This window comes from Rhipicephalus sanguineus, chromosome 4 (assembly GCF_013339695.2).
Source record: "Rhipicephalus sanguineus isolate Rsan-2018 chromosome 4, BIME_Rsan_1.4, whole genome shotgun sequence".
Classification (NCBI taxonomy): Eukaryota; Metazoa; Arthropoda; class Arachnida; order Ixodida; family Ixodidae; genus Rhipicephalus; species Rhipicephalus sanguineus.
Window position 1 is genome coordinate 188,074,538 of NC_051179.1, and position 288,358 is coordinate 188,362,895.

The window sequence follows — 288,358 nt, forward strand, 5'->3', positions numbered from 1 at the left end:
ATATTGTATTTTTTAACCCTTGGCTAAAGATAGCTGGGACAGCCGATATATATATATATATATATATATATATATCTGTGTGTGTGTGTGTGTGTGTGTGTGTACTGGATACCAGTGCTGCTGAGTTGCCATTCCGGAGTCACGGATGGTTGGCCTGACACTTCTGTACGCCCACAGAAATGTCGACATCAGCGTGTCGGAGGTCATTGACCGCTTCTCTAAGCTTCCTCGCCGGCTCAACTTTGTCCTTTGATACCGAGCAGGACAAGAAACAGCGCAAACGAAAGGAAAAGACACTGCTGTTCCAGAGGTCAGGTCAATGAGCCCGTAATTCTGACGCAATATTATTGTTCACCACCTTTTAAAGCCGTGAGGATTTTGTACCTTTTAGCAGTTAACACCGTGACCTAATATAAACATACGAATACGAGCATCATGTGGACATTAACAGCCAATCGACAGCTTGACCTTGTTCACTGAGAGGTCGGCATGGGAAGCCGTACTAGCGGCATTGTTTGTTACTTTCATTTGTCGTTTTTGTTCTTCATAGCTTTTTGAACTAGAAGCGACAACCCTCTATTATAATGAGTGCACAATAGTGGTTCGCACTTCTAAAACAGTTTTGAAATAGTTTCTTTCTTTATTTCTGCGCTCTTCTTTTATAGATCTGTCCACATGGCGCCTACGAGACAGCAGCTTGGCCAAAGGACATATCAGTTTCTGTAATTGTGCAGCATGTTCTTTTGCCTTATTTTGGGCATTATGTATAGTGATCATTGCTTAGTTCCGTATATTGAATTCATATTTAAATGTACATTTGTGATGTTTTGTGCAAGCATACTATGCATTGTTTCAGGTGTACTTTCCCATAATATTCTAGTTTTAAATGCGGAGCATCTCTTAGTCTCACCTGCGGCGTCGGCCGCCGTCCACACCCCAACTGCGCATGCTCGGCTCGTCTCGTGCCAGCAGCAGGCCTCTCCTCTCCCTCCCTCCCTCCCTCCTCTCGATCGAACGCGGGCGGTGTGTATGTCCCTCCCTCCCTCCTCTCGGTCCCTCCCTCCTCTCGATCGAACGCGGGCGGTGTGTATGGAAGCGGCGGAGCGCGCGTTTGGAATTCAGTCAAGGGCGTCTTTACTTGGCTTTCGCTTGACTTGACGCTTCGCTTGATTCGAGTAGATGCAATGGAAGCAACAGTACCTTCAATCGGCGTCCCACCGCTCGTTGAAGGCAAAGTTACCCCACCCTCACCGTCGTCGGCGTCAACAACAGCAAGCAACGCAGAAGACTAGGCTGCGAAGAGACGAGCATACGACGCTGAACGCAAGCGTTTGAAGCGAGCTGCGGACCCGGAACTTCGTGCACGAGAAGCTGCTGCGAGACGGCAACGACGGGCTGCGGATCCTTCACTCGGGGAACGAGAAGCAGCTACGAAACGGCAACGACGGGCTGTGGTTCCTGAACGTCGTACTTGAGAAGCAGCAACCGTTCGTGAACGTCGAGCAGCGGATCCATCACTTGGGCAGCGCGACGTTTCTGCGAAACCCAATTACGCAACATTCACGCAATACCCCCACCACTCTGCGACGCATTTACTCGAGTTCCCCCGTGGGAAGATGCGGGCAACATTTTTTCCCTGGCCGCATCATTTGTGCAAAAAGATGAACATTTTGCATAAACAATCGGCATTAAAATATTTGATCTAGTCCTGGTTATTTTGGGGACATTTTTTTGTTATCAGGCGCTTCTTCAGTTTAAAACTGATGCAGTTCCAAAGTTTACGTGATATTTGCCGTACCTATTACACAAAAAAATTGAAAAGATTGAAGACAGTTATTCCTGGAAAGATTTTGCGGGCATGCCAACATAATATTTTTATGAAAAAACACTGTTTTTACTCGTTCTTGACAGTGCGCAGCATTCAAGAAGTGATTTGCAGCATCTAATACAAATTGTCACTGGTAATACATGTTATTCATATACTTAGTCGTTCGAAAAATTCTATGAGGAGGTCGCGCTGCAACGTGAGCTACCCCCCCCCCCCCCCCCCCGAACAAAATTCCTGGCTACCCCACTGTGCAGTGGGTATGGGACAGCGTTCGATGCCTCGTGCAGCGTCACACACGCGCTTCGCCGGTAGTCTTCGCAGAGAGCGTCAGCTGTCGGTCCCTTGCTTGCTCAAGAATTGTCAAATTCATCAGCCATGTCGGTGAGCGAACATTTTCGGTACCGCTTGCGTTCGTGCGACCGGTGCATTGCATGGGCGTAACACGTTGATGCCTGCGATCGTTTGTATTCCATTTCGCGTTTTAATAGCTTTAGTGTGTCAAACGTTGGGGAAGAGGCAATAGGAGGTGCATGTAGACACGCGAGCGACCTCCCTGAACGGTTTCCCTTTTTCGACCACTCGTTGCGCGGCGATCTCGCCTCGATCGATGCGCGGTTCCCCCTTGAATTCCGCCACTCTTTCAAGAATGTGATGCCGCCGCGCGTAGATCGTGCGCATCAAGGCACCCTATAGTTGTGAAAGCCCGACCTGCCACTCCACATGCGCCTGCAGGACTACATCAGACTAGGCCAATTAACGCGCATCTTTGAATGCACTAAAAACTATCGTGTCGTGAACGGTTTCAGTGCTAGAAGGCGTCACATGCAATCATGCACATCATGCATAGACCTTTTTTTGTGTGTTTGAAGCTATGCAACGTGTTAAATCATGTGATGGTTGTGATCGTGCGTGGTGTGGATGACAGAGAAATTTCAAATGACCAGAGATGCCGTGAGAGGGCAATAAGTTGAGGTTTAAGAAGGGGCCTTTGGAGTGCGACTATCTTGTACTGTGCTGCATTGACGGCCTGTTCTTGCCCCATCCAGCAGAGCACCTCGTCATGACACATTTTTATTCAATTATATTGCCACGTGCGTTTCTTTATCACTTTTGCTGTATTCGGTTTTCCGCCACAAAGACTGTCAGCAACGCTCAGCACGAACCGCGCCTCATTGTTCGAGAACCTTCGCGATCATTGTAGATCGTTTTGTTAAGATTGCGCGCAAGACGCGCACACTGGAGCTTATTCTCGAATTTGCACGACAGCCAGCGATAACGCTGGAATATTCGACGGAACATGTTTAAATGCCGACGCGCTTCACCGCCTGTCTGTTTATCGACGGTCGACGCTCTGTTCGCCGCCATCTGTGCATACAGTGTGTATTGCTGTAAATTACCTTTCCGTTTCTCGGCCACAAGTTCGGCCAAATAAAGACTTTCATCTCGGACACGTCGCCTGCGGTCTTCGTCCACGTCACGACCCCGTGACATCTGGTGGAGGTGCTTTTCCTTCATGTTCCGGACGCCCCCGTCAAGCCGTGAACCCAGTCCAAGTCGCAAAGAAGACGTCGCCGCAAAACCCCGACCAGCGAGCCAGCCGTATACAACGAGGTCTAGCACCAGAGTACGGGCTTCTACCTGATAAGACCGGGAAGACACAGGCCATGACCACGACGGCGGCAACGATGACAGCCCCTGTACCATCGCCCGCAGCAGTCGTACTACAACAACGCTGGGAGCCGCCAACGTTCCGCGGATCGTCATTTGAAGACCCGGAAAGCTGGCTAAAAGCGTGCGACCGCGTCGCCGTCTTCAATAAATGGACCAGTGAGGACAAGCTACGGCACGTATACTTCGCCTTGGAAGACGCCGCGCGGACCTGGTTCGAGAACCAAGAGCGAACCCTGACAACGTGGGACATTTTTCGCACCAGGTCCCTCGCCACATTTACAAGCGTCGTCCGCAAGGAGAGGGCCGAAGCTCTACTGGAAACCCGTGTCCAGCTCCCAAACGAAAACGTGGTGCTCTTCACAGAAGAAATGACTCTTCCGCCACGCCGACACCGAAATGTCGGAAGACAAGAAAGTTCGCTTCCTCATGCGAGGAGCAAAGCAGGAGCTGTTCGCGGGTCTGATGCGGAACCCACCGAGTACTGTCCAGGAATTCATCTCCGAAGCGACGACGATTGAAAAGACGCTGGAGATGCGCACCCGACAATTCAGTCGCCGCTCGACGCCAGCGTACGCAGACGTTCAACCACTCTGCTCCTGTTTCCAAAAAAAAATAAACAATAAAGTTGTTTCCATCCATCTGCTCCGACAACCTGCGTGAAACGATCCGAGCCATCGTGCGAGAGGAGATGCGAAAGCTCGCACCTTTGGCACCGCTCGAAGTGACGTCGATTGCCGACGTTGTACGTTAGGAGATCCAACAGTCACTGGGTGCTCCTCAGCCGGCACCGCCGCAGCTGAAGCAGTGAGCTATGTTGCTGCAGCCCCACGCAACGCCCCCCCCCCTCCTCGCCCACGTCAAGACGCCGCACCGCCACAGCAGTTCCGCCAATAGGCACCACCGCCGCCAGCACCGATGTCATACCGCCCGCCAGCGGGCCAGCGATACACGCCGAGGAAGACCGACGTTTGGCGCACCCCTGACAACCGCCCGCTCTGCTACCACTGCGGGGAGGCCGGCCACACGTACCGCCGCTGTCAATACCGACAGATGGGGCTTCGAGGATTCGCCGTCAACGCGCCGCGCCCATAGCCAGGCGAACGGCCTGGCGACATCGACGACTACCTCACCGGAACACAGTGGCAAGAACGACAACCTTCCCACTCGCCTTCGCCGGGCCGCTACATGTCACCGCACCGCCGGCAGTACACTGGCCCAAAACCGGGGCCGGTCGCCTAGCCCGTATCCGGGAAACTAAGGCAGCAACCGATGGAGGTGCGGTTGCTGTACGACGAAATGCCGAAGGTCCTCCGCGGCTGCCGCCGCCGACAACGCGACGAGACCTGCAGAACACGACGCGAAGCAGACTGAGCGCTGCCGACGAAACCTCGCGGACCGAAGAAGACCCGACGATGCAACATGGAAGCAGCGGAACATACCGACGCAGCCGTGACCCGACGCCGCGACCCAACCGCAACGCAAGACGACGAGCTACCGACCTCGATGTTATCATCGACGGCCACAGCGTCACCGCTCTCGTCGACACTGGGGCCGACTATTCCGTCGTCAGTGGGCCATTCGCCACCAAGCTGAAGAAAGTAAAGACCGCTTGGAGTGGACCCGCAATCCGGACAGCTGGAGGCCACCTGATAACGCCGATTGGTGTCTGCACGGCGAGAGTCACCATCAATAACCGGACTTATCCTGCGAGCTTTGTAATCCTACAAAACTGCTCCAGGGATGTGATACTTGGAATGGACTTCCTAAATTACCACGGCGCCGTCATCGACCTGAGGTGTGAGTCGATAACACTAACCTCAGACAAAGCGCTCCCGCCCCACGCGACGCCAGGGAACCATGCATTGAATGTGATAGAAGAGCAGGTGACCATTCCGCCGCGTTCCAGCGTCATTATTTCCGTCGGCACCGAAAAACCTGCGTACCTCGAAGGCGTCATCGAGGGCGATCAGCACCTACTCCTGAACCGTCAAATTTGCGTCGCACGAGGTATAGCCGAGCTGCGTGACGGTAAAGCAAAGGTAGTGCTGACAAACTTCAGCCACGAATACCTCAACATTGGTTCGACGGTCGCCTACATCGAAGAATGTGTAGCCGCCAGCGATGCTTGCGCCCTCTTCGATGCTGCCGAACCTGCTTCGACGAGTCGAGGTCCCGAACCAGATTTCGACGTCAACCCGAGCCTTCCGAAGGTCAAGCAAGACCAGCTCAAAACCGCGCTCCTGCAATACAAGGACTGCTTTTCATCGTCGTCCACACTTCGGCAGACACCGATCGCAAGACATCGCATCATAACAGAAGAAAGTACCAGGCCACTTCGTCAGAGCCCGTACAGAGTTTCGACGCGAGAACGTGAGGCCATAAAGAAACAAGTCGACGAAATGCTACGCGACGACATCATCCAGCCTTCAAAGAATCCGTGGGCGTCACCCGTGGTGTTAGTGAAGAAGGATGGGACCCTACGTTTCTGCGTCGATTATCGTCGCCTGAACAAAATCACGAAAAAGGACGTGTACCCTCTCCCACGTATAGACGACGCCCTAGATCGACTCGACAACGCGAACTACTTTTCTTCGATGGACCTCAAGACCGGCTACTGGCAAATCGAAGTCGACGAGAGAGACCGAGAAAAGACAGCCTTCATAACACCGGACGGCCTGTTCGAGTTCAAGCTCATGCCCTTTGGTCTTTGCTCGGCACCTGTGACTTTCCAACGAGTCATGGATACTGTATTAGCTGGCTTGAAATGGCAGACTTGCCTTGTTTACTTGGACGACGTCGTTGCGTTTTCCTCGAACTTGACGAACACCTCCAGAGACTTCAATCCGTACTTCAAGCAATCAAGAACTCCGGGCTCACCCTGAAGCCAGAAAAGTGCCGCTTCGCGTACCAGGAGCTCTTGTTTTTGGGTCACGTGATCAGCAAGACTGGAGTGCTTCCAGACCCGCAGAAGACAGCTGCCATCGCCGCTTTCCCGCCACCCACCGACAAGAAGGCCGTGCGCCGATTTCTCGGCTTGTGCGCCTATTACAGACGCTTTGTCAAAGACTTTTCACGGATAGCCGAGCCACTAACACAGCTCACGAAGACCGACGTCGAATTCAGGTGGCAAACAGCGCAAGTCGAAGCATTTCATGAACTCAAACGACGCCTGCAGACACCTCCGATACTTGCGCATTTCGACGAATGCGCCGATACGGAGATTCACACCGATGCAAGCAGCGTAGGACTCGGCGCCGTCCTTGTGCAGCGGACGGGTGGACTGGAAAGGGTTATCAGTTATGCTAGCCGGTCGCTGTCTAAGGCAGAGGCCAACTATTCCACAACAGAAAAGGAGTGCCTCGCCGTCATCTGGGCTACGTCAAAGTTTCGCCCCAAACTCTACGGCAGACCCTTCAAAGTTGTGAGTGACCATCACGCCTTGTGTTGGCTAGCTAACTTGGAGGACCCTTCAGGTCGCCTCGCACGGTGGAGCCTAAGACTTCAAGAGTTTGACATACCGTCGCGTACAAGTCCGGAAGGAAACACTCCGACGCCGACTGCCTGTCTCGTGCCCCCGTCGACCCACCACCGCCCGACGACCCGGATGATGACAGCTTCTTGGGAGCCATAAGTGCCTACGACTTCGCCGAACGACAGCGAGCCGACCCGGAACTGAAGGGCCTTGTGGATTACCTCGAGGGCAGGACCACCGTTGTTCCGAAGGTATTCACGCGGGGACTGACGTGGTTTTTCTTGCGCAACGGTGTTCTCCTAAGGAAGAACTTCTCACCGCTTCGAGCCGATTGCCTTCTCGTGGTACCCTCGATATTGCGGCCAGAGGTCCTCCAGCCTCTCCACGACGACCCGACGTCTGGACACCTGGATGTTTCTCGCACGCTAGCAAGAATACACGAGAAGTACTACTGGCCGCGCCTTTCCGCCGACGTCACCCGTTACGTAAAGACCTACCGGGACTGTCAGCGACGCAAGACACCGCCCACTAGGCCAGACGGACTCTGCAGCCTACCGAGCCACCTCGACGGCCGTTCCAGCAAATCGGGATGGACTTACTTGGGCCGTTCCCGACGTCCAATACCGGAAACAAGTGGATCGTCGTGGCAACTGACTACCCCACCCGCTACGCCGAGACAAAGGCCTTGCCCAAAGGCAGTGCCGCCGAGGTAGCCAAGTTCTTCGTGGAGCACATCGTCTTGCGCCATGGCGCCCCAGAGGTCCTCATCACAGACAGAGGTACCGCCTTTACTGCGGACCTAACTCAGGCGATCTTCAAATACGGCTAGTCGAGCCCCCGCCGCACCACCGCCTACCACCCGCAGACCAATGGCCTCACCGAGCGTCTAAATAAGACCACCGCTGACATGCTGGCCATGTATGTCGACGTCGAACACAAGACATGGGACGCCATCCTTCCGTACGTGACCTTTGCGTACAACACGGCCGTACAAGAAACGACACAGATGGACTCCATACAAGTTGGTCTACGGACGGAGCCCGGCAACGACGTTCGACGCCATGTTACCAAACGTGACCGACGAGGAAAACATCGACGTGACCACCTACCTACAGCGCGCCGAAGAAGCACGACAGCTCGCCCGCCTACGGATCAAGAACCAGCAGACGACTGACAGCCGCCGCTACAACCTTCGACGACGCCACATGGAATACCAACCAGGTGACCGTGTATGGGTATGGACGCCAATACGCCGACGGGGACTTAGTGAGAAGCTTCTTCGACAATACTTCGGACCGTACAGGGTACTTCGACGCCTCGGCGCACTCGACTACGAGGTTGTCCCTGACGGCATTACGAACTCGCAGCGGCGCCGTGCGCGACCTGAAGTCGTCCATGTCGTGCGCCTCAAGCCATATTACGCGCGTTAGTGAATCTAAGGACTGTACTTTTGCTTATTGTTTATTGTACTTTCTTGCTTTATTCTTGTTATTTATTGTTGCATGTATTGACCACCACCCCCCTCCCCGTGTTCTGTTTTAAGCATCGGGACGATGCTTTTTCAGAGGGGGGCATTGCCACGTGCGTTTCTTTATCACTTTTGCTGTATTCGGTTTTCGGCCACAAAGACTGTCAGCAACGCTCAGCGCGAACCGCGCATCATTGTTCGAGAACCTTCGCGATAATTGTAGATCGTTTTGTTAAGATTGCGCGCAAGACGCGCGCAGTCGAGCTTATTCTAGAATTTGCACGACAGCCAGCGATAACGCTGGAATATTCGACGGCACATGTTTAAATGCCGACGCGCTTCACCGCTTGTCAGTTGATCGACGGTCGACGCTCTGTGCGCCGCCATCAGTGCATAGTGTGTATTGCTGTAAATGACCTTTCCGTTTCTCGGCCACAAGTTCGGCCAAATAAACACGTTCATCTCGGACACGTCGCCTGCGGTCTTCATCCATGTCACGACCCCGTGACAATATGGAATATATATACAAAGTCAAAGTTTATTTTCCATTCTGCCGTACAGAAAGAAAGGATTGTGAAAAAAAAGCTGTGTAGACAGCTTGACTAGTTCACAGCCCCATACAAAAAGAAAGCAGAAAATAAATATAAAGTAAAAAGTCCGAGCGGTAGCAGCACCACGGTAACCATGGCGATATGGCACCTCACGGGCAGTGCGCCACAACAGGGCGTACACATTGCAGTTGTGATTTTAATACATATACGAACCACAGATTGAAAACGAAATTATTACACTGTGTAGAAAACATAAACATGATAATACGACTGTCATCCAGAAACAAAATATAAGACATATACACTGCATAAAAAGACATTATATAGATTACAACAATATACATTATATAGATTACAACCCTGGAAGTATCTACATGCAAGTGGAAAAAGCAAATATATATCTAAGAGGTTTGAATTGGGACTGAGAGAAAAAATATGTAACTGAATGTACTATTGATTTAAAGATCAAGTATTATATTGCAAATAATTCATGGACGTCGTGGTATGAGGAGTTGAATAAGTCAAAACCTTTTAGGTCACAATAATTCAGAAGAGCTGGAAGAGTGTATGATAAACGCTGTTTGCCGGAGTTTAACCGTGTTTTATCAACCTCCCACTTCTCTCCATGACGGGTGGGGTAGTTTAGATTCCTTGCACGCAGGTTGGCTAGACTGCGTAGATTTTTTATGTGCCTAATAGTTTCTGATCTAAATTTTCGGCTTAATGCATAATTATATAGCTGGTGCACCTTAATTATTCCTGAGCTACAAAATAAGGGTCTAGTGGATGCCACAAAATGAGCATTGAATATATGCCTAATACATTTTTTCTGAAGCATGTATATTTTGTCAACATTAGTAGCCGTCGTTGTACCCCACACCAATTGACAATAGTTTAAACGAGAGTTAAAAAGTGAATGATATAGCAAAAGCTTAATTTTTTTTGGAAGCAAATATCGAATTCGACCTATTACTTCTGTTACCTGAGCTAATTTTTGCAAGACATATCCCACATGATAATCCCAGGTCATGTTCTCGGAAAAAATTGTGCCAAGACATTTAAAATTGTCAACAATCTCAATTTCCCGAGTACTCAGCATTATATCTTGGTGAGATGGAATTATTTTGTTCTTCGCTCGAAATATAACAGCTTTTGTTTTGTTTTCGTTAATACGCATAGCATTTGCTTCTGACCATCTTTCTAGCGTCTTCATTGTTTTGTTACAAGTTTTATAAGCTCGTTAATGTCATGCCCTGAAAAGAATATACTGGTATCATCGGCATATATGATATATTTAGCCTCGTTGGAAATATTTGATACAGTAGAACCCCGCTGATACGTTTTTGAAGGGACCGTAGGAAATAAACGTAAGAGACGGGAAACGTAAGAGCCGAAAAACAGGAAAAACGGCAAAATATTTAGTGGTACAGAATTTTATTTCAATTCTTACGAGCAGCACGAAAATTGGCGCGCTCAGCCGCGATCTAGTCATGGATAGAAACGCGGAGCTTAGGACGGCCTCATCCACAGAAATGTAATCAACGTATGTGATTTTTTTAACACCAACAGCTGTAGGCATGAAAGAACTAAGCACACGCAATCACGACCGGCGCGGCGAGTCCGACCGCGAACCGCACGCACGACCATGCGAGCTCCAACCAGCGCGAACTCCTCCCGTTCTCCGACAAATAACGATGATGATGAGTCTACGCCAACGCGATGGCAGAAGTGAATGCCAATCTCGAAGGCCTTGCTTTCGCAAGCAATTACGTCATACACGCCATGTTGTGCAATGCAAATCTCAGAGGCTATGCTTTTGTCAATAGTAAATGCCAATCTCGAAGGCTTTGCTTTCGCGACCAGTTACGTCATAGACGCCATGTTTGCAATTTGAATCTCGAAGGCCATGCTTTTGTTGGCATCAATTGAAAGATTCTGTTGCTTGCGCCTCTCATGCGGCTAATATTACGGTCAAACGAGGCCAAGCTGCGTGAAAATGCACCATGGCCGCTCTCTTTGGTAGTCACTCGGTCGGCTCCGGGCGCACTTCGCGACGTATCATACGGGAACGGTCCGACAGTTACGACGTAACAGCGGGGTTCCCAATACATTGTATCCTATGGGAGCTATGCCGGGACCGGCGGAAAACGACGTAACAGCCGGGAAAACGCAGCAGTGAGGAACGTAACAGCGGGCTTCTACTGTATCTTTAAGATATATGTTAAATAATAGTGGTCCCAATATACTGCCTTGCGGCACTCCACATTGCACAGGTTGCACACCGGAGAAAGAGTTGTTTATGCATACAACATGTCGTCTGCTGGATAGGTAAGAGTCCATAAGCGATAGGGCCTGGCCTCGAATATCATAGCAATGTAATTTATTTAGCAGTATTTTATGATTAACTAAATCAAAGGCCTTGGAAAAATCGACAAAAACGCCAAGAACGAGTGCCTTTTCTTCGAATTTTGTTAGTATGTACTCTTTTTGCTCCAGAAGCGCTAGTTCAGCGGATTTATTTTTTCTAAATCCATACTGAGCAGGCGTAAGTAAATTGTGCTTTTCAATAAAACTTAAAATTCGAGTATGTAGAAGTTTTTCAAAGGCCTTTGAGAACACGGGTAAAATCGAAACCGGTCTATTTACCTAAATCATTTCGATCGCCTTTTTTATACAGCACAGTCACTTTTGCCACTTGCATATTGACAGGAAAAGCGGACTTCGTTAAATAGACATTAAAAATGTGTGCTAAAATAGGAGCGATAACATCAGAAACTTCCTTAACAGGGCGTATTTGAATTCCATCAACATCACAACTGGTACTATTTTTTATGCCTTTTATTGTTGACGAGACTTCGTGGGCGGTGATAGGAGATAAGTACAGTGACTGAACATTTTGATTTTTAACGTACTCGCAAGCATCATCCGCACTTCCGGTTGTAGTCATATGAGTGAAAAAATTATTAAATGCGTCAGCCAATTCTGACCCAACTACATCTTTGCCGTTGACTTTCAGCTCGGAAACAGGGGCGGTAGTGTGACCACGATGAAGGAGCGTGTTTAATCTAGCCCATAAAACGTCGGAACGATTGCCAGGAACGTCAAGATACGTAGATTGATAGTGTGTTCTCGCGGACCGTAAACATTTTGTAAGTTTGTTGCGATAGCTCTTGAAGCCCGCTAGGTCCTCTGGTAAACGTGTTCGCAGAAAGGTTTGGTAAAGTTTATCTCTTTTTTTCATTTGATCACGCAACTCCGGCGTTATCCAAGGTTTTCGTATTTTACGGTTTAATCTGCGTTCTTTTAGCGGAAAATGCACATGATATGTTCGTTTGAAAACGGCAAGAAATTTATCGCAAGCGTCATCTGCATCTACAATTTTGGTTATATCGGTCCAGTCTATCTGCAATAGACTTTCACGAAATGCACCCAGCGCCTCTTCCGTAATGGATTGAAACATGATTGTCCGAGGCTTTGTTGTATATTGTGTCATTAGCGCTGCACATAAAAATATCGGAAGATGGTCACTGATACAATACGACAGAACACCCGACCTAATATTTATCTCGAACAAATTTGTGATAAAAAGATCAAGAACTGACTCGCATTCAAGGGTCACTCTGGTGGGTACTGTAATTGTGTTCATGAAGCCATTAGACGTAATGACAGCATTAAGGTCACGAGAAATAGAGCTGGTAGATGCAACGTCAATGTTGAAATCTCCTCCAGCAATAAGTATATGCTTATTTTCCGTCATATATGCCAGGAATTGATAAAAAAACCGAGAAACGCGGCATTATCACCATGTGGTGGTCGATAGCAAACTGAAAACACGGTGTTGTTGGCACGAACACAAAGCACTTCATAATCAGCGGTAGTCCGAGTAAAGCAATCCAACAGTTCACATTGAATGGTATCAGATATTAACAGAGCAACGCCCTCACCACGACCACTCTGGCGGTTTAAATAAAATGTCCTGTAACCAGAGAGCTTAAATATATCTATTTCATTACTGCTCCACGTTTCAGTGAGCATTATGGCCGAGTATTTGAATGAAAACTCGGTGAAAAACTCTTCCAGGCACGATAGCTTATTTCTTATCGACCTAGCATTTATGTGCACACATGTACATGAATTACGAGGTAGATGACATACGACATCATTCAGGTCATTTGGTAGGTAATAGCGGTGAGAACTCATGCTGATTATTTTTACAAAGTAGCACAACTGGGATTAGGTAATCTAAAGTCGACGAAGGTCATCATAGCTGCGAATTTGAACCACACGTGCCCCCTTCGTCTTCCGCACAAGAACTTTACCGTGACTGTACCAAACATATTCGTAGCTCTTATCCCTAGCTACGTTCTTCGATTCCTTGAGCAGTTCCCTGCAGTGCAGAGTCAGATTTTCTTGGACAAAAACAGCTGAGTCAGACTGCTTCAAGTTTCTTTTCTTTGCTAACCCTGAATCTCTAGTCTGCTGTTGAGCAAAGCGACCAATTATTCCTGGTATTTTCTCCGGTTTGGCTGGAAGTCTGTGGACAGACACTACCACTGATGCCTCCAGCTGAGGGACTCGATCTGAGCTTGTCAGCGACTGTGTTTAGCGATTCTATCAGATTCTCATTTGGCCCTGCAGGGACTCCGTGAATTTCCAAGTTCAGCCTTCTGTTTCTGTACTCCACTTCATTTATCTGTCGCTCTAGCTCACTGTGTGTGGTTTGGCGAGAAGCCTCTCTTTCTTCCAGTTCCGCCACCTTCTTTCTTAGTTCTTTAAGTTCATTGTCTTGGCGACTGATCGATATATATATATATATATATATATATATATATATATATATATATATATATATATATATATATATTGTTACGGGGAAGAAACTATATACACAGGGTATATTTTACAGCAAAAGGGTACAGCGCCGTCGCAGTCCAAGCGCGTTCCGCCCAGGACTTCGTCGTCGTCATTCGCTGCCTTTCTCCGCCCGTGACATTACCCGCCGGCGGCAGAAGCACCGTCCCGGTGCGATCAGTTCTCGGGGCGAGAGTGGTACGGTTTAAGTCGCGAGACATGAACTATATCGCTCGTGGCTGAAGCTGTCGCTGACACAGGATTGAGTGGAGCGATCTCATAGGTCACGCTAGTGACCTTTCGTATGACGCGGTAAGGGCCAACATAACGGGACATCAGTTTTTCGCATAGACCAACACGTCGCGATGGTAACCACAGCAAGACCAGCGACCCCGGAGAGTACTGCACGTCGCGGTGTCGGCGATCGTAACCACACTTTTGGTTAACCTGCGAGGCACATAAACGATCCCGGGCGACCTGGCGGGCGATGTCAGCACGGGCCAGTGCATCACGAGCATAGGCAGTCGATGAGGCGGCGTCAGAATGCAACATGGTGTCCGTGGGTAAAGGCGGGTCGTAGCCAAACAACAGGTAAAAAGGTGAAAATCCAGCCGTGTCGTGACGTGAAGAGTTGTATGCGAATGTTACAAAAGGTAGGTTGATGTCCCAATCGCGGTGGTCCTCAGAGACGTACATTGCAAGCATGTCTGTCAGGGTACGGTTCAGGCGTTCGGTGAGGCCGTTCGTTTGTGGGTGGTACGCTGTAGTGAACTTGTGGTGGGTCGAGCAGGATCGCAGGAGGTCGTCGACTACTTTAGATAGGAAACAGCGGCCGCGGTCAGTGATCAACTGACGAGGAGCACCATGACGCAGAATGCTGTCATGAAGAATGAAATCGGCTACATCAGTAGCGCAGCTGGTGGGAAGTGCGCGTGTGACGGCATACCGCGTTGCGTAGTCGGTAGCGACGGCAATCCACCTGTTACCGGTGGCCGACACGGGAAAAGGTCCTAGAAGGTCGAGGCCGACTCGGAAAAATGGCTCATCTGGGACTGCAATGGGCTGAAGACCACCAGCGGGCAATAGCGCAGGTGTCTTGCGCCTCTGACAGAGGTCGCACGCCGCAACGTACTGTCGCACAGAACGGTAGAGGCCAGGCCAAAAGAATCGCCGTCGAATGCGGTCATACGTGCGTGACACCCCTAGATGGCCGGCGGTGGGTGCATCATGAAGCTGGGCCAAAACATCCGAGCGGAGATGCACAGGAACAACGAGCAAAAGCTCAGCACCGTCAGGGCGGGCGTTGTAACGGTGCAAGATGTCGTTGCGAAGGACGAACATCTGTAGGGAACGGTCAGGCTGTGGAGATTGCAGGCCATCTATAATAGGCCGCAGAGATGAGTCGCGGCGTTGTTCAGCAGCTATGTTGACGAAGTCGCTAATGGAGAGAACGAGTGGTGTTTGTTCATCTTCCGTTGTTTCAGGCGGATCGACTGGGTGCCGAGACAAGCAGTCGGCGTCCCTGTGAAGTTGCCCAGACTTATAGGATACCGAAAATGTGTACTCTTGTAAGCGCAGCGCCCAGCGACCGAGGCGTCCTGTGGGGTCCTTGAGCGAGGAGAGCCAGCAAAGCGCATGATGGTCTGTAATAACCAAGAAGTGTCTGCCATACAGGTACGGTCGGAATTTCGCGATGGCCCATACGAGAGCTAAGCACTCGCGTTCTGTGATCGAGTAATTTTGTTCCGATGGCGACAAGAGGCGGCTATATATATATATATATATATATATATTGAAAGACGCAGGACGATGGATTCTGCAGTTGTGTTGCAGACAGGCAAAAGGGCGCGGCCACAGGACAACCGGAGAAGACATGAGGCGACGAGAATTCCACGCGAAGTGCAGCGAGCAGAAGGGGCAACTAGTGCGTCACCATCGGCTACTTGGCTAGATGTGACAGCTACCACGACTTCGTGACCAGGGCGCAGGACGCAGTCTTCAGCGACAGCCAAGTTGAAAATCGAGGGCGACGGGGCCGATATAGATGCATCCGTTGTATCCGTGATGTGAACGACGCTCTCTTTACACGATATAACGGCGGAGGCAGAATGTAGGAAGTCCCAGCCGAGGATAAGTTCATGAACGCACGTGGGCAACACAATCATCTCGATGTGGTGACGTATGCCGTCAATGAAGACACGAGCCGTACACTGTCCGTCGGGTTGAATCTGTACGTTATTTGCGCCGCGCAACACAGGTCCTACGTAAGGTGTTCTTACTTTACGGAGCCGCGAGCACAAGTCACGACGCAAAACAGAAGTGGCGGCACCGGTATCAACAAGAGCTTGCACAGGAACACCTTCAATAGTCACTGACAACATATTGGCCGGGCGGACAGGAGGTAATTTTGGTAGTCGACAGGATGCAGTTTTCCCTCCAAAAACTGCGATCCTTAGTTTTCCGAATGCTGGTCAACAAGGCGGGAGATGGGGCGAAGCGGTGATGCAGAGCGGCGGTAGGGCGAAGGAGAGCGTCGTCTAGAGGAACGGGAGTCCTGACGTTGACGCGCGGACGCTGGAGGAGACGGAGACCGGTGCGTCGTGTACGTATAGGAATCTGGGCAATAAGGATCGGGTCTTCGGATCCGGTCTCTCTCGAAGTCAGCATAACCTCGTCGTTCATCCTGCTGGCGGCGACGGCAGTAACGGGAGATGTGGCCACGTATACCGCAGTAAAAACAGACGGGACGGGATGAACGCCACTCAGGATATGAAGGTGCAGGTGGTGCTCTGCCGCCCACAGAAGCCAAATGGCCACAGGCAAGGTCAGTAGGCCCAGATGTAACGGCAGCAGGCGGTATTGCAGCAATATCGGCGTATGTGGGCATCACACGTGCTGTTGGAGCAACCGATGCTGTCGGTGTCGTCATGGCTGCCATATCAGCGTACAGGGGTATCGGGCGTGCTGGTGGAGCGACAGGTGCTGTCGGTGACGTCATGGCTGCCAACTCTTGCTTGACAAGGTTGCGCAGGTCGAAAGGTGCCGATTGAGTGGAGGCAGCAGTGAATTGCCTCTGTTCCTGTTCTTGAAGTTCTTCGCGAATGATGGTGCGGATCAGGGCTCGTAAATCTGAGTGAGGCGGAACGTGCGGATCGCTGCCTTGCTGAAGACGCAGAGACTGCAGCTCGTCTAGGCGCTGGCATGTCGAAGTAATGTCTTCTACTGTTGTAGGGTTCTGAACAGCCAAGGCGTTGAACGCGATCGTGCCTATTCCTTTGAGGATGTGGCGCACGCGCTCGGCTTCCGTCATTTCACTGTTCGCACGACGGCAGAGGGCCAAGACATCCTCGATGTACGAGATGTATGACTCGTGTGCGAGTTGAACACGCGCAGCCAGCTTTTGTTTCGCGATCTCGGATCGGCCCGATGAGCATGCGAAGATTTGCCGCAGCTTGACGGTAAAAGCGGACCAATCGGCGAAGTCAGTTTCATGATTAAAATACCACGTTTTCGCCACACCGGTGAGGTAGAATGGGACATAAGTCAATTTCTCTGCTTCGGTCCACCGATTGACTGCACTCACGCGGTGGTAAATGTCGAGCCAGTCGTCGACGTCGTCACCGCGGAGACCCGCAAACACGGGTGGTTCGCGTTGAGGGCTTGTTACAGTTGACGAAGAGCGCGCAGCCGGTGACATCGGCGTTGTAGCGTTAGGGCTCGCGGTGTGGTCCGATGGCTGCATAGCTGTAGGGGTGGCCGGGCGCAAGCGGCGACCGGATCGTAGCTCCAGGTAGGACGGGAACGCAGGAGGACGTCGGGATCTTGACGAACCTCCACCACTGTGAAAGACGCAGGACGACCGGACCAGAGAACGCCAGCAGAACCGTTTATTCCAGTGTCTGCCTCGGCACAGAACCACGAGGAAGAAGAAGAACAGGGATGATGATGGCTATGTACAAATGAGAACGATGAAGTGCATTAAGTGCGCTTACAATATATATATATATATATATATATATATATATATATATATATATATATATATATATATATATATATATATAAAGAAAAATAATTCAGAAAAACTTTCCGACGCGCGGAATCGAACGGGCGACCTACCGCTTTCCAGCGTTAGACGGTTAGGCCACCAACAGCACCGTCCTTCAGCCTGCTAACGGCGAGCTATTTATATACACCACTGACATCAGCTGGCTTTCTTACTTAACACATAGATGGCGCGATGTGCGCGCGTGGCGCGCTTTAAAGATCGTCGCCCCTTTCCTGCGAGCGCCGTTGCTCTTCGACCTACAGGGCGTGGTCGCCTTCGTGCGCTTATCCCGAGGGAAGAAGGGGGTGGCTGGTGGGGGGGGGGGTCGTATGTCTTGTGCTTTCCCCGCGATGTCCGCGCTGAATTCACAGAGCGTACGAAGGCCGCTTCGCTCGCTGCAGCGGCCTCGTTTGCGAAAGGAGCGCGCTGTTCAAACAGAAATAATTAACAACTTTGACAGTTCGCGCTCGTCCTGTGTGTACCTGTTCGTTCGGTTCTTGTGTCTGTAGAGGTCGCCACAATTCAGCCTTTTGATTAGGCCGCCACTGGAGTGTGGCGCCCCCTGTTACTGCCGTGCATCATATATATGTTCGTGCCCCAATAAAGTCTGGGTTACACTTTCGTCCGAGCGAGCAGCGTGTACGCGTGAGTCTCTGCGTGCCCGTGCCCCTGCGGCACTAACCACCCGACATGGTGTCAGAAGTGGGGTGACATCGCGTGACAGTAAGTTCGGAGCGTAGGAATAACTCCCCCCAGCCCTAGGCCTTACCACGACGGAACGGCAGCACGACAGCACGATGGACCTCGAGAACGGCGAGCCGCCAAAACTGTACGGTGTGAACCTTCAGCCACCGGCACCGTTCGACTTCGCGAACCCGGCAACATGGTCGACATGGCTCAGCCGCTACGAAGACTTCACCGCGGTTTCAGGACTGACAAAAGCGTCGGAAGACGTGCAGGTACGCTCGCTACTGTACTGCATGGGCCCGGAGGCACGTCCGCTCCTCGAGACGTTCTCGCTCGACGCCCAGTCGCTCGCCTCGTACCAAGTTGTTGCCGCCCGCTTCACCGAGCACTTCGTGCACCCGGCCAACGAGCTCTACGAGTCGTCGCGGTTCCACAGGCGTGTTCAGCTACCCGGCGAAAGCGTCGACACCTACTACGCGGAACTGTGCAGGATGGTGAAGCGCTGCAACTACCCGTCAGCTGCTGTCGAGGAAAGGCTCGTACGCGACCGGTTCGTCGTCGGCCTCCGTGACTCTCGCCTCTCGGATCAGCTGTGCCGAAACGCGAAGCTGACGCTCAAGGAGGCATGGACACAGGCCCGTCAGTCCGAAGACGCCGACAAAGAGAAGGAGTTGACTCAGAACCGCACCGAGCACACACGCGAGCTCAACCTCGACGCCGCGAAAGCCAGCAAGTACGCCTCTCGTCGCCGCTCCGGAGCTAAGCCTACTACGTCGCAGCCGCCAACCGAGCGCTCTCGCGAGCCGTCCACGTGTGAATTTTGCGGCCGCGCGCCTCACCGACGTTCGGACTGCCCGGCTCGACGCTCCGCCTGCAACTTCTGCAAAAAGAAAGGCCACTTCGCCGAAGTTTGCCGCTCGCGGAAGCACCAGCAGAACAAGCTCGGCTCCGTTCACCTCCATGCCGTCGGCACTCCCGCCGCTGCAAAGTTCGTCGACGTGACCGTTGACAACTACACAGCGCAGTTCAAAGTCGACTCCGGCGCCGAAGTATCTGCTGTACCCAGCGACTTCCTTACACTGCCTGCCAAGCTCGACAAAGTCGACAGTCTGCTCACTGGCCCTGGAGGACAGCCACTTCGCGTGCTAGGCTCGTATCTGGCACGACTTCGGTGGCAAGGAAAAACAAGCTGCCAGCGCCTATACGTAATCCAGTCACTGACTGTGCCTCTTCTAGGACTGCCAGCGCTCCAAGCCCTGAAAGTTGTGAAATTTCTTGACGAACTCAAGACTCCCAAAGCAACGCTGCACGCCGAGCTCTTCAAAGGATTGGGCACTCTCAAGGACGAGTACGTTATTCAGCTGAAACCCGATGCCGTGCCCTTCTCGCTGAGCGTCCCCCGCAGGATCCACATCCCGCTGCTTGAGGTCGTCCGCCGCGAGCTGGACAAATTGGAAAGCGCAGGCGTCATCCGCAGGATCGACAAGCCAATTCCATGGTGCTCCGGCCTCATTGTCGTCAGGAAAGATGATGGTTCCTACCGGCTATGCGTCGACTTGACTCAACTTAACAAAGTTGTCCTCCGCGAACGGCATATTTTGCCAACGGTTGAGCAAGTCCTTGGCCTCCTCGGTGACGCAACAGTTTTTTCAAGGCTGGATGCGACCGCAAGCTTCCACCAGGTGAAGCTTTCTGCCGATTCCCAAGAGCTGACGACATTCATCACCCCATACGGCCGATACTGCTTTTGCCGGCTCCCCTTTGGCATCACATCCGCTCCCGAGTACTTCCAGAAACAGATGGCAAGAATCCTGGAGGGCCAAGAAGGGGTCGCCAACATGATAGATGACATTCTGGTTTTTGGACGCACCCGCCAGGAGCATGACGCCAGACTGAGCCAGGTGCTATCTCGTCTTGCAAAAGCAGGCATCACGTTGAACGAGGACAAGTGTCGCTTTGGGGTATCCGAGGTCTCCTTCCTTGGTGTTGTCGTCTCAGCTAAGGGTATCAGGCCGGATCCAAGCAAGGTTGAAGCTGTCAAAGCTATGGAAGCTCCCACAGACGTCGCGGGCGTTAGACGACTGCTTGGAATGGTAAATCATCTCGCCAGATTCCTGCCACACATCTCGGACGTCACAGCACCCATCAGAGCCTTGCTGAACAAGTCTGCAAGCTGGGTGTGGCAGCATGAGCAAGAGGCAGCATTCAAGAAGGTCAAAGAACTCTTGACATCATACAGGTGCATGGCCATGTACCACCCGTCGTATGCCACGACAGTGTCTGCAGATGCAAGCTCTTTCGGACTCGGCGCAGTACTGCTGCAGACTCAACCCTCGGGAGAGCGTCGCCCAGTCGCATTCGCTTCGAGGTCAATGACGAGTACCGAACAGCGTTACAGCCAGACCGAAGAAGAAGCTTTGGCAACGACATGGGCTATCCAAAGGTTCGACGAGTTTGTCCGTGGCATCACCTTCGATGTCGAGACCGACCACCTGCCTCTCGTTTCACTTCTGGGCAAGATGGAACTGGATATGTTGCCGCCTCGTATTCAGAGACTACGGCTCAAGACAATGCAGTACCAGTTTCGCATGCTGCACGTGCCAGGAAAACTGCTAGCAACAGCAGATGCCTTATCACGTATCACCCACAAGGCATCCACTCCTGTAGACACGGTGGAACTCTTCGCAGCACAAGTAGTCGGCTGCATGTCGGAAGTCTTGCCACTCCGCCCTGAAGATGTACGACAGGCACAAGAATCCGATGGAGAGTGCAAGGCCCTCATCTCCTTCTGCCAGCGGGGTTGGCCACCAAAGACCAAGCTACCTCTGCATGTGTCGAAGTACGCCTTCGTGGCGGACGAGCTCTCTGTCTGCGACGGTATCCTGCTGAAAGGCCCCCGGATTGTCATCCCATCGTCTCTTCGGCCAGCGGTCTTGACGCTGTTGCACGAAGGCCATCAGGGCATCAACAGGACCAAAGCCCTAGCTCGGGAGTCGGTTTGGTGGCCGGGTATCTCAGCAGACATCGCCTCTCTCGTCACGAACTGCGAACAGTGCGCATCCACCCGGGTGAACCTTGCAGAACCCCTAGTCTCCACAGCTCTACCTGGACGCCCCTGGGAATTTCTCGGAATGGACTTGTTCCATCTCAATGGCCAGACGTTCCTCCTGGTGGTGGACTACTACTCGAGGTTTCCCGAGGTGGTGACCCTGAGAAGCACTACAGCTCGGGCAGTCATCGATGCTCTCAAAAGCATCTTCGCACGCCACGGAATCCCACAAGACGTCAGGTCGGACAACGGTCCACCGTTTTCGTCGCAAGAGTTTGCGGCATTCGCAGCGTCTTATGGCTTCAACCATGCGACCAGTAGCCCACACTACGCCCAGTCAAACGGAGAGGCAGAGAGGATGGTACGAACAGTCAAGGACCTGTTCCGCAAGTGCAAAGACCCTCACCTCGCTCTGCTCAGTTATCGGGACACTCCGGGAGTCGATGGCTTCAGTCCAGCCCAGCTGTTGATGGGACGTCAGCTGAGAACCAGAGTCCCGAAGCAAAACTCCCAGCTACATCCCAACTGGCCGCCTAGGAAAGATGTCGTCGCCAAGGATGTAGCCTACAAGCGTAAGCAGACCGACGACTACAATAGGCATCACGGAGCTCGAGACCTGCCACCTCTCCAAACAAGTCAGCGTGTGTGGGTGCGCCCTGACCAAGTGCAAGCTACGGTCCTCAGCCCGGGGCAAAGGCCAAGAAGCTACGTGGTTGAAACAGACCGAGGTGGTGTTCTACAGTGCAACCGCCGTCACCTAGTGCCTTTCGTGCCTTCCGCCTCCGGTGAGGAATCGCTGCCAACAGCTGCACAGCAACCATCGCCACCGCAGCAAGTTCTTCAGGAACCTCAGCCTGCCAACAGCATGGGACCTGCATCCCCCAAGGGCAGCCTTTGCAACATTCCCCAGCAGCCAGGGACCGTAGCGATGGTGTTACACGAACACGTTATGGCCGGCACGTTGTTCCGCCGCGCCGTTTGAACTTGTGACATTGTGATGTGTTTGGCGTCCTCCATCCTCCCATCGGACTTTCTCAAGGGGGGAGATGTAGAGGTCGCCACAATTCAGCCTTTTGATTAGGGCTCCACTGGAGTGTGGCGCCCCCTGTTACTGCCGTGCATCATATATATGTTCGTGCCCCAATAAAGTCTGGGTTACACTTTCGTCCGAGCGAGCAGCGTGTACGCGTGAGTCTCTGCGTGCCCGTGCCCCTGCGGCACTAACCACGCGACAGTGTCCTGCTTTGTTTGAGCAGTGCGCTTCCAGTGTCGAACTGTGACGCATGATAGTTCGCGCTCGTCCTGTGTGCGTTCTTTTCGTGCGTCCTTTGGGATCGAGCGACGCGCTGGCAATTTCGAGCTGCTTTCCGTTCTTCACGTTACATTCCAATTTATTGCTATCGCATTCATTGCTTCGCCGTCACGGCGAAACTGTGACTTTTATGGGACGCCAGTGTTTGTACTTAGAGACTATGCCATTTATGCGAATTGACAGTATAATATGACCCAAGGCAATGTCTACCATAGGAAGAATGGTGAGGTACACACACAGAGAAGTACGACGAGAAACACAGTTCAGCGATTCACTGTTATCCACCAGTGGTCTTCCGCTTACCTGGTATCGGACCCCCGGTGATCACTGAGGCCGGGGTCCCGTGCCGAGGCCTTTTCCATTGCCATCTCCTGTAAAATGCCACTTGCGGATTTGCTTTTCAGTAAAGATTTTGTCGAGCGCAAAGGCTGCATGACGTATAACTTTTTGTTGAGCAGGGGCCCTGCGACACAAATTTAGCATGTCGTTTTCAAACCTTGTTCTGGTACTGTGGAATGCGCCGACATCGTTGCGCAAGTGGCAGCGCCGGTGTGGTATGCGAAGGTCACGTACGGAAGGATGACATCTCACGTTTTGTGCTCGACGTCGACGTACAGACGGGTCCACTGTTAAAGGGAACACTTGCCTTCAGGGCATGTCAGGATATCGCTCTCTTGCAACAGCACGGTGACTTAGATTTGCAAAAGACTACTGGTGGTTGACAGCTCCGACTCCGTTTGACAGACTAGTACCGTCCACGAACGTTTCCACAACCACGTGGAGTTAGGGGGCCAGCAAAATGAAAGGTGCTCATTTGAGTGTTCCCTTTAACAGTGGACCGTACTGTACATGGTAAGCATGTCGGCGATGGCCTTGTTTAGACGCTTGGTGAGGCCATTGCTCTGTGGGCGGTAGCAGTGGTCCGGCGGTGGCTTGTCTGGCTGTATCTAAAGATCGCCTGAGTTAGCTCCGTCGTAAAGGCCGTACCTCTGTCGGTGATAAGGACCTCTGGGGCACCATGACTCAGGACGATATCTTCAAAGAAGGACTTCGCTACCTTGGCGGCACGGTCTCAAGGTAAGGCCCTTGTTTCGGCGTAGCTGGTGAGGTAGTCGCGGTAGCTACGACGATCCATTTATTTCTGTAAGTCGACGTAGGGAACGACCCCAGTAGGTCCATACCGATTTACTGGAACGGTCGGCGAGGTAGTTCGATCGGTTGGAGAAAGCCTGCCGTTCTAGTCGGCGGTGTCTTGCGTCACTGACAGTTTCGGCATGTCCTTACGTAGCGGGCGACGTCGGCGGCAAGGCGCGGCCAGTAGTACTTTTCCTGTATTCTCGCGAGCGTGCGAGAAACACCGAGGTGTCCAGCCGTCAGGTCGTCGTGTAGGGCCTGGAGGACTTCTGGTCTCAATGCTGAAGGCATCACGAGAAGGTGGTTGGCACGAAGGGGCGAGCGATTCTTCTTTAGGAGAACGGCGTTTCGAAAGGAAAACGACGCCAGTCCTCGCGTGAATACCTTCGAAACAACGGCGGTCTTACCCTTTAGGTATTCCACAAGGCTCCTGAGTTCCGGGTCGCCTCGCTGTCGTTCGGCGAAATCGTCGGCAGTTATCGTTCCCAAGAAGCAGTCATCATCCTGGTCGTCCTACGGCGGTGGGTCTACGGGGGCATGAGACAGGCAGTCAGCGTCGGAGTGTTTTCTTCCGCACTTGTAAACGGCGGTAATGTCGAATTCTCGAAGTCTTAGGCTCCACCGTGCGAGGCGACCTGAAGGGTCCTTCAAGTTAGCTAGCCAACACAAGGCATGGTGGTCGCTCACAACATTGAAGGGCCTGCCGCAGAGGTTGGGGCGAAACTTGGATGTAGCCCAGATGATGGCCAGGCACTCCTTTTCTGAAGTAGCAGGGACAGTTGTGCGAGTTGGTGCAAATTCATGTTAGAAAAAAGCGCGAAAAAACCACAACACACAGGCACGAAGGGGACAGGACGACGCGCTACTAGCAATTGAGGTTTAATCAAAAGCACAGAAAGATAAATACACACACTACAAAAATAACAAGATTAAAGAATCACGCAAACATAGAATGAGTATGCATATGACAAAAAAGGAATTGGGCCATCAGATCAAGTGACGTCAAGGTATTCGACCTCGCGGCCGGATAGCGCCACCGAAGGAGAGCTGATGCGTGGAAGGCCCGCTTTCGCGATATAGGCCGCTTCAACAATTTCTCGAGTCCTCTGGACTCTGTTTGAAAACAAAATACACGTGTCCTTAAACAAAGGCTGGCATCCACAGGCCTGACAATGAGCAGATGGGTGCGATAGCTTGTCAGTCCTTAAAGACCTTTCATGCTCACGCAGGAGTATATTGAGACAACGCCCAGTTTGACTGATGTACGAAGGTTGGCAAGTCGTCGCCCAACTGAAATCGGCCGACGGCCGATGGTTGGTAAACAACTGGGCAGCGCTCGGCAACCGCTATTGTCGGCCGACCAATGGCGGCCCAAAGTGCGGCCCTGATCGGCAACCAATTGCGCTGGTTATTAGTTGGCGAAGACGTTCAGCCAACGGTCGGCAAATGATAGGGAAAGAGTCGGCACCCAGTGCTCGGGCGCATTATTTCTCGGTCAGCGCAAATTTCTTGTTTGAGCGTTCAGCGTCGGCTGTCACTAGATTGCGCTGATTATTCGCACAAGAATATTTAATCCATTTGTGCACCACCTGATGTCTACAAGGTCGGCCTACGGCCTTGGGCCTATGTTAGCAGCTGAAGGTGGGCCGGTGTAAGGCCATTAACCAATTCCAACCTGGGCCCAACTCTGTCATCCAAGCTCGGGCCATGGCCGGCGAGGTCGGCCGTGCACGTTGGGCCAGCATAGAGCCGAGGTAGTCTTTTTTTAGGGGCGAAGCTCCTAAAGCCGTGGGTCTGTCCCTCCTAGCTCGTACGTGACCGCCTATGCCGCGCGTATGTGCCAGTGGTGATGGCAGCGAAGCAGCGCGAGTGTTCTTGGCCCAGCGCATGGACGAAGAAGACGTTGCAGTTCTTTCTGTGATCGATAAAGCGTGTTTGTGTGTCGTGTGTTTGTTTGTCGTGCTCCATGTCCTCGTCGATCCCACGTCGTTACACTGGTGGAGGTGCGAGGTAAGCTTCATGCTTGGCACTCCATCGCAGAGCCGACAATCGAGCCCGGAATCGCCACCACGCGTCGAAACACCGGTCCACCGATTCAGTCGCCGTCTGTTAGTCACCGTCATGACGTACCTCGCACCCAACCTTTCTATCTGGGACGTCAAGTCGTTTATAGACGCTGCGTTACGTGACTACGACAACAAGTACAAGAACCGTCCGTTTGTGCTGGTTGGGGACTTCAACGTGGACCTCATTGCCAATAACTGGATCGTGCAGCACATGCTTTCCAAATATGCACTCAGGTGTATCCATATGCAACCTACCACGATCCGAGGGACGTGCATAGACTTAGTGTTTGCAAACTTCCCACTGCAGCCAGTACAAGAACCTCTCTCGCTTCATTTCACAGACCATAAAGCCGTCATAATGAAGGTACCTCGCAATCCAGCCGCCATGACAACGACGAAATGAAAAGAACAAACGAAGAAACGAAACAACAAACGAACAAGAACAAAATAAAAGTTGATTTTGTATAATATACGCACAGTCTTACGTCTTTCTAATGATGTAATGGGCTAACTTTCACGAGAGAGTTACGGTTTACCGATGATCTCCCCCTCTCGAGCTTCGCCCACTTATCATCATTCATACCGTGGATATGGCGTGATTTTTTTTCAGTTCGGCGGTATCTTATACACAACAGCGACGCGGCAGCTGGGCACATTTGCATTAGCGTGTTTCACGCGGCAACATCCGTCATTTGGGCATGACCTATTGGCAGGGCTTAAAGTCTCCCTTCATTGGAGGGGGGCCCTCATAAAGCGGATATATATATATATATATATATATATATATATATATATATATATATATATATATATATATATATATATATATATATATATATATATATATACGCAGTGTAACAGAAGTGCGTACGAAGCGATTTATTGACGTTTCGGCCGCGGGTCCGGCCTTCATGACGGCCGGACCCGCGGCCGAAACGTCAATAAATCGCTTCGTACGCACGTCTGTTTCACTGCGTATATTTACCCGGACCTAGAATCATCTTTTCTCGACATATATATATATATATATATATATATATATATATATATATATATATATATATATGGTGGTCTCCACTTTCCACTTTCGCGGTCGTATTAGACAATTTTGGGCACCAATGTGATCGTATTAAACACATGCAAATGCATTATTTTCGAGGGATGTTGGCCGGGAATAAAACAAAAACGTATTAGGCTGAAAAACGTATTATGCAGAATCGTATCAACGAGATTCCACTGTATATATTAATATATGCTGTCTCTCCAACTGAACAAATGTTTATGAATGCTATACAAATATATTTCGGGCATTTATTCAACGTGTCACTCCAATCAAGCAATAAATGAAATTATTTTGGGAAATATTCTTCAAAAATAACACGTGATATACAGGCTTAAAAATATGTCAACTCAAAGTAAGTAGCAGTTGACTCACTGGATTCAGAACCTCAGGCACGACAATGCTATATTTTATTTTCACTATCACTTGCGTAAAAAAAGCAGGCAAAATACATGCGTCTTTGTAATTACAGCAGACTTGTGATGCACAACTAAAAGAATGAAAATTGAGTGGCAAACTAAACAGACCGAGGTGAACCCTTACTGATTCACGAGCAGGTAGCTTCGCACTCAGATGCCTCGTGAAACAGTATGCTGCGCCAAGACGCTCTGTCGAACAGGGTGGTGACCCGTGGTTTCAGGAGGCGCTGCCCGTGCTGTTCAGTGTCAGCGATTTGCATTCAGCAGTACGACAATACCTGTTTTCTTCTGTTTTGCTAACACCCCGTCAACCAAAGATTCGCGATTAATAAATGATTATTCTGGAAATTGCAGAGTATAATTTCCCCGCACAAAGCACTAATGCCAAAAAAATCAACTCCAGCACTTGTCAAATGGGTGCCGCAGTGCCACCGTCGGACTGCCGAGGGGGGGCCGGGCCCCTCCTTAAAAAATGGAGGGGGGGCCGAGCCCCCCGGGCACCCCCTGACTTTAAGCCCTGCCTATTGGCGTTCCTTTCCACAGCAGCACACACACGCGAGAGCTTGTTAGGCGCACTAAACACAACGTCGAAGCGCTTCGCAACCTTTTTTAAGCGATGCGAGGTCTTATGCATGTAAGGTACAGCAGCGACCTTCCTTTTCCCTTTTGCTGCCTTGTCATTGTGAGGTACTGAAAGGCATCCAGATTTAACCCATCTGACAAGCTTCTCGCAAACAGAGCTCAGGCGGTTATCAGGGAACCCAGCAGCTTTAAGTCTATGGATCTGTAGTGCAAAGTTGGCTTTAACAGATGGGGACAGGATTTTGAGAGGGCAGACTTAATATATGAAACCACTATGCCATTTTTAACAGTTTTCGAGTGGGCCGATCCATACTTGAGGAGTGGCTTAGTCGACTTAGGGAAAAAAACCCAACATACATGTGAGGAGGAAAACCGGAGTTTCAGGTCAAGAAATTGCAATTCTTTGTCCTTAGGGAGTTCAAAAGTGAAGTTCAAACCGGAGCAAAACTCCTTGAAAACTTTCAGGACGTCAATGTATACTCTGTGGTAGTCTTGCCTATCGAGTAAAATTAAATAATCATCCACGTACCAAAAGACATGCTTGTCAAGTCCGTGAAGATTTCTTTCTAACAGCTGGTCCACATTACTAGGGAAAATTTCACACAGAATGGGGGCTACTCTGGTGACTATGCAAACTCCCGACTTCTGTAAAAAAATCTCGCTGTGCCATCCTACAAAGGTAGCCCTGGGGTAGAAGGACAAGAGCTCCAAAAACCCTCTCAGTGAAACACCGCACCTTGCAATTATAAAAGCAATTTTGTCATTTCCCTCAGTGACGCATAGTGTCACACTTTCCATCAATTTGTCGTGCGGAAACAAGTAAAAAACATCCTCAATATCAATACTAAAGCCATAACAGATGCCAGGGTTATCATTTTTTGAGTTCGACAACAGCTTCAGAATTAGGCACACGGAAAGGCTCCTGGATGGACAACAAGGAAAGATGGCGCTGCAGAAAACCAGAGACAACGTGTTGCCAGGTCCCTCTTTCCGACACAATGGCTCGGAAAGGCATATCCACTTTGTGGGTTTTAACTGAGAAAAAGATCTCAAGATGTAGACCTCTGCACTCTTCACTCCCGAAGAAAGGCTGCAAAGGTTAAGCTCATCCAAAAGCTCGCGCGCCCGTTCCTTAACTCTCTCTCCTTTTACCGACACCCGTTTAAAATTCTTATCGAGCGCATCCAAACCCTTCCTAAAATATAAGGCTTCCGGCAAAACAACAAAGAAACCTTCTTTGTCAGCGCCGCTCGTCCTGTCTCCTTCGTGCTTGTGTGTTGTGTTTTTTTCGCGCTTTTTTCAAACTTGAACTCCTTTTCTATTGTGGAATAGTTGGTTTCTGCCTTTGATAGCGACCGGCTATCATAACTAATGACCCTTTCCAGCCCGTCAGTCTTCTGCACAATGACGGTGCCGAGTCCTACATCCTACACTTCTTGAGTCGGTGTGGATTTACGTATCAGCGTATTCGTCGAAATGGGCTAGTATAAGAGGCATCTGAAGGCGTCGTTTGAGTTTTTGAAGTGCTTCGATTTGCACCGTTTCCCACTTGTATGGCATGTTGGTCTTCGTGAGGTGCATTAGGGCTCGGCGATTCGTGAAAATTCCTTGACGAAGCATCTTTAGTAGGCGAACAAGCCGAGAAATAGGCGCACGGCCTTCTTGTCGGTGGGTGGCGGGAAGGCAGCGATGGCAGCCGTTTTCGGCGGGTCTGGGCTAAAACCATCCTTGCTGATCACGTGAACCAAAAAGAAGAGCTCCTCGTATGCGAAGCGGCACTTTTCAGGCTTCAAGGCTAGTCCGGAGGTTTTGGTTGCTTGAAGTACAGCTTCAAGGCTCCGAAGGTGTTCGTCAAAGTTAGAGGCAAACACAACGACGTCGTCCAAATACACGAGGCACGTATACCACTTCAAGCCGGCCAGTACTGTATCCATAACGAGTTGAAAAGTCGAAGGTGCCGGGCAAAGCCAAAGGGCATGACCTTGAACTCGAACAGGCCGTCTGGTGTTATAAAGGCAGTCTTTTCTCGATCTCTCTCGTCGACTTCGATTTGCCAGTAGCCGGTCTTGAGGTCCATCAGCGAAAAGTACTTGGCGTTGTGGAGTCGATCTAGGGTATCGTCTATTCGTGGGAGAGGGTACACCTTCTTCTTCGTGACTTTGTCCAGGCGACGATAGTCGACGCAGAAACGTATGGTTCCGTCCTTCTTTCTCACTAACACCACTGGTGACGCCCACGGACTCTTGGACGGCTGGATGATGTCGTCGCGTAGCAATTCGTCGACCTGTTTCTTAACGGCCTCGCGTTCTCGCGTCGAAACTCGGTACGGGCTCTGACGGATTGGTCGGGCACTTTCTTCTGTTATAATGCGATGTTTCACGACTGGGGTCTGTCGAATTCTTGACGACGACGAGAAGCAGTGCTTGTATTGCAGGGGCAGGGCTTTGAGCTGGTCTTGCTGGTGCTTCGGGAGGCTCGGGTGGACGTTGAAATCTGGTTGGGGAACTCGATCCGTCGAAGCAGGTTCGGTAGCATCGAAGAGGGTGAAAACATTGCTGGCGTCCACGAATTCGCCGGTGTAGGCGACCGTCGTACCAATGTTGAGGTGCCTATTTTCGTGGCTGAAGTTTGTCAGCACTACCTCTTCTTTGCCATCACGCAGCTCGGCTATGCCTCTTGCGACGCAAATCTGACGGTTCAGGAGCAGCTGCTGATCGCCCTCGATGACGCCTTCAGGGTCTGTGGGTTCTCCGGTGCCAAGGGAAATGATGACGCTGGAGAGAGGCGGAACGGTGACGTGCTCTTCAATGCGTGGTTCCCTGGCGACATGTGGGGCCGCAGGTTTTTTTTTTTGAGGTTAGTGTTATTGACTTAGACCTCAGATCGGTGACGGCGCTGTGGTGACTTAGGAAGTCCATCCCAAGTATCACATCCCTGGAGCAATGTTGTAAGACTACAAAGCTCACAGGATAAGTCCGGTTATTAATGGTGACTCTCGCGGTGCAGACTCCAGCCGGCGTTATTAGGTGCCCTCTAGTGGTCCGGATTTCGGGGCTTTGCCAAGCAGTCCTAACTTTCTCCGACTTCGTCGCGCACGGTCCACTGACAATGGAATAGTCGGCTCCAGTGTCGACGAGAGCGGTGACGTTGTGGCCGTCGAATAGTACGTCGAGGTCGCTAATCCGTCGCCTTGCGTTCCGGCTAGGTTGCGGCGTCGGATCACGGCTACGTCGACTTGCTCCGGTGCTTCCACGTTGCGTTGTCAGGCCTTCTTCGGGCCGCGAAGGTTCTACGTCAGGGCTCCGTTCGGCTTGCGGCGTGTTCTTTAGATTTCGTCGCCGCGTCGTCGTTGGCGGCGGAGGATCTTGGATGTTTCGTCGTTTTCGTCGTACAGCAACTAAGGGCAGCAACCTCCATCGGTTGCGGCCCTTAGTTTTCCGGATACGTACGGGCTAGGCTACCGGCCCCGGGTTAGGCCAGTGTACAGGCGGCGCTCCTGTGAGACCACGGGTGAGACATAGCGGCCTGGCGACGGCAAACGGCAAGGTTGTTGGGGTGTCCACTGCGCTCCTGCGAGGTAGTCGGCGATGTCGCGTGGTCGTTCACCCCGCTGTGGACGCGGCGCGTCAATGGCGAACCCACGCAGTCCCATCTGTCGGTACTGGCAGCGGCGGTAGGTGTGGCCAGCTTCTCCGCATGGTAGCAGAGTGGGAGGTGGTCGGGGGCGCGCCAAACGTCGGTCTTCCTCGGCGGGTAGCGCTGGCCGGCTGGCGGGCGGTGGTGTTCGGTTTGGCTGGCGGGCGATGGTGGTTGGTGGTGGCGGCGGAACTGCTGCGGCGGGGCGGTGTCAGGCGGCGTCTTGACGTGGGCGAGGAGGGGGGAGGAGCGTTGCGTGGGGATGCAGCAGCATAGCTCATGGCTTGCGGCTGAGGCAGGGGCGGTTCAAGGTTGCCCAGCGACTGCTGGATTTCTGCTCGAACGACATCTGCGACCGAGTGCACTTGAGGCTGTGGTGAGAGTAACTGCTTGCGCATTTCCTCCCGCACGATCGCCCGGATCGTTTCGCGCAGGTCGTCGGAGCCGAGGGCATGAACAGCTGGGCTGTCTTGAATCGATCGGTGATTGTACTGGCGGGTTCGCTTTTCCAGCGTCTTCTCGATAGTCGTTGCTTCGGAGACAAATTCTTGAACTGTCCATGGGGGGGGGGGGGGGGGGTGCCGCATGAGCCCTACGAAGAGCTCCTGCTTTACTCCTCGCATGAGGAAACAGACCTTCTCCTCCTCGGTCATGGCAGGATCAGGGTAGCGGAATAGTGGGGTCATTTTCTCCGCGAAGATGGTTACGCTTTCTTTCGGCAGCTGCATCCGTGTCTCCAGCAAGGCTGCGGCCCTTTCCTTTCAGATGACGCTTGTGAACGTGTCCAAGAAAGCGCTGCGAAAGATGTCCCAGGTTCGAAGAGTGGACACCCGATCCTCGAACCAAATCCTTGCCGCGTCTTCCAGGTAAGTGTACACGTGGCGCAGCTTGTCATCGGAGTTCCAGTTGTTAAATGCTGAGACCCTTTCGAACGTCTCCATCCAGGTCATCGCTTTGTGACGTTCCCGAGAGCGCGGGTTGGACCCCAGGCCTCTCAAGATGTTTACATTCGTTTCCTCAACCCAAGCTTCGACAGAAAGAAGCCCCCCACCCTCACCTCCCCGAGGGTAACGAATGCCCATTTCGGAGCAGAGTTCCTGGAAGAATTCTGTTGACGGTCCACGCGGGCCCACCGCGCAAACAGCCGGATCGGGTGACACCTTCTATTGTGTACGGCCACTGCAGCGACGAGACGCCGTGCGCGCCCTTCAGTTTTATGGCATGGGGGGCAGCAGAGCGCCCGGTTCGGTTCCATTCCTGCGTCTCTGCTGTAACCCCTGAGCCGGGCTGGGCCTGACATTCCGTTAGCCTCCGCGGCTCCCGTCGACAGTAGCTAGAGGAATTGGACAGCGACCGCAGGAAGAAGCCCCGAGGCCCGACTCCAACAGCCAGCTCCGAGGCCTCCGACAGAATGGACCTTTCGTTTTGTTATCTTCACCCCTCGTGTTAATCGCGTTGTTTTTATTGTTATTGATATCCCCCTCCTGTATTCTGCATTTTTCGTCGCGAGTGTTTTATTCTTTTGTTATGATTTTGTGTAGCGTGTATCGTGTGCGGAGAGCATGTGCCTATGTCATTTATGAGCAATATTAAATAATTTGTTATAAACAAGGAAAGCTCGCTGCCTCTCTTCCCTCCCGGCCCCAGCACGAATCCTTTCGAGGAGAAGTTGTCGAGACGCGTAGCCAAGAAGGGGTGAGCGAGAGTAGATAGTGGCGACTTTAGCTTTAGTCGAGTAAAGGGATTTTGTGGCCTCCCCTCTTTGGCGGTCGATAGCAAGGTCAGCTTGGCGATCGCCGATCCATGGAAGGTCTGCGGCTCTCTGGGCGCCTGCATCACGACAGCTGCAGGGTACACCGCGGCTGTCATCGTGGCCGTTGTCTTCGTTGCCGTGGCTGTTGGCTTGTCCGGTAGGAGTCCAAATTGAGGGGGTAGTCCTTTTAGTCTTCGGCTTGCTCGACTGTTCTTGATGGTGTCGGTGTCTTCTTCACGAACGGGGCTGGGTTCACGGCTTGACGGGGGAGTCCGGAACATGAACGTCATCCAGCACTTCCACCAGATGTCACGGGGTCGTGACGTCGACTAGAGTTACTGTATATGCTACCAGCATATACAGTAGCTCTAACGTCGACGAAGGCAGCACTCAGGGTGTCGAAGATGAAACTTTACTTGGCCGGGAAACGGAAACTCAAACTACAGTAATACAATATGTACACTGATAGCGGTGAAGAGAGCGTCGGCCGTCGATAAACTGATCATCGCTGGGACGCGCCATCTTTTATTCATCACGCATCGAACTTTCCAGTCTTATCACTGATGGTCGCGCAAGCTCTGGAATAATCTTGACTATTCGCGTCACGTGCGCAACCTTAACAAAATGATCTACTACAATCTGGAATGTTCCCAGACATTCTGGCGCGGCTTGCGCAAGGCAGCAGTAACACGTTTAAGGGGCGGTAACATGAAACATAAAAAGAAAGAAGCGCGTGTGGCAATATCGTCACCCCACAGCTTCACATAGAGTGTGAAATGAGGAGCAACGATATTACACAAAAAATACTCAACAAACACTTGCAAAACACAGAAATGCATAAAAAAACTTGTAACAAAACACAGAAAGGATCAACTTCACAACGGCGGTAAATGGGGCTTGTTGGTAGTTCATGATCGTTAAACGACGGCGCAAAAAACGACGGACGAACACAGAGACAGCGCTCGTTTGTCTCTGTGTGTTAGTCCGCCGTTTCTTGCGCTGTTATTTTACGAACAGAAAGGATATAGCCTGACGAATGGGGGGCACCAGCTTTGCTCGTTCGACGGCTTTCGCGGAGTGGTGCTGGGCAACACCGCCTAAAAAAGAAAAGAAAAAAAGGCCTGCGCACTCCCTCCTCTCCGACTAACTACATCATTGCAGTGAGATCTGAGGCGCGACGACGCGGAAAAAGACGCCATGTGGTTGTGCCGGAACGCAGCTGAAGGAAAGCGGATCAGTTTGCGTTGGATGTGCCTCGCCGAAAAGTGTCTGGCCCGGCCATTGAACCCTGGTTGACTTGTTAACAATTTGCCAGCAAGAACGGTTCAAGATGTCTGGATGCTGCTCCGCGCCTATAACTACAGATTCAACTACCCTAGATTAACGTTACTAGACTAGAGGGCCTAGAGGGCCTACATGTTGTGTGTTCAGGTTTTCCTCAGATCCGGCTCAAAGAGACGCAAGGACGAAAGCCGACTCAAGAGAGAACTTCGTGCCAACAAAACACACTGGTACGTATTTCGCTCTGTGGAGATATATCGCGCATGTTTTTTGGATGTCTGTTCGATGTCCGCTGTTTAGACGCTTGTAGCCTTTCCTGAAAGCGAAGCGGGCTTCGCCACGACCAGGAAGTTTGCCTCCGTGGGCTGCTTATCAATAAATCAATAAAATTTCCAAAATGCAATGATGATTTATGGTGCTCTGCGCAGTCTTTTGAAACATGATTTCACTGCAGTTTCGCGCAGTCTTGCAGTCACACGCGAACACACTTATTTCCATGGATAGTGTGAAGCCTAACAACTTTTTTAAGTTATCTAATGTAGTGCTGGCGTAAATTTCAAAACAATAGGTGTGTAATTTGAGTCAACGTAGGGCTGCCACACAAAATGTTACCTGAAAATACTTTGTTTACAATAAGCATGGCTCACTTTTTCCAGAAAATATTTGCTCAATCATTTTCTCCCACTTCCGCCAGTCCAAATGCTGGCCATCTCCAGTTTGTCGTATCATTCTTGATGTGTTCTCTTTCACCTTTGTGTGACCTGTTTTTTCCGGATATTGGCGAACTCAGCGCACTGATAAATGTCTTGTTACCCTCATTTTTTCTGTCACTATATTACAGCGGCGTAATTTTCTTTCCTTTTCAGGTTTGTGACAAGCCCAGGGAGTGTGATCGAGGTGTTCATTAGGCCAAAAAGGGTAAAGCCTGGCACCATACCAGCCATTTTACCAGACTACCCTGCGCTGGACGTCTCAACGGAAAATTAGTCGCCGAAAAGCGGAGGAACACGAAAAGGCACTTCAACTGCGTGTGCAAGATCACGAAGAGCATGAAGACCTTTACAGCCATAAAGGCCGTGTACTGCAGGAAAATATTCAGTGCTTGATCGTCCGTCAGTGTTATATATTCCTCTCCAACAGCAAGCGTGATTGCAAAGCATGCAGCCGAAATATATGGCAGTGTGCGTCTTTTGAATTTCCTGTCAGGTTGGTCTGAAATAAATATTCAGTGCTTTTTGCATTTTGTACTTCTACATGCCGTTCATTTTCTTGAAATCGCAGCCATCACAATAATGGAAAACAGCCTTAGCTAAATTCATACAGAAAACTGTTTCTTTCATGCGGTTTCTTTCGAAGTGGCGCGCGGCCACAAACTGTGACGATTTTTCCCTGCCTAGCTGCATGCGTAACTATAGACGCGGCATTTTAATTAGTTTCTACGCGTAGCACGAGCGAACGAAATTAATTTTACTTTGCGAGAACTCGCCGCTTATATGGACTGAACGGGTGTGGTGAAGGCAAGTTCCGGGACGATCTCTTGTGCGTGACGTCACTGACGCATGGGGAGGTCTTGAGCTTATCTAAGTGGCGTTATGCTGGCTATATTTCATTCTTTGCACGCGCGCGCGCACGTGCGTGCGTGCGTGCGCGCGCGCGCGCGTGTGTGTGTGTGTGTGTGTGTGTGTGTGTGTGTGTGTGTGTGTGTGTGTGTGTGTGTGTGTCTGTGTGTGTGTGTGTGGGTGCGCGTGCGACGCACCTTGTCTGCAGTTTCTATCCACTGGCCGTGTTGTTTGCGGCCCGTCGTTTGCGTCGCTCCTTCGACATAAGCACTATTCTTATATCTACACCCGGTCACCATTCAGTAGCTTGGAAACGATGGTTCACGCTGTTAAAGGCGTACGTCGTGGTGTCGTGTGACTATGCTATGCCCGGCCAAGAATCTGCCCACAGTAGCTTGCGAGGGAGCACCGTCGTGTGCAAGTTCTCGACGCACACGCTGCACCGTAGCCTCAGCCGTAACAATTCAATTTCGAATCTAGCATTTATGATTCTCCCGTTGGGAACAGTTTTTTTATGGACGATTATTTAGTAGACACAGAGCAAGATTAACATGAATTTCACTTTGAATCTCTGGCATCCACAGCTTCGGAAAGTGATCAACCTGTAAGGCGAGGACCGGGACGCTTTCCACAATTGTATTTTTTGTTTTGTCTAACTCGAATGCAGAACGATTACGAAAACTCTAAATCCAGCGCTCAATGAAGCGCTAATTCTGTCTGGCATTTCATGAACGAGAAGTAGGGCGAATGGGCGCTCACTAAAACGGCATGGCGCAGTCGTTGACAGGTTCGTTGGCCAACCGCGTGGATGCGCCAGAGCTGGAGAAGACGGACAATGCCAAGGAGTGCGTGGTGTGCACTGTGGTTGTGCTCACTCTGGCTGGCGTGCTGACAGGGGCGGGGCTGTACATGTCCTTCTGGCCCAGGGACACGGGCGGTCGGAATGAATCGCAGGACCAGGGTGCCCTCAACGTCAGTGCGGCCATGGTGCTCAAGGCGTACATGAAGCAGGACGAGGACCCGTGCCAGAACTTCTACCGGTTCGCTTGCGGCAACTACGAGAGCGCGTCGCGCCAAGTGCTCACGCAGATGGAGGACGAGATGTACGCCTCCCTGGCCCAGACGCTCGTGACGGCCAAGTTTCCGCGGAGGAAGCAGGCCGCCGCCGAGAAGGCGGCTGCTCTCTACAAGACCTGCCTGCGAGTCCGGGCCGGTGACGTGGACGACAGCGCCACGATGACCAGCTTCATGCAAGATGTAGGTCTCACTGCGGGTACCTACACTAGCGCTAATGCCCTAGACAAGATCGTCAAGCTCTTCTTCAGCTACAACCTGGTCAGCGTGCTGGACTTGTCCCTGGTCGACACGCGCATCCACCGAGGTCACCGCGTGCTCCACCTGGGCCTCAGCACTGCGCAGCTGTTGTGGCTTGGCAAACGCGGCAAGGTCACGCCAGGCTTCTACACTCGGCACATGGGGCCGTTTGGGCTCGACCCTTCGAGTGACGAGGCCGTAAGCGTGGCCCAAAGCATTGCCAGCGCTGAGAACACGGCGCTAGAGGAGCTCCTTCTCCGATCGTACCCTGGCCAGGCTGCTGGCGAATTTATCTACCGGGTCTCGGAATTGAAGCAAGTGGCGCCCTGCATGGACAACAGCTGGGATAAACTCATATATCAATACTCTGGCAAATTCTACAATGCTAAGGACGAAGTACTGGTAAGGCACAGTGAGTTCTTCATTACGCGACTTATCCTTTTTTCGTATCGATCACCACACGGGTGTTAGATGGCCCTCCCCGCATGTTTAGCCGGGCGAGTTCTAGATTACTTGTTCTTTGTATCATCTGGATGATAGTGCAAAAAGAATCACGAGAGATGGCGCGCGATCGATAACAAAAGTTACCGAGTTTACAAATTCAAAATAAAAAGTGACGCCAAATTGCTCTCAACCAGCGAGACCTAACGATGATTCCATTCAGAATGTCACTTTCCATGACCGCGGTAGCGGTAGCGCTCTTTCACTGCGCCCTTTGCAGGACGAGCTGCGTTTTTTAAATATTTTGGCGGTACAAAATGTTAGCACAGCTAGAGTACGCCAGAGATGTTTGTTCGATGTCGCTAGGTTAAGGGGGGAGGTTGGCAGCCCGTGATCCCAAAATAGGTGTGAAACGAAAGTACGAAAATAAAAGAAAACTTAAACAGGTAGTAATGGTCTTAGACAATGGTTATATAGACGATTTTCCGCACCTGGTATGTTCAATCAAAACGAGATGGCGCCACCGCACCGTGGCCGTCCCCCTCGTTGGTCCCCCTACCGTGGCGGTCTTCATGGCCATCCCACTGCCGTGGCCTTTGGCAGCGCTGCTCAATATGCCTCCATCCGCGTCGCGTCGTCTGCTCGGCGTTCCTATAGCGTCTGCGCGCACGCGAGTAAAAGCGAACAGATGGCAGCGCCGGAAAAAAACATTGCGGCACCTGTGGATGCAGTTTCCTTCCGCCTCGAATTTATCACGTCGTCTTCCTGCGCTGTGTGGCCCGTAAGTTCAAAACCTACGCATTATTTGCTTTATATTCGCGTCCTGAAGCTTCGAGAGCAATGTTCTCGTCGGTATATTGCAGTGTTTTCAAGATTCATTGTTATATTGTCGGAGACAGGGCGTAGCAGGCATGGCTAAATAAACACAGCTTATCGCAATAATAAAGACAAAGCATACCTGACGCTTTTTCTCGAGCGTGAGCTGACACAAAGCGATGGCCGATTTTGACATTTATTGCTGTGAGGACAGTGGACGAGTAGCAAGTGCGAGTTCGGATCGAAGCGGGCTGTCGCGTCTGCATGGGTGCTGCCATGTTGGCTTGTAACCCCAGCTACTGGTGGTTGTTAATACAATACAGGCATACAACATAAATACGAAGTAGATTAAACATATCGCTTATCGTTGTGGCGTGGTACGTACCAAACCAACGCGAATGTCTCAACGTTTTCAACTTTGAGGCGATTACAGGTAGAACTATCTTTTGCTGCGCAAGCATGTGACTTGCTTACACCCTGCTGCAACCAGCTTGTGTGGTACTGCCACGACCTACTGCACTCCTGACCTGCCCAGATGTCCCCTCTCCAGCTCCCACGTTCTAGTTCATACCTCCTGCCGCTAGAGACGTAACCTACGAGCATTGTGGCGCTAGTCAGCACCTGTTAGCTGACGACAGCTTTAACGCTCGTGGTGATGTTTCGCCAGCGCAGATCGCTCATATTGACACGCCCACTTCTTGTTTTATTTTGATGTTTTTTTTTGGGTTTGACCAGCAAGGACGGTTATCAACGCTCGACGCTGTCCGCGAAGCAGTGTTCGAGAAGCTTCTCGATCGTAGTAGATCGTTTTGTTAAGATTTCGCGCCGCACGCGAATGTTCCAGCTTTATCGAGAGATAACGCCGCCACCAGCGATATCGCTGGAAAGTTCGATAGCGCCTGTATAAAAGCCGACGCACTTGACCGCTCATCAGTTGATCGACGGTCGACGCTCTGTTCGACGCTATCAGTGTATTGCTGTAGTTTGACCTTCAGTTTCCCGGCCACAAGTTCGGCCAAATAAACAGTTTCATCTCGGACGTGCTGACTGCTGTCTTCGTCGACGTCACGACCACGTGACATCTGGTGGAGGTGCTGCTTCATGATCCGGACGCCACCGCGGAGCGCTGACCCAAGCCCAAGCCGCGAAGAAGACTCTAAGGACAACCCTGATCCTCGAACCAGCCGCCGGCAGAAGGGACTACAACCAGAGTACGGGCTCCTTCCCGAAAACGCCAGGCAGCCGAAGACCGTCACATCGACCGCCGAGACGATGACAGACCCCCTGCCACCTACAACGGTAGTGATGCAACAGCCAAGGGAGCCACCAACTTTCCGTGGATCGTCGTTTGAAGACCCGGAGAGCTGGCTGGAGACGTACGAGCGAGTCGCCGCCTTCAACCACTGGGACACTGAAGAGAAGCTGCGCCACGTCTACTTCTACTTAGAAGACGCCGCGAAGACGTGTTCGAAAATCATGAATCGAGCCTTCAATCCTGGGACGTCTTTCGGACGACGTTCCTCAATACCTTCGCGAGCATGTCCGCAAGGGAAAGGCCGCTGCTTTGCTGGAGACAAGAGCACAGCTACCGAATGAGACGGTCACTATCTACACGGAAGAGATGACGCGACTTTTCCGCCTAGCCGATGCTGCCATGCCTGAGGAAAAAAAGGTGCGCTTCCTTATGCGGGGAGTGAAACAAGACCTCTTTGCAGGATTGGTGCGGAACCCACCGAAAACTGTCACCGAATTCCTAAAGGAGGCTACAACAATTTAAAAATCCCTCGAGATTAGGACGAAGCAGTACAACCGCTCCACCCTGTCGACAGGCTACACCGAAGCGCACTCGCTAGGCACCGACGACCTACGGGAAACCATCAGAGCGATAGTGCGCGAGGAGCTGCGCAAGCTGTTGCCTTCAGCGCAGCCTCAAGTGGATTCGATCGCCGACATGGTCCGCGAGGAAATCCAGCAGTTGCTGGGCACCCCCTATGCAGCGCAGCCGCAGCTGCAAGCAATGAACTATGCTGCTGCAGCCCGACGCAACGCCCACCCTCCTCGCCCGCGTCAAGACGCCGCGCCGCCGCAGTAGTTCCGCCGCCAGGCACCGCCGCCACCACCAACGACGCGATACCGCCCGCCGACAGGACAAGGATGCGCCCCCCGAAAGACCGACGTTTGGCGCGCCCCCGACAACCGCCCGCTCTGCTACCATGGCGGGGAGGCCGGCCACACATACCGCCGCTGCCAGTACCGACAGATGGGGCTACGCGGATTCGCCGTCAAAGCGCCGCGCCCGCAGCCAGGCGAACGGCCTCGCGACATTGACGACTACCTCACCGGAACACAGTGGTAAGAACGACGACCTTCCCGATCGCCGTCGCCCGGCCGCTACATGTCACCGCACCGCCGGCAGTACACTGGCCCAAACCGGGGCCGGTCGCCTAGCCCGTATCCGGGAAACTAAGGGCAGCAACCGATGGAGGTGCGGTTGCTGTACGACGAAATGCCGAAGATCCTCCGCGGCCGCCGACAACGACAACGCGACGAGACCTTCAGAACACGACGCAAACCGGACGGAGCCCTCGCGACGAAATTTCGCGGCCCGAAGAAAACCTGACGACGCAACGTCGAAACAGCGGGACCAATCGACGAAGCCGTGATCCGACGCCACGACCTAACCGCAACGCAATACGACGGACTAGCGACCTCGATGTTCTTATCGACGGCCACAGCGTCACAGCTCTCGTCGACACCGGAGCCGACTATTCCGTCGTCAGTGGGCCATTCGCCACCAAGATGAAGAAAGTAAAGACCGCTTGGAGTGGACCCGAAATCCGGACAGCTGGAGGCCACCTGATAACGCCGATTGGTGTCTGCACGGCGAGAGTCACCATCAATAACCGGACTTATCCCGCGAGCTTTGTAATCCTACAAAACTGCTCCAGGGATGTGATACTCGGAATGGACTTCCGAAGTGACCACGGCGCCGTTATCGACCTGAGGTTTGAGTCGATAACACTAACCTCAGACAAAGCGCTCCCACCCAGTGCGACGCCAGGGAACCATGCACTGAAGGTGATAGAAGGGCAGGTGACCGTTCCGCCACGCTCCAGCGTAATTATTTCCGTCGGCACCGAAAAACCTGCGAACCTTGAAGGCGTAATCGACGGCGATCAGCAACTACTCCTGAACAGTCAAATTTGCGTCGCAAGAGGTATCGCCGAGCTGCATGACGGTAAAGCAAAGGTACTGCTGACAAACTTCAGCCACGAATATAGGCACCTCAACATGGGTGCGACGGTTGCCTACATCAACGAATGTGTAGCCGCCAGCGATGCTTTCGCCCTCTTCGATGCTGCCGAACCTGCTTCGACGAATAGAGGTCCCGAACCGGATTTTGACGTCAACCCGAGCCTTCCGAAGGTCAAGCAAGACCACAGCTCAGCACCCTGCTCCTGCAGTACAGGGACTGTTTCTCGTCGTCATCGCGGGTCCGACACACGCCCCTTGCTAAGCACCGCATTATAACAGAAGAAAATTCTCGACCACTCCGACAGAGCCCCTACAGAGTTTCGACGCGAGAACGTGAGGCCATGAAGAAACAAGTGGACGAAATGCTTCGCGACGACATCATCCAGCCTTCAAAGAGTCCGTGGGCGTCACCCGTGGTGTTAGTGAAGAAGGACGGGACACTGCGCTTCTACGTTGATTATCGGCGCCTGAATAATATCACGAAGATGGACGTGTACCCCCTCCCACGGATAGACGACACCCTGGATCGACTTGACAACGCGACGTACTTTTCGCCGATGGAGCTCAAGACCGGCTATTGGCAGATCGAAGTAGACGAAAGAGACCGAGAAAAGACCGCTTTTATAACGCCCGACGGCCTCTTTGAGTTCAAGGCTGGTTCAAGGTCATGCCTTTCGGTCTTTGCTCGGCACCTGCGACGTTCCAGCGCGTCATGGACACCGTACTGGCCGGATTGTAGTGGCAGACGTGCCTTGTGTATTTGGACGACGTCGTCGTGTTTTCCTCGACCTTCGACGAGCATCTCCGGCGGCTTGAGGCAGTACTTCAAGCAATCAAGACCTCTGGACTGACCCTGAAACCAGAAAAGTGCCGATTTGGATACGACGAGCTCCTGTTTCTGGGTCATGTGATCAGCAAGTCTGGAGTGCGCCCAGACCCGCGGAAAACAGCTGCCATCTCCGACTTCGCGCCACCCACCGACAAGAAGGGCGACGCAAGCAGCGTAGGACTCTGTGCCGTCCTTGTGCAAAAGACTGATGGGCTTGAAAGGGTTATCAGTTATGCTAGCCGGTCACTATCCAAGGCAGAAGCCAACTATTCCACAACAGAAAGGGAATGCCTTGCCATCATCTGGCTGCGTCAAAGTTTCGCCCCTACCTCTATGGCAGGCCCTTCAAAGTTGTCAGTGACCATCACGCCTTATGTTGGCTAGCTAACTTGAAGGACACTTCAAGTCGTCTCGCACGATGGAGTCTGAGGCTTCAAGGATTTGACATTACCGTCGTGTACAAGTCCGGACGAAAACACTCTGACGCCGACTGCCTGTCCCGAGCCCCCGTCGACGCGCCGCCGCAAGAGGACGACGACGACTGCTTCCTCGGAACTATAAGTGCCGACGACTTCGCCGAAAGGCAACGAGCCGACGCGGAACTGGGGGGCCTTATGGAGTACCTCGAGTGCAAGACCGCCTTTGTTCCGAGGGTATTCATGCGAGCACTGCAGTCGTTTTTCTTACGGAACGGCGTTCTAATGAAGAAGAACTTTTCGGCACTTCGAACCGACTACCTTCTTGTCGTGCCCTCATCATTGCTACCAGAGGTCCTCCAGGCCCTACACGACGACCCGACGGCTGGGCACCTCGGTGTTTCCCGCACGCTCGCCAGAATACAAGAAAAATACTACTGGCCACGCCTTGCTGCCGACGTCGCCCACTACGCTAAGACTTGCCCAGATTGCCAGCGACGGAAGACCCCGCCGACGAGGCCCGCGGGACTTCTGCAGCCAATCGAACCACCTCACCGGCCGTTCCAGCAAATCGGGATGGACCTACTGGGGCCGTTCCCGACGTCGACTTCCGGCAACAAGTTGATCGTCGTAGCAACTGACTACCTCACACGCTACGCCGAGACAAAGGCCTTGCCCAAAGGCAGTGCCGCCGAGGTAGCCAAGTTCTTCGTGGAGAACATCGTCTTGCGTCATGGCGCCCCAGAGGTCCTCATCACAGACAGAGGTACCGCCTTTACTGCGGACCTAACTCAGGCGATCTTGAAATACAGCGAGACGAGCCACCGCCGCACCACCGCCTACCACCCGCAGACCAATGGCCTCACCGAGCGTCTAAATAAGACCATCGCCAACATGCTGGCCATGTACGTCGACGTTGAGCACAAGACGTGGGACGCCGTCCTTCCGTACGTGACCTTCGCTTACAACACGGCCGTTCAAGAAACGACGCAGATGACGCCGTACAAGTTGGTCTACGGAAGGAGCTTGGCGACGACGCTCGACGCCATGCTACCGAACGTCACCGACGAAGAAAACCTCGACGCCGCCGCTTACTTACAACGTGCCGAGGAAGCTCGACAGCTCGCCCGCCTGCGCATCAAGACCCACCAGCACACCGACAGCCGTCGCTACAATCTTCGACGACGCTTCGTGGAATACCAGCCCGGTGACCGTGTGTGGGTCTGGACGCCTATACGCCGACGTGGGCTTAGCGAAAAACTCCTTCGGCGATACTTCGGACCATACAAGGTTCTTCGACGTCTCGGCGCTCTGGACTACGAGGTCATCCCGGACGGCATTACGAACTCCCAGCGACGCCGCGCACGACCTGAAGTCGTTCATGTCGTGCGCCTTGAGCCGTTTTTTGCACGTTAGCGAACCTGGGGACTCTACTTTTACCTTTGTTATTTATTTATGTATGCACTTGTTTTTTTTTCTTACTCTCTTTTGATCTTTCACAAGCATCGGGACGATGCTTTTTTCAGAGGGGGGCAATGCCACGCCCACTACTTGTTTTATTTTATGTTTTTTGGGTTTGACCAGCAAGGACGGTTATCAACGCTCGAGGCTGTCCGCGAGGCAGTGTTCGAGAAGCTTCTCGATTGTAGTAGATCGTTTTGTTAAGATTTCGCGCCGCACGCGAAAGTTCCAGCTTTATCGAGAGATAATTAACGCCGCCACCAGCGATATCGCTGGAAAGTTCGATAGCGCCTGTATAAAAGCCGACGCACTTGACCGCTCGTCAGTTGATCGACGGTCGACGCTCTGTTCGACGCTATCAGTGTATTGCTGTAGTTTGACTTTCAGTTTCCCGGCCACAAGTTCGGCCAAATAAACAGTTTCATCTCGGACGTGCTGACTGCTGTCTTCGTCGACGTCACGACCACGTGACAATATCATTTAATTATTATGCATAAATGCAAAATACTTGAAAATAAAAGTACGAAAAGTCAATTAGAATTTTTTTTGCATTTAAAAGGACACATTCGTCCTACACTATGCAAGTCTACGGCTTCTCACGTTAGTCTTTCACGTTAGTCAACCAGTGTGCAGTAAATACTTAACCGCACTGAATAGCTTACTTGACCCTCCGTCTAAGTTTGCAGAAGCAGTCACATAATGCCGGCAGTTCGTCACATAATACAGGAGTATTTACTCCAGAGCCGTCCAAACGGTCGCAGAGTAGCAGACGAACAGGTTAGAGGTAGCACCACCTACGACGAGCGGTTGAACGAGAGCGGGGACGCGCGCTCCTATAGGAACCCCGCTCTCTGGGCAGGTCAGGAGTACAGCAGGTCGTGGGTACGGCCACAGCTAGCCACGGCCATTGTTTGGACTCTATGAGGTTAACTGGCGCGGAAGAATTCAGGCAGAAGCCATCGTTGCCGTGATCGAACGTGATCTACTTCTTCTTCTTTGCCTCTACTCGCTGGCAGCGTTTATTTGTACATCATCTTTTTTTACATCCTGCCCCGCCGCGCATGTAGTGGGCATTTCCAGGTGATGCAGAGCTTGAGCGGGTCTTTTAAACACTTTTCCGTTCTGTGTTTTTATGGTGTAAGCCCGCACCAGTCCATCACGACCAGGGTGTACTTCTAATATTCGGCCCAGCGGCCAAAAGCACCGGTTCCTTTTGTCGTCTTGCAGTAGTACGACCTCGCCTACTGTTAAACTTCGGTTAGGTCCTTGCGGATACCGATGCAGAGACCGCAGTTCCAGGAGATACTCCTTTCTCCATCTTTGCCACAGATGATTCAGTAGTCTTTGACGATCCTCCAGCTTTCGGATAACACCATTCCTAGTACTCTGCGGCCAGGTTGAAGTTTCACGTGGGCTAGGATCCGGATGAGCCAGGATTGAACTCCCGGTGAGAAATTGAGCCGGGCACACCGGTGACGGTTCCCCTGCCTGCGTGTACGTGTATGTCAGAGGACGAGAATTGATAACAGCTTCGACTTCTTGAAGCAACGTCATCAGTTCCTCGCTTCCTAGACTGCTTTTCCCGAGAACTTTTCGAAGAGCTGACTTGATCGACCGGATGAGCCTTTCCCACCAGCCACCCCACCACGGGGCGTTAGGCACAAGAAACTTCCATGATATTCGATGATTGGCGAGAAATGCAGCAAACGGGGATCCATTGATAAGCTTCCCTATGTCACGTAGCTCTTTGCTTGCCTTCTTGAACGTCAATGCGTTGTCCGAGTACACAGTAATAGGCACTCCTCTGCGAGCAAGAAACCTCCTGAAGGCAAGTACAAAACTGTCTGATGAGAGAGAATCTGCCAGTTCTAGATGTACCGCTCTTGTGGTTGCGCAGGTAAATAGCACAATATAAACCTTGGTACATTGGGGTTCCCTCTGGTTGAGTTTCATATATAACGGGCCTGCAAAATCTATGCCGACAACTTCAAACGGGCGAGACATAGTAGCTCGGTCTTCCGGCAGTGGGGCATGTTCCACATTCATGGGCTTTTTCGGAATCGTTTGCAAAGGTAACAATTGTTGATCAACTTTTTTGTTTCCTGGCGTGCATGAACAATCCAGAACCGCTCACGAATTACTGTCAGTGTGGCTGATACTCCACCATGCAAACTGCGGCAATGTGCTTCCATGATCACCAGTCTCGTAAATTCATGGTTCTGAGGCAAAAGCAGTGGATGTTTTTCTTGAATTGAAAGTTGCGCTCTCTGTAGGCGTCCGCGCAGATGAAGTTGTCCTTCTGTATCCAAAAATGGATGCAAGTCATGAAGAATCGACCGCCTTGAGATCGCGCGTTCGTTGGAGAGTTGCTCTATTTCTTGAGAGAAAGCTTCTCGCTGTGCTCTTATTATCCAAAACTTCTCGGCCATATTTAGCTCTTCTGCAGAAATAGGCCCCGTATGTGGTGCACGGGTGCGCCGCGTCCTTTCCAAAAATCTGTAAACCAACGCTGTGACGCGAAGAAGCCTGGTCAAGCTGCTGTACTTCTTGACGTTCATGACATCTTCAAGGGGTTCTTGCGTCTGTAGCAGTAGTTCTGTCTGTAGAGTTTCTGGTTCGTAGCTGTTTTCTTGGGCGGCAACCGAAGTGATCTCGATGGGCCAAGCGGTTTCAGGTTGACCTAACCATTCTGGGCCATTCCACCAGTTGACGCTTTCCCGAAGCACTGCCGCTGATAATCCCCGTGTCAGATAATCAGCTGGGTTCTGCTCCCCAGGACAATAACGCCATTGCCCTTTGTCGGTGCAGTCGGCTATCTCGGCCACTCTGTTTCTCACGAAGGGGCTGAGTTTATCTTGCTGTGCCCGTATCCAGCTCAGAACAATTGTCGAGTCCGACCACATTATATGTGAGAACTGAACCGTGTCCCATGACTTCCTAAGGTATTTTAGTAGCCTTGCTCCAACAACTGCACTCATTAGTTCCAACTTTGGCATGGTCAAGGCTTTTATGGGTGCCACGCGAGACTTAGCCACGACAATCTTCGTACCACAACTGCCATTGCGGTCCACCGTTCTAAGGTACGCGCATGCTCCATAGGCCCTTGGACTAGCATCCACGAAGATATGGACTTGCGTCATGGTGATATCTTCTTTCGGATGACTCATGACGTAGCGCGGTATCTTAATAAGGTGTAACTGAGCAACTTCAGTACACCATTCTTTCCACGCCTTCTCGATTTCCATGGGTAACTTGGAATCCCACGGTATCCGTAACAGCCATAACTTCTGAAATAAGATCTTCGCTATTATCGTGAAAGGCGAAAGAATACCGAGAGGATCGAATATTCTGGAAGCTGTTCTTAAGATGGTCCGCTTTGAGTCCTCCTTGACCGAAAGCAGGAACTGCGTGACAGACTTTGAAGAACATGCCAAGTAATCATCTTCGGTGTTCCAGTGCATCCCTAGAATCGTTGCTGAAGTACTGTCCAATCCTTCCAGGCACTCTTCGCTTTTCGAGAACACTTCCTGGAGTTGAGCGTTGTTTGTCTTCCACTTCCGAAGGTTCATCGCAGCGCCTTCCAAAATCGACTTTGCCTTCTCGTACACGTATAAGCCTTCGTCAAAACTGTCGGCTCCTACGAGCAGGTCATCCACGTAGAAACTCTGCTTCAGCGTCCGGGCCAATGTTTTTTGCTCACCGCTTACGTTGTCCAGGTGGTGGTGTATCGTTGCCATCAGCAGAAAAGGGCTTGATGTCGACCCGAATGGCACACGTGTCATTCGCCATTCGATAATGTTGTCGTTTTCACCACGGGGCACGTTCTCGAACCATAGAAACCGAAATACATCTCGATCCGATTCCTGTATTTCTATCTGCAGGAAAGCTTTCTCGATGTCGGCGTTGATGGCTATCGGGTGGCGTCGAAAACGAAGCAACACTCGAAGCAGATCCGGGTTCAGCTTTGTACCTTTGTCCAAACAGTCGTTCAGTGACATATATCCCTTTCCATGGGACGAGGCGTCGAACACTACTCGCAGTTTCGTGGTGAGTGAGTCTTCTCGTACAACCTCGCGATGCGGCATGTAGTACACGGCATTATCAGATTGTCGCTCCGGCACCACTTCAGCATGTCCCATTTGCCAGTATTGACGTATGGTCGTGTCGTATTTCTCCATTAGGCCATCATGCTGCGAGAGTCTTCTGACGAGCTTATGGAGCCGGTTAATTGCTGTGTCCCGATTGTCGCCTAGAAGATGCTTGCGATCTTCTTTCCATGGTAGGGCCACCGAGTACCGGCCGCCTGACTTCCTAACGGTCTCCTTAAACTGTAGAATGTTCCGGTCAGCGAGACATTCGTTGGAGTCAGTAATGCCCATAGACTCGAGTCGTCAGAAAGACTGTAGAATGTCTGCAGTCGATTCCTCTTCGGTTGCATCCACACGCAAGACACTGACAAGCAGGTGAGTGCCACAGTCCAAAAGGGTCTTCTGACTGATAGGTCCTTGTACCGTCCAACCAAATATTGTCTCCATTGCCACCAGACCTGGCACGTCTGGACATCGCACAACTTCACCGGTGATTGCTTGCCACATATAGTCAGAACCTATTAGCAGACCGATTCCGGTGTCTGGTGCGTCCTTAGGCCGGTAGTCGTTCGCGAGCATCTTGCCTTGTCTCTTTAATTCTAGAATGAATGCATTGTTCGTTGATGGTAGAGTCACACCGTGGCAAATGGCAGGGACAACTACAGCTTCTATGCGAAGGTCAACCTTCTTGTCTCTGCTTCGAAGGTCTATTTCAACAACGTTCCGCTTTTGTGCAGCTGAAGAGCAAGTGCTTCCGTCCTCGTCGATTCAGTATTGCGCTTAACGTTATGCATATGTCGCACCAACAAGGCCAAAGATCCACCCCCTTCCGAAGGTATTCAATGCCAACCGGGTCTGTCTGACCACCTTCAGGTTAAGCTTACTGGCCACCTCTTCCTTAATGAAGCTTCTTTGGCTTCCGCCATCCAGAATACCTCGAACGAATTGCCTGCTGTCGTTGTTGACCAACTGGGTGCTGAATGTCTGAAGATAGACCGCGTTGTCCCTAGGTGGTTGGCTAGTTGATGATACGTCTTCGCAGGACGAAAGAGCATTTGAAGAAATGCATACGGTGGCACTTCCTGGCGTTCCTGCGGTCGTCGAAGCCCTCCTGTAATTGGGGTCGCACATGCTGGAAGCGTGTCTTCCGCGGCAGGAACTGCAGGTAAGCTTAACGCGGCAATCCTTCGCTCGGTGGCCTTTTGACGTGCAGCGGAAGCACCGGTTGTCTTTCTGCAGCTGCTCCTTTTTGACTGCAAGAGGAATATCAGCGTTGCAGCTGCGCGTCCCGTGCTGATCAATCTCGCAGAAGAAGCACTTGAACCTTGGTATAGATGTGGTATGCAATACGGATGCCGCTGGGATGCCACCATTTCGTCGGTCCAAGCGATCCTCCAAAGCAGGTCTCTGATGTGGCAGTTCGTGCTGCTCTCTACTTTCGAGCTCCACTCGTAAGAATAATAACAGGTCATTTAGCTCGGCATCCGACGCGGCTGACGCCTCTGCTGGTGCACTCGACGAGGAGGCTTGAGCATAACGTACTTCGGTGGGCCTTGTCAAGGCGCGGTGCCGTTTTTCTCTTGTGAAAGAAAGACCGATGTCCCGCGGTAGAGCCTTCTGCAAGATATCGATGAGCATAGCTGAATACGTCAGTGTCGGCACGTTCAGGGCTCCTAGGCAGCGAATATTCAGTTGCGTGGCATCATACAATCTTCGCAAACCGCGGATGTCGTTGGCGGATGTCACCCTTGGGAGATTTCTCAGCGCCGTCAGATGGTGCTGAATAATCATCGTCTTATCGCCGAATCTTTCCTTCAACATATGCACTGCGTCGGCGTAGCAAGATGCGGTCGTGGGCAAACCCGCGATTGCTGTTGCTGCGTCACCGGATATGAAACTCTTCAGGTAGTAGAATTTAGTGGATGGCGTCAGGTCGTTGTTCAGATGAATAAGCTGTTCGAATTGCTCCCAGAAACCTGTCCACTGTGCGATATCTCCTTTGAATGTTGGGATCTGCAGCTGCGGCAACCGGGGTGCCATAAATCTTGCGGAAGCCTCGTGCCTGAAAGTCGTTGCTGCGCTTTCACCGCTGGCAGCTTGCGCATGGCCGGCCTGTGCTCGTTCCATTTGGGAAAGTCTGCAACCTCTCTCGGCGAGCATGCTGACCGCTTCATCTTGGTATTCCGCTACAGCTGTATACTCCTCTTCGATGCGTTCAGTCGGAATATACTGCTCATACTGCTGGTTAATCTGAGACAGCTCATCGTTGCTAGCGGAGAGTCGTTGCTTTACGGCTGTGAGCTTCGCGATGTCGACGCTAGCGGAGTCTAGTAAAATTCGAGCTTCCTGAATAATCTTTGTGTTCTGCGCGCGTCGTGCAGATCGCTTGCCTTTGAGTCGATCCATTGGGAGAGCAGTGCTGCTGCCTGATGTCGTTGCACCAACGCCGATCCTCGCATCCACGATCCGTCGAATCCTCACCGCCCGCGACGCGAAGCGAAAGTAGAGTCCTGTTCGTCGTGCGTAGAGGGAAGACTTGTCCGCACGTGGGTTTTCGGCACCAAAATGTTTGGACGCTATGAGGTTAACTGGCGCGGAAGAATTCAGGCAGAAGCCATCGTTGCCGTGATCGAACGTGATCTACTTCTTCTTCTTTGCCTCTACTCGCTGGCAGCGTTTATTTGTACATCATCTTTATTTACAGCCATAGAGTTTCCTAAAATTAACTAGAGCGGACTCTGGCTATCTCTGGCGCTGCGATCGTTCAGCTACCATGGGAATGATGGGTAGTACACAAATTTGCCTAGTCCTCGTGCTGGCGGCTTCAAACGTACTTGTGGCTTTGTTTATTGCTGTGTTTTGGCGTTCGTTTCGTATAAAAGAATAGACCGTTGTGAACTTCGTGACCAGGTTTGATTTGGTGAGCCTAAAAAAGTTCAAGTGGTGAAGTGGAACTGCAGACTTTCGCTGAACTTTGTTTTGCGACAAAGCGGATGCAGGCGACGCGCAGCCAAACGGAGCCTAAAGAACGAAGTTTAGACAAATTTGTGTACTACCCATCATTCCCATGCTGGCTGAAGCGTCATGCGTTGCATCTCCCATAGACACTAGCGCCAGAGTTCCCTCTAGTAAGTATTGTAGGAAACTCTATGGCCACGGCTAGACCACGGCCATTTCGCTGGCCCAATGCGTTGGCTGGGGCAAATGGCTGGAGGAAGGCCAGTTACGATCACGTGATCAAACATGGCAGCGCCCGTGCGCCACTGCGGAAAATCGTTCATAGACAGGACAGTAAGTTAGAAGGGTAGCGGCCTGGGCTAGTTAGCAGGTCCTGCTTTTGCGCTATAATATTTTCAGGACAGTAAGGATTATGTTGAATGAAGAAAAGTTTAGTAAGCTACGTGCATAGTTAATTAAAACCTAGTGAAAAGGGCCACTCACACTCTGAAAGCACCCAAAAGTGCATATAGGTTCGACCTAAGTGAACATAGGAAAGTGATGTTTGGTGAGTACGCAGTACGGTAGTACCCGTGTTCAGGGGCGTAGCCAGGGGGGAGGGGGCTTATTGGGCTACAACCTCCCCCCCCCCCGAAATTTTTTCGTATTATCATGTACCGCCAACCAAACAGCCCCTCGCCGCAAGTCATCCAGGATTTTTTTCTACAATTCTTTTTCACGGTCGAAAAGACACTTTGGTACGAACATTGCTTATCCCTGGAGGCTCTTTATCTGTCTGTGCCCGTCAGAAGTACCCCAAAAGAAGAGGCGTAGTGCCGCGGATTGCCATTTTTCGATGCAGCGACACGCTGATTAACGGGCTCCGCTCTCCCAAGCTGAGCCCTGCTAGCGCGAAGGATTGTTGACCAGCCGGACGCGCTAGATTAAGCTGTAGAGACACACCTTCTTGGCGGGGACGTCTTGAACATGAAAGGAAGCGCTTTTTAGTCTGTCCGGTATTCCGGTATAGCAAAGGCGTAGCGTAATGCCGGATAGCACGTGCCGCCATAGCTGCCGTGCACGTCAAGTGGCGCCAGCTATGGAGTGTGAAAATTGGGAGACCCTTACAGAGTTGAGCGCGATAGCGAAATGCGGCCCCTAGTGCGCACATCAACCACTAAGTGCATACTTATTAATGTGCGTTGTTCGGGGGGGGGGGCACACCGGGCCCGTGCCCCCCCCCCCCGAAATTTTTTTTTTGCCGTGGCACACAGAGCACAAAATGACACTCGACCACATCTGCCTGCCCGGCCCTCACTTCAGATCAAGGTGGTGCCCCCCCCCCCCAAAAAAAAATTCTGCCTACGCCCCTGTTTGTATGTACTAAGAAATGTTGACACGTGGCTTACGATATGCGAGTACTATCGCTACTAAATGAACGGTGCGCAACTTCATTTTTATTTTTTCTGGCTGGCCTTACGAACCCTCGCAGTATTTCTGCACAAACAATCTATCGCAATTCACCGCATGCAGGCACTCGGGAGAAGACTATTCATTCGTAAAAGCAAGACTACACATGGCGCTGTGAAATACGCACGTCCGTTCCTGTAGCGCGTTTACAAAACGGCGCCCTTGACATCACGTACGGAGAGAGAGCACGGGCGTTTGTTGTTCAAGTTTTATCGCGTACCTTATCGCTGTTCTCGTCGCGATATCCTCGATGGTGGCGCATGGGAACGCAGCACGTCTGCACCATTGCAGCACGCCGTCTCTACGAAAAACGTCGATGACAGTTCACGATTCGGCGGTGCTGAAATGTCACGCACTGGCTCGTTGCCGAAGCCTGCGTCGTCTGCTGCGGTGCCCTCACAATGGCGGCAGACTGTAGTTTGCGCGCGCGGCGCTAGGGGCGCCCTTTTTCGAAAAGGGTCTGGGAGTGTGAGGCTCTAGGACTAGGATTTAGTGCAACAAAATGTGGATTGATGATATTCAATGATCACGGAGACCATACGGTCTTAATACAGGGCCAAAAAATACCGAGGGTAAGCGAGTACAAGTACCTCGGAGTATGGGTAAATGAGGGGGATAGATATATGGAGGTACAAGAGAAAGCATCGGTAGCAAAGGGAAAGAGGAATGCTGCAATTATGAAGCACAGAGCTTTATGGGGATACAATAGGTACGAGGTGCTTCGAGGGCTGTGGAAGGGTGTGATGGTTCCGGGGCTTACATTTGGGAACTCAGTGGTGTGCATGAAGTCGGAGGTGCAATCAGGAATGGATGTAAATCAAAGGACGGTGGGCCGCCTCGCCTTGGGCGCTCACGGGAAGACGACAAATGAGGCGGTGAAGGGTGATATGGGATGGACAGGCTTTGAAGTGAGGGAAGCGCAGAGCAAAATGAGATTCGAAGAGAGGCTGAGGAAAATGAAGAAGAGTAGATGGGCAGAGAAGGTTTTCAGGTATTTGTATAGAAAAAGCGTTGACACGCAGTGGAGAAAAAGAACTAGGAGGCTCACCAGTAAATATACGGCTGGCAGTGCGGGCGATATGACAACAAGGAGCATTAAGCGGAAGGTCAGAGAGGCGGAGAAGACTTATTGGATGACAGCGATGGAAAAGAAGCCGGCTCTGAGTAACTACCGAAAAGGAAAAAACGAAATAAGGAGGGAAAGGTTTTATGATAATTCAAGGGGAAGCGCCTTACTGTTTGAAGCAAGGTCGGGCTGCCTTAGAACGCGTAGTTATAAAGCGAGATTCAGTAACGAAGAAGAACTATGTACATGCTGCGGGGGAACTAAGGAAACGATGGAACATGTACTGATTGAATGTGGCGATATTCACCCAGGTATACGTGTGGGCACGAGTCTACATGAAGCCTTGGGTTTTAGGGACAACAATGGAAAGCTGAACACGCCCGCGATAGAAATAAGTAAGAGACGGTTAGAGTATTGGTGGCAGAAAAGTAGAGATAAAGTACAAAAATAAATAATTGGGGGAAAAAAGGTTATTCTGCCTTAAGAGGCAGAGAGATGGACTGTGAATTTATATTTTTTGTTATAATAACATAGATTTAATCAATGTAGATAAGGCATTAGGACAACATGAAACAAGGAAGTTTTTTTTTCTTTTTTTTTCTTTTTTATCCTTCGAGCCTGGTGGCAGACATGTCACCACCCCGTTATAAAGGGGACGCTCATAGCATCCATCCATCCATCGGTCTATAGTAATGGTATGGTGGCTAGAGGGGGAAGTGTGACGGGCGCTGTATCCCCGCCGTGGGAGAGAGATGCGCGGAACGCAGTGAAAGTTCTGGCCGCCGCAAGGGGCGATTGTGTAATAGTAGGTGCTCGCGCTCGCCGCGCTTGCTTTGGCTCGTCTGGACTCGTTCGTTTTCTCTGTGCTGTGCCGTCACCTTGTTCGGATGCCTTGCCTTCGCTGTCGTCGTTTGTTTACCCGCCACTGTACCCACGTGTTCTGCGAACCATGCCGTCAAATCGCGCAAGTACATGCTTCGGCCCTGGCTGTAAAGGCGGGTATAGATCGTGCTCGGAGAAGCTTTCGGTCTTTAAAGCCCCGAATGGTCTCTCGAGGCGAGAGCAATAAGCTCGAAATATTAAGCGGACTGACAAAGAGCTGACGAGGGACAGCGTTGTTTGCGAGCGGCACTTCGACGTGAGTTTCATCGGAAGGACATACCAACACATTATAAACGGTGAAGTTGTTGAGACCTCACCGCACCGCGCAGTAATTTACCAAAAAAAAAAAAGAAAAGCAGACAGGAGTGTCCAAAGGGAGCGCCAAAAACTTGAAGTTGAGGAGGGTGAAGTAATTTGACCTTTTAACGTGACAGGGGAGTGTGATAACAAATGCCTGACATAATTATGGGATGACAAATGTGTGATAAATAAACATGTCCTTGCATGTATTTAGTACGCATCTAAAGCCGTAAGTTAACAGAAATCATTGGTCCTTGCATAGATAGAACTATCGCTAAAATAATAAAATAAAATGCTCAGTATCAAAGAGCCTCCAGCTGCAGCATTCCAATCTCCACTTCAATTTTCTCAACGAAAAGGAGCCGGAAATTGTAAATGCTTTGAACATTTCGCGCTCAAGAGCACTTCAATTTTCTCAAGGAAAAGTAGCCGGAAAATGTAAATGCTTTGAACATTTCTCGCTCAAGAGAACCCCCTACAATACAGAGGAAATGGAGGGGGGGAGGTGGGTGCGGACTAAGAGAGAAAAAAAAAAACGCGCTGCACTGCAGCCAGTATACTCGCTATGAACGATTGTAAACAGTTTACACTTGACCAAGAGGAAAGAACACTTTAAAGTCAGCTGAGCTATGCAGCCGAGCAAGTGGTTTAGTTCAACTGAAGCAGACTATAAATATGGTAAAAGCAGCGCAAAGGGAATATGATAATAAGAATGAAACAGAACCAGCGCTGAACAGTTAAGCGCCTGTCCTGAGTCGTTCTTCTCGTGTTGTCGTCTTTTTGCGCTGCTTTTACCATGAAAATCAACCAACTAGCCCAGTTTTTGCACACTGTAGCAGATTAAACATGTCGAAGCAAACCGATATTAAGACACATTTAAATATGAAAACATGGAGGCACGCCAGTTCCGTCTGGTTTAAAAGCATTCTTGGTTTTCTTTTTTTTTTCCTCTTGTTTAACTACGCTAAGAACTTGCAACACATGCTTCTTAGCGAAAAAAACACGTAGCGCCTTTAACAACACGGGCGCGGGGTATAAGCGATTATTAGAAACAAGTGAAACTAACGTCTAGCGGCCATACGCAAAGCAGGCAAATGCCGCCGCAAGCATGGCCGCAAGCACCTACGGCGCAGGTAGCGCCACCTGGTGTGACCGCCATCTTTCACTGGGAATTCGTACAGCCCTCCGCTCTCGCCCGTCACACTTCCCCCTCTAGCCACCATAGTAATGGTACAGGTTTTCATTCTAAAACACTCCCTGTGCTCGAGACATGTTTTCCACAATGCCTCACAGATGGCAGCACATTATCTAATGTTTGCTGTTTGCTTGATATGTTTTCCGCCAGATGGATATAGTTGTCCATTTTTGGAGCTGTTTGATAGTTCGTGTGTGTTTGTTTTTAGCGGCGATGGGTGCACTGTCCCGGCTTTTATCGAAGCATGGCGTCGCGCAAAAAGAACGTAGTTTCATGGCCTCGCCAATGCGGCTACAAATCGTCGAATGGGCTCATTTTCGTCGTGACACCTGCCGAACAAAATGCGTTAAGAAGACTCCTTCCGCTACATGGCATTTATGTAGTGTTTTTTCCGAAGCAGTTGCAAGTAACATCGGCTTTCTGAAGGAAAGAAGGTGACTTTTAAGGGCTCGTTTTTTCGTTGTTAGACACAATATTAATGAGAACTAACAGACAATAATGCCAAGGAAAGTATAGGGGATGTTATTTCTAATAATGGGGATATAAGTGTGAAGAAAGTAAAGTGGGACGAAAAGATAACTTGCTGCCGGCAGTTCCTCCTTGGCATTATTATCTGTTGGTTCTCATTAATATCGGTTTGTGGTAGGACACCTGCTTGCCACGCAAATGGGCCGGGTTCGATCCTCAATGGGACCGAAGATTTTTATTGTTTATTTTATTTGCATCTTTTTCGATTTTTTGGTCACGGACGATTTTTCGCTCACAACCAACGAGCCGTCACCGACGGCGGAATTTCTGCGAAACGAGCTCTCTAACGCTATCGTATGCTATCGCGTTAGAAAACAGCTAACAAAGGCATGGGGAAAGGGAATTGTGAGGGCTCGTTTCTTCGGCACAACCTGAACGAAACCCAGCAGATAATGAAGCCAAGGAAGCTATAGGGGACGTTAACTGTGCTCTATCAGGTCTACTGCAGTAATTGTGGTATATATGTGAAGAAAGTAAAGTGGACGAGAAGGCAACTTGCCACCGGCAGGGACCGAACCTGCAACCTTCAGATTCTATGTAATCGCGTAATCTTGTCCTACGAGGTTCCGGAAGCGCCTATCACCACTCGCTAAGCCTACAGCGTCGATTATTTGAGTATGGCTCTCGAAAACGGTGCCGAATCGACACGAATAATTTGCTGTGGAAGCTTAAAGACATTAATCTAAAGGAAATAAAAGTATCAGTTCGGAGCCGACGAACTAAGAGCGCAAGACGGCCACTTAATAGATTCGAGGTGGACGTGACCTGCTAGGGAAAGCTGATCTCCACTGGGAAGTCAGTGGTGGCAGCGATGTTAGCGATGTTTATGTCCGCGCGTACACACGGCCCCGGCGACCCGGGGACGCATGTGCTTGGGTCTTCGTGCATGCGCAATACCGCCGCCCTAAACGTCTTGGGTACGCAAGCTGCTTGCGTATCCAGCAATAAAACTCTCTAATGTCCTTCTGCGGCAAGCCGCACTTTTGTTCACTGTCACTAACCCCGTTAATGGGGAGACAATCGCCGGCACATTCCAAGGCCTGACGTATCGGCCCCCAGAAACGCACCACGGAAGCACGAACAATCAAGGGTAGGTCCTTTTAGCGCGCCAGCGAACGCCGGTTGTGGTCCAAAGACCGAATCAGAGCCAACAGTTCACAATGCAAACAAAATATATTCTCAGTTAAGGCAGTACAAGCATCAGACCAACATGCGCATTTGTCTGGTTCAATCACAATACAGCTCGCATGAATCTAACCAAGGAAATTAAAAAAATAATTGCAGTGGCTTAGCTCGGCTATGCGAGGATATTCGTAGCATTAGCAAAGGTTCAGCTGATTATTCTTAGCTTTCCAGATTGTCTAGAATTATTAGCCTTCTTCTGTTCATTCTTCGTACGCTGAACCGCTAATTGCCAGGCAACTACTTCGGGATTCGATCAGATTAGCTTCTCGGGTCTTCTGCGCCATTGAGCAGCATTTGCGCTCTCCTTCTCCATGGCGCTACCCACCTGCAAACGCCAGTCAGAGGCGCTATCAAGCGGCTCCAGCACAGTGTCAGACGGCGACTGCACAGCGAAGGCGAATAGCTGCGCGCGCGCTGGCGCCAAGACGTCTGCCAAGGCTACGACGTCACCCTGGAAAGCGCAGACCGGCGGCGGCGAGTCGCGCTCGGCGGTGGCGGAGTCTGTGCGCGCGCCGGCGCCAGCGGCGCCAGTTTGTCTGCCGCGGCTACGATGCCACTCCTCCTGAACCCGCATACAAGCAGCGCGAGCCGCGCGTGGCGGTGTCGGAGAGCGCGTGAGATGCCAGCTCCGGTGACCCAGCTGTGTGACATCACTGATCCTCGCGTATGCGCAGCACGGCTCATGAGGATCCACGCGAAATCGGCTCCGGCTAGGCAAGTGTAGCTATACGCTACAAAAACTTCTGGAGTGGAGGTCCCCTATACGCGCCCACGCGAGCGGGTGAAGCCTGAAAAACCGGCTGGCAGCCATCTTGCTCCAGGCAAGAGGCAGCGCAGCTTGAGCGCTGGCAGCGTAATTGTGAGCTTCCGCGGGGGCGTTTCAGCATGAGAACTGGATAGCTAGTGTCACTTATTTGGCCGAATTTTTTTTGTCCTGCAAGATTAAAGAAGGTAGTTTTTATGCCATAATACATGGGTTGAAGCGTGCCTGATGACACGTAGAATTCGCTTCCAGCATTCCCGAAATGAAGCACATGGTGGAGTTAATAAGTGGTAGATAAAATTTTATTCAACCCCGGCTTTTATACAATTTCAAAAGAAAAAAAAGAAGCATATACAATGTGGTTTATACGTGGATCGATAAAGCAACAAATCCAAAATAACTTCCAAATGCATCATAATGCAGACAGTCACGGAACTAACCGTATGAAACACGCGCCCTTAAAAAATAAACACAGCAAAAGAAAAGATACAAAAGCAGACTACTTGACCAGTTTGCTGCAGCTCTTGTTTACGCTCATCTACAATTTTTTAAATATAACAGTCCTTGTCAGCCGCGTTCTTACTCCGCTCTGGAAGTTTTAAATGCGAAGCATTTCTTAGCGAACCTTTGGCACATTCAGCGTTTCTATCTACGAATCTATCTACCTAGCCGCCTACGCCTGGGTGCTCTCATGATCGCTCCCTTAACTTGGTGTAGACCAAAATAGGCATGGGAGGGTAAGAGGATTGGACGAATATGACTGTAGGATCCTTATATGAATAACGGGAAAATCCTGTCGCATACGTCGTCAAACGCTTTCCTCCAGACACGTGTGGCACATAGCCGTTTATCACTGGCCGCGGTGTACGGTTATGCGCCACAGGTGATTGACAGTTTATATCTACCCAGGAAAGGCGAAAACAGAAATCAGTAATATATATGCGAGAGCGTTAAGAAAAACCGACATCGGCAGCGTTGACCCGACGAATGGAAAGAATAAATATTAGGATCACAGCAGGAATCGAACCCAAGCATTCTGCGTGGCAGTCAAGTATTCTACCACAGATGCACGTCAGGTATATAGACCGGTTTGTAAAAACCGCCTATGCAGGCGTAATGTCGGTGCAACGTCAAGTGTGGTTGTGGTGCTGGTTATCTAATTTTGCAAGAAAGCGATGCACAGTACATATGTACTTCTATGATACATGCGCCATATCAGATTAACGTCTGTGGTTCCAATGTTGGCTCCGCTTTTACAGCAGTATAATAAACATTACATTTGTATTCCTATGTTTCAGCAAGCTATATTGAAGCATTGCTCGACCCCAGAGGAATACATTAACGAAAGTTACGCATGATATCCACGTGGTTGCACCATAATGTGCACTTAGTTTCGATAATAGTGACGTATGTACTCTAACGTGAGGGCTGACGTTACGTTGCACCATAAGGTTACCTTTAAACGCCAATGTTGTCGACGTGCCCGGTAAGCCCACGATGTGCACACAGCTACTACATTTGCAAAAACACATTGATTCACCTCGTAACGCTTGGCTCAAAGCCGTAAAATACAGCATAGAAGTACTGGCTGACTGCTTCGCATGAGACAGATTCCCACAGCGCGTGGGATCTGCCGAATTTTTTCCCGGTTGATTTCTTTTGGAATGTGGTGAAGCCTAATTTTACAGCGAAAGCTGTTATCAGATCACAACTGCAGTGGGGTAGTTGTCCGCTAACGCCGCCGGTGTCCGTAACTACTATCGCGCGAAATAAGAAAAAATGAAATCAATAAAAATAAACAGGCTCAGATGGGATTTGAACCCGGGTCTTCTGCGTGGCAGTCGAGCATTCTACCATATGTACGTAGGCAATAAAGAAAAAAAAACAGAGCCACGCTAGTGACTGGAACTCCTTTGCAAAAACATCGTTACAGGCGTCATGTCGGGCAAGGAATCGCGTTAAATGTGTAATATAGCGTGTCAGAAGAGTAAAATGACGACCAGGCGTCACACAATGCTAATTGCGCAACGAGTGACCGGATCGTTAATTGCTTCAAATCTATTACAAAAGGCTCAGTCATAATTCTTCATCGTCATCAGCCACAGGCAGCATCAGCAAAGTTCACATAATGCCTTACGGATGAGCAGCGCGTACCTCACTTATCCGCAGAAAGACGAATAATGGCATAGTGCTTGCTTCCCTACTTCACATAAATTATGATTTGCAGCATAGTGGGTACCTCGCAAGTGTACTTGTATTAGTTTCCCCGAGAGAGTTTAGAACGGGCTTAGAAAGGCCGCTCTTCCAGCTTTCGCTGTGACTGTGTTGCGCGCTCCACGCAGGCCCGGCGTTTTTTGCGTACAGCTTGGCAATGGTTTTTTTGCGTACAGCTTTTGCGGCAGCTTGGTGTAGCGCGAAGACTCACAAGGCTGACATACCTTTTCGAGTCATTGTATCGGAAATAGGTACCTGGCAAAAGGAACTTGCTACATTTCTCTTGGACAAGCTCCATATTCTCGAGGTTCGTGACTAGTCACAGAGATTTGTCGCACGCTGTAATTGCCTTCTCTCGTCTCTTGCGCCGACGAGCGCACTGGAAGCTAAGCAGGGAGGGATGGCACGGGGGAAAGAATTTACGTCACGCTCGCTTCATGACCTTGAACACTTTTTTTTTCGAACGCGTGGCTTACTTTCAGTGTGATCGCGAGCGATCGCGCAGGCACGTGGCGGCCTGCCACGGCGGCAGCGGTAACTATGCAGCTCACGATGCTCAAATCGGCCAATGGCCGTGAATTTGGGTATATGGCATCATTTGTCGAAAGAAAAGGGAGCGATTTCTAGCCGATTCTCAGAATTGTAAATTCCAGGCTGCGTGCTGCGCTACAACGTTTGGCTCGCGTGTTCTCAGGAGCCTCGACTGCCGATCGGCAGCGTCTTCTGACCATGCTGAAAAAGTGTTACAGGGCCTCTTTTAAACTCCAACAGTTATTATTATTATTAACGCACGTGTCCCCCAAGCTAGCAATCTTCGCCGCTTCAGTTATTTCACATGCTGTCTTCAAATATTTCACATGTTGTCCTCAATGAAAAGGCTCCTCCAATGAAGAGTCAGTTGAAAAGGTAGCACGTATCGCTTTGTCCTCTCGTATTTTCCCTCGCATGGTTTTCTTTCCATCACGACTATTTATGAGCCTAACGAACGGTTCGTTGCAAGCCAGCTTTCGCGCGCTGTCGTCACGCAGGTAGAGAAGCCCGACGCGATGCGCTTCGCCGAACTCTGCCATGTGCTGCGCAATGAGCAGCTCAGCCTGCTCGTCGCCTGGGAGCTTCTCCGCTCGCTGCTGCCGCTGTCCTTCCCTAACGTGGCCACGTACTACGCGGCAGAGTCTTCGAACCAGATGTGCATGAAGGCCGTTGCGCGAGCCATGGAGGTGCCACTGCTCTCGTGGTACCTCTTCAAGGAGGTGTCGCCTGCCACACTTGCCAAAGCCACGGACATGGCTAACTACGTCCGTAAGACCATCATGGGCGAAATCGACTCCGCCTCATGGCTGGACGGCCCGACCAAGCAGATGGCCATCACCAAACTGTACTACATGCAGATGCACGTCGGCTATCCAAAGTACTTCGCTACGCCCGCGCAGATCGAGAGATTCTACCGCACCTACCCGGACATCGAAAACAGCTTCCTCCAGCCCTGGAAGGAAGCCATGCAAAAAACCGTAAAATGGATGACTACAAACAGCAGCAGCCTCTGGTGAGTTGCCTCCCGAAACGAAATTGTATTTCTTGGAAACAACCAATGAAGCCAAGGAAAGCGTGGGGACATATTTGTTTTTCCAACGATAGTGTAATGGTTATGACCTCAATTGAAAGGAATCGGTGGCAATATATATATATGCAGAACTTCACGTCCCCTAGATCCGGTGATTAATAAGTAATAAGGCCCACGTACAAAAACAAAACAAAAGAAAAAAAAAACATTTATTCGACATTTCGACCAGACACCGGTCTGTTTCAAAATCTGTTTTCAAGATCTGGGATGTGTTGATGTGGATGTGTTGGATGTGAAAATGTTTTCTCTTTTTTTTTTTTGCGCTGCCCCGAAAGACTGTTTTGCGGCCGAGACGTGTCGTCCTCGGAAGATGAGTGCAATGTTTCTGAGAGTGATTCTGTGAAAGCCTTGCGTATATTTGCGCACGTGTTTCCGAAAGGAAATAGACTGTTTCCTTTCGATATCCGTTGCCTTATGCAGATTAACCTCCACAGAGGATAGGATCGGAGGTATAGTTGAACGAGGCTGTTGAAGTGAAGGATAATGATGCGCTGCAGAGGTGCACACAGACGAATAACGCGAAGTACGGCAGATTGGGCAAGTTGGTGCAATATAATATCGTACTGGTATAGCGCAGCTCAGTTTGAGCATGAAGGAAAGAGGCAACAGCGCAGAAGGAAGCTCAGGGAACAGGATGAGCGCTAAACTGCCAACTTTTGTTGATAGCATGACCCTACGGCACATTATATGGCTCACCTCACAGCACACGTGACGCCGCAACCTGACCGAAAAAACAACTAAACATGTGGCGCCGCACACGTGACCATAAAACGCAGTTTACGCAAATATCGCATTAAAAATTCTACGTCCGCACTTCACTGCACACACTCAAGAAAATCGATCTCCTTTTCAGATAAGGCTGGCGTACTCACACTAGAGCACTGCATGGGCCGTGATTCTCGGCCCGGGCCCGGCCCGTGCCCGGGACTCGTTCAAATTTACCCGCCCGAGCCCGGCCCGGCGACTCAAAGTGAGACCCGGGCCCGGCCCGAACCCGAGAAAGAGTTTCGCCTACCCGGCCCGGCCCGACCCGACCACAGATCGGGCCCGACAGGGGCCCCAGCCACTAGGTGGTGTTGCCCGAACATAGAATCGACCGCAGGGCGCTTTAAGTGGCAAATATCTACGCATGCTTGGCGCATGCTTCGCTAGCAAGTATACTTTAACCTACGGTACTTTCTTGTAAAAAGGGGCTGGCTCACCGTGGAAACAGTTGAGCGGATCCATACTGGGTACGTTGAACGTTTGTTCGGCAGAGGTACACTGTACCTAATTTTCTAGGAATACAAGTCGGTATCTTCAAGAACGCTTTGCAGCAGATATTGTAGGAAGAAAAGTGATTTGCAACATGAGTCCGGATTCGATAAGGAGCGCAATAAAAGCAGAGGGACAGAAAACAGAACGCTCTCATCACTTTCTTTTGATTGCGCTCCTACTGAAATTTAAATGGACACGAAAGTGAAACACTGAATCGGCCTATATTGATAAATAATACTCTGAGAAATCTAATTTCGTTAGTTTCACCAACTACATACAAATGCATTAATAAAGGAGAAAATCAAGGTCAACGTTTCATTTTTAAGTTTCGCACCGAAATCTCCACGCGGGACAACACGGATTTCAAAGCGTATTTTTCTTATTTTGGCGACTTTGGCTTTTTGAAATTTTCTGAAACGTCTTATGTTAAGTCTACGACCCCCTCGGAAGACAATGCACTTAATTTTTACCGATTAGGAACTGCGTAGGACCTAGCAGACGCTGTCGAAATCTATGACGCGTTTGAAGCGGGAATTTCAAGGTCGTGTCACCAGCCGTAATTTCTTTTTGCGCGTTTTCTCGCTTCCCATGCGTCTTCTCGCGGCAGGCGTGGTGATTTTAGAATTGTGAAAGAGTAATATGCAAATACGACAAAAATTGTGTAAGCGTGCTGTAATGACGAAGCCAACCGTGCACACTTCTGGATATGTAGCACATATATCTTCATCATAGTGGCACCTTGCTACATCAAGATAAATAGAGGAAAAAAGCCAAATTTATTTTTTCACATAAATATATGCCCCTTTTTTCGAGTAAGCGCACACAGTCATACCCTGCTTTGCAACTACACGATGCGGTGTCCACTTCCTCTGCCCTTGATCACAACCACGACCTCATGGGGAGAATGGCTTATTCCAGCTGTTGGCAGCACAAGGGCGGCGAGAGTGGCTTTGTCTCGATGTTGTTCTTTTATGAGAATTGACTGTTGGGCTAGTTGGTGTCTAGACATGGGAACCATCGTTAAAAGCGCAACACCACACAACACAAGAGAACACCAGACGAGCACATGCGCAAACTAACAACTGATTTATTGAAAGCAGATCTCCAGGTATATATACCAACAGGCTGCGCAGACGCAACGTCACAACAATCCTCAGAAAAATCAAACATATTGCGATAGAAAATCAATTTCAGCTTTATACAGCGCAATGGAAGTGTCGCTGACGCACTCCTCACCTGCTTTTCCGATTAGAAACGCTTCAAACGTTTCACGAGCCCTTTTTTGTCTGCTTCTACCTACAATTTTTGCGCATCCCTGGGTCGGTCGTCTTGTCTGTTTTAGAATAACAGAGAGCTGAGCTAGTTGGTAAGTATTCATTCTGAAAAGACAGGGCGTGCAAACACGGACACAAGAAAGAAGTCAGGACACCACAAACGCCGGCGTTTGTGGTGTCCTTACTTCTTTCTTGTGTCCGTGTTTGCACGCCCTGTCTTTTTAGAATGAACGTCTTGTCTGTTGCTGAGACGCTTCTTAAGAAGATGAAGCACCGTTGCTCCTTAGATGCCGCGAAGCCCCTGGTGGGCGTCCAGAGGCCAGAAGTTGTGCCGTACATGCACAAGGTCACACATAGCCTGAAAAAATTGGCTAGCCGGTTCAACGTGCCGCTGGCTTTCTCGGCCCCCCAGAAGCTCGCTCAGCTGAGCCGTCGCACCACCTGTGCGGAGGAAAAGGGAGGCTGTCAAAAAGAACCATGAACGAGGTTTCGTTCAGTGTGCCAACAACGTCGTGTACGAGATTCCCCTGACCTGCTGCAAAGTATATACCGGCCAGACGGGGCGCTGCCTCAATGACCGGCTCTGGGAACACGCAAGAAATCTAATTAACAAGGAGAGAAGCCATCTTGTGGAGCACTGCATGACATGCCCGAATTGTGAACCACGTTTCTGATGCGCGAAAATTGTAGGTAGAAGCGGACAAAAAACGGCTCGTGAAACGTTGGAAGCGTTTCTAATCGGAAAAGCAGGTGAGGAGTGCGTCAGCGACACTTCCATTGCGCTGTATAAAGCTGAAGTTTATCTTCTATCGCGATATGTTTGATTTTTCTGAGGATTGTTGTGACGTTGCGCCTGCGCAGCCTGTTGGTATATATACCTGGAAATCTGCTTTCAATAAATCAGTTAGTTTGCGCATGTGCTCGTCTGGTCTTCTCTTGTGTTGTGTGGTGTTGCGCTTTTAACGATGGTTCCCATGTTCTTTTATGCTGCATATTCGGACGTGGTCGGCCTCATAGACTGGCCTCTCCTTCCGTTAGCAGCCGCGATGTGCTGAACTACCGGTCAACAAACTCGTTGATGCCAGATACCGGCAGAGTCACTGAAAACGAGATTCCTTTCTGTTCTGGAAACGGAAAGGAATCGGGGAAGGAGGCTCTTGCTCGAGTCGTGGCACAATCAAAACACACCAGCAAATGTGCACCGGTCCCTAGGAACAATGCCCTCGGTTTACGTTCACGGCCTCCGAAACGTGAGGGAAAGAGAAATCCGGAGGCGCTGGGAAACAAGTCGGGGAGAAGCTTCCATGACCAAACCAGTCACCCCCTGAGGAAGGGGCTGAATCGGTCCCGAAACGTCGGGCTCTCTTAAACTTGGCTGGAGCCATAGTAACCTCCTAAATATTCCACCCAGCCAGACAGATTTCTGTCAAAATGTTTATATTTGAGATACGGTAATTGTAATTAGCAGTCGAACAAGCGATTCACACGTGCTATTATGATATCACATCAGAATACCCCTCGCAGAGAAGCACAACAAGCGGAAGCGCGGATAAAGGAGACAAAAATATATGCGGTTAAACTTGCACTTATTAAAATATATCTGTTAAAATAAATCATCGTCCGGCAACAGTTCTGGCTAAAGGGGTAAGCCGCACTCACCACGAGCGTTGTGGACATTGCTGTTATTGCGGCAAGATAACTTATGGCTACCTTTACGAAAGACGAAAGATCTCGCGAACGTAATAACCAATGTCGAAGCATCATTTGCTCTCGGCCATTTGATTACGCGCTGAAAACTAGGGCGACGCGTTGCCGTGAATTGTGCGCGGCAGTCCGCGCCGACCGAAACGGTACCTCTCGGTCGCGCACCTTCCATGCAAAAGCAAGAGATAGGTGCGCGAGGTCGCGCTTGCCTCAGGAAAAAATGTACACTAGATGCGAGGATGTTCGAGTTACAGATTACTAGGTAAATTACATAACTCAGCTTTTACAAAAGTGGCCTCTTCACGTTCGGTGTCCATGGCTCCACGCGCACTCGCTCCGTCGAGAGGGCACGACGCGACGATGAAAGCGCATTGGCTCACGAAAAACCTTTTCTGGCAAACACACTGATTGCTTCACAGCTAATACAAGTGCATTCAACGCTTGCAAAACGAGAAAAAACGTGGCTGAACACTGGCGACGTCGAACACTCCGCGCACTCGATACCACGTGATGCCGTTTTCTACGTCACAGAAAGATTCCGGCAGACGGCGCCACGGTATATCCTCGCCGCCAATACACCATTTACCGCTGGCGGTACGCAGATCTCGGGGAAACGTGTTCTCTGCATTACCAGCGAGATGGCGCGAAGGGCGCGCTTTAAAGGTCGTCGCCCTGCTCTTTGCGATGCGTGCACTCCGCTAACACCTGTACTTTGCCCTATACAGGGAGTATTCACACCCGCACGCGCGCGCTTATCTCCTGATGGGTGCGGTTTGTTCGTCTTGTGCTTTCACTCGAAAGCTTGCGGTTACAGAGTGCACGAACGTCACTTTGCTCGCTGCAGCGGCCGCGTTTGCGAAAAGAGCACGCAGCTCAAACACACCCAGGCAGCACGCCGGCATTGGACCAATCTCGGAACAATGTTGGTAAACATTGGCAGAAATATTGGTCCTGCGTTGGCTTTTGGGGGTTTGCTACACCTAAATGTGCATTGGTCCAATATTGGATGCCAATGATTTTCCAATAATGGCAACGATGGCTGTAGCCAACATTTTCCGTCCAACATATCGCCAATAATGGCAAGGATGGCTGTAGCCAACATTGTTCGTCGTACGTATTGCCACATTGTATAAATATTGGCAGCTCCAATATTTTTTGCCAGCCTTTATCGTTGGCTGCACCATCGTTCTTTCATTTCCAGCGTTTAACGCTGGAAATGAAAGCATTTTTCACTTAATGTGTAGTTTAACGTGAGGTAGCTTTTGTGCACGTAAATAAATGCATGTTGCCCACGCTTTTGCTTTTAGGCAAGCAGCAGGGCTAATCAGCGTACAAAAGCTGAGAGTACACACAAGTTTATTCTGCATGTATACATATGGCAAAGATACTGCAAGTTCTGAAAATAATTCGCATTTCGCGCTTTGTTCTGCTGACCGCTTGCTGGCAGATAACAGCTGCACAGAACCTACACTAATTACCTTCAATAACGTCCTTATATTAGAAATCGGGGAAACGGGACCACTCACAAACACACACAGCCTCCCTATGTGTTAGCGCTTATTTGATTTGTCAGTTCACCGAAGGTTCAAAAGGAAGTCAGTGAAAAGCGAAGCGTGATACAAAATGAAATAAATGAACATGTACACGTGAACAGACATTCGATACAGCCGAGATCCATAACCACCTTGAACTACCAGAAAGTTCATCGCCTATTCATTAATTAAAAGGTAACGGCGGCAAGAGCTTGAAAGTCTGCGACAACTTCACAACTAATAAAAATTTGTGTATTACAAATCCATCATTTCTTTGCGCGAATCCAGCGGCGAAGGGCAAATGAAAAAAGGGCGTTAAGCTGACGCACTACAACGCGAGAAAAGAACAAAATAGCACACGCAAATGCTGACAACATCGCTGAGGGCGAGAACTTAACCAACCTACTTCGAAGCGCACAATAAAGCCCCCCACATCGGTATTCACAAACTAGCAAATTTAAAAAAAACTTACGCGGTAATGTAGACAATAATAAACGCAGCACACATTTCACTTACGAACAACACGGAAAGTAACATGCGACGGAGAAAAACGACTTACTGAACGCGATACGAACACAAAAATCCGGCGGAAAGTTTGCGAGTTGTCAGAACACATCGGCGCTCATCTGCGGATCGCTCTTCAAAAGTCAAAACAGTCAGGTCCGATGCAGAACAGGGCAGCTGCCTTCTCACTGTGGCATCGCCGTCGAATCTCGGTATCCGTAGGATCGTGGCATCCTGTCTCGGTATCCGACTCCGTTTTTCCCCGATGACTCTAGACTGAATACTGAGGGGTGCGCGCCCGCCGATGCTGGGAGCCCGAACGAGGGAAAGTAACCGCCGCTGACTGACGAAGAATAGCCGCCGGCCAGAAGGGGCCGAAACGCGTACGCATCTTCCGAGGTGCCGTCGTCTCCCGCCATCTCCCTCACAACCCCCCCCCCCTCGTTTTCACAGGCATTGAAAGCGAACCGTCGTGGGCGGAGCAGCCGTCAATTGACAAGTGTTTTATGACCAGCGACCACCGCGCTGCCCGACTGCCGCGAGGAGAGGACGTGAAATTCCGAAGCAAAACATGGCGCCGCGCTGCTTCTCCGGCCTCCCGATCACCGAGAACATTTATTCAAAGTGAACACGTCTGGTTTTGTGAAGCGTTGAAAGTGCAAACATAACTCATCGATCATTTAAAGATTCCGCGGGCGATACCGTAGTCTTGGACAGCACGTCGCTGTAGCGCGCACACAAAGAAGTTATAATCCTGTAATTCAACCAGTCGTGTAGCAAACACGAAAATACACAGCGTGGTTGAAGTCACATGAAATGTTTTGATTGTTTGCCGCTAATAAAGCCGTGAGAATAATTTCGGTGCGTGTGCGGTGCGCAGAAGGCGCACCAGCGCAGAGGCCCATTGCGAAGCAGATGACTTCTATTCTACTCCATTAACTCGTCAACACTATGTACAGCTTCAATCAATGTAAAAGTAGGGTTTTTGGTTGTTTTTATACAGTTGCGATGTATACGCTGGCTGTATCACACAATTAACGTTAACTTTCAACAAGCATTGCAAAGTGAGATTTTGTTTTGTGTTTCCTTTATCATAGATGTATTTCCAACAGCGCGCAAAACTCAGTTGAGAACTTGGTACTTATTTTACATTGCTCAACATCTGTAAAACGAAGTTTGTCCAACTATTTTGCAGATATTTTGTGCCACACTAAATGCCAACCTAAAATCAAGACCCTGTGTGCGCCATTGTTCCCTTTCTTATAGATTGGAATTTGCAGTTTTGTTTGTTGGCTGACAACGATGGACTGTTTTTGCCATCTTTATACAGTAAAAGCTCGTTAATTCCACACTTATTAATTCGGAAAGTCGGATAATTAGGACGCGTTCTCTGGTCAATGCAAGCATGTTTATTGTTTAACGGCATCACACTCTCGTTAATTCGGCCATACCTGTCCGCAACGCGGTTAATTCGGACGAACCTCTTAGTAGGTTGGGGGACGCTGCGACGAACCTTTGCCCCCCTCCCCCCCCCTAATGGGGAACCCTGCGCACGCCTTTGGGGATAAGTAACCAGAAATCTTCTTTGAGGTGCGCTGGATGCCGGACAAGTGATTTTCATAACAGCGTGCATTCAGGTGGTGGCTCGATTCGGGCTAACCTTCCCTCAGTGATGCTAAAAGGGGAAAAAAACATTCTTGCCGATTAATCATGCATATGCTTGCCAGTGTTTAAGACATTGGAGCGACAACGTGTAAGTCTGGACAATATTGTCCGGCGCGTAGCATTGGCCGTCCAATATTGTTTAACCAGTCAGATTGACTGGACAATATATCCAATCTACTGCCATTAATTAACCAATGTTGTTTTACCAACGGATAAGCTGGCCCAATATTGCCATCCATACGGCCTGGTTCTGCCAATATCGTATTTACATCGGGAACCATAGGCCAATGTTGCCAACCTCAAAGAATAGCACGACCAATATTGTATGTTGGCTGGCAAAGATGGACCATTATTGGCATCCTTGTAGGCTGGCTTGCCAACATTGGTTTTATAGTGGTTTGTATGGGCCATCATTGGGCCATCGTTTGCCAACGTATAAACAATATTGGACCAATGTGCTGTGCTGCCTGGGCAACGAAGTAACAACTGTGACAGCTGTGAGTTCGCGGTCGTCCTGTGTATACCTGTGCGTTCGTTTCGTGCGCCCTTCTTTGTGTTTGAGCAGCGCGCTTTAAGTGTTGAGCTGTGACAATTGTAAGTTCGCGGTCGTCCTGTGCATGTTCTTTTCGTGCATCTGTTGTGCTTGTGCAGTGCGCTGCAAGTTTCGATCTGCTTGCCATTCTTCGCGTGACATTCCAGTTTATTGCTATCGCATTCATTGCTTCGGCCTTGCGGCGAAACTAAGACTTTTTTGTCTAGCGCAAGCATAGGTCGGCAAAAAAATTGGAGCTCACTCAGAATCACTCAAGAATTATATTTTGCTCTGAGGGCTCACTGGGACTCAGACTCACGAAAATTTTCCTCAACCAAACTCACTCGGACTCACTAAGCTTTTTCTCAACCGGACTCACTCGGACTCAAGCTCACCAACGTATCGCACAGCCAGATTCACTCGGACTCGGACTCACGGCTTGACCCGAGTCTGAGTGAGTCGACTCATGAGTCCGTTAGCGTAAAATTAGCTTTTTCGACCGCAGTGTAAATGCTCTTTAACGTCTATATATCACATAATCGGAGCTTACGATACGACTTTTGATCTTGTACCTTTAAATACGAGTTATCAGCGATGTCAATCCAGTAAGGACATTTTTATGAAACACGCGACTCACACGAGATATTTCTGTGAAGAACATCCCGTGAAGAGCTTGGGGGGGGGGGGGAGGTCACGGCACCGCACCCCTATCTCACGCCTCTGATCAATAAAAAAACACGGTTGATCCCTCCGTCATAGGAATCGGAATAACACGAAAGTAAAGCGTGCCCTTAAAGAAGTAACTGGATGCTTACTGTACATTGATATAAGAGAGTTTGCACAATCTATATTGATGTCTGGCAGCTAATGGCGCTGTTTAACGTGTATGCACCCACTTTGATGACTGGTGACACACCTCCATCCCGACGACTAACGTCCATGTTAAATGATTTAACAAACCCTTGTGGTAGCTGTAGTAGTTAACGGTGAAAGCGTAATCAGAGAACGAGGTGTGATAGCCAGAAGAGCGTCGCTTATTGGACGCAGAACTTGGTCGCCATCACGCGGCATGTTAAAATGTGATTGAACACTACGGCCGGACTAGAGGGAAACGCAAAGCGCGTCCTGCTGCCCCGGTAGCCCGGCCGCGATTTTTCTCGGGGCGAGCGCGTGAGCATGGAACGCGGTGTTACAGCTAGGTGAGGGAGGCGCTCGTCGCAGAGCAATTTTGGTTTGTATTAGCGTGATGCTGAGCGAGGCCGACGCTGTTACGACGCTTGGGCAAAGGTCGCCACCTCGCGGTATGTTAAGGCATTGACAAAATTCAACTTCTATTGAAAACGCGCCGAATGGGACGGACGCGTAACGCGTTGCAGGTGCGAGTCGTGGAGGCCACAGCAATGACGAATTACTTTACCTGACCGCCCCCAGAAGTCACCACCACCCAGCCGACCGGGAGAGTGGCAGATATAAAAGGCGCGTTCGTAAGGCATCCAGAGTCTGTGACCATGGCGATGTGGATAGCGTGCCTATCATCTGTTGTTGCGAACCGAGCGGTCGTGGGTTCGATGCCCGTTGCCGGTGCCTTTTTTTCTTTGCCATGTGATTGTGTATATTTTTTCGATGTCATTTCCGTGACGGAAATACGTCACTGAAGTCTTGGTGGACCCCGGCATAAAACACTTTCGTGTTAATATTGAGGTGGCGCATGAACGTTAGTGCGTTGAGATATGTTTAAATAGGCTTGGGAATAAACGTAAGCTGATATAAGATTGATAGCAATGCTGAAGATGAGTATATAGGACAATAGGTTGGCAAAAAAATGTGGAGCTCACTCAGACTCACTCATGAAATATATTTTGCGCTCAGGGCTCACTCGGACTCCGACTCACCAAAATTTTGCTCAGCCGGACTCACTCGGACTCAGACTCACCGAAGTATTCCTCACCCGGACTCACTCAGACTCAGACTCACGGCCCGGTCTGAGTCTGAGTGGGTCGACTCATGAGTGAGTTGGCTGACCTATGCTTATCTGTGCAATAACTATGACTAACTTCACGTGAAACAGCTTGCGGGGTCATGACACCCTCCCAGTGACGTTCGTGTGCCCCTTTCTCCGGTGTGAACCGAGAAAGCCAGCTCTCTTATGTCGCTGATGAGACGAGACTTAGACTGGGTAAAATGCAGTTCGTTTATTCCGATGCGCGCTCGGCGCGTTCCGAAATCCGTCTCCCCCGGACCCTCCCTTCAGGTCTCTTAAAACACTGGTGCACGGGGTCTTCATAAGTTCATGCACGGCGCTGTCGAGCGGAGGTCACGTTCCCACGGTTCGAGCACGGTGCTCGGATGCCTCCAGCCATTAAGATCTGCTACACCATAGTCGTCGGTTCATTTAGCTCGGCACAGTCGCAGTCCGTGACTTCAAGTCGTAAATCGGAGCCCCGATCTCGTTGAGGAGACGCTCGCTGCCGTCGCTGTCCGAGTCCCCCGCAATGGCTTGCGCACACCGCACGGTTGTACGAGGCGCTGACGGAGATGTTCCGGCCAACACCACCACGCGTTTCCGAAGGCGCGCTTGCACGAGAACACAGCCGAAGCCAGCTGATGTACGTGCCGACCCCCGGCATTCGCCCGCAGCTCGGTTTCGCCCATACGAGTCGCAGGCGCCGCATTGCTCCGCCCGACACTCCCCCTCCCCTACTCACGCATGTGACCAATAAATATCGAGGTGGCGCATGAACGCTCGTGCATTGACATATGTGTGAATTGACTTGAGTATGAGCGTAAACCGATATAATATTGATAACAATGCCGAAGATGAGTAGATGGGACAATATGTCGGCAATAGAAAGTGGAGCACACTCAGACTCACCAATATTTTCCTCAACCGGACTCACTCAGACCCAGACTCCCTAATATTTTTCTCAACCGGACCCACTCGGACTCAAGCTCACCAAAATATTACTCACCTGGACTCACTCAGACTACGACTCACGGTCCGATCTGAGTCTGAGTGAGTCGGCTCATGAGTGAGTTGGCCGACCTATGAGCGCATGCCATGCGTCGCCCTTTCCTGCCGCTCGCCACACGGCACGCTAGCACATGTCACTGGCCTACGCCGGTCCTCATTGGCGGCTAGTGCAGCCCCCTCTCCAAGTTTCAAGTTTATTTCAGATATTAGTACAGTGTTGTGCCTGGGCATCTGCTTTCGGGCAACCAGGAGAGGAATCAGCACCTGGACTTCGGTCAACACCTGCGTGTTGCTCATGCCGGCGCATCCCGGTTCGGAGAAAGGTCAACACCTGCGACCGGCGGACGCTCAACAGGTTAGAAGGCCGTCAACACCTGCGACCGGCGGGCGCTCAACAGGTTAGAAGACCGTCAACACCTGCGACCGGCGGACAGTCGGCAGGACAATGGACGGCTAGACGATTTAAGGCCGTGCCGGTCCGTGGAACAGGAGAGAGGGAGATGGGAGAAGGAGAACGACTCGAACGGAGTCGAACCAGCCGACGTGGTCGGGCTGGCAGTCATGTTGCCTGGTAGCAAAATTATGTAAATAGTGTACATAAAATCTTTTCCTTCTTCACCTTGCCATTACTGACTACTCCGAGCACGATAGCGATGGGCCACGCAACCTCATTCCTAACAGTGGTGGCAGCGGTGGGATGCAACGACCTCGGATCCTACGCCGCGCACCCGAGGGGCCCTACCCCAGTCGTAACAGTGGATGGCAGCTCGGTGGGATCGGCCAGCGTCAGCTACCCTGGTGTGGTGAGTGCCTGAAGTTTACCTCTCTTATTGCCAGACCTAGCTAGCCCAAGTCTTTGTTAGCAGGTTTTGTTGCAGACTTGTAACTTTGTTTGGTCAGCCAAGAATTGGATGGTCTGACCGCTAAGTTTAAGTAGAGGGTAAACGAGGCGGAGTGCAGTGTCAGTATGGACAAGTTCAGTGTGCAGGACCTCCTTGAAATCTGCGAGGAGTTGGGCATTTCGGTTGGATCTGCTAAACGGAAACGGCAGATCCTCCCGATTATGGAGGCAGAGAGGGTAACTGTCGAGGAGGCCCAGGAAGCTCATGAGGATATTCGAGCTAGGAAAGAGGAAATAGATCAAGAGAACAGAGAGAAAGAGGTAAAAGAAAGAGAGAAGAAAGCTGCCGAGAGGCAACATGAGTTGAACCTAAAAGAGCTGGAACTTCGTATATCCGCCGCAAGACAGGTTCCCATAGTGAGGGAGTCCGTAAGGATGGAAGACCTTTTGCAGCCGTTCAGGGTTGGCGGGGACATCGCACTTTTTCTTGTTAATTTTGAGCGAACCTGCGAGAAGGCCGGATTTCCCCTCGAAAGTTGGCCGCAAGAGTTGCTAACTCTTCTTCCGTGCGAGGCCACCGATGTAATAGCTAGACTCAATAGGAAGGACGCTGTATCGTATGACAAGGTCAAAGAGGCGCTGTTGCGCAAATGTCGCTTGTCAGCAAAAGCATTCCGACAGCGTTTGAGTCATACGCGCAAAGCTAGGACATCGGACGAGGGCACGCATGGGGGAAGAGGAAAGATGGCCAACAGGCACGCAGAGTGCCTCGGACGTGGGAAAGGCTCAGTTTTAGCCTTAGTGACAGACGGCCTGCAGGTAGTAACTGAGGTTAAGAATACGTTGTTCAGCCACTGTGGTAGTGTAGGTTCGGCCGAATGGAAAGGCCAGATAGAGGAATGCCTAGAACGTGAAGAAGGGTCAGTTTTAACCCCCACGTCAGACAGTTGGCAGCAGCTTACCGAAGTTGATAAGGATATAGAAAGTAAGCGCCGGCAGGAAGAACATAGGAGGAAGAAGCAGGCATTAGAGCATGAGGCACAGCAGAAAAGAAGCCTGACATCTGTAGATGTAGAGCACAAACGGTGCGATGTAGCGGCGGTGCCGCTTACAGCCGAAGAAAAGGCTAGTGCAGGTGAAGGCATAGCAGAGACCCTAACCCGTTCCAAGGAAAGAGAGCTCGCGACCACGTCAGGGTGTGAAGGGTCGGTGGAAAAGCGTTCCACCAAAAGTAAACCTTACAGCACTACAGACGATAGCAAGGAAGGCGCGCCAGCTAAGGAAGGAGTGGGTAGTTCGGAGGGTTCTCGAGTAAATCGCGGAGCAGAGTGCACAGGAGAGCTCCTAGACGTAAGTCCTGCCGTTCGGATTGCCGAAAATGAAAGAGATCCCACTCTGAGAGACCAAGGGCCACAAGGGCTAACCGAGGAACTGAGTGGAGGAGACAATGCTGTTACGAATAGCTCATTTGTACGCGAGCGGCCTTGTAAAGATGTAAGTAGCGGCATTGGTCTAGAGAAAGTTGAGCTGTCCGCCAGTCTAGCGACTGAGCGAGAGGATGAATTGCTAGGCAATCATCAAGACAGTGCGCGCGAAGAAGCTGGCGAGGGTTTTGACGATGTCGATGAGTGTCAGAGGCGGACTAAAGGCTCCAAAGGCGGCACCAAGAAGAGTGCAAAGCGGAGAAAGCGTCCGAAGGACAAAAGCGCGGCAGAGATCGCGATGCGTTTGAAGAAAGGCTTCAAACGTCGCACCGAAAAGGCGAGAAAAGTGCCGTTGTCATCTCTGACAGGTCTGTATCGCATGCGTCCGAGAGGCCAGAAAGAAAAGAAGTGCGCCGCGCATTGTACGCGGAATCTGTCAGAGGATGAATTGATGCGCAATCATCAAGACAGTAAGCGCGAGACAGCTGAGGAGCATGTTGATGCTGATGAGCATCGGAGGCGGACGGAATGCTCCAAAGTCCGCACCAAGAAGCGTGCGAAAGGGAGAAAGCGTCCGAAAGAAAGAAATGCGACAAAGGTCGCGACGCGGTTGAGAAAGAAGTTCAAAAGTCGGCGCGAAATTGCAAGACAAGTGCGATTGCCGTCAGGGACAGGTTTCTACCGCATGCGCCCGTACCGCCGAAAGAAAAAGAAAAGAGAAGCGCATGATTCGCGGAAAGAGTCGGCGGGCAAAGGAACTTCCCGTTGTTCTTTTCGAAGAGCGTCGGATCAGGTGCGAGATCGCAGGCGTCCAAGCCGCCGAAAGAAAAAGAAAAGAGAAGCGCATGATTCGCGGAAAGGGTCAGTGGGTAAAAGAACTCCCCGTTGTTCCTTTCGAGGAACGTTGAAACAGGTGCGACACCGCGAGGTCGGTGACCTTCGTGAGGTGGCAGGAGGCGACAAAGAAAAGTCCGCTACAGGGAAAGTAGTGAGGCTCGACGAGGGGGTGATTAACTTTCATGCGTATCGTACACCCCGCTTGACGAGAAAAGCCTTCTGGGCGCGACCACCGCGAGTGCGCCTGAAAAATTGCTGAAGACAGCTGTCAGCTTTTCCTGGAATATCGACTCCGGATTTGTTGGAAGGAAATTTTGGCTGTTGATTTTAGTTAGTAATTAGTATTCCTTGTTATTTCCGCGAGTATTGATGGCTTAGTTAGCTGTTATTCAACTTTGTTTTCTTTAAGCGCTCTTTGGTTTTGTTTATTTGCCGATATGCGTTGTGTAGTTAGCTATCGGAGGGTTAGTGACACGCATCAGAGCGAGTCGAGGGCTTTAAGAGATGAGCGCCTTGAATAGGGTTACGTCAGCTGACTATGAAAAGAGTATGGCGTTTCCGTTGCGTGTCATGCGTGGACGCAAGGAAAATTGGGCAGTTTTCGGGTGGCGTGCGCTGAGTTAGCGTTGGCGTTTGAGGCCTGCTGTTTCCGTCACCTAGCGGGAGCCCGCAAGCGGTTGGCGTATGACACGTGCGCAGTTACACGAAAGGCCGGCGCAGGGCTTTGTGTGCGCCGTTCGGGAGCTCCCTAGTAAGTCAAGGTGTCCCACGAGTGGTTAGCGGAACCTTAGGCGTTAAGCTGAGAGCTTGCGAGAATGATAGGCAAGGCTAGGCTTTGTGCGAGTTTTGGTAGAGCCACGCAAAAATTTATTTTTGTTTGTTTTTTTTTGTTCTTTTGGCGTGCGTTCTGTGTAGGAGCGAATAAGGTAAGGTTATAGCGAGTCGCTCGGTTGTTTGTAAGAATTGTGACCGCAAGAGTAGAGCTAGGTTAGTCGTACATCCGCGGAGTAGAAGCTCGCAGTGGCACTAGTACGTGCAATTACGGATGTCGTTTGCGAATTCAGTTCCTGAGGTGGGTGCAGCGTGACAGAGTGCTCACGGGAACATGTCTAGCTTTAGTGGCGCAATGTTAAGAATAACATGCGGAAGCAGTGACCCGCATGGGAGTGAGCTGACGGCGTAGAATAATACACGTTAGCCGTGAGTAAAGATTTGTACGACCGCTAATTGTGAAAGAGTGGTGTTTGTCGAGCGTAACCGAATTTTACTTGTTTGTGTTTACTGTAGAGGGAGTAAATTTTGACCTATGTAGTGTCTGTATTTTGGAGGTTAATCTTCTAGCGTTGTAGTTGAAAAATGTTTCAACGGAGCTAGATGTAGGTTGAGTTTTGTTTTGTACTAGTTAGCATGAGCATTTAGGGCGAAGGGTAGTTCAACATTGTTTTATGTGAAGGGGGTAAGCTTTATTTTTCAATTCAGTTCATAGTTAATAAAACCATGTTGTGTTCTTATTGTGTTACGCTTACGCTGAGAGCGTTTAGTGTGGATTTAGCGAAGCCTTTGAGCTTCCGTTTGGCTTCCTTGGTTGTTTACCTTCCATGCCTAAGCAGCTATAGTACAATTACAATTCTTGTATTACTTCGGAGTTGTTTCTTTAACAACACCTGAAATTGAGGTCTGTTGTTGAACTCGTCGCCATGTGATACGCACTTCTCCTTGTTTTATTTACAGCGGAAACGTTAGTTATCAGTAGGATTTGTTTCATTCATATCTGGCAATTGGAGGGAGTGCGGAGGGCACTTGCAGCGTTGGGTGTAGTTTGATAATGGTTGCCCTGTCGAGTTCGTCTTATCCACAGGAGCATCGAGTCCGTGCCAGCCGAGTGTTCGTGTGGAATGTCACGAGAGCGGTGATCTTGGGAGCTTCGCCTCGAGCCGTGGATGAGCCTGGTGTCCGGCCGCATCAATTCAGCCGAGCTACGTGGAGCAGCTCGTCCTCCTGATGCATTGTTTGGCGGCGGGGGTGCTGTTGTGCCTGGGCATCTGCTTTCGGGCAACCAGGAGAGGAATCAGCACCTGGACTTCGGTCAACACCTGCGTGTTGCTCATGCCGGCGCATCCCGGTTCGGAGAAAGGTCAACACCTGCGACCGGCGGACGCTCAACAGGTTAGAAGGCCGTCAACACCTGCGACCGGCGGGCGCTCAACAGGTTAGAAGACCGTCAACACCTGCGACCGGCGGACAGTCGGCAGGACAATGGACGGCTAGACGATTTAAGGCCGTGCCGGTCCGTGGAACAGGAGAGAGGGAGATGGGAGAAGGAGAACGACTCGAACGGAGTCGAACCAGCCGACGTGGTCGGGCTGGCAGTCATGTTGCCTGGTAGCAAAATTATGTAAATAGTGTACATAAAATCTTTTCCTTCTTCACCTTGCCATTACTGACTACTCCGAGCACGATAGCGATGGGCCACGCAACCTCATTCCTAACAACAGAAACAGAACATCATACAGAATAATTATACAGAAGGTGGTCCAAAAGCACTAGGCTGTAGGGGGACTTCCTTTCCAAAATGACAAAATAAAAATAACCTAATTATCAATAAGAGCAATATCACAAGAACACGTGCGATTTGATAGAATAACAATAGATTCGTTACGGGCAAGCAAAAATGGTATAACAAACAATATTATTGAAGGAAAAATATAACCTAGTATTTAAGCAAATAAGAATACAATTGTTTTTTAAATGAACCAATCTTTGAACATTGTTTGATGTGCCATAGTAATGAGTTCCATATAGCTAAGGCAGAAAAATAAGCAGTGTGTCGTCCATAAGTAGGACTGATAGCAGGTAGTAAAAATTTCAATTTGAAGCAAATCTAGTTGGGTTAGAGTTAGAAAGAGCATCAGGACAAAATACACTCGATGGCACAAGATGGATCAATGACTTGAATAGCGTAATGGTGAGATGATATTAAAATAAAGTAGCAATAGGAAGTATATCAAAGTTGTAAAGTAATGATGATGTACTACTGCGATATGAACTGCAAGTTATTGTTCTAAAGGCTTGGTTTTGAATATGCTGAATGGGAGATAAATGGATCGGGTATGTATTGCCCCATGTAGTGATACAATAATTAAATGACTGAATGAAAGCGTAGTGTAATGTGATGAAAGTCGAAGTGTTGAAATAGTTACATGCTCTAATTAAAATTCTAATGCCGTATGCTAGTTTTCTTTCCGTAAGTGCGTGACATGGTTAGAAAATTTTAGGTTGATGTCAAGAATAACTCCTAGGAATGAGCATTCATTGTCAGGAGCGATGAGCATGTCATTAAGTTTGATAGTGGCTTGGGATTGAAGAACTTTGTTATTTGAGTGGCTGATGAAACGCGTCTGATGATTGAAGCATATGGCGTATCGAGAATAGTGGTAGCGCATGCGTGAGCCAACCGTCGATTAACTTGCATAAAGATGAAATCAAATGCCTTAACAGTTATCTTTCGCGTAGGCCCCCACGCGTGCCGGATTGATAGGTTCGCCTATTGCATGGGCATGCGCAGATAAGTTTTCGTGCCTTCTTTCTTTTCCGCCGTTGTGCATCTATTCAGTTGTTAGTCGGCGTTTGTGGTGTCCTGACTTCTTCCTTGTGTCCGTGTTTGCACACCCTGTCTTTTTAGAACCAACCATCGGTATTCCTCGGACCGTAGTAGGGCGGTATGACGTCGGTTCGGCGGCGGAACTGCGGCGGCATGGCGTGTTGACGTGGACTTGGAGGTGGAGTAGCAGCATAGCTCAGCTTGCTGCTAGGGATGTGGCGGTTCAGGAATACCCAGCGAATGCTGGATTCTTCTCGAACAAGATCTGCGATCGAGGCACCTTGAGGCTGGGATGACGGGAACATTCGACACAGCTCTTCGCGCACTACGACCCTTGTAGTCTAGCGCAGGTCATCTAAGCAGAGTAATTGAATGTCTGCGCAGCCTGGCGTACAGCGGCAATTGAATTGTCGGGTGCGCATTTCCAGTGTCCTTTCGATTGTCGTTGCCTTGGAGAGAAATTCCTGGACGGTCTTCGATGGGTTCATCATAAATCCAGCGAAGATCTGCTGCTTTACTCCTCGCATGAACGCATGAGGGATCGCATTTCTTCCTCCGGCATGTCAGGGTCGCGTATCGAAAAAATTGAGTCATCTCTTCCATGAAGAGTGTGACGTTTTCATGGAAGAGTTGTACACGCGTCTCCAGCAGATCTAGTCTCGGCCCTTTCTTTGTGGACGACGCTCGTGAAGACAGCCAAGAAGCTGTTTCGAAATATATCCCACGATGTTAGGGTCGACTCATGCTTCTCGAACCAAGTGCTAGCGGAGTCTTCCAAGGCGAAATAAACATGTCGTATCTCGTCGTCGTTGCTCCAGTGGTTGAAAATGGTGATCCGATCGTTACAGAATGCTTCCAGCCAGCTTTCCGGGTCTTCGACTGATGATCCGTGGAATGTTTGCGGCTCTCGGGGCTGCCGGAGCATGATTTGTGTAGGCGGCACAGGGGTTAATTGTATTCGTCCCTGCGGTTGAGGCCACGGTTTCGGGCTGACTGGCGCTCCCTTTTGTGTGGGCCATTTTCTTGCCAACGAGGATCACATTTTATTGGGGGACCAGTTCACTCGTGGCCAAATTTTGTCGTCGGCATGGCGGTCTGACAATGTGCAAGTGCGACCGTACTCTGTCGATGAGAGGAACACCATGCGACAGAGAGCCGAGTACGATGGTGGCTTCATGATCGCCGTCGCATTCCCGTGCACCCGGTGTTTTAAATCATTTAGCTGTGAAAACACGCTAGCCGGTGCAGGTGAGCACGCGCCTTCCGCTAGCCAGGCCATTGCTGCACAGCAGCACAAGTCGTCCCATCATGGAGGTGATCTGCGACTGAGATCTGTTTCCCTCGGTGCGCGTAACAGCATATGCCGCGAACAATATTTTGCCTGGTTGTCCGGTGCAGGCCCGCAGCCAGGAATTTTATTCGGGCGGGGGGGGGGGGGGGGGGGGCACTTGCTGTAAACCTTGACTATTGGAGAAAAACACCTATTTTTATTATTTATTTCTGGTAAAAACACCTACTTCACCAAAATATCGGGGGGGGGGGGTACCCTAGCCTCCCCCCCCCCCTGGCTACGGGCCTGGTCCGGTACCTTTCTGTTCATACCACTGCCTTTGTGGCGAAATTTATATGGTAGCTGCTGCACACGTTTTCTGGGTTTGGCCACTTTAATTTCCTCGCTTTAATCCGGTTTTTCGGTGGAGGCGAAAATGCGTGAGGCCCGTGTACATAGATTTAGGTGCACGTTAAAGAACCCCATGTGGTCGAAATTTGCGGAGCCCTCCACTACGGCGTCTCTCATAATCATATCTCGTTTTGAGGACGTTAAACCCCAGCAATTATATATTATTATTTAATTCGGTTGCAGGTTTTCGGTAGGCGAGCACCAACGCGATGTACCTGCCGATGCGTAACCACATCGTGATCCCGGCTACGGTGCTGCGGATGCCTCTGTTCTCGACGGCGGCGCCTATGTCGTTTATCTACGGCGGCCTAGGCGCAGTGTTGGGTCATGAAATGACTCATGCGTTCGACCCCGTGGGCAGCCGTTGGGATGCACGGGGTCGCCAGAGAGACTGGTGGACGGCTAGCTCGAGGCAGCTGTACAACGGCCGCCTCGTCTGTCTGCGCCTCTCTCACGGAACAGCCCAGGTGGGTGGTCGCTGTATGCGCACCAGTGGCGTAGTAAGCGGGGGGGGGGGGCACACCGAGCCTGTGCCCCCCCCCCCGAAAATTTTTCCCCGTGGCATACACAGCACAAAATGACACTCGACCGACGTCTGCCTGCCCTGCCCCCACTTCAGATCATGGAGGTGCCCCCTTCCCCCCCTCCAAAAAAATTCTGCCTACGCCCCTGATGCGCACAATTGGGTTCTGAGTGTTTCGGTCTCGCAGGCCGATACTGACGCCGAGAACACCGCCGACTTCGCCGGGCTCGTGTCATCCTACATCGCCTACTCGAACCTGGAGGACACGCAACAGCTCGAGGGGCTCCCGTACGACGCGGAACAGCTCTTCTTCATCTCATCGTGCATCAAGTGGTGCGCCTCTGCCGGTGCCGGCTACTCGAAGCGCTACGCGCCCTGGTGGGAACGCTGCAACGTGCCACCCAAGAACATGGAGGAGTTCGCGGATGCCTTCCATTGTGCCGTGGGATCCGCCATGCGGCCCGCCCAGCGCTGCACTTTCTGGTAGAAGGCGTAGATTAAAGCACAGAGCACACGCCTCATTATTTTTACGTACGCTTAAGTGGCTGTTTCGTCCACCTTCAGAGGCGCTGGGCTTTTTTCCGACAAGGCACGCGCAGGCACGCGCAGGCACAGGCACGCGGCCACGCTTTAACGTCAATGCATACGAAAATCTACGGCTACATTGAAGAAAAGTAGCCTAAACACTTTATATATCGAACATCGGGCAGCGCGAAACGCCCCAAGAAGTGGGCTCTTAACATTTCCTAACGGAAGAGGACTTTTCCACGTGCATGTTGGAGAACGAGCGCTGGGGTTGGGAGGGCACCGGGCGGAGCGAGTGTGCTTTCCCCCAAAATTTTAGATGCGAAGTATCTTAAGGCGGAGCTCAATCCGGTGGTGGTGGTGGTGGTGGTGTGCGGCGTGACCACCCTTACTGCGCATTCGCATACCCTCTCCACACACCACCTCTCCACTCCCCCTCTCCCCTCCCCCTCTCCCATACCCCTCCCCCTCTCCACTCTTCCTCTGAAACGCGGGCTAGACATGCCGAAATTCTCTCCTGCGCAACGCCGCGGTGAGCTCGAGCGCATGCGCGTCCCCTCCCCTTCTCTCTCCTCTCCTACGCTGCCCCCTCTCGCCCGCCTGTCGACCGCGTTCCCCACTCGCCCTGTGAGAATTAACGGCCAGGCTAGATGGAAGATACGACGCGCGTAGCGTCCCTCTTCGCGTTCCACGACGCGAGGTCGGTAGCATGCCCAACGATCGCCAACGGAACGCGATCGTGCAAGTGCTCCGGCTTCGCATCGCCTCATGGTCCCCTTTAGCGGGAGATGGTGTAAGTTTTCTTGTCACTGCGCCGGCGGTATGTCGTGCGAGGTCGCCGTTTGGCTCTCCGCTCGCTTTATTAACGCGATGGATGAAAAAGATGCTGTTCTCCACAAAGCTGGCGATAATCGATACAGTCGAACGTGGAGAAAAGTCTGCCGCTGCGTAAAGCATCCCAAGCAGCACACCGAGTTGAAAAACAAGGCCGACATTGGGGACAAGGCAGAGTATATGCTTCTGGCGCCCGACGAGTACGCACAGCTGCATACGAAAATATGGGGCACTATTTACATCTTTACCGTATTTTCTTGCGTATTGCCATGCGCGCTTCTACTTCTATTTTTCATGTAACCGGACCCGTTACACGCGTAACAATGCCTTGCGCGCGCCGCGCCTAAATGTCGAACATTCCCGATTGTTTTGGATTGTTCCGAGTGCGCAACGCGAACATTATAGTTTATTCTGGAACTAACGCAGCCACCAACGATAAGCCTGGAATCCTCGATGATACATGTATAAATTTCGACGTACCTTAGCGCTGATCAGATTACTCGACGGCCGACGACTGTCCTCGCCGCTATCAGTGTGAATTGCTTGTATGTACCTTGGCTTTTCATTTCCGCGGCACAAGTTCGCACATATGAAGACTTTAGCCTTGAATAGCCCGAGTGTCTTCTTCTTCACAGTCACGACTAGTGACAGTAGAACCCGCCCCTGCATATTACCCAGCATCCCCTACTAGAAGCCGCGGAAAACTACAGAATTAAAAGAATTCCGCAGATCCCACGCATTGTGGGAATCGAATTCATGCGAAGCAATCAGCGAGCAGATGTCTATGCTGCATTGTTTTTTTTTTTTTTTGCTTTGAGTTCAGCGTTGTGAGGTGGACCGATGTGTTTTTGTAAATGAGGTCGTTGTGTGCACATCGATCGTGCGCTTACCAGGCATGCCGACTACAGTCGGCGTTCAAAGGGGAACTTATGGTCTGACGTAACCTCAGAATTCATGTTAGAGCACAGGCATCAATTTTATTGAAATGAAGTGCACGCTGCGTCGCGATTCACATTTCGCGTTGCTCGACCCCAGAACGAGACATTTACGAACGCTACGTATGAATTGGGGTAGAAGTTTGGGCATGTTGGTGAAACATTAGAGGGAACACAGCGAGATGCTGGCTAAGCATATGATACAGGCATGTGATACAGGCTGACAACCCGTGAAAGCATCTTTTTTCTTGCAAAGCTGCTTGTCTGGAAGTGAACGCAGAGCCATAGAGCATGCGGTTTTCGGTGACAAGCACAGCGGGGCACTCACGGAGGGGGGGGGGGGGAGGGTGCAGCTGTAGCATCGCTTGATGCGTCCACTTCAAGCGATGCTACAGCTGCCGAACACCAACATACTTTGTGCAAGCTCTCGTATAGACGGTTTCGCTGTTTGTAAACAAACTGCCATGCGCCGAACGGTCTGCCCAAGAAGACTTCCGGTGCGGCACTTACGATAATTTTTCAACGGTCGCGGTGGTTCTTGCATGGTGTGTTTGAGTTTGTTGCTCTATTATTTCTGGCGCATTCCTTCAGATGTGTTTAGAGCGATGTCTAGCGATTACATGAAGGGGCTCGACGACGTCGCACGGGAGAGCCACAAGCAGGAACTTCAGTGTCGAGGAGAAGAGTCGCCTGATCCGCTGGATAAGGGAAGTTTTGCAAATCAGCTACTCGGCTGGAGCTTAAGACCTGCCCACTGTCATAGCTGTGGACATATTTATGTATTTCCGTCTGGGCACACAAAATCACCATAAACGCTCATTACTGCGCCTGAAAAAATCCGTAAACAGGGGGTGAGTGCTCGAGCCGACGTTTCTACAAGTGGACTTGTCTTCTTCAAGCCTTGAAGAAGACAGGTTCACTTGTCGAAACGTCGGCTCGAGCACTTACCCCCTATTTACGAATTTTTTCATTGCAAGCTTCCATCCTCCCCTTCCTGCCGTTTTTTAGATATTACTGCGCCTGTGCCACACCGGGTACTTTTGATGGAGATCGGCGCCGATCGGAATCGATCGTGATCCAATGTTCCTTGTGACTGAGATAATGTAAAATATACTCATTACGTCATGACATCAGGTGCGGCTGAGTCACGCGAATTAGTATGGATTACTTACGATGAATCAAACTTTCAAGCGAAACCGCCTACATCTACAGTCCACGCTCACACCGAACGATAAATTAGCTAGAGTGTGACGATGTCCGTTGGCGGCAACACGACAGCCGATGAGTCATTTGCTCACACCCATGGGCCCACTCGCAATCGTCGCTCAAATAAAAAGCGAATGCAACGGCGTCACTGCAATCGGCAACAAAACGTGGGCACCACGACGTACACTGTGCAGCGATTCATTTTGAGCGCGGCTGCATTGGTGTCCCCAGTGTTGCTTGGAACAATACAGATCACTCATGAGGCTCCAACTACAAGCAACACCTGTACGATGGATTTTCGGCGTTAGCCACCTTTCACGTTTTGCTATCCACTTCAGGAGACAGCGCAGTTATCTGCCTTGGGTGGAAGACGACGGTGTCCGACATGTTCCTTGTAATCGGAGACCTTCTGAGCATCTCCTCTGCGCCATTAGAGTCTTTTCCTTTGATGAAGTGGGCAGAACAAATATACGCGCTCTTCGTGGGAATACAGCTTTCTCGCCTGATAATTGCAATCCAGGCACTCTACCTGCCTTCATCTGTCGGGAAACAGGACGTTTTGCCATGCGATAGGGGAGAACTAGTTTCAGATCGCAGACTGAATCCTGGCGCCGCACAGCAGTGCCCGAGTCGCGAGGGCTTCATCGCAATAATTCTATCCGTAGGAAACATGGAAATACAAGCAGCCGCGGCGATCAACGCAGGTTAAAACCACGCTTAAACACGGTATGCAGGAAGCTTTAGAGAGAGAGAGAGAGAGAAAGAGAAGCAAGGAAAGACAGGGAGGTTAACCATACGCACGTGAAGCTTTCTAGAGTTTCCGGTGAACGCACAATGTTGCCAGAGATTGGCAAGCGCTGGCGAAATCGCCTATATCAATGTGGAATAAACATCCAACTACTTCTGCGAGGACACGTTTCACTTTTGTGTTATACCAATTCCTGTGACGGAGGGATCAACCATGTTTTTAACAGCGGAGCTGTTTAAGCTATAGCCGCGAGTTGCATGCCGTATCAGGGTTCATAAACGGGTATGTGCCACAGAAATTGGGCTAGTCCCACTACTCACCACTGGTCTACTAAAAGTCAAGTTTGGCCCACCAAATGAGCCACAGAAATTGGGTAAATCCCACTACTCACCACTAAAAATGAAGAAGGCAACAGTTAGCCCAATAAAGGACAGAAATCGGGTAAATCCCACTGCTCACCACTGATCCACTAAAAAAGAAGGCAACAGTTATCATGCGTAAAGTGCGCGCTGCACTTTACGCATAACTGTAACTGTAAAGTGCAGCGCGCACGGCAACAGCCCAGAAAGTGTGCCAGAGAGAGAGAGAGAAAAAACTATTTTTAAAATCAATCAATCACGTCAGGCATTGCCCGTCGCCCCTAGCCGTCGGCCGGAATCCCTTGAGACACGGCAGCAGCAAGGGCTTGACTGATGAGGTCCCGCTGGACGTTGGGGGTCTGGGTTGCGGAGCAGGGCCTTCCAGGATTCTAGATGTGGGAACCATCGTTCTGACTCGGACATGTCCACACCATGTGAACCAAATTCCCTGCCTCATCACAGAAGCAAGGTGTGTGACCGGGCTAGTTGGTATTCCATAGTGACGTGAACAGCGCGTATACTACACAAAGACGAAGAACCGACGAGGACTAGCGCTGCAAGAAAGCCTGCTATTGTAACACCGCACTCGTTTTGGAAAGCAACGGCGCCGAAATCAAGGATTGCTTGTTCAATGACACTCATGAGAGCGCGATGGGGAATAGAATAATAAAGGTCCTTGACGTCGATGGACATTCCCTTGTACGATACAGTGTTATGCTTATTGAGGTACCGGATGACACCAGAAGAATTATTGACTATGAAAGGATCATTGACCTGTAACATTTTTAGGTGATATTGTAACCAACATGCGATAGACTTTTGCCACGTTCCCTTTTCAGAAATAATTACTCGAAAAGGCGTGCCACTCATGAGTTTTTGCAGCGAAGAACATGCGTAGGGCCAAGCTTTCCTGCTTTTTTACGGACTGGGCTAGCGCATCCAGATTAAGCTTGGTTAACAGAGAAATAGCTGTTTTCTTGGCGTGTTTCAGCCTTTTCTCTGACTCAGCATTAAACACCGCGTCTATGGCAGCTTCAGCTTTGCAAAGGAACCAGGGGCGTAGCCAGGGGGGGGGGGCTTTTAGGGCTTCAGCCCCCCCCCCCCCCCCCCCCGAAATTTTTCATGCTCTCTTTCACCACCGACCAGGGGCGTCGCGCGGGGGGGGGGGGGGTGAGATTTATTGGGCTTCAGCCTCCCCGCCACCCCTTGAATTTTTTCTTTTTTTTTCGTTCTATTATACACCGCCGTCCGAAATAACCGCCTTCACCGAAAACCACCCAGGATGTCGCCTAAAATGTATTTTTTTTTTCGAGCACGACAGTACCATGGACAGTTAAAAGGTTCTGGATGGTGACTTTTCTGCAAGATTTTTTTTCAACCATGCAATTTGTGAAACAGGGTATCACTCTTTTTCTTTTTTGAACAATAAAAAGAAAATTGACTCTGGTCCGATTATTCCTATTTTTACCTTACTTTTACGCAGCCGGCGCCTGCCACTGTGTTCTTCCTAACCTAGAAGCTCTACAAGGCGACGCAGGTTTAAGTACATTAATTTTTTAATGACTAACGTCCCCGGATCTAACATTTACTCTCCATGCAGTTACTTCTACAAGGCAACTTTAAGTCTTCACAGATCACCTCGCCAGACGAATAGTCGTTCCGCTCACAGACTCCATGCGAATGATCTTTTTATCCCCAGTTCATATGAGCTGTTAATCCCCAGGGATTATTTTTCACATTTATTTAGCGCAAGGCGCGAGTACTTTTTTTCACGTATTGTTTTCCGTGGTTACAAAAAATCGCGCTGAAAAGAACGCGACAAAAAAATATTTAGCATTCTGTGCCTCACTGCTTTCGCTGTTAATGCGACAACTAAATACAAAAGTGACACAAAATGAAATGTTTTATTTTTCTATGTACATATAAAACTTCTTCCTTTCAGTAGACTCGCTGTCAAATGTACGCGTGCAGTGATAAGAAAAGAAAAGAAAAGCGTCCATAAGAAAAACAACCGTGGTGGCATGACAAACCCATTGCTGAAAGGACACCACCCTCCGACCACCCTCGGGTCACTTCGCTACCCCCCCCCCCCCCCCCCTCCGCGCAAAACGTTACACGTGGCACCACTTACGGGCTCGTTACCCCAACTCCCGCTCCAGCGATTCTGCCGAACCAGACTGTAAAGCAAAGTGCGGAAATGGTTACCGTGCCGAAGGAATGCCAGCACGCAAACAATTATCAAAGGTGCCGACCGGGCGCCCGTAACCCCGCGACGTGTGCCCGCTCCTCGCCGTTCACGCATTCGAGCGTCAAGGGCCTACCCGCCGCCTGAGCGGCCTGATGCAGGCCACACATGACGAATGCCTCCGGCGACCGCGCGGTGCCGAAAAAGCAGGCCGCATTGTCTTGTACCTCCTTGGGTGGCGACCGCGATGCACGCGAACAGCAAACGGTGGGGCGGAACCGATGCGACACCTCGCCCCCGCCGCGCCGGGGCCTGGAAGCGGCCCATTCATGCGCAGCCGGAAGGCATTGCTGGGCAATCAGAGAGGACATTACGACGGCGTTTCCAACTCTTCCAGCCGCCGCCCTCGTGGGAGCGGGCTCCTTTGTCCTGGGTGCGACAAGAAACCAGATAGGCTCCCTCATCTCCGGAGCCCAAGTACTTTGCGGGGCGACGCGCAGGCACTTCGAAGCCTGCGGTCAGGGCCCATCCGGTCGCATCTGCTTTGACCAAAAGCCGCCCAAGTCGCGCCGCGCGCCGGAATGAACGCAGCATCCCGACCGGCGTGGCCTCCCAAGTTTTCCGCTCAAAGCAAACAAGAAAACAACAACAATCGTGCGCCCACTTCTGACGGCGGTCCTACAGACTGCTACTTAAGGCCGTGCCGGTCCGATTGTTAGGGAGTCGCGCCAGCCGACGTGGTCGAGCACCCACTCGTGGTCCCAACGGCTACGCTACCCGAGTCGCAACAGCACCGACGCGAAGAAATTTGGCGCTTCAGTTGTGCGGTCATGTCGCGGAAAAGAATATCGTCATTTTTTTCACCTGCGCCAAAGCGTCCAAGCCATGACACCGAAGCCAGCAAAGGTAAGCACATTATATTTTTGTGCTATAACCCCTATTCCTTAGAGCACGTGAGCCTCTTCGATTTTCACGCATGAGCGCTTATGGAAGGTGTTGGAAGATGGCTGGGCGTTGAGAAAGTGGTTAAACTTCAGCCGCGCTGCTGAATCGTGTGACGGAGAGACAGAATGACAGCCCAAAAATGTTTAAGTTCCCCAAGGAAGAGTATCGTTTTTAAAACTCGAAGCGAACGAAAACAAAGGGGCTAGAAGGTGCGTGCCTTATCGCGCATCATGGCCCTGGGCAATTTCTCTCTCTTTTTTTCTGTGAACGTGCGACTTGCTTTCAGTGTGATCGCGAGCGCGCGCGCGGGCACATGGAGGCCTTCCGCGGCGGGTAACTGTGGAGCCTACGCATCACCCAGCGACCTCCGAGTGTATTACGGATTCATGGCGCAGTCTTTTCGGTTTATGGCATCATTTGTCGATAGAATAGAGGACAAATTCTAGCTGACTGAGAATTAATCGTAAGTTGCAGGCCGCGTGCTGGGTTTCCAGCGGGCCTGGGAAGGAAACGGAGGAGCTATAACGTCTCGCTCGCGTGTTCTGACCATGCTGAAAAGTTGTTGCAGGGCCCTTTTAAGCACACGCAGAAAGAACATGAGGTTAGGAATGCGTTTCAATTTTTTCCCCAGCATGGGTAAGATAAATAGGGAAATAAGAGAACTTACCTCTAACGCCTCATTGCATATCTCATATAAGTGACCATCGTTAAAATTAAGGGAAATTATTTGTGGAAGGAACGTCTTTTCGAGCTCGCTTTCCCCACACACGATAACCCAATAACGCAGTAGAATCAGCTACGGCAGCAAATTGCGGATTATCTTACCGAAGCATTTTTCAGAACATTACTGGCGAATGTGTTACGGCGTGAATTTATTTTTTTTCTATTTCTGTTGTGTTAATTTTCTTTGCCCAGTTGTCTATTTCTACGCGCACGTGTAATCCTGTGTATTCCCTCCTGCAATAATGCCTTCGGGCGCTGCAGGTATTAGAAACTTAAATGGCAAAAAATATTGTTCAACTGGTACTGAGCTTCACTGATGCGGTCATCCCAGAAAATACTCGTGCAAGTTCACTGTAATTCACCAACGCTACCATTTATTGCGTAGGACATCGGAAGAGCCCTGAACTTGATGCTGGAAAAGAAGACGTCTCGCAAGTCGGGCTCGTTCAAGGGGATGATGAATCCACTCTGGGTAATTTACTCACTCCTCTCTCAATTGCGCGCTTCATTGTGATGAGGTGAAGCTGCCTGTTGAGCTAGCCTGCGTGTGCAGCACGACTGCTTGCTGTAATTATGAAAAACTTAAGACCAGGCTAACTGAGAACCTTCATGTGTTAACAGGTTTCTCCGTCTTGTGGTAGAGGTGAAGAAGAAGTGCGATAAAAACTTGGAGGACGCTATAGCTTTGCCTTCAAGAGTAGAACGCGATAGCGTAATCGCTGCCCGTTCGCATCGCCTTCTCAATTGTAGTTCTCGCTCGGTGCCTCAACCGTGCTGCAAGAAAACGAACACCTGTGTGCGTAACGTTAGCCGTTTTAAACTATCGTAGAATTTTTAGTGCAAAGTGCAGCTGGGTAGTGCCGACCAAGCCGTAATTCTTCCTTCAGCGAAAGGCGCAGTACGCGTCCGTATAAGGCAACACGCGAAGCTACGCAGCTGCTCACGCTGTTGATGCTTTTGCAGCTGATGACGATATAGGATGTCTGTGCGCGTTGCATTCGGTGGGCCTTTAAAACCACCAGTCTTGCAGAATTCACATGTTTTGACACTTGGCGCGATTGTACGCTTCTGCCACGCAATATTGCATGCGTTGAGGAGGCCCCTCCCCCCACATGACATTCATATAGTGTTTTTTTCCGAAGCAGTTTCAAGCCGTGATGTGTCTCTGTGTTAGAACGCCTGCTTGCCCCGCAGAAGGCCTGGGTTAGATTTTCACTCATACCAAACATTATTATTTAGTTCATTTGCATATTTCTCAAGTTTTCACTCACGGGCAACTCTGATTTTTTGCTCACAACCGCCGACGCCAACACCATAATTTCCACGAAACGAGCTCTTCAACACTAGCGCATTAAAATAGCTGTGACATTACAATGAGCGCAGGCTGATCAAAGTCGGTAATGTTACCTTTCAAGATTCGTTAAACATGCCCCCCGCGCCACCGGCGGAAAGACTGACGCTAATAGTGTTGCCGGCATACATGCGTTTAAAAAAAAATCTTGAAGAAAACAAACACGATTGCTTTTCGCCAGTTGGTTCAAAAAGAACTGTTCATTAAGATCAAACCACGGACTAGCACGTTATGCTGCGAGTACTCAAGAAGCACCTCGCTTATGGAGGAAAAACATGGACTACTCACTACTACACTACCGCCAGTCTGTCATACATGTTGTTACGAGAGATAAAACGAAAAAAAAAGAATCCTGGTGTCTTGCCCATCCGTTGACACACACTTTTGCCACGGAACTTGAAACCGCCTTGTTTCAAGGGGAATAGCTGCATAGTGGAGCCCAAGCTTATTTTTCATGTTACTTCCGTTTTACACAGGTACTGCTTCAAGTACTTCACAGGTACTGCTACTTCTGCGACTGAAGACAAAGCCCTGGCATCAGGGACATCAGAGCCAGAGACATCAGAGTCGGAGGCGCATGTATCTTCTCTGTCAAATGTCTCCTCTGGTGAGAACTGCCGCCTATTCTTTCCTTACTGGTTTAGATAGTGTATATAATTTGAGAATGGCGCCGTCATTGGACGTACTAAATAGTGACGCTTTAAATATTTATCTTTTTCAGACCCTCAAAATGTTTGCAAAAGCAAGTTTGATATCGGACTCTACACAGATGACTCAAAAGTGGATGATCAGACAAAACATCAACTGCTAACTTCTCCTTGACTTCCTCCGCCAGGCTACATGTTTAAGTCTATGAACGATTCGAAGCAGAAACGAAGGTTTCAGGTGGCTTGGTTGGACAGGTACCGATGGCTTAGCTACTCAGCGCTTCAAGAGGGTGCGTTTTGCCGAGTGTGTGTCCTTTTAGCAGAAGTGAGGTTGGCAAGGGCCAACATGCGCGCACTGGGGCCCTCGTATCCAAGCCATTTCAAAAGTGGAAGCACGCCCTCGAAGTCTTCTGTGCACATGAAGCCACTAAATATCACACTGACGCTCAGCTGGTAGCCGATAATTTTCTTCAAACCTTCTCAGGATGTGTGCCCAGTGTTGTTGATCAACTGGACCATGGCAGGCAAATTCAAGCAAGAGAGAACCGAAGGAATTACAGCCTATTGTTGAGACAGTTCTCTTTTGCGGGCGGCAAGGTCTGGCTCTCCGTGGCCATAAAGACAGTGGTGCCATGGATTCAAGCACAGCCTCCTCTACAAATACAGGCAACTTCAGAGCGCTGCTTCGCATGCGAGCGCATTGTGGCGACACAGATCTAAAAAAAGCATTTGGAAAGTTGCCCAAATAATGCCTCGTATTTAAGTCCAGACGTACAAAACCAGATTATAGAAATATCTGCTGCAATCATCAAGGAAAGCCTAGTCGCAAAAGTAAACGCTGCAGGCTGCTTCTCCGTACTTGCTGATGAAACGACGGATATTGCTGGTATCGAGCAGCTTACTGTTTGTGCAAGGTACCTTAATAAGGATGCGAACGAAATCGAAGAAGTGTTCTTAGGCTTTGTGCCAATTCACGACCAAAGTGGCCGGGCCCTCGCCGACACCATCATAAGGTTCCTTATAGACATGGGAATTAACATGCAGCATCTCCGTGGTCAAGGCTACGATGGTGCAAAGCTCGATGGCCGGCAAAACGAATGGTGTTCAAGCTGCTGTTCGTGAGAAATATCCAGCCGCTCTCTACACTCACTGCGCCAGTGACTCCCTTAATCTAGTTCTGTGTGCGGCATGCTTCATCACAACATGCGAAACTGTTTTGGGCTCTAAAGGCGACGTCAGTCTTTTTTCCGTAAATCTTCTAGCCGCTCACACGTTTTGCGAAAAATGATAAGTTCGAGCTGTCCTGAGTCTACAAGGCAGCGCCTTTTGGGACTATGTGAAACGCGCTGGTCGAGAAGCACGATTCATGCTTTCATTTGTGAGCCTCTTTGAGCCGTTGATCGCAGCACTAGAGGAGATTAAGTTTAACGGAAATGGCGAAAGTCCAGTGCAGGCAAACAGTCTAATGTTGGCACTCTTGTCACCAGCGTTCCTTGTAAGCCTGCATGTGGCGGAGCATGTGTTAGCACTTACTTTGCCACTCTCCAAGAAGCTGCAGACGAGGAGTATCGGACATCAGCGCTGCCATTGACGACATAGAAGCGGTACAGCAGTCAATTGAAAATGACCGCAAGAACGCGAATGCTTGTTTCTCAAAAATATTTGCACAAGTGCAGGCATTGGCAGAAAAAATGAATGTGGAGATCACCAGCCGTCGAGCCGGTGTCCGGAAGCAAAAACTTGGGAGCAATGCATTCGAAAGCACGAAAGAATATTTTCGCAGAACCCTGTTCATTCCGTTCATGGACCACGTACTAGCCCAGTTAAACCAACGGTTCGAAAAGCACAGGGCGCTTCTAAAGGACTTTTCAGTAATTGTACCATCCGCAATACCACCAATGCGAGATGATCGGGAGAAAGGAGCACAAAATCTCCTGACCGTTTTTGCGCATGACGTCGGAACCAGGGCTGCTTTGGGAGAATTGCGACTATGGTGGACAAAGTGGGCGAACAAAGCAGTAAACCAGCGCCCCAGTACAGGAACCGATGTCCTCTCTCATTGCGACAGCAGGTTCTATCCGAATGTGTACAAGCTACTCCAGATTCTAGTCACCCTTCCAGTGACCACTGCCAGCGCGGAGAGAACGTTTTCAAGCATGAGGTTACTTAAGAACTACTTACGCTCCACGATGTCTGAGGAACGCATGGTTGGCCTGGCACTTCTGTACGCCCACAGAAATGTCGACATCAGCGTGTCGGAAGTCATTGACCGCTTCGCTAAGCTTCCTCACCGGGTAAACTTTGTCCTTTGATACCGAGCAGGACAAAAATCAGGGCAAAGGAAAGGAAAAGACACTGCTGTTCCAGTGTTCAGGTCAATGAGCCCATAATTCTGGAGCAATATTATTGTTCCCACCTTTTAAAGCCGTAAGCATTTTCTACCTTTTAGCAGTGTTATAAACATACGAATACGGGCATCGGGTGGACATTAAAAGCCAATCGGCAGCTTCACGTTGTTCACTGAGAGGTTGGCATATGCGGCGTTACCAAACAAATTCAGCTACTGGGAAGTTGTACTAGCGGCATTGTTTCTTACTTTCATTTGTCGTTCTTGTTCTTCATTGCTTTCTGAACTACAAGCGACAACCCTCCTTTTATATTCAGTGCACAATAGTGGTTCGCACTTTTAAAACAGTTTTGAAATAGTTTCTTTCGTTATTTCTGCGCTCTTCCTTCATAGTTCTGTCCACATGGTGCGTCTAAGACAGCAGCTTGGCCAAGGACATATCAGTTTCAGTGATTGTGCAGCATATTCTTTTGCATTATTTTAGGCATTATGTATAGTGATCATTGCTTAGTTCCGCATTTTGATTGCATATTTAAATGTACATTTGTGATGTTTTCTGCAAGCATACTGCGCACTGTTTCCAGTGACTTATGTTTTGCCGTATTCGAGGTGTACTTCCCCATTCTTGTTTTTCCCTGGCCGCATCATTTGTGCAAAAAGATGAACATTTCGCGTAAACAATCTGCAATAAAATATTGGATCTTCCTTGTTTTATGTTGGCCTAATACCTTACCCACATTGAATAAATCTGTGTTATTATACAAAAAAATTTAAATTCCCGGTCCATCTCTCTGCCTCTTAAGGCAGAATGACCTTATTTTTCCCCATTATTTATTTTTGTACTTTATCTCTACCTTTCTGCCACCAATACTCTAACCGTCTCTTACTTATTTCTATCGCGGACGTGTTCAGCTTTCCATTGCTGTCCCTAAAACCCAAGGCTTCCTGTAGACTCGTTCCCACACGTATATGGGTGAATATCGCCACATTCAATCAGTACATGTTCCATCCAGGGGCGTAGCCAGAAATTTTTTTCGGGGGGGGGGGGGGGTTCAACCATACTTTATGTATGTTCGTGCGTGCGTTTGTATGTGTGTGTGTATATATATGCATACAAAATTGAAAAATTTCGGGGGGGGGGGGTTGCACCCCCCAACCCCCCCCCCCCCTTGGCTACGCCCCTGGTTCCATCGTTTCCTTAGTTCCCCCGCAGCAAGTACATTGTTCTTCTTCGTTACTGAATCTCGCTTTATAACTACGCGTTCTAAGGCAGCCCGACCTTGCTTCAAACAGTAAAGCGCTTCCCCTTGAATTATCATAAAACCTTTCCCTCCTTATTTCGTTTTTTCCCTTTCGGTAGTTACTCAGAGCCGGCTTCTTTTCCATCGCTGTCATCCAATAAGTCCTCTCCGCCTCTCTGACCTTCCGCTTAATGCTCCTTGTTGCCATATCGCCCGCACTGCTAGCCGTATATTTACTGGTGAGCCTCCTAGTTCTTTTTCTCCACTGCGTGTCAACGCTTTTTCTATACAAATACCTGAAACCTTCTCTGCCCATCTACTGTTCTTCATTTTCCTCAGCCTCTCTTCGATCTCATTTGCTCTGAGCTTCCCTCACTTCAAAGCCTGTCCATCCCATATCACCCTTTACAGCCTCATTGTCGTCTTCCCGTGAGCGCCCAACGCGAGGCGGCCCACCGTCCTTTGATTTACATCCATTCCTGATTGTACCTCTGACTTCATGCGCACCACTGAGTTCCCAAATGTAAGCCCCGGGACCATCACACCCTTCCACAGCCCTCGAAGCACCTCGTACTTATTGTATCCCCATAAAGCTCTGTGTTTTATAATTGCAGCATTCCTCTTTCCCTTTGCTACCAATGCTTTCTCTTGTACCTCCATATATCTATCCCCCTCATTTACCCATACGAGGTACTTGTACTCGCTTACCCTCGGTATTTTTTGGCCCTGTATGAAGACCGCATGGTCTTCGTGATCATTGAATACCATCAATCCACATTTTGTTGCACTAAATCCTAGTCCTAGAGCCTCACATTCCCTTCCGCATATATCTGCCAGTCGCTGTATATCATCTTGACTGTCCGCAAATAAGACAATATCATCAGCATAAAATAGACCTGGAAGCTAGCTTCTGCTCAACCATCGTGCCGACCTGTTTGTGCGACAAATTAAATCCAATTTTGCTACCTTCTAGCGCTTTTTCCATCCTCACCATGTACAGCATGAATAACAGCGGGGACAAAGGACATCCCTGCCTCAGCCCCTTGCTAATTTCAACTCTGTCCTTGCTACTTATTCCTTCCCATTCTATACAAACTGTATTTTCTCGGTATATTTCCCTCAAAAGCTGTATACAGTCGTCCCCTATGCCCATTTCTTTCAATATATCCCACAAAATTTCCTGATTAACGTTGTCATACGCCCCGGTGATATCTAGATAAGCTACGTATAAGGGCCTGTTTTCTATTTTCGATATTTCTATACACTGGGTAAGAACAAACAGATTATCGTCTAACCGCCTGTCGATTCGAAATCCATTCTGAAGTTCTCCCAAAATATCATTTTGTTCTACCCACGCTTCTATTTTTAATTTTACTGCCTGCATCGCCAACCTGTATAGCACCGATGTAATGGTTAGCGGTCTATAGGCCTCGTGCGCTGCTGTTTCAAATCGGACATACAGCGCCACTGCGGCGGCTGCTGGCAAAATGTCCCTGTTCCCTTCGCGCAGCTGCGCTTGGCCGCAGCAGGTTGGTAATGGCCCCTTGCAGTGCAAGCGTGTGTACGCGGCGAAGAAAGTCGACTTCTATCTGCTCTTGAGAGTTCGCATGTCATAAAGCTACAAGAACACTGCCGGGAAACTGCCGAAGGTGCAATTTTATCATGTTCCATGGAAGTTGTACGAGGCTGATAGGCGAAAACGTTGGAATGCAGCCGTTCGGCGCGCCCGATAATGAAAAGAGTCCTGTCTTCGCACGGTTTTTTTTTTTCGCTTTCTATCCGTGTCGCTGGCGTAACGAGGGGGATTCAAACCTCCCCTCCCCCCCACCCCCGATTTCTTAAAATTTTGCATGTGTATGTACACGCACACATACAAACGCACGGACGAACATGCATAAAGTATGGTCGAACACCCCATGAAAAAAAAAAAAACATTCTGGCTATGCAACTGCTCCAGGTAATATTGACACATTGTTGGTCCCCTTGTTCCTTTTATTATTGTTATTCCGAGGGGAGGTTTGTGGCAGCCATTGCGACGCAAAACAGTCGCCTGTGCACGACTGTCGGGCTGAGGGGCCTCAGTATCGGCTTTATGATCAGAGGACCAAGACAAAAAACACAGTTCCACATGTTCAAAAATATAATTTAGCAAAGTGTCCGACGGACTAAGAACGCTAGAAAACTACGATACGGGCACTTCATGCGGTCTCGGTCTTTTAATCGTTGCTAACATGTCATTCCAACTACCCAAACTTTCTACTAATGCGCGCCGGTCATAGGACAATCGACGAGCGAGGCTGCCGATAAAAAGTATTTTCTATCGCGTGCCAAGAAAAAAGTTTACTCGCTTTCAAACGCACTTTGTACCCCACGCTCTTTATTTGTGCGACGTATTTTATTTCGGATGGACCGACGGCACTGTGCAGATCTTATCTCACGCAGTTAACGTGATTAGCGGCATACAAGTCGCCACGCCGACGCGAACTATTTGGTTTGAAGTATTCCTGAACGTTTGCCATCATCTGTAGCCGCAAAAAAGCAAGCGGGGCTCGTTTTGTGTTGCCATGTTCACGCATCGACGTTCTCCGCACAGAACTTCGAGCTACGCGCCGGGAAGAGAACAGCATAGCCTCCTCTATAAAGTATAGAGGAGGCTATGGGAACAGGGACAAAATGCGCGAAGTAGCCGCATTGGCGCTGCGCACTCGGAGAGCGGTGGCGCCATCAAGTGAGCGCACGAGGCCTATACGAACGAATGTTGTCGTTTTCACCCCTGCCTTTATAGATTAAGTTCATTCGACTTTTCCGCCAACTGTCTGGTATTTCCCTCTCCTGTAAGCACTTTTCTACGGCTTTCAGCAGTGCTTCTTTGGTGTTATGTCCGAGTTGGTTAATGAGGCTGACAGGAACCCCATCTAAGCCCAGAGTATTGCGCTTAGGAATTTTTTCCTAAGCGCAAGGAAGTACAAGGAAGAACCCCGCAGCGCCATCGTGCGGATACTTATTGAAGTTCCTGTGATTAGATGACAACCCTCTAGCAGGTCGGCAATAGCGACTCCCATCAATTCCAAAAGCGACAAACAAGAACCGCTGTCAGCGAAGTGTATAAAGAGCTGTCATGTTAAGCAGCGCCAATAAGTTGTTTCGGAATTAAACTTATATATCTTGAGCAAGGAATACAAAACTTTTGAGATACCAACAAACATTTCATTCCAATAAAACGAAATTAATGGCAGTAAATAAATGTTCAAGCGAATATTTAGTGCATAGGCGTTTAGTGCTACATTGATATATTAAAACAAATTTCCGAATGTATCGAAGTATCTTAAGATACAATTGGAATGTATCGTATCGGATACAATCAGTGTTGCAGTATATTGTATCACTTCTTGCCCGAGTGTCTTGTATCGTATCGCGATACAATTTCAAAGTATCTTTGCCCAACCTGGTAGGTTCCCATTGCGCTCTGCTCCTTCGCCCAGGCCACGGAGCAAGAATTCTTGAGGAGGCGAAACTGCGCTCGCTCGGGCGCCCTAATAAAGTCACGAAATCGGGCACAGCGCTCCCGCGCCCTCTGTCGTGAGAGTCCGCCAGCGGAGAAGGAAAAATGCGCGCGTCCCTCTCACCGCGCTCTCCGACGAAGCTCGTCGGTCGTCGGTTCAAGGCCATTCGTCACCGATTCGCCGTTCGCGCCCGAATGGATGTGTTTTAACGCGACAGCGTTAACGAGCCCGTTTCGCAGAAATACCGGTGTCGGCGAGGCTAGCAATTAAGAAGGCGATGCGCACAGGGCCCGATTACGCTATCGCGTTCTACTCTCAAAGGCGAAGCTCAAGCGCACTCCAAGTTTTTTCGGTAAATTAACGAGAAAAATGGCGTCACATACAGGAAAATTACCAGCGTGATATATTTTGTACAACGTGAAATCTATAATTTTTGATAACGTCAACTCAATGAGTTAGGTATAATTTATTTCAACGAATTATGGGACTTACCCTATATGCCATCAATTCAGATTTAGGTTGTTGCGGCGGCCGCATTTAGATGGAGGCGAAAAGCTAAAGGCCCGTGTGCTTACATTTAGGTGCACGTTACAAAACCCCAGGTGGTTGAAATTTCACATTGTCTTTTTTTTTCTTTAGAACAGCAGACAAGTATCTGGGACAGCGCGCGGAAAGATTGAGGGCACGGCGTCTCGAAACAACACTGGCCGTTTCGGTTTGTCAAGGAGAACTTCGCCACCAAGTTCTCCATAATAGCGCCGCCTGTCTATGTCACTGTCCGAGAAGTGCTTCTCGCAAACGTAGTCACGAGGCGTCAGCTGTAGGTCATTTCTTGGTATGGCGCGAGCCCACGCTTCAAACCTCACTGGGTCTCTAGGAACTTTGAAGGTAATTACCTTCTCCTTGCAGGACGCGTACCCACTGCTGCAGTTCGGCACGACACATTTCCGCCCCATCCTGAAGTAGCACTGGTCGAAATCTGCAAAGCACTGTCCTTTTTCGCGGCGTGAAAAGCGCCGGCAAACATCGAGGAGTCGGCTCCGCCGGCGCAACGCGCGGAAGCCACTGAGAGCGCTAAAGGGAAAAAAAAAAAAACAGCAAATCGCCAAGGGAACTTTCCTCCCAAGGCTGTCCGAGCCCACGCATGCGCGCGCAGAACATGCGAGCGAGGAGCGAGGGGCGTGTGCATGCGGCGGCAGGCGTCGTCTGCTCATGGGCCGCTACTAGCAGTTCGTTTCAAGCGCTGTACGGCCTATAATTCCGGCAATATCGATTAGTAACTGCAGCTAAAGTATCTGTCATATCTACCTATTGATGTTACAGACAGAAATCTTAGAAATTTTGTAATGTATGAGGCGCTATCACGATTTTTATGCGTCGCGCCCATAGAAGAGCATGTAAAAGATGGCAACAGGCCGAAAGCGTCATCTGTCGTGCTTCGGCGTAACCGCATTCTGCCGTGACGCTATCGCGCCGCCCTCGCGCGCTGCCGCGGCCGAGATTCTCCTCCTCAAATACTTCTTTCTCCGTGGCCCAGGCACAGAAAAATAGAGGCGCTGACCACATATGGACCGCTCGTTTGACAGGGAAAAAGCAGCATAAATGCAGGAGACAAGAGTGAAGTCCCCTTGCGGTTGAGCCGACCTTGCTAATTGGGCTCGGACAGCCTCTTTCATAAGCTGGCCTCGATCTTTAGGAGGGGGGCAATGCGATAACCGAGAGCGCCTCGTTCCCCAGCTAGCGCGTTGTGCTGGCCCCGCGCGGCTCGATCACCGGGAACCGCCGTTAAACGGCAACATGGCGACCATGGCTACAACGCCAGGCCCTATTTTTCGGGCCTGGCGTCTCCCTTCCCCAGCTTCGAGACGTTCGGGCGTCGCAAATTTCGCTGGCATACGTCACTGTGCCACGACCGTCCTCTTTGGCCGCCAGTGACAGCCTCTGGGCCCCCCTCTCATATCTGAGCTCGCTTCTGTCTGGCGCTTGGTCGCCGCTGGCAGAGGCTTCCGGGCCTGGAACGAGAGGTTCACGCGTTGCTTTAGCAGGTTACTTCTCGTTCGCGCGTTTGTGATCCTTTTTTTGTGTGGTAGCCGCAGCGCCGCCAAACGTAGTCTGGTGGAGCTCTCCTGTGCGGCCCGCAATTCCGCGCTTGTCGCACTGTGCTGCATCTTGGGTTGAGAAACCCGTCTTTGATGACAACCTACTTTGAGTGCCTTTTCTGCGCCGTGTCGGAGAGTCGACGAACCTGGCCGTAGCGTCTCGTTCCGGTCGCGCTCGTAGGGTAAGCAGATGGAGCCTCTGGCTCACAGGTCACTACTATGTTATGAAGAAGATGCTCACACCATCCATTCATCTATCCCACATTATTTAGCTGACCTTGCGGATGCTTCGCAATGTCTGCTTACATTTTTAATGATGCAATATTAGGCTGAACGTGCATTTTCGCCACAGCAGTTCTCATTCTATACTAGCTGAAAAATGTTGAGCGAGACACACATGGCTAGATCAAAATCTTTATTGTGCACATTATCTACACTGTTGATACTGAATAACACTCGGAACACTAGTTTACCACAGCATCTGTGTGTTTAATGACGTCTTCGATGCAATGCTCACTTCTGCCTCGTCTCGCACTAGTGCTGCAGTGGTACTGCACTACATGTACCTTCATGCTAAACTGATGTGCCAGTTAAGTGCAAGTACCTTGAAAACAATCTAGATAAAAATTTGGCTACAGGTACTTAATAGAAAAGCACCAGCTGCACACTGTCATGCAGAGGGCAACAAATTTAGTGAATTTTTGTCAGACATTTTGCTTAAATAATGTTAATCACAAGTCATGTGAGCTCTGATGTAACGAAGTGCTTCAACTGCTTGTGGCAAGCTGACTCTAGATAGCAGGACCTTTGCAAGTTCAAGCGACATCGAATGCAACTTGGGTTTGGCCGACTTTAAGGTGGCTGTAGGTCCTGACTGATGAACTTGCATCACACTTTTATCACTAAGTATAGAATCGCTAATATCCACTTGATGGGCATCACCGTGAATTTTAGCAGTGCGGTCTACATGGAGCTTCTCTGTTTGATCCATGGTGAAGGTACACTCTGCTGACACGCCACGTGGGCTGCTGATTGCTTGAGACACGCTCTCTTCCCAATGGGGCACGGTGTTGGCTGCGAGGCTGCACAGCCAACGAAGGATGCGTCGTGCATCTGCACAGTCACTGGAACTTTCAAGGAGGTCTTTTGGAGCTAGCAGAAGCATCTGGCAGATGGTTGCCGCTACAGCAGGGCTGGGACGCTGCACATAGTGCAAGTAAAAAGAAATGCGATATGCCAATGATCACATATTGAAAGTACCACAATTCCATCTTCAATGTTGTAACTTCCAGAAAAAAACACAGAACAAGCATATTTGTGAGTTGTGCTTTGGTCTCTAAAGAAACAAACTTTTCTTGTCAATTCTGCACTGTGTTCCACTAAGAGGCAAAAAAAAAACATGCTGAGACATTTTATTATTAAACGTAGCGCAAAACAACACGGACAAAGTAAAGTGGCAACATACACAGCGCATCTGCGCTGGCAACATCTGCGCTGTGTATGTTGCCACTTTACTTTGTCCGTGTTGTTTTGCGCTACGTTTAATAATTGTATATTACCAACTCGCCCAGCAAGACGTCCTTCTGAGACATTTGCAGGATGTCAAAAGCATGGCATTCAATGTGTTTACATGTCCCTTCAAATTTTGGCGTTGTAAACAAACAGGCACGAAGTGTAGATGATGCGGTGGAAATTTGTCAAGAATGCATGAAATAGGTGCACGCCCTTTCTCTAGTGAGATGTACATAAGAGTGCCTTCATTTGCTTAAGACTTGTTGCTGGGAAAGTTGGTTGACGTCGCAGGGATACAGGTTAGCGAAAACAATGAAACAGCACTTTCTCAACAATGAACTCATTACACTAGTGGTTACCTCGCGATACCACATTCAAAGTCTTGCCTGGAACAGTCAAAAATAAAAACAGAGGAGGCATCACACAAGGATTGTCGACATCAAGCTGCACCCACTCGCGAGCACTCGCAATGTTCGCTTCAGAGATGTTATCATCACCACAAAAACTGTTCGAAGAAGCGTGACTGCTGTCTTCTTCACTTGCAGGTACAAGTTAAACATTAGTATCCGAATCACATTCATTGGAAGAAGCAGGAAAAGATGAAAAGCTTCTTTTAGATGCAAAGGCATCTCTTGCTCGGGGGTATGTCCCGCAGCATGGTAGTCCGCACTCACACTACGTATGCGCAGCTCTCTTCCTTCCCTCTCTCCAACAGCTGCGCATTACTCTCTCCACTTCTCTACCAGCACCTGCTTGCGCTTCTGCTCTCGCGGCGCATGCGCTACTCTCCTCCTCTAGTCTCCTCGCCTTCAAGCGGTAGAGCGCTGCGCGCGTTCAGTCCAGCACTTGCTTCGGTTGACTCCTCTAAAATGCGGGCTCGACATGCCGAAATTCTCTCCTGCGCAGCACCGCGATGAGCGCCAGCGCATGCGCGTCCCCTCCCCCTCTCTCTCCTCTCCTACGCTGCCTTTCTCTCGCGCGCCTTGTCGACCGCGTTCGAAATTCTCTCAGCGCCGCGATGAGCACCAGCGCATGAGCGTCCCCTCCCGCTCTCTCTTCTCTCCTACGCTGAATCCCTCTCGCGCGCCTGTCGAACGCGTTGCCCGCTCGCCCTGTGAGAATTAACAGCCAGGCTAGAGGGAAGACACGACGTGCGTAGTGTTCCTCTTCGCGTTCCACGACGCGAGGTTGATAGCATCCTAGAAGTACATTTACAGCGCAAACGTAAAGACGCACCACAAAGAAAGAAACGACACACAAGCGCTGTGTGTGTCGTTTCTTTCTTTGTGGTGCGTCTTTACGTTTGCGCTGTAAATGTACTTCTAGGATTATGAACCAACTAGGCCCAAAAGAAGTTTTACTGATGTTGGTAGCATGCCCGAGGTCGGTAGCATGCCCAACGAACGCCAACGGAACGCGATCATCGCATCGCCTCATGGTCCCTTTAGCGGGAGATGGTGTAACTTTTTTCAGATCGACAGCTCAGCTATTCATGCGTCGACTCTACTGGGTGCCAAGCTTTTATATAAAATCGACACTCCTGCTAGAGGAAAAATCGAAATGACGATTTCGATTTCTCTTGTAGCAGGAGTGCCGATTAGGTGCTTACATCTGGCGTCAAAGCCAGTTATCAAAGCCATAGACGAACGCTTCTTCTCCTGAATGCTCAAGAGCAGAACCTATGCTGGTAGGAAGCTCTGTTCATCCAGAATAGTTGGAGGACATTTTGGCTAGGTTGAGTTCTGCTTGTACGAAACACTTAACAGGTTAAGGAAGCATAATGAAGGCTAAAATGTGACACTCTTGTTCTCCTGTATATAAAAGAAAACAGATGCACTGCTGAATAAACTTAACGAGATTGCATTGATCGTTTACTTCATAAGACGCTTTGTTTAAAATGACCACTCTATTTAAAGGACCCCCCCCCCCAACACTGAAATTGCAAATGGAGATCTTATTCTGGTTTGATTCTCCTGCATCTTCTGACCGATTATTAGCGGTGAATGTTGTGGGGTCTGAATATGAGCCACACTCTCAGAACACACGGAGACAGTTTATGCCTTCGGGCAACAACCACGTGTACATTTATTAACCTGCTTTTTTAAAGGCGAGCTTGCCGGCCGAATCTAACACACAACTAGTAACATGCTTAGTAGCCTTATGCAATGCCAATACAGTATACAGAAAACATAACACACAATGTACCGTGAATGCGGCGTTGCCGACGTTCGACTGACCACGAGAAGTCCACGGGAAACAAGCTGTGGTATCGTCCCCATGGATCCACAGAGGCAGGCGTCTTGTCTGCGCACGCTTCCAACCCCCAAAAAACTCACCGCTGTTTTCTGTACGCCGATCTACCCTCGCCAACAGGGCGGCGCCACCACGCCACCTTGCACTGCGCGATCACAGCACCACCTCTCATTCGGCGGCTGTTAAACCTAACTGAGGCTAATCCGCGAGAGACATGTGCGCCATGAGGCGGTAACGACTTTACAGGGGTGATAGTACCCCCACAATGTTGCCTTTAGAATATTTTAATTTGGTTTTGAAGTAAGCATTATTTTGTCAAGAACAGTGTACAATTTTAGACGAGGACAAAACGAAAAAGAAAGATGCAAGACGAGCACCGACTATAAATTGAAAGTTTATTGGAAAAAGTAACATTTCTACCTGGAAATTGCTTGCAACTCCTCATGTGCATTTATAACCCTATGTTCTGAACAGTGCTATGAGTTATCAAGATACAAAAGCTCTTTGTGATGAAGAGATGCCGAAGCTTGGCTGACGCATTTGCCTCCTGATTTATTAATGTTGTACGCTCCTATAATTTCTCAGAGAAGCCGACTCTTGTTTGTCTGTAAAAGAGTGCTTGACAATTGATAATCATCAGATGGCCTTCACAAACAAATTTGATATTTTTCTGTGGAATAATTTCTCGAACTGCTTTCATTATACTTGAGTTCGACAACCATAGGCTTTAACAGAGAAACGTCATTGCAAAAGTCTGGTATGAAAGTGGCTCAGATTATTAGTGATATCTTTTTAAGCAAAGTAGGTCGAGCCCTAGTAAGACGTCTTTCAGGCATGGTGAAGTAAGTGTTTCAATTTGTAGACAATTACACATTTGGTTTTAGTTGATGACGACTCTGTACTTCAAAAAACTGTGGACATTGTAAGAATATTCAAAGAGAATGGTTTCGGGCTAAGGTTTACTTCTGAGGCCATGAAAGAAGAGTGCATTCAATGTCTTGATCTGTTGTTAAAGTTTAGCCGTCATAATGTTTGCTGGAAATTTGCCCCAAGATCAGTTAAACCTTTGCTGAACTACTCTTCTGGTCACAGCAAGTTGGTGAAAAATGCAATTGTCTTTTTAAGCCTAAGATATGACTTAAAAACATAGTGCCTATGGCCGAGAAATATATTTCTAAGCAGGATTGAATGGCATTCAAGAATGCCAGGGTTGCATAAACGCGGTGGATGATCAGAATGTGGATCGGGGGGGGGGGGGCTTTCCTGGAACAGCACAGAAATTTGAAATTCGCAATGGAATTGGACGCAGCGCTTGCTCGAAATTTTAGAGTACAGTGGCGTCAAGCGAAAAAGCACACTAAGAATGGATTGGGAAAGGGCTACTAGCTGTCGCGGGACAACACATTTTACAGCAAAAGCTCTACGACGACGTGTCTCCCAAAATCATTTACTGCATTGCAATGACCTTGAGCCGCCGAAGCACAAGTTTGGAAGGCGTGACGTCACGCTACATGATTTGTTGCAGAGAGGTGTCGCGGCTTCGTGCACTCGTGACCAGGCATCGGTTTAAACACTGTATGCATAATGGCGTAGAGCACAGCACACGAACATAGGAAAAAGGACTGTCTTTCTTCCCCATTTTTGGGCGCTGCGCTAACCAAAACCAACTCGCCCAAGCTTCTACTCTTGTGCTGTGTGCGCTGTCTTTGCAAAAACCATGCCCCACAGACCTTTCGCTGATGATAACTATGTTTAGAGGAATTAAGCCTGAGCCAACGTGTCCCTTAATTACACACGGATGTACACATGTGCAATTACTGGCAACCACGGTGGTAGAATAAGAGAGGTGGCCAAACAAACGCCACGAGCGTGTCACCGAACCTCTCGAGTTGCTTGCGGCCATCGCTAGGTGCGCGACAGTTTTGTGGGCTGGAAGACACGCATCGCAAGCTTTCGCTGTGCTGAAAAGGCAAGTTACTATAGCTATCTTTCTGGCTTTAAAACGTCATTTGCGTTTTTGATTATGTGTAGTGGCTGTCTGCCGTCTTCGCCCACAAAAATAAGCGTACCAGGCGCTACGAAGCTTAAAATTTTCTAAACGGCGCGAGTAATCTCGACAAGACTGAAACGTAGTGCCGATCACAAACTGTATTTTGTGTTTTTTCCTTTGGAAGTGCAAGAATCCTTACCGGCGAGTGTACAGAGTAAAAAAAACACGGTTGATCCCTCCGTCATAGGAATCGGAAAAACACGAAAGTAAAGCGTGCCCTTGCAGAAATAACTTAATGTTTACTGTACATTGATATAAAGAGAGTTTGCACAATGTATATTGACGTCCGGCAGCTAGTGGCGCCGTTTAACGTGTATGCACCCACTTTGATGATTGGTGGTACATCTTCATCCCGACGACTAACGTCCATGTTAAATGATTAAACAAACCCTTGTCGTAGCTGTAGTAGTTCACGGTGAAAGCGTAATCAGAGAACGAGGTGTTATAGCCAGAAGAGCGTCGCATATTGGACGCAGAACTTGGTCGCCATCCCGCGGCATGTTAAAATGTGATTGAACACCACGGCCGGACTAGAGGGAAACGCAAAGCGCGTCGTGCCGCCCCGGTAGCCCAGCCGCGATTTTTCTCGGGGCGAGCGCGTGAGCATGGAACACGGTGTTACAGCCAGGTGAGGCAAGCGCGCGTCGCAGAGCTATTTTTGGTTTGTATTAGCGTGATGCTGACCGAGGCCGACGCTTTTACAACGCTTGGGCAAAGGTCGCCACCTCGCGGTGTGTTAAGGCATTGACAAACTTCAACTTCTGTTGAAAACGCACCGAATGGGACGGACACGTAACGCGTTGCAGGTGCTAGTCGCGGAGGCCACAGCAATGACGAATTACTTTTTACCTTACCACTACCAGAGGTCAACACCACCCAGCCGACCGCGAGAGTGGTAGATATAAAAGGCGCGCTCGTAAAGCCTTCAGAGTCTGTGACCGTGGCGCAGTGGCTAGCGTGCCCGGCATCTGTTGTTGCGGACCGAGCGGTCGTGGGTTCGATGCCCGCTGACGGTACCTTTTTTTCTTTGCCATCTGATTGTGTCTATTTTTTTCAACGTCATTTCCGTGACGGAAATACGTCACTGAACTCTTGGTGGACCCCGGCATAAAACACTTTCGTGTTAAAATCTATATATTTGCTTCTCACGTCATTGTGAGAAGCATTGGGCTTGATGCAACCAGTTACTATATGCAGGGGTGCAAGAGCCGAAATAGGATTTGGAGCAATTTTTGGAGCAGCAAACTGTTGCTTTTGGAGCACAAAAATCCAAATTTGGAGCAGGTTACGAAAAAGAAACCTGATTTTTTTGGCACTAAATCTCAAATTTGGAGCAGTATAACAAACAAGGCTTACTTTTAGAAGAGACACAAAACTACGTACAAACCATTTACCATCAGCTAACTCATGCACAGTGCACGTGAACACTGCTATTTCAATAAAAGCAGTGTGTTGAGTCGACCCACAGTGCAAACAATGACTAAGTCCACATTAGCATTTGCAGGGCCTGTCAAATAATTCTACAGGCACTGCGAATGCTAATGTGCACTTGCGAACCTGGCAACCTCGAAATTCAGGGGATTAGTAAAGCAGGAACAAGTGGGGGTGACGAAAAAAAGAAAACTGGCTTACGTTTTTGTCTATTCTTTCTCAAGGCCGCAGAAACGCCATATACAGCAGCTACAAATGATTGCCAATAAATTTTTAGACGTCAGTGATCATAATTACACGGCGCGTGCACGAATGAGTAATTAATGAACAAAATGTGCTGTGTCCCTGACAGCTAGTACCAAATAGCCCCTTCTAAATCTCAGTACGCTTTCCCGCAGGACACCAGTATACTGCGGCAAAAATGGCTTAAGTTAAGAAGCGTTCTGCATGCAATAAAACAAGCATTAGAAAATTTGAGAACCCCCCCCACGGTCCTTTTTTCACTCTCGACGGGTTTTTGCCGTCATGTTCCGTATAAAGTCCAAATTCATAACATCCCCTCGCGCATAGTATGTTCTAACGCGGGTAAAAGCGCGCGAGTGCGGGCGAAGAACACGGCTGAAGCAGAGATCGAACGAGGCAGCCCATCTCCACCGCGGGGGAGGAGCAATCGACGAATCAATGTAAAGTGCCTTGATCTAGAAAGTAGCGGGGTGTGTCCAGATAAGATCGAACACGAGGTCCCGGTCACCATTCCCGATTTTGATGAAATTTATTGTAGATCTAGGCATTACACCCAGAACAATGGTTTCGCAGTTAGTTTTGCGAAAAGAAATTTTGTTCGCCTGAAAAAAAATATACAAATTTTGGCCGCAAAAAACACTTTTCCGCCAATTTCGCGATTTCTGAATTTTGAGCGCACCTAGGGAAAAAACGGTGCACTTTTTGGTCACAATATTTATTCCCCTTAAAGAACAAGTGAAATGCAATCTTACGAGTCTTTTATTTCTCTTGCTTGTTGAAGCACTTTTGAAGAAAAAAAATCACCAACTTGGCAAATCGCACAAAATACCTTTATTTCGGGAATTTATTGCTGCTTGCAAGTTAAAGTGAGGATAATAAAAATCGGTACATATTAACTTTGATACTTTCGCTCTCTTTAAAATAATTTGCATGGTTTTATCGCGTTCTGTTTCACTTGATAAGTGGGTTGAAACGTAAGTGATTTACCAAAACGCCGAACTTTGAAAATGATTTTCTCAAAAGGCCATTTTTAATTTTTTTTTAAATGTCTCTGATTGATGTCAAGGACGTCATCTACAATTCTGCACAAAAAAAAACGTTGCATTATTTTGGTTGCTAACAAGTTATAGTGCGTCGAATGTGACCATACCAGCCTAGCGGCCGCGTCGTCCGTTAGGTGCTGAAACTCGGATATAAGTTCCTAAAAATACTTGTACGTGACATAATCACAAATCAGTAGCTCCACACCAACAAATGCGCAGCCCGGTGTCATGGTTCAGCAAGCTTTGTCTTGCGATGAGCCGCTTGAGAAGCCCGCAGCAGCGGCCGCTCAATGCTGCGGGCACTCACTTTACATGAGTGCCGCTTCGAATGCGGATAAGCTCCGTTGCGCGCCAAACTAGGCTCAGAGGACGAACGAGAGAAGTAATGCATCACTGTGAAAGTTAAAGGCTGTTAAGTGCTAACAAATGTCATAGTATGCAACGAAAACTCTGTCGGCAATTTCCCAGTGAGCGCCTCCAGTAGTACGCTCACGTGTTGCTTTCTCTCTTCTTATGGCCTAAAGATATTAGGTTCATTCTATGAGCAACATATGACACAAAATAAATCCATTGACATCTAAGAGGGCTGTCATACGTGCTTCCGATGGTCGAGCAACTCAAACTGCAGTTATGCATCTCGTGCCAGAACACTTGTGTCAGCCGGCTGTGAAAAGAAGTGTGTCCAAGTCCTTTGCTTCATTAAAGAACTGCTTTTACAATACTGTATTGTTGTGCGTCCGCAGATAGAATATCCAACGCAAGTCGAGCGTTTACACGATATTTTGCGGCTTCGCGCATAACAGCAGGGAAAAAAATACATGCGTGCTGTAATGAAGGCGCTCACTGGAAAATTGCCGGCAGGGTTCTCGTTGCATATTACGACATTTGTTGGCACTTAACGGCCTTTAACTTTCACAGTGATGCATTCCTTCTCTCGTTTGTCTTCTGAGCGTAGTTTGGCGCGCAAGCGGGGCTCATCCGCAGTAGAAGTGGCACTCATGTAATGTGAGTGCCCGCAGCATTGAGCGGCCGCTGCTGCGGGCTTCTCAAGCGGCTCATCGCAAGACAAAGCTTGCTGAACCATGACACCTTGCTGCGCATTTGTTGGTGTGGAGCTACTGATTTGTGATTATGTCACGTACAAGTATTTTTAGGAACTTATATCCGAGTTTCAGCACATAACGGACGACGCGGCCGCTAGGCTGGTATGGTCACATTCGACGCACTATAACTTGTTAGCAACCAAAATAATGCAACGTTTTTTTGTGCAGAATTGTAGATGACGCCCTTGACTTCAATCAGAGAGATTTTAAAAAAAATTAAGAATGGCCTTTTTGAGAAAATAATTTTCAAAGTTCGGCGTTTTTTGTAAACAACTTACGTTTCAGCTCACTTATCAAGTGAAAGAGAACGCGATAAAACTATGCAAATTATTTTAAAAGAGAGCGAAAGTATCAAAGTTAATATGTACCGATTTTTATTATCCTCACTTTAACTTGCATGCAGCAATAAATTCCCGAAATAAAGGTAGTTTGTGCGATTTGCCAAGTTTGTGATTTTTTTCTTCAAAAGTGCTTCGACAAGCAAGGAAAATAAAAGACTCATAAGATTGTATTTCACTTGTTCTTTAAGGGGAATAAATATTGTGACCAAGAAGTGCACCGTTTTTTCCCTAGGTGCGCTAAAAATTCAGAAATCGCGAAATTGGCGGAAAAGTGTTTTTTTGCGGCCAAAATTTGTATATTTTTTTTCAGGCGAACAAAATTTTTTTTCGCAAAACTAACTGCGAAACCATTGTTCTGGGTGTAATGCCTAGACCTACAGTAAATTTCATCAAAATCGGGAATGTTGACCGGGACCTCGTGTTCTATCTTATCTGGACACACCCAGCGACACTCTCCTCCGCGCGCGCGTTTTCCTGCTCAATTCTCCTCGGATTTCTCCCCTCCCCTGGCAGACGCGCTGCGCACGGCACGCTGAACCCTCCACTGCCTCGCCGCAGCCCTAACAGAATCACTGCGCGCGCTTGTTTAATCGGCCCCTTGAAGCATTAAATGAGAACCTGTCTCTTAAGCAACAGTCATGACGAAAGTGGGCTTCCGATATAACCAATTAAGTGACAAATATATTCTTAAGACGCTTCGATAAATACAAATGAGCGCTTCGAAAAAAAAATGAGTATGCCAACTGGCGGCTGAGCAGTTTACCTCTCCGTCATCGCCTCGGCTGTCCGTAACGCGAAGCTGTATTAAGCGCATATAATGTAACCAGCATAAAGTATAGGCGAGAATTTTTTTTCATAATTGTGGTCTTGATGAGCTCAAAGAAGGCAGCCAAGAAGGAATGTGCGGTTTACTTAAATTGAATTGGGCCAAAGAGTGGGCCCGAAGCCTTTTTGTGTCAGTGCCGCTGTCAGACACGCACGCACACGATACAGGCACGCAGGCACACACACACGATCATACACACGTGATAAAGACACGCACATAGATACACACGCGAGAGAGACACACACGCACATAGATACACAAGATCATACGCGCACGATACAGGCACGCACGCACATACACACACGATATAGATACGCACATACACACGCGCGTACACATGTGATAGACACGCGTGCGTGCACATGCGAACAGACATGCACGCACTTACATACACATGCGCACACACACGCGATATAGACACACACGCACATACATACATATACATGCGCATACAGAAGCGATAAAGACGCGCACATAAATACACACGCGATACGGACACGCAGGCACATACATGCACACGTGATAGACATACGCGCACATACACAGCGATACAGACAAGCACGCACACGCATAAGTGATACAGACACGCACGGCATACATGCAAACGCGCATGCACATACATACGTGCGCGCGAAAACACACACACATGCGCAGGCGCGCACACACACACATACGTGCGTACACGCACAAACACGCGCAAAGACACAAACGCACGCACATGCACTCACACGTTAACACGTACGCACATGCACAGACAGACACAGGTGCACATATGCACACATACATACACGCATGCACCTGAACACACCCGTACACACGCCTGGAGGGTTCATGGCGTGCGTGAGCAACTGAAAGTGTGCGAAGTTCGCTCGCGCTCGCTTCTCGTGACGTCAGGGTCACCTGACTGGGAGGTATCGCACGTCGCAGCCATTCAGCGTTGCGGATGCGCCGGCCCGGCGAGGGTGAGGCGGCGTGGATAAAGGAGCGCCGCTACTTTCCAACATCAAGGGGCTTTACACCACTCCGCTTGGGAGGCCTGCTGTCGAAGCAGAGGAAACACCCCGCCCGTCTTGATCATGCATGAAAAGACGCGGGGAGGGGGGGGGGTCGCTCGAGCAGCAATTTTGAACTTTGATTCTAAGGGCGCGGTCGCGATCGCTGGCGCGCGCGCTAGCGCGGGCGGCTCTATATCCTGCTACGTTAGAGCACTGCACGGGCCCGGGCCGACCCAAAAGCCCGGACGGGCCGGGCCGGGCCGTCCGAAGCGTTTTCCGGCGGGCCTGGGCCGGGCCCCGGGCTTGAGGCTGCGGACCGGACTGGACTCGGGCCCGTTCATTAAAAGGCCCAAGTCGGGCCTTCGAGCACACGCGAACGTTATGCATGCGTCATGCGTCTAAGGCATTCTGTGCCAAGCTGCAGTGAGATGTGCAAAGAGCTGCCTCTTAGTAAAGCTTAGCAAAGAAAATAGAAAAACAGAAGTTCTATTTTTCTTTCACCAGAATAGATGTATTATATCAAGACTGGTGCGTTTACTTTACGCTGCATGCTAATGATATAATTATATTGTACATGGCGATTACGTCTCCGTGACGACGTTTGAATACGAACGATTTATATTTCGTTTGCTTATGGTGGCAACAAATTATTAATCAGGAGCCTCTTTTAAAAATTTAAAGAGCTGTCATATGATGCTGAAAATAATAACGCACACCAGTTTTCTTTTAGTGCATAAGACATGACAGCAAGGCAGACATGCGCACCTGTTTTGGGTCCCTTCGCAGCATATCAAGGACCAGTGCTTGCACCACGGGAGGCATGGCAGTGGGTGGTTTGGGCAAGTCAGACTCAGCATAGGTGCGGCTGTCTAGGTCGTAGAATGGATTCGGTGCTCCATACAACTCGTAGGCTAAGGTGCCTGCTGCCCACAGATCAGCGCGCCGGTAATCGATAACCGAAAGCAGGCCTGGTTCAGCTCTTGCAACCTGTTCAGGGCAGCAAGAGGGTGACGCAGCATTCATGTGTGGTGTTCTGCATTTTTGTTCCCTTCTACAGAGATGGCACCTTGCACAAAAACTCTGAGCAGGCCATCTTCTGCAGTACGTGTCAGTATCATGAACCCATTACTGTAGATTTAACAATCCCTGTCACAGCAGGACTGGCAGCCAATCCCTGCACAATGCAAACTAAGTACACACAAAACCTGCCACTGAAATTGCAGGAGCAGGTCTACTTTAGTGTCCACGTTAAGCATTATTTAAAAGGTGTCCTTTGTTAAGCATTATTTAAAAAGAGCTGGATGAGAATGCATGCAGCTTATCACCACTGAGCAACACTTGTGTCTAAGGCTCCGTAGAGGTTTTAAAGACAAAATTTCAAGGGTATTCCAGGACCTCCAAGGCCTTGCAAAGCGTTTTCAATTATGCAGATCGGAATTTGACGCAGAAATATTTTTGGTCAAACAACATTCTCAGAACACTCTGAATAATATTATATATTAGTTGCATATAAGTTATAATATGGTTATATTGAAAATTCCCAACCTTGATCACATCCCGTTCTCAGCACAACAAAAGTGCACGACGTTAAAAGGGCCCTGGAAAACTTCTTGAAGATAGTCATAAAATGCTGCTGATCAACAGTCAAGGCTCTTATGAACAAATGAGCCAAATTTCACGTCACAGATGGCCAAATATAGCTCTCTCTTCAGAGAAACCACACAGCATGTGGGAGCAAGTGGGTGTGAAAGATATTGCCTGAGTTCATACATTCGCATGCTAGTGCACAAGCTCAGAGGCCACGAGCTGCGTCGTAGAGGTACCATGGCTGCCTGTGGGATATCACCCCACTCCAGCACCGTGTAGGACTGAATCAGAAGCAGTGGCCAATACAGTCAAGGAAACATGAAGAGCAAATAACCATGTGTGGTTGTTTTAGACAGGACACTGCTTGACATGCACCCCTGTGTAGCTTCCTCCTCGTGGGGACGAATGGAGAGAGCCAACACGATAACTCCATCTCTACTTCACAAACTAAAGAATAAAAATATTGTGGCAGGAGAGTTGCAAGGCAAAAGAGCCAAATAGTAGGGTTTTTCTATAACTTAAAAACGTGTTGCAGGGCCCCTTTAATGCTACAAAGACCTGTATCAGTCTCTCATTACAGTGAGACAAAATTCAAAGTTGAAGAAAAAATTAATGCAGGATCTCCTTAGGGAGTTGTCTAAGTGATGCATAAGTGTTGCGTTTAGTTGTGGGTAGCAGCCGGGTGGCATCGGCATGGCGTCTTTCATCATCTCTCTAGCACTAGTTAGCGTTTCATCATTTTTATGGCACTCATGCATGTACCATGAAACGTTGTCCAATGGCATGCGCATCCTGCAACCACCTAAACATGTGTTTCCCATGAAAACTGTGCAAAGTTTGAATTTTCCTGATGTGTACAGTCCTCCCTGTTGCTTTTAAATCGTGTCATGCAGATTGATGGCTTTTATTGCACCTCCGCGAAATTCAACGAAGCATTCACATAGAGTGTAAAGTGGCTACATTTGCTATGCACTGTGGGTAGAATGTATTCGTGTAGGTCACACATATTCATATTTTGTGAGCATTGATGTGTAGCATAGTGGTTAAAACAGTTGCCTTCAAAACGTGAAGGCCCGGGTTCAAAGCCAAGTGCTGGAGTGAAAGCTTTTCTTTCATTAGTTTATTTCTTTAGGGCAGCAATTGTCTTGCGTGATAGACAGACGGAGGGACGGACAGTTATCTTGTTGAGTTGGCATAGAGATGCTCATGCATTTAAAAGAAAACAGGTAAGGAAAAGAAACTATTAAAGCAACCTGTAACACTTTAATCAAGCTCCTGCTCGCTGCAGACAGGCACTTCAATGAAAGCAGTGTGTAGATTTCATTTTATACAAAACGTATCACTTGACGCAGAAATCAAATTATACACTTGAGGGGAGCTTACACAGAAATGCCAGTACTCACCGATATTGCCTCGTTCATGCTGTGGTGTTCATGTTACAAGGCAGGATGCGTGTGCACTTGTAATGGCGCAGTGTTTGAGAAGTATGCCAAATTCACGTTATCCAATCATAGAAAGCCAGCCTATGCTAGTTGGTTTTCGACTGCACTGTTCATGAAAGTCTGAAGGCAAAGTTCTGAAGGAAAAGGGCCCGATTCTACACATTCTTGAGCACATCATACTTTTGAGTTTTAAGGACTTGAAAGAACTCATATGCATTCTGTAATGTGACATATTAAGTACTGGCATACACGTGTTTCTGGATTCTGTTTTAGTTTTAAGCGAAGCTCTTATAACTCCCAGATTTCAGAGTCATACGCGAAAAACCCAGTTCCAGTGAGCGTACAGAAATGCAGTTGTCGAAGGTGTGCTTGTCACGTGTAGTTTTACAATAACTGACAGGCTCTCGATCGTGCGCTTGTTGGTGATCAGCTGTTTCTGATGTGGAAATCTGATCTTTTATCGATGTCACTAGTCATTTCTCATTGCCACATTTAATAGTTGCCTCGTAACGAACGCATGACCGCTCTTGTTGCCTGTAGCAATTGAAGTGTTGCGCTGCTAAGCATGCACTGGCGCTGGGTTTTTCTCATGAAGAAGTCTACAGAGCTCACATCAGGGCTGTATCGGGACTGCATCAACCTTGATGTGAGCCCAGCAGACTTCTTTGTGTTCCCAAAGCTCAAGAGAAGCCTGAAAGGTCACTGTTTCAATGGTGTTCCCGCCATTCAATGGGCTATCACAAAGTCTCTCAGAGAGGTCACGGCAGCTAACTTTCAGAAAGCCTTTGCAGTGTGGGAATCGCATTGTACTCGGTGTATCAATGCCCAAGGAAACTATTCTGAAGAGTTTAAACAATATGCACCGATCAGATCAATAAATTCTTTTGACCAGACCCATTCTTATTACTTTAGAAACAGACCATTTATGCATGAATTTTGTGGAGACTGATAGGACTTGCCACTGCTGCTATTCAAATAGCTGTGGCTCTCATTTGTGGCAGAGTTAGCTGATAGCTTTTTGTACACTCCCTTACTAACGCACACAAAAGCACCCCAGCACACCACCGTGCAATGAGGGTAATCCGCCAAAAGTCTGCACCTACTGGCATAAAGGCTACGACACTTATCAGCGTTAACTTTTATTGCCCCGTAAAAAAAAGATACAATAAGGAGTGAATGCTTACGTAATACAGAGACAGCAATTTAAAGTACTATGTGTGGTGGCCTTAAATTACAGCAACTATGTGCAGTATTTTCTACACGTCCACTGAACAGTGCCGAGGCTTCCTGCAAGATTGCACAACATAGCTTTTTTTTTTGTATCTGCCTTAATCCCTACTTACATTTCAAACACTATGATTGGTTTTACCATTAGTGCTATTGACAAGGTCAGGCAGCTTTTAAAGGGTACCTTTAAAGGGGCCCTGCAACACTTTTCAGCATAATCAGAATACACTGCTTATGGGTAGACGAGGCTCCTGGGAACACATGAGCCAACCAGTTTAATTCAGAAATTGTTTGGTTGCAATTACAATTGCAACCAAACAGCAGCCGCTACGTACCCGTGCACGTGCTCGCAATCCCACTGAAAGTAAGCCGCATGTTTGAAAAGAAAAAAAGAGTGCTCAAGGCAATGACATGCGCTGACGTATCTTCTTGCCCCCTTGTCATCCCCCCCCCCCCCGCGTAGCTTTCAGCGTGCTCACTGGTATCGAAGGAGAGAGAGAAAGCGCTTAAAGCGTACAACAAACCCCTGTAACTCCGCTTGTACCTGATGGATTCTGGAAATTTTTGCGGCAGTTGATTTGTGAGACACTAAACTCCTTTACAATGAAGCAATTCGATGCTTACTTGGAAAAGTGTTGCAGGGCCCTTTGAAATGAAGCTGTAACACTTGCTGTCTCCTTTATTTGGAGCAAAACACTTTCAAGCTGAAAGCTAGTTTGCTTGAAGCATTCAAGAGCCAGACACTTGCCTCGGGTGGCATGAGTGCGGGGTTGCCGCCCCGGTTGACCTCGGGCGAGACGAAGTGAAGCTGTAAGTTCGTGCTGGCCAGGCAGCTGCCAAAATCCGACAGAACCAGCCTTGGACATGTTGTACCTACGGTATACACATACATATATGCATGTAGTTGGGTAAAGCTTAAAGGGACTAATAGGACATGTTTACTAGCGAAAAAAAGACGTAGACAAGAAGAAGGAATACAGGATCTTCTTACAGGATCTTGGCTAGTAAACATGTCCTACTATTCACGTTACCAACTGGCCCAACTTTCTGCCTTAAAGGGAATGACAACAGATTTTTCTCAACCCAGTTTTTTACGGCACAACGAAAGCTCCTCCCCTTTAGTGGTTAAGCCTGCAGCGATTGATTCCAAGTCACATGCACATTTTGTAAGCAGAATTCATGGATCCGAGAAGCCACTAAAAAAAGTCAAGTCCCTCCTTCAGCAACACTGAGAAGCGATAGCGATGCCGATAGCCCTCCTCACATGATGATGATGATGATATATGGTGTTTTATGGCGCAAGGGCCATTGATGGCCAAAGAGTGCCAGGACCTGATACCGGGTGTGACCAATGGTGATGTTAAGTGGCTGTATAGGGGCCTAAAATTCCTCGCGTTACAGGCGGGTAAAACATACAAGTAATAAAACTATGAGAGTGACGTGACCTGTGTGCAGTGAGAGCCTCAACGATAAGTGGTCGTGATATTAAAACTACGGATACATGGCGTCAGCACGAATGCCTCGTCAACAGCCCTTGGGTCAAAGGGCTGCGAGGCAGATCTGTCTTGAATGTAGCCACCGCAGCAGCAACCTCTACTGAGAGGCCGTGCTACGGGTTGCCTGGAAATATGACGTGAAAGGTATTTACATCTTTCAAAATGCGAACAATGATTCATATTTAAACAGTGGTTCCCTACCGATGAACATGGAAGGATGTAGTGGGAATTGCTGTCGGTAGGGTAATAAAAAGTGCTTCTTCTTGATAGTGTCTATTTCATTGCACTGGATCAGGATGTGGAGCACGGTAAGTGGTTCTCTACATCTTTCACACCTGGGTGGATCACCGCCAGACAGAAGATATGTATGTGTGCTGTATGTGTGTCCTATTCTCATCCTGGTAAGTGTTACTTGTGTACAGCGTGAGCTTGATACCAGTGGCAGTGATGCTACCGAGGGCTTCTGATTTGGAGCAATTTTTGGAGCAGCAAAATTTCAGTTTTGGAGCACTTTGGAGCAGCAAAATTTTCATCTTGGAGCACTTTGGAGCAGATAATTTTGGATCTGGGAGCGCTTTGGAGCAGCGAATTTTACATCCTGGAGTGCAATACAGAAGCATATTGCATTAACATTCAAGCACCTGAGCATTATTATGGGGCTCTTATGAAGGCTAGAAATATTTCGATTCATTGCAAATCTCATGGAAAAAATCATCTCAGGAGCATAGGCGTGCGCACAGGGGGGGGGGGCAGAGGGGGGGCGGCCGGCCCCCCCTAATCACCTAAGAGGGGGGACGCGCAAAATCTGCCCCGTACATTGACCCTTGCGATAGCAATTATATGGACACTCTCGGCGGATTTTTGCCGTCGCCGTTGCCGTAATTTGCCGTATAAAGTCCAAATTAATAACATCACCACGCGCATTCTAGCCGCAGGTAAAAGCTCGCGAGCGCTGGCGACGAACCCGGCTGAAGCGGAGATTAAACTAGCCGGCCGTCTGTCTCCGCCGCACGGACAGCGCATGAGATAACATCTTTCCGCGTGCGGCCTGCCGTCGATTGCTCATCAAACAGAGAGGAAACGCCCCGCCCGTCTTTCGTAAGGAGCATGAAGGGACGCCAGGGGAGCGGAAGGGGTGAGGGGCGCATCGTTCGAAGGGCGCAGTCGCTTGCGCGCGCGCTATCTCGAGGCATCAGGAGACGGCTCGTAAACTTGCTGTGCTCTCAACGCTTATTTCGCGTTTAGAGAACTCAGAGCAAGAAAACGCTTCGGTTCCTGGAGGGGCCATATTCCCTTAAACCAGCGTTTTGTTGAGTTACGCGAGATCGGATCCAAAAGAGTTAGCTGCTACTCTTACTTCGTTTCACAATACAATTTTTTGGTATCGCATTCATTGCTTCGCTTTTAAGCGAAACTGAGTTTTTTTAACCGTTAGCTATTGACCCCCGAGAGCGAGGGGCGGACGTGTAACATGGCGTAGCCGCTTCACTGTGGGCCCGCTACTGACAGCTGCGCCAAGCCGGTGGCATGATGCGAGCTTCGCGTCCGGGCCTTCAGGTGTCGCCCCCATCGAAACGACGACAGCGCACCGCCGGCAGCGGTAATCGAAACGCCATCTAAGCCTTTTTTTCGCCGATTTTATTTGTAAGACTTCAGGTCCAAATGCACAAAAAACCGTTTCTCATTATTTTATGCTGTTAGAAGCGTGTATAGCGCGAAGGCTGAAAAGATTTGAAAGTGACGCACTTTTGTGGCAGCGCAAACCAGAAAACAGAAGTCACGCCGCACTGGTGGCCGTGAAAGGGACGCGGATATGTTCATATCAGTTACAGACAGTTTGCTGAATACTGTGAACGAAGTGGTGCGACATCTTGAGCAGCAGAAGTGCAGGGACTTTAGCGGTATACCTTTCTTATACCAGCGAAGGCTTCGTGCAGTTGGATCTATTTATCATCCAACGCTGGACAGCTTCTGTGCTCCGGACATCTGTGGTGGGGCTATGCGTAGTACGTACCTTCTTTGCATATAAACACTTATGCATGCATGTTATTCGCTGGTATACATGCTAAAACGCTACTTACGTGTCCTTCATTTTGTGTAACCATCGATGCAGTCGCAATAAAATAATTTATTGCAGCAAGTTTGTGTGATCAGCGTTGTCATTTCTCTCGGCCTGCATGCGGCAGCACTGCCCTACTAAAGTATGCAAGATACTTGTCAGTACCTAATGAGTAAGTGACTGTAGTGTACATTATGGAAATGAGAAAAATTCAGGTAGGGTGGAGAGGGGGCTGCCGGAGCGAGTGGGGGGCAGCGGCGACGTAGAAGCAGACGACGATGGCATCGTCTGCTATGCGGAACGCCAGGCGCCATATCAAAACGCCCTTGTGCGTTTGAAACATATTTCATTTTATACACAGCTATAAAATCTACAAAAAATATTCGTAGTTCTTAAAACTAACTTGCATGTGAAAGATGCTAAAAGCTTTTTCTGTTGAGAGCAAGATAATATTTTGAATTGTTTTTGCAACTACCGTTAGAATCCAGACGGCGCTACCATCGTGTCCAAATATTCGTCCCCATAGGCCTCCCAAGCTCGGCCAGGGGGCGCTGCGGCGCACGCGTTTCGCCGCCTTTCTAGCGAAAACCGGTCGCTCCCCTCTCCGCGCCTGCCTTTTGACTGCGCTGTCTCCGCACGTTCAGGCACCCTGCACGCGCTGTTCTCTGCTCGCCGTGCACGTGCAGCTTCACGTGTCGCTTGCTCTGAAGGTTTAGAAAGATCCCAGAGATGGAAAAAAACGTTTTAACGGTGGGAATCTTACCAGAGGAGGACGGTTGATCGACCACCTTTTCGGGACCGAGCAGGTCGTCAAGGGCGATGCTGTTTGTGCGAGCGCTACGTGCGTGCAGATGCTGACAAGGGCGTCCGCAGAACTTTTTCCAGGGGGGTGCATCAGCAGAGGGTGGGGGAGGGGGAGGGGGGCATACAGCATAGGTAGCTTTTGTTTCATTGCCGTGACATGACCGGCAAGATTCGTCCATAGCAGCATGCAACGTGCAAAGTTGGCTGGTAATCCTGAATGATATTTCACGCGGATATGCGGGACTGGAGTGTGCTAATCAAGCTGTGTAGCTTACTGCTACTGCATAGAAAATTATTATCCAAAATTCCAAGGGGGGGCAGCTGCCCCCCCTTGCACCCCCCTCCGGACGCCCATGGATGCTGAACGGGCACATTTCTTTGACATGAGTAGGGAGGTGACTGCGCGAGTTCTGTAATTATGTTACCGGTAAAACGCAGATTCGTTGCGGCAGTCGTGTATACTCGGAGCTGTCAGCAACCAACCAGCACGCTTTCGAGAGCGTTTTCTGTTGATAACTTTTCAATTGCTTAGATGCCAAGTTTGTCGTGCGGCTTTAAATTTATTATGAGCTCAGTGTGAAGAGCATAAATTTACATCTGCCCTGTTGAGTCACTGGCTGCATCGCAATGCGCAGTGTTCAGTTTCGTGGGAGTTTCACTTTTGCCGAGGTTTGCATCGAATGATAACAACATCGGATCGCAAGTTTAATGTCGCCTTGGATTTTTTTAGAGCTCCCTTTGACAGCATAATGATATACGCAAACAAAAAATAAATAAATATTTCATGCCCACTTCGACGATGCATGTTTCTTGCAGAGGCGTGTTTCATTTCGAATAATATCGACGCCTCATCACGCACCGTGTTCGCTTATTCGAATGTCGCTTTGGTTGTTTCGACAGCTCGCTTGGTCAGCATCATATTATACAGGGGCGTAGCCAGGGGGGGGGGTCAAACCCTCCCCGAAAATTTTCAATTTTGCTTGCGTATATGTACACGCACACATACAAACGCACGAACAAACATACATAAAGTATGGTTGGACCCCCCCCCCCAAAAAAAAAATTTCTGGCTACGCCCCTGATACTATACAATACCCACTGGGATCGCGCATGTGTATGATTATGCCGAGATTTGTGCCCAATAATAAGCGCATCTGAATTCGCGAAGCCATCGAAAATTTAATTGCCACCTTGGTTCTTTTTTCAGCTCGTTTCCAAAGCGGCATGCAAGGCTTTTTATTACGTGCCGAACGCATGACATTAATACGAGGCACGCCGTGGTGGATTAATTCGGATTAATTTCGGCCACCTGGGTTTCTTTAACGTGTACGTAAATCTAAGTACGCCGGTGTTAGTGCATTTCGCTCCCATCGAAATGAAGCTGCTGTATGCGTGAATCGAACCCATGACCACGATTTTAGCAGCGCAACACTTCAGCCTTCTAAGCAATCACGGCGTGTCGCATGCAAGGCCAATATAAACGCTCAGTGCAAACATACAGCTTAATTCTGTTTACAGGGAGCCGCGACGGGAAATGTACCGCAATCAGCTGAATTAAACACTTAGTACTCACGGTACGTTATTTAAACTGTGGTGTAATGAGCCCAAATGCTCCGCTGCTGTAACATTACAAATGGTTGACTCGGAAAGCCAGCGCGCAATCTCGAAACGTACAGCGGCTGTCTATTTGTTGTAACTTCGGTTCACAAACGCACTTCCCTTTCAAATGAGCGCGATCATCGCGTTTCTCCCCGGTAATAGTTCGTAATACTGTGTACGACAAAAACTGCTTCAAGGTGACAAGACCGCGAAAGCATCGCGGCGAACTGCCATAATCCACTCTTGACGCCTCTGCTCCTCGGACTGCTTGCATTGGAAACGGTAGAACATGACAGGAAGTTTTCGGCTCTTCGACATTTTTAAACTTTTGTGACAGTTCACAATGCAGCAGGACTGCGTGCCTGCTTTCGAGTACGACGAAGGAACGGCACCCATAGCGTGAAAAATGCGAGATAAAAGCCCCGGGGAGCACGTTCTCCGCGCGCGCGATGGGAAAACCAAGCAAGAGCGACCCGTCCCAGCTACCGGAGTTTTCCCCTCTCTCCGCTGGGGCGGCGGACGGCGCTGCGCAAACTTGAGCGTTGGAGGCCTATTGGCTCTATGGACATGTCACTCGCTTGGCTGCGCATTTGCGGCTGCTCCGACCAGGAGATATGATTTTACTAATGAGATGACATTTTTAAAAAAGCAAGCAAAAAATTCGAATTGGAACCCTAGCACGTGAGCTCGAGAAAGGGCAGGGCCTTTTAGGGGGTATTTACCGCAGAGTGATTACAAACTCGGACGTGCTGGCGGAAGGAATTACGAAAAAGCTGTTCTGGATGAAGATCCATGGGTAAAGTATATCTGAGGAAAAGTGTCAATGCGTTTCCACCGTTCGCGTGCTTTTCCATAAACGCGAAGCAAGGAAAATTCGATATTGTCCCATATATCTATTGCGAGCAATCCCAGATTTCATTCCGCGATGTCCGGAAACAGAAGTGACAGACATTTTAGCGGCACTCATGTAGTTATTACTGAACATTGCTTTCCTTACGTGCCGTGCGATGCTTGAAACGAGCTATCAGCAGCGTTTCTGGAACAGACGACGTCCGCCGACGAATCGCCGTCGCACTTTCTCGCTACCGATAGGCCTAGACGTCACGAGCCTCTGCGGAGAGCGCGTTTTGCTGTCGAGCCGACTTGCAGAACAGAAGCTGCGTAGGCACCGTGCATGGCATCCTGGCTTACTCGGAACGCACGCGCGAGCGCTATGTATTCAGCGGAATAATTCTTGGTCCATGATTGCGACTTTATTGGCAGCCCCAAGATCGAGCTTCACATGTTCTGACGCGCCGGCGGTGCGATTGCCGGTGATAGACGCCCCCAAACCCAAGACTTTGGCGCAGTTTGGCGCAAATTTCGTCGATATTATCAGGATGGTGCAGTAAATACAATTTGGCGCACTTTGGCGCAGTTGGCGCAGGAGTGGAATCACTGCAGTGGCCAGTTTTAAAGATTCGGCTTGATAACATGTAGCTTATTATGTGTTTGTCTGTCCCGCAAGCGCTGCCAATAAGCCCTGACCTTTTGTTTTAGGAAGGGTTTAAGATCTAGTGCAGGGACAGCTACGGATGTATTGGCGGAAGTGTCGTCGTGGGTGGATGCAGCTAGTTGGTCCGCCACCACGTTTCCGTCGATCTCGCGGTGCCCTGGCACACAGCACACCACAACATGTTGTTCGAGTGTATAAACCGTACATAAAAAAGAGTAAAGGGAGACAAGAACAGAATTTTTGTGCTTTTTAAGAGTTTTCAAAGCTTTTACAACACTTAAGGAGTCAGTGTAAATTACTGCGTGGTGTAAGCTTATTTCATTAATGTGTTTAACGGCCGCCAGTATTGCATAAGCCTCTGCTGTGAAAATGCTTGTGTTGGGGTGAAGGACACCTGCATTCGCAAAGTATGGACCGACCACTGTGTAGGGCACACCAGCGTGAGACTTTGAAGCATCGGTATAAAATTCAGGAAAAGTGTATTTGTACTGCAGTTTGAGGAAGTACGTACAGATATGTGCAATAGGCATGTGCTTCGTAACTTCCTCGAATGATACCTTACAGTGTATCAGCTGCCATTGCCACGGCGGCAGTTGTACTGCAGGTGCCATCACACTGTGTTCAGAGAGTGGAACTCCGATTTCTTCGGCAAGACCTCGTACACGTAATGAATAGGGCGCTCTCAATGCAGGACGGTTATGAAAGAGATGGGAATTAGATAAAACATTTGCAGCACTGTATGTGGGATGTTCACTTTTTGCACTGACCTTTAGAAAATATACGAAAGAAATGTAGCATCTCTGCAAATGAAGAGACCACTCATTTGATTCCACGTAATGACTTTCTACGGGGCTCGTCCAAAAAGCACCCGTAGAAAGATGAATGCCCAGATGGTGCACGGGATCCAGCATCTTCAATGCACTCGGTGTGGCAGAGTGGTAGATTATGACCCCGTAGTCTAGGCATGTGAGTTGAGACTTTTGTACAGATTCATGAGACATTTTCTGTCACTGCCCCATGATGTACGCGACAAAACCTTCAGCATATTCATAGTTTTCATACACTTGTCTTTCAGGTATTGTGTGTGTGGTACAAAGGATAGTTTTGTGTCTAGTATAACAACTAGGAACTTATGCTCTGTTCTTACAGGCAGTGAATGGCCCTGCAGATATATATCTCAATCAAGGTGCAGGCCTCTCTTCCTAGAAAAAAAGAACACAAGTGCTCTTTCGTGGGTTAAGCGTGAAACCATTTTCGTCAGCCCATTTCAACACCTTATTAAGAGCAGCTGAACATGTCGCTCGCATATTGCTAAACTGCAGGATGTAAATCCGATTTGTACATCATCAACATAAGCTGAATAGAACATATTGCGTGGGATACACAGGCGTAAGGAATTCACGTTTATGTACAGCGCGAAGATCGACGAAGATGGAAAGAACAGAAGGGACACGGACGAGCGCTGACTCGCAACTGAAAAGATTTATTTGAAGAACACATGGACGTGTTCCTACCTTTTGAATACCTTTTTAAATAGCGTTTGCTATTCGATTTGATTCGCAATTGACTTTTCACGAAAAAAAAAAAAGAACTATTGAAAGTTCTATAGTAGGATACAGCTTAAGAAGTCTCAAGAGGCCCTGCCCAGATGACCGAGTCACGGCAGCTGACCAGCTCCACACGTTCTCTGACGGCAACGATGTCACCAGCCTTATGACATCAGTCGGGAGTGCATGCCCATTGGTGCAGGCTGGAATGCCTTTCGGCAGGAGATGCTGTGGACTTCTAATCCAACTATAGGAAATAAATATCGCAGTTTCATTCAAGAAAAATCTAATCACAGTGCTCCTAAATGACGGGAGTGAACCCAACTCTCCTCGTGAACTTTGACTCGTCGGAAAGGTTAACGGCCGCCACTGCACCCCGACGCTATTTTAGACAAAGTAGCCTGATCAGTACCCAAAACTGGAAAGAGAGCGGCGTAAAAGTGTCAAGTACAGCATCTGCTTATACCGTATTTCATGGGTTCTCAAACTGAGTTCCGCAGAAACCATGGATTCTATGAAGCGCTTTCTAGGGTTAAGAATATCTGCAAGCTTGTCACAGAGGTCTGGATATTTTCCAGTTTTCAACCCACAGAAACTTTTCTTGGTCGACGTGCAGCTCAAGATCTCCTTTCTTTGTTAGCACCGCTCGCAGACGTGGGATTAGGGCTCGCAAAATGACGCGATGCTATCTGCAACGTGCAAAATAGCTTTCCTTTGATATCAGCTTTTACGATGAAACGGGTGCATTACCATTTGCCATTCACAGGAACATATATGACACAGACAGGCAGTAAACGAGCACGAAATAAACGAGCACAAGCTAACTACAGAATGTGCACCACTGACATTTTGTGATGACACTACATCTGCCGCTCTAACGGTCGGCTGTTGCCAATGCTGCGAATTTGGCTTCGTACTTGATTGCAATGTGCAGGCAATCCTCAGACTCGTTTCGTGAAACATGTCCTCTCTGAATAATGCGTTGATGCCAAAAAATCAACTCGTGATATGAGATTCGTTAGCATCACCCTAAAAACAACAAATTATCAAGCTACCGAGTCAAGTGCCAATATGGTACGTTTGTTACCTACGTCACTACAGGGCACAGTTTTGTTCTCATGCGGCTGTTAGTGTGCTGCCCCCAGGCATAGAGTTAGTGCAGACTAGCAGGAGAGCATGTCTGCTTTCGGGACATGTTGAGCGACTCGTTTTCTCCCACAGCAACCTTGAGTTATTAATAATAAAAATGGTTGTTGGGGTGCTACGTCCAAAAACCATGATATGGTTAAGAAAGACGCTGTAGTGGAGGGCTCCAGAAATTTTGACCACCTGGGGTTCTTTAACGTGCACCTAAGAACATGGGCCTCTAGCGGTTCACCCTCATAGAAATGCAGCCACCGCGACTAGGATTCGATCCCGCGACCTTTGCGTCAGCAGTCGAGCACCATAACCACTACCTTGACAGGCATTCAACTTGGAGACACCCATTCCAATGAACAGCTGTACTGAACAGTTCTTTTTTCTAGGAACAGCTGTGTAGGAGTACGCTGGTTGTGCAGTAACGTGTTTTTCTGACAATGTTTTACAGTATATTTTTTAACTTCAATGTATTAAAAAAATACTCCATATTCCATTAAATTCGGATTCAAAGTTTAATACCTGATTTAACTTTGCACCCAAAGTTTTGCTATTGACACAGCACTACTAAAAAGCTTAAGTTATGTAAAAGGGTGTTGAACCACAGGAACTTGGGTGGTTCCAGCTTCCTAGAGCTATCGATTGCTTTCAAACGTGCTTCAACTGGGGCTAGTTGGTATGGCATACTTAAGGGTAATGATGCGCTGCAGGGGCGAACACAGGCGAAAAACTCACAGGGTCCCTTATGCACTCTCCTAAGACAACTCAAAGGCGAAAACCATCTTTTTTTTTCTTTTCGGTCGATGTATTGATCCTACCCCACCACACACCGAAAGCTACCTACACTTAACGTGGTTTTGCATTGCCTTCAGGATAGGAGGCACCTTACCTGGTTTAGCACTGCCTCCGTGATTGGCCCTCCTTTGATCAAGTGACTATGTCATGTTGTAACACCATCATGTGATGTCACATAATGTGACATCCACAGGTCGGCAAACTCACTCACGAGTCGACTCACTCAGGCTCAGATTGAGCCGTGAGTCTGATCCTGAGTGAGTCAGGCTGAGTAATAATTTCGTGAGTCTGAGTCCAAGTGAGTCCGCATAAGGAAAATTTTGGTGAGTCGGAGTCCGAGTGAGCCCTGAGCGCAAAATATATTTCATGAGTGAGTCTGAGTGAGCTCCACATTTTTTTGCCGACCTATGGTCCTATCTACTCAACTTCAGCATTACTATCAGCCTTACCACGACTCATGTCTATACTCGTGTCTACTCACACATACTTCAAAGCGCTAGCATTCATTCGCCACCTCAATATTTATTGATCAGAGGCGGGAGTTACGGAGGAGGGTTTGACCTCTCTCCAGCAAAAACTTTCGTGGGAGGTTCTTGACAAAAATATCTCGTGTGAGTCATCTCTTTCAATAAAGATGACCTTACTGGATTGTAACCATTCACAACTCGTAAGTGAAGGTACAAGATTAAAATGCAACAAGTAGAGCACCAATTTTATGACATATTGATGTTAAAGAGAATTGACACTATGGTTGAAAAAGTAAATTATATGCTAATGACTCATGAGTCGACTCACTCAGACTCATACTGAGCCATGAGTCTGAGTATCAGTGAGTTCGAGTGGGCAATATTTTTGTGAGTTTGCGTTTGAGTGAGTCCGGTTGACAAAAATTTCAGTGAGACTGAGTCCGAGTGAGTCCGGATGAGAAAAATTTGGCGAGTCTGAGTCCGAATGAATCCTAAAGGCAAAACATATTTCATGGGTGAGTCTGAGTGAGCTCCACACTTTTTGCCGACCTATGGTGACATCTGTGGTAGCCTCGATACTCACCGTAGTCAAAGAACACCGCGGGTTCAGGCTTAGCGAGCCACAGGGCTGCGTCTACCATCGCCTGCTCACGTGTAGCGCACCGCTCCGTGAGCGCTCAGCTAGCAAAGGCGTTGAGCACCACACGGCAAAAACACACTGTGCTCAAGATAACACACACACACAAACACTTTATTTGCCTTTGGCGGCACCCCAACAGAGAGCACAACGTCCATTCCCAGGACACGGGGAAGCAACGGGCTTCCCGCGCGGACGGTACACCAAGGGGAAACTGCGAGCACGTCGCAGTTGGCAATGGCGAGCTTTGACACGCCGCTCGGGGAAAGGTCCCTCGCGGCTATGCTGCGCACTCTCGCGATGACCACTGGGCCTGGTCGCGTGGGCCTCCGGCAAGTGTGGCTCAGCATGGTACGGTCAGCAATAGCAATGAGCACTAGGCACCGCTCTTTGGCTTAACGTACAAAACAGGAGCTAACACTCAGGTAAACACGCCCGCCGAGGATGCTGAGGCGCCCAGGCAGGCTACAGTCCGGCGATTTCCAAAGGGAACGTCGGACCAGAAGGAAAACACATGCTTACCCAGCGGCGTCCGAGGAGAGAGAGCTTGTGCCGTTGTCAGATGGGAAGGAGACGCGGTGCCCGGAGGCGCTTTGTCCCGGAGTTCTACGATACTCATCAACCCATCATCATCCGTACGTCTATCCCGGCACTTCCTCCCCCACGGGTTGAGGAGGGGAAGGTTTGTTTCGGAAAGACGGTCCCTGCCCGGACAAGGGGGCTACCGCTCGGCGCGAAGCGCCAAACAGACGTAGCCAGTCTCACGGCCCCACGCCAGAGAGACTCGGCCATGGGGCTACAGTTTGGTGCGGCAACTTCAGTCGCCGCACACAAAACAGACGTACCCAAGAAGTACCGCACGGCTGGAAGCCGGCGGGGTCCTACCCGGACGGGGGGGCCACAGTTCGGCTTGACGAGTCCAATCGTCGCGCACTGAACTGCAACCGCATTGGGGCTATCGTTTGGCGCGGCAACCTTGGTCACCGCACCCAAACTAGACGTACCCAGGGAGTACCGCGTGGCCAAAGGCCAGCGGTGTCCTACCCGGACAAGGGGGCCGCCGTTCGTCGCGGCGAACAGAGTCACCGAGCACAGAACGGAAACGACCGACGTGGACCTTGTGGGTGGAGCCCAACAAGGCGACTGGATTACCCGGGCGCATGCAAAGCACGGGTAAGCAACAGCGGAGACCTCGACCGTCATCACCGCGGTGTAGCAACCGAAGTCGCATGCACCCAGACCGGTTCGGGCTGTGCACGTGCCTTAGTCTCGCCGAATCTCGCGGCTACGAGACCGCGCGCAGCGCCACCACGAAAGCAGGCGCGTAGCACAAGAAGGCACCACTTGCCGTCTCAGGTGAACGGGAGGGGGAAGGGATTAGCAGAAAGGCGAATTGCCGCACAGAGGCTTCGGGCGCGCCTCGGATCCCCACACATCGCATGAACCCTGTCACACTGTGTGACACTACAGCGATGACAATGACAATGACTTTTATTTTCGCATCAATACAGTGATTGATACGAAGGGGTGGGCGGTAAAAGCGATGTCACGGCAACGTCACAAATTGTGGCAATCTGTGACGGCATGATGATGTCACATAATGATGTTATCCATTAATAATTTTTGTTAATTGTTGGGGTTTAGCGCCTGCGGTTTGTGGCTCTGTGTGTCCGTTGTGTCTTTTTCGCGCTACATGATGTCTATTAGTTGGGGTTTAACATCCCAAAACCACATTATGATTTGATGCTGTAGTCGAGGGCTTCGGAAATTTCAACCACCTGGGGTTCTTTAACGTGCACCTAAATCTAAGCAGACGGGCCTTGAGCATTTTCGCCTCCACCGAAAATGCGGCTGGGGCGGCCGGGATTCGATCCTGCGACCTGCGAGTCAGCAGTCGAGCGCCATAACCATTAGACTACCGTGGCGGGGCGTTATCCATTGATGATCTTTTGCACGTTGTGTTGATGCTGTCCGCCGCGGTGTTTGGCTGCTGACCCGAAGGTCGCGGGTTCGAACCCAGCCGTGGCGGTCGCATTTCAGTGGAGGCGAAATGGTATAGGCTCGTGTACCGTGTGGTGTCAATTCAAGTTAAAGAACACCAGATGTTTGAAATTTCCAGAGCCCTCCACTACAGCGTGCCTCATAATCATATCGTGGGTTTGGCACGTAAAACACCAGATATTATTATTAAGTGTGTTGACCTTAATAACTACAAGAACACTGTGTCCACTTCATGTTTTTGTGTAGGGATGGGCGAATAGTGAATATGAAGTTCGAAGCGAATCTGAAGCGAATAGTGATTTGGTTGAATAATTTCGAATCGAATAGTTCGAACAGTATTTACCGCATATTATTAAAGGGGCCCTGCAACACCTTTCTTAGTTATATTGGAATAGTCTCAATATTGACGTATGACTCTTCACGAGTCATATGCCGCAAAAATTTTTCGAATCCGTCAAGTATAAGTGGTGTTACCAAATTACAGAGATCACGTTCCGCAGCTTTCTCCCTCAACTCAACGCCGCGAGCGCGCGGAAAGCTGCGCGGGGCATGAAGGGAGGGAGGGCGGAGGTGCGAGGAGGCGCCGAAGAGTTTTTTTCTTCATTTTTTTTCTCTCTGGCGTCTCGGCGCAACCACGTGGTCTGTGGCGCCACTTCCGGTCGGCTCGCGCGGTCGTCGTCGAGCGGCGGAGCTCATCGCACCGTGTATCGCGCGTGCTTGAAAACTGCGAGTCGGTTTGGTAATGTTGGGTGTGCACCTCGAACTGCCGTAGTGTTTTCATCACTCTGCCAACCATGGATGCAAACTTGCGTGTGCGTTTGGAACGAATGACAGTTGAGATGGGTTTCGACCCACACTCCGATACACCGCCTCGTCGCACTGCTCGCGCTTGAATCGTATTCAACACGGCAAAGCTGCGTGCACCCTTCTCCCAGTGGCGGTACTTCGATGCTGTTTGCTCTTCGAATGCGGGCGCACAGCGAGTGCGGGCTGACAACAAAGAACTAAAGACTAGAAGAAAGGATTGTGGGGCATCGGGCCGGCATGGACCCATCCCCCGGCTGTCTGCAGCTACCGTGAAAATGCGAGTCTGCTTGGTTGCTGTGTCGCGGTTTCTCGGGAACCTGAGACTACGGGGAGGATACGCCGAGGTACGCCTCGATGACATACTCAACAGACAGCGAACGGGACTCTCGCCATACAGCGAACACAGGTATCCTAAGCTAGCCGGCGCCAGCATTGTTATCGGAGAAATGCTGCACCGCTGCCTCGGTCGGTCGTGAGAACGTGCCGACGATGCAGTTTCCAGCTGACGAGGCAACACTCGAACGGCTGCCACTCTCAACGGCAACCGGCGATGGTCAAAGGCACAGAAATATTCACGATTTCGGCACTGCGCATGGTGAAGAAAACACAACCACGCAACTACGAGCAGACGAGCTGTCGGTGAGACCGGAAGTGCTAATATTAATGTTTGTTCGGTGTTTTAACGGCATAACACAATATAAACATACATGTTATCTACTTATAGAACTCGAAATTAACAACGAAGGCAATAATGAGGGTGTTATCGTGATTATAACATCAGCCAATGGTGGAACTGCCGACAATCGCGTCATATATTGCGGACTAATACATCATTTGTCGAGAGAAGAGGGAGCAATTTTCAGCTGACTTTGAGAATTTATTGTAAATTCCAGGCCACTCGCTTCGCTATAATATTTGGCTCGCGTGTTCTCGGGAGCCTCGACTACCGATTGGCAGTGCTTTTTGACCGTGCTCAAAAAGTGTTGGAGGGGCCCTTTTAGAAAAATGAGCATTTTTGTCATGACCCTTGCACAATATTTTTAAGGATTGGAACTAGGTATGAGTGAATATTACATTTTTGGTTTGAAATGAAGCAGCCTTGAATAGTACCAAGATTTGAATAGCAGTAGGGTGCAAGTTATAAGTGGTGCAATACGTTACAATTTAAAAATTACTATAGTACTTAGCGCATATAAGCCCATATAACACGCTTTTAAACTTAAAAAAATATGTACATTTAACCTTGAAGTGTGGCTTCGCGGCAGTGCAGATCTCCCCTGAATGGATTGTTTCACGGCACAGAAACTAGGCGCTGCAGTGAAACCACCTTTACAAGGGGTTATGTGCAGTCAAATGTATACATATATTTGTTCATTTCGAATACTTTGAAATTTCGAATAATCTAAATTTGTATCGAAGCAAATTCGAATATTCGAAATGCCCGAATATTCGCATATCCCTATTTTTGTGGCTATTCGTCGGTGTGCACCTCTGCAGCGCATCATTACCCTTCAGTAACAATTGCTTCAGCAGAACAGACTGTTTAGCGCCAGTCCTTTGTCTGTTCTCCTCTTTGTGTGCTCGTCAATTTTAGCGCTTATTCTTTCAGAGTTAACAACTGCTATTACGCAAATGCAATTCAACCCCTTTATTAGAGACACTGATGTAACAGACACCTGGGTAAAAAAGACACCTGTGTGCCTTGGGGCTGATCGGAAAATGAGAACCCTGCTCGATAAGAGAGGCAGCTCCTGTAAAGGAAAAAGAACTGCTGGCCAGTGCGTGTCTCTTATAACAACTGCATACCTTCTCTGGTTAGAAACTCTCTGTACGATTATTAAAGAAACATATAAGCTTTCTGCCTCAACAGTGTGGCCAAGATGTGCGATGATTGCTAGAACCAGTCAGAAGAATGCACATGCTATGGCCAACTTCAGCAATGCTGTTTTTTAAATGGGGACGCTTTGGACTGAAAGCTACCGTGTTGAACTTATCGTGGCAACAAAATCTACAAGCATGCAGCCCTCAGTGCAGCAACTGCGCAGAAGATGAAATGGCGAGCATGTCAGAATGGATGAACAATGCTCTCACCAAAAGAGAAAATTCCTTCATTTCTGTCGATGCATACTCAATTTGAAGCACGAGATCAACTGCTGCAATGAATGGAAATATGAAGGCACTTTCAATAGGTGACATTTATGTATGCCATGCCAGGAATGAAATGATTTCATATGGATTCTTCTTGTGGCCTAAAGAGCATCTCAGTGTAAGCTTTCATATTTATAAACAGATTTTCCTGGGGACTGGAATTGATGACATTCTATGACCAAGTTGCTGGCAGTATCAGAGCACTGAGACAGTGTCCCTACCGTGGCGTTACATTAGTCTGGTGCAGGTGCGGTTCCTTCTTCCGTTACTGTCAGTAGAAGTTTCGATTATGTTCCTATACCTTCCTTTGCAGCAGCAGCGGCACTCAATTACATTGAAATCGCGTGGATAAATATCTGTTGTTACAGTGAGGCTAAAGATACACGGTGCCTTAGGGGACACAAAGTTATCGAAACATAAATACTTTCTTGCATCAGGAATACTACTACACTGACCTTTATTATACCAAGGTTTAACTATGAAGTTCTACTGCATTCTGTCCTCCAGGTTATTGCGGTTGTCAGGGTGCCCCAGTCAAGTCTGGTTGGTAATGACAGCTGATAGCTGGAACCCCTCAAAGGTGAAATAAAATGCGGTGAAATTGGGCAGCCTGATGCAAAGTGCTTACCCTTGGAGAGATCAAGCAGCAGGTTGTCCGCCTTGAGATCCCGATGAGCCACACTGTGCTGGCCTAGGTAGCAGACAGCCTCAAGCAGCTGGCAGAGCAGGCTCAGCTGCACCTGTGGATCCCTGCTAGCTGCAACACCACTCTGCAGGTACTCGGCCAGGCTGCACTGGTACCTGGGTACAACACCCTTGAACCACTTCAAACAGATCCCACTCACTGTGGGAACTCGGGTAAGTGATGCATGGACGTTTGGTCCTAAGGGGTTCAACATTTTAGAAGTAGCCCTGGCAATCTGGGCCTGCATCACCGAGATTGCGGCTGCATTTTGAAGTCTGAAAAAATGTCTACTTTGTAGAAGGCCCGTCGTTGGATGAAAAGAGAAATTGTGGAGGCCAATGATCAGAGGAAAAGTGTGTAGGCAAGCCTTCATAGCTGCTATCTCTAAAAGAGATACAATTCCTCACTTTATTGCACTAACTATTGCAGTGTGCATTTTCAACATGCCTCATCCATGTGTATGATTGATTGATAAGCACCACGGGAAGTTGAATTTCGTTTCTTTTGTTCCTGCTCATTCGATATATAGTGTGAAAATAAAATGTATTGTTGAAACTAGTGCTGTGTCTCTGTTTCTCTAGACTACATCCTCGCTCAAATGCACTTAACACATTTTATCATGGATTTTATGGAGATAGCACTTGAGCCCTTTTCTTGGCTCATGTGGAAGCAGCGTGTAAATGCGCCTGTAAATCAATGGTAATGTCCATTTGCAGCATTGCATTTGGCTCCAGGTAAGGGTGGCTCTTGATACTTGAACCATTCTATGCAGTTTTTTTTCCTTTTTTCATTTTCAGTACTTCTAAGAAGGGCAGTCAACATATATTCTAGTCCAACCTATAAACCAGTCTTCATGATAAATACACAAATACTTATAAAATACTACGAAAAAATACCCACAGAACAACAAAAGCCTACAAACACTTAGAGATAAAAAGTAGGGGTGTGCGAATATTCGAAATTGCGAATATTTTTCGAATAGTGTTTGCTATTTTATTCGATTCGCACTAGAATTTTACTATTCGAACTTCCCAAAAACAAATATGGTCAACGTCCGATTGAAAGTGACCCCTTCAAATTTTTAATATGCTTCACCTCATCACACCCCGGTATTGCGGCAAAGCTGCCTTTCAAGCTCCGTTACGGTCGAACTTTGCCAAGACGCAACGTCCGATTGAAAGTTACCCCTTCAGAGTTTCAATATGCTTCACCTCATCACACCCCGGTTTTGCGGCAAAGCTGCCTTTTAAGCTTCGTTACGGTCGAACTTTGTTAAGACACAACGTCCGATTGGAAGTGGTTCCTAGATTTTCAATATGCTTCACCTCATCACACCCCAGTTTGCGGCAAAGCTGCCTTTCAAGCTCTGCTACGGTCGCAAATGTATGAACTCAAGAAAACGCTGGTTCCAACATGGAGATGAAAGGTGTGGCAGAGGTGGGGGCTCAATTAATGTTGTTTTGGACCTCAAATTTTAGCAGGAAGTCCGAAAAATCGGAAGCCGAAGCTTTTTAGCATCCAAAATTTCAGATGTTCTTATATATCGACGTCTACGAGGCAGATTTGAAACTCCGGACTTGAAGGGAGCACACCCTTGTCCGCAACATCAGTTGGGCTTCCACACAAGTTGAAAGAGGGGGAGAGGCTGAGGAAATGGCATCTTTGCCTATCACGTGTAAAGTGTTGTCAGCAACACTTCGGTTGCACCAAATCATGTACATAAAAAAAAGTCACAGTTTCGCCGCAAGGGCGAAGCAATGAATGCGATAGCAAGAAACTAATGCTATACAAAGTGAGGCTCGCCAATGGATACTCTCAGTTTGAACAGCGCTCCTGTTGCAAAGGCGGCCGAAGCAGCGAAGGAAACTAGCGTGCTTCAAGTGTCGAGCTGTGATACTTGATAGTTCGCGCTCATCTTCTGTTTGTTCGTTTAGAGGCGTCCCTTGAGCTAGAGTGACTTTCGTACGTTCCGTACCATAAGCGCGGAGATCACGGTGAATGCTTGAAACATCGCTCTTTCCCTCACCATGAGAAAACCGCGCGAGCAGACAGCGGAAGGGCAAGGTTCTCCCTGCGCAAATATAAGAAGCGAGCGAGCTTGCCGACGACTTTTAAATGTGCCCGTCGTGCTCCTAGCGCCATCTCGCTGGTAATGAAGAAACGCTTATAAGCGCCTGCCGTCTCTGCAGAGTCCGTCCAGCGGTAAAGGGTGTGTATATAACGCTCGCCGTTAGCTACGTGGAGGATCTGCATTTCGTGGCGTAGTGGTTAGCGCCACTCGCTGCGGAGCAAGAGGTCCCTGTTCGATTCCGCGCTTCGGAAGCATTTTTCTTAATTATTTTTCTTTGGGGGCTTTTATATATATATACATACTTATACATATACGGTGCATGACGGCGACGGCAAAATTCAGCCGAGACTGTCCATATAATTGCTATCGCAATAATAGACAACTATGAAACACCACCCCACCAGCGCTTCATCAACCTAGTGAAAAGAAACACTTTCATGTTGGCATCTCATAAGAATATAGTTAGGAATCCTCTCTAACTTTTTTTTCTGCAATTTCGCTTCGAAGTATTAGAAAAATATTCTAAAATATTCGAGAAGTATTGGAAAAATATTCGATTCGATTCGCACTCACACTTCAATATTCGAATTCGCTTCGCACCCAAAATTTTGCTATTCGCACAGCTCTAATAAAAAGTGTTTAGTTGTGAAACATCAAAGCTGTGTAAAAAAAAATCACAAGGGAAATATTACACACATCATAGAAAATGATACGAGGTAACAAAACAGTTTGAGAATTCAGATAAAACGGCACAAGAACATATTTTGCGACATACGTGAACTCAACCCTTTATTGGACAGCGGGACATATATGTCCCACTTTTTATTCCTTGTTTTCGGCACTGTAGCTCCTTGAGTGAGGTCGCGCTACCATATCCAAGCCCCTAAATCTGTCTATTGAGCATACTGCAACACAATTTACACAGTTTCATGACATTTCCACTAGGTGGAAACACGCAACAAGTCAAGAAGCACTTTTGTAGCGTTAGCTACACTGGCCTAGCCGAGCCAGTTTTGCGTGCCTCCTCAAGAGCCGTGCTGCGCATGCGCAAGGATCAGTGATGTCACGCACCGGAGCCGGCACCTCCTGTGCACTCCGCCGCTGCCGCCGCCGGTCTGCACATTCCAGAGGAATGACGTCATAGCCGTGGCAGACGCACTGGCACTGGCACTGGCGCGCGCGCGCAGCTATTCGCCTTCGCTGTGCAGTTGCCGTCTGACACTGTGCTGGAGCTGCTTGATAGTACCTCTGACTGGCGTTTGCCAGTGTGGTTTAGCCATGGAGAAGGATAGCGTGAATGCTGCTCAACGGCGCAGAAGAGCGGAGAAGCTTAACTCATCAGATCCCGAAGTAGTTGCCTGGCAAAATAAATATACATGTGCCACATAATATGTATACCATGTGTGTGTCATTGGAGCAGCAGTAAGCATGATAATCAAGCTAATCGTAGACAATCAGGAAAGCTAAGAATAATCAGCTGAACCTTTGCTAACGCTACGTATATCCTGGCATAGCCGAGCTAAGCCACTGCAAAATTTTTTTTATTGTGTCCGCATTTCAGTTTTTGTGTGTTTTTGTGGCTAAATTTAGAGATGTTGGGTGAATAAATCTTGTCTTTACTGTACTACAGTAACCACTTAGCAAAAGCTGTTAGCTGTTTTTTGTGATGTTTAAGCATAAATAGATAAACCGTACATGTTTTACAAAAAACAGTGTGATTCATGTGCTCCATGTTAGGTTTTGCGTGCATAGAGATAGCGTGGAGGCTGTTCGGTCAGTCTCTGGTTGCACCATTTTACAGTGAAGCTGCTAAGCTTTTTGCTATGCCGTGTGGTGACACCAGAAAACCGTGAACATCATGAACTGGCACGCACTCTCTTCGTCCTCTTCTGCTTCGCTCCCAGAACATGTGTGCCGGTTTTTCCCGTGTGGGATGCAATAATTCTGACGGGTGAGAGAACGAGTAGAGAGAGAGGGAGAGACAGAAAAAGAAATAGAACGAAAGAGAGAAATGGAGAGAAAGGAAGAGCAAAAATTCAAGAGCTTGGGCGAAGCTCCTGAAGCAATCATGGTTACACCGTGAAATGTTCAGTGGTTTCGCCCAGCAGTAATCAAAACGATACGCCGCTTCGATTATTTTTCCTTTTTCCTTTTTCTTCTTCATTTTTGATTTTTTATTTTTATATTATTTTTTATTTTTTATTTTATTATTATTTTTTTTGCTATCCCTATGGGACAGCGCCATCTAGTATATCATCACCCAACTGCAGTATGCATGCAACTCTAGAGTTACTGTATATGCTACCTTTAGGTAGCAGAGTTGCGCCACTGTTTTCCGGACGCCGCTCGCTCTGCCTTCGACGATTCCAGCAACGCTATTCGCCGAGCGCCGTCACGTGGTCATAGGTGGCTCATTTGCGCTGCGGAGAAGCCAACACTGCCAACACTTCGCAGGCGACGCCGACGACTCCGTAGATTCCGGCGGCTCAACGGCGGTTGACATCGACGCTGTTGTTATTAGACAGTTATTAGTTTAGCGTTAGCGTGATAGAGGGGGTTAAGGGAATATCGTTACCGTGCCGCAAACGTTCGTTGTGGACAGCGTGTTTTAGTTTAACGGAATAGCGCTTACGTGCCCCAGCTGGCACGGTGGCGCCACCTAGAGGAGGGTGAATGCGTTTAAAAAAGTGAACAGAAAAGACTGAGAATCCTTGCATATATACCCGCACGACGCAATACTACTACTTTTTGTGTATTTGCTTGCGTTCACTGTTTTAGAATTTGACGAGTGCAATAAAAGCCCCATGAAGATCTGTTTAAATCAACACTGTTACTCTGTCGCGCGAGCGCGGCTCCTACGCGGGTGGTGAGTGGCTTTCCCGCAAGACTTCGGAGCCCAAGATGGCGTACCTTGGCGCAACTCTGCTACCTAAAGGTAGCATATACAGTAACTCTATGCAACTCTATGGAACAGCGCCATCTATTGAATGATACGGGAAATGCGACGACGGGGGCACGCCGGATGGAGCGACGACCGACAAGGCGATACTATGAGGAGCTTTGCTCCTAAAAAATAGAAAGATGGAGAAAGAAGTAGACAGGGAGAGAAAAAGACAGAAAGGGACATAAAACAAGAGATAGCAAAAGGAGAGAGTAAGCATAGCCGCGCATAGTATAGCATAGAAAGGCGTGCGACAGGAAAGTGAGGGTGAGGAGGAGGTGGAAGGGTAAAGCATAGTATGGCCTTCTATAGTAAAGTATAGCGAGGGGTGGAGAAGGGAAGTGAGGAGGGTCTTCACACCACTAGTGCGTAGCTTCCCCAATTTTTTTTCTCTGAAGAAGAGGCGTCTCACGGCTGAGGAAGCACTCGAGCTATTCTGGAGCTCGCCAGAGAACTCTAACAATAGTGATGACGCGATGACTGGTGTTCCGAATGAGCATCGGTTCTCCGGAAACACTCACAACCTGAACTTGACTGGCATGCGGTGGTGGTGCCGCTGGTGCTGAACCAGCAAAAAAGAAGTTCGCACTAAGTACAAGTGCATTGTATGTAACATTCCGCTACATGCAAATTGCTTCACGCCATTTCACAAGAAAATGTTAGCTGTCTTGAGTGGGCTGTATGAGTCCCACTTGATGAAAGTGGCCAAGTGGACAGCAGGACGTATCTTTTTTCTTCGCAATAAAACACTCCTCAACTTTGTAATTGGCTTTCTTGGAAACAAGAAGTCAGTAACCCCTTGAGGGCTTTCGCCGTACATGTACGGCAGAAGCTTCCTGGTACCAAAGGGTTTTCGTCGTACATGTACGGCATAGCGTTTATTTTTAAAACGCGCGCCTTTTTCGATCATTTCTCTCGCTTGGCCTGTGCTTCCACACTTCAGGAATACGTGGAATTTTTTTTCATGCGCCAATGTCTCTGCGTTGTATTTTTATTTTGCTTCCCAAAACGGCGCACCGGCTGTCGCTTGCCTATCCGAGCGCGTTCGCGGTGCAGCTGGTTTAAAGTGCGCGCCTTCTTCGATCATTTCTCTTGCTTGGAATGTGCTGCCACGCTTCGGGAATACGTGGAATTTTTTTTTAATGCGCCGATGTCTCTCCGTGTTTCTTTTTTTTTTTTTTTGCTTTCCAAAGCGGCACGGCAGCGTTCAGTTGCGCATCGCAACGCGCGCACACGGTGCGGCTGGTTTAGATTTCGTCCTTCGTGTGGTTTTCGCTTCTTGCGCCCACAAAGCTGATGGCTGTTTGGTTTCTAATCTCTCAAAGGGTGACCACTTGTTACTTTCTCGTTTATTGCAGCCCGGGGCGCAATTACATCTGTTTCCGTGCGGCGCTAAATTACACAGACGATGCTGCCGTGATTGCGTTTCCTGTTTTGGGGTCTCGGAAAAACTAACTACGTCTTGTTGGCGATAAGGTGAAGGATTACTGCAGATTTTTCACTCGTTTTGCTTTCCGGATGGGCGCACAACCATAGAGTTTTCTTCCGTGCACTCACTGACGCTTTGGAAGCGCGCGCCGGTTGCTCTGCTGCTGGTGAGTCAAGCAGCGATTCTTCTGATGCGGACTATTCCCCAAGTGCCGAATCAGAATCTGATTAATTGGATTTCAGTTTGTCAGACGAGGATTTTTTGACGAGTTTAGACTCCAATGACGATCACTGAGCGACATCTGAAAAGCGAGCGCGGCGAGCCATGCTTTAATGACTATCACACGCTGAAAAGTTTTTAGTGTTAGAGCATGAACATTTTTAACCGGAAAAGTACTCTGGTGCGCTTATTTTTTAATGTCTGTGAGCTATGTTTAATACAATGCATAATTTTTATTTATAAAATACTGTTAAGCTTTTTTTTTCAGGATTTTGCTTGATTTTACTACAAATAAACCATCTGTATGTAACAACAAAAATGATTTTTTGTCACTTTACAGTCACGAAAAAAAATTTTAGTCAATTTTTTTTCTTAAATAGAATTGTCTGAAGAACTTATTTCAGCAATAAAAAAATTACACATTTTTGGACTGGATTTCGCGAAAAAATTCGACCCTCAAAGGGTTAATACCTCATGAAAAATGTTTTAGCACGATAACATTTGTTCCCTCATTGTGTCAACCAAAGGGTTAAATTCAGTGGCACTTCGAACAGGTGAAATATGAACTGAAAACACCTACTGAACGGTTCACCGTTTGCTGTCACATGTGAAATAAATACCCTCAGATACTAAAGGACAAAAGATCAGGAATAAAGCAAAATGAACAAAGACTGTGACGCATTGTACAAAAGCTGGCAAAACCAAAACTATGGCAAAACCAATACACATGCACACAGGCTGCCCAGCTTTCGAGGGGTGGAGAGCACGACTGACACGATGTGTTTGCTGGCAACCCTCTTAAGGTTGAGGGACAACCTGTGAAGGTGTGGTACCACTTCAGGTCCACTTTAGAGGGCATTGACGATATTTCAAGAGTGGCCAACAGCGGAGGCCGGAACACCAGGAAAGACCCTACGGCTTGTGTAGTGTCCTTCTTCAAGGATAACAACGTATGCCTCCTTCAGTCCGTCAAAGAAGGCCGTTTCATCGTACTTCTGCAGGAACCTATGTCAAGAACACACTACAGACCATTGAAACGAACTTCATTTTAGTGGAAAAGAAGGCGACAAAGCTCAAAAAGGAGGCCACTGCGACGTGTGAGGACCCTGGTTTGACCAGAATAGCAAAAGGAATTAGAGACTGCAAGTGTGGTTTTTTATCGGTGTTTCTTAAAGCAGAATCCCACAAACCGCTATTCCATTCCGTATTATTGTTAGCGAACATGGTTCGTGGCAGCAGCTTGTTAACCAGTTTCTGCACAAGCAGTTAGCTTCCTTACTTATCGACGACCCGTTTAAAACAAAAAGTTCTAAAGATGCTATTGCCTTCATGCAGAGTGAGGATTCAGTTGGTCAGTGTTTTTCAATAGACATAGAAGATTTGTTTTACTCAGTGCCCCAACAAGAAGTGTGTTCAAGGTTGTATTGATGACAATGGTGTGCTACAATTTCAGAATTCAGCAGGCATGTCTGTGCACAATTTTATGAGTTCATTAAAATTTTACTTGAAATCTACGTTTGTCTCTTTTAAAAGAACACTTCATGTACAATGCCAAGGTGTCCACATCAGTTCTCGTGTGGCACCTGTGTTTTGGAACATTATTTTGGCAGTGTTTGATAACAGGATCCTTAGCGTACTTGACGACAAGGTTTTCATGAAAGCTTTTAGATATGTCGACGATTTTATAATCATTTTAAAGAATAACATCAATTTTACCTTGGACCACTGCATTGACCACATTTTAATCACCAACATGGGCAAGGTTTGACCTTTACCCACGAACTTCCATCGGATGGATCCATCCAGTTTTTAGATTTAAGATTACGTCATACTACAGATCATGTCTGTTGGCAGTACAACCCACATGGGCAAAAAGATTTATTGCATTATGATTCGGCGCACTCCAACCTAGTAAAAATCACAGCATATCCACGGGGTGAATGATGATGAGTGGGGCGAAGCTCCGGAGGGAATCATCGGTAAACCATGAAACTCTTTCGTGAAATTCGCCCAGTACATCATATAAAGAGTGTGAAACACTCTGTATATATTAAACATCAAACTTTTATTGTACTGTTGGTTTACGTGGTCCCTTCATTATCACCGCTTTGTGATCGGTGAAATGCAGGGAAAGTGTCCGCTCCCGAGCGAAAGAGAAAGCGCGCCAAGAGCGACTGCGTTTTCCACTTGCCCTGTGAGAATTAACGGCAAGGCTAGAGGGAAGACACGACGCGCGTAGCGCTCTTCTTCGCATTCCACGACGCAAAGTCTGTAGCATGCCCAACAAAAGCCAACAGAACGTGATCGTGCAAGTGCTCCGGCTTCGCGAACAATGCAAGGCGTTTACTGCACATAAAGCGTCCCAAAACCAAACATCTTGCTCGAGGTGTGCTTTGCGTTTTTCGTAGAAATATTTTCTTCATCATCTACATTAAGAAGAAAAGTTGAAAGCTCACTAGAGTATATCGCCCGCAAAGTATGTCTTTTAGTGTGATTAAATCAAGGAACACTAGGATGTCTTGTAAATTGTGATGTCTAGTGAATTGCTCATCTAGTGAGCAATTCATTAAACTAGAGCTAGCTACGTACTACTACTACAGAGGAGGGAACGACCCACACCCTAAGGAGCTTCGGCCCTAAAATGAGGTATTGCGAAACTATGTCTGGAGTTGGCTCTGGTGAAGTCGTGCATGCACACGATGCAAGCCAGCTTTGAAGTACAATTAGAGAGGCTACGGGCATGGTCCCTGGTGCAGTCTCCCATAACATTTTGAAGATGAGGGGCACGAAGCCGAAAAGCACCAGCAACGCACGATTGAGGTGGGGACCTGAAGTGGTACCATACATTCACAGGTTGTCCCACAACCTAAGAAGGTCGCCAGCAAACACTGTGTGTCAGTCGTGCTCTCTGTCCCTCGAAAGACGGGCGGCCTGTGTGCACGTGTATGCCAAGAAAAAGAAAAGCAGGGATGGCAAAAGAAAAATGCCAGGCCATACGTAAAGTGTGCCATTGGCGTCGTGTAGGCTATACCGCCATCGTGTGGGAAGACCTACATAGGTCAAACTGGGAGATGCATTAACAACCGTGCGTGGGAACACGAGTTGTCCTTGAAAAATAAAAGTAATGCGCATTTACCCGTCCATTGCGTAGCTTGCACATGTGCACCGCGGCTTTGCGAGATTAAGATTCTGGGCAGAAGTGCTGACACCTTGGGAAGAGAGTTGCGGGAGGCCTATCATATTAAGAACAAGGGCACGGGGTGTATTAATGATACTTCTACCTATTTGTTCCATAGCGAGCATAGCGCTTTTTTCATTCGATGCTTGATTAGCGACGCAGCGACAGCACGCATGCGCTTAAGGGGTCTACTTTCCATGGTTTTTTTTTCCGAAATAAAGTCAGTTGATGTTTCGCGCTCGCCCTGTGCACCGTGTTCTTCTGCTCTTACCATGATTTCTTCCCTTTCCACTTTTGCGCTAAAAAATGTTGTATGTGAAACAACACCAACTCGCCCAACAGGAAGTTTTATAGAAGGTGGATTCAGGCTACTCCCATCAGGGCTAAAGCCTCGTGTCCACTGCCGGTTTTTTCTCCCCTTCCTTCCTCGCGTGTGCTGGTGACTTCGGTGCTGGAAGCAGCTGCTGACACTGGGGCCGAGCCTTGCTAGTTCACTCAAAGTATACTCTGAGAAATGTGGCGTTTGGGTCGGGACTACAGGACACTTCAATTAAAGCGAGGGTTACAAAGTGTTGCTGATGTTGTATGCTAGCAGCAGCCAGCAAACAACTTGATGGGTATGTGAGCTAAGTCTTACTTTTACCTCAGTCTCAGTGATTATGCCAAGTTTGGCGTATTTGTTTAAAAGTGCAGCTGGTTAGAATGCTAAAGACCATAATATGCGTTGCATAACCAACGAGGCCAAGGACCCTGATGCTGTGAACAGTTTCGCTTTGCCTCGATACTTTTACGCATGGCAAATGTCTCAAGCACCCATGTCAGCCTACACACTCGAACCATTCATTTTTTAAAATTCAGGTTACATTTAGGTTAAGGCCGATTCCAAAGATATTGATGCAAATTCATGTTCACTCCTGGCCAAAATTTCCACTTCACTTGGGTTTGGTTTGACAAACATTGGACAACACAATCACAACATGAATACGAATTGCCTTATTTGGCACATTTTGTACAACAATTTAGTATGTAGCATTTCCATTCTCCACACCTTTCCATGGCTAAATTTTTCAGAACGAATCAATACCAACTTGCTCAGTTCTCTCTTATTGGACAAAGCAATTATGGAAACTCGATGCACATGTGCCGAGCTCTAATGTGGCTACTCACAATGCTTCAATGATTGCTTTATCTACACAGCTACGAGGAATCCTCTAAACGATGCATTACGTGGGCAGACACTTGCGCCTCTGGACCATGTGCTCCTGCTGCATGCAATCTTGATTGTGTGATATCAAAATGCCACTTTTCTGCCAATTGGCTGCAATGCACCATGAGCTAAGATTGCAGTGGTCTGCTAGTGGGTGACTGCTCTGCTCAATACTAAGCGTACTCTGCCTGTCAAGGAGCGAGGTCTCACCTGCGCATGACCAGGTAAAGAGTGGCGTTGCGCCCGCAGCCTCGTGGGTGCAAGCGAGGAGACAAGGCACTTGGCCAGAGCACAGTAGCACCAGGCAGCACGGACACCGAGTCCACAAATGCCACTGGCATCTCCACTATGTGTGCATGGGGGGGCAGGCGGCAGCGCCACCTGTTGCGCAAAAGAGGCACAGAACACGCCTGCATCTCGTGTTCCCCATTAAAGTGCAAAATGTTCGAAGGGTTCCTTCACTATGTAAGCTTCTTCGACATAGGCAACTTCATCGTGCGCACCCCCAAAAGTGCCCCCTCATTACCTCTCCAAAAAAGTACTTTACATTTCCATGCTTCCTCTGCCTTGCGTATAGCATGGTGGGGTTACAATCTAGTCCTATCATCCTTGCTTGTTTTACATTGTGGATAAAGCAACTGCTGCCCTCCAGCTTCTCACAAGCTTTTGTCATCTGAATAAGCACATTTTCTTCTTCTGTTATGCGTCGCATACATTTTGTGCAACACTATATCAAGCCCTCCAAGTAACGATAGCACCGGGAAACTTATGTCTCCCTATAACAGACATTAAACGGGATGAGAGGCTTGAATGCAGATGTAATTACGAGAGCGAAACTTCCTTCTTGCTGCTTCTTGCTGCTTGATAAGAGGAGAATGGTGCATAGGCAGAGAGTTTTCGTTTTCCCCGAGGAGGCGGGGACCTGACATGTTTTTCCACATCGCTCCCTCACCCTCTCCCTATATACATGTATGTATGTATGTAAGTATATATATATATATATATATATATATGTATATATATATATCTTTACACTATCCGACTTCCAAATTAAAGAATTTAATATTCAATATAACTTTAGTCTCTTAGGTGCCGGCACCACGGTATCATTGTGGAGATCTCTAGTGGGAGACTGAAGATTTATTTTTCAGTTTGCACAATGACGTCGATCTACCTCTTAACGCTTGGCTCAAAGCAAAAAATGTCACATAGGCTGCTACTCGATGACTGCTTCGCATAAAATTGATTCTCACAACATGTGAGATCGGCCGAATTTTTTATTGTCATGCTTTGCTTACTTCGTTAAAACTTGCTCCAGACAGGAGGGTGGCCTAATGTTGGCACAGGAAGTTTTAATTATGCCAGTGAATTCAATTTAAGATGCCGAAAAATAATTCTCAGATCGCAGAAAATACCATTTGCTACCACTACACTTTGGGCGAAGCCGCGGTTACGAATTTTTCTGCCAAAGGTTGTTTTCTGGACGATTAATTGAGTTGCTCCTTGGTGACCGAACTGGTAGCAAAGAAAACCCAGTACTAATAAATAAAAAACGTGTACCATCTTTTCTTTGCACTTTTACAGAAAGGCATGTCCAAAGGTACCCACTTGATACAACCAAGAAATTACACTTTTTTACTGACAAGCAAGTCTGTGCGAAAGCATTCACTAACTGACTGTGTCAGAGATGCTGTGTATTCTCAGAAGCATTCTTGTTTTTTGAAAAGCAGTCGCTACGAGGTTCAAAATTTAACTTGCCATAGCTAACACAACATATTCTGCACCTACAAATCCGCTTGAGGGCCATTTTCCACTGAACGTCTGGCCCTGATGCAAATTTTAAAAGCCTAAAAGAAAAAAGAAGCGGTCATTAGCAGCCCCTGTAAAATAGCTGCCAGACAGAATGGCCAACAGTCTGTTGTCAATCGATGGGGACCCAAGCCAAGCTCTTAAAAAATACCCTACGCCAGCACCAAGGGGGGCGGGGGGCTCTGCCTTCCATGAAGCCGGCTGGGGGGGGGGGGGTGCAAGCCCTCCAGCCCCCCCCATAGTCTCCGCCTACAGAATGATGTGTAATGTAAATTCAATTCTCTTCCATAAAAGTCTGCTTGTTCAGAACCTGGCTGGCAGAAAAGTGGCTCCTCTCTTTCAAGAAAGAAAGAAAATGAAAAGATCAAGGCCTTTGTTCTTTTGTTAGACACAATGTAATGAAAACAAACAGCAAAGCCAAGGAAAGCATAAGGAACATTACTTGCAGTTTTTAACTGTAGTGCAGTAATCATGACATAAACATAAATAGAAGGAAATTAAAGAAAGTAGAAATAACAATTTGTCGCCAGTTGATAGTAAAGCTACAACCTTCAGATAATGCATCCAATGCTCCACCAATTGAGCTACAGCAGCGGTCGTTCCCCTGTGGGTATTTCTGTGCATGCAATCCTGGGAGTGTTAGCCAGCATCACTCAATGTGGCGAGTGGGGAACACTCTTCTTTTTTGCCAGCTAGCATGAAGTAGCACGTGATCTTTTCACTCACATTACCCTAACCAAACTGAAACCTGGGTGTCATGCAACCCAGTTGAGAATTCCTCATCTAAGGTAACACCTATGCAGGAAAGCATCTACAGGAATGTAATTGCCCCGTAGTATTATAATCACCACAATTTATGTCCACTGTACAGAGGTGCCACAAACAAAGCGAGATTTGGAGCAAATTTTGGAGCAGCAAAATGTTAATTTTGGAGCTGTTAAATATGCATTTTGGAGCAACTACATGCTGGACACTTCTAAAACATCTTGAACACTTCAACGAGAGAAGCATCATTTCAGATAATACTGGCTTGCTCTAAAACAATACTATTGCGACTCTAAATAGAAAAGGCGAAAGCTGAATTTCTATCTTTTTAGTTTAAATCAGAGCGACCGACCTTGTTCACACAACATGCACTTTTTGCTTATTGAAGCTGAGGAAGCAGCTGCAACACTGACTTCTACATCTCCTGAAGTTTTGCATTCACGGCTGCTAATTAGCCATATTTTCATAAAGGCTACAATTATAGCCTCGACCAGTAACACCTGCCCAGACTCAATGTCAATGATGTTGTTCAGAGCCAGGACAGCCTTGATGAGTCCCTGGGCACACTCAAGCATTACTTTGGATGATACCAGGCATTTCTCAATGGCTCGTTTTGCCCTGCGGAGTTCATCCTCTTCTCGGCCACTGGCTGGTTGTCAATTGATATTGTCCTCTTCTGCCTCTCTTGCTCCTAAGACTCCTGCTGAAGATGCTTGGAGTAGACATGAAGTACTGTATATTGCCGATTATAAGACGACATTTTTTTTCATAAAATGACCTTCCAAAGTTCGGGGGTCGACCTATAATCGGAGTTGACCTATACACGGAATCGTAAAGTCGACTTATGTGTGGGGTCCGACGAAAGGTTGTCGTCCTCGGATTTCCTGCTATTCGACACATTGATAACATCAGCCGCAGAGGCAGCGGAGTCACGGCAACAGCTATCTCCAAACGCACGCGCGCCGCTTCCAGAGCCGGACATTTTTGCAATCTGCCACGACGATTGCGAAACTACGGAGCGCGTCTAAAATCACCGCCGCGCGGCATTAATGCGAACTGCTTGAGAAACATGGTCTCGAAAGCAGCATTTCAAACCTTTGATAGAGGGCGAACGATGCTCTATGAATAAAGAGGTATTTACCTTGCGATGCGCCCTGCAGTTTTGTTTTGATACAATAGAAACGATTCGTTGACAAACCATTGGCGTTCCACAGAAAAGCTGGCAGCGTCCGTGTGGGCTGGAAACACTTTGCGGGGAACTAAACCACATGACCAGTCACATGCGCCCACAAGCGTCTTCGCGTCTTTTTGCACTCACGCCTGTTCGCCATTTCTGCATTTCGCTTCGTTTGCAAACAGTGGTGTGCGTGATTTGCAACGCTGCCAAACGGACACCAAGATGCCACTGCTACGCCGGCAACAGTACAGCGCTGCTTTCAAGAGGCAAGCGATCCTCTACGCAGAGTCGGAAAGCAACGTTGAAGCAGGGCGCAAGTTTGATGTGTCGGAAAAGTGCGCGGGGGAATGGAGAAAACAAAGGACCAAGATCTTCGCGCGCGCGCTGCTACACGCCGTTTCTTTCGCGGACTGAAGTCTGGACGATACCCTGCCGTTGAGGAGGCGGTTCGAGATTGGGTTCACGACCACCGGCACCAGTTCCGACGGCGAGCAGCAGCAGTGGCTCACACGATGCCAATGACCGTGACTGCGTCCTTATCTCAAGCGACGACGAGTCGTAAACAATGTTTCAAGGGCAAATGTTTCTTTGCATCACTCCCTCTTCTGAAGAACTTATTGGTAAGCTATGGCCGCAGCATGAGGCTTTGTTCGGAGTCAACTTTTTTTTTTCCCTAGAAGGGGTTGCAAGTTGGGGGGTCGACTTATAATCGGCAATATATGGTAGACAGGCACCTACAAGGAACATGCAACAGTGTCTTCAGAAAAACTTACCTTTCTTTCATTGCATCAGTGCGGCCACGACAACCAACAATAAACAGAAAAAAAAGCGAGAAATAGCCAGTGCCTTTCATTGCATATTTTTACTCAGCCACTAGGTGGCACCAGAAGTTTTATATTAAAGCTATGGCACAGCAGCTGTGCGGAACTGAACTGCCAGCACTGTACTACTGGCTGGCAGCTACAGGCCATGCGATTCGAGAGCCTCCAAAGTAGCAAACTCAAATTTGAGTAATGGGGAGTTCAATTTATTAAGCTACTCCGTCAAACACACCATGCACGTTTGCAGACCACTACTGTTACACACATTTTTCACAGTCAACAATTTTCACAGGCCTCCAAGATTGGGAGGCACACGCTGCCTTGGAGGCAATGTTTTGGTGCAAAAATCATGTATTTTTATCAGGATGGCACAGAAAATGTCCTTTACACAATTTGGCGCATTTTGCACAAGAGTGGAATAGACGATATGCGAAATGCGCGGCGCCATCTAGTGCACAAGTTTAGAGTTAGGTCCGCCATCTTGGTAGCGTCCACGAAGCGAGACTTGCTCCGCTTCGTGGACGCTACCAAGATTGCGCCAGCCGGAGATTCTTGCTCCGGCTGCGCTATCGCACCCGCGTGTGCTTATCAACCTGCCAGTCGTGCCTGGCACTCGGAACCCGATAGGATATCGCCAAGCCGGGCTTTAACGAGGACTTTAATGCGCAGCTTTGCTCATGTACAGGCCAAACCTGGTGCCACGATAAAGATGGTTTCTGATAAACACATTCACGCCAGACGAGTATTTACGACCGTGGTCCGATGATCCCTCTTTCATGGGCCAACTAATTGGATCGAGTTTGTTGGCCTCTAGTGCACCTGACGACCGACTATAATGGTGGCCTGTCGCGCTTTGCTTAAGCCATATCGTGCAGAATCTAAAGCAGTTAATCGAAAGCAAATTAACCGCTACCTAAAGTGCTCGCGTGACGGATGTGCATATCGTCCTACTTTTATTTCAGGCGAAGCATCTGCGAATGTTACTGCCAGGTCAAAATATTCTAGTATTGTAGTACATACAGGTTTTTGGTGGATGACTTCCCAACGCAAGTTTTAACTACCTGTATTTCTTGCAACCTGCAGGTTTCGTAGCACACCGCTTCCTAACAGACAACACAGTATACGAGAGGTGGATCATCGCCATCAGCGTGATGAAGGGAAATACTTCAAGGTGACGAAATCCACAAAAGTCTGTTCAAAGCATTTCTTGCCATCGGACTTTATTCCGGGTGTATCTTGTGGCAACAACTTACTGAGACGCCTGCCCCAGTGTATTCAACTTTGGCAAAATGCGACAGCAGCGCAAGCCACCTAACACAGAGTCTGCAAGCACATCCGATTTCAGATCAAGATGCCGCTCATATTCGACTGTAGAAGACAGTGGAGCTGGTCCTTTGGCTGCAGCAGATGTGATTCAGCTGAAATGGAGGGAGACCACACTAGCTGTTCACCTACTGCTGGCGCATTGGGAGGTTCTGGCAAGCCTGCCATTGAGGTGCAACATCTCAGGGATGTGGTTGCCACACAAAGGAATGAAATTGACCGACTTAAATACGAATGTGAAGTATGCACCAGCAAAAAGCTCTAGACGTGGGACAGTACAACTGGTGCCCGCACCAGGAGCTACAGTTGCCATCCAAACCTTGAAGTTGCCTGCCCGACTGCTGGTAGGTCAGTGGAGAGTCCGCTGGAGCAAGACCCGCCTTAGTCTTGATCAGAGGAGCCTGCACATCCTGCAGGACAGCGGCGAATGGAAGGTCGCCCAATGCTTCCAGCTCCGCACCAAGTGACCGGATTGCAGCGACTTGACTGCCTTCATCCTGGTAGTCAGAGCTTGCATCTGAAAGGCGGGCAGTCAATGGCAACTGGACGCCACCTTCTCGTGGTGCTCGCCAGTCCACGTCTTGAACGCTTGCAGGTTTGATTCATTTTTGTCTTAAACGCCTCCACTGCTGAGGTAGCTCTGTGCAAGCAAGCGCTGGTGGGGCTTAGCAAATCCTTGCTGTTTCAATAGTGCCAGCAGGCGTACTGCTGCTAGTACATGACTGCAGGCCCCACTCTTTCCTGCTGGGCACTCGTAAGCTGTGGTACGAGGCACACCGGTAGCAGCGTTGAATGAAAGCTGCACATTGTAGGGGCGGCCAGTTTTCTTTTGGCTTTGAAAACATGTAGAGTGCATATGGACAATTCTGAAAAGAAAAGCCAAACCAGTTGTGACATCCATGAACTCAGTGCAGGTTGTTAAAGCAAACTTATGTCTGTATCAGTGGTGTTATCCCTCAACAATGAGACTAAATAAAAATTTAATCGTGGTTTTTCGCGTGGCGATATCATCATATGATTAGGAGGCACGCCATAGTGGAGTGCTCCGGATTTTTTAGGCCAAATGGACTTCTCTCATGTGCACGGCAGCGCAAGTAAACGGGCGCTTTTTCCGTAGCACCTCCATCGAAATGCGGCCGCCGCGGCCGGGATTCGATACCGCGATCTTGATCTCAGCAAGAGCCATAGCCGACAGAGCCACCACAATGGGAGACAAAAACTGATCACAGAGCCTTTCGATAGTATCAATGCATTTGTTCTCACTTGTTTAAGGGGCGATTCGGAGTCTGCCCCAATGAGTAAAAACCGGGCATTTATATGACGTAGATACCGTGGCTTGTTTCCACCAACAAATAAGAAAAGAAACCTATGCTCTCACTGCATTCGATTGGGACAGAACTTCCATATCAACATGAGCGAGATACGGCTTCGGGTGAGCGCGTAATCGCCGAGAGCCGGCACAGGGCAGGCACAGTGGCATCAAACGCCGTTTGCCGAGCATGTCACTAGTACTACACCAAAAAGCTTACTTACCCGAAATCACAAGTGTTCATGCGAAGCGATGATGGCGCACAGTATGCCTCGATGGCAAAGTTGTATGCCTTCTTGCGCTGACGGGCAGAGGGTCCTCTCTGATCGCAAAACGACTCCAACGTGTGCTCCGATATGTGCGGTACGACCGTCAAATCTGTCGTCCAGCCCGGGCTGCTAAGACTCGGAAAGCACGGCTGCTGGAGCGGAGCGAGAGGGTTTGCCATTATATATGCACCTGTACGCGCTGTCGAAAATGTTCAATGCAATGCAGATATATCTCAGCGCGACGAAGCTGGAAGCGGAGGCTGGAGCTGGGCGAACACCTACGAACACGCCGAACACTTGACACTACCAAGATGGCGACTGGACTAGTGGTGCCCAGTGTTGACAGACGACCAAGTAGTTTTGCATATCGTCTATTACTGATTGTAGGACTAATATCTGTAATTAGTTGGGAGGAGTTGATTTTCTGTGCAAATGTGCATGATGCAGTCTTCACTTCTTTACAAGGTTTACTAATAAAGATTATGGAGTGAACAAGCGAAACGTATGTGAAGTAAACAGCTACTACAACTTTTAGCAGTGACTGAAACAGCATACTTGCACAGCATATGCACAATGAATAATGGATGTGGCTTTGCGAGACACTCACAAGCCCGCAGGCAGAAGCTGGTTGACCAGCACAGGCAGGCACTCCTTCTGCAGAGAGTCCCAGATGGCGGCTGCATTGGATGCTGCATAGTAGTTGAACAGCACCTTGACAGCCAGGTCAAAACGGGGTCCATCGTTTTCCTCCTTCATGGCAGCAGCAGGCGAGAACTCTGCACCAAACACACACGCACCGTGTGAAAGGCCCATGGAGGAGATCCCAGAGGGGCTGTGGCCGTGACCACATACTTTGACAGACCGAGTGTGATCGCACGCACCTTATCTTGAGAGGGGTTAGGAGACAGCTCATAGGCTTGTACGTGCTGTGCTCTCACGGCTCAGTTTGCATTTAAGTGAGAGACAGCACAAACGTTGCTTTTCTTGCTGCAGCAGCCGCAATTCCTTACGTCAGCATTTTCTTGAGTTACGCCAGGCCGGATGCTAGCCTTACTTCGTATAACATTCCAATTTGTAGCTATCGCATTCCCTGCTTCACCCTTGCGTCAAAGCTGTGACTTCCTTGTCGAAGCTGAACCATATTTTAGACAGGTGATACCAACTGGTAACAAGATAAACCAATGCCCCTGAAAAGGTTTCCTCTGGTAAGAGAAGCTGTTCACAAAGGCCACACTACAGTGTAGTCATTTCAAACAGTGCAATCGATTGCATGAGGTGGAACACGGCATGGCCACCACGAGACAATTTGCTTTTGCATGTAAGCCCCTTGGTGCTACCTTTACCCATGAGAGTGAAGAAATGCAGGCACAATCGAGCAGGATACTCCTGCTCTGCCACTAGATGTCAGAGCACACGGGGCAAGAAGACAGTGGTGGTCACTCGTTTGTTCATGTCACACCACCATGCGAAAATGGCAGTCGGATGACGGTCCTTACAGGGTTCTACATCAGACGTCTTCAATTAACTACATTATTGAGCCTATTCAGCCATCTATGGACACACAGTGCCTTGGCCATGAAAGTGCTCACATAGACCAACTGAATCCTCACTGCTATCCACCAGTACTGCCTGTTGCAGAGCTCACCAGGATGGCACCTTTTTTACAGGGGAGTGGTTGCACTGACAAATACGGATGCCAGCAAAAGGTGTGAAAGCTGACGGTCGATGTTGGTGCTTGCACTCTTCCCACTTGGCCACTAAGCAGCTTTTTATTGCGATAGCTATTATATGGACACTCTCGGCTGATTTTTGCTGTTGCCGTCGCCGTCATGCCCCGGATATGTATATGTATGTGTATATGAATAAAAGCCACAAATAAAAATAATTCAGAAGAAAAAAAATTCAGAAGCGCTCGACCGGGGTTTCAAACCTGCGACCCCTCGCTCCGCAGCTCACTGCCTTAGATAAGTACGCCGTACTTGAAAGAGATAGCCCAAAAAAGACATGGACAAAAGAAAGAAACAAACGTACACACTTTTGTCCGTGTCTTTTTTGCGCTATCTCTTTCAAGTATGACGAACCAACAAGCCCGCATCGCCACCCAAGTACGCCATGCCTCATTTTTTCTCCAGAATACTAACGGCAGAATACAAACGCACGCGGTGTTGGGTGAAACGCACGGGACCCCACACGTGGCGAAATTAAAATTATGTGAGACGTAGACCATGCTGCATCGTCGCCCGCATTGCGTTTGCGTCGTATTGTTGGCGACTCACGCTAGTGTTCCACTTTGGGGTTGTAGCGCCGCGCCACTCGTGGCTAGTCGGCCAGGGAAAAAAAAGAGCGTCCCGTGGCTCGTGGTGGCATGAGCTAGTGGGAACGCTTTGGCTCTTGTAGACTTACGCCATAGGAGGGAAGAAACAAGACGGCTGAACCAGAATCACAGTATCTATGTTACACCGCGACCAGAATCATGAGGCTAAAATTACAGTGCAAACGAACAAGACACCCACGAAGAATAGGAACGTTCGACACAAGCACTGACTAACAACTGCTTTATTCTTTCATAACCAACGCATATATAAGTCCAAGGCAAACTGACCGCGCATGCGCTCACAACAATAGCTCTAAACCAAAACGTGTAACAAAGATGATAGTGTACTGGATACATGGAGAAATTAAATTATATTCAGATGGGTGCAGGGACAAAGAAGTAAAGAAGAAGTAAGAAGAACAAAGAAATCCCTTTGCACTGTAATTTTAGCCTCAGGAATATGTATCAACTAGAGCTAAATGAAGATTATCTTAGTGAGAAGAATCGACGCCCGCAGGGAACGCGAGCCGTGGCTTCACGTGCCACTGCCAAGCACCGTCTTTATTCGTGCGCTCTGCGGTTTTGTGTGCCACCCAAAGGAAGGCGCTGCAGGGTCTTGGGACAACGCGAGTGCAAGAGTCCAAGAGTGGATTGGGTTCTGCGCATGCGTCCTGGCGGCTCGAAAATTTCTTCAAAACTCTCTAGTGTTTTGCCGGAGTTGGGATGTGCACCTTCGACTTAGCTTATACTTTGACATACAGGGCGTGGTCGACCGTGCTCGCGCAATCATCTCTTGAGGGGAGTTTTGTGTGCCTTGTGCATTCACCGCAAAGTTTGCGCTGAAGCTATAGACCACATGAAGGTCACATTCCTTGCTGCAGTGGCCACGTTTGCGAAAGGAGTGATCTGATAGCTAGAAAAGCCAAAGTGGGGGTTAGTTGAAGTAACAACTGACAATTCGCTCTTGTCCTATGTATACCTGTGCGTTCTTTTTGTGCCTCTTTCTTTGTGTTTGAGCCGCGCGCTGCAAGTGTTGAGCTGTGACAGTTGTTAGTTTGCACTCACCTTGTGTGTTTTCTTTTCATGCGTCCTTTGTGCTTGAGCAGCGCGCAGCAAGTTTCTAGCTGCTTGCCGCTTTTCCTGTGACATTCCAATTATTTGCTATCGCATTCATTGCTTCGCCCTTGAGGCGAAACTGTGACTTTTTGTTTCTTTCTATTTGGAGCATGCACGACACCTAACTCTAAGCTTGTACTAATAGTTGTAGATTACACTATTACTCTTGTCACTAATGGTGATGTCTCAGTGTTTCATAGTATGTAGAAAAAGATGCACTTCTGACTGGTAGCTTACCACCGTCCTTAAAATGAAAAGTGTGCAATCACCGCACTCCAGCGGCACTAACATATCAATCAGAAACTTGGAGGATAACCCAGAAACTTCAGAAGGGGTTATTGACTACACAGCATATAATCGAACAAAAATGACAAGCCTAACATTAACTCTTTCCTTACCACGCCGCTAGGCATCGGTTATCGGTGACCAAGGATTTCATGCCACTGTTTTTCAAGAATTATTGCAATGATGATGATGATGATGATGGACTTCTGATAATGATGGGACACGCTCCTGGACTTGTAGTGCCATCTAGGCAATTGTACACACACTAGAATTGCTGTTTCTGCACGGTTCACATTTTTACCGCATGGCGGCGATTTTTAAAGGGCGCGTGAGTTAAAGGTTCAAGCGCACGTGAGCCGTGCAATGGCATCGACATCCGAAACAACACGCACTCAGAAGAAAGTGATTTCACTCGATGCCAACGCTACTACAAATGATGTTTTGAACTTCTTAAGCAGTGATGAATCGGACAATGAGGTGGCAACGTCAGAGTTCAGTTTGGATGAAGAAATTTCAGCAAATCAGCCGGGAACATCAGCTGTTTCATTTTCCGTTTTGTTCATCATGTTCTAGAGCCGGCTGACTTGCTCTGTATGTGTCCCACACATATTATTTTTATTATTTATAGCATGTCTATTTCATTTGGGCAAGACGTGCTGCCACCAGCTCAAAGACGTGTCAAGTTTCGACCCCATAGAGATCTGGGCATCGACCTCAGGACGACGCTTCGCAGTAGCTCTCAGCTGCTGACGAGAGCGCTGGATTTTTCCCGCCTCCTCTTTATGGCTGAGGTCATCCGCGCAATCCACGTCAACACGAACAAGTATGCATGGACCCACATACTAGAAAAGCCGACATACAGCGAGAAGGATGGCTTGTGGAAGGAGGTGACGCCGGAGGAAATGAGGAAGCCCTCCTGTTGTATTTGAGATATTGGAACTTCGCGTCTAAATTTGTATTGGAGCACAACGACATTGTTTTCTGGACTTCTGCCACCAAAAATCATGTCAAGCTAACGTTTCACTGTGCTCCTGGCCATGCTTTGTGTTTCCGATCCTGAAATGAACAACGGCACTGCTGCACAAAAATCGGATAAGGCGCCTTGGCTTCTCCAGCACATCAATGACCGCTCTTAGATGTTTTTCCAGCCTTATCGCAAAATTTCACTTGATGAAAGAATGGTTAAATCCAAAGTGCACTCTGGCATTTGGAGTACATTCGAGATAAAGCTCTACAATGGGGATGCGGGGCTAAAAACACGATTTTCAAAAAAAATATGCATTTTCAAATTTGAGTTGTTTTGGATGGATGGTTCATTAAAGAAGATGCATACCAAGTTTGGTTGTCCTCTGTACAGCAGAAAAGAATTCAAAAATTCTTTTTACGACTAGGGTTGCCACCTGTACGATTTTAAACCGGCCAGGCCAGTTTTTCAGATGGCGGGCCGGTTGCCGGTCCGCACCGGCCGCCATTGGCCGTATTTTTGTCATAATATCGAAATTATTTATTTTTTGGGTGTTTTATAAGCATCAGTTCAACAACTACGACGGTAAATATTTATCATCAATCACCAAAACTCTTACGCTATTAGTCAACCACTTTCTGGGATCCCTTCAAGTCTAGCGATCACTGGAATAGAGTATATTATTGCGTGTGTATGGTACATGAATATCCGACATTTTTGTGGCATATGTACATTTTAACGTTCCCATGTGTCTATACTGCCGCTGGCATGTTGGATTCAGGAGCAAAGAAGAGCTTTTTTATGGACGAAGCATTGTGGTTCCTTTTCAGTGCAGCACATTCAGAGTAAAAAGTGAAGCGCCATTCCAATCACGGGTACTTTTATGTCAGCAATTAGGCTAGTTGGTTAGCTGAGTGTTCTGCTTTTGTTTGTGCATTTGGTTTATTTGGCTCAATGAAAGCAATGTTACATTAAATGGCACCGCATGCCGAAGAATTTGCATAGCGTCTATTCTTCAACATGATCTTAATCTACTGTTCCCCCCCCCCCCCAATCAAAGGGCCGGGTTTTTTTTCGGTAAAAGGTGGCAACCCTACCAAAAGGGTGGCGCAAATTTGATGGGGAGGGTGTCTCTGAAATGCCCCTTTCGAGCGCGTCTGCAAGGCAGGCCCTTGTTAAATTGTTTGTTTTCCGTGCTTTTTTTTTGTCACAGAAGGCCTCCTGTCGAGAGTAAATCAGAGGACAAACAAATAAATTAAAATGGCACATTCTGAGCCGCGTGCTGACAGCAGAGTCGCTGAAAAACTGGAACTGAAGCTCAAATTGGCGGAAATGTATCACGTTACCATCCGCCGCTGCTTTCGCATCAATTTTGAGTTACTACTGCTGTGCTTGTGTGCCACTCGGCTTATATGTTTGTTTTCCTGGGAGTTGATTGCAATCAGCGCGTGGTCCGTTATGTGACCAACGCGTGTTGTCAGTCACATTCACAGTTCGACAGCTGCGAAAAATTGAGGACGATTGCATGAAATTGTCACAGAACAGTGTCATGTTGATGAGGAAGGCTGTATTTATGCAGGAGGTCACCTTGATATATTTTTTTTTGACCATCAAAACAAATAGCATGTTGTGAAATCTTTAAACTCATTTTTCTCAGTGCGCGTTTTTTGTGGCAACGAGCCTGTTAGGAAAACTATCATTTCCAAACTGTTTTGCGAAAAGGTGCTTTGTCAATCTTTTCTTGTGTGCCGTTTTATTTGCTCCCCCGTTTCATTACGAAGCAACACCAACTCGCCCAACTTTTTATTATACTGCTTATAAGGTTGTTTCTAGACTGAAATTTTGTCAGGAACAAGATAAGGTACTTTTCTGATCCCCGAGTAGTTTCTGACACAAAAAACAATTCACGAGTCTGACATGCAGTGACAAGGAAAAAAATAATCTTCCCTTACAGTATAGCGATGGCATTTTTACAGAAACGTCGTAAAAAATATGTGACTGGCCTTATCCTGCACTACAAACCTTCTAGAGGACTTAAAATGATAAATAACCTGTACATTATCATTATTTGTGAAATGATAGTTTTCCTAAGTAAGCATACATGATTGATCATTATAACAGCTGTAGGTTTTTTTGCACTCATGCTCAGGTGCTGAAAATTGGAATATGTCATAATATCAAGAAGATGAGCCATCCCTAAAATTTTCATCAAAATTAGTGCAGCAGTTCAAAAGTTGACATTTGGCCTCGCATCCCCCCTCAACTTCACAACCGTTAGAAACTATATTTACTTGAGTTAATAATGTTATGCCACATAGTAAGATAGTAGTAGCTGTACAAACCTTTATTTATGCAGCATGGGGTAGTTGGCATTGCTCGACAGGAGTGCACCCACCACTCCCCCACTTTCGGCAGGAAACCTTAACATCTAGCCACTTTAGAAGGAAGCGCCAGAGGTGGATGCACACAGGCTGGCACCAATAAGCACGCTCTCCGCATTGACGTCAGGAGCCAGACAAATGGTGACCCCCGATGTCGGAGGGCATGGCCGTAAACATAAGTGGGACTATTTCTTTAGTCGTGAAAGCAATCGGCTGCCACACTTCAGTCATCTGGGCTGGCTGCGCCTCTCACGTCTTCTTAAAGGGAAGAGAAAAAAGATTTTTCTCGTAACAGTAAATTACTCTTTCGCAATACTGAAGACACCACGCTTGCTGCAAGATGCAAGTGAGAAAACGCGTCAAAAGAAAATGCAGATGGCGACGCCACATTGAAGTTCCCACACCTGTGACACCATAGATTTCGATGGTGTCTACCAGGGTCCATGTAGTTCCTCATCGGTAAAAATGAAGTATGTTGTCTTCTCAGTGAGCCAGAGACTTACCATACCAAGTTCCAGGTAATTTCGTTGAGCCAATGTGGCCAAAATACTAAAAAAACATTTTGAAATCCTGGACGTCACCATAAGAGATTTGCGGGAAATTTAAAAGTGATATTTTTTACCTTGATTTGGTCATCTATTAATAAATTTGTGGTGGGGAAATTAATGGAACTAGAGTTCTCAGAGTATAATTTATCAGTCTATACTAAGTTATTTTTCCACTGTAGTGTCACATTAAGTTGTAGACTGCCGGAAACAACCTTGTGCACATACCTGAAATTTTGATCGATAAATTAGTTGATATAATACATCAAGTGCCTGCCATATTGCTTTTTTCCAAAAGGCCGCAAAAACTACATCTTGGCACACACTCGGCGCAAATTATGGGATTTTCGCCAAAATGCAGCAGGATGTAGCAGGCTTGACCACTTGACACAGTTTGGTGCTTTTGGTGCAGCTATCACATCACTGTAGGCTGATGATGATAAACTGCAGCAGGACTGAAAGTTGGGCTAGTTGGTGATACATAATGGGCAAGAAAACAGCGCGCAGACGGGCGGGACGAAGAAAGGAATACACAGAACAAGCGCTGACTCTCAACTGTGGTTCATTAGGCATATGCAGATTAGTATTTATACACAAATGATGAGCATCAAGAACATGCACAGAGGAGCTGGCAAGGGACCATAACAAGGAAAAATAGAAAAGGCTTTTATACCGGGAAGAGACTGCGCAGGAGCGACAAAAGATCAAACAAACATACGACTGATTAAGTTTACTTCTTTTTCATGTAAAGACACCGATGTTTGGGTGACACAGGACTCTCCTTCCTATTTAATGTAGAAAGCTTCCCCAAGTTCCCGTGTCGTCTGATCACTGTGGTGTCACTGAACAATGGCTTGCACCCACACGCGTGGCAGTGCGAAAGCAGGTTGGCATACGTGCATGTCTTGAAAGTTCCAGAATGTTCTTTTAGACGTACATAGAGGCAGCGCCCCGTTTGCCCGATGTACACTTTTTTTTACAGGTTAAGGGTATTTTGTACACTACACCTTGTGCCCAAGGCATTGCTGCATCCCTATGCTTCACACCACATTTAATCTGGCTAGAACTCAGTTTATCATGCTTTTTGTTCACCATTGCGCACAATTTCCTAACTTATTTTTGGCTGAAAAGAGTACCTGAACATCGTAACGTGACGCCGCATTTTTTAACCCATGTGCGATTCTGTGCTTGTAGGGCATAGTGACACATTTTTTTGGCCGCTCTTTTTTTATACTTTTTTGTCCCTTCTTAATCTGCCGCACTAGTCCTTTGCAGATGGAAGTGATTACAGGAGTCGGGAACCCGGCTGCCTGAAGGCGACCCACTTGATCAGAAAAGCTTTTTCCCCCCTGGTGCCTACACGACTTCCTAATCGCGACCCCGAGGTTCAACGTAGCGATGCCCGTCTTCACTATTTTAGAATGCCCCGACTGATAATTAAAGGGACACTAAAGGCAAATATTAAGTCGACGCTGATTGTTGAAATAGCGGTCCAGAAACCTCATAGTGCTGCTTTTGTGCCAAGGAAGTGCTTATTTTGAAATAAAATCACGTTTTTAGTGGTCCGCATCGCGTTAGCGCGCTTCAAATCTCCCGCCTGAAAATACGACTCTCATACGTCACTGCTGCTGTACCCAACGTTGCCCGCTTTTACTGCGCGGCCGCCGACACTAGTAGCAGCCGAGCGGAAGTAGCGGGACCCACAGTAGCAACAACGGCGCTGCGGCAAAGACTTGCTCGGATGGGCACATTGAAAGCCGTCACCAAGTTGCGGTTGGTCTTGTAATCCTCAGTACGAAAGTGCAGCGAGCACACACGCAGACTGTTTAGCACACTGGCATGACACTAAGCCACTTCGAGCGTAAGGGTTCATTCCGCGGCACCCAGTGAAAAGACACACCGGTTTCCTTGCTGCAGCACTGGCGTTGTGCACCATTCGGGCATCCGGCAATATCACACGCATGCGGCATTTTGTCGAACTTTCTGTCAGAGCGACTTTCACGAGCGCGCAAAACACGCACAGCAGTACGCGATCCCGAAACTACCACTGAGACGGGCAAGGCACAGTTCGGCGAAAACGGAACCTTTGAACCACACACGCCATTCCCCATGGCAACGCCACGGAGGTTTTGTTTTCCATGAATCAAGCGGAAAACGAACAAACAGCATTTTATTACGTCTTTTGATGCTCGGCATGTTCTTTTTTTACTGCTGCTAGTTTGATTACTAGTGATTTATTGTAGGCCGACTTCCCTACGTCATCGGGATCACTTCGAATATGTCCCACTCGTGGCGCTCATCATGTGATACATTTAGCTTAATTTCTCGGTAAGTAGGGCACTGCTGTTGATAATATTGTCGTTTTAGAAGTTGTCATACATTGGGCTTTCACTCTGACATAAATTGTTATTTGCATTTAGTGTCCCTTTAAGGAGTGGTTTTACAGATCTGGGGTTATACGCCCAACAAGGGTGGTTGTTAGAAAAGGTTATCTTTAGGTCTAGAAACTGCATTGCGTTTTGTGAAGGTTTTTCGCCGGTGAACTCAAGCCCCTTTTGTGAAGTTTCTTTACACGAAAAAAAAGTAAACCTAATCAGTCGTATGTTTGTTTGATCTTTTGTCGCTCCTGCGCAGTCTCTTCACGGTATAAAAGCCTTTTCTATTTTTCCTTGTTATGGTCCTTTGCCAGCTCCTCTGCGCATGTTCTTGATGCTTATCGTTTGTGTATAAATAATCTGCATATGCCTAATAAACCACAGTTGAGAGTCAGCGCTTGTTCTGTGTATCCCTTTCTTCGTCCCGTCCGTCTGCGTGTTGTTTTTTTGCCCATGATGATGATAAGGCATAATTAAGCACAAGATCCTCCTATCATTCCCATACAATTTCCACTGATGAAAATGGTGGTGTGGACTCTGCTGCTTCAGTCTGGTTTGTCGATGATGCCACTTGTGCTCTTTTGCATTACACACCTGTGGCGCTACATGATTCCAAGGCCATCTCGATTATCAAAATTATCAATACTTTAATATTAAAGGTCATATAAGGAGGCTTTACAACAGCACTTCTGTGGCTTACACATGAAGTTCTGTGACAATGAAGTTTGTGAAGCATCCTGTCCAGTGGCATAGCCGGGGGTCGGGGGTTCAACCGCCTCCCCCCCTTAAATTATTCAATTTTGCGTGTGTGTATATATGCACGCACTTATACGAATGCCCGCACAAACATACACAAAGTATGGTTGCCTCCCCCCCCTAAAAAAAACAATTTCTGGCTACGCTACTGGTCCTGTCAGTTTCATTGCAGAGGCATTCCACTGTAAAAAAGTGTAGTTCGCAATGCCAAATAATGCAAGTATTCAATCCCTATTCTGTATCAAAATCTGACCTTCATAGCACGTCTATTTGGAGCTTCCTCACTTGTATTTTCTATTCATGATTTGCGAACCTGCACATCCTTTTGCGGTGCCTTGACCATTGGGCAAAACAAGTCAGCATGAGTCCCTCGAAAATATTTCACACCAAGATATTTTACTTTCAGCAATATCCAAACAGCAAGTTGTTGAAAGGCATATTATACTATTAAAATGTCCTTCATTAGGGATCCAGTGGTGGAACAGCTGTGCCATTCATGCCATTGTGCGCCAAACTTGTTGACCTGTGTCATCCTGCACCAAAACACCCCCATTGTGCCAAACTCATTTATCAGTGCCGTACTGCACCACAGCAATCAAATTTAGCCGCAAGGTGGGACAGCCATCAAGCCATGTGCCCGAAAATGCGGCTGAAACATTGTGTTTTTTGTTTCATCAAAAGGGTTTCGGTTTCATTGAGGTTGTGTTTGTCTACGGAGGTGCTAAGGGGCACGGACAGAAAAAAACATGGCTGATTGGTTTGTCATAGGAATCAGTACAACACGAAAGTGAAACGTGCCTTCACAGAAGTAGTTGACTGTTCACTGTGCATTCATCTATGAGAGCTTGTATAATGTCTATTGGTGTTTGGCAGCTATAGCACCATTTGACATAGATGCACCCACGTTGACGCCTAATGACACATCTCCAATGTGACGACTACCGTCCGTGATTATGGTTTAACCCTTGCGGTAGCTGAAGTTGTTAACATATACATGGACACAGAGTATAGCGCCCCGCCACGGTGGTCTAGTGGTTATGGTGCTCGACTGCTGACTCGAAGGTCGCGGGATCGAATCCCGGCCGCGGCGGCTGCATTTTCAATGGAGGCGCAAATGTTTGGGGCCTGCGTACTTAGATTTAGGTGCACATTAAAGAACCCCAGGTGGTCGAAATTTCCGGAGCCCTCCACTACAGCATCTCTCATAATCATATCGTGGCTTTGGGACGTTAAACCCTAGATATTATTATTATTTACACAGAGTATCGTGATTCCCGCGCTACAATCGCTCATTAGTGCCATGACGCAGTACAGTGAAAGCTCGTTAATTCACACCTCATTAATTCGAAATTTTGGATAATTCGAAATGGTCGCCGCAGTCCGGTCCGCAGTGCATAGGAGACCATGTGTAAAACGATTCGTTAATTCGAACAGAAATTGCCGCCTCTACGGATAATTCGAAGCGCACGCCGCCGAGCGTCATCATCGTCAAACACTAGTGGAAGCTTTTACGGCCGAACGATAGGTGGCACGACCGGTTTTTTCGAGCTTCAAGTGGCCTCCGAGCAAAGGGCAAGCAAAGTATGGCCTCCGAAACCCAGGGATCAATTTTTTTTTTCCGTAGCCCTCCCGCTATCTCAGCGCCTGGCTTCTTGTATACGCGGGACCCGCGGGACGCTGAGGAGTCGGCGGAGTAGTCCTAGCAGTCCTAGGCCGCACCCGGCAGCGTCACTTTGTTCCTCGAGCACGTTGTTCGTTCACGCCGTCAAGCCGTCTTATTCCGCATCGAAGTTGCAAGATGCCGCAAAGAAACTACTGCGCGAAGACTGTCAAGGAGAAGGTGGAGATTTTGCGAGAGGTTGACCAAGGGAACTCGAGCAAATACGAAATTGCGAGGAAGCACGGCATACCTCCGAGCACGTTGTCAACCTACATACGCAACAGGACGGCCATTGAAAACGCCTATGAAGCCGAGGATTTTGGCGCCAGTCGAAAAAGGCTAAGGACAGCGAAGTTCCCGGAACTGGAGTCGGCTTTGATTATCTGGGTTAAAGAAATGAGAGCCCAGAGTATCGCATTGAGCGGCCCTATCATCATGGCCAAGGCAGCCGATTTTGCCCTGCGCTTGGACATTGAAGACTTTGTCGCCTCCGAGGGATGGTTTCATCGTTTCAGGGAGCGGCACAATCTCGTATTCCGCACGTTATCCGGCGAGGCAAAGGAAGTGGACGCCGAAACATGCGCTACTTGGAGAAGCGACACCTTGCAGCAGTACTTGGAGAGCTACTCACCACAGGATGTGTTTAACGCTGACGAGACAGCGTTATTTTAACACGAAAGTGTTTTATGCCGGGGTCCACCAAGTACATCCGTCACGGATATGACGTTATAAAATGGACGCCAACGGGTGAGAAAGAAAAAACCAAGAAAAATATACCCCGCTGGGAATCGAACCCACGACGTTGCGGCCGCGACGGCAAGCGCCCGACGCTCTACCGAGTAAGCTAACTCGGGAGATGCCAGACACGGCGCGAACGCGCCTTATATCTTTCACACATTCTCTTTCACGGCGGGCGGAGCGGGGCGGTGCCGCCGTCTGTGAGGTGTGAAAAGAAGTAATGCTTCACGATCGACACTTACTAGCGTTTCCTCCGAGATTGCACGCGATATCGGAGGTAATGGTTAAAGCGTCTCGATACCAGAGAGGTAGACTGGCCGCGCTGGCGTCGCCGAGGCACGCTTGACGCAGTTACGTTCTTTGCCTTTGGCTTCGTGTTAGCGTGCGTCGGCTCATCGGAGTAGTGCAGCTTCCACGTGCAGCAACGGGATTTCTCCGCGGCCGACTGCTTCAGTTGTGAGAGCACTGACTAGCAAAACTGCTGCAGTATGCGTTGCAGAAAGGACGCGATTTCGACGGGCGAATGTCGTGCCTTGGTGGAGCGGGAGCCGCGCCTGCGAGACAGAGGCCAGCGGAACGCACGCGTTTGCGGCTCAGGCTACGAACCTCTACCTCCCGTGTTGCTGAAGCGCAGTGTGTGTTATGTATGCATGAGCACAGGCGTCGGCTACCCATTGCTAGAAAGCGCACACCGTGCCGTTTCTCTCCTTAATTGACGACGCTTTGAAGAAGCGCATACTGGGTACCAGTGTTGGTTATGAGCTTGTTGATATCATCCTTACGCGGGATTCACTATTCGTTGTGTCCAAATATATGTTCACATCGTCAGCTACCACAACGGTTTAATAATGATCATGGGCGTTAGTCGTCGCGATAGAGACATGCTGTCAACATGGGTCCATCCACGTCAAACGGTGCTATAGCTGCCAAACACGAATAGACATTGTACAAGCTCTCATATATCACTACCACGACCTGTTTTTTTTTATGTAGCGGCCATGTCACTACACAATAAGCACTACTTCTGTGAAGACACGTTTAACTTTCGTGTTATACCGATTCCTATGACGGAGGGATCAGCCATGTTTTTTTCAAGTTGCAGCCAGACAAGACGATCACCTACAAGGGAGACAGCTGTGCCGGCGGCAAGCGCAGCAAAGAGCGTGTCTCTGTTCTGGTCGCCGCAAATATGACCGGTACGGAAAAGGTCCCCCTTTTTGTGATTGGCAAAGCACTCAAGCCACGGTGCTTCAAAAACATTCGGTCACTGCCGACGGAGTACGCCGCAAACAAGAAAGCCTGGATGACAGGTGACCTGTTCAGGAAGTGGCTACTGAAATTTGACAGGCAAATGGAACTGGGCGGCAGACGCTTTCTTCTTGTCGTCGACAACTGTTCGGCGCATTGAAGTCGACGTTGAGCTGAGAGCAACAAAGTTAGTGTTCCTTCCAGCAAATACGACTGCGGCCCTACAGCCAATGGACCAGGGTGTGATAAGGAACATCAAGTGCTTTTATAGGCGTCACATGCTGGAGAGAATGATTTTGTGCGCGGGCGACAGGAAGGACTTCGGCATTACGCTGTTCACTGCCATGCACATGTTGGTGCGCGCATGGGAACAGGTGACCGCGACCACAATCGCAAACTGTTTCCGCCACAGTGGATTTGCAGCTGGAAGTGCGCAGGATAGTTGTGACGTCGACGTGGACGGTGCTGAGGAGCTCATGCCAGTGGCATTGCGCGACACTCTTCGGGGCGTACGTTTTGCCGATTATATTGAAGTTGACACCGGTGCATCGGTGTGTGGTGCCCTGACTGATGAGGACATTATCACTCAAGTAGCCGGTGCGCAGCCTGTTGCTGAAGAGCCAGAAGGTGAGGAAGACGAAGATGACGAAGCGCCTGTGCGCCCGTCAGCTTCTGCGGTGATGGAGGCACTTAATGTGGCGCGTCTCTTCTTCAGCTTTGAAGAGGGTGAAGAGGATTCCCTGCGCCGCGTCCGCATGCTGGAACAGAGAGCCACAGCTGTGGCATTCAGAGAAAAGAAGCAGATGGTCATCACCGACTTTTTTGGCCAATAAATATTTTGCGTGCCCCCACCCCCGAAATCCACCCATTTTTGCTCACTTTCATTATTTCGAATTTTGTTTAATTCGAAATTGCTCAGCGTTCCCGTGGAATTCGAATTAACGAGCTTTTACTGTACTTCACTTCACCGCACAAAGACAGCGGCACCGCACTGCCCTGCTTAGCCCCGCCAACAGAGAGCACCGCGTGAGAGAAAGCACGTGAGAGATATAAGGTGCGTTTGTGGAAACGCATGCATGTGCACCGTTGCTATAGTCAGTAGAGTGCCAGGTGAGTATCATCACAGACCAAGAGGTCGTGGATTCAATTCCTGGCGGCAGAACTTTTTCTTCTAGTTTTTTTCCTTGGTGGCGTGCATTTTACCAACGTCATATCCGTGACGGCAATACGTCAGTGAAGTCTTGGCGGGCCCCGGCATAAAACACTTTCGTGTTAAAAAGAAAAAGAACGACGACGCGGTGTTATTCGACTAGCTTCGGCAAGGGAACCTTTCCTGGCACTTCCCCTCCCACTATTCGGGCCTTCTTTCTTTCCTCCATGCTCCTGGCCATTGGCCATGTGTGCAGTGTCTCTTGGGTAGGATTTTTTTTTTTTCAAGATTGTCATGTGACGCCCTCTTCCTTGAAGCTACGTGCCTTCTTGGAGTTCTTGGTGCGGCATTTTTACGGTTTTCTTTTGTTTGACGGCACCGGCTGCTGTGCCACAACTATAGGAGAATGACAAAAAAGTAACTAAAATGTTTTTGTGGCTCATAGCAGAAAATATTTGCGTGAAAGTTTGTACCTTATTGGTGGTTAAAAACAATCCCAGCTTTGCGGCCTGCAACTTTCCGTAGCTATGTGTAGTGAACAAAGCATTTTAGACACTTTGCCCAAGCTTGTTACCGTATTTACTCGAATGTAACACACGTCTTTTTCCATATTTTTGCTACCTGAAGTCGACCCTCACGTTACAATCGAATACCGAAACTCAAGTTGGCTAAGAAGTGCAATGATGCACACAATTCTCTAATTTCAGTTAGATTTTTTTGCTTCCTGGAAAGTCGCCCCTCGCATTACAATTGTGGTCGCGTTACAATAGAGTAAATATGGTAATTCAGCTCGTTCTTGTAGTGAGGTAATGAGGTAATCACGCATTTTTGCTCGTGATATTAGGTTTTGTCTTTGCTTATGTGGAGGAAAGTTATGCCTTTCAACACGCACTAGTTACGTCGTCTACGTAAGTAGTGCATAATGGGGTATGTTCGTTGACTCTCACAACCCTGTGACTGGCGAACACAAAGCAGTGTTTATCTATGCAGGCACTTAAACCGCTGTTTGATATAAAAAATACAACCAAACACCTCCCTTGATTTACTGGAAGAAAACTTCCAGGATACAAGCGTATTTTCCCAGGCATTGTACTACCTAGCCAGGAGGAGATGAACTACATAAAACAGAACGAAAAGGACAACACGAACATATAGCTAAATAAGCCTATTGCACAATTTAGCTTCGCTAAATGCAGCATTGGACAAATGCTGCTTCAGAAGTGCTGTGAAACAGTGCTACATCTGCTCTGAACGGTCTTTCGTACTGCTCCAAACTCAAGGTCTTTCTGGCTGCTCCAAGCCTGCTCCAAAACACCTTTCTGGCTGCTCCAGGCCTGCGACAAAGCCACTTTTGCCTGTTCCCAGGACTGCTCCCAAACCCATGTACCCTGTTCCCCTAGTGTGGTTCCCATGGGAGCAAGAGACTTACTTAAAGTTTTTGACAGCTCAACCCATCTGTCGAAATAGTGGCTTAAACAGCCGCGTACTGTGCTGCTGTTTCAAGTAGCCGAATAAAAAAAGAGTCGCTTGACCTACCTTGCATGTGCTTCACCGGAACTGCAGAGTCCTTTACTGTCGAAACCCCTGTCTGTGTCTCCTCACCACCTGCGCATGATGTAGGGGCAGTTAATAAAGCTCCTCCCCATCTGTAGGGTGGCAACATCTGCATTTCTTCACTTTCATGCGCTTTCCTCTACAATGGTGCTGCCCATTCCGTGCCAACATCGCAGAATGAATGCACAAACAACTTTATTTGCCCCCGGTTAAAGAGAAGGGGCAAGGGGACATAGGTTGGGGGGGAGGAACAACTGGAAGTAGGCCTCCTCGAAGCCTCTCAGCCCAGTCCAGGATGGCCTCCTCAGCCCCCCCCCCCCCTGCTCCTCACTAGAAATTGTTTCAGGAAAGGGAGGTGCTCAGGGCAGTGCCACATGATGTGTATGCCACATGGATGCGCACTTAGCTAGGGGGTACACAGCACATGCATCTAGGTAATTCTATGACAAAAACAATAAAAGTTACCCACGCCGCTCCGACGTCTCGTTCATTCAAGCATTTGTCACCATTGCCGATTATTTGAAAAACATTAGAAAAATATTCCTTATTTCGAATATGCACTGGTGTTCGATTCGAGCACTGAATCAAATAGAGCACTACAGTCGAACCCGGGTATATTGAACTCGCCAAAAAACATTTATTAGTTATATACTATGACGTAATTCGATATATGCCCGCTATAGCATTTGATGACCCAAAGGCACATACCAATAAGAAAAGTACTTTATTAATATTGTTACGTGAGTGACAGTCGCTTTTACAAGTCGCTATTCACAAGATATATTTTCAAGAACGGCTGCAGCGCTGAGCAATCCGGCTCCGAGCTCGAGCAGCTAACGACCTTCGTCCTCTTCGTCGGGCGCACACGCGCGTCGACAATATGGATTCCGGCAGCCTACATGTAGCATAACCCCCGGCGCAAAGGCGCCGTCTCGGCGCATCTAGGCGTCAACGTCATTGGGCGAGTGGTACTGCTTCAGGCGTGCGACGTGTACGATGTCGCTGGCATGCGGGGTGGATGAAGACGACGAGTCAGCAGGAGCGATTTCATAGGTGACGGGAGTCACCGCACGAAGCACTCGGTATGGCCCTGTGTACCGAGAGAGCAGTTTGTCGGACAAGCCAACGTGCCGGGTCGGAGACCACAGCAGAACCAAAGAACCGGGCGAAAAGTGTACGTCGCGGTGTCGTTGATCATACCGACGGCGTTGGTTCTCTTGGGAGGTCAGAAGGCGAGTACGAGCGGCTTCGCGTGCATGAGCGGCCCGGCTGATAGCGTCCAGGGCGTATTCAGTGGTCGGAGCTGCTGGCAACGGAATGACTGTATCAAGGGGCAATGTGGGTTCGCGGCCGAACAGCAGGAAAAATGGGGAGTAACCAGCCGTGTCATGGCGCGAGGAATTGTAGGCAAATGTCACGTACGGTAGAGCAAGGTCCCAGTCGGAGTGGTCTGAGGAAACATACTTTGAAAGCATGTCGGTTAGGGTTCGGTTCAGACGCTCCGTGAGGCCATTCGTTTGCGGATGGTACGACGTAGTGAGCTTATGCCGCGTTTCACATGAACGCAGGATGTCCGCTATGACTCTCGATAGAAATGTGCGGCCACGGTCCGTGAGCAGCTGGCGTGGAGCACCGTGTTGCAAGATCACGTCGCGCAGAAGAAAATCGGCGACATCTGTGGCGCAGCTTGTTGGAAGAGCTCGTGTGATGGCGTAGCGTGTGGCGTAGTCTGTGGCCACAGCTATCCACCTGTTGCCAGCAGAAGACAGGGGAAAAGGGCCGAGTAGGTCCAAGCCGACGCGAAAGAAGGGTTCGGACGAAATGTCGAGGGGTTGGAGGCACCCAGCCGGAAGCGTCGATGGTGTTTTGCGGCGTTGACATTTCTCACACGCCGCGACGTATCGTCTGACGGAGCGTGCGAGACCTGGCCAATAGAAGCGACGGCGGATTCGGTCGTATGTGCGGGACACACCAAGGTGACCGGCAGTTGGAACGTCGTGAAGTTCGTGGAGTACAGCGGAGCGGAGGTGTTTGGGTACAACAAGCAGCAGGGATAGTCCGTCTGGATGAAAGTTGTGGCGGTATAGCGTACCATTCTGGAGTACGAACGAGCGATGAGATCGGTCCGAAGGTGAGGCTTCGAGGCACTCGATGATAGCCCGTAAGGATGCATCACGGCGTTGCTCGTCGGCTATGTGGGTCAGTTGGGAAACGGTGCACACGCAAGCGTCGGTGTCAGGGACGGTGCGCGACTCGCCAACCGGATAGCGAGATAGGCAGTCGGCGTCCTGATGCAGGCGTCCAGACTTGTACGTCACTGCAAAAGTGTACTCTTGCAGTCGCAGAGCCCAGCGACCAAGTCGACCTGTGGGATCCCTTAATGATGAAAGCCAGCAGAGCGCGTGGTGGTCGGTGACTACGGAGAAGTGAGTGCCATATAAATATGGACGGAACTTGGAGACCGCCCAGACAAGAGCAAGGCATTCTCTTTCGGTGATCGAATAGTTGCGCTCCGCAGGTGTAAGGAGGCGACTAGCGTAGGCGATAACGCGGTCGTGTCCCTGCTGACGTTGGGCGAGGACGGCTCCGATCCCGTGACCACTGGCATCAGTTCGGACCTCAGTCGGGGCGGATGGGTCAAAGTGGGCCAATATAGGTGGGGTCGTCAAAATTGTGATGAGGTGAGAGAAGGCGGCAGCTTGAGTGGACCCCCACGAAAATGGGACGTCTTTCTTTAGAAGATCAGTAAGTGGTCGAGCGATTGCTGCAAAGTCCTTCACGAACCGCCGGAAATAGGAACAGAGTCCCACAAAACTCCGAACATCTTTGGCGGATTTGGGTACTGGGAAACTGGTGACGGCACGAATTTTCTCAGGATCCGGCCGCACACCAGAAGCATCAACGAGGTGGCCCAACACTGTAATCTGTTGGCGGCCGAAGTGACACTTCGACGAGTTCAACTGGAGGCCAGCATTGCGGAAGACGTCGAGAATAGCCGACAGACGCTCAAGGTGGGTCTCAAATGTAGGTGAAAATACGAGGACGTCGTCTAGGTAACAAAGGCATGTTGACCATTTGAACCCTTGTAGCAGAGAGTCCATCATGCGCTCGAACGTGGCTGGGGCGTTGCATAGACCGAAGGGCATAACCTTGAATTGGTACAGGCCATCGGGAGTGACGAAGGCGGTCTTTTCTTGGTCTTTCTCGTCCACGGCAATCTGCCAATAACCGGAGCGAAGGTCTATGGATGAAAAGTAGCGTGCGCCATGGAGACAATCGAGAGCGTCATCAATGCGGGGCAAAGGATACACGTCCTTTTTCGGAATTCGATTTAGATGCCGGTAATCGATGCAGAAACGCCACGTGTTGTCTTTCTTTTTAACCAGGACGACGGGTGACGCCCAAGGGCTCGATGAGGGCTCAATAATGCCTTTAGCTAACATCTTGTTTACTTCTTCTTGAATAATCTGGCGCTCCGATACGGACACCCGATACGGTCGACGGTGAATGGGAACAGCATCACCTGTGTTGATACGGTGCTGCACAAGAGAAGTTTGGCCGAGTGGTCGATTGTCAAGGTCAAAGATCTCGCGGTAAGAAGCCAAAAGGCGGATGAGGGCGGCTGATTGCGCTGGGGGGAGGTCTGGGGCAATCATGGGGCGTAATGCCATGTCGAGGCTTGTGGTATCGGGTGGGCGACAAGGAATATTGGAGCATACGTCTGCTGCAAAAGAGGTGACGTGGTCATCGGCTAAGGACCGCAACGTGGCGATTAAGATGCCTTGAGGGAGGACTTGCTTCGTGAAGCCGAAATTTATGACGGGGAGATGTACCCGGTTAGCGGCTATAGTTATGACGCAGTGAGGCACAGTGATGTCACGTGCCAGAAGTACATCAGTAATCGGCGTGACGACGTAGTGCCCATCCAACACGGATGAAGTCGTTGTGAATTCGGCGAATGTTAGGGCTTTAGGCGGTAGGCGGATGAAATCCGAGGTGCAGAGGCTGTGTGGGAGGTCGGGGTGAATATCTGGCTGAAGAGGAAGGTCCAAGCAAAGAGTACCAGCGGAACAGTCTATCAGGGCAGAATGGGTCGACAGGAAGTCCATCCCTAGGATGAGGTCATGAGGACAATTATGGAGCACCGTGAAGAGGACAGGAACGTAACGGTCGGCTATGCTTATGCGAGCTGTACACATTCCAGTGACAGGAACAGTTCCGCCATCGGCGACGCGTACAGCTTTTGTAGTAGCAGGTGTGAGGACTTTTTTCAGTCGGCGACAAAGACGAGCACTGATTATGGACACGTGAGCTCCAGTATCGACTAGAGCCGTCAAAGAAATACCGTCCACATGCACATCGATGAGGTTCTTGTTCGTAGGAAGCGTCAACGGAGGATTTGGTTCAGAAGGAGATGATGCAGCACTACCTCCAGGAGCTGCACGATCTAGTTTTCCGTCGGGTACGATGCAAAGTTGGGCGGCGAGGGGTGGCGGCGGGGTTGGGGCGACGGGGAACGACGGCGTTGAGGGGACGGTGAACAAGCAGGAGGGCGGCTGTTAGGTGTGTCACCAGTAGGGTCTGTACGGCTGGGCGAATACCGGCGAAGATCTTCATATGGGCGGGAAGGCGAGAAAAATTGGGTCCTATAGGGCGGCGTCCAAGTGGCGCGGCAGTAGCGGGATACATGACCAACGCGGTGGCACCGGAAGCAGATGGGTCTGTCGTCGGGAGTACGCCATTCCGCTGGGTTGCGAGATCGTGGAGGAACGAATGGGTCACTTCGAGGTGCATTCATGGGCATTGGTCGGGACGAGGGGCGAGAGACGGGGCAGGCGACAGGGAACCCGAGGTTGGCGAATTCTTGTCGTACGACCGCCTGAATAACGGAGACCGCGGGGGTTGGTTGTATAGTGGCATGGTCGAATGGAGAGGGCTGGAACGGCGCTGGACTTGCCGCTTCAAGTTCCCGTCGAACGATACGCGTTACACTCTGCTCAAAGGGCGGTGTAGCGGCGGAATCGGAGCAGGTGGACGTGGCAGCCGTGTTTGGCAACCGAGAAAATTGAGGGTGCACACGACGGCTTTTGGCCGTTTCGAAACGGCGGCATTCTTGAATGATGCGGTCGATAGTCGAGACGTTGGTGTAGACCAGCAAATGGAAAGCGTCGTCCGCGATGCCTTTCAAAACGTGACCCACTTTGTCAGCTTCGGGCATTGCCTCGTCCACTTTCCGGCAAAGAGCAAGCACTTCTTGTATGTATGAGACATACGACTCAGTAGGTGACTGGACACGGGTAGCGAGCTCTTGTCGTGCAGCTGCGTGGCGACCGGTCGGGTTCCCAAAGATGTCACGTAGCTTCTCCTTGAACGTGTCCCAGCTGGTGAGCTCGGTCTCATGTGTTTCGTACCAGATGCGCGGGGTTCCGTCCAAGTAGAAGAGAACATTAGCGAGCATCATGGTAGGGTCCCACCGGTGAGTTTGACTGACCCGTTCATACAGGCGAAGCCAGTAGTCGACGTCGAGGCCAGGTTGCGCAGAGAATGTCCCAGGATCGCGGGGGGTGGGGACCGCAACAAAGGTTGTCGTAGGAGCCGCAGATGGAGATGGGGACGGGTTGTCATTGGAAGCCATGGCGAGAGGCTGGATGACGCGGCCACTGCGGAGCTGCGTGATGAGGACGGGGAACGTTCCACCTCCACCAAATATGTTACGTGAGTGACAGTCGCTTTTACAAGTCGCTATTCACAAGATATATTTTCAAGAACGGCTGCAGCGCTGAGCAATCCGGCTCCGAGCTCGAGCAGCTAACGACCTTCGTCCTCTTCGTCGGGCGCACACGCGCGTCGACAATATGGATTCCGGCAGCCTACATGTAGCAATATGGTGGCTTACTTGCGTGCCCTACTTTGGAACAAAATAGTCCTGGATTTTCTTCTGTTTCAACGACTTTGCTGCCTGTGACGGCACGCACGCCTCCACGTTGTCCAACGAGTCGGAGCAGCCTTCCATATTCACGCAATAGCGCCGGACCAACGCAAGTGCACTAATCACTTTGGAGGATGTAGGTAACGGGCCATCGTCAATTTCCTTATTGCTGTAGCTTTGGCTCGTGGTAAGCACGACATCTGCAACGTGGTCAGCACGACATCTGCAACGTAGTCCTCATCTTGTAGCTGGGCCATGATGGCGACATCATCGTCCGCACTGAGGAACTCATCAAATGTCGATCCGTACACGGCGGCGATGCGGACCTTGTACGCGGCGGCGACGTCGGACTTCTTCTCACCGCACTTGACTGGATTTATGATTTCGAGTTCCGTGGCGAATGGCAAATTTTGCCTCTTTGCACAAGCCAGGACGACAGCGCGCCAAGAAAGTTCACGGAGCGCCAACAGGCAACACCACCAGCACGGACCACGTTGAATGAGGACTCGAGGAAAAGAGGCAGCAGCAGGCATGCAAGCATAAAAAGAAAAATGACGCTCACTTGTACTGCCTCCGCGCCTCGGAGAAAGCACGACGGCCTCTCATTGGCTGTAAGTGCTGCGAGCAGGCTAGAATCATTTTTTGCAGGGGGGATGTTCGGCCGTGCACAGCTGGGTCTAAACCACATTTTCTAGGGTGGCGCCGGCAGTTTCCCCCGCCACTGCGAGGGAAAGCCAACTTGCTGGGGCACTTTTGAGGCACATGGAGTTTGATATATCGGTTGTCGTTGCTATTTTCGTTCGATGTAATAGTAACTTTTGGTATATATTCTCAATGTAAATTTACCATGTTTAGAAATTGTTCGATATACGGGACAACTTGATATAAATGGGTTCGATATAGTTGGGCTCGACTGTATTCGATTTGTTATTCGAAGTTTTCGAACATTCGCACACCCCTAGTTGTAACAATTCAATCTTGTTTTGCCACATACACAGCAACTGAGAGAAGCCCTTTTTGTTTTGTTCCATGCAACCTGGTTGAAAGAATGGAGTCTTTGTGTTATAGCAGTTGAATATTGTAATAAATGTGATGACTGTGCTTTGCGCCATTCGTTCCATGTGAATTGATGGTGCTTCCACTGCGATGGACAAGTGATGGCATGAGGCGTGAACTCGTGAGTCGGGTGACTGGTGGGTTCTTTATGATGCTGCTTGGATCAAATAGCGCCATGATAATTCTACTTGAATCATGCACTTCATTTTAACTGCCTGCATAACAGAAATGATGAACGACACTAATGATTCAGCGTGAACATTGCAAATAACTATTTTTAAAAATTGCCTCCATTCATTCACTTCAAAACTTCATTGAAGTATTCTGGTGTAGTGCTATGCAATGGATTAAAAAAAATAGTGCATCCCAGATAGCATTCCAGCTATGTGTAAGCCTTAGTGAATGCGTTACATTGTCTTATTTCCATACTTCCGTTTTTACTATCTTCCATCATGCCAGTTTTTTCAAAAGGGTTAGAGAAAGTAATACTTAAACAATTCACATCCTTTGTAGATTATAAACCAAGTGCAATATGGTTTCCAGAGAAATAAATCAACAGAGCTTGCCCCTTTATTGCAAAAAAAAAAAAGAATACACACTTGAAAACTCTTGAAAACCACAACCTACTTTTAGGTGCGTTTCTAGACGTCACAATGGCTTTTGATAGCCTTGGTCATCAGATTCTTCTCCACAGGCTTGATCACTATGGTATTCGGGGCAATGGCCATTCCTCCGTATCATTGTACCGCTTTAAGACAGGTTAACTTGGGTCTACCTCAAGCATGCAATCCCAGTTCCATTTCATAGCAAAGCGGACCCTGTGGCGGTGTCAATGGCATCACTAAAACATGTTGCATGACCAGAAGAAAGGAGGAGCCTTGTGGCAAGGGAAAGTAGGTCATGCAATTGACCGTGGAGAGGAGGTGTGACTGTAAGGGGAGAGCGAATAGAAAAATAAAGTACACATACTGGCAGGTTTATTGCAGCACGCGAACATAGGAAAAAAGAACAGAGTAGACAGAAAGAGCACTCTTTCTGTCTACTCTGTCCTTTTTTCCTACATTCGCGCGCTGCAAAAACCTGCTAGTATGATTACCAACCAACTAGCCCAAGCCTCAACACTTATAAAGTACGAGCCAGCTAGGGGTAATATAACTTATGAGGAAAATGTAATGTCTGAGGACAGGGGTGACGGCTTCACCGTGGTTTTCTCAGCGTGGAACCTGACCTTCACTAAAAAGACTGGACGGCGCATCGCTACTGCCCAAGGCACGAGCTTGTGAAGCCACCAGAAGTTTCCCTCCTTTTCCTAGAAGCTGCAGTCTGCTATGCTTTGCTATGCACTCCAACCAATCATCTCGCTTAAACCGACACACTGAACATTGGGCGGTTCCGCGACCACGCACAAACTATGGTTTTCAAACACTTTCCTACTGTCTTCCCTCCACTCTAAATAAATATACACTATGCGATAAAAACATACGTTATGTTCCTAAAAACGCATTGCTTCAACTAATATTATGAATAACAACCTTGCTTTTGTGTTTCATGAAAATGTGTGTTTCTTGCTGATGCTTATCACTTTGCTTTGTGTATTTTTATTTTAATATTGCAACAAGTGGGAATATTTGTCATGTTGCTGCTGTTATTGTATGGGGAGGTGGGACCAGTCAAGCTGCCTATATGCAGCTTTTATCCCACCATCCTTGCTGTGTATACATGTTTTGTAACTATGTGGCAATAAACTTCAATTCAACTTCAACTCTAAGCTGGTCTTGCAATCCTATTTCTTGGGATTTTTTTTTAATATCACGAGCTTGTGGTAGCAAGACAAGAAAGCATGCGGCAGCCACAGACGCAAATAAACTTTGGCTAAATGCACTTTTCAACTTTCTCAGGTGCGCCTTTCTGGCAGAGGCAATTAGGCTTCACAACGAGGTGGAGCGCTGTCATTGTTGTACACTGTCATCATGTTTTTTCTTCACAGAACATGCATACCTAGATTTAGTGATCGCTTGTATTTCACTTGTGGTATGCTGTGTGCCGTTTCAATTTTGCCTATGGTGTAAAGGTTTCAGAAATGCTGCCTTGTCTGTGCCCAAGTGCACATGACTGTGTAAAGCAAGAAAAAAATTAAAGGTAGATGCACTTCCAGCACTTTAGAGAAATAGGAAAGACACGCAGGCACAGAAAGGACAGTCCTTTCTGTGTCTGTGCGTTCTTCCGGTTTTCCTTAAGTGTTGAAAATTAGTCAAACTTCACTATTCCAACTTGTACAGCGAGGCTCTTGAAAAAATATTAACCGGAGCGATGCTTTATTATTTGTACCTAGCTAAAAGCATTTTTGTTTTCAAGAGCCTTTAGAATCATTAAATTTATAACAAGTATAGCAATTTTCAGCACGGAAGAAATACTGCTTCCGCTTTATTTCTGTAATGCTGAGCACAGCTAAATAATTAAGTATACAATGAGCTGCATTTGAAAGAATTATCCTGTTCCAGTTGCTGACACTGCACACTGATCTTAATGAAGATCAGGGGCAGTGACAATGTGTGTTATCAAAGATGCAACATGCATTACGCTTAGGCCTGTAAGGAGCTTGACAAGTACAGCAAACTAAACAAGGCAGGAAGTTGGCAGCTCTAAGTGGTGAAAGATACTTGAACCGGGAATGTCACTGGAACCAACGCTGTGGACTTGTCGAAATGCTGGCTCCGCTGTTCGTAGATTTTCATCACTACAGTAAACCAAGCTCTAAAGAAAACGCCCAAGTCTTCAACTTTATTTTATGACTGATAAAAATATCTCCATTTTTACAATCTTCTGGGTTGACCAAAACTGAATGGAAAAGGTCAGTTGTTGAATTGATGACATTTAATAATGTCTAAACTAACACTTCGCTTTGACACTTTGCTGATTTAATGTCTAAATTAACACAGAGCTTGGTATTAATTAATTAGCACCAAGCTCACAAGTCCCTATGTGGCCGATATATATATATATATATATATATATATATATATATATATATATATAAGGTTACTGTTAACTTTCTGCTGATCATGATGAGTGTAGAAGTTAAGCCATCCAATTATGTTGGACGTGCTAAAAAAACAGGAAAGATTATGCAACAGAACAGCTCATTTATTTATGTGGAAGAGTAACATTGGTATATTCACACATTTTTTACTGATGACTGAAAATGACCAGTTTTGCGAGGAACTGCTTGTGGATGTTTGATCAAGTAATTTTGCCACTCGCTGTCTCTGCAGTGTGATGCATCCTAATCTTGATATACGATGCAATTACACACTTCACAAGAAGCAAGAAGTGGTTTGACTCAGCATGTGCTTGTGCAGCTCTGGGTATAGTTTTTGAGGTCTCCTGAAAGCTTGTTCATAGCTGACGCCATCACAAAATCAGCGACATTCTCCTTATATGCAAGCCCAGTGGGCCCTGAGGTTTTTTTGCTGCCGAATTCCAGAACGTGCATATTGTGGAAGACAATCACTTCTGTAGACCACCATGGTATTAGCCCTTAATGAACGCCGACAGATTTTGTTTGACACTATGGCAACAAGCGGCCGCGCACATCACGGGTTTCAGCCTACCGAGAGAGCAAGACCGACATGATGGCGAAGTCGCGAAACTAGGTTTATTCATACTAGGAGAGGTGTGAAAAGGCTATCACAAAAGACCGACAGAAAACAGGACGACAGCGCAGCAAATGAAGACAGGGCACCTTGACAACAAGAAGGGAAGTCCTCACCAAGGTGGCATTCTCCCAGCAATGCTGTTACTTTGTGAATGTTAAGGGGCTTTAATATTTAGTATACTTACTTGTGTAATGAACACACTTTTTTCCCAAAAAGCAAAGCAATGTTGGGGGTGCATTTATTATGCAGGGTGATTTTTACAAAAGCTTTTGGGGAAGAGTAGAAAATGCAGTAATACAAAAGAAAAAATGTGTTAGCTTACCTTTTGCAGCAAATATAGATGTCCTCTATTTGCAAACATGCTTTTAGGTTAGCAATTATATTGACACTCTAGGCACATTTTTACCTTCACTATCATGTTCTGTATAAAGACCAAATCAGTAAAGTCATCCTGCGTGTTGTTTGTGCTATGTACAACATAAAGCGCTAGAATGGGGAAACGCCATGCAGCTGCTGCTCCTGCATCAAAGCTGGCGGTGCATTTATTATGCGGGAGAAAAAAAAAAAAGAAATTCAAATTTTGATGACTACAAATGGGGGTGCGTTCATTAAGCGAGTAAATATGATACGTGCCCATGCCAATGCACAGATAAAGCTATAAACATGACACCCTATTGATACCACTGTAGAGAACTTTGAAGAACAATGAAAAAGTACCCACTACATGATGACACATTGACATCATGGAGACACGCACCCTCATACATTATTGAAACCGTAGAAGAGGCCTCACGAGATGTGTTTGAAGATGTATGCAATACAACTTGAATATAATTATCACAGCTGTTCTTTCATGCGGTCTCTTGGTGTGCACACTGTGCCTGAAAGAATGACATGAGGCAAATTACTTTTAACTAACTGATTTCATTATATTTATCAACCATCGTTAAATGCTACCATTTTTTCCTTTAAGTATTTGTTGGGCCATGAGCGCTCGTGGAGTAGAGAAACGACTCAACAGCACGGAGACCAACTGTCCACTGAACTTTATTCGTTCTGCATCAGCCTCCTCGCCCTTCCGGGTGGGGAAAGGGGAAGGGCACTCACTTTTCACTCTTGCCCGGGTGTCATGGCCTGCTTGCGGCTGCTACGTGTCTTTAGTCACTTTCAAACTGCATACATTTGTACTCGCCGATTTCTAAAAAATCTCCAATTACATATTTTACTACCACAAAATCCAGAGCAAGCGCCCCCTTCTCCTTTTCGGGATATTTGAAATATGCGCCAATGACTAAGAAAGCACCCGCCACTCCCCTCCCTCCATTTTTTTTTTTTACCTGCTCTCCACTACTGAATCCTGCAGCAGTGGTTCCTAGGAGCCCAAGTTTTCGCGAGTCTTTAGATATGTGCACAATTTCTTAGTACTTTTACAGTGTGGCGCCTCGGGGTTGCATTCCGAGCTGTCACTAATTGCTGGAACATTTGGAAAACGTCTTTCCCCCCTGGTCCCGACACATGAAATTTACACGAGCTTTCCCTCCGGTTCAGTAAAAACAGTAAATGCATGTATATTCAACAAAGCACTTCAGTAGAAGCACAGGTGTGCATTGTTCTTAGAGGCTCTTGCCCCACCATCTTGAAATTTGGTTTGTGACGGAGCAAGGCCCCCCTTCCAAATCTTGTCCGATTATCTTTTACCGTAGGGGGGGCACTAGCTCGGGATTTTGTGGTAGGATTTATTTCAGTCTTATTGCTGTAACTTTTGCACCTTGTTTTCATACTGCCCAAGGAATATTTCTGCATACTTTTTTTTTTGTCCTGGGAATAAAATAAACCACTTGCATCAGGGCACATCACCATCCTTTTTATTTTTATCAACCAATCTGCTTGTTTAGCCACCCTTAGCACTTGCAAATGTCTCAATCTGAAAAGAGTTCTTCCCACTTGTGCTCTTCATACATTGGGCAAGAAGCTGTTACTACCCTGACAAGTTGTGCCTTTCTGTGCACACCACACGAGGTCTTGCTTGGGTTTGTAACAAACTGTTTTTGTCTGAATGAATTGTGTTTTTCACTACCATTCTAGCTCCCAACTGCTCTGCTTCCAGCTTCAAAGTAATTGCCTATCTCAAACAAATGAGCCACTTAGCAGCATACAACATCCTTACAAGCTCCTAGCGGATGTGATGCAACTGCGCACCTCTCACTGAAGCAAAACAAAAATACTGCTGGCAACGACTGTTGTCGTCACCACAAATAGCAGTTGACGGAGGGCCATGGGCATATGGCCAAGTGACCCAATGCAGGAAACCATATTAAAAACGAAAAAAAAAGAGATACAAATAAAAAAGAAAAAAAAACATTCAGTGCTGCTTTACAATCTTTTTATTCTCTTTTTGAAGAGATGAGTGCTTTGTGCATCCAGTCAGCTATGGCAGGCACTCACTCATTGCAGTGGCCATAATGGCTTAGTGCTCACACTAACCTTTGCTGCCCTTGAAACGCACGCTTTAGTATCCTAGCTTGGTCATACTGCTTTTTTGTGTTGGTACAATGACCTCATCAACTCACATCCCCTTCCCGATGGGACTACGTGACAGCTATGCCGATACTGTTTGACCATATGAGGTGGCACAAAGCAGGTTGTCAAATGACTACAAAACCAAACTAATCGAACATTAAATGACAGCTAAAAGAAGCAGCGGTTGGTGCTGACCCACCAAGCTGAATGGTGTGGCAATAGGCACTTTGCTTGTAGGCATGATGAAATTTCCACACCGTGTAAATTGTCTAGCATTTATAAAAGGGAAACAATGATTGAAAGCATAGATAAAAATTCGGTCAGAAGAGGCATGCTAAGTCTTTTGTAGCGTCCTGTGGGAGTGGGAATGGAAAGAAACACGAACATGCGGCATCCGCATTCTCTGCTGTTTCGCATTTCTTTTCAAGCGGTTGTAGCCTGGATGGGTGATAAAAAGCCCCAAGAGCCATCCACGATGCAATCAAGAAACATATTTTTATTGCCATCAAAATCAGAGTGTGATGAAAACAGCATGCCGCGTTTCTTTCCATCCCCCCTGTACGTATCAGATTCCTTAAATAACCTGTGGCAAGGCAGGCATCAGCCAAGCTGGCCTATGTATTAATTACTACTAGAGTGGGCACACACTGCCTATGAAGAAGATAACTGGCTTGCACCTTCTGCTTCACTGCAAACCTTCCATGTGTGAACTTGCAGTATTTCTGACTAGGATCCTGAAATGGAGTAATGATAATAATGACAGTCCTGGCTGATTTAGCTCGTTCTGTAGGACCACTTTTCTTCTCCCTTTATGGCTATCTGAATCACTGCCACTGTAGCTTGTTCTACTCCAAAGTTCTACACAGAATGCTGATATGGGGAGCGACAATTAAGGTCGAATATTAGTCTTGCAGAAGCACGCGCTTCATATTAATCGTGCCCCAACTAGCCTAGCAATGTGTGTTACTGGTAGTAGGTGAAGTTTCCAAAGCCGTTGAAACAGGAACTGTTATTTTTACGGTTTGTTCTAGCTGACACTAGCTGTCGTTGAATCAGTCATTTAGCGGTCCCCACGATGGAACTGCAATCAGGAAATGTCTTGGCATGCAACTACTCTTAAGCACGACATGATCAACAATGACTCAGTACATGACAAATTAAAGAGACATAAAAAGAGCAGACACTTCTAGTCTGCTTTATATTGCAGTTACTATTTGCATAATTGTCTTTCATTTTCACAAAAGCATGTTTTTGTAGCGTTAGCTACACTGGCCGAGCCGGAGCGGTTTCGCGTGCACGTACAAGAGCCGTGCTGCGCATGCACGTGGAGCAGTGACGTCACACGGTGCACAGCGGGCGCACCGGAGTCGCGTCGATCTGCGCATTCCATAAGAATGACGTCATAGCCATGGGCCGGGCATTGCCCGGTCCCAACACCACAGATGCGCCGGGCATTGGGGCCATAGAGACAGCAGTGTATTACTACATTGACCACCGAGCTGTCCTTGTGGCAAAAAAAAAATGGCGTTGAGCAAAAAATAAATATATGTGTGTTACATAATGCATACACCATGTGTGTGTCATTGAAGCAGCAGTAAGCATGATAATCAAGCTATTCCTAGATAACCAGGAGAGCTAAGAACAACCAGCTGAACATATACACAGCAGCTCACGCTGTGTATATCCTGGCATAGCCAAGCTAAGCCACTACAATTTTTTCATAAGAGAGTTATAATTGAATTAACTTCACAGCATTTATTTTTTTATATTTGAAATATTCTCTTAAGGCATAAAATGGGGGGAGCACATTCTCTTCAACAAAGACCAGCAGCATTCTATGGTGCATGGAGCTCATGTCACCACACCACAGAGAATGTTTTTAACTGCGCAGAGAAAATGGGACGTAGACAGGAACACAGAAGCAGACACAAAGTGCAGACTTCCAACTCTACTACGTGTGTGCATCTAGGTTCCTGTTGGATATGTGTGTTGGTGTGTTTGCGCAGTTAAAAACATTGAATCTATGTACCGGCTAACCCAAGAATGTGCTTTGCACATTAATTTTTCCCTTACCCAAGTCCGTCTCTTTGGCAGCAGCCATAGCCAATGGAGCATTGACAGTGTTGCTGTCATCGGTTGCCAGTGGGTGTTTTTGGGTGCTGACGGGTGTCTTCCAGCGGCCACTGTACACGACCGCATTGGCACCTTTTCCTAGCACTGTGCCCAATTCCAGGTCATCCAGTTTGACTGCTTCCTTGTCTGGCACCTGTGCCACCTCTTGCTTCTTGCTCATTGTGACAGCCAGCTCCTGCAAGTCCAGTTTAGGCTATCTGACATGAAGGAAGAAAGCAGGGCCTTTCACACAGAACACTGCAGAGGGGTCAAGCACGGACAAGCTCGTGTCTGCAATCCAACCTGTCCTGGCACTATTACTGCAATGTTCTACTGCATGTGTTAAAGGTGCCATTGGTTAGGTGATGTATCCAAAGGCTTAAATGCAGTGACTACAGAACACAGAGATTAAAAAAAACCATTTTTTTTTCCACTGTGGCCACTAAGCCACCAAAATAGGCCATTATTTCCACTAAGGCCACCAAAAGCAAATTCTGGGTTAAATATTTCTGGTGAGCCATTTGACATAAAACTCTTTTTGTACACTTTATGCTATTAACGTTAACAATTACGCTACTTTTTAGTTTAATTAAATTAGGTCCACTAACACATAAACTTGAAAAGAAATGCCGCAGTTTTGCTCAAAGGTGAAGCGTTGACAGCAATAAGGCGAAACTCAAGTCTTAAAATAAGCTCCTCAGACTGTATTCTAAAATGCATAACTGGAGAGAAAATGGAAGTTGGTGTGAACAGCACTATACTTGTGGCGTGATCATGCTCAGAGTAAAGCGCTGAATACAGGCCATAACAAGGCTAGCAATGCTCAAAACTGGGTTGAAATGAATTAAGAAGGTCTAAAATAATATAATTAACAGAAATAACCAACAAGTAATTGTAACAATTAACTAAAAATCGCTAAAACCGTTTCGGAAACCTGCGGATGCGCAAAGGAGGATGCCAATGCCTCACCACATCTGGTGGGGGAGACAACCTGATGGAACTCGCTGCAGACAACGCGTATCTCAACTGCCGTAACAAACAGCAAGTCGATAAAGTGCAGCAAAAAGTAGCACACATGTCCCACACCGATTTTGCAAATCTCCCTAACAAGATTCTACTCGTGCCGGGGAAACCCTAAATGCTCACCTCAAATATCGGAGTCATCGACGCTTTGGTAAACGGAGCAGTGGAAACTCTGTGCCCACGCTACGCACTTCCTCAGCTTTTACAGTAGTGGAGCTGCTTTTTATTGCTGGCCTTCGTAACAAGAAGTACCTAATCGGACAAGCTCTGCTGCAATCCAAAACTTGCATTGGATGAAGTATTCATCTGTTCGTCAGGCCGAAGACGCACAAAAGGAAAGCGCAAATCTTTCAGTGTGCTTGCCAGCGGTGACAATGCATCCCGGAGCCATAAACGTGGAGCGACAAATGTCATGCGGAACTCAGCAGGAGAGAAAGACTTTTTAAAAAGTCACAGTTTCGCCGCAAGGGCGAAGCAATGAATGCGATAGCAAGAAATTGGAATGTCACATAAAGAACGACAAGAAGCTTGATACTTGCAGCGCCTGTCACAGTTGTTACGTCTCTGTGCTTGAGCAATGCGCTGCAAGTGTCGAGAATGGAGAATCAGATGCCCTTAGATATTTCTTTTTCTTTTAAATTGCGGTGCGTAGAGTGACCCCCTGCGTTTCTTACCACTCGGGGGCGTCTGATGCAAAGTGTGCACGGTTTTCTTTGTTTCTTCTTCCACATCACAAGTGGGTACAGAAAAGGGCCACTTTTTTGAGCGCGTCTCAAGGGCAGTTTTCAAATCGAAAGAAAATTAAGAGCGTTGCGTGATAGAAAACAGGCTCAAGATCCTCCAAGATTTGCTGACCACCAGAGGTGCATATAATAGCTTGCCGTTATTTCGCCGGCGCATGCATGGGGCATGGTTGAGTTGTCTAATGCAGCGAGCTAGGGAGCGAGCGGTCAATGGTTCGAATCCCCGGTCGAGCGCATCGCATTTTTTTTCTTCTGCTTTATTTTTCTTTGAGCTTTTTCTATATATATACATACATATACATATCCAGGGCATGACGTCGATGGCAAGACGCTAAGAGTGTCCATATAATTGCCATCGCAATAAAACCATGCTGTTGTAGTTGGGGCTTTTGTTGACGGCACCCACTGTGCAGACTACAATGCACCACACTATTTACAAAGCAAAAGACATTGCCAGAATTCAACATGGCGGCACTAGCGACTTGATGCGGGCGTACAAAGGGTGACATCACTGCCTCGGCAGTGCATTTTCGGGGGTCACACATATTTACATCATAGAGGGGATTAGGCAGCACCCAAGGAGCCTTCATTGAAAGGCTGTATTGCTGACTTGCGCACGGTATGTGCGAGAGCACCCTTTACGTTCGAAAAGTCTATGCAAGATTCTGTATTTCCCGAAAAGAAACATTGCTGGGATGGCAAAGTTCCTTTGTCATGTGTCCACTGCACATGACACCTTTCTCGAAGATGTGCCCCGTCACGTAACGTACATTCGGTGCCCTTGTGTCAGGCTACAAGACGATGAAAATGAGCCATGTGCCGCATGGGCTGGAACGAAAGACATCGTTTCCACGAGAAAAATCACAGGTACAGGAGGCATGCGACATCTTTAGACGAAAAAATGTTCCAAAAGCCAGGTGAATTCATGATTGTAAAAGGGTCCCTCTGATTTACACAAGAAATTATTAACAAATGACATAGACGTTCGCCGCCTGTGCATAGGGTTGCACCTTGATCTGGAAGAAGCCGGCTATTCGGGGCAGGGGGGAGAGAGAGAGGTTTATTAAAGAAGGCAGAGAGGTCGGCCTAGCAATAGCATGCGCTAGCCTGCTACTCTACACGGCAGGGGGAGGTGGTGTGTTGTACAAGGGGTTGAATTTATGCTGAAAAAAAAGGCGCCATGTTGAGTATTGACACGCAATGTCATCTATTGAAACCATTGTTGCAGAGCAGAAGTCAACATAATGTACAAGTGCAAAAAAAGAGCTAACATACTTTCTTGGCATAAAGATAAATACCGTCTACTTATGTGCTGTCCATTTGGGAACGTAAAGGTCCAGCATTATGTGTCCTCGGCCAGGGAGCACGGTGTTAGAATAGTTTAGGTGGTGAGAGACGGCGCATTGGAAATGAAGAGAAATCGGGGACCTCTTTCCCTTTTGCCGAAGGAGGCGTGCGCCGGGACGGTGGCCACTGGCTATACCCAGTACAAAATTTGACGTTCTAACATTCGGTGTTTTAGCGTGTTTAGATATCGCAAGGCACTGTGAGGATTGGTCTGGTATTGTAATATCATAATAATAAGTTAGATATAAAGACTTAGTAGTGTTTTATACATGACGGTTCCGCATGTGGCATGAAGTCATAAAACACCACTTTCCGGCCTCGGCAACCACCGTGGCCTAGGCGATCGTGCCCGCATTTGTCTACAAATGTAAATACCAGTTGCGTGAAGCATGTTGAATTCACCCTTCATTGCTCTCGAAAGATTAATTATGTATTTGCGGTCAGCATCATATAAGAGCAGGTGTCATGTTAAGGGGCATTTCGCATATGAGATCAAGTGAGCTTCAGAATCTTTTACTACTAACGCTTATTTGCAAATTCCGTAAACATTTGCGAGAAGACGGATGCTTTGATGCAATGGAATAAATAACTCTACGTAGGTCTTTCAGGGCATGCACTAGCAGGTCACGCGCCTCTCCCACGTCGAAAATACAGGATTGAAAGAGAACGCAATGAAGTGGGCGACAGCTTGTGGCCGATGACTTCAAAGCCGCTTTTTGATATATTCAAAATAAATAGACTGCAAGATATATACGTTATGGTGCGCGAAGAATTTTATCACAGTATTGGCACGATCTACGAATTTCACATATTTTTGCCTGAAAAAGCTGCTTTAGCTCGAGTATTGTATGGTGCGGCTAAATGATACGAAAGAATGTTTCCTCACAAGAACGTTTCCTTTTAAATAGCGCTTCCCATGATTTGGTGACAGATCACGCGCATCAAATGTTTTTCACAAACAAAATTTGTTGCTTGCAACTCGCGATTTTTCCGTGGAATAGCAGTGGCCACAATTTCAAGCGGTCACTGTCCTTCGGAGCAGCGAAAAAGCAAATTTTCTCCGTGCACGATTTGTAGCCCGAGATGCATCGCGACAAAGAGCACTTCTTGCCCATCTGGACAATATAAGTTGTGTAAATAAGGACACGATGAACAAGGATAGCTATTTCAAATAGGCTAGCATTTAGGCGGCAGGCGTTTCGACTGGCGAACATATGTGCACAAATGGAGCCTCGTCTGGTTTGGCGTGTGTTTGTAACGGGTCAGACAGCGACGTCACGGAATATGGTGTCACTCTCAATTCCTGCCATTCTCGAAAAAGAAACTGGAAAGCAAATGGTTAGGATGCTGAAAAGGAAACGGGCACGACCATTCACGTTTGTGCACCCAGAGCAGGGCACAAAGTTTACTACTGCTACTGCAGCAAAACAGCATGTCTGTGACGAATAACGAGAGGCGGAATCAGAATGGCACATGGTGATTCATTATGGATTGTCGGTAAACGGACGTTAACCTTCACTACCACGCACCAGCCAGCACGTGTAAACGTTGCAAAGGCGGCTGAACAACTAACACCATGGGTGGGCTGCTTGAATCCATGCGATATGGTGCATGCATAACGACAATTCCCATGAAAGGAATTCTAATCTACCATTGTAAAATGTGTGCTTTCTTCTATAAGCATCCTATAGAGAGACGTCAACCTCCCTCAGCCCGCTTCTTTTTCAGGGAGTACATTTTTCTTTTTGACTAACCCTGTTCGGGTCCGCCACGGTGCACCAGTGGCTAAGGTGCGGCTGCTGACCCGAAGGTCGCGGGCACGGTGTTCCGTCGTCGCGGGTTCGATTCCGGCCGCAGCGGTCGCATTTCGGTAGAGGCGAAATGGTAGGGCTGTGCGATGTCAGTGCACGTTAAAGAACACAAGATGGTCGAAATTTCCGGAGCCCTCCACTACAACGTCTCTCATAATCATATCGTGGTTTTGGGATGTAAAACACCAGATGTTATTATTAACCAGTTTGTCGCGGCGGCCTCAACCAATTTGCCACAATGGCCTTATTTGCGCACAAGCTAAAATATTTTTGAAATTTGTGTTCACCTGTAAACTCATTATCGCTGTTCGCATAAGCTATATTTCCTATGTATTTCCATCTGTTGGCTACCGCCACTGAATTTCTTGATGTTGTGCATTTACTTTCAAATCACATTGTTAAGTGTGCTTACCCTGATAAAAAAGGAACGGCCAGCATTTGAAGAGTTGTCGCAAATGCAGCTTTAAGCGACGCGGCCCCCGTTGAAGCGGCTGATCTGAAGCCTCGATACACCCAGCGCAGCCTGTCGGAAAAAACGCGAAGCGCGTCCCCATTTTCAGCGAGGAGGCTGCGCGGCGGAGGCGGAACATCGGTACACCTAACCTATTTCTAGCAACGTGGCCAGGAGCAAGCTCTCGTTCTCGGGGCCGATCGCTAACTTTTCGGAACAGACACACGTAATTTCCACTGTTTTGTAGGCGGAGAATTAGGCTCATGATGCAAGCACGTAACCACTGATGCTGATTTTTCGCTTAGTTAAATGATCGGTGTAACTGGAAGGATCCATTACTTCCGAGTTTTTATGGGCACAAGATAGAAATTGATTGAAAATTGCCTGAGAATTTTGGTGCTGGATGAAAAATATTTGGTATCTTCAAAGTTGCTGAATTTACACTTATAAATGCAAAAAAAATAATAATTGCGATGCGATGGCTAATAAACTGGCCAATAATGTCCGGTCTTAGGTGTGGACCGGCAATCGGCCTGCTGTCTGAAGAACCGGCCGGCCCGGTGGCAACCCTACCTATGCACCCATGAACACCCCTGCACAGGACATAGCTTCAACTTAAACGATGCGATGACACTGGCTCTGGAACAAAAGTGGGGAAAAGAAAACTCCTGGAATCGTGGTTCATTCGTCTTGAACCATCGGCTTGGAGCAACAGCCGTGGACCCCTACCGGACGTTTACAAGGAGGTGTGTGACACTGGTCGATCTCCGCTCATTTGCTGCCGGTATACACTCAGAATTCCACCTCCATAGGTGGCAAAACTAGACTCCTGGGAAAAACTGCTCTGCAATCCCCTCCTACACAAAGAACTTGCCAGCACTCTGAGGACTGCTCCACTCTTTGGCTCTCTGGGCTTGCCAACGTTGCCTGGTCATTTGAATGCCAGCTTTTGTTTACTCTTGGACTTTTGTTATAGTTAGCCACCATTAGGCATATGCCTTTGAACTGTTAGCGAATTGCGATATATATATATATATATACACACACACACACACACACACACACACACACACACACACACACACACACAACACATGTGTGTGTTTGTGTTGCTTCGTACTGACGAATCAGTATGAAGCAACCTTTCAATAAAAGCTCAAGGCAACGCGTGATGCCTTGAGCTTTTTGTTTTTCCTGCTCCTAACAACTGGCGTCGTCTCGGCATTAACCACTGACTACGTCGATCGATGGACATCCTCGCTTTACTCTTGACGCAGCGCCACTGTAAACCAGGTGCTTGCACCGAAAAGATAACGTAGTTCAGGAAAAGTGAAGCGTGATTTCCGCGACGGCGTTGTGACGAGATCGACAATGCATGACCAAGAATACCGCTTGGGCAGCGTCCTTGAGTTGTCACGCTCAAAATAACCTAAATCTTGCTACGTTAGGGACTACACCAGTGAGGCACACAACCGAAACTACGTCAAGGGCAATCACGAAGTGCGTGACAGGTCAGACGCTCACCCGCAGGGCGACGCAGACACTCTCTAGTTCCTCTTCGCTGGTGACCAGGGATGGTTTGGTGACGAGGCACACGCCAGTGAGCCCCATGAGCGGCAGGCGAGCGCCGGCGAACAGCTGACGGGCGGCGCGTCTCCGCAAGTCGGCTGCTCGCGTCTGTTTGGCCCAACGCTGAGGTAACGCGACAGCACGGGTGGACCCTGACCACGGCGGACAGCCACTCGACCGCGGGGCCACAGGGTGCGCAGGGCAACGCGAAAGCGCACCATCGCATCGCTCAGGTAGCCGCGCAGACAGTATTCGCCATTGGTGGTGACCGAGTAGCAGCGGCGCGACTGCTGGGCACAGGCGCTGCTCAACGGCCTCCAAGCAGATAACAGCTTCATCCCGGCCGATCAACAACCGCGATCGCTTCGAGTGTTGCGTCGTAGCAACGCTGGTGATACGGCAAACCTTTTCTATTACGGCCAACGCAGACAAAACACGAGACCATTGCAACCATTGCGCAGCAACCAACAACCGAAACATGAGGATCGAAACTGATGATGATGATCGTGTGCCCTTTCTTGGTAGACTGCTGCGCCGCGGGTGCCACACATATAAGTGCGTTTTGTTTGGCGCGCAGTTTCATTTGCTGCATTAGCATGTGACGCATGTGTGGCACTCAGTAGCCAACGTTTCGACAAGTGCTCTTGTCTTCTTCAATGCAGCAACTGCTGTGTTGGCGGCTGGTGGTCCCGACGAAGGAAACAGGCGAAGACGACCGGCGGTGACGAGCGCAGCCGGCGGGAACGCAGTCCAGCCCCGAACACGCGAGTTGGCGCGAAGCGCCGAAGAAAGGAACAACGTCCGCACTCAACGAGTACTGCTCACACACTGACTTTATTTACAAGTGCGCCGGTTGAATATCGACTAGAGTCACTTGAACTAGAGTTACTGTATACACTCTAAGACAAATCGAGTATTTTGGGAGTGTTTCTGCCACACAACAACAATCGTCATCCACCTCGCGTGCTTTCCTCGCATTATCACCGCGGTCGCGGCACTTTCCGGTCACGAACGGCGCGCGCGTTATCAGCGTGACATAGCATTCTTGACAGGAAAGTGACGAGAGCTGGCTTTTCAAGAAAGGAAACGCGACCAAGCCAGATGACGATTATTGTTGTGTGGCAGAAATACTCCCCAAATACTCGATTTTGTCTTACACTCTAAGCCAAAATCGACTATTTGGGGAGTATTTCTGCCACACAACAATAATCGTCATCTGGCTTGCTCGCGTTTCCTTTCTTGAAACCCAGCTCTCGTCACATTCCTGTCAAGAATGCTATGTCACGCTGATAACGCGCGTGCCGTTCGTGACCGGGAAGTGCCGCGACCGCGGTGATAACGCGAGGAAAGCACGCGAGGTGGATGACGATTGTTGTTGTGTGGCAGAAACACTCCCAAAATACTCCATTTTGGCTTAGAGTGTAGGGTGTATGGTAGCATATACAGTAACTCTAACTGGATGGATGCTATGAGCGGTGACATGTCTGCCACCAGGCTCGAAGAAAAAAAAAGAAAAAAAAGCTTCCTTGTTTCATGTTGGCCTAATACCTTATTTACATTGATTAAATCTATGTTATTATACCAAAAAAATTTAAATTCACGGTCCATCTCTCTGCCTCTTAAGGCAGAATGACCTTATTTTTCCCCCATTATTTATTTTTGTTCGTTATCTCTACTTTTCTGCCACCAATACTCTAACCGTTCTCTTATTTCTATCGCGGACGTGTTCAGCTTTCCATTGTTGTCCCTGAAAACCCAAGGCTTCATGTAGACTCGTGCCCACACGTATACCTGGGTGAATATCGCCACATTCAATCAGTACATGTTCCATCGTTCCTTAGTTCCTCCGCAGCTGTACATTGTTCTTCTTCGTTACTGATCTCGCTTTATAACTACAGCGTTCTAAGGCAGGCCCGCCTTGCTTCAAACAGTAAAGCGCTTCCCCTTGAATTATCATAAAACCTTTCCGTCCTTATTTCGTTTTTTTCCCTTCGGTAGTTACTCATAGCCGGCTTCTTTTCCATCGCTGACCATCCAATAATTCCTCTCCGCCTCTCTGACCTTCCGCTTAATGCTCCTTGTTGCCATATCGCCCGCACTGCTAGCCGTATATTACTGCGGGACAGCCTAGTTATTTTTCTCCATCTAGCGTGTCAACGCTTTTTCTATACAAATACCTGAAAACCTTCTCTGCCCATATACTCTTCTTCATTTTCCTCAGCCTCTCTTCGAATCTCATTTTGCTCTGAGCTTCCCGCACTTCAAAGCCTGTCCATCCCATATCACCCTTTACAGCCTCATTTGTCGTCTTCCCGTGAGCGCCCAACGCGAGCGGCCCACCGTCCTTTGATTTACATCAATTCCTGATTGTGCCTCTGACTTCATGCACACCACTGAGTTCCCAAATGTAAGCCCCGGGACCATCACACCCTTCCACAGCCCTCGAAGCACGTCGTACCTATTGTACCCCATAAAGCTCTGTGCTTCATAATTGCAGCATTCCTCTTTCTCTTTGCTACCGATGCTTTCTCTTGTACCTCCATATATCTATCCCCCTCATTTACCCATACTCCGAGGTACTTGTACTCGCTTACCCTCGGTATTCTTTGGCCCTGTATAAAGACCGCATGGTCTTCGTGATCATTGAATACCATCAATCCACATTTTCTTGCACTAAATCCTAGTCCTAGAGCCTCACATTCCCTTCCGCATATATCTGCCAGTCGCTGTATATCATCTTGACTGTCCGCAAATAAGACAATATCATCAGCATAAAATAGACCTGGAAGCTACTGCTCAACCATCGCTCCGACCTGCTTGTGTGACAAATTAAATCCAATGTTGCTACCTTCTAGCGCTTTTTCCATCCTCACCATGTACATCATGAATAACAGCGGGGACAAAGGACATCCCTGTCTCAGCCCCTTGCTAATTTCAACGCTGTCCTTGCTACTTATTAGATGCGAAGTATCTTAAGGTCGAGCTCAATCCGGCGGTGGTGGTGGTGGTGGTGTGCGGCGCGACCACCCTTACTGCGCATGCGACCCTCCCCTTCCCCTCTCCACTTTCCCTCCCCACATTCCTTCTCCCCTTCCTCTCTCCACATTCCCTCTCCACTTGCCCTCTCCCCCCTCTCCCTTACCACTCTCCCCTCCCCCTTTCCACTCTTCCTCTGAAACACGGGCTAGACATGCCGAAATTCTCTCCTGCGCAACGCCGCGATGAGCTCGAGCGCATGCGCGTCCCCCCCCCCTTCTCTCTCCTCTCCTACGCTGCGCCCCTCTCGCCCGCCTGTCGACCGCGTTCCCCGCTCGCCCTGTGAGAATTAACGGCCAGGCTAGATGGAAGATACGACGCGCGTAGCGTCCCTCTTCGCGTTCCATGACGCGAGGTCGGTAGCATGCCCAACGAACGCCAACGGAACGCGATCGTGCAAGTGCTCCGGCTTCGCATCGCCTCATGGTCCCCTTTAGGGAGATGGTGTAATTTTTCCTTCCCATTCTATACAAACTGTACTTTCTCGGTATATTTCCCTCAAAAGCTGTACAGTCGTCACCTATGCCCACTTCTTCAGTATGTCCCACAAAATTTCCTGATTAACGTTGTCATACGCCCCGGTAATATGATACGGGGTTGTATGAGTATATAAAATATGTATTTACAGAGATGAATCAGTAAAAAGAGTCAAGATGGCTGACCGCCACACTCGCGCGCCAGTCAGGCTCTTCAGCCCTTCGTCTGCCTTCACTTCCTCTCCGTAACAGGACCCCCGGGCGTTGTAGCGCCGTCTCGGCGCAGGTCCGGCGATGAATTGCGAGAGAAGTAGGGCTTCATCCGCGAAACATGCACAATGTCAACAGGTGGCGTACTTGACGAATCGAAGTGCAACGGCGCAATCTCGTAATTCACGTCGCTAACTTGACGCAAGACTTGGTAGGGTCCTGTGTAGCGGGACAGGAGTTCTCGGAGAGCCCTACACGGCGACATGGTGACCAAAGGAGCACCCAATCACCTGCGGCAAACTTCATATTACGATGCCGGTGGTCATAGCGGGCTTTCTGCATCTCCTGCGACGTGGCGAGACGAGATCGGGCGACTTGACGAGCCATGTGAGCCCGGTCAATAGCGTCGTGAGCGTACATGGTAACAGATGGCGCGGAAGGTAAGGACGGTGTCAAACGGCAATATGGGGTGGCGACCATACAAAAGATAAAAAGGTGAAAATCCCGTGGTGTCATGTCTAGAGGAATTATATGCAAAAGTCACATAGGCCAACGTCGGCGTCCCCAGTCGCGATGATCTTGAGAGACGTACATGGAAAGCATCTCTGTGAGTGTGCGGTTAAGACGTTCAGTAAGTCCATTAGTCTGTGGATGGTAGGCGGTAGACAGCTTGTGCTCTGTGGCACAAGATCTAAGTAGGTCGTCGACAACTCTGGACAAGAAAGAGCGGCCGCGGTCCGTCAGCAGCTGTCGGGGTGCACCGTGGAGGAGGATGACGTCGTGAAGAAGAAAATCCGCAACGTCAGTGACACAACTAGTTGGCATGGCCTTCGTGATGGCGTAACGTGTCGCATAATCTGTAGCGACCGCGATCCACTTATTTCCCAAAGTCGTCGTCGGAAAAGGGCCAAGCAGGTCAAGGCCGACGCGATGGAATGGTTCCGAGGGAACTTCAATTGGTTGTAGAAATCCAGCAGGCGGCAGAGGAGGCCTTTTCCGGCGTTGGCATAGGTCGCAAGTAGCAACATAACGACGCACGGAGCGGTATAGCCCAGGCCAGAAGAACCGACGTCGCACGCGGTCGTATGTGCGCGAAACTCCGAGATGTCCCGCCGTCGGTGCGTCGTGAAGTTGTTCAAGTATGACGGGCCGTAGATGGCGAGGAACGACAAGCAGGAGCTCAGGGCCTTCAATGCTGACGTTGCGGCGGTAGAGGATGCCGTTATGCAACACGAACATACGGAATGCGGCGTCGGTGCTGCCAGACTGGATGGCATCGATGATGGTGCGCAATGACTCATCCCGACGTTGTTCGGTGCGCATGTCGCTCACGTCAGTAAAAGCCATTACGCAGCTGTCCGGATCATGCGCAGCGGGGTCAGGAGGATCCACCGGATGACGAGAAAGACAGTCTGCATCCTTGTGCAAACGTCCAGACTTGTAGGTGACTGTGAACGAAAATTCCTGGAGCCGCAAAGCCCAGCGACCAAGACGTCCGGTCGGGTCCTTCAGAGAAGTGAGCCAGCAGAGAGCGTGGTGGTCCGTAACGACGGAGAACATGCGGCCAAATAGGTATGGCCGGAACTTAGCGACAGCCCAGACTAAAGCCAAGCACTCTCTTTCGGTGATGGAATAATTTCTCTCGGGGGAAGAGAGCAGGCGACTGGCGTAAGCTATCACGCACTGTTGACTGTGCTGCCGTTGAGCGAGAACTGCGCCGATACCGTGCCCGCTGGCGTCGGTGCGAACTTCTGTTGGAGCAGATGGATCAAAGTGGGCAAGTACGGGGGGAGTAGTCAGGAAGCCAATGAGAGCGGTGAACGCTTGAGCCTGCTCAGGGCCCCATGAGAATGTGGTGTCTTTCTTCAGCAGATCTGTTAGTGGCCTAGCAATGTCGGCGAAGTTCTTCACAAAACGACGAAAGTAAGAGCATAGGCCGATGAAGCTCCGCACGTCAGAAGTAGAGCGGGGCACAGGAAAGCTGCGAACAGCGCGGATCTTTTCAGGATCTGGTTGGACGCCGTCAGCGTTTACAAGATGACCCAGCACGGTAATCTCCCGGCGGCCAAACTGGCATTTCTTGGAATTCAGTTGAAGTCCGGCTGTTCTGAAGACTGCGAGAATTGCAGCGAGACGCGTCAGGTGGCTGTCGAAGGTGGAAGAAAAGACAATCACATCGTCAAGGTAACAAAGACAAGTAGACCACTTGTAACCTCGCAACAGAGAGTCCATCATCCGTTCGAATGTCGCAGGAGCATTGCATAGGCCAAAGGGCATGACCTTGAACTGGTATAAGCCATCAGGTGTTACGAAGGCAGTCTTCTCGCGGTCCATTGCATCGACAGAAATCTGCCAGTAGCCGGACCGAAGATCAATAGACGAGAAGTATGTAGCTCCGTGCAGACAGTCCAACGCGTCATCGATGCGTGGTAGCGGGTATACGTCTTTGCGGGTGATCTTGTTTAAGTGGCGATAGTCAACGCAGAAGCGCCAGCTACCATCTTTTTTCTTTACAAGGACGACAGGGGAGGCCCAAGGACTGTCTGACGGTTCGATGACACCTTTGCTAAGCATTTTCTCGACTTCCGTTTGGATCACTCTGCGCTCAGTGTGGGAGACACGATAGGGGCGCCGACGAATAGGACTTGCGTCACCGGTGTTTATACGGTGCTGAACGACGGACGTTTGCCCTAGAGGTCTGTCGTCAAGATCAAAAATGTCACTGTACGACGCGAGGAGGCGACGGATGTCATTGGCCTGTGCAGGGTTGAGGTCCGGGGCAATCATCTTCGAGAAATCAGCCGGCAAAGAAGATGAGCTGTGAGTCGCAGTAGGCGCAAGTAAATCAGTCTCGGCGCTGAGAGCTGCAATTTCAAATTCGTCAGCATCAGATATGTTGGCCAAGAACATGCCACGAGGAAGTACTTGAGGGCACAAGCTGAAATTTAGAAGTGGTAGCGAGGTACGGTTGTCGGTGACAGTGACGAGTGTATGCGGAACGGCAACGTTCCGGCTCAAAAGAATGTCAACGAGGGGATAGAGGACATATTCACCGTCGGGAACCTGCGGCTCTGCTGTCAGAACGACGTAGGTGGCTGCCTGAGGTGAGAGACGCACGTCTTGAAGAGAGCACAGTCGCGGCGGGGTAGTGTTGGAAGCAGCGACGAGCTGAGGCAGTTCTAGCTGAAGGACGCCGGTAGCGCAATCGATGAGAGCAGAGTGATTTGACAAAAAGTCCAGTCCAAGGATAACGTCGTAAGGGCAGCGGTCAATCACGGCGAAGATGACTGAAGTAGGTTGGTCGACTATACTTAAGCGGGCAGTACACATACCAAGAACGATTGGCGTGCCGCCATCGGCCACACGGAGCACTTGTGTAGCTGCTGGTGTGAGGACTTTCTTTAAACGTGTGCGTAGCCGTGAACTCATTACAGATAGGTTCGCTCCCGTGTCGACAAGTGCTTGAACAGGTACGCCGTCTACTTTAACGTCGATGACACTTCGTCTGGTGGGTACAGAGAGAGGATTTGCTGCCGTAGTCGTCAATGCAGCACCACCTCCGGGGGCTGCATTTCTTAGTTTTCCGAAATGGTGCGGCCGAAAGCCACGGGGGACGATAGGCGTCGTGGCTGTGGCGAACGGGACGATGGGCGACGTGTTTGCGGCGAACGAGATTGGTGTCCACGTGGCGAAGGCGAGCGGCTGTACCAAGTGTTCCTAGCGGCATTGTCAGCGGCGTTGGACTCGGGAGCGGGTGAAAAATGGTGGGCATTACTGTCAAAACGGTCATATTGGTCGTTGCACGAGGGGTCGAGGACCATGTGCTGCGGCAGTAGCGGGCAATATGTCCAGCGCGGTGGCAGGTGAAACATATTGGGCGGTCATCTGCAGTTCGCCACTCAGCCGGGTTGCGAGAACGTGGAGAGAATCGTCGGTTGAGGAGGACGTGGCAGAAAGGCGTTCGCTGACTCTGGGCGTGGCGACAGAACACACAGAATGCACTCCGATATTTTCCAGCTCCTGACGAACGATGGCTTGAACGAGAGGAACGGTAACAGGGGTGGCATCGGTGCTGCGCGAATAGAATGCTGAGGGCGCCATCGCTTCCAGTTCACGACGAACAATTCGTGTCAGGTCTTCCGGCGGCGAAGGATGTTGCGGTGTTGACTGCTCTTCACACGTCGACGTGGCAGCGGTGTTTGGAAGTCTGGCGAACGGTTGCAGAATGCGGCGGCTTTTTGCTTGCTCGAACTGACGACACTCCTTGATGATCGCATCCACGGTCGAACAGCCCTTGCACATCAGGAGGTTGAATGCATCGTCGGCGATCCCCTTCAGCACATGCCCGACCTTTTCACTTTCCGTCATGTCACTGTCGGCCTTTCGGCAGAGAGCGAGCACGTCCTGGAATATAGGAGAGGTACGATTCCGTGGAGGATGAGCACGGCAGGCCAGTTCCTTTTTGGCGGCGATCTTACGGCCGGCGGGTTTGCCAAATACCTCTCGCCAACTTTTCTTTGCATTGGTCCCAGCTAGTGAGTTCTTCTTCGTTGTTTTCGTACCACACCTTCGCAGTGCCCCTCAAGTAAAATAACACGTTGGCCAGCTGAAGTGTGGGATCCCATCTGTTCGGTACACTCACGCGTTCAAACATGGCCAACCAGTCTTCAACGTCGACGCCATCGGTCCCACAGAACGTACCGGGATCCTTAGGTGGTACAAAAACAAGTGGTGGTGATGGCGACGTTGATGGAGACAGCGACGTTGATGCAGGAGGCTCAACGTTAGCCATGGTTGGGAGGGCGATGCGACGTCCGCTGCGGAGCTCCGTTGCCTGCTGAAGTACCCAGCACCTCCACCAATATGATACGGGGTTGTATGAGTATATAAAATATGTATTTACAGAGAGGAATCAGTAAAAGAGTCAAGATGGCTGACCGCCACACTCGCGCGCCAGTCAGGCTCTTCAGCCCTTCGTCTTCCTTCACTTCCTCTCCGTAACAATTCTAGATAAGCTACGTATAAGGGCCTGTTTTCTATTTTCGATATTTCTATACACTGGGTAAGAACGAACAGATTATCGTCTAACCGCCTGTCAATTCGAAATCCATTCTGAAGTTCTCCCAAAATATCATTTTGTTCTACCCACGCTTCTATTTTTAATATTACTGCCTGCATCGCCAACCTGTATAGCACCGATGTAATGGTTAGCGGTCTATACGAGCGAATGTTATCCTTTTCTCCCTTGCCTTTATAGATTAAGTTCATTCTACTTTTTCGCCAACTGTCTGGTATTTCCCTCTCCTGTAAGCACTTTTCTACGGCTTTCAGCAGTGCTTTAGTTTTATGTCCGAGTTCGTTAATGAGGCTGACGGGAACCCCATCTAAGCCCGGAGTAGTGCGCTTAGGAATTTTTCCTTCGGCCTTCTTCCAATTGAAATTCTCTAGTACTACATCTCGTCGGTTGCACTCCTTTGCGTATTTTTACTCACCGGGGGAATCCCCTGGGCGACCTTTTTAAACGAATCGGCTGTTATCTTTCGGATGTAACCTAGCGCTTTATGCCCTTCCAATTGATTTCCTGCTTCATCTACCATATGTTGTTGCATTGTGACAGACTTCCTACCCAGCGCTTTTAGGTGGCTCCAAAATATCCTAGGCGCGGCCTTCTTCTTTTCGCGAATCTCTGTCATCCAGCGTTCACTTTCACCTTTAATTTTTGCCTCGACTAATTTCTGCACAATGGATTTTTGCTCTAAATATATTTCCCATATTTGGTTGACTTCGTCCTGTGGCCGCTTCTCCTTTTTTGCTTGTCTGTGCTCCCGTGATGCCTCACGTCGCTTCTCGATCGCCTCCCGGATTTCTTTGTTCCACCAACTTTTTGGCTTTCTCTTTCCTTTCCAACAAATAGTTTTCTTCTCTTTTCCATTTCTTTCGTGATTACATGTAGCAGCTCACTATACTTCCAGTCCTTGCCTGTAGTTCGTCTACTTTTTCCTCGACTCTTGCGGCTATTTGTTATTTGTTTGTCATTTACGTAGATACAAGCTGCCAAACTTTGATTCTATGTTCTTATTTTCAGTTCTATATCCCATTTGTAATATTATGCGTTTATGATCACTACCCAAGCTGTTAATGCCTTCCTCGTCTATTCTCATCTCTCTAAGTTTGTCATATATTCCTTCTGTCATGAGGCAATCATCAATGCTCGATTGCCGGTTTCCGACTTCCCACGTGATCTGCCCCTCACACTTAGGCCCCACGTAACTATCTCAAGACTACGTTGCTCGCAGAGATCTAGCAATAACTTGCCATTGGTGTCTGAATATCCGTCAAGGTCATGAATGTGAGCGTTCATGTCCCTAGAAGGATTATTTCGGCATCATGACCAAATTCGTTAATATCGGTGCTTATGCATTTCACTATCTCCAGATTCTTTTCTCTGCAGTTATTGCCTGTCCACAAGTAAGCTACACCTAGCCACGTTTTCTTTCCACCTACTGTGCCCAAAACCCACATGTGCTCTGAACACGTTTGTTTCACTCTATCCAATTTTTTTCTGCTATGAATTAGCATTCCAACAACCCCACCTCTCCTTTCTGAGGTGATCCTGTTACATCCTTCCCAAATATAATTGTCAATATGTGGTGGCTCTTCCAAGTCTCTAAGGTGTGTTTCTGTAACCGCATAAACACCTATCTGTTCCTTGCTTAACTGCTCCTCAATCTCTAACCATTTTGCCTTTTTTCTGCCACCCTGCATGTTTATGTAACTAATTGCAACACGCGCCTTCTCCCTTCTTTTACCTTTTCTCTGGTTTTTCGCTATACTGCCTGTCAAAGAGTCCCCCTGGTTGTTTCCTCATTACAAGCTACCGTGGGCACCGAAGGGCCCGCGTGCCCCCCAAAAAAGCTACTGCGCGTCCTGCCAGTCGCCAGCCCACCTCATGACCAAGCCTCTTATCGAAGTGAATTCTGTCTCTTTGGAAACCGCCCGACCTATGCACCTCCCTGTTTATATCCACTACCTCGAAGTCCTTCTCTCGACTAATTCGCCGTATCTCTTTGTTTGCGTCGACAACCGCTCTTTGCAAGTTGATATTTCTCACTGGTACTTCCGGTATTGTGCATACCACTATCTGCACCTGAGGGGAAATGGCGCGCATGTCATCGACCCCTTTCGCCAATGTGGTCGCTAGTTCAGCTGATTCTTCATTCAAGACGTCGTTTAGACCTCCCGCGATTATCACGAGGTTACGTCCATTAGCCTTAGTTGCGAGTTTTGCGCTAGCTCGCCTCATCACTGATCCCAGCCTATGTCCCGGGAACTTCCCTATTAAAACTCGTTTGTCGCCTCTCACCCTTTCCTTGACTGCTTCTTCGCATCTAACTAAATTCGAGTCCCCGGCGATTATCACGTGCTCCGACTCTTCTGCTGGACCGTCCCGCACCTGGCCACTGCCTCGGTTACTAGCGCCTGCCACTGCTGCTTTGTCCCCTCCCCTTCCTTAAACTACTTCGCGGAAGCTGGGTCCTGTGACCCTTGCACCTGTCTTTTCCAAACCTGTTTCCCCCTTCGAGTCTACCACTGTGGGGTCGATGTCCCGCTGTTCCCGCTGTCGCTTGCTTCTTTGTTCACCATGACTACCTTTGCTAACCCCTCCTCGGCTGACTTAAGCCTTTCCCCCATAGCCATCGTTTTTTCCCGCTCTGTCGCCAACGCAATCTCCAGCTCGGCGATTCTTACCATGAGCTTATTCTGGGCAGCCATCATTATTTCAGCTCCCTCTGTCTTCTCATCCGTACAAACCTCTATTTTCCATCCCATTCCGCACCCTGAACTCTTTACGGTCTTTTTGACCATGGCTAGATCGTTCACACGGCGGATTAGATACACCTAAAGTCAAATGGTATCACAAAACTCCGCAAGTATGCTATACTTCAAAGCACATGTGTGCCTTTCAGCCACGTGGTGAACGAACAAAAAAAAAAGACCCAGGCGACTGTCACACAGGAAACAGTACAAATTGTAAGCCCTATTATGCTTCAAAACTTCAATCTAGTGGCTTATGTACTCTATAACTAAAAAAACAAGCTCGAATCATGCAAAAAAAAAAAAAACTTATCTGACGCTGTCATTCCGGAGCCCACGAAAAACACGTCCGTCCTCTGGATGGATGGATGCTATGAGCGTCCCATTTAAAACGGGGCGGTGACATGTCTGCCACCAGGCTCGAAGAAAAAAAAAAAAAAGCTTCCTTGTTTCATGTTGGCCTAATACCTTATCTACATTGATTAAATCTATGTATTATACCAAAAAATATAAATTCGCGGTCCATCTCTCTGCCTCTTAAGGCAGAATGACCTTATTTTTCCCCCATTATTTATTTTTGTTCTTTATCTCTACTTTTCTGCCACCAATACTCTAACCGTCTCTTATTTATTTCTATCGCGGACGTGTGCAGCTTTCCATTGTTGTCCCTAAAACCCAAGGCTTCATGTGAGACTCGTGCCCACACGTATACCTGGGTGAATATCGCCACATTCCAATCAGTACATGTTCCATCGTTTCCTTAGTGCCCCCGCAGCATAGTACATTGTTCTTCTTCGTTACTGAATCTCGCTTTATAACTACGCGTTCTAAGGCAGCCCGACCTTGCTTCAAACAGTAAAGCGCTTCCCCTTGAATTATCATAAACCTTTACCTCCTTATTTCGTTTTTTCCCTTTCGGTAGTTACTCAGAGCCGGCTTCTTTTCCATCGCTGCCATCCAATAAGTCCTCTCCGCCTCTCTGACCTTCCGCTTAATGCTCTTGTTGCCATATCGCCCGCACTGCTAGCCGTATATTTACTGATGAGCCTCCTAGTTCTTTTTCTCCACTGCGTGTCAACGCTTTTTCTATACAAATACCTGAAAACCTTCTCTGCCCATCTATTGTTCTTCATTTTCCCTCAGCCTCTCTTCGAATCTCATTTGCTCTGAGCTTCCCTCACTTCAAAGCCTGTCCATCCTCATATCACCCTTTACAGCCTCATTTGTCGTCTTCCCGTGAGCGCCCAACGCGAGGCGGCCCACCGTCCTTTGATTACATCCATTCCTGATTGTAACCTCTGACTTCATGCACACTACTGAGGTTCCCAAATGTAAGCCCCGGGACCATCACACCCTTCCACAGCCCTCGAAGCACCTCGTACCTATTGTATCCCCATAAAGCTCTGTGCTTCATAATTGCAGCATTCCTCTTTCCCTTTGCTACCGATGCTTTCTCTTGTACCTCCATATATCTATCCCCCTCATTTACCCATACTCCGAGGTACTTGTACTCGCTTACCCTCGGTATTTTTTGGCCCTGTATAAGACCACATGGTCCTCGTGATCATTGAATACCATCAATCCACATTTTGTTGCACTAAATCCTAGTCCTAGAGCCTCACATTCCCTTCCGCATATATCTGCCAGTCGCTGTATATCATCTTGACTGTCCGCAAATAAGACATATCATCAGCATAAAATAGACCTGGAAGCTTCTGCTCAACCATCGTGCCGACCTGCTTGTGTGACAAATTAAATCCAATGTTGCTACCTTCTAGCGCTTTTTCCATCCTCACCATGTACAGCATGAATAACAGCGGGGACAAAGGACATCCCTGTCTCAGCCCCTTGCTAATTTCAACGCTGTCCTTGCTACTTATTCCTTCCCATTCTATACAAACTGTATTTTCCTCGGTATATTTCCCTCAAAAGCTGTATACAGTCGTCACCTATGCCCACTTCTTTCAGTATATCCCACAAAATTTCCTGATTAACGTTGTCATACGCCCCGGTAATATCTAGATAAGCTACGTATAAGGGCCTGTTTTCTATTTTCGATATTTCTATACACTGGGTAGAACAAACAGATTATCGTCTAACCGCCTGTCAATTCGAAATCCATTCTGAAGTTCTCCCAAATATCATTTTGTTCTACCCACGCTTCTATTTTTAATTTTACTGCCTGCATCGCCAACCTGTATAGCACCGGATGTAATGGTTAGCGGTCTATACGAGCGAATGTTATCCTTTTCTCCCTTGCCTTTATAGATTAAGTTCATTCTACTTTTTTCGCCAACTGTCTGGTATTTCCCTCTCCTGTAAGCACTTTTCTACGGCTTTCAGCAGTGCTTCTTTAGTTTTATGTCCGAGTTCGTTAATGAGGCTGACGGGAACCCCATCTAAGCCCGGGAGTAGTGCGCTTAGGAATTTTTCCTTCGGCCTTCTTCCAATTGAAATTCTCTAGTACTACATCTTCGTCGGTTGCACTCCTTTGCGTACTTTACTCACTGGGGGAATCCCCTGGGCGACCTTTTTAAACGAATCAGCTGTTATCTTTCGGATGTAACCTAGCGCTTCATACCCTTCCATTGATTTCCTCCTTCATCTACCATATGTTGTTGCATTGTGACAGACTTCCTACCCAGCGCTTTTTAGGTGGCTCCAAAATATCCTAGGCGCGGCCTTCTTCTTTTCGCGAATCTCTGTCATCCAGCGTTCACTTCACCTTTAATTTTTGCCTCGACTAATTTCTGCACAATGGATTTTGCTCGATAATAATATTTCCCTATATTGGTTGACTTCGTCCTGTGGCCGCTTCTCCTTTTTGCTTGTCTGTGCTCCGTGATGCCTCACGTCGCTTCTCGATCGCCTCCCGGATTTCTTTGTTCCACCAACTTTTTGGCTTTCCTCTTTCCTTTCCAACAATAGTTTTCTTCTCTTTTTCCTTTCTTTCGTGATTACATGTAGCAGCTCACTATACTTCCAGTCTCTTGCCTGTAGTCGTCTACGTTTTCCTCGCTCTTGCGGCTATATTTGTTATTTGTTTGGCATTCTAGATACAAGCTGCCAAACTTTGATTCATGTTCTTATTTTCAAGTTTATATCCATTTGTAATATTATCGTTTATGATCACTACCCAAGCTGTTAATGCCTTCCTCTTCTATTCTCATCTCTCTAAGTTTGTCATATATCCTTCTGTCATGAGACAATAATCAATGCTCGAATTGCCGTTTGTTCCGACTTCCCCGTGATCTGCCTCTCACACTTAGCCCCACGGTAACTATCTCAAGACTACGTTGCTCGCAGAGATCTAGCAATAACTTGCCATTGGTGTCTGAATATCCGTCAAGGTCATGAAATGTGAGCGTTTCATGTCCCCTAGAAGGATTATTCGGCATCATGACCAAATTCTTAATATCGGTGCTATGCATTTCACTATCTCCAGATTCTTTTCTCTGCAGTTATTGCTGTCCACAAGTAAGCTACACCTAGCCACGTTTTCTTTCCACCTACTGTGCCCGAACCCCTATTGCTCTGAACACGTTTGTTTCACTCTCTCCACATTTTGTTCTGCTATGAATTAGCATTCCACCCCCCACCTCTCCTTTCTGAGGTGATCCTGTTACATCCTTCCCAAATTAATTGTCAATATGGTGGCTCTTCCAAGTCTCTAAGGTGTGTTTCTGTAACCGCATAAACACCTATCTGTTCCTTGCTTAACTGCTCCTCAATCTCTAACCATTTTGCCTTTTTTCTGCCACCCTGCATGTTTATGTAACTAATTGCAACACGCGCCTTCTCCCTTCTTTTACCTTTTCTCTGGTTTTTCGCTATACTGCCTGTCAAAGAGTCCCCCTGGTTGTTTCCTCATTACAAGCTACCGTGGGCACCGAAGGGCCCGCGTGCCCCCCAAAAAAGCTACTGCGCGTCCTGCCAGTCGCCAGCCCACCTCATGACCAAGCCTCTTATCGAAGTGAATTCTGTCTCTTTGGAAACCGCCCGACCTATGCACCTCCCTGTTTATATCCACTACCTCGAAGTCCTTCTCTCGACTAATTCGCCGTATCTCTTTGTTTGCGTCGACAACCGCTCTTTGCAAGTTGATATTCTCACTGGTACTTCCGGTATTGTGCATACCACTATCTGCACCTGAGGGGAAAGGCGCGCATGTCATCGACCCCTTTCGCCAATGTGGTCGCTAGTTCAGCTGATTCTTCATTCAAGACGTCGTTTAGACCTCCCGCGATTATCACGAGGTTACGTCCATTAGCCTTAGTTGCGAGTTTTGCGCTAGCTCGCCTCATCACTGATCCCAGCCTATGTCCCGGCTTCCCTATTAAACTCGTTTGTCGCCTCTCACCCTTTCCTTGACTGCTTCTTCGCATCTAACTAATTCGAGTCCCCGGCGATTATCACGTGCTCCGACTCTTCTGCTGGACCGTCCCGCACCTGGCCACTGCCTCGGTTACTAGCGCCTGCCACTGCTGCTTTGTCCCTCCCCTTCCTTAAACTACTTCGCGGAAGCTGGGTCCTGTGACCCTTGCACCTGTCTTTTCCAAACCTGTTTCCCCCTTCGAGTCTACCACTGTGGGGGTCGATGTCCCGCTGTTCCCGCTGTCGCTTGCTTCTTTGTTCACCATGACTACCTTTGCTAACCCCTCCTCGGCTGACTTAAGCCTTTCCCCCATAGCCATCGTTTTTTCCCGCTCTGTCGCCAACGCAATCTCCAGCTCGGCGATTCTTACCATGAGCTTATTCTGGGCAGCCATCATTATTTCAGCTCCCTCTGTCTTCTCATCCGTACAAACCTCTATTTTCCATCCCATTCCGCACCCTGAACTCTTTACGGTCTTTTTGACCATGGCTAGATCGTTCACACGGCGGATTAGATACCTAAAGTCAATGGTATCACAAAACTCCGCAAGTATGCTATACTTCAAAGCACATGTGTGCCTTTCAGCCACGTGGTGAACGAACAAAAAAAAAAGACCCAGGCGACTGTCACACAGGAAACAGTACAAATTGTAAGCCCTATTATGCTTCAAAACTTCAATCTAGTGGCTTATGTACTCATATAACTAAAAAACAAGCTCGAATCATGCAAAAAAAAAAACTTATCTGACGCTGTCATTCGGAGACCTCTCGGGAAACCCACGAAAAACACGTCCGTTCCTCCGAGATTGGATGGATGATGGATGCTATGAGCGTCCCCTTTAAAATGGGGCGGTGACATGTCTGCCACCAGGCTCGAAGAAAAAAAAAAAAAGCTTCCTTGTTTCATGTTGGCCTAATACCTTATCTACATTGATTAAATCTATGTTATTATACCAAAAAAATATAAATTCACGGTCCATCTCTCTGCCTCTTAAGGCAGAATGACCTTATTTTTCCCCCATTATTTATTTTTGTTCTTTATCTCTACTTTTCTGCCACCAATACTCTAACCGTCTCTTACTTATTTCTATCGCGGACGTGTGCAGCTTTCCATTGTTGTCCCTAAAACCCAAGGCTTCATGTAGACTCGTGCCCACACGTATACCTGGGTGAATATCGCCACATTCAATCAGTACATGTTCCATCGTTTCCTTAGTTCCCCCGCAGCATGTACATTGTTCTTCTTCGTTACTGAATCTCGCTTTATAACTACGCGTTCTAAGGCAGCCCGACCTTGCTTCAAACAGTAAAGCGCTTCCCCTTGAATTATCATAAAACCTTTCCCTCCTTATTTCGTTTTTTCCCTTTCGGTAGTTACTCAGAGCCGGCTTCTTTTCCATCGCTGCCATCCAATAAGTCCTCTCCGCCTCTCTGACCTTCCGCTTAATGCTCCTTGTTGCCATATCGCCCGCACTGCTAGCCGTATATTTACTGGTGAGCCTCCTAGTTCTTTTTCTCCACTGCGTGTCAACGCTTTTTCTATACAAATACCTGAAAACCTTCTCTGCCCATCTACTGTTCTTCATTTTCCTCAGCCTCTCTTCGAATCTCATTTTGCTCTGAGCTTCCCTCACTTCAAAGCCTGTCCATCCCATATCACCCTTTACAGCCTCATTTGTCGTCTTCCCGTGAGCGCCCAACGCGAGGCGGCCCACCGTCCTTTGATTTACATCCATTCCTGATTGTACCTCTGACTTCATGCACACTACTGAGTTCCCAAATGTAAGCCCCGGGACCATCACACCCTTCCACAGCCCTCGAAGCACCTCGTACCTATTGTATCCCCATAAAGCTCTGTGCTTCATAATTGCAGCATTCCTCTTTCCCTTTGCTACCGATGCTTTCTCTTGTACCTCCATATATCTATCCCCCTCATTTACCCATACTCCGAGGTACTTGTACTCGCTTACCCTCGGTATTTTTTGGCCCTGTATAAAGACCGCATGGTCTTCGTGATCATTGAATACCATCAATCCACATTTTGTTGCACTAAATCCTAGTCCTAGAGCCTCACATTCCCTTCCGCATATATCTGCCAGTCGCTGTATATCATCTTGACTGTCCGCAAATAAGACAATATCATCAGCATAAAATAGACCTGGAAGCTTCTGCTCAACCATCGTGCCGACCTGCTTGTGTGACAAATTAAATCCAATGTTGCTACCTTCTAGCGCTTTTTCCATCCTCACCATGTACAGCATGAATAACAGCGGGGACAAAGGACATCCCTGTCTCAGCCCCTTGCTAATTTCAACGCTGTCCTTGCTACTTATTCCTTCCCATTCTATACAAACTGTATTTTCTCGGTATATTTCCCTCAAAAGCTGTATACAGTCGTCACCTATGCCCACTTCTTTCAGTATATCCCACAAAATTTCCTGATTAACGTTGTCATACGCCCCGGTAATATCTAGATAAGCTACGTATAAGGGCCTGTTTTCTATTTTCGATATTTCTATACACTGGGTAAGAACAAACAGATTATCGTCTAACCGCCTGTCAATTCGAAATCCATTCTGAAGTTCTCCCAAAATATCATTTTGTTCTACCCACGCTTCTATTTTTAATTTTACTGCCTGCATCGCCAACCTGTATAGCACCGATGTAATGGTTAGCGGTCTATACGAGCGAATGTTATCCTTTTCTCCCTTGCCTTTATAGATTAAGTTCATTCTACTTTTTCGCCAACTGTCTGGTATTTCCCTCTCCTGTAAGCACTTTTCTACGGCTTTCAGCAGTGCTTCTTTAGTTTTATGTCCGAGTTCGTTAATGAGGCTGACGGGAACCCCATCTAAGCCCGGAGTAGTGCGCTTAGGAATTTTTCCTTCGGCCTTCTTCCAATTGAAATTCTCTAGTACTACATCTTCGTCGGTTGCACTCCTTTGCGTACTTTTACTCACTGGGGGAATCCCCTGGGCGACCTTTTTAAACGAATCAGCTGTTATCTTTCGGATGTAACCTAGCGCTTCATACCCTTCCAATTGATTTCCTCCTTCATCTACCATATGTTGTTGCATTGTGACAGACTTCCTACCCAGCGCTTTTAGGTGGCTCCAAAATATCCTAGGCGCGGCCTTCTTCTTTTCGCGAATCTCTGTCATCCAGCGTTCACTTTCACCTTTAATTTTTGCCTCGACTAATTTCTGCACAATGGATTTTTGCTCTAAATATATTTCCCATATTTGGTTGACTTCGTCCTGTGGCCGCTTCTCCTTTTTTGCTTGTCTGTGCTCCCGTGATGCCTCACGTCGCTTCTCGATCGCCTCCCGGATTTCTTTGTTCCACCAACTTTTTGGCTTTCTCTTTCCTTTCCAACAAATAGTTTTCTTCTCTTTTTCCATTTCTTTCGTGATTACATGTAGCAGCTCACTATACTTCCAGTCTTTGCCTGGTAGTTCGTCTACTTTTTCCTCGACTCTTGCGGCTATATTTGTTATTTGTTTGTCATTTAGATACAAGCTGCCAAACTTTGATTCTATGTTCTTATTTTCAGTTTTATATCCCATTTGTAATATTATGCGTTTATGATCACTACCCAAGCTGTTAATGCCTTCCTCGTCTATTCTCATCTCTCTAAGTTTGTCATATATTCCTTCTGTCATGAGACAATAATCAATGCTCGATTGCCGGTTTCCGACTTCCCACGTGATCTGCCCCTCACACTTAGGCCCCACGTTAACTATCTCAAGACTACGTTGCTCGCAGAGATCTAGCAATAACTTGCCATTGGTGTCTGAATATCCGTCAAGGTCATGAATGTGAGCGTTCATGTCCCCTAGAAGGATTATTTCGGCATCATGACCAAATTCTTTAATATCGGTGCTTATGCATTTCACTATCTCCAGATTCTTTTCTCTGCAGTTATTGCCTGTCCACAAGTAAGCTACACCTAGCCACGTTTTCTTTCCACCTACTGTGCCCGAAACCCACATGTGCTCTGAACACGTTTGTTTCACTCTATCCAATTTTGTTCTGCTATGAATTAGCATTCCAACACCCCACCTCTCCTTTCTGAGGTGATCCTGTTACATCCTTCCCAAATATAATTGTCAATATGTGGTGGCTCTTCCAAGTCTCTAAGGTGTGTTTCTGTAACCGCATAAACACCTATCTGTTCCTTGCTTAACTGCTCCTCAATCTCTAACCATTTTGCCTTTTTTCTGCCACCCTGCATGTTTATGTAACTAATTGCAACACGCGCCTTCTCCCTTCTTTTACCTTTTCTCTGGTTTTTCGCTATACTGCCTGTCAAAGAGTCCCCCTGGTTGTTTTCCTCATTACAAGCTACCGTGGGCACCGAAGGGCCCGCGTGCCCCCCAAAAAAGCTACTGCGCGTCCTGCCAGTCGCCAGCCCACCTCATGACCAAGCCTCTTATCGAAGTGAATTCTGTCTCTTTGGAAACCGCCCCACCTGTGCACCTCCCTGTTTATATCCACTACCTCGAAGCCCTTCTCTCGACTAATTCGCCATATCTCTTTGTTTGCGTCGACAACAGCTCTTTGCAAGTTGATATCTCTCACTGGTACTTCCGGTATTGTGCATACCACTATCTGCACCTGAGAGGAAATGGCGCGCATGTCCTCGACCCCTTTCGCCAATGTGGTCGCTAGTTCGGCTGATTCTTCATTCAAGACGTCGTTTAGACCTCCCGCGATTATCACGAGGTTACGTCCATTAGCCTTAGTTGCGAGTTTTTGCGCTAGCTCGTCTCATCACTGATCCCAGCCTATGTCCCGGGAACTTCCCTATTAAAACTCGTTTGTCGCCTCTCACCCTTTCCTTGACTGCTTCTTCGCATCTAACTAAATTCGAGTCCCCGGCGATTATCACGTGCTCCGACTCTTCTGCTGGACCGTCCCGCACCTGGCCACTGCCTCGGTTACTAGCGCGTGCCACTGCTGCTTTGTCCCCTCCCCTTCCCAAAACTACTTCGCGGAAGCTGGGTCCTGTGACCCTTGCACCTGTCTTTTCCAAACCTGTTTCCCCCTTCGCGTCTACCACTGTGGGGGTCAATGCCCGACTGTTCCCGCTGTCGCTTGCTTCTTTGTTCACCATGACTACCTTTGCTAACCCCTCCTCGGCTGACTTAAGCCTTTCCCCCATAGCCATCGTTTTTTCCCGCTCTGTCGCCAACGCAATCTCCAGCTCGGCGATTCTTACCATGAGCTTATTCTGGGCAGCCATCATTATTTCCATTTTCGCCTCTAACTCGCATTGCTTACACTTGGCGTCAGCTCCCTCTGTCTTCTCATCCGTACAAACCTCTATTTTCCATCCCATTCCGCACCCTGAACACTTTACGGTCTTTTTGACCATGGCTAGATCGTTCACACGGCGGATTAGATACACTTAAAGTCAAATGGTATCACAAAACTCCGCAAGTATGCTATACTTCAAAGCACATGTGTGCCTTTCAGACACGTGGTGACCGAACGGAAAAAAAAACCCAGGCGACTGTCACACAGGAAACAGTACAAAATTGTAAGCCCTATTATGCTTCAAAGCTTCAATCTAGTGGCTTATGCACTCATATAACAAAAAAACAAGCTCGAATCATGCAATAAAAAAAAACCTTATCTGACGCTGTCATTCCGGAGCCCCACGAAAAACACGTCCGTCCTCTAGCAGCGTAAAAAGCGCGTCAAAAGCAGCGTCAAAAGCAGCGTCAAAAGCAGAACCCTCGCAGCGACCCATAGCGGCGCCCCCTGGCATCTTTACATGGCATTTCGAAACCGAAACCGATCACACAACACCACATCATCCCCTCTTCGAAGAAAGTAGACATCAGTTAACCTGCGTTAGACATCAGTAAACCTGCAATGCGGCACACAGAATGGACCTTATTACACGGAATGTACCTTATTACTGACACTGAACACAGCACTACACATTGTCAATGCACATGGATAATACAGTCCACATTACTGAATGTGTGCGGAACACTGCGCGGAATGAAATGCAGAGAATGAAATGCACAACACTGTACAGAGCAATATTGCATGAATAATGTACATGGAATCAGTCCACTGCACGTAATGAACAAAGCTTGCATAAGAAGATCCTATTATGACATTAACTATTTCACATAGTCCTCATAACGTCGTGGCTTGTGACGCTTCCGCTTAGTGCGGCGCCTTTTTGAAGAACTAGGTGACCGCGTTAGGTCACCTGGAATCTGTTGAAACACTCAGAATGGTGAGAGGTGATGACCTTGCCTCCTCGCACGACTTCGTAGCACAAACTGCAGGACGATGTTTCATCGGTCCATCTCGATGAGCTGGGAAGGCCTCCCCCCCCTTGAAGAAGAGTTTTCTGGTACCGGGGCACTTGCCGAGACGGAACTGTCGGACGCACAAAGGAAACGCTGTCAGGTAACACGGCAGCGGCATCCGTCGGAGACACAGATTCACCCACAGGGGCGAAACTGGCAGCGTCGCTGGAAGCACACGCACGGGCGGAGCACATGCAGATGCAGACACTGTAGAAACGCTGTGCACACGCAGAAGGTGCATCCGGGCATACACAGGAAGAACTGCAGGGGAAGTAGCAGCCGGCTCGGAAGAACAAAGAGTCACTGCTGTAGTTGCGGGCAAAGTCGCACCGGTTCCCGAGGGAAAGCAGGACATCGTGGCACCGCAGATGTTGATGCCCAAAGCACGAATTGCGTCACGGCCAAGAAGTGATGGACCACGCGGAGTGACGTGGAAGAAGACCGGAGCGTTGGTGTCACCGTAAGAAACGTTAGCAACAAAGTGTCCGAGGTTAGGAATGACCTGTCGAGAATAATTCTGAAGACGAAACTTAGACTTCGCCAAGCGAACCCCAGGAAAATTTTTGAAGAAATCTTCGGTACTAAGTAAATGCTGAAGCACCGGTATCAACCAAGACCGAAAAAGGAACGTGCTCTACAGAAACCACGACGCGGGGTTCCGGAGCTGAGTGCATCCGAGACTATCCACGTTTAAGACTGTGACCGTATTGGTCTGCGCGACAGCACTCGACGGAGCAGATGAAGGAAATGCTTCAGGAAAATTTACAGGACAAGAATTGCAGACGGACTGAAAATGTCCGATTTTTCCGCACGCAAGACAAATGCGGTTCCGCGGACACTGCGCAAGTTGGCTAAATGCCGAGCCGATCCGCAACGAAACAGTGTGCGGTTGTACTATGTGAAGGAGAATGCGGACGCGAGCCCAAAGCTCGATGCTGATCCGGAAAGAATGAATTCGGCGTCATGGGGTCGCCATGTTGACGGCTTCCCGACATCGCGATGCGGAGGGGCCGCTATGTTGACCGCCACGAAAGGATTGTGCAGGTGGGCGGCCATGTTGACCGCCGCGCCGAGACGAAGAAGCTAGAAGGGCCGCCTGTTGGCGCGTCCGTGAAACAAAGGACCGGCGCCATGGCCCCCCGCAGCAGAAAGTTGCTGCACTGAGTGCGGAGCGAATTGCTCCAACTGCACACGCACAAGTTCATCCTCTCGCGCAATCGAGAGGGCTTCTGAAAAATTGATGGACGAGCCTTTTTGGAGGAGTCGGCAACGGACATTCTGCGACGCGACGCCGATAAAGAGTTGCTGTCTGATCATGTCATTTTCGAGCGCGCCGAACCGTAGGACGCGGCTAGCGACCGGAGACTAGCTATGAAGTCTACCACGGGCTCACCGGGGAGCGACGACGCTCTTGGAAGCGGAGGCGCGCTTTATTTACAAGTGCGCCGGTTGAATATCGACTAGAGTTACTGTATATGCTACCTTTAGGTAGCAGAGTTGCGCATAGGTCCGCCATCTTGCCCTCCGTGGCATCCACGCTAAGCAGGAAAGCCACCTTTCTGGAATGTAAGCCGACGCGGCTGCTGTTGTTGCTGCTGTTCTCTCGGCCCAGCGGCTCCGTGTACTTTCTCGTTCGTTCATAACGCGTCGCTGGCGCAATGACTTTCGATTCGAAGAAAAAAAAAGAATGGAAAGCTCGGAGAAACAATAATTTGAGATGGAACAGGTGGAGATGAAACACTATCGCGAGTAATATTTTTTTTTAATGGCAAATAGGAATAGTGCGACGGTCACGATTCTGGACCAATTAAATTCAGCCCAGTTATTCGTTTCACGTAGTTTTTGATGCAGCGCTTCAAAAGATTAAGTGAATAGCTCGACAAAACAGTGCTAAATTATCACTGTGTTTTACAAATAGCGCACGCTAACGAGAATTTTGCGTACGTCTAGGTAGATGTGGCATATAAAAACAATCGGTCATGCTTCAAACTTTTATGCCGCACAGTACTCGAATGAATCATGCTGTTTTGATAGACCTGTAAGGTTCATATTCACACACATCGCCTCCTTCCACAGTCACTCGCGCATATTTTACCATCTTGTCCCGTTCGACTTTTAATCAACCTTTGACCAGTGAAAGAGAAGCGATATATATCCTGTTCGTTATCGCCGCTTCTGACGTCTCATGCGCAGCAGCCACTTGAGACGGCGACGGACGACGGAGAGAGACTTGCCAATGGAATCGAGAAGAAGGCCTTTCCGTGCTCTTGTCGGTTCGTGCAGTGGGAGCTCAGCATCCTGTTATTGTCGCAACTTCGCAACACTGAGTCAGGGCGCTGCGCCGCGCAGACGTTCGCAAAAACGGACAGCAGAATACACCACCCAACACGACAAACAATCCGACCTCAGCTGGACCGTCTTGCGCTTCGCCGGACGGCTTGATTTGGCTTGATACAGCGGTGGTGGCGCGGCGATCGCCAGCACCCACGCGGCCGTGAAGTTGGCTTTCCCTAAAACGGATGCTTTTTGCGCACGTGAGCGCGCTGGGCGAATGGTGGCGCGAGCGGCGAGTTCTATCAGAGGCGCAACTCTGCTACCTAAAGGTAGCATATACAGTAACTCTAATATCGACACCAGAGCGGCGCCCCCTGGCATCTTTACATGGCATTTCGAAACCAAACCGATCACACACGAACACCACAGTTTAAAGCTTCTAAACTAGTTATCACAAGTGAAGGAAGGAAATTTTCTTTGGTTGGTTTTACAAATGCTATGCACGCGGTGTTGCATTGGTGTTGTCTTCGCATGGTCACGTGGTACTGCAGCGGCGAAATCCAAGAAAGCGCAGCGGATCACTTGGCTTGACGTCACGCCTGCAATTGCGCTCCGGCGGCTCAAGGTCATTGCGACGCGATGAATGACCTTGGGAAACATGGCGTAATTGAGTTTTCGCTCCAAATAACAGGTTTGCAGGTTCGCTTTGACTCTATAGTACCCGTTCTCGTCACTCGCAGTGCTCGCCGCTGTGACTGTACACGGCGCCACGTGCGCCGCCATCGTGGTGGCCGCATCGTTCCTGCTCGCGTCTTCGGCCGCCGACCCCGCTGTGCCGCCGCCGTCGCTGGACCCGCTCTCCGGCTGGACAGCGGCGTCCGCGCTCGAGGCTCGAGGACGACGAGCACGCTGCGCGAGGGCCATGGGCGTAGCCAAGGGGGGGGTTGGGGGGTTCAAACCCCCCCCGAAATTTTTCAGTTTTGCTTGCGTATATAGGCACGCGCACATACAAACGCACGCACGAACATACATAAAGTATGGTTGAACCCCCCCCGAAAAAAATTTCTGGCTACGCCCCTGGCGAGGCGCGGCGCTCGCCTAGGAGGAGCGGCCGCCAATGCCGACGACAGCGAAATGCTTGAGCCGCCGCTGGACGGCGGGACAGACCCCTACTGCCAGGCACAGCTCGTGCAGGTGCTCACTTCGACGTCCTATCTATCTATATCTATCTATCTATCTATCTATCTATCTATCTATCTATCTATCTATCTACTATTATCTCTATCTATATCTATCTATCTATCGCACGCACCTCTAGCAACACGCTGGACAGCAGGAAGAGATATGGCCTACCCTGTGCGGTTGTCTGAACTTTTTCTGTCAGACTAGCAAACGCAGATCTATCTATATCATCTATCTATCTATCTATCTATCTATCTATCTATCTATCTATCTATCTATCTATCTATCTATCTATCTATCTATCTACTACTCTATCTATCTATCTATCTATCGCTCATAAAACACACGACGCGCGGGACGATGTTGTCGCAGCTTGGACATTATACGGAACCTCACGGCGACGCCGACGCGAACGCAATAATGCGCCTGGAGTGTCTCTTGTAATTGATATCGCAATGAAATTACGTGGCGCTTTTCAAGAGCTGGACAGGAAAATAAAGAAAAGTATTCTCTTAAAAAACGTATTATGCACAGTTGTGTCGCAGAGGTTCCATTAAGTACAACTACAAAGCCACCCTGACGGCTAGTGTCTGTGTTTTTGTGTCACGCGCTGACCACAGTGTAAAATATCAACGCAGGAGCGCGAGGAGTCGTGGAACGCGAGCGAACTGGAGTTCCTCGCTCCGCGCCTGGTGCGCAACGGCTCACGCGCCGTGCTCGCTTCTCGACCGCACACGCCCACCGGCTACCGCATCGCCTATGGCTACCGGCGCTTATGCCTACTTCCGCGGCAGATGGCGCTACGAACTGCACGCACGCCGTGTACCACGCGCCCTTTCGCGCTGCACGACGGCCGGTTGGCGTACCGGAACCCGGGATTCGACAGGTGCTGCCCCTCTGACTAACTTGGTCAGCGAAATATCTTCTTTGGCTTACCCGCACCTTTGTGTAACTTTGAATACCTGCAGATCCTGTAGTGCGAGCATACGGCTGTACAGGAAACGAGGAATGTTTCTGCGAGCCAAAAACTTTCTCATCGCTTCAAGTCTCAATCTTCCCAGACCCTTTAGAACGATAAACTCTACTCCCCCCGCTGCAAGCCCAAACGACCTTGCGTGTGCTTTTGACCTTGAAGATCAGCCAAAGTCAGTTTCCACCTCTTCCTCGTCGCGCGTGTGTCGTCGTAGCAACGGACATGCGCTTCAGTGTCGGTTTGTTTTACCCCGCGCACCCCTCTCTACTGGTCGGCTGAGAGCCGCGAGCCGGCGGGCGCCCGCACCTCGAGACCTTAACTAGTGTCCTTCTGCGCCGGCAATTTACGAAGAGAAATGTGCCGCGCAGGGCACGCTGTCCACATTTTTCACATGGCGCGGCGGTGTCCTGCTACGCAGGACACCGTTATACTACAGACACCGTTATACCCTCAATTGTATACCATTTTTTTAAAACACAGACGTCCTTGGTCATCGTGTCTTCCCTTTTTTCTCTCTCGTTGGCAGGCAGGTTCGGTATGCCTGAGCTGGCTCGCGTGGCTTGTCACCGTGGATACGGCACACAGCTCCTCTTCACAGTGGCGGCGAAGACCCGGACCAACACCAACTGGTCGCGCCTTGCCTCGATGAAGTCGCAGGGAAACGTTCGCCAAGTATCTCAAGGTCAGTGACAACCACAGAGCTCCTTTCTGACATCACCAGCAGATACAGAAATACAGGGACATAACGCTGCTCACAAGGAAACCGCTTGGTCTCTGAGTGGACTCATTCAGTTAAAGGGCCCTTAAACCACCGACAGACGCTCGCGTGCTCCTCTACGTGCCTTTCCGTTATGTGCAACGGCCGTCGGGACGTCAACCTGTCCCGATTAGGTGACCGTCGCGAGCAACATAGGCTGTCAGTGTGCGAACAAGAACCTGTTTTCTGTAGGAGATGTGCGCGCTCCTTGCGTTTTCACCTCGGACGCTGAGGAAGGGCATTCGGAGGGTGGACAGACGAGCCGAAGAACGCAGCGCAGCGAAGGAAAGAGCGAACAGCAAACGCGTGTAACTCCGCTAGCGTTCGCTGTAGCCGCAACTAAATTTCGAACCTCTGGGTGGTTTAGGGGCCCTTTAATTTTCAATTAGTATTCAGACAGTTAATTTAGCCTTATCTAAGTAAACTTCTCGTATATCATACGTATGCAACATAACTCTTAACTTTAACCAGAACGATCGGTTTCGTACCATGGTGTTATTTTCATAATTTTTTTTTCTGAATATTCGGAAAACCGGAAGTGCTGGACTGAAGGTGCTTGGAATAGAAATGAGAGCGTCACTCGAGTAATTTTACATTCGAATGGTCGTTTTTGAGCGCTCCGGAGGCTCTGAAAAATGTGTCTTACTACTAATATAATCGGGCCACTACATAAGGAACGAGGAACACATGGCTTGCATACCTGCTTGTTCTCGTTGTAGCGCTTTCAAGCTGTTGAGTTCACCACTTTCGAACACAGTCAGAGCGCTCTCAAACGAATGTGCCATAAGTGACTCTCTTGGCGGTCCGTACACTGTTTCTCCATACGTAGCGTTCCTTCGTATACGCTTTACGCATCGCGTTGTGTGAACGCATGTTTCGCGCTGCTCGGGAGACGATGATGTCGCTGGGCGTTTTACACACACTAATATTCTACACTAATGAACTATTAGTGTTGAATTCACAGGGACAACTTGGCGTCCTTAACACTGTTTTTTTCTGTATATCGCGTCTCTTCGTGCGCGCTTTGCGCATCGCGATGTGTGAACGCATATGTGAACGGTACCTACGGGCACTTCTCGCGCATCGCAGGAGACGCTGGTGTCGCTGGGCTACGACGGCGTCAACCTTCACTGGTCGACTCCGGGCGGTCGGTGCGGCCGCGGCGGCGACGCTCACGCCCTGACGGACCTGGTGCGGCTCCTGCGGACGCGTCTGCGACGGCCGCTGGCTCGCCGTGACGCTGCCGCGCCAAGGAGCCACTTTGTTGAGGTGGCGTCGCAGGTGGCACCGCTCGCCAAGCTCGCCGTACTTTCTCGTGGTCCAGGTACGAGCCTTTAATTGAATTCAACCCAATCGAATATCTTAATTATACTGTCGGAACAAGGTGAATCGGAACAATACTTGGGCAAAAAATTGCCGACAATTACGATACTGCTAATGCGAAACTTCAGCGAAGCTCTACGCGTGTTTCCATTTCGATATATTGAAAAGTCAGTACCATAGGTGGTGCAGTGCCATGGCACTGACACGAGAAGTCAGTGCCTTTGGGGGGTGGGGGAGGCAAGGAGGCGGGGAACTATCCGTTGTGTTTTGGCGCCCCCCCCCCCCCGTGCCCCCTTTGGCACCACCGCTGATCACACGACAAGTGCTAAAGAACACAGTGCTTTGACCCAGATGAGAAATCGTGTTTGGAAAAATGTTATAGGCTGCTGAGCGATGTGTACAATTGGAGAGCGGTAACCTGTCCCTAATAAAGATCACCGACCTACAAGTCGCGATTTTTTCTGGTCATCGCTACCTTTGAAAAGCCTACAGTTATCGCATTCTGTCGGTACTAGCACATTGAGAAGAAACTTCGAAGTTGCTAATATATCCTGCGTTCGTTTTACTGATGGCTTTCGCTCATGAGCGCACAAGAGGACTACCGGATGTCATTCATTTGCTTTTTCATGGTATACAGTCTTTTTATGATAAACTCTCGTTTTACTGTATGACATTTCCCCGCTAGGAAAGACAACACACGCAAGAAAGACACGAACACGACGACGTGTCTTTCTTGTGTGTGTTGTCTTTACTAGCGGCAAAATGTCGTACAGTCAGCAATACCAACTAGGCCAAGAAATTCTCCGCAAACACTGATTTGTTAGTCCAGCCACGTACCGTTGTCTTCTAGTATTTCTGCGCACGTTGTTCTTTAACTGGTCATTTAACCTCATTTTAAAGGTGCGATTTGAGCGCGTATCGTACGCAATAGTACGTACATTCTCGCCGTTTGCCCTCTTGGTTGCACGCAGGCGCACTCCTTGTACGGTCCATCCAGCCCGTGGCCCCGCTGCGCGAGCCCGTACGAGGCGGTCCAGGTCCCGAGCGTGCGCGCCCTGCTGGATTCCCTGGCGGCCCGGCTCTTCCACGGCCACTGGGGCAAGCTGTGCATCACACACTCGCTGGCCGCCGTCACGTACCGCCTGGCCGACTACGGCACGGCGGTCGTCGTAGCCAGCGTCGGCGACCCCAGCGAGGGCGACGGCGCCAGCGTCGGACCCGGCGAGCCGCAGTCCATCACTGGCACGCCTGGCAAGGCCGCTTACTTTGAGGTAAATGCGACCGCGGGCTATATATATATGTGGGACGTTGTGCGAATCGGCAACGGTTAACTTCGATGCTCACTGCGCCGACAGCTGTTAGGGAAGTAGAGGACGAGTGTATGAAGCACTATTAGGAGCGAAGCTCCTTAAAGCGGCACCCGTTCGTCCCTCGTAGTCGTAGTGCGTAACCAGTCGTAACGCTAGTACCAGATCTTGACTTCCAAGGTGGTGCCGGTGGGAGATTTTTCCTGTGCGTTGTTGAACAATAAAAAATTCGCAGCGTGCTCGTTAACTAAAAGCCGAATTCTTCTGTCTCTCATTCCCCATTAGCAGCCATTGGCATGTTCCAGTAGGAAACGTTAGTAGAAGTAGAAGTGTAAGTGTTAGCTAAAAGCCGACTTCTTCTGTCTCTCATTCCCATTAGCAGCCATTGTTTACCTCCAAGGTATAGTGCCTGGTGAGATTTCTCCTGTGCGTGATTAAACAATAAAAATTTTGTTCAAAACGCCGTTGATTGATGAAATAAACCAGCGAAAGACGCCAGATGTTTTCTAAAAGTAAAATGAAAGAACGCCAGATGTTTCTAAAGCAAGACGAAAAGACGCCAGCTGCTTAACGAAAGACGCCAGATGTTTTCTAAAGCAATGGTTTTCTAAACAATGAAAATTCACAGCGTACATGTAAAATTAAAGTGAGCTACAAGTCGTCATAACTCTCATCGAACCTTTAGTATAAACGCGCCCGATCTCACGTCGGTGATGATGTACTGGGCAGAATGCACGGAAGATTCACGGTTTACCGATGAACCTCCGCAGCTTCGCCCACTCATCATCATTCACTCCGTGGATATGCTGTGATTTTTTTTTTCTTACGTCTGTACTGTCGTTGTCGGCTGCCGACGATTTATCGCATAGAAGCTCAGGCGGTGCAGAAAGTACGGGCTGGCGTTCGACGCGCGAGTCGCGCTCGTGCCAAAAGCGCCACTCCGTTCGTGCGCGCACATGCGATCTTTGTCGTCTTCTAACGCGACATGTCAATTTCTAAGACGCATTTGCCACTAAGAGGAAGCGGACAAGTTACCGACCAATGTTCGCATCTCAAGGTTGGGCATCTGAGTGTAGCGCCGTGTCTACCCCATAAGCTTTGCTTAGTCTGCCCGGTCATTGTTTATTCGGGAGGATTATGGCTATGCAGATTTTTGACAATTACGGCTGCCGAGGATCAGGGAAATGCTGCATTCTAAGAATTGTTTACTTCCCAGCTTTACCATCCACTGCACTCATTGCGAAGCTCGGTTGGGGGCGTGCCGTCAGACTCTCCCCCCTCAATTTGGGGGGCGGGGGGGGGCACTCCCCCACCCTAGTCACACTAGCACTTGCCCCCACCCAAGCGACACCAGCGCTCCCTCCCTCCCCCACAGCCAAGACAAAATCCTGCCAACGCCCACGAGGAACTCTCGTACGTCAGAAGACATATCTCTGCTTCTTGCATAGAGACGCATTGCCTCCCTTTGTGGTGTATGCGCAGGTTTGCGGCTGGACGAGGCAGCGTTCGCGCAGCCGCGAGTGCAGCATGCTACGCAGCGGCTCCACGGTGGCCGCCCTGGAAGGGTCCGAGGCGCTGCGCCACAAGCTGGCTCGCATGGCGCTCGACGGTCACGGCCGTCTGTGCCTGGCCGTGCTGGACACTCACCTGGATGATCCGCTGGGTGCATGCGGAGGCGCCATGAGTCCGCTGCTGAAACGTCTCTACGAGGACCCGCTCGAGACGTAGTGTAGATCTCCTTTTGGGGATCTCCAGTAGACAGTGCCCCGATCACCATCAAGTCCCTCTTTCGCTTTATCATCTCTCCGTTGGACACCTGCTGCTATATTACTTCATATCACCTCTATTTCTGTATTTTTTATTTCGTTCACGTTTTGAGTACATATGTGGAGTAATTTTTGTGCCTATAGTAAGCAGTCCCTTATTGCTAATGATGATGTTATGACGGTTGATATTATAACTTCGTGACTTTTATTATCGTATGACTCTTAATACGAACGTTGCGACCGTTGTGAGCTTGATGTTTGAGTGAGTTTTGAGTTGTGAGTTTTGCTTCTTGCCGATACATAGCGTGCGAACGGTTTTTAAACGCACACTAAGAACACAGCTGTGGATAATGTTAAAGCATGACATTGGGAACTTCAAGGCAGTGCCATCAAGCCACGTATTGCGTTTTCGTTCTATCCACTTTTTATTCCGTACTCTTTAAATATCTTTTACTCGATATCCCTTTGCTTTCTGAACTTCCTGATTGAATTATCGTTATAATTATAAGAAGAAATTTATTGAGTAAATAGTGTGCTTATCGTGTCTGATACCTTGTAACGTGTCTTTCTATTTCTTACGAATGCTTAGTGACGTGGAATCTTTTCGAAAAAGAAAGAGGTCACGCGGTCCCTTACTCGAAGGCGAAAGCAGTCTTCTTCTTCTTTTTTCTTCTCAGTAGATTATATTGTGTGGTTTGTGCGGTTGCAACTCCAAGTAGGTTACTCTATGTAGAGCGCGCCTACAAAAGGTGGTGGTAGTAGGCTCGACTTGCCGATCTGTCCCTTGGAAGCCCTTGTTCAGGCCCCGGCTGTGGCCTGAACAAGGGCTGTGGCGCTGTGGCCAGCGGGGCCGTGGAAGAGGGGCCCCGCCCACGGTGATCCAACTACGGCTTTGTTTCTTTCAAGTTTATTAATAACTCTATGAGAAAAAAAAATCCAGGAAGATCCCGCACATCGTGGGAATTTGTTTCACGCGAAACAGCCAGTGAGTAGCTGTCAATGCTGATTTTTTTTTGGCTGAGCCAAGCGTTATACGAGGTGAATCGACGTCTTCGTGTAAATTTAGTTTTGCGCATATTGTGGGCTTACCAGGTACGTCGGGTATACACTGGCGTGTAGAACGTAGCTCACGGTTCGACGTAGTGTTGGCACGAAGTACACGCTATACTGTGCGATGATGTGCATATCGTAAGTAGCGGCCGTAAGCATATTTGCGCAACGCTCGACTGTAGCCTGCGTGGTCATCGCTGTACACCAAAATTGAAGCCCCGACACGACGCTTGCAAAGGATCTTTTTCAGAAGCACTTTCAGGCATTTACGTAGCTCTGTGGTAGAATACTCGACAGCCATGTAGAACGCCGGGGTTAGATTCCGGCTCGAGCCGCGATTTTTTATTTTTTGCTTCTATCGAGATATTCCGCCCATGAACAATGCTGCCGACGCAGGCACCGCATTTTCTGCGGCACGGGCTCCTGATGCTGTCGCGTTATTTCCAGGAGTGGTTTGACATACACTGCCTATCACCTGTGGCGCATACCCGCGTACCACGGGCCGTGGGAAGCGGGTATGCGCCACAGGTGACCGAAATGATTTCATAACGTACGCGACAAGGAATTCAAGTTATTCCACTACGCTCATGTGCTCTTATGCTAATTTTGGTATATGCCAAGTTAATGATACGGTTACGTGAGCACCCGAGACGTAGATAGATAGATAGATAGATAGATAGATAGATAGATAGATAGATAGATAGATAGATAGATAGATAGATAGATAGATAGATAGATAGATAGATAGATAGATAGATAGATAGATAGATAGATAGATAGATAGATAGATAGATAGATAGATAGATAGATAGATAGATAGATAGATTCCACTCTGAGGGTGGATGATCTGTGAAGCTGTGTAGCACGCCACAAAGGTGACGCAGAATTTCGACAAGCGATTTACGTGCGAGTTGAAGAACGTAAATCCAGGTGAAGCCAGGGGGTCAACATTTCAGGAGTCCAAACACTGCACAGCGTGCCACATAATCGTGTGATTTTTGCACGTAAATTCCCAGATATTATCATTAAGGCTTCGGAGACGATCTGGTAATATTTATTGTTCCGGTAACGTTCACTTCAAGGACGACATGCCAAGTTGTTATAGCTGCAGGGGCATCGACTCGACGGTTAGTTTTAGAAGGCACTGAGATCGGGCTAGTTGCTACTGATCCATAACTTCTGTAAGCGCGAAAGGCACGTGAGACCACGTAAGACCACGAAGAACAAAGGACGACACAGAACACAGGACCACGACGAACACAGGTCCTGTGTTCTTCGTGATCTTACGTGCCTTTCGCGCTGACAGAAGCTATGGGTTAGTTTTAAATGGTTACTTGCAAATCAACAGGATGGTTTTGATCCTTAAGGCAAGATAAACATTTGTGCAACGATATCGAAGAATAGGTTTGTATACATGCTCATGGGCGTGCGCAGGGTTCCCCTTTGGGCGGGTTGGGGTGGGCGAAGGTTCTTCGCGGTAAGGTCATGCGAATATTTTTTATTTTTATTACACGATCTTGGTAACAGGCTTAGACATTCAGATGCTTATGCCTGGTGTTTACGATGTGTAAATCCTCGGATAATTCATCAACCAGGATAAAACTGCAAGGCTACTTTAGAGATTGTTCAGCCACGAAAACAGTGCAAATATTTTCCACGTATGCATAGACCATGCGCGGGACCACGTGTAGGATTGACATAAGCCCACATGGTGCCGTTACATATAGGAATGTTCTCAGACATCTGAGACCGTCTCCGTGACGATGTGTAAAATTGAAAGATTTTGTCAGTAACAGTCTTGACTGCACCCTCCGTGCTTCACATTGCAGCGTCCACGGCCAGAAACAGCGGGTGAATAATTTCGCACTGTACAGGCAGGCAACAATTTTTTAATTAGTGCATTCCAACTACAAGCCGACAATCTCTCAAAGGGGTCTCAGAGAAACTGCAGCCTTGCTGTAGAACTTCTACAGACCATGAGTCACTCCTTTGCACGCCCTGTCTTTTTAGAATGAGTCACTCCGTCGCGATTCGGTCTGAATCGATGCTGCAGTATGAGCTGCGCAGAAAGAAAGTACAGGCACTATCTTCTGCCACGAATCGCTGCACACTCCCACACAGTGGCTTCCCAAGCACACGCAAAATTGACCCGTGCAGGTACTGCTGCTTGGCGCCAGCTCTAAACTAATACGGCGTGTATCCGAAACATATCCCCTAGCACGGCCGGTCTAGAGGCGCGCGCTCGCTCCTTCCCTTACGGCCTGAGCAGCCGCCGGGAGTACAATGGAACTTTTTCTATACAGTCACGACGGCGCGCTCCGCGTGAGGGCGTCGCGAGCCAACCGCCCAAAGCACGTTTCGCCGCATGTGCTTCGTGTTGTAAACCAGCTGTGCCCGGCCAATTTCTCGTGCTAATTACTTCTTTCGGTTGTAGCAAGCGGTGAAGGAAGTACAGGTGCGTGTGGGGACAGTCTGCCTTTCTCGGCGATCGGCAATAGAAGACGCACACGCAGCGCTACTAGCAACAACAATATTTTTTAAGACCCGACCACCTTATATTAGATTGAGGCGAAAATGCCTGAGGCCCGTGTGCTTAGATTGCTGTGGCTGGAAAATGAATTTTCAGGCTACATTAAGCGCATCCAGGATTCTTCTGTCGCCGCTGGCGTTGGAAACTACAGACGAGACGTACACTGCCCTGCTTTTCACCACGGAGTCCACAGTGGACACAGTCTGATTTCTTCTGAGAAAAGGAGTAAACTATGTGCTCACGAAGAAATTTAACAGTGATCCTATAGAGGCATTGTTTGGAAAATTGAGGGCAATGTGCGGGGGCAATGACGCGCTAGACGCAAGAGCCGTCACAGCTGCTTTGACCCACATTGTCAAGGAAAAGGCGCTACCTTCAAAAGACATGGGCATTCGCGACGAAAACATTGAAGAAGAGGCGGTGTATATTCCGGAAGATGTCACTGAGGAACTTGAAGCTCTGCGGGAACCTCCTCGCAAACCACCGAACTCTGTTGCCTATTCAGGCTTGGTGTATGTAGGTGGTTACATTGCCAAACTCATCACTGATGTCGGTTGCGAAACATGCGCCATGCTAGTGACGACAAACAAAACGAGCAGTCCTTTGCATCATCTTCTCCGTCAGCAAGAAGCCTATGATCTACACTACTCAAAGCCGGAGTTACTATCAATGCTGGACACAATTGTGACGTTCTTCGAGAAATCAGTCAAATATCTTCCTCGAAGGAAAATCCTCAAGACTGCAATTGACTGTTGAGCCATACCTTGAAGATTCGCCACTTCTGGACTGTCCGAAAGGTGTGGACAAGAGTCACGCGAGAGTGCTGGCTCATATTATTTCTGAGAAGTTTCTCCGGATTCTTCTTATTAACTACACAAAAAAGTTAACAGATCAGAATGACAGGCCTTCCGGTTTTATTCACAAGCCCTCGCGGAAGCATATCAGGCTGTGACAGACTTGACTCCTTTAAACTGTGATCGTCACTAGCCGGCACATACATTTGAAATAAACATTTCCTAAACCATGATTAAACCGTTTCCTCAACCAAATGCAATGTTCATCGTCTTACTTATTCTCGAAGTTACAGAAACCTAAAAAAAAAGCAAGGTTGTGTTATAACCGCGTCGATGCTTTGCCGAGCAACAGAAGCGGGCTTATTAGGGCTTATGAGCGGCTGCGCCACCACTTCTGTAAAGCGGAATTTACCAGAGTCATCATATATACTTGCTACCATGTTTCTATCGCATTGGTACCATGAATACCATATAGAGTAACTTCAGAAAGCGCCACGGTAAGTCGGAAGCCGAGCACTCCCTGCGCGCGCTAGCCTCCGCAACGGCCGGGAGTGAGTTAGGGATGGATGGATGGATGCTATGAGCGTCCCCTTTAAAACGGGGCGGTGACATGTCTGCCACCAGGCTCGAAGAAAAAAAAAAAGCTTCCTTGTTTCATGTTGGCCTAATACCTTATCTACATTGATTAAATCTATGTTATTATACCAAAAAATATAAATTCACGGTCCATCTCTCTGCCTCTTAAGGCAGAATGACCTTATTTTTCCGCCATTATTTATTTTTGTTCTTTATCTCTACTTTTCTGCCACCAATACTCTAACCGTCTCTTACTTATTTCTATCGCGGACGTGTTCAGCTTTCCATTGTTGTCCCTAAAACCCAAGGCTTCATGTAGACTCGTGCCCACACGTATACCTGGGTGAATATCGCCACATTCAATCAGTACATGTTCCATCGTTTCCTTAGTTCCCCCGCAGCATGTACATTGTTCTTCTTCGTTACTAAATCTCGCTTTATAACTACGCGTTCTAAGGCAGCCCGACCTTGCTTCAAACAGTAAAGCGCTTCCCCTTGAATTATCATAAAACCTTTCCCTCCTTATTTCGTTTTTTCCTTTTCGGTAGTTACTCAGAGCCGGCTTCTTTTCCATCGCTGTCATCCAATAAGTCCTCTCCGCCTCTCTGACCTTCCGCTTAATGCTCCTTGTTGCCATATCGCCCGCACTGCCAGCCGTATATTTACTGGTGAGCCTCCTAGTTCTTTTTCTCCACTGCGTGTCCACGCTTTTTCTATACAAATACCTGAAAACCTTCTCTGCCCATCTACTCTCCTTCATTTTCCTCAGCCTCTCCTCGAATCTCATTTTGCTCTGCGCTTCCCTCACTTCAAAGCCTGTCCATCCCATATCACCCTTTACCGCCTCATTTGTCGTCTTCCCGTGAGCGCCCAACGCGAGGCGGCCCACCGTCCTTTGATTTACATCCATTCCTGATTGCACCTCTGACTTCATGCACACCACTGAGTTCCCAAATGTAAGCCCCGGAACCATCACACCCTTCCACAGCCCTCGAAGCACCTCGTACCTATTGTATCCCCATAAAGCTCTGTGCTTCATAATTGCAGCATTCCTCTTTCCCTTTGCTACCGATGCTTTCTCTTGTACCTCCATATATCTATCCCCCTCATTTACCCATACTCCGAGGTACTTGTACTCGCTTACCCTCGGTATTTTTTGGCCCTGTATTAATACCGTATGGTCTCCGTGAGGGAGCAGTTGGCTCGGAGCGCCCCCACGAAATTGCGGCCATAGGTAGCAACAGCCCCCCGTGCGCAGGCCGTAAAGGAAGGAGCGAGCGCGCGCCTCCAGACCGGCCGTGCCCCTAGGATGGCTGGGACCCATACTGCGCCGCTATTGGCCGGAGATGGTCACGTGACCTACACGCACTTCCGGGATTTTTTTTGTTTTTGTTTGTTTTACGCCAACATGGCGGCGTCCATAAAGCGAAGCCGCGCCCGTCGTAGAGATGACGCCGATATGTTTGGGCTTTTGGGACGGCGGCGTTTATGTCCGCTGTCGGCGGGCGTGGAAGACGCGGCACTTGTACGCCTTCGGATGTTAGCTGTTTTAAGGTAAGTAGTTGTCTTACCTGTGGTATTTACGCTGCGGTCTTCTGTTCCGCGCGTAATCTACATGTGTTTCAAAGTTGCAGTCTTTTGTGACGGGGTGCTGCTTCTTGCTATACCGCACGTTCACCCAAGAGTCCTTTGTCATCTTTTTCTTATGACGCGATGCACCGCCTTCCAGCTTTCGCGCTGTATAGTACCACTGCTTATGAAACGCATAGTAGCGGTTGGAGCCTTGGCGTTCTCTAGATACACGTATAGACCTCGTGAGCTGGTATGGTGGCGCTACTGCTCTCGCCCTCTATCGGGCTAGCGGCGCACTGTTAGGATTGTCGCCTACGGGCCCGACTGCATGTTTCAAGGCGGCGGCTACGGTTGCGGCGGCCGCTGTTCTCCAAGAACGGCCGCCGTAGTTCTTTTTTTTTCTGTCTGCGTGTGTAAATACGCTGTGCTAACTTATCTTTATTTATGTTTTTCTTCCTGTCTGAAAAACCTCTCAAACTACAGCCGTTTAAAGCTGCCGAAAAACCAGCATGCAGCGACTCTTGTTACCGTAAGCATTCAAAAAAACTTCGTCCCCTATTCGCCTCAAGCCATTCGAGGAAGACAGGCCCCTCTCAGTCATTCTTTTTGCTGAAAACCGAACTGCGAGCCCTACCAACAAAAAAGAAAAAAAGAAAAAGCCGACAAAAGACAGCTGTTTGCGCCGGAAACAAGTTCTTTTCCGTCTCTTGGACACCGTCTCTTGGGAACAGTAGACCACCCCCACGCCCCCCACCCACACACATACACACACAAACACGCTCACAACGCACGCACACACACAGGCGAGCGAGCGCACACACTTCACGGACAGTGAGACTGCAAGCGAGCGCCCATCAGTTCGTCTGGTTGTCGTCTGCTAGGATAGCGCATCGCCAGCCACGGCCGCCAGCCCGCGAGTGAACGTGAGGACAAGACGCGACGATCGTCTGTTGTTCTGCGGTTTCCGTAGGATTGAAATTGTAATAACGTGTGTTTCAAAAGGAGTTCTTGGTCGCTTGGTACGAAGTTGCACGCGAGTGGTCAGTGTGTGGTCTGAAAGAAGAATTGATGTGCGCGATGGAATCTTCCGACATTATTGGGAAATGCAGAGTGCAATCGAAAACCGAGGACTACGCCGAACGAGTGGAGGTGAGCTTTTGATTTTTCAGTGCTCTACGTGTGCTGAGCCATACCGAACTGTTTTCGTTCTCAGCGAAGAGGAGGACGCGGCAAATTTGTGTCTGATTCCGCACCGGCTACCCCTGCTCGCCGCTCTGGCTGACAAGAAATCACGCGTGAGAGCAGGAGACGCAGACAGGCCCATTGCCCCTCTAGGTGGCCGTTGTCAGCCTGCTATCTACCTATTTCTTTGTGGCCTTGTAAGCTTGTGTATACATTTAAAATAAATAATAAAAGGCGAAAAAAAAACGCACGAAAATGGGGACACTTATGTACGGAATTCGAGGCGTTGCTTACGCAGCCCCGCACAGCTGCGGTAGAGTTGTCTTTCATTTTCGTCCGACTTCTGAGGTAAGCCGCAGAATTTTAAAGCTAGTTGCTTCCGAACGGTGTTCCTACAGCTCTTGTGCCAGCCATGCACGCAGAAGTACGAAAAAGTACCGGACTACTGCGACGTTTTTACGTCCTTTCGCCGAGGAGCCCTGCGTTTCTACCGTGACTGCGCGCCCGGGAGCAACAAACGACAATCCTAACTTTTCAGCCGCGGGCGTCAGGTGGCGCTGCCTGTTCGGTTCAAAGCTGCAGCGCACTAGGCCTATACTCATTTAGGAAGGACACTGAGATGCGCATAGCGGGTGCTCCCCCTCCCCTCCCTTTTTTTTTTAACACAGACTAGTGGGATGCTGTGAACATTTAGCAGTAAAAAATACACGGTGAAGATAAATCGTCTTTCGAAAATAGTAACTTAGCCTGTCCGATTATCTCTTCGCCAATCCGTAAAATTTGAAAGCCTTTGATCACTCTATCACATTAAAAGTAGGGAGCGCAGTTCTCCTTCTCATAGACTGATGGTTAAACTAACGTCCAAAAATGTTTTGTGCTGTTTTGAAAAATTGAAATAAGAAGCAGAAAACGGTACATGCCAGCTTCAGTGCATATCTCTGTCATGTTGAATCAGACATGCAGTGCAAGTAGTAGTGTCCACTGTTGCCCATGCAACATGAATATTGAGAAAAAAAAGTGTATTATTGTGAAACAAAAGTTGGTTATTGAATTCAAAAACATAATTGGACAGTACAGACACGCATGATATTTGCAGACACAGTTATTAGAAATATTGTACACATTCCTTTTATTACTGTCACTGAACATATTACACATGAGTGCTGCTGATACAGATATGAGAAATGAGCTGCAAATATGTTTTGCATGAAAAAAAGAACTGCGAGGAAGCATAGTGAAATGACAGACAGTATGAAAAGACAAAGACAAAAGGAGACAGACATGTGCACTCATAAAAAAAAAAGAAACGCTCTATATTTCATGCACTTCTGAAAATGAAATAATTTGCGAGTCAGTGCACACGTCTGTCTCCTTCTGTCTGTGCCATTTCGCGCCGTTTATCATTTCGCTGTGCTTCAAAACCAACTAGCCCACAAACAAGCATTAACTGCAGGAAGCTTTCCTAGACTGTGACATGTTTTGAAAGAAATGACTGTGAGAGAAGAGTACTTCACAGTGCATGTTATCCATGTTATCCAAGACATAATGTCATGACCACATTGAAAGGACACTTCCGGGACCCTATTTAAAATACTATGTTAGACGACAAGGCTGAAGATCTTTTACTTGAAGCAGGATTAGAACACCACAATACGTGAAGCGGTGTTAAATTTTGGAACAAACTGTGTGTTCTAATACCTTGAAGAGATGCCATAAAATTGCACCAGAACACCATTCACAGAAAGACATGTGCTCTTACCCTTTTCTTAAATAGTGTGTTCCCTCGTCCGGTTGATGCAAATGCATGGTCCACCCGATGTAGCTTTCTTTATGGTCTGTCTGCAGCTTAGAGTTAGTCTTAATCGTTCTAGTAATTTTCTGCGTGGTATCATGTTGTTCAGCAAGCATCAACTCCCCCAAGAAAATGTTTTTGAACATCAGTCTTGCCTTGGAGGTAGCACTAGGCATACAATACAGCTTGGTAAGCACAGATTTGAACCTGAAAATCTGATTTATTTATTGATTTATTTGTTTGTTTGTTTTAGTTGTCTCGTACGTACTGTCGGTCTTGGGCAGGAGTGAATATAAAACGATGCAAGAATAAATGAAACAACATGAGAATACATAAGAGAAATTGTCGTGTACGGAACCTTACTGCTGCATGTGACAGCACTCGGCACTGCACACAACAAAGTAAATGTTAAATGGCATAGCTAGTTTATCAAAAGCAAGCAAAGAATACTATTACACACCTAGTTGATCAGAAACAAGAAAAAGAGATATGAGAGGAGAAATCACAGCAAGCAGTACGAGATTGTATCTGAAAAAATCACATACACAGCATCTTAATGTCGTCGCGTATGACAAGTAACGAGTAAAAAAACACAGCTACTTAAAACAAACAAAAAAGAATTGCCGCATATCAAAGGTGTATGACAAGTGTAAGGAAGGCCGCGAAAACTATTAACGGGAACAATCGAATGCACTCAAGAAAAACCAACTAATTCGGCATTGAGACACCTCGGCAGGCAGATCCTTTGAAATATGGGTACTACTGCGAATGAACATGTTTTGTGCCGATATTCGCTGACCTTCATTGGATGAAAGGCCCACGTTTGCCACTTTTGTACTGTTGGAAAGCACTGTTTCTTATCTGCTCCTAGTTCTGTTGATCTATTCCTACTATCTATGTCAACCATTATAACTCTGGATTTCAGTAGGCTAGGGACTAAAATTTCAAAAAGATTAGGCAGGATCTGCAGTATAATATAATTCTTTTTATTGCTTGTCATTAAAAATGAAATTACCAACAGGGACATGCCCAGCACGAGGTCCTTTCAAATGGCGTGGTCTAATGTGTACTTAGGGATGTGATCAATTGTAACCAATTTTCCGCAGCTTCTGGAGCAACTAAAACCTCACTTTCGAGCAGGAAAGCAGCCTTTCGGAGCAGTTGCCAGTCACGCATTTTCTAACACACATTTTGTCGCTAAACACGAGTAGTTTACCATGTTTAACAAAATAAATGTATGCATGTATACTTGTCTATGATGTCCCAAAAGGTGAAATTAACCCACAGCATCTCGAATTTCTGCTGACAGCCCTAGATTTCTATATATCCATGACATCAGGCTGCCCAACATTTCCTTGTGATACACATCTCATTTGCTAATCAGTAAGGCTTTCCCTGATGCTTCAAGATGCATAAGTTTTCCACTCATATACTGTTTACTATCAAAAAGAACCAGCCTTGTGATGACGCCTGTGCTTTCAATGCAGCCTAGGCATTCGAGTTAAGTGGAGAAGTACATGCTGTCGCACTTTATGGCCAGACTCGTTAGGCTTTTGGTTCTTTTGCAGTTAATAAATAATTGGTATATTGTAAATTCAAACAATGAGCAACATGAAATTTGCTAGAATGAAAGGTTTCGCATTTTATTTAAACAGGTTTTCTTAACTTCCACTTTAGCTGAAAAGTATTTGTATTGTATTTCACCGTGCTATCCCAGCAAAATCCCGCTGCCCACTGCAGTGGGCTGACATTGTTTATAAATTCTGTCCATTGTATGATATTAAAACTTCAGTGACCTGCATAAATCCGTTAGAAGTCAGAAGAAATAGCAATCAAAATCAAATTTTTTCTAAAATTACCGAACTCGAACACCATGTTTTAATCACATGTGCATACTTCTTACTGTAGTTAATACAGTCAGTCCTCACATAAAAGACTGGAGTCACACAAAAACTTGTAAGTCTGCGCTTGTTTGTCTCACTTTCTTCTTAGTGTCCTGCCCCAACAGTCAATTCAACCAAGATGAACGCTCACCAACTAGCCCAAATTTCTACACTGCTTACTCATGATACATAGCAACTTCAGCTTCCACCTCCCCCTTCCCAGTGTTGCAGTCTGGGTCAGTACAACAAACTCTCATACAACCTTCCAGGTTGCATGAGATGGCGGCAAGCACTGTGTTCATGTCTTTGCTGCTCAAGGTCGTCACAATGGGCAAAGCTGTAGCACAAATGACGGGTAGGTATGAACATTATTGCTGCAATTTACTTGCTCATCACCATTAACTCAATTTAATACATATGCAGACCCTCGTTGGTGTTCGCCCAGCCGTACGTACTTTGCTAACAGCCGCCCTACTGCTCGTTCAACGTCACCCCAACCACGCCGCTATTCCATGCTGACCAACTAAGTATCATCTCGAACGGAAAACGAGATCATGCAGCTCCTAGAGGTAGTGCTGCATCATTTTCGACTGATCCCAATCCTCTGTTGACACTCCCTACGAACAAGAACCTAATAGAAGTGCATGTTGTCAGTATTTCTTTCACGGCATTAGTCGATACTGGAGCTCAGGTGTCCATAATGAGTGCTCTCTCTGTCGCCGACTCAAAAAAGTACTCATGTCTGCTATAACTAAAGCCGCACACATCACCGATGGTGCAACTGTTGCCGTCACTGGGATGTGCACAGGTTGAATAAGCATTGCCGGCCACCATGATCCCGTCTATTTACAGTGCTCAACAATTGCTCTCACGACCTAATAATTTTGCTTTTGTGTAAAAATGTTTGAAGAGGAAGACCTTAGAAAGTTTTTGGTACTGGGAAAGCATAGAACGACCCTGCAGTCTGCTGTACGCAGTTTTTTTTAATTGCCTTTGTCTTGCTCCTATTTTTACTTTCAGCAGAGAGCCAGAAGACTGCACTGGAAACTCCATTCAACACCATATTGCAGAACATACAGTGATGTGACCCCAAGGCCCCCGAGTATTTTCTGACATTGTTCCCACTATTGCAATAAATGATGAGATCACACACACTCTACTAGAATAAATGCAGTTGTCGTGCGCTTACAGCAAATAAACTTCTTCAAAGTCTATTTGTTTTGTGACTCATTTATGTTGCTTCCCCAACACCCACCATTATTCACAGCCAGGATACTAACTACCAGATGGACTGGTCCCACCCATGAAAATGTCATAGCTATTTAGCAACCACAGGAGATATACTTTTGTAATTAGAGCACAGGGTTTACGAAAGGACACAGTACATGGGTCTGCAATTGAAAATACACTATCTGACCTTGGGATCACTGAAAAGTAAGTAGTGTCTGTGGCCCAATCTAAAATGAGACATGGGACAACTTAGTTACAAGATTCCTTGAGTAAATTCATTCTGTATGTGAATCTAGCAGTACAAATACAAATGAGGCTTATGAGAGCTTTGTTCCTTTATTAAAATATGCTTAGTATAATGCTTTACATTTCACATGGTAAGGGCTCCCAAGAAAGGTAGAAAGTCGTGGATTCCTTGTAATTCTCTACAAATGTTTCATAAGAGATGCTTCCATATGTCATGAGAAAAAAGGACTTTAACAGTATTTTGGCAATGAACTAATGCAGATATAACAAAGTGCTTGAATCGAACTGAAGATGTGCAGATTAGAACCTCTACCACAAGGTAGTGCTCTAGTTGAAAGACGTGACGTGCAAAGATAAATACAGAGAAGACATTGCAATCACCGCCTAACAACTGAAAAGGCACACAGTGGCCGAAAAGAAAGTACCTAGACACGAAACTTATCTGCGCATGCCCAGGCAAGATGTGATACCTATCAGTCCGCACACGTGGTGGTACACGTGAGAGATAACCGTTCAGGCATTTAATTTCTTTATGCGCGTTAACTGACGGCTGGCTCACGCGTGCACTACCATTATTATTTACACGCCATGCCTGAACTATCAGACGTGTTGCTTCATTCCTGTGCCTGTAGAAAACTGCGCATTCATCGAATTTTGTCGTGCATTTACACTCTCGACAATGTCAAGATAGATGCATGCATCATTAACTTGCATAAAGCAGAAATAAAAATCCTGAACAGTTATCGATAGGTATCACCTCTTGCCTGGGCCTGCGCAGGCAAGTTTTTATGTTTACTTTCTTTTCCGCCGCTATGTGTCCTTTCAGTTGTTAGTCGGCGTTTGTGGTGTCTTGATATCTCTCTCGTGCCCGTGTTTGCACGCCCTGTCTTTTAACATGAATGCGAACTAGCTCAGCTCTCTCTTATTGTAGTGCTCATGCCGATTTGTCTCTTCCTGAATGAATGTCATCCAATTCATTATAAGTAACATAAAAGCATCAAATCTGGAAGCATTCTTAATCTGTATTTCACGCCTGTCATGTCATGACAATTATAAAGCGCCTTGTTATCCATAATAAAAAACACAAGGGCCTTTTAGGAAGCGTAACATGAGTAATGCATATTTCAAACCAGGACCGTACGCAGGAATTTTTTTCGAAGGGTGTTCGTGTGTAGAACGGCTAGCTGCGGCAACTGGTGGTCGCTGTGAAGGCATGGAACTATTTTAGTGTCACACGAAAAGTTAAAGCACGAAAAAATTTTGGGGGGTGTCAGAACCCCCTCAACTTCTCCTTAGTTACGGCCCTGTTTCAAAACCCCGTTCATATATATGTCTAATAAATACACTAGTGCCAAATAATGCCAAATGTCTTATAATTTATTCAATTAAGAGCTTACTTGACCTGTTAACCATCCTTGTCCATTTCATTCAAAATTTGTCACGCTTTTTCCCAGAAAAAGTACTATAGCGTCCATATAACTTGTAACCTACTTTGAAAACACACACCTATTTTGTAACAAGAGTCGGTATTTTAGAATAACAGAGAGCTGAGCTAGTTGGTACGTTTTCATTCTAAAAAGACAGGGCGTGCAAACACGGACACAAGAAAGGAGTCAGGACACCACAAAGCACAAACGGCATTTGTGGTGTCCTGACTTCTTTCTTGTGTCTGTGTTTGCACGCCCTGTCTTTTTAGAATGAAGAGTCGGTAATAGTTCATTGAAGCACTTTCACAGATACTTTTGCTTGCATCAAGAACCTGCTATATATTATACTTTTGCTAATAAAACAGCAAATCGTTAACAAAGTATTGAGCCTTAGAAAACAATGTATTGTACTAGCAATCTACTTACTGATGTGATAAGCAAGCCTGATAAAAAACTAGACACAATATACAATTGAATGGAAAGTCGCAGTCAGTGTAAAATGATAATATACAGAAAAATAGCAGCATGGTTTACAAGTTGAAGAGGTTCCAGCTGGCATTTGGTTTCTCGTTAAGAAATATATGTGCTGTTGGGCAGGTAATGATGTATACATCAGAATAAACAGTGCACTGTTCTGTTAGACAAGCGGAAAGGGAAAACAAACACTTTTTAAGGATGGGATGGGATTTTGCTTGCTATTTTAATGTCATTAGTGAACCTTGAACATCACATTAATAAAGAAGAGTCTGTGCTCCAATTTCACGACATATGTCGTTATTTCTGTACTTCATATTCAAGTGGTATGTGCATCCATTTACTGGAGTAATTACTGGAGGGCAGGGGGTGGGGGGTAGTTCTAGGGGTGCTGTATATTTTGTCTTTGCATATTTCTTACAGTAAACATGTTCCTACTATAATGTACCACGTTGAGAGTTTGCAAAATATAGGTATATATTCTCCAAGTACATCATTTCTTGAATCGACTTCTGCTTTCTTCTGTTCGTGCTCTTTTTTTTCTGATCATGTCGTTAAGTTTGTTAACCGTCCTTCATTTCAATGTATGTCCTGCTTTGGTTTCGATATTTGGGCCCTGATGGGCAATCAGTTGGCATTACTACTTGGTTCTGCATGTCCAATTCACTGTGATGGTTGCATTGCATGCTGACATGTACATAACATGTCCCATTACATGTTGAAGTAGTAGTTCAATGCAGCAGAGCACCCATTAAAATTACATTAGTTCACATAAAAGAGTATGCTTTGCTCCCTGCCTTTTTCAAAATGAGGTACTACACTTACCAGAAGCTTGGAAGTTTATCATTTAGAAAACGCAATTCCCGAAGCATGTTTTTTTTTTACATTTGCGTGCGCTAAATTTTAATTTTAACGGCATCGAGCTGTGTTGTGAAGAATGAACAAATATCCACAAAGTGCCTCCTGTCTTTTCTTTCTCTTTTTTTTTTCACCGTAGCTGAATAAGAATGCACTCATACGCCAGCAAAATTAAGTTATAGGGTTTCTTGCGTCGTGTCAATTGTTATTGTTATTATTATTAGGTTTTAATACATAGAGAACACGAAGGCACAGAGGAAACAGAGAGGGTACAGGCTGACAACTGCCACCTAAAGGAGCACAATGCCTGCCTGCTCCTTGAACGGGCAGGGGGAACAGAGGAAATGAAGATAGGGGGGAAAGAAAGAGGAGAAAAAAACAAATAACACAGACGTAAACACAAATTAGCACGTGCTCGCTGCATAACGAATGCGGGACACTAAAAATTGTGCTTAGTGTCTCATGACCCACATGACGGACTGTCTACACGTTCTTGACGGAATAATATCCCACGCACTCATACAGAGCCAACTTATATAAGAGGGCTCTGTCACGACGAGGCAATCCACGACCACGAATACGGGGAGGGAACAATCCGCTTGCTACACGCTGGTCAGGGTGCTGCTTCAGAAGATGTCAGCGGATGAACAGACGAGCGTTGTCAAACAGGCATGAAATTTCTCGGCAGTCACATTCGTTGTGGGCACAACTTGAAGCTAGGTGATCGGCGTCTTCATTGTCATCAATACCCACATGCGTAGGTATCCAGTAGGTCCAGTAGCACATGAGGGACAACCCCACGAGAAATAGCACACGATCGCGTTATAAAGCACGCCAAAGGGGGCGACGCCGTGTACACGCTCCCGGATTAATGTTGATTACCACTTCATCCATCGTAAAACGATCGGCGTATGGGCGCTTGTCAGCAAAAGGCTCAAACATTTCAGCGTCATCTCTACGGCGGGCACGGCTTCAGCGCAAAACAAAACGCGAACGTGGGCGCCGCCATGTTGATTGAAAACAAACAAAAACAAACAAAAAAATAGCGGAAGCGCATGTAGGTCACGTGACCATCTCCAGCCAATAGCGGCGCAGTATGGGCCCCAGACATCCTAGGGGATATGTTTCGGATACACGCACTAATACGTTCCCCAACCTTGCACTTCGCCACGCTTTTTAACGTACACAGTATCCTGAACGGTGTTCTTTCTGTGGAGGACATCCCAGCTTGCACGTAGGAATGCCCCAGACCGACTGGCTTACTTAGAATACCAAATCCCTCCTCCTTCCAGTGAGAAGCCGCTCTTTCCAGCACAGCCCTGTACGACCAGCGAAGACTTATTGTCCGGGCCAGCCAGATAGCAGCCAACGTTTTTAGAGTATCTAAAGTAATCTAAAAACGTTGATAGCAGCAGCAAATGGAGCCCTGGATTGAGGATTCCACCCTCTGGGACTTGACAAGCACAAATAAAAATAAAGTTTTCTACTATTACTACTTCCCAAAAACCACCGGCGCGTGGTCTATAAGAAACTGATCCTGATGTCTTCTGGCACTGGCACAGACAATTAATCCTTGCCCCGTGGGCACTGGCTATAGCTGTGGGCAAGTTGTGATGGCTAAGCAAGGTACCGATAATTTAAGAGGGTTTTAAGTAGCGTTTGTTGCATAGGCTTCACAGGAAGAACCAGGTAAAACAAACGTGACAAGGAAGACAGACCGGACAGCGGCAGTCCAGTCCGTCTGTCTTGTCCGCGTGCTGTTTCTTGCAGCAAGAAATCCTGGGAAGCGACCATGAGGAAGCAAGAGGAAAGACAGTTCTGACACATCGCCGTGAAAACCACACGACAGCATAGCTGAAAGCGCGCGAGTGTATGTGAGGGTAGGAGGAGGAGGAGAGGTAGGTTGGGGAGAGGAAAGACTAACGCAGCTTTTCGAGTATCATCATCATCTCGAACATCATTATCTCCAGAATTTCGAGAACCATCATTTCGTTTTATCAAGGCGAAAGCCTTAGATGCCTCATCAAACGCGAAAATTGACCGGCGTCCCGCGTCGGCGGCGTCTGTACGAATAATGCTAAAAATCATGATCACATGACGACGTCACAATATGACATCATCATGACGTCACAGATCGCCAAAATGCCTGACGTCACAGTGACGTCACCAAGTGACATCATAGCTTGATCAAAGGCGGGCTGATCACGGAGGCAGTGCGAAACCACTTCAGGTGCAGAAAGCTGGCTTTAGCCTCCCAGTCGTCTGAGATGAGTGCATAAGGGACCCTTGGAGTTTTCATTTTGTTCACCCCCCCCCCTCGGATCACGTGACCTGCGTGACACCGTACAAGACATGCAGATTGTGCACGCTCGACTCAGAGCAGCTCCGCTGTTGAAACTGCGTTGAAAAGCAGAGTGAGGTGTGGAAAAACAAAGAGCACAGGACAGACCTTCCCACTCTCTGTGCTACTTCATTTGTTGTTATAAAGAAAAGTCCCTAGATTCAAAGTGCGCTGCGAGGAATTGCAATCTGTGAGGTCAGTGCTGGCCACGCATACACTCTGGGACATCGCTGGACATCAGCATGGCACCGAATCCCCGATGCAGCCCGATGAAGATGTTCTGCGGGCCGTTGTTTGCCATGTCCTCCCGTGCGGTGATCATCGCAGCTGGAGGTATCTCCTCGTAGCCGCCTTCTTTGGCTCGCTGCAGCTTGGCAACAAATGATAAATTTTTATTATTCGTATATGCAGGCGCATTCATAGATGGCGTCCAAACTCGAAGCACGGCGGCTCACTGCAGTTCGCCGATCTCACTTTGTAAAACATGATTTTGAGCTGACATTTGATGCGGAACAATACAGAGCTAAAGAAACGGGGACGCAAGCAAGAGGCACGCAGGACAGGCGCTCAACCTTATGCGTTGTCGGGAACTGGGATGGTAGGCTTTGTTTCGCTACATAAGCTGTGCTCCACGCAGTTAGCTGTCTTGCGATGGTCTCGTGCTTTGTCGGCAGTGAACTGGTGCCCCCATCAGGCGGGACGCTTCGCTGTCCCGCCTGATGATTCAAACGCGTGCGATTAAACCAATTAAACTGCGGTAGATTACGTAGTGCCGACACACACACACACACACACACACACACACACACACACACACACACACACACACACACACACACACACACACACACACACACACACACACACACACACACACTTTCTCGCGTCCGTCACCGCCGATACTTGAATATGACTGGAAATTCAGCTGGCAACATGCGACCCGTTCAGCTGACTTACGCCGGTCAACACAGTACGGAAAGTTCATCGGTGCAACGAAGGGCCAAAACGTCGCATTTGGGACCCCGCTCTCAACATGACATATGCTTCAGGTTAGTCGTCATATACGGGACGAAGTGATAGCGCTATAACTACGCGTCCCTCTTAGCGGTGTCGCAACGGACTCACTGAAGCGTGCTCGCAAATTTTGCTCCGTTCGCTTGGCGCCTGTTATTACTTGGCAGGAAAACGAAATCTAATCGCTGTCCATTCAATGACGATAACCTACAGGAAAAAAAATTGCATTCTGTGTTCGCAACAGTTCAGTGCCTTATTAAGACTAACAACGTAAGCCTTCAAAAAAAAAAATCAGTCGCCAACAGGGGCGTATCAAGGTTTTATTTCGGGGTTCGGGGGTAAGAGGGTTCGACTCCCTTTCATGTATGTTCGTGCCTGTGTTTGTATTTTCGGGATCATTCACAGCTGCGACTAGCACCGGTCGTGCGACCATTTGCGACTGGCAATCAGAAAGCGACTCTATACGCGACCGATGTCCACACCTGCGTGCGACTGTACCCGTCGCCGTCGCCAGACAGAATCCACGTCTGCTCGCATCGCGCCGTAAAATAAGCTGACGTCCTGTTCCTGCGCATCTGATTGGTTCAGAGGATTGCAACCGCAGCCTCGCCATTGAAAAATCGAGGGACTGAGCCAGAGAAGTCGCTTTGCGAGTAAAACGTGGTCGCACGAACGGTGCTAGTCGCAGGTAGCCTACACATCTGAGCGGCGCTCTTCGGAACCTATACATGCACTGACGTTGCGCTCTTCGTAGCCTCGGTTTCACCGGTGAAATTACAGTAAAAAAGTCACAAACAAAAATCTCGCTGTCTGTGCCTCACCCGGCGTTGATCAACTCCGGAATCGGACCACCTTTGATCACGCGACGATGTCATGCGATGACGCAACCAGATGATGTCTTAACACGACGTCATTGACGGCACGACATGACACGTTTGATGACGCCATGTGGCGCTTTCGTTTTGAATAATTTCGTGCGACCGTGGGGTCACGTGACTTAGTCCTATTCGTGCTCACGCTGCTGACGGTCGTTGACGCCGGACACCGGGCATTCTTTACTCGTGAGACACATCAGGCTTTTCACATTAAAGGAGTACTTACACCTATTCTTTGAAGTTGACTTTACTCCGCCTCACAAATGGCCTGTATATACAGGGGTGGCTCTAAAGCAACTGTGAAGTTGAGGACGTGCTGATAAGTTTATTTTGCATATAGTCAATTTTCGCATGACGTACCTACTGACATTGACATTAGCGCGACGTCAGTCTACAGTATCATTATCTGGCGACTTCACCCACCAGTATCGCTAGTTGTGATGACGTCAGGTACCAAAACATACAAGATGGCCGCTTGTGCGTCACCAACAGAGCCACGGAGCGGAGCGGCCAAGGAAACGTCACGATATCTTGCAGAAGCACGTGACAAGCAGCCGTGTCATGACGTCACGGTACAGTAGCAGTTAATCGTAACTAGCTTTTAAAACACTTGTAGTTCATTCATTCATTCATTCATTCATTCATTCATTCATTCATTCATTCATTCATTCATTCATTTTCTAGGCTCTTGAGGGCGCGACCTTTTGTTTGACGCAAGAAAACGACAACTGAAAGTTTCGTGTCAATACTCCTTTAATGAAACGCATATTTGGCAGCAGATTTTCGCAAACTCGGAGCTTTCCTCTGAGCAAGAGATGTTTGAAATACTGCTGGCGCGATATTCCCAAACGGCGTTTTGCTCCGAGTCTCAAACATCTCTTAGTGGTGCCAAGCAAAAGATCAGTAAATGGTCTCAGATTGGTGTACACCAATCCCACGTAGAGGTCATGAAGTTGGGACTAAAATATATATAATCGCAGCAATGTACAGAGTTTTCAACAATTTGTCTGACACAGTTCCGAACGCAATTCGCTCTTAGTCGCGACCACAGTGACTTCAATAACGTAATTTCAGTGATAACATAGAACGTCGTGCGTCGGAGATCTCATAGGCGCACCCCCTTTTTAACAGCGTATGTATTACATAAAATAAGTAGCAAATACCGCACGAACGTACGAACGTACATGTTGTGCAACTCAACTAAATCGACAGAACAATACACAGGAATTATAACGTCGTAAGTTGGTGGGTGGCTCGCATTTCGCTGGACATGTAGATAAGCTCACTTAAAGCTGTAACGCTTACCTACTGTGTTCTCCTAACTGGAGTTGGTATCTACTCAAGCGTTAACTCAACTACACGATAACAGCTGAAAAGACAATACGTCGGCTATCGTAGCAGGGCATTGGAAGAAGATATAAATTGCAATTGGCAGTGGAGATTTCGCGTCGAGTCAATGTGCACTACAAGTCCACCAAAATCGACGGCTTTGTGTTGACATGCCTGCCATGAAGTCACGAATCCGCATATCTGTAGCGATGGGGGAGATTAGCCTCCATCGATGAGGTGCGTGGTCTTCTGAGTAGTGACAGCCGACAAAACGGTGAGGCAATGGTGCATAGGGGTTGCGTAGATGTCTGCAGGGCTCGTTGGGATGCTTATGGCGTCGTGGCTTGTTTTAGGCTTCAGAAAACCTTGTGAACCACCTAACTCGACCTTGCCAGCTCCTCTACAAATGTGTCACCCACGCAGACCAGTCTTCTCACAGCCATTCGTTACTGCTATGGCTGCGTCACGGTCTTCTGGCTGGCCTATTACACACATTACAACGTCTATCGCAGCTATCAGTCATGACGAAGCCGCATTCACGGTACACCACGATGCCGGCCGGTATAGCCACCGACTCACACCACCACCGTCCTTACCACCACACTCTTTACTACCAGGATTGCCAGCCCGCCCACAGAACACACCTATCAGTGTCTCCCACGACGTAGCGGAAATAGCAATACAACCACGTTGGGCTTCACTGTGCCTAAAGATTACTTGCTAGAGTATTTAGCCCATTACAGTGCCTACTATACTCATTGCCACTTCTCCCACAGCGCCCCCTACCGCACCCCGTGACGTCTAACTACGCCTGTACTACCAGGTTGATTGCTACTATTTTTACCACTGCGCCCTTCACAGCGCCTACTATGTGCCCACCAAGATGCATATTGTCCCTTTTACAGTAACGTCTACCACCACCGTTCTTGTTCTTTCCCGCTGTGCCCTATGAAGAAAAGTTTATCCGCCACTGCCCACGTTGTCGACTACGTACGCGACGCCCTACCAATGCGTAATGCAGTCCTGCACATCCGGGGCGGTGACGTAACTCCGGTTGAGGAATCCGCGAATGTTCTCGAGGAACTGCGTCCTCTCGTTGGTGGCGTTGACGTTGAAGTGGTCGCACTTCCGGCTGTTCCTGAAGTGGATGTACCTCCAGACGTCGTACTCCACGTCGTACGCGGACACGGTGAAGTTTACGCGCAAGAAGATACGCTTCGCCGTGCAAATCTGTCGAGAGAGAAAAGTCACAGTTTCGCCGCGAGGGCGGAGAATGAATGCGATGGCAACAAATAAAAAATTGGCAGATCCCACGTACCGTGGGAATCGATGTTATGCGAAGCATGCGCGGGATGGTGACTGTGGCGTAATTTTTCACATTGAGCGAAACGTTACGGAATGACGCTAGAGAAATGCGGAAGTGGCATACGCACACTCACATGTTGAAGAGTCGCATATCTATTATATAACCAGTTGTTTACAGTTGCGTAGCGATGGCAACAAACACATGGGTATTACCAACACCACCCGCGGTAAGCTGATATGCAGTGCTTACATTCATCAATACTGGATAGCGCAAACCCGAACAGGACAAAGAAGGAACAGAGACCCACAGGACAGGCGTAAGTCGCAAATGAGCTTCATTCAGGAAAGTTTCCCTAGATATATACACAGCCAAATGGCACGCGCAGGCGCATTGCACGTACGTTACAGTCACAGTTACAGTTGTAATGCTTATACTTGTCCGTTATGACGGAGAACGCACGCACGTTTCACGCACCCGTGTGTATGTGTAGAAAGGGTTCTTGACAGTTCTTGAACAAGGTCATCATCACCGTGCTCAGTGAGCACCAGCAGCTGGACCGGACTTGTTAATCGGATCCGTTCGTGATCGCGTTTACGAGGGGTCTAAGTGTAGTGAAGTGTGAAGTACAGCTGGTGGAAATCCTGGATGTCTCTTACGATGACATGATCTGTGATGCCAGCTGTCATGGACGTGGCAGCGAGGTGTTTTGATGTCCTCGCTACATCCAATCCGTCTTTCACGCAGTATAAGGACCAAGCATTTTTGGGTCTTGAGAAATCAATGTTCAGGGCACCGGTAATCATGAGATGCGTGGTTCTCTCAGCAGATTTATTGTAGGAAGCATCGACGCCGGTTTTTGCGTAATCCACGTGGTCCACGTTGCGCACCATGTGGACGAGTGGATGGTGCTTGAGCGTCTTCCAGGGGTGTTCTGTCTTCAGTTTCCTCACTTTCGTTGCGTTCGCCGCGGTGGTGCAGCGGTTAAGGTGCTCGGCTGCTGACCCGAAGGTCGCGGGTTCGATCCCGGCCGCGGCGTTCATTATCACTTTCCTAGCGTGTCAATGTGTGTGTTCGCGGTTACTGTGTGGTTGAGACTCCGTATCACCTGTGGCACATACCCGCATAATATTAACTCTGGTTTACGGGTATGTGCCACACGTGACTGAGAGAAAGGGTTTCGTGACGTACGCGACAGGTATTTTGCGTTATTCATGTCATGACCAGTGAATCATGTTCGTCATACACTGATCCACAGCTATAGGCTAATTTTGGTATATTACAAGTTATGGAGACGATCAGGAGAGCGCCCAGACGTAGGCGGCTAGATAGATAGATAGATAGATAGATAGATAGATACGTAGATAGAAACGCCCAAAGTGCCTGAGGTTCGCTAAGAAATGCTTCGCATTTAAAATGGAATGCTATACGAAGTGAGGCTAGCAGCTAACTCCACGAGGATCTGATCTCGCGTAACTCTACAAAACGCTGGCATAAGGGAATACAGTCGCTTTAGGGAGCGAAGCGGCTTTCGTGCTGTGTGTCGCCTCAACGCTAAGTAAGCGGTGGGAGCACAGCACGTACAATGGTAGGAGCCGCCAACTGATGTCTTTCGAGATAGCGCGCGCGACCGCGCCCTTTTGAACAAAGTTCGCACTTGTTGCCCGAGCGACGCAGCCCCCCACCGGCACCCCTTCTTGCTCCTTCTCCCGACGGAGCCGGTCGGCGCACTTCATCAATGCCCGAGCAGCACCCGTGTGCAGCCTTCGCAAGCTTTCACTCTCATATATATAGAACATACGATGCGAGGGGCAATGTTATCGATTTCAACTTGTACGGAACATGACGGCGACGCTGACGCCTAATTTCGCTTCGAGTGTCCATATAATTGCTGGACGATGCTAAAACTTACCGTGAGCATGATGAGCGCTCCAACTTTCAAGCCTCTCGCAACTCAGTATCAAGTCGTTTCTTTTTTCGTCGTTTTTCTTCCACACAATGCTGTATACAGACCAGACGAGGGCCGTTTATTTTAATGTCGATACGCTAATATAATCTCTGCCGTATAATGCGCTGTGGGGGTCGTATGAACAGGAATAAAACTGCCTGAGACAGGTTGGCACGACGTTTAGGCACCTCATTCCTGTTCGTGCAATCTCTGTAGGACATCGTGTTTCCACCCGTTGGCTCACCCAATTTAACTTTGCACTCTCATGTGAAAGTGACGATGTCCCACCTTTACCCGCATGCCTGTCAGCGGGTCGAACACGAGCGTACGTCCGAGGCTCTTGTCGTATCCGACTCTGACAAAGTAGGTCGGGTCGTACCTCGAGCTGTTCCGAACCCAGAAGGACACGTTGCAAGCCTGTGGGCGAAAAGGGGCGAGGAAGAATTGAAACACTCTTTGTCACTTCTATCTAAACTTAGCAGGAAAAGTCTTCGACGTGTTAAATTATCGGGAGCATAGGTGTTATACTTTTTTCCGCGCAAACTAACCGAGAACTGAGTAGACGTATTTAAAGGCCAACTCCGGCGATTTTTCGAGGTCGATGGATCTCAGTGAAATTCGCTGGGTACGTTCCTTTGCACGTTTCCGTCATTTATGCCAAAAAACAGGCTTGAGACATGCGCAGATTGTTTGCAAATGAATTTTAAAGATTGTCTGCAAACGCCCTCCTGGCTTCCCACAATTATTGGCAACATTGCGTCTGTGACGTCAGTGTTGGCAAGGCGGCGGAAGTGACGCAGCCGAGGGCACCGCTAACTTCGGCGCTTAGGCCGCTACAGCGAGCGTCTGCTGTGCACAAGGCGACAGACAGCGTTGGTTTGGCCGGCGCTTCGCTGGTCGTCCCGGCTGTCACAGTTTTCATACTCCGCGCCGGCGTGACCGGCATGCCTTGCACGACTTCCGGTTCGTTCGTAACAACGTCTACGTCATACGTAGACAGTACACTCGGTTGGGTTTCGGTTTCGGTGTTGCGCTTTTTTGCTTATTTAAAGTTATTCTCCAATTTGCCGAGTATTTCTGCTATCGGGCCCGTAACAGGAGCGTCTCAGGAACATAAAAGCACCATTACTTTGACATGGCCAAAAAATCGCCGGAGTTGGCCTTTAAATAATTTTTGAAGATTTTAAGCCAGATATGCATGTTTTGCTCCGCCCGTGCTTCTCTACTTCACCCGGGCCTGTACCACAGCTGCGGCCACGTACTCCACCGCAAGCTTCTTAGTAAATCTCATCTGCCCACCTAACTTTCTGCCTCGCCCTGGCGCGCTTGCCTTCTTTTGGGCCTGTTACCCTTGATGACCAGCGGTATCTTGTCTTCTCGCTGCATGCCCTGCCCATGCCCATTTCTTCTTGGTTTCGACTAAGATGTCCTTAACACGCGTTTGTTCCCTGATCCCACTCTGCTCTGTTTTTGTCTTGAGGGAGGCCTTTACCCTGCACTGGGCGCAGTCATGCTGCTGATGATTATCATGAAGCACTTCTAGCAGTGCCACTTATTTAAAAAAAAGAAAGAAAACAGCCAGTGAAGACCGTCGGGACAGTGAAGCTTCAGCGTGCGAGTGTATGTGAGGGCAGTGGCGTAGGCAGAATTTTTTTTCGGGGAGGGGGCAGCCCCTTGATCCGACATGGGGTCCAGGCAGGTAAGTGTGGTCGAGTGCCATTTTGTGCTCTGTATCCTATGGGAGAAAAAAAAATTCCGGGGGTGGCGGCATGGGCCCGGTGTGCCACCCCCTGGCTACACCACTGTGTGAGGGTCTCATTTCGAGCGTCACCATCATTAAGCATCACCATAAGCGTCATCGTCATCATAATTTCAAGCATGGATCATCATTTCGTTTTACTTATTTGTTCATTCACTCCCCCTTCTGGTCACGTGACCTGCGCGACACCGGACAGACGTGCAGGCGGCACAGGCTCGACTTAGAACGGCTCCGCTGTTAATGTAGCGAGCGAGTAAATACTTTGCCGGGGCTGATGTCCGGCACCTCGCCTCCGTCCCTGCACGGATTGAACAGGCCGAAGTTGCCGATGGCGACAACGTTGGGGTCCGGATTACGCGGCCAGTACCAGCGCGCCCGCATGGTGAATGAGAAGGAGAGCGCAGACAGGATTCCCCGGTCCCATATCATCTGAAGAAGCCAGCCAGAGTCGTTCTGGTAGACGAGGCAGACGGAACATAAAGAGAGAGAGAAGACGGTCGACAGGCCTGATTCTCTAGCGAAGAATTGGTTGAACGTGACACGAGTTCAAATAGGTATCCAGGGCGTGCGCAGGGTTCCCCTTTAGGCAATGTTTCACCGTAGCGCCCCCCCCCCCCTCGTTGGTCGAATCCAAAGGACAACATGCTTGAGCAATGGACGAAAAAGAATGTAATGTAAGTGAAGTGATATGGCGTGTTTCTCCCACAGACTTCTCACAATGGTCCCTTGCTTTCCTGAAAGGGGCCATGACACCGATTTTCGATCATAATCTGTGCTATGTGGTATAATCCTAGTGTATTCACAAATAACCGGGCGAAACCTTAGCGCATTTGGTCGAGCACTTAACTTATAATCGAATATTTTTATAAACACCCGAGCGGCCCGAGAGTCGGGCAACACTGGTGCACTCGCGAGCTGTGACGTAACAAGCACCTAGCTGTGCAAGCGTCTGCATTGCGGCGAACGATACTGTTCCGTGGTCAGCTGCACGTGATATCGAGATATTTCAGCTTTCTTCAGCTTGGCAATGAGATTGAACGATTTGCAGCGGCTGAAACTTTGGTAAAAGACGACAGCTCTGTTCTGTGCTGCACACGACGTCACACGCGCCATGGCAAAATGGCGGTCGCCGGCGGTGGGCGGAGTTTACAGCCGGCGACTTCCAGGGCTTGTTTTGCACTGAAATATTCTTTTACGTCCCACTTTTAAAATCTCTATAGGCATAATAGACCCTCTACTTCTAGTTTTCGCTGAAAACCACAAATCTTTGGGCGACCGTGTCATGGCCTCTTGAAGTAAAGATGGGAAATAAACAGCTCTTGGAACGCAACATCGGGAAACGACATCGGGGGCCTTCGGCCGCCATTATCGTCAAAAACCGGCGTGACCATAACTCTGCTCTTTAAACAATGACTGGGCAGGTCCGAATGAGGAAAAGTATTGAGTAGACTTTGCACCCCTCCCTTATGTGATTTGGGGGGGGGGGATCCCTTGCCCCCCCTCGTGCGCACGCGTATGGTCGTATCGTTCTGAATACGTACTATAATGCAATAGTTTTGATCGCTTCTTTGTGGTGGCGCTAAACGGGTGCTTACGCGGTGTTCTTGACATTATATTATTTTATTGAGTTCAATAAAAAAACCACGCAAAGCTGAAAACGACAGAAATCCCGGCCGCAGCGGCCGCATTTCGATGGAGACGAAATGCTAGAGGCCAGTGAGTGTGCTTATAGATTTAGGTGCACGTTGAAGAACCCCAGGTGGTCGAAATTTCAGGAGCCCTCCCCTACGACCTCTCTCATAATATTATATTGGTTTTGAAACGTAAAACTGTACCAGCCTCAGAATTACTAGATGGCAGATATCCACCAGCCAGTTCCCGTTTTGTTTCTAGAGGTTAGACTATCATGACGTCACGGCGCAGAAATGTGATCGCGTGGAAAATGTACAACAACGACCGCCGCTGCGCTAAAGCGTGTTGCTGCAAAGCGAAGAAAGTATCGCTTACCACGGACTGGAAGTAGCGATCCGTAACGTTTGGTGGGAATTCGTAGATGGAGGTAGGCATTATGCGACATTCCGGCAAGCGGTAATCGTCGATGGAGATGTGGCTGATGGCTATGAATATGTGCGGAGTGAAGAACTTCCTGCGAAGGAAAACAACAACAAAAAAGGACAGCTTCAGGTATATTTGACGCGTCTGGTCTTGACACTCTCAGGTTTTTGAGGTGGTTATATCTCGGATGTTTCTTAAATGTAAGGTTGCATCTTAATGGATTATCTTGGATGCGTATGTTTCCGCGAATCTCTGCAGCCAGAAAAAATAAAATAGGGTTACCTGTGTCGATATCACGACTGTAGTTTTTGAACGGGATTACCCTAAGACGCGCGGACATTATTTGTATGAGAAATTGGGATCCATAGGTTACTAAATACTTAAATTCACAAATTCACTGACTGCTCCTTTAAAATTTTAAGCTGCCCGTTGTGGCCTCCCCACTTTGGGCGCCAGAAAACTGACCCAATGTCTAGTTCGTTGATGGTTGTTCCGGTCGCCCTGAAGAACCCCTTTAATTGTATAGCTGTCTCCCGCCTAGTTTAGGAAAACAATCCAGGCGCCATCCAAGCAATGCTACTGCTAAGCAACTGGATTACTCGCATGTGTAACCTTTACTGAAAACGCTGCGACGACGCTGTTGACTCACTGCATCATGTCCAGTAGATCAGGCCATTGGCTCTCGGGCAGCGGGATGCCCAGGGCGGTGGATGGCTGGATGCCCGTGAAGTTGGGCTTCGTCCGCCAGTACGTGTCCAGGTGCTGGGCAGGCGTATACGAGAGTACTTTAACTTGGGGTGGCGGCCCGCGCAAACGACGCACAACGAATAGTCGATCAACTTTCTTAGATCGCAGGCTTCATGGACAGCACGTGCGCTTCATTACTGGCGCTATGAGTATTTATTTATTTACTTATTTATTAATTTACTTACTTATTTACTGCCAGTCCCATTTCGAGACCATAAGAGATGGGTATAAGATCATACACAAATTAATGTTTATTGCAGACATGTACATAAGTTACGAAAAAAAATGAAGCATCAACAAGAATTGTAAACAACAAGTTACAATATCATCTTTATTCTCAACAAGTAAAAGAAATTTTAAAAATTCGACAGATCCCACGCCTTGTGGGAATCTGTTTCATGCGAAGCAGTCACTCAGTAGCTTTATGCTGCATTATTTGGCTTTGAGTCAAGCGTTACGAGGTGGATCGACGTGTTTTTTTTTTTGCAAATGGAGGACTTGTGTGCACATGGTTGGCTTACCGGGCATGCCGACTTGACGTGGCTGCTAAACTCAACACACGACTCAAAACTCGTCAGTTGATTGCCGAGCAGTGAGTAAGGTGAAAAAATTAGTATAGATCATCATGAAAGAAGGTATTGCATGCGTACACAGACTCAAGAGAAGAGAGCCTTGCTTTCATCTGGTTTTCTTCTCTGTTTAAGACGAAAATATTGGCTATTTGGTTGCTAAGCTTGCACTCTAATTGGTAGTGAAACGCTCTTGAGATGTACCGACCGCATAAAACAATTCCTGCTGACGTATCGAAATGTCTTCTTATATTTAGCGATACTAATTGCCGTCTTTTCCGGCTGTCTGAGAGGCTCGACGTCTGAAACGCGACGAACATATATTGTTGCTACGGCTTGTACTTTTATGTGACTTGAAAAATCTTTCGAGAACATGGACACAACTATAGAAGTTAACGATTGACAAAAATAAGATTCCTGTCCAGCGCTGTTTTGTTTCCGCGCCTAGTACGTTAAATACTGGACAGGGCGGATTCAACACTGGACAGACAAAGGACACTAAGGACGATCGCTAGTCCAGCACAGGGCTGCACAGGACTACCAACTGTAGCTGAGCAACGAATTTGGTTAAGCGCCTAGTATCGTTAGGTGCGAACTGGCAAAGGCAGAACAAGAGCGACTTCTGCACGTATATGTACATACGCGTACGCTCTCGCGAAAACGTTGCGTCTGGACAGAATCTAGCGTGCTATAGTTAGCCCCACTTCGCTCCTCTGAGCTCCTGAGAAGGCCTTGGTCCATAGAGCCAGGCTGGCGGCTTCAACCAATGGGGTCTCAGACTAGGGTCACCACCTACGGGCCCATACCGTGCCATGGAATACGGAATACTATTCCGCTAGCTCCGTGTCGTCACGCTTCACGCCGCCGGCTCTGCCCATGTGGTGGGCCCTGACGTATTTCGAAATGGCCAATCAGGGAGGACTAACACAGAATAGTGTCCCGTATACCAGTGGCGTAGGCAGCGGGTGGCACACCGGGTCCGTGCCCCCCCCCCCCCCTCGAAATGTTCTCGCCCATGGGACACAGAGCACAAAATGACTCGACCACACTTACCTGCCCGAACCCCATAACGGATCAAGGGCGTGCCCCCTCCCCCCCGCACCACCCCGAAACAAATTTCTGCCTACGCCACTGCCGTATACTGTGGTACGGTAGAACACGTAGGCGGCTAGCTAGCTACCCGCTAATATCGTAGAGCCCCGCTGTGTGGCTCAGACCTCTCATTATTGCAATGAAGGCTTTTGAACACCACCACCGTGTTTGCGCCGTGTCACGTGACATACCTTGATGAAGGTTAGCGCGTCGCGAATGTCGTTTGTAGTGATCTGCGGGGGCCTCATGCTTGCGACGCCGTACTGGTAGATCGTCTTGTTCCATGTGTAGTCGAGGTTTCGTCGGAACTCGGGCGTCTGGTAGTCCCTCATGAGGTCTCCGTTGCTAGAAAAAGAAGGAAAAAAACAGTACAAAGAAATGAGAGAAACGTTCGGTAGGAACGTTCGCGGCAGCTAGTGCAACTCGAATGAATGTTTTCAAAACGGCTCAGTTTCGCCACGAGGGCGAAACAAAGAATCCGATAGCAACAAATTGTAATGTTATACGAAGTAAGGCTAGCCCCTAACTCCTTTAGGGTCCGATCTGGCGTAGCTCCACTGAGCGCTGGCGTAAGTGAATTACGGCCGCTCCAGTGAACGAAGCGGTGTTGTTCGTGCTGTCTATCGCTTCAACGTGCTGTCTATCGCTTCAACGTGAAGTAAGCGGTGAGAGCACAGCAACGTACAAAGGTACGAGCCGTCTGCTGAGTCAGCACAGGTCGCGCAGGTAGCGGTGAGAGCACAGCAACGTACAAAGGTACGAGCCGTCTGCTGAGTCAGCACAGGTAGCGCAGGTAGCGGTGAGAGCACAGCAACGTACAAAGGTACGAGCCGTCTGCTGAGTCAGCACAGGTCGCGCGCGCGACCGCGCTCGTTTAATTAAAGTTCGCCGTTGCTTCCCGACCGACGCAGTCTCTTCCCACCGGCACCGCCTCATGCTCCTTCGCTCGACGGAGCCGGTCGGTGCGTTTCATCTCTGCTTGAGCCGCGCCCGTCGATAGTCTTCGCACGCTTTCACTCGCACACATAACATACGACCCGCGTTATCGATTTGGATTTTATACGGAACATGACGGCGACGGAAAAAATGCACATCGAGTGTCCATATAATTGCTATCCCAATAAAAAGTCATGCAGGAAGAAAAAGAAAACGTGGTATACGCTCACTCTAGGGCGAAGGAGACACCGAGCAGCGTATGTATAAACAAGAACTGGCGCTGTGCGAAGTGGTCAAAGTCGATGTCGAACTGGAGAGGGCCCGGGCGTCGGAGTCCTGTTGACGAACGGGTGTTGGCCCTTCTTGTAGACCGACTCGTAGAAGATGAACGTACAGATGCCGTCGGGGGGCAGGTCTGCTGCGTATTCTACGCACGCCTCACTGCTAGTGGTGCACAACAACGGGTACAGAAGCTTCTTGGGCCTCTCTGCAACGTGGGTTGAAGCGAGACGACAGCTTTACGCGCACACCTACTATCCTGACCTGCATTTTACACACATACTTAATTAGAACTTCTTGAGGGGCTATAGTTGGGGTATTCTAGTAAACGACTGTGAAATGCGCGAAAATAGGAAAAGGACGACATGAAACAAGATACAGAAAAATAAGCAGATAGGGCACAAACTGCCAACTGAATTTATTTCACATGGGGCGTTACAGTATATAGGTTATAACAAATATATAAAAATAACGAAATGACCAATTTTCCCACACACTGTGCTACCTGCAACTGTGGGCACAATTTATTCCCACTAAGATACTTGGGACGAGCAAGAACGCATATGCACGAGAAATTTTAGAAGCATATTTTATCAGAAGAAAAGGTAGCGCCTGTGTACGTGACGCATCTATAGGCTTCCAAAGCGACGTCGAGCGGCGCCACTGCTCTTATCGCAACTGGGGGCATCCACGGCCACAACACTGCCGCCCCCGCTTCCGCGCACGCTCAGAGCTCTCCGATTTCATCTGTGGTGCTTCACAATGCAACTATTGCTGACTGGCAATGCTCTGGGCCGAACGAGGAGCGCATGCGCGCATGTCTCCTTGCCGCCGCCGCTGGCAAATCCGGCGACAAACCGCCTTCGCGGGCAGCGTCTGCCCCCAGTAACGCATAGCTCAGCCGCGCGAGCGTCGCGCGAACTTAAGCTTGGGTTCCCTATATCGCTATACAGTGCGGAAATGTCTTGTTCGACTAATCAGATGCGCTTGTTTGGGTCTTCCCTTTTTTTTTTTGATCGCGCCTGCGCAATTGTGGTCTTTGTCAACATACATATTGTAACGCCCAATGTGAAATAAATGCAGTTGGTAGTTGGCGCTCTATCTCTTTTTTGTTTGTCTTCTTTCGTGTTGTCCTTTTCTTAATTTCGCACAGTTCACAATCGTTTATCACACTTAACTAATCGCAAGCAATATAGTCTAAGATATAGCCACCTTGAAGTTCCACTCTATAGTGCCACATATGGAACTAAACTTAAGTACCTAATACCTACCTTTCTGAATGAACATCCGCAAGTATAATAAAAAGTTGGGCGAGTTGGTGTTGGTTCATGATAAAAAAGGGGCGCGAATAACACTGCACACTAGAAAAGATGGACACAGGACGACGCGCGCGGACACAAGACAACACAGTCCTCGGACACAGGACAGCGCGTCGTCCTGTGTCCATCTTTTCTTGTGTGCCGTGTTATTCGCGCCACCTTTTTTGTCATGAACATCCGCAACTTCTAATTAATGTGAATGAACACATTTCAATGTCGCTTTTTACTCTTGTTAAATCATATTCGTTTTCCTGCAGTATGCCCTGCATAGTATAAGCAGTATAAGCAAGACCTCAAAAACCATGCGGTTTACCATGTTTGTAAAAAGATTGATTGAATTTGTTTTTTGCGTCTGTTATAAACTGTCGCTAATTGTGCTGCACCAAGTTATAAGGCGCGTTTGTAGAGGCTCGAAGATGGGCGTCAGTGGCGCAGTTGGTAAAGCGCCCAACTCCCATCGTCGCGGACCGAGAGGTCGTGGGTTCGATTCCGAGGTCACCCAAATTAGCGAAATTTTTTGCCATCTGCAATTTACTGACGTATTTCCGTGACGGAAGTACGTCAGTGAAGTCTTGGTGGACCCTGGCATAAAACACTTTCGTGTGGAAAAAATTCAGGAGCACTTCCCCTATCGGGGAAATGGGGCGAAGCGTGGCATGGGCGTTCCTGACCTTGCCTTTCTTTCTTTCGCATTGTGCAATGCTCTCTCCTAACGTTAACGTAAGCGTTCACTTTTATTATAGGTAGCGGCGCCGTCCTCAGGATGCTATTTTCGGGCTGAATCGGCGTGGCATCTTTCTTTTTTTTTATTTGAACATACTGCAGGCTTTTCACGGTCCATGCAGGAGTGCATACAAGAATACAAACTAAACATCGAAAGAAAATACATAACGAAATAACAAGAAAGTGCAATGCCAACAGATCACAATTCAAACTCGACACACTGTAATATGTTCATAAAACATTGAATGGTGTTACAGCACACAATATTGTTATCTAGTTGATTCCAATAATGGATAGCTGACGGAAAAAGGCAATGTTTGTGAGCGTTAACACGACTGAAAGGTTGGTGGATTGACTTGGAATGGTTCAGTCGCAATGAGTGTTTAGGCGGGTCTAGCAGGTAATGAGATCGTGATATGCGGAATTGACCATGATATAATTGGTAAAGAAATTTTAGTCGCGAGATAATTCTGCGATGCCAAAGAGGTTTTAAATTTGCCCTTGCGAGCAAGCCTGCAGAACTGGCCTGCAGTCAGAATATACAAATCTAACTGCCAATTTTTGTATTCTTTCTATTTTATTAATGAGATGCTTTTCATGTGGACTCCAGATGAGATCGGCGTACTCTAAACATAGTATAATTAGTGTTTTGTATGCATTAAGTTTAAGGTGTGGTGGTGCAGTGCGCAATTTTCTCCTCAGGAAGGATAGCTTCCTCTCGGCTTTACTACATATGGCTAAAACATGTGGTTCCCAGTTGAGGTTCGATGAGAGAGTAACGCCTAAGTATTTTACTTGGTCACTTTTGTCGATAGTTGTGTTTCCTTTAGTATATGTAAAGTTAAGGGGGTTGGTCTTATTTGTGAATGAAATGAAATGAGTTTTGGTTGTGTTTAATTTCATGCCCCAAGTATTGTACCAGGAATAAATCATTTGCAATGAATTGTTCAGATTAACTTGATCGTCTGAATTGTGTACGACTGTGTACACGACACAGTCGTCGGCGAATAGTCGCATTTGAACAGGGTTATTAACAGAAAATTGAATGTCGTTAATAAACATTAAAAACAAAAGTGGAGCAAGAACCGATCCCTGAGGTACTCCAGAGTAAACATCAAGCGGTTGCGATAGATGGTTGTCGATTGTTACCCTCTGTTTCCGTTTAGTTAAAAAACTGTTAATCCAGGCTACTATTTTATCATCAATACCAAAGGCCGATAGCTTTGTTATTAAATCCTTGTGTGGAACAACGTCAAACGCTTTAGAAAAGTCTAAGAAAACGGCATCTAACTGACTGTTCTCGTTAATTGCATTGGCTATGTCGTGAGTTAATTCAGCTAATTGGGTTGTAGTTGAGAGACCTGATCTGAAACCATGTTGATGTTTGTAAAGGAGCTCATTTGTTTCTAAATGAGTTATTATGGACTTGAAAATTATATGTTCTAGTATTTTACAGCACGAGCTCGTAAGCGACACTGGGCGGTAGTTGCTTATTTCTAGCTTTGAGCCTGATTTGTGTATAGGGACTACTGTAGCGTTGCGCCAGTCGTCTGGTAATTCCGAAGTGTGTAGAGATAACGTGTATATTTTAAAAAGATATTTAGATGTCCATTGCGCATACCGGCATAAAAATGAGTTAGTAGTTTTATCGGGACCAGCGGATTTTTTCAGATTAAGCTTGAGTAGCAGAGCAAGTATGCCTTCTTCAGATACAATTAATTCTTCCATGGGTACTTTCACAACATAGGGGGGTAGTACCGCGTTAGTGGCATGTTTCGTAAAAACTGATTGGAAGAACTTATTCATTTCATTAGCGATTTGTTCTGGTTTCCTAATAACTTGTTCTGAATACTTAATTTGCGAGATTGAATCTCGTTCATCTGACAAGTATCGCCAGAATTTGTGGGGACTGTGGGTCATAAATGATGGTAACGTAGTGTTAAAGAAATGAGCTTTTGCTTCAAACATTTTGTGTTTCAAGGCTCCGATAAGATCGGATGCGTTGCTCTTGTTTCCCTTTTTCCGCCGTCGTTTTATTTTTCTTTTCAGTTGAATTATTTCACGAGTTATCCAAGGGTATTCTCGGTTGATGCGTTTCTTTTTATTCGGAATGAAGGTATGTTCGCAATAGTTGACAATGTTTTTAAAACGTGTCCAGAGTTCTTCCACATCTGTTAGCTCGGTGAATTCACAGAACTGTGTCTTTAGGAAACGTAGTACAGCACGATCATTTGCACGGGTGTAATCTTTAAAGTAAGTAGATAGTGGCTTTTTGTATTTCCGCGTGTAAGTAATGGGACAAGTTAAAGAAATCACTTTGTGGTCTGAAATGCCATTCTCGATGGACACAGAAGAACCTTCTAATGTGCTACTTACAAACGCTAGGTCAAGCAAAGACGACGACGTTGAAGTGATCCTAGTGTTATCAGTCACTAGTTGATTCAGTGAAAACGCGAAAGCCACGTCAAGAAGCAATTCTGAACTCGTGACGTCACGACCATCATGTGAATTATTGCTCCAGTTTATTCCGGGAAGGTTAAAGTCCCCGGCAAGAATTATTTTTGACTTAGAGTTTGTATGCTTTGAAAGATGATCGTGAATCACTTCGATGTAGTCAGGTGCCGCGTTTGGAGGCCTATATATCCCTCCTATGGTTATACTTTTATTGCAATATGTTAACTTGCACCAAATGCTTTCATGGTCAGGAATGCCATCGAGTTCTAAGGATCTGATATTCTTTTTAATTGCTACCGCTACACCGCCGCCTCTTGACTCTCTGTCCCTACGGAACAATCTGTATGTATTAGGGACAACTTCTGAGTCACGTACTCCAGAGTGGAGCCAAGTTTCTGTTATTATTAGAACGTGAGGTTCGTAGGACAGGATGAGGCTCTCTAATTGATCAAATTTGTTTTGCACACTTCTGGCATTAAAGGAAGGAATTCTAAGTGTTTTAGTACATGGCTGTCATTTGGATTTCTTCTTATTTGTAGGCTTATTATGCTCAGTTGAAGTTGACGGGATGTTTCGCGGTGGGCCTGCTTTCTGAGATATGTCTGTTCTAGCATTCTTTACCGGGTCCCATATATAAATCTTGCCATCGACTTTCAGTTTATCGAACAATAGTTTAACTTTTGCTCCCTTAGCCCTTTCGCTTGCTGCTGAGTGCCATAAGTGCGCGCGCATGTCTCTTACTCTTTTAGAAAAATCCTCGGAAATGGATAGAGGCGTACCCTTGAGTTTGTAACAGCTAGACAGGATTTTGTTTTTTTCGCTATAGTCATACAAACGTAGAATGATTGGTCTTTCTCGGTCATTTTTACGGGTGCCTATCCTATGAATTCTTTCGATGGTTTTAACTTCGAGGCCGAGTGTGCGTTTCAGAACGTCTTCCTTCACTTTCTGTTCCAGTACGTTGGCATTTTCGTTAGGCTCTTCCGTAACACCATAAATGATCAGGTTATTGCCTCTACTCCTGTTTTCTAAATCATCCAGTTTCAGTGCAAGGTTTTCGATTTCACCTTTCGTGGTGTCGTAGTTACTTTCATACTCGGCCAATCTTTCTTCGCAGTGTTTAAGTCGTTCCATATCGTTTTCAATTTTAGCAAGCCTGGTTTCCATATTATCCACAGTTCTTTCTACCTTCTTTAAATTAGTCATTAGTTCCTTTAACGTTTTATTTGTTTTAGTTTGTTCTTTGAGTATTTGTTTTAAAATATCACTGTTAGGACGCGTATCGGATTCCGAATCAGAACTCGGACCAGGATTAAGCTCAACATCACCCGATGTTAGTAACAAAAGTTTACACACATGATAGCAATCAGCAATCAATGAAACAAGGAAGCGTGGACTCGGCAGCACCATAAGGGTTACATCGTCATCTCTTACTGAGGTAACAGAGTAATCATCACTAACCTGCACAACAAAAAGAGCAGGAATAAGCATCGCTGCCTGGTCGGTGCCGCCAAGTCCACTGTTCTTTCCAGCGTTCGTCAGCCTCTAAAATGGCACAACGAAAGGTCCATCACGCGATCACAAAAAGGCGGGCCAGGAATTCTATTTTCTCGAAGTCGGAATTCTCCTGAAATGTGCAATTCCTGACATCGACCTCACGCTTTGTCCAGCAGATCGCTTTTAGTCCGCCAACGCGAAATATTTTAATTAAGCGCCCACAGCAAGTGTACTGCTTCCCAACTGTTTTTTGCATCGTCGGTAGTACGCATTCTTATGCTTCAGCTCAATTCCCATTGGGAATGCATGGACGCTTGGCCTAGTGGTCAAGGCACTCGCTTTTGTACCGGGGGGACCGGGGTTCAAACCCCAGCCCCGGAAAGAAAACCCATTTCGTTTTATTTATTACTTCATTGGTGCTCGCCAACTGTGGGTGAAGAGCGTGATCGCACTACGTATTATTTCAGCGGTGGTGAGTTTTTTGGATCACCACCAGCTTCACAGGTCAGTCAATACAAGCTTCTTTTGACGAACTAGGGCGGAGCAACTTTGCTATAAGTCAGATTCCTTAGAAAAACAATTTGCCAAAGGAAAGAAGGCGGGTTTGGAAATGTTCTTTTCGGCGAAAGCTCACAAGTCTGATGTTCTCTTCCGCATTATTGCTCCAAATAGGGGAGCGTGGAATTAACTATATGGATTGTCCCTCGGCATCCCCCTTCAAACTACGCGGAGATAAATACGTACGTCAACTGCTTGCTATCTCGACTGCTGCCGCGAAGGTCGCGGGATTGAATCCCGGCCGCGGCGGCCGCATTTCGATGAAGGGGTAATGCTAGAGGCCCGCGTGCTTCGATTTAGGTGCACGTTAAAGAACCCCAGGTGGTCAAAATTTCCGGAGCACTCCACCAAGGCGTCCCTCATAATCAAATCGTGGTTTAGATACCTAAAAACCCTAACAATTATTAACCGCTTGCTATGAAGACATCACAGGCGCTTACTTGTTGTTGAACTTGTGGTAGTCGAAGTGGTAGTCGTAGTTGTCGTGGTGGTAGTCGTGGTGGTAGTAGTGGTGGTTGTCGTGGTAGTGGTGGTTGTGGTCGTCGTGGTCGTCGTAGTGGTGGTAGTGGTGGTAGTCGTGGTTGTTGTTGTCGTTGTGGTCGTTGTAGTAGTCGTGGTAGTAGTCGTGGTTGTAGTGGTGGTTGTAGTCGTTGTTGTTGTCGTGGTTGTAGTGGTCGTTGTTGTGGTGGTAGTCGTAGTAGTGGTAGTGGTGGTAGTAGTGGTTGTTGTGGTGGTAGTTGTTGTAGTCGTGGTGGTGGTAGTCGTCGTTGTAGTAGTCGTAGTGGTTGTCGTGGTCATTGTAGTGGTAGTCGTAGTCGTTGTAGTGGTAGTCGTCGTTGTAGTCGTCTTGCGTTTGACGGTGATCAGCACTCGCCGCACTATCGGATCTGCGCACGTTTGAACATTGAACATGGGACATTGTTTATTTTCAGGAAAGAAATTACAAAATTTCTCTATGGGCGAGCCAAGGACAAAGGCTAAAAACCTGATGAGGTCTTGACCCCGTGATAGCTAGTACAGTCTGCGTCAGTGACATTTTATATTATTGCATTTCATTAGGCACAAGATATGTGGTTGGTTGTACAGTACGGTCCACTGTTAAAGAGAACACTCCAATGAGCACCTTTCATTTTGCTGGCCCTCTAAGAGCAAGTGGACAGGAAAACATTGTTTATGCACTGCACGAGTCTGTCAAGAAGAGGCAGAACTGTCAACCACCAGTAGTCTTATGCAAATCTAAGCCACAACGTTTTTGCAAGAGAGCGAAATCCAAACATGCCCTTCACGCAAGTGTTCCCTTTAACAGTGGACCCGCCTGTACATGCTATCATATGCGTACGTTTTTTCATACATATTACCTTCGAAATGACACATTCAAAACACGCTTATTTCTACACACACGCACAAAAGAAACCTGCACATTCATTAACACATTCGTATTTCTAACACATCTTTATCTGTCCGGCAAAAAAAGCGAAAAAAAAATGGAGGTGACCCTAATCCTTCACATAGGTGTCTGGTGGTGGCATGCGCACGCCAGCGTTCGTGTGCCTTGATGTATTCGCTGGGTAAATTTTGTCTCGCAGCACTGCCGAGGCGGATCTCGGAGGCCACCTAGAAAGAAGCGCGTGGTTGCCACCTGCTCCGCCAGGCGCCGCAACAGTCCCAGCTGCTCGCCAGAAAATCGTCTGCTCTTCCAATGAGCCCACTTAATTAATGTTCATTTAGTTATCCTGACAGTTAATTGGCCCTTATCTTAAGTAAACTTATGCTCCTATATGATATGTATGCGATATAACCCTTAACTTGAACCAAAACAATCGATTTTTTACCTGTTGTTTTTTAGGTGATTTTTTTCTTCTGAATATTCAGAAAACAGGAAGTAAGTACCCAACCGGAAGTGCTCGGAAGAGAAACGAGAGATTCATTTCGGTGCCCGTACCGCTAAAAAATGCTAATGCGCAACAATACAAATAGCGTAAAGTTAGCAGTAGCCTCACAGAAGTAATGGGAGTGTTTCAGCGGCAACGCTCGCTGTTCTTATTTATCTTAAATCAAAACTAAGGAATAACTAATGGTCTCGCTAACGGTTATGGAGTATGTCACGTAACTGAGAAAGTAATATTCCGAAAATGTTAGCGTGATAGACACGATGTAGTTACACTCCAATATGCTTGCGTCACGCGAGCATATTTCTAGCGCTGTTTAGACGCACACCAAGGCGCATACTTCCAGATAGCCCGGGTGTCTAAGTGAATGAGCAAGACAGGAGAATAACAATAAAGTATTATTATAAAAACTGTGGCAGTTTTGGCGCCTTGCGTAAAAAAAGAAGTCAGGAGATTGGTGCGCCTCGAGAGAGCACGCAGCATTCCGCATTGCAGGTAGATCGGCGTTGGTGCGTCGTTTACTGTACTTGTGCCCAAGCTCGATGAAATTATGTATCTAAATACGTGATGCACTCCATGTATTTGTCGTACAATCGGCAAATTGGTGAGAAATGTGGGCTCCAACATTTCGTACCCATGATCTACGAGGCTACGGTCACGGGTCACGGAGGCTATGCTTGAGGCGCCAACATTTCGTACCCATGATCTACGAGGCTACAGTCACGGATTACGGAGGCTATGCTTGAGGCTCCAACATTTCGTACCCATGATCTACGAGGCTACGGTCACGGATCACGGAGGCTATGCGTGAGCGTGCGACCGTGCGACCTATACGTACCGGGTGGGCGGATGAGAAGCAGTAGCGCGAGGAGGATCATGTACATGACGAGTAGGGACGCACAGAGGAGGTAGCGCCTGCGCTTCCTTTCCGTCCTCCTGAAAGGTTGTAATAATAAGAACCGTTGCGTTTTTTACGTCACGAAACCACGATGTGATTATGAGAAACGCCGTAGTGGTGGGCCGGAAATTTTGACCAACTGAGGTTCTTTAACGTGCACCTAAATCTTAACACACGGGCCTCTAAGGATATGCCTTCATTGAAATGCAGCCGCTGTGGATTGGATTCGATCCCGCGACCTTCGGGTCAGCAGTCAAGCACCATAACCACTAGACAACCGCGGCGGGTCTCATGAAAAGTTGTCAGCTCAGCTGGCCAACAGGACCTCTACGGCCACGTGAATGGCTCGAAAGGGCAGCCGTTGCAGTACTTGACAACATGGCGAAATTTGGCGAATTCTAGTCTAGAACAGGGGGTCATGACGGTCATGGAGTCAACGGTCACTTCCATGGCTATAGATAATGATTAAAACCGTTGCATAGAGTTCCGCACGCATCTGGAGCCATTTCCGGCGAGACTGTCGGATCAATAGGCGGGCGCAGGGTTGTCCATAAGGGGGGGGGGGGCAAGTATTACCGTAGCTCCCCCCTTCGCCACTCTGCCCCCTACTTCGAATCCCAAAGAAAAGCCAAGCTGTACAATGATGAAAAAAATGAAAATTAAGCGATGGCATGATTAGCGCAACGATGTGCCTTTAGTCCCCGGGAGGCTTCCCGTGAAGGGGTAGAAGTAAACAGTTCTTAGATGCGAAGCAGCTTATGGCGGGGCCTTTGTCCGTCTCTCCCTCGTTCCTTTCTGCGGCGTCCACCCCCCACTGCGCATGAGCGTCCCCTCCCCCTCTCTCTCCTATAGGAATTCTCTACTCTACGTAGCGGCGCGCACGACAGGTGGTGCGACAGCTGCATACTCCTCTGGGGGCGCCACGGTAGTTCCGCGGTATAAAATGACGGAGCGCGCGCGCGCCTCATTCTCTCCTGCGCAACGCCGCGATGAGCGCCAGCGTCAACGCCGCCGACAGTAGAGAGTAATAGCTAAGCGCCTCAGCGGGCCAGCGGGCCCAGCGCACGAGCGGAGATGCCAACTGCGCATGCGCGGCACGCTGGGGCCATCAGCGTTTTTACGGAGCGGACCGCTCAGCCGCTGGTATCCTCTGCTCAGCGGAGCATGGCCAGCGGACCAGCGTTTTCGCGAGACAAGAGGGCTACCCCCAACATAAGCGGCAGCGGCATGTTGTCGGCGATACCCGCCAACATAGCGCTCGCTCTGCTCCAGGCGAAAAAGTCCCGGCGCTGATTTTCAACATAAGAAGACCTCTGAAGACGAGGGCATTTAGTGGAGATGACCTAAAGTGGAGATGACCTAAAGCTCGTGTTGATCTTTTATTTCGAAATTGGGGACAACAAGACACAAGAAACTTGAGAAAGTATAGGCGCTACTTTGACATCTTTTTCGTACAGATTACATTTGATCGCGTGTTCACAGACGTGCAGAGAACTGCATACATTTCGCGTTTTTTCGCAAGCGCGTCTTGTCGAGACGCGGTCAGCTTGGCTGCAAAATGACGGCGAAACCTAGTGGACGCACCTTCACGCTACGCTCAACTGACTCCACAGCGGAACGCGAGGTGCGTTCTACGTTCAACGAGCGGGGCGACGCTAGGCCGCTTAGCTATTACTCTTCCTTTCTTCTCGCGCTCCGCTGATCTCTCCGCTCTTCCGCTGGGACCGCTGGTCCGCTGAGCCGCTTAGCTATTACTCACTAGTGTCAGCGTTAGCGCCAGCGCCAGTGTCAGCGTCAGCGCTGATATTGGCGCTGACACTGGCTCCCGCTGCTTTGCATCCACACATGGTTCCCTTTAGCGGGAGATGGTGTAATTCTTTTGTGATTAAACATCGTAGGTCCTCGGCCGCCATTATGGCCAAAAACCTTCGAGACCGTAACTCTACACATCAAGCAAGGACGGGACACGTCCGACTGAGTAAAGTTATGGGGCAAACTTGTCGCCCCCTTTATATGACTAGATGGTCGGCCACGCCCCTGTGCGGACACCTATGGTCTCACCACTTGCTATAATCATTTGCCTCGTAAGAATAAGTATAATCACCACCCACAAATCCACAGTGCTCTTGCCTGTCATCTGTGTACGCTGTGTTTCATTCGAAGCGAAAGTGTTTTTCTTATCTAACGCAAATGCTCTAAGCATATTGAAAATTTTGTTTCAATTATCCTCTTGTATCAATTGTGAATTGAATTATCCTCTTGTATCACCAACAAAGATCGACTGATCAAATGAAGTTGCACGAATAAACGAACCTGCAACATAATGGTGTAAGGAATCTCGGAAGGCGCATTAAATTCTCCGAGCGCCTGCTCCATCAAGGAAACACATGCAGATCTCTAAGGCGAAGTTTTCGTCTAATGACGAAGGCGCCGCAGAAGGCCACCGGTGACCTCATGCCCACCAAGTTGAGGGAGATTAACTCCATTACACAAGGCATTAACAGCGCGAAAAGTATTAACGAAGAAGGAAGGGAGGGGACGAAGCGAAGCACTGGAGTGCCAACTAGCCCAAACGTTTATGTTAATAAGTTACGTATCTTGTACTTTGGGCCTTTTTTCCCTTTTAACTACAGTGCTCCACTGTTGATCCGGAGGTCGCGGGATTGAATCCCGGCCGCGGCGACCCGCATTTCGATGGGGGCGAAACGCTAGAGGCCCGTGTGCTTCAAGCAATCTCAAATGGTCGAAATTTCCGGAGCCCTTCACTACGGCGTCTCTCATAAAGATATCGTGGTTTTCGAAAGTGAAACCCCAACAATTACAATGATTAACACATATATTCCCAGTGTCCTATATATAGGACGCTTTTTGATGCACTCTAACATCGCTATTTCTTTAGCTGATGACTAGCGCCACTTACAGCACATCAAGCAGGCCTCGTTCTCAACGTGTGCAAGCCTAGACATTGCTTGCTTTTCATCATGCCACGTGCCGACCGCTTTCTCCGGGCAAACGCGTGCTTTGTATGAAAGACTTCATGGAGAGGAAGACGTGCAATGTCGGTGTGCACGTGAAATGATTCAAGGCTTACCGCATCCGCACATAGCACGCCTCATGCCCAGTGTCCTATATGTATAGGACGGCTTTAAAAACAGTGTTGCGTTTACCTGGCAGTAAATAAAGAACTTGTGCTTTCTTTTGAGGGTATAAGTACACTCTTTGTGAAAAAAAACATTTGTTTTGTCAGTTTTTCTGAGTTTCGGCATATATGGGTTAATATTCCCGTTTAACTCTTCGTCCATCAACCCTCGGATATTGATTAACTGACCTCCTGAGAGCTGCCTGCTCGCGTGTCATCCTGTAGAGGACGGGTATGGTGGTTATGAGGCGCCGAATGTCGCCGTCTACGTCGTCGACTTCCGGTTCCGGAGGTTGACTGCCGAGGGTGGCCGTGACTTCCACCGTTGTCACGGTGCTTGCGTCGAATGTCGCGCTTGCGCCTCCGCGGCGCTCTCACCCTGCGCATCGTCAACGTGTAGTCACCGTCAGCCCTGTCGACATCACTGTCAACCGATTATATATATATACACACACTGTCACGCAAAGTTTAGGAACACACTTTAATGAAATCTTTTAGGCTAGGTGAACTTGTGCTCTACGTATATGAACAATTAAATAGCTAAAAACTCACAGAGTCCTTTATACATACCCCTCAGTCGACTGGAAGGCAAAAGCCATCTTCTTTTTCTTCTGAGTCGATGTATTGAATATTCCGTGCCCCCCTACGAAAGCTTTCTGCAACTAACGTGGTTTTGCAATGCCTCCAAGATGGGAGGCACTGTAAGCTTTCTGCCCCCTCACCTTGTTTTGCACTGCCTCCGGGATCAGCCCACATTTGACCAAGCGATGATGTCATGTGATGGCGTCACCATGCAGCGCCACGTTGTGTGACGTCGCTGTGACATCACGATGACATCATAGGGTGACGTCATCACGGGATGACGAGCTTTTTTGCATCACATCGCGTTGACGCCGCCGACGTGAGACACCGACGCGGGACGCCTGTCAACTTTAGCGTTTGATGAGGTATGTAAGGCTTTCGCCTCAAAAGAGAATGTCGCTTTATCGTGGAGGGACAAAAAAAAATAGGAGGCAGCGCGCCTAGCGTCCACAAGCCAACCTCCTCGGTAGCCGCTAACCTCCTCGTGTTCGTGTCACAATTCCCATCATGCGCCCGTTTCGTTTTCTTTTTTGCTGGGCTCATGGAAAAAAAAACGAAAAGAAAAAACGCCGCTCCCCCCTCCTGCTCCATGCTCTGGTCGCAATTCCCAGCATGCTCCTGTTTCATTTTTTTACGACTGGGCTTCAAGGTTGTCACGTGACGCTCCCTCCTAGTTTTCTTCTCGTGCACGCTCTTTATGCATGAGAAGAACACTGTCCCACACTTCTTTTTCTTGTCCCATTCGGTTTGCACGCGCCTGTGTTGTCAGAGCGCATGCTGGCATGCTCCACCGGTGATTCTTTTTCACTACTACGCAAGTACGCAGTGGACAGTTGGGACGGCGTAGGGAACGCGCGGCGCGCGTACTTTGAATGCAACTTGCGTCAATGTATACTGTCGATCTGTGTTATATATGTCGATGTGTGTTATAACGAACAATGATATAGCGAATTATCGGTTATAGCGAACGGAATACAAACTTCGGTTGGCCACGCCTCACTTCGGTGAGATTTATTCTTCTTACACTACGAAGCCGAAAACGCGAGAGCGGCCGTAATATCGACTGCAACGAAAAAAAAAAAATACTTGGCTGGCGCGAGGCTCGAAAATGGAACAGTAGCATGATGGATGGATGGAAGAACTTTATTGTTTGTCCGGCAGTAGCATGAAGCTCAAGATAAATATTGAAAGACAATGTTGCCATACTGATTTGGTAAATATGCTTGTGACATTAAAAATGTGGTTGATATGCTGTGGAAATCATTCTTGGGCTCTAATTTCACTTTCTCTTGTTCCGGTCCGTTCAGAGTGGAATGCCACAAGCAGACAAGTAAGGATTGCCTCGCTAATAGCGGTATTTTTGTAAGAATGTAACAATGCGCTTTTGTATCCAGGTTTTTTGCACGGTACAGATTGCCGATTTGCTATAGAGAATATTATTTTATCTCCACTGTTACAACAAATATCGCCTGTACCGAACTAAATTATGGCCCCGATGTTGCTTTGTTATAACCACCAGGTTCTTAGATAAAGAATCAGAATAGGTATAGGGTGTTCCGCGAACACTGTTTTATGGTATATAGGTACGCATTTGTTAACGTTCAAAAAGTCTTACCGTTTTATGGTAACGTTTTTTCATCGCGACAGATTTCTTATAAGCTTTTTTCCTTACTTTAAGCAAACGGGCACCACAAAAATGTGTTGCGAGTTTCATTAATAAACACCATCAAATACAATATATTGTCCTTGATGGACAGTGTTACAGTGCTTACCGAAGAACGCGTGGAGGCTCCTGCGAAAGAAAAAGGTAAACATTCTTTAACATAATTAACGAGAGGCTACACGCCGACTCCGTGCATAAGTGAGCCCGTGTAAGTGAGAACTGATGCCAGCCACGAAGTGCTCGGCGCTGTTGCCTAGATATGCTTGGATATGCGATATACTTGGATTGTATGTCTGCATGTACTGGTAACATCTCGGCAACGGAATCCAAACCTACGCGGCGCTAGCGTCAATCAAACTGTTCGAGGCTACGCTGCGGAGCGTTCGTGTTAAGCGTGTTGGCGGCAGTACGTACGAGAGTAGATAGATAGAAAAAAAGACCGTCGCTGACAGGCTGTGCGCACATTACGAATGAGCACTTACGCCCATCTTGATCATCGTCGCTGTCGCCGTCCACGCCTGTGAAAAGAAAGTGGATCACTAAGATTTCTGGCTAGTAACATGCGTTAGAAGGCCACACCGAAGGGCCACAACATGGTACTAAATTAGGTGACTTTTAACTAAAACGGACCAAACACTCATATTTTTGTTGACAGCGGCACGATATCTCGTGCTGCGTTACGCCCGATGTCACTATTCTCGTGAAGGCACAGAGTGGGACTGCTCCGCCAGTTATCTAGAAAAATTGCCTCGCAGGAAGAACACAATTCAACGACTGGTAAATCCACTCACCCATGGCTGCGGCGTCGTCCTTGTCTCTGTGGGAGTGGCCCGATGTTCGCGCGCCCCAGCGAATGATGATTATAATGGCAACAATGATGATGATGTCGTTGCACGTGCCGCAACGCGGTCGCGCACACCCTCGCTGAATTTTTACTCGCACGTACTGGTCAGGTTCTGCGGTATCCGCTCCGCTCTAATCCGGAGGACGCGATCCACGGCTTCCTACTGATTAGCACCTTAGGGACCCGGCTTACAATGCACAAAACCAGTGCTAAATAAGCTAACAATGTCTAAAATAAGATGAACTACAAAAATAACCAAGAATTAACCGCAACAAGTTAATTAAAATCTTGAAAAGCGCTTCCGAAACATCCGGCTGATACCCGAGCCGCGCAAGAGAGCGCGCCACCGCCCCAGCAAGCGCACGATTGCCAAGGGAATCACTAGGTCACCCGTGTTACGCACTTCCTCAGGTTTCACGATTGTGGAGCTGTACTAAGCGCAGGATTCAGAACTACACCAAAACCTACACAAGAACAACATTACCACAGGATTTAGTGCGAGATGTAGAACTACGCGAAGACCTACGCGAGAACTACGTACATGTACATCGGCGCTGCATTAAGCGCAGAATTAGCGCTACATTGAGCCCTGGATTTAGAGGTTGTTTCTTTTTTTTCTTTTTTTCTTCGTTGCTTCGCTCTTCATCCGCCGACGTGTTCGGCATACGGTCGTCCTGCTAGATGTCCATGTTACCTGGAGCCGGGACGCCTCCCATCACAAGATAATCGCCGTGATTTCACGATTGCCGACAGGAAGAGATGCGATAACTGTCGACGAAAAGGATGACGACTGCTCGCCGTCGTCGGCGGCGTCTCTAACCTCGATTCTCTTGGGTCTAAGCTCAAGGAGCTGAGGACATCCATGAAGCCGACTTGCCATCCTGGAACGACAGGCAGTCCATACTCCCAAGAAAGAGAAGTCCAGGTGTCATCACTTTTCACGTGTTAGCTTCCATTCAGGAATGACTCCGTACTAGACTATTCGTATTACTAGCGTGTTAGCAAGCTTACTGCGAAAACTAATGGAGCGATCGCTGCATTAGTTTCCAGCCATCGCTACAAAGCGGCTAGGCGTAGCAGGGTGTCTGCCGACCGGGAAAACCGGGAATTCTCAGGGATTTTGAATAGTCTGGAAATACTCAGGAAAAAGCTCGGGGAAATTGTGCTCCCATCAGGGAAACTCTACTGTAACTTTATTGAAAGGGAATGGAAGTCGCGGTAACGCTGGCTCTAGATTTTGTCAACGCATTTTTCAAATTGCGGGGCCGCAGCGGCTGCGGGGAAGGGAGCGGTGAAGTGGGAGAGAATCTGGGTAATGCGTGGCATGCGGGAACCATGAACCACGGCGCATCGTATCGCGCAATGTTGTCAGGGTGTTAGCGCCCGATATGGTGTTTTACAGCGAAAGCTGTTATGAGATCATTTCAGCGGCCGTTTTCGGCGCCGAAGTTGTCCGCCGCCGCCGCCGCCGCCGCTGTCCGTAACCACTATCGCTCGAAATAAGAAAAAAACAAAATAAGAAAAAACTTCCAGGATGGAACGAGGTTCGAACCTGGGTCCTCTGCGTTGGAGCCCAGTGTGCTACCTCTGAGCCATGCCTGTGCTTGAAACTGCTTTGCAAAAAGGTCCTATACAGGCTTCATGTCGGGAAGGAACCACATTAACATATGCAATATAGCGTGGTAGAAGAGTAAAATAAGCACCAAGCGTCGCACACCGCGAATTTTGTAACCAGGCGTCAGACAATGCGAATTGCGCAACGAGTAGGTTGTTGAATCATTCCAACCCATTACAAATGACTCTGCCATAATTCTTCATCGTCATCAGGCACAGCATCAACAAAGTGCGCATAATGCCTTACATGGGTTTAGCAGGTACCACGGCTCTCTGTAGAATGACGAAAAATGGCATAGTGCCTGCTTTCCGACTTCTCAAAAATTACAATGATTTATAGCGTAGTGGGTTCCTCGCAAGTGGACTTGTGTTGGTTGCCAAGGAAGCCCATAAGCGCATGATCCATTTCCCCGGGGTCTCAGTAATGTTCTCCCCCCCCCCCCCCCCCACTGGCGCTCCCACATCAACGTATGTTATACAGCATGGCGGAAGAGGGAAATAGCGACCAGGCGTCACCCAATGCAAATTGCATAACTGGTGGGCCGTTTAAAGCTTCCAACCCATTACAAAGGGCTGAGCCATAATTCTTCATCGTCATCAGTCGGCGCGTCAACAAAGTGCACATAATGCCTTAGAGACGTGTAGCTGGTGCCTCGCTTCTCCGCATAATGACGAATAATGGCTTAGTAGGTGCTTCCCAACTTCACAAAAATTGTGATTTATGGCGTAATGGGTACCTTGCTAGTGTACTTGTATTAGTAGCCCCAAGAGAGCTTACAACGGGCTCTAGAAACGCCGCTCTTCCAGCTTTCGCTGTGACTGTGCTGCTGTTTCAGCGCAGGCCTGGCGTCTTCTTTTTTTTTTTTTGCGATAGCAATTATATAGACACTCCAGGCGAATTTTTCGCCTTCGCCATGATCTTCCATATCAAGTCCAACTCGCGATTACATCACCCCGCGCGTCATATACTCTATGTGTGAGTGAAAGCGTGGGAGCGCTGCCGACGAACGGGGCTCAAGCAGAAATGAAACGAGCCGACCGTTTCCTTCGCGCGATGGGCACGTGGAGATAGGAGTATGAGGGTTGGGGAGGAGGGGGGCTGCGTGAATCTGATAAGAAGTGCGTACTTTGTACCACCGGGTGTGGTCGCGTGTGCCGCGGTATCTTTAGAGGGGATCAGCAGACGGCTCATACCTTTGTAGGTGTTGTGCTCTAATTGCAAAACTTCCGTTGAAGCCATAGCAGTGGCGGATCCAGAGGGGGGGGGGGGTGCGGTAGGGGCGATCGCCCCCCCCTCCCCCGCCAAGGGCTGCGCCAGCCCCCGAACCCTCTCTTCTGTGCCTGTCGTCCACCGCCTTTGTCAGGCTGCCTGCTGAGTTTGCCCCGCTTTGTCAGGTTGCTTTGCCTACCACTGCCCAAAAGGAGTAAGGAGAATCTTGTCCCCGCTCTCTACTCTCCCCTCATCGCTCCACCGTTTCCTGGTTCGCTATGCACCTTTCCAATGAAGGCTTCTTAGGCGCCGCCATAATTCCCTCTGGGCTGTTGTAAATATGCGTGACCCCCCTCAAATGCAATGATGAGGCGGTGGCGTCAGCCTTTGTGCTCCCCCCTCCACGAAGTAGGTACCTGGATCCGCCCCTGAAGCATAAATAGGTCGTTTGTCTTACTGCAGCGGCTACGTTTCCGGAAGGAGTGAGCTGCTAGCCTATATTCGTATAAAGTGCCTGTTTCGAGCTATCGGATTCATAATTTCGCCCTCGCGGGAAAACTGTGACGTTTTTTTTTCCTAACCTTCGGCGGTTTTCGATGTTGCGCGTTCGTGGAGGGCAAATGGTTCGGCTGGGCAACATGATAGCAACGGCGTCGCAGCGCTCTGGGCAACGCGTGAAGATTTGATGACAAGCCGCGGCAGCAGAATAAGCAGAATTGCACAGTGCGTTAAACTTGCATTTGTTTCGTCTTTACACGTGACACTTTGGCAAGTCATCTAATTTGGATTGCTGCACCTCAGGCTCAACAAAATTATTTTTTTCACGCAAAAAAAAAGAAAAGCTTTTTCACGCTGCCGCATTAGTCGAACATTCTTGTGGCATTTTCAGTGTAAAAGGAATCCTTCGGTAACTGTGCCTTGCACGAAAGGTCGAATTTCAGTTTAACGAAGTTTCGATATAACGAAGTAAATTGCCGCTTTTGCCAACTTCGCTATAGTGAGGTTTAACTGTACTGTGTACTATTCAAATGAGATTAAGTCATTTTTATTTTTAACGTGCATACTAGAGAGTGACATCACCGAGCGACACGGTGTCTACCAATCTTGACATAAAACAAAGTTCTGTTTCACGCGGGGAATTTTAGCAAATGCACTCAGGGAAAACCTGGAAAACTCAGGGAATTCAGAAATGTGAACTTGGTAGACATCCTGCGTAGTAAACACTCGCTTACTGATTATGCGGCATAGTGTCTGGTCGCACAGGCAAACCCGAAGACACGAAGACCTCTCACTCGATGACCCCAGACACTTCCTTATCCAGTCGGGGCCAAGGGTTAGCAGTACAGCCACCCTTGTCATCAGCTCCGTTGCCAGCGAAAACTACACTGACGAGCAAGTGAGCGGGTGTCCGTGGCAATCAGCCAGAGGAGGTCAGCAGAGCGCCTACCTGGCCATACGTTCCCCTCTCTTCCTCTCAGGTGACAGCGGGGCAGGTCGACTGTGCATCAGCACTGTGCGGATGCACGTACCTGCAAGGGCCGTTTGAGCCTACAGTATATGCGCAAATAAAAAGAAAATTTGACGTGCGAGAACTGCGTTTCATTTTGTGGTATTAATTGACGAGGCGCCAGGGCCGACAGGGTTAATGCAGCTCCACTACCGTGAAACCTGAGGAAGTGCGTAGCATGGCCATCCCAGCGATTCCCTTGGCAATCCACGGCCGGTCTGGAGGCGCGCGTTCCACCGGCCGAGGTCAATCGCGCGCTTGCCGAGGCGGTGGCGCCCTCTCTTGCGCGACGCGGGTATCATCCCGTTGTTTCAGAAGCGTTTTTTCGCGATTTTAGGTAAATTATCACTATTAATTCTTGGTTATTTCCGTAGTTTATATTATTTTAGACCCTGTTAATTTTGCACTGCTTTTGAGACTTGTTAGCCTTATTTCAAGCCCGCATTGACCACTGCTGACCATGCGACATGGGACAGTCGATAGACAAGCCGGGCCCCTTAAGTGCTAAGCACTTAAAAAATGCGTACGTGCCTAAAACGCTTGAGGTTCGGTCGGCGTTGCTTGGAAAAGCTTGCCCAGCCGCGCTTAGCCTTCTCGCCAGGTTCAGAGAGCGAAAGCCTAGCCTAGCTTCGCCGAAAGAGACCGCCGAGGGATATACATGGCTTTGGTATGCTTTACCCTATATTATTCTCTTTTCTCTCCTCCTCCTCACCCTTACATCAGTTCTCGTCACTCTCACTTTCCTTTCCCATATACTTGATAAAATATACCATGCTATCCCATGCTTTACCCTCTGCCATCCTCCTTTACCCAAGATATTAATATTATTTGAAGGATAGAAACGGCAGGTCATGAATTCGCGATGCCTGCTGTACACAATTTTCATTCGTGGAACATGCTTCTAATCATAAATGTTCAGTGTCAATATTTGGCCAGAATAAGCGTTCATATTCAGTTGCAGTGAACTGAGCTCTGAAAGTTTTCTACAATCCCAGGTCAAAACATTCTAATGGTTCTAGCTGGCTCCGGCTGGAATAAGTTGAACTGTGTTATGGAATAATTTCCAGCTGGAACCAGTTGCCAATAGATCCCAGATAGGGCCAGTTGCCTACTCGTTCCAGCTGACACAAGTTGCCAGCTCGTCCCAACCAGACCTTGTCGGCTTCTCGTCCCAACTCGGGCCAGTGTCAACAAATACCAATGACACGTGACACACACTACATAAGCATGAGCCAAATATTTTCACAACCACACATATGAATATATCGGTTTAAGGACACATACGATGCACTTGTGGAGGCATCAGCAGATGTGAAAATTTTGCCTTGCTACCAAACCTATTGCATAAGCAAGTATTGTTGATGACAGTGTTGTAATCTTTAACCATACGGCAAATAACTTTGCGGAAAGAAATATGGACTGATTGTAAAGCTGAAATTTAATTCCCTCTATCCTCGTGTAACATTGCTCGTGTTGCAATAGATGACCGACTTGGACTCTTGGAGACAAAACCTGCAAGAGCTAATTTCTTTTTTGCAGTTGAACCGCATCAATTCCACACGTAATCCTGGGCGCTATTAGCTTGGGGTGCAGCTGGCTCTAGACAAAAAAAAAGTTCTTGCTAGGTCAGCTAGTATATACGTTCTGGCTCCAGGCCACTTGGTTTATTTGATTCGGAGACCAACGCTTTCTAGCTGGTTTTCAGACCAACTGGTTCCAGCTAGTTCTGTTTCCTAGCTAACTGGCTTCAGATGGTTCCAGTGCCAGAAAACTCGTTGCAGATGGTTCCGTTTCGAGACTGGGGTGGTTCCTTTTGGGGACCAATTAGAACCAGGTGGTAAACCACTGGCTTCCAGCTGGTCCCAGCTGAACGCAGCTGCTTCCAGTTAAATATTTTCACCTGGGATATTACAGCTAAAGTACAAAGTACGACGGATTGAGTAGTCGACACACTTGACGAAATATTAAAGGGGTACTGACACAAGATTTCGCCGCCGAGATTGCCTGCGGGATGGATTCCCGTGAACATGCGCATATCATTTGCAAAATATCAACAGCAAATATAGCTTGGAAGGTACTTTATACGAATCTTGAAGTTCGCGTGTGCGTTCGAGCGCTATACGCCGTACCTCGTGACATTGACACCCTTAAAGGTGACTCGAAGGCGACCCCCCTACTTCTCCGACGTCACCACGCTGCAGCCGATACAACACGTTACGATGACGTCATAGCCGCCATTTCTCTTTTGCCGCGCTTGCGCCAGCAGACATTTCGGCGGCTGCTCGCGAGTTTGTGGCAGCAACGCATCTGTTAAAAGTTTTGTGTTTGGTGACACTGCATTCCAGTTTCCTGTTAGAAAGGACTGCTTGATAACCTTGTGCTGTCTGGGCAGCGGACCGCGTGGAAGTGCGCCACAGTACTGCGTGCTGACGTCGTCGAGCGTTGCACACGCTGGGTGATGATAGTTGCATCCGGCGGCCTGTCGTTTTTGGAGCTCTGGCACACCGAAACTGAGACTGGGCAGTAATGAGGAGCCTGTAATTAATTATCTGTCGCGCGCTGCAGCAGGCCCTCAGCAACACATTGCAGCAAAAAAAAAAAAAAAAAACGCAAGGCCGAATTTTTGTGTCAGAACCCCCTTTAAGTTGACTCATTCGCTCTAGAAGAGAGTGGTATATCATTTAAGAGTCAACCACCCCAAAAAATAAACAATCAAATTATGTGACATAAAGTAGGATTTTTTCGTACACCAAATAATTTCGATATTGCACTGGGTTGTTCAGTTCCGTACTAATTTATGTTCTGGCTGATGTATTAGGCATGTGGGCTTCGGCCCACATGCACATGATTTCAAAAAAATCTGGGAGCCACGTACAAAAGAGCAGTCTAAATTAACGGTATATTTTATTGTCTCGGACAAGTCACTTGTGGATATAAAGAAAAAACTTGAATTAATTGTACTGCTACTGAACTGACAGCCAAGCTTATGTACTCTTTGAGTGAATACGCTTATGCAGCAAAGGTTCGCTCTAAGGGCAAATCTCCTACCACATACGCCACACCCATGAGGTCGCTCACCGGTGTGGGTGAGAACGTGCCTTTTTAGCGCACTCGATTCCACGAATGCAGCAGGGCATAGGTGACAGAGGTACGGCTTCTTCCCTGTGTGTGTAGAAGTGTGCTTTGTTAGCGCTTGTTTGAAATTAAATTTGCGGCTACAGAATTGACAACTATACTTTTTTACAGCCGAGTGAATCATCTTATGCCGCAAAGGCTGCATCTTGATCTGAAACTTTTCTCGCATGTGTCGCACTTGTGAGGTCGCTCACCAGTGTGGGTCAGAACATGTTGTTTTAGTGTACCCGTCTCCGCGATTGCAGCGGGACATAGCTGGCAGTGGTAAGGCTTCTCGCCCGAATGCTTGCGGATGTGTCTCGTTAGTCCTTGTTTCAAACTAAACGCGCGGCCGCACTGCTCACAACTAAACTTCTTCACACCCGAGTGAACGAACTTATGCCGCCAAAGGTTGCACCCCGATGTGAAACTCTGTCCGCACACGTCGCACTTGTGAGGTCGCTCGCCGTTGTGGCTCGCAACGTGCTTTTTCAGCGCGGTGTGGCTCGCGACGTGCTTTTTCAGCGCATCCAAGTGCGGGAACGTAGCCGGACACAGGTGGCAGGCGTACGGCCTCTCCCCTGTGTGCGTACGGCCGTGGATCCTGAGTGTGCGTTTCCGGGAAAGTTTTCTGCCGCACACGCGGCAGGCGAAAGCCTTGTTCCCAGAATGAGTCACTGCGTGGTCCGCGAGCTTTGCTTTCATGCCAAATCTCTTTCCACAGACGTTGCACTCGTGCGGTCTTTCGCATCATGTGTCTTCTCAGACTCTCGCTGCTGGTGAACGTGGCCGGGCACGACGAACACTCGAAGGGCCTCTCGCCCGTGTGCGTGTGACTGTGGATTACGAGGGTCTTGTTGTGCGCAAACTTCTTGCCACACACGCCACAGGCGTACCGTTTTACTCGAGCGTGAGAAAACAAGTGTGTTCGCAGGTGCGACCTGCGGCTGAAAACTTTGTCACACAGTCCGCACTGCAAGGGCCTCTTGCCGCTTCTTTCTCTGTGGGAGACATGGAGCTCATCAGGGGACCTGCGATTGAAGGAAATATGCATCGAACATTAGACACATCTTTGGCAAGACCAGAGCTCTTCATCCCTCGTTTATGAAAACGACAATCGCAGCGCCCAAATCCTACAGCTGGTACCGCCTGCGATGGCTAGATCTCCAAATGTGGTGAATGAAGCCATTTCATTTCAGAGTGGGCAAAAGTGAGGTCTGATTACCCCCAAAACTGACGTATAGACTCGCGTAAAAGACTCACCATCCACGTGGCCATACAGGAGCTCGTTAGGAGTGCCAAATTAGGCAGATCAATCAGACAGGTTAAGTTAGAGCCATCGAAAATAGAACATAACTGAAGCCAGTTCCACGCCTGTGCAATCTGAGTAAAGAGCGGAGCTAGCAAGCAAGATTCTCTAGATTTTCCTACTTCTTCTTCCTTTCTTCTTTCTTCCTTCCCTTATCTTTCTATATTGACCCCCCCCTCCTCATCATTCTCATATTACTTACCCTGACTTCTCTTGACGACCCCTTGCTATGCCATACTGCTCATGGTTATGCTATCGTTTACCCTTTCGTCTCCCCCTTTCCCTCCTCCTTCCCTTTTTCCACCACTTGCTAAACTATAGAAGGTTATGCCATTTTTACCCTCTTCCTCCTCATCACCCTCACTTCCCTTATCAACCCCTTACTATACAATCCTTGGCTATGCTATGCTAGGAGCTGCTGGCACACACCCGCTTTCATTGCGATAGCATTTATGGACACTCTCCGCTCGTTTTCGCCGTCGCCGTCATGTCCCGGTTATGTATATGTATGTAGATATAAATAAAAGCCGCAAAGAAAAATAAATCGGAAGAAAAATATTTTTCACCATAGGATTCGAAGCTGCGACCCCTCGTTCAGCAGCACGCCGCTTTAAACATCTCGGCCACGCGCCACCGGGTATTTATGATACTAACGGCGAGCTAAATATACACCATCCAACGCTGGCGACACGCAGAGCTCGGAGATGCTTCAGCGTGTGCAGTATTGCCCGCGAGATTGCCCGAAGGGCGCGCTTTAAAGCAGCGCTCTTACATTTTCCTTTAGTTTGAAAGCTGCCCTTGAGAGGCGCATTAAAAAGGGGCCCATTTCTGTACCGACTCGAGATCTGGAACGCCGGGTAAACAATGCGTCGAACGCCACCACGCGGCAGGAAACGCGGAGGGGTCACTTCACGCACCGCAATTTTCAAGAAAAACAAAAATGTAAGAGTGTTGGGTTGTAGCGCGCTGCTCTAACACGAAGTAACTGTGGCAGTTGTTAGCATTCGAAGCAAGAGAAATGATCGATAAAGCGCGTATTTTAAACCAGCTGCACCGCGGACGCGCCGCTTTGCAACGCAAAACAACAACAACGGAGAGACGTCGGCGCACGAAAAAAAATTCACGTATTCCCGAAGTGTGGCAGCACATGCCAAGCAAGAGAATTATCGAAAAAGGCGCGCGTTTTAAAGATATATGCTATGCCGTACATGTACGACGAAAACCCTTTGGTGCCTGTTAGGTGATGCCGTACATGTACAACGAAGACCCTCAAAGTGTTAAAAAAGAAACAAGGAGCGCCACTCGTTGCTCGTGCCAGTAATGAAATTATTATTATTGTTATTAATTTGTCTGTGTGCTGTTGCTAATCGGTCACCATTACCTAAACAAACCTTGGCATGCAGTATGGTGTGCCAGCAATGAAATTATTATTATTGTTATTAATTAGTCTGTCTGTGTGCTGTTGCTAATCGGTCACTATTACATAAACAAACCTTGGCATGCAGTATGATTAGTGGAGTGTAGTGAGATGACTTGGATAGTAGAGAGATATTCTAGCAGCCATATTGGGAGCCTGGCGTTTATGGGAAGCTCCTTCGAACAATGTTTCGGCTGCGCAAAGATAGTGGTATGGCTTAGTAAAGAAGTGGAAGCGTCTAGGCGTACATATCCGCATAGCTTTGAGCCCATATCTACAGAGCATTACCATTCACGTAGACTACTGCACTCGTTAGCCATCATGATCTGCTAGTTAGGGAAGCGGACGAAGAATCGTGCTGTATGTTGCGGTGCTCCCGTTCTCGCTCTGCATGCTTGAACCATTTGTAAGCTGAACCAGTAACCATTATTTTTTTTCTGGTCAGGATGAGTTCGGGTTCCGGCACGTTTTGATAATGTTGGTTCAGATTTAGTTCAGGTTAAAGCTCCGGTTCAGACACTGTTTCCGCATCATGTGCAATTCGAAACCAGGGTTGCCACTGACTTTGGAGTAAATGTCGCCAAAAAACGAGCAGAAAGTCGCCAAAAGTCGCCATTTTTTTTAGAAATTTCGCCAAAAAAGTCGCCATTCTAGGTATGTGCGGCATATCCTAGTAATAAGAACTTCCACTGATGTATAGCCCCGTAGAATACAATGCCATTGAAAGCCTTTAAAGTATATTGACATTTCTCAATGCTAGGCGCATCGCCCCTTCACCATGGGAGTGCTTGGTGCACCTGGTTCTCCGACTAGCCGCAAGATGTGCGCGGAGGCGCGAGTATGAAAGGATAAAACGCTCATGATATCCTTCCATCCCTGTCCGCTCGTTTCAAAGGTAAAAGGGTGGTAAACCTTGGGCGAAAGCCGCGAAGGCGTTGTTTGTAGACAGCTTTACATCCCCTCATATGAAAAAAAAGGATTAACAGGTTTATTGAAAGTAGTAAGACAGAATTCTTACAGGTATCGTTCATTAGTGAGTCTTATGCCTTTCAGTGTGAACCAATATGATACTGGACGCCACTGTCCCTTTCATATATAATCACTTATATCTACCCGTGTCAATCCAGTGCGTTATAATTCAACAGGTAGACATTGTAAAATGTTATATAGCAATTGTTTTCATTGCACACGCTCACCGAGAACAGTAGAAAATGCCTGAATAAATAATTTTTTATTGCACGAACACCCGCGTATCCGCCCATCTTCGCTATACGAGCTCGATTAGGGGATACCGCAGCGGTGAATAGGTCGCCAAGCTATTCAGAATAGTTGGAGCTTTGGCGGAACAAATGGCCGGAACACACGACCAACCCGCCATCTAGCCCCTTCAGAAGCGAAACTTTAGCGAAGCTCTGAAGCATCTAGATGAATCTAGATGAATTGAGTTAGAAGCATCTAGATGAATTGAGGAGATACACACGAGTTACAGGACGGACATACAGAACGGCGCGTAATGTGCACCTCAAAACCCAGAAAAATACAGAGAATAGTGCCGCTCATTCGTTGAGAAGGCACTGAGCTTAGGATGCATAACTCAGTGGAGACCTAAGCTGAAAATCGCCAAAAATTCGCCATGTCGCCATTCATAATTTTAGGTCGCCACGGGCCTCTCAAATTCGCCAATTTGGCGAAAATAGCCACCATTGGCAACCCTGTTCAAAGCACATCTGAAACTGTCGATGCAGGTTAGCTTATTAAGTTACTGCTCTCGTAAAAAAACTAGAGACCATGTAATGACCTCTAAACTTCCGCAAGGAGTATTATGTTGTACATTATTAAAATGTGATTGTTAATGCTAGTATAAAGTTTAGTAAAACACGAAGAAAAAATACGCGATAGAAAGCAGCAATTTTCATCAAGTGAAAATAACCTGGATTGATCAAGCACTAGGAAATTTCTTATAACATTTCAGAAACCTATGACGCACACAAATTACTAACCCTTTGTCTGTTGTCGATGTGGCGAAATCTGGCCTCCGATTCTCGCTGATTGTTCTTTGAGAGCTTTGAACAGGGCTGGCCGCCTGTTGAGACGTCCGTCTTCTGGCTTTGCCCATGGCCGGATACCTGTAAAAAAATAGTACATAAATCAACTGTCATCAGAAAGCCAAAACTCGAAGGGATACTGAACAAATCTTTTGCCGCCGGGACTTCCAGCCCAATTGAAAGCTTGGATGCTGAAATTGGTTAACGCATCCTCGTATTCAGGCGTAAACTGGAGGAAAATAAAGAATTTAATGTTGTTGTTTTTTCACACACTGCGGCGTCTATTGGCCGCGCCGTGAACTAGAGGAGGTGACGTTAAACTGCGCAGGAAATGGGCGCGCCAAACATGCTAGCCGTCGCCCGCGTCTCAACCCGTTCCGCCCTCACTACAATTCCTAGAACCTGTACGAACGGCACCAGCAGGGAACAATACTCCCGGGTGGAGCATCTCTCATTGCCTTTGTGGAAAGTGGAGACTGGGATGTAAAGGAGAGGAGGAAAAGGGAAGCAGGAGGACAGGAAAGCGCGCAACCTGCTTCCGTTGCAGGGACGCTTGACGTCATGGTCGTCGATGCGCAACTACGCGCGCGCTGGCGTGCAGCCGTCGCGCGCTCAGAAACCTCCGGAAATGCAGCCAAGTCTTCAAAAATATGTTCCGTATGTTCCGTATGTCTTTAAATTAAAAAAAGAAAAAAAAGAATATTGCTAATGTATGTCTTGATGTGTGTCTTGATGTAAGAATATAGCAAACGTGTGTATTTATATCCTCTCTGTGATAGACAAAAATTAGTACAAAGACCCACGATGCAACACCGTTCTTGCACTGATTTCAGGTTTGCAAGCAGGCTGTGTCACGTTACGCGGAGCCTCTGGCCGTCTGCCACGGCGATCACAAGGGATTGCCGTGCAAATGTATAGTCGTCCGTGAAAGTGTAAATGTGTGCGTGTAATCAATGCCTACGTGATCTAAAATACAGGCTATACAACTTAACGAAATGTGTCTTCACTCAACTTCAACGTTAAAAAAAGACAAACATAATACAAGCAGTCAAATCGCATATATGCATCGCATCGGGTCGCTCCACATTTTTTGGATTCGTGGCGTGGTCGTTGGCTTTGGACTTTGGTTCAGTTTGCACAGGAGAAAGCTTCGCGTTCAACCATCTTTCTTTAAGAAAGGGGCCTTGATTTTTTTTGCGTACGATGCCGCCACCGATATAACGAGGTTTGATTAAAAAGGTTACAATAACACGGCCGTCGTTTAAAGTATAAGAGACGGGAGGAAATGGGTGAAAAGCAAATAATTCTAAGGGCACGGAGAGAGGAGGGTATAAACGGTTGGGAGTTGGGTTTGCGTCCAGCGTCAGCTGATCAAGGGCCGACTTCCCTAACGCAAAACCGATCCCCCTTCTACGTGCTATGACGAAAGTTTCAAACAGGGTTATAAAAGCGGTTATTCAATGCAGCAACTCGCTTCCGCGAACGCACATATTCTACATTCCAGCCAAGGTGAACGGCTGAAACTCAGGCGACCAAAACGCTCCGGCTTGCCGGCCTCCCCTCTGTCGGAGTGGGCGCGTCCATTCTTCTAGATCGCGGTTATGGCGGTCATGGCGGTTACGGTGGCTAGCCACCACATAGCGGTTTTCAAATTCGACGCATGCGTCTTATGGGGCGTTTTACACTTGCCGCGTGCCTACAAAGGTATCACTAACCATATTCGAAAAGGAGCCGCCCTCACTTCAAAGAAAGGAGGAGGAGGAATAAACATTTTATTCAAATGGCAAACTAAGGTTCCCGTGGTTGGAGCCCCTATTCCAGGGCCCCACTGGCCCGAGCGGCTCGCTTGGCCTGGTCCAAGGTTGCCTGCTGGCTTCCCAAGTCCTGCCGGGTGAGTCGCACCTCCCACGACCTATCGAATTCGTTGCGTGTGATGAGTGGCGAGTTGCCCTCTGCTGGTCTTTGTCGGCAATTCCAAGTGATGTGAATGAGTGTTGGTGTGTCGCCACACCAAGGGCAGCGGTCAGCGTATTGGGAAGGCCGCATTTTACTGAGTGTGTGTATGTTCGGATATGTGTTTGTCTGTAGGCGTCTCCAGTCCCTGGATTGCCAGCTTGTGAGTTTAGGGTGGGGTGGC

The 288,358-nt window shown here is 48.4% G+C and overlaps 5 protein-coding genes across 5 annotated transcripts; 2 read left to right on the forward strand and 3 right to left on the reverse strand.

Annotated features, from left to right (window-relative positions):
• The first annotated feature begins 18,686 nt into the window (after positions 1 to 18,686).
• Positions 18,687 to 22,607, forward strand: LOC119391920 (uncharacterized protein K02A2.6-like). The gene is made up of 3 exons (XM_037659569.1): positions 18,687 to 19,433; positions 19,503 to 20,888; positions 21,324 to 22,607. The coding sequence occupies exons 1-3, from the start codon at positions 18,687 to 18,689 to the stop codon at positions 22,605 to 22,607; spliced, it is 3,417 nt and encodes a 1,138-aa protein (XP_037515497.1).
• A 23,766-nt stretch (positions 22,608 to 46,373) lies between these two features.
• Positions 46,374 to 49,338, reverse strand: LOC119391921 (uncharacterized). The gene is made up of 2 exons (XM_037659570.1): positions 48,291 to 49,338; positions 46,374 to 46,447 (listed from the first exon to the last, which is right to left on the reverse strand). The coding sequence occupies exons 1-2, from the start codon at positions 49,336 to 49,338 to the stop codon at positions 46,374 to 46,376; spliced, it is 1,122 nt and encodes a 373-aa protein (XP_037515498.1).
• A 33,902-nt stretch (positions 49,339 to 83,240) lies between these two features.
• LOC119391922 (membrane metallo-endopeptidase-like 1) lies at positions 83,241 to 84,041 on the forward strand. The gene is made up of 2 exons (XM_037659571.1): positions 83,241 to 83,498; positions 83,742 to 84,041. Exons 1-2 carry the CDS (start codon positions 83,241 to 83,243, stop codon positions 84,039 to 84,041), a joined length of 558 nt encoding a protein of 185 aa, XP_037515499.1.
• Positions 84,042 to 103,602: 19,561 nt separating this feature from the next.
• LOC119391923 (serine/threonine-protein kinase Pink1, mitochondrial) lies at positions 103,603 to 220,194 on the reverse strand. Its single transcript, XM_037659572.2, has 10 exons — positions 219,992 to 220,194; positions 194,709 to 195,141; positions 187,771 to 188,005; positions 172,519 to 172,587; positions 156,058 to 156,226; positions 148,188 to 148,358; positions 136,876 to 137,048; positions 120,004 to 120,128; positions 115,765 to 115,986; positions 103,603 to 104,403 (listed from the first exon to the last, which is right to left on the reverse strand). Exons 1-10 carry the CDS (start codon positions 220,192 to 220,194, stop codon positions 103,930 to 103,932), a joined length of 2,274 nt encoding a protein of 757 aa, XP_037515500.2. The 3' UTR covers positions 103,603 to 103,929.
• Positions 220,195 to 244,729: 24,535 nt separating this feature from the next.
• Positions 244,730 to 258,590, reverse strand: LOC125758364 (uncharacterized). The gene is made up of 8 exons (XM_049415446.1): positions 258,391 to 258,590; positions 257,416 to 257,569; positions 255,466 to 255,578; positions 254,769 to 254,907; positions 253,023 to 253,214; positions 251,291 to 251,419; positions 248,781 to 248,981; positions 244,730 to 244,903 (listed from the first exon to the last, which is right to left on the reverse strand). Exons 2-8 carry the CDS (start codon positions 257,554 to 257,556, stop codon positions 244,730 to 244,732), a joined length of 1,089 nt encoding a protein of 362 aa, XP_049271403.1. The 5' UTR covers positions 257,557 to 257,569; positions 258,391 to 258,590.
• Positions 258,591 to 288,358: the final 29,768 nt, after the last annotated feature.

Coding starts and splice junctions, on each gene's coding strand:
- LOC119391920 (XM_037659569.1), top strand. CDS start 18,687: ATGGACCTCGAGAACGGCGAGCCGCCAAAACTGTACGGTGTGAACCTT. Junction 19,434..19,502: donor ACCGACGTTCGGACTGCCCG/GCTCGACGCTCC, acceptor CGCTCGCGGAAG/CACCAGCAGAACAAGCTCGG. Junction 20,889..21,323: donor GCTCTTTCGGACTCGGCGCA/GTACTGCTGCAG, acceptor GATGTACGACAG/GCACAAGAATCCGATGGAGA.
- LOC119391923 (XM_037659572.2), bottom strand. CDS start 220,194: ATGGCCCTCGCGCAGCGTGCTCGTCGTCCTCGAGCCTCGAGCGCGGAC. Junction 195,142..219,991: donor ACTGCGAGTGACGAGAACGG/GTACTATAGAGT, acceptor CCGTATCACCAG/CGTTGCTACGACGCAACACT. Junction 156,227..172,518: donor TCCGGTGAAGCACATGCAAG/GTAGGTCAAGCG, acceptor TGTTTGGTGCAG/AGTTCTCGCCTGCTGCTGCC.
- LOC125758364 (XM_049415446.1), bottom strand. CDS start 257,556: ATGAGGGACTACCAGACGCCCGAGTTCCGACGAAACCTCGACTACACA. Junction 254,908..255,465: donor GATCTACTGGACATGATGCA/GTGAGTCAACAG, acceptor TTTCCTTCGCAG/GAAGTTCTTCACTCCGCACA. Junction 248,982..251,290: donor TGACAGGCATGCGGGTAAAG/GTGGGACATCGT, acceptor CTCTCTCGACAG/ATTTGCACGGCGAAGCGTAT.
- LOC119391922 (XM_037659571.1), top strand. CDS start 83,241: ATGTACCTGCCGATGCGTAACCACATCGTGATCCCGGCTACGGTGCTG. Junction 83,499..83,741: donor TCTCTCACGGAACAGCCCAG/GTGGGTGGTCGC, acceptor TCGGTCTCGCAG/GCCGATACTGACGCCGAGAA.
- LOC119391921 (XM_037659570.1), bottom strand. CDS start 49,338: ATGGGCATTACTGACTCCAACGAATGTCTCGCTGACCGGAACATTCTA. Junction 46,448..48,290: donor CAGAATATTCGATCCTCTCG/GTATTCTTTCGC, acceptor ACGTACACGCAG/GCAGGGGAACCGTCACCGGT.